We start from the raw sequence: 213026 nt of genomic DNA, 5'->3' as shown, positions 1-213026 counted from the left end.
TGGCCCATGGATGGGCTCTGGGTGCACATCAGAGTGGCCTGGCAGAGCAGCCGGGGGCGGGGGGGGGGGTCACTCCAACAAACACTGCTGGGGATAAGCAGGCACAGAAGGGTGGACCCAGCCCCTGACCTCAACACCATCTAATAAGACATGCTTTAGGTGCCTGGGCCTTTGGTGACATATCCATGAACTCAGCACCAAGACTTCTAGGAGTTTTATTTTCAGGACATTGTGTTTCAGCCTTCATTCCATTCTGAGTCGATTTTGGCCTATGGTGTGAGGTAAGGGTTCAGCGTTATTCTTTGCACGTGGATATTGAGTTTTCCCAACACTGTTTGTTGAAGAGCCTGTCCTTGCCCGGTTCTGTAGTCCTGGCAACCTTGTCAAAAATCAGCTGACACAGGCGAATCTCACACCCACACCCACACCCACACTAAATGCACAAATAGACTAGGGGGACTGTGTCGTCCTAAAAGCCTTTTGCACAACAAAGGAACCATCAGTGGACGGAGATGTTTAAACATTGCACTTGCTGTGAAAGTCCAGAAGGACCCTGGGGAGGGCCCAGAGGAGCCAAAGGAGTGTGCTGGAGAGAGGGAGCTGGCATCTTCAAGGGTTTCCATGTTGTCCTTCTGGGAAGGACTTTCATTGGTGGTGGTGGAGGGGATGATAGGACCTTGGCACGATGGGGGGCAGTGGATGCCGTGGTTACCATGGGGGATGAGGCAGGGGGCGGGGGGGTGGTTCCCAGGCCACAGAGAGTTGTGGATGTGGTTAATACAACCTGGCATCCTCAGGGCTCAGCTGATCCTCAGCCCAGAGGGAGACCACCCATTGTGGGTCATTAGAAGAAGCCAAGGTGACGGGCCCTGACCTGGTTTTTGGACCTGAGGAGGTTTTCAGGCTGGAACCCGGTTGACTAAGAAGGATGCAGGGAACCCTGGGGTTCAGGACCCTGTGATGCCCCAGCACATACAGGAGCGCTCTCTGCTAATGGACCAGAGCCCCTTATTCAGCCTATTGTACCGGCCACTTTAAAGCCGTGTGGCTCATCCTGTGATAAAGGACAGCCACCGTAGCCCGTTCCCCTCTCCACGAGGAGGAGGACTCCGTGGTTAAGTCCATGTGTCGCCTCGACTGGGCTGAGGTACCCAGGGAGCACAGGCCGTTATTTATGGGCACGTTCTTTCTGGGCGCATCTGTGAGGGTGTTTGCACGGAAATCGGGAGGTGGGCGCCATCCTGTCTGCGGGGCACCCACGTAGATCCCGGAGGCAGAGAAGGGTGCTCTGCTCTCTGGTTGGTCCGGGACTTCCATATTCTGCTGTCCTCAGACATCTGTGCTTCTGGTTCCTGTGGTCACCAGGGTAGGAAGACGTGGGACTTCAGTGTGTGAGGTGCCCGGGCCACAGGGCAGTGTTAAGAGAGTCAAGTTCAAGGACGGAGGGAGCGGGCTGCTGGTCCTCAGGTCCTCAGGGTCCTGCATTTATTACAGCGAAATCCATCCATCAGCGCTGCTGGGGATTGAAAGGAGGGACGTAAGGACAGAAGGAAGACTGCTGGCCGGCCACTCTGGTGACCAGGGACCCAGGCGATAAGAGCTTTGGCTCTTCCGTGTTTATCCATGACCTGGGACCGTCTGCATTTACAGGAGCTTCACATTTTGGAGTCTTAGAAATGGAATGCAGCTTCTTGGTACCCAGGACAGCGCGATGACGTAGAAACGTGAGTGGGCGGAGCCTATTATTCAGCCCAGGGCCCCACCCCGAGGGCAGGGCTGTCCTCTAGACCCCAACGCAAGCCGCAAGCCGGAAAGCCGCGTTTGTCACGTTTTCAGTAGGGTAGCTGCATTGAAAAAGGAAAAAGATGAAGTTCCTTTTGGTTTAACTCAAAATCTCAAAAAATGGTCACTTCAATACGCAACCGAGTTTTTCAATTATCAGTTGTCAAGAATTTGACTTTCTTTGTGCAAAGTCTTAAAATCCTGTATATGTGCTGCACTCGCAGCACATCTGGATTTGAGCTGGCTGCATTTTTTTTTTAAATTTTATTTTTTTAGTTCTGGGCGGACACAACATCTTTGTATTTGGTGCTGAGGATCGACCCTGGGCCGCACCCAAGCCAGGCGAGCGCGCTACCACTTGAGCCACATCCCCAGCCCCAGAGCTGGCTGCATTGTAAGTGGCTAGTCGCTTCTGTTCTAGAAATTTTCTAGAAATTTTCCTAGACCTGTGCATAAGGATCAATGAGGATGCTTGCTTGTCCTGGGATTACTTATAAAAATAAAACGGGAAGGATCTCAAACCATCCAGCATCAAGGTGTCAACTCCATAAGAATAGGGATTTTTGTCTGCTTTGTGGCTGTGTTCCCAGGGTCAGACCTGTGTTTGGCACAGTAAGAGTGCAAAAATTAAATATTTCTATGCCTGGAGCAGCCACGTAGACCTGTGATCCCAGTGGCTCAGGAGGCTGAGGCAGGAGGATCTTGAGTTCAAAGCCAGCCTCAGCAATGGTGAGGTGCTAAGCAACTCAGTTAGACCTGACTCAAATAAAATACAAAATAGGGCTGGGGATGTGGCTCAGGGCACGGACCTCTGAGTTCAATCCCCCGCACACCCCCCCCCAAATAAAATAAAGTAAAATTTTTCTAGTTGAATTGATGGCACACACACGCATTGGCATCTGTACTTCTTGGCTCTTTGCCTTGAAGTTAATAAACACCCAAGAAAGACCTTTGCTGTTATTTTCATTTATTGTTATCGATAATTGAACAGATGAAAGTCGAGGCTGAATTCTGCTCTAAATCTCTCTCGCCAGAAAGTTTTCAGAGACTGGGTCGGGAGGAGGGGGCTGGGCTGTGGGAAATGCACCTGGAAGAAGCAGGAAGGGGGGGGTCAGGGGCTGGACTCTGACCCCAAGGGTGCCTCTTGCTTAGGACACAGGCAGTGCCTCAATTTCTCTGGGTCCAGAGCTGCTCCTAATATGGGGCGGCTCTTCGAGGAACTCTGGAGCCGCCTCCCCTCAGACACACAGGGGGTCACAGGATGGTGCACGTCCAGTTCCCGTCCTCCTGGGGAAGGGGGTCTGCCTGGTATTCGCTCTGGCACCAGAGGTCAGCGTCTTCGGCTGTCCTGATGTAGCCCCTCTGCTGAAATGGCCACGCAGTCTCAAGGTCCGCCATGTGCTGCAAAGGGGAAACACGTGGTCACATCAGGGCGCCTTCTTCCCACCTTGGAACTGGATGTCAGTGACAGTGGACATTGTGACTGTCCAGTTGGACCCCTCTCAAGGAAGGACTAGCAAGTCCCAGCTGCTGGGAAGGTGTTGGTCCGGGAGGTGCTCACCCAGAACATCCCTGAATCTGTTCCCTGGGAACCTGCCTGCGACATCACCAGTCCTCTAGCATCCGAAGGACCCCAACCCCGGAGTGGAAACCTTCAAGTTCAGGTCCCTCTGCCCCTACTTAGTCATGTGACACAGTCAAGTCACCTGAGGCTGAGCCTCCCATTTGCCAGGAGGCTGGTTAGCACAGTGAGCTGAGCACAGGCTCTGGAGACCTCAGAGGTTTTATTTTTGGTATCAGGGATGGAACCGGGGATACTTAACGACTGAGCCACATCCCCAGCCCTTTTTAAATATTTTATTTAGAGTCAGGGTCTTGCCAAGTTGCTTAGGGCATCACTCAGATGCTGAGGCTGGCTTTGAACTTGTGATCCTCCTGCCTCAGCCTCCTGAGCCCCTGGGATTACAGGCGTGCACCTCTGCGCCCGGGATCCACAGACTTTTAATCCCAGCCCCACCTCTCCTTAGCTGAGTGTCCTTGAGCAAGTGATATCACCTCTGGAGCCTCTTTTTCTCATTCCTAAGATGGGGTGATAGTAAGTGTAGCTCAGAATCATTGGGAAGATTTAATGAGGTCACCCGTGTTAAAGGGATTGGGATGAAACCTGAGCCCGAAGCAGACACTCAGTAAGTGGGGATTGTATTATTTATTGCTACTCTTAGTGGAATGAACTCTGGACACGGGTTGTGGAAATTCCAGGACTTCTGTGATTGGGGCCAAAATGACTCAAAGGGGGAGCACAGCCCGCAACTCCTTGAGCATGGGTGACCTCTAGCAAGAAGTCATTTCCTTGAGACTGGTCTTGACCTTTTGCTCAAGGTCACCTATATTCATAGAGCCATCCAGGTCACCCAGTCACACGGAGAATGTTGAAGCTGTATGGAGCGGGTGGGATGGACCATGGGAAGGAAGCAGAAGGTCTCACCGGCACGTCCCAGATGCCCACTGGGGACCCATCCCGTTTCCGAAAGCACGGTAACTTCAGCCAGGCTTTGGCCTCCTGCGCCAGCCGATACCAGCCCGTTGGATCTCCACCTCCCACATTTCCTGTAGGGTCGGCGGGGTCCAGAATCACAGGCCTGAAAAGAAACATTTGGAAATGGATGGGGAGGAGCCAGGGCGGTGTCCAGGGAGCCCAGGTGCTTCTGCCAGAGCTTACAGGAACCTGGGACAAGCTGGAACTCGGGCAGGAGGGACCCAGCAAGGCACTGCCCCTCAGTGGGCAGACCCATGAGGAAGGGACCTTTACACACAGGCCCGGGTTCCAATCCCACCTCTGCCCTTGAGCGGTGCTGTGCCCTGGGGCAGGTCACTTGACCTCTCCTGCCTCAGTTTCCTCATCTGTGACTGGGGGAGATCTGAACGTGCCTGGCTCAAAGGGCGCAGCGTGGAGATGAGCTCATACACAGTGAGTGCTCAGCGGTGACTGGAACCTGACAAAGTGTCCGTCCAAGTCCGCAGCACAGGGAGGACTTTGGCTGTCGTGTCAGGACAGGTGAGTCCACGCAAGCTTTCCCCTCCTGGCAGTAGTTATTATCATTGCTGCTGCCATTCTTATTTCAGTTCTGATTGCAGCTGTGCCGGGGCATTCCTTCCTATGCGGAGCTAAGCCATGTGGGGACGGGGTAGGTACCTGGGTTTCTCGAGCTGCTGGGTTAAGTAGGTTCCGATAATGGGTTCTTCAAAGTCGTAATATTTCGTCCAGTAGATGCAAAGCTGCCGGTAGTCTATGACTAATCTCAAGACGGTCTGAAATCCCTGAGCCATTTTGAACTCAGATTCTCCACTCCCACGCTCCCATGCGTAGACTGTGAGCAACTCCAGGGCATACTGAGGTGGCAGCGGCTTTCCGAGCTTCTCCTTACACTGAGAAGAAGAGAACAATCAGAAATGGCAGGTCCAGCTTCTGTGTAAAGCCCATTCTCACAGGCTAAATCCAGACTTCCATGTTTTTGTGAATCAGGTTTTATTGACACACAGTCATGCCCATTCATTTATATATAGCCAATTCTGTTGCAATGACAGAGTTGTGTTTGGACAGACACCACATCTCCTGCAAAGTCTAAAAGATGAAGTATCTGACTCTTTATAGGAAAAGGGAACTGAGCCCTGAGGAGAGTCGGAGCTCTGAATTCTTACTGCTCTGGATTTGAATCTACTGTCGGACTCTGGCAGATGGTTTAGACTCTCGGAGCCTCATTCTGCATTTCACAAGTACAATGACCAGCACATAGATAACCAGGCACCCAAGAAAATAAGACACCAAAAGCGAAGACCAGAGGAAAAAAGAGACACAATAAACACACAAAACCTTCAATATTGAAGGATTGAGCACACAGATTTTAAAATAACTAGGGATATCATATCCAAAGAAATAAAAGCTTGAAATATGAGGGAATTAGAAGCTATAGAAAGTACCATGGCAGATTGGAAAAAGAATGAAACAGAAATTTAGGACAAAAATGACAGCTAACAACCATAAATTAGACACAGCTAGAGAGAAACTCCATTAACTGGAAGGTAGATTAGGAGAAACCATCCAGAATTAAGCCTAGAAAGACCTTCTTCCCTCCATGTCCCCTCCTCTCCCTTTCTTTCTCCCTCCTCCTGCAGCTCTCCTTTCTCCATCTTTCCATTACCCCCTCCACCTCTTTCTTCTCTCTCCCCTCTTCCCTTCCCTTTATTTCCCTTCACCTGCCCCTCTCCCTCCTCCTCCCTTCTTTCTCTGCCTCCCCTTTCTCCTCCTATCCAGACCACAAGTGGCCTGGCAAGATGGCCATACCAGTTGGAACCAGTGCTTGACCAGACGGATGAGGCTCTTGAGCTTGGTGGGACGCTGCTTTAGGAAGGCTCGCTGTAGCTCTGTGAAGCAGGTGGAGAACTCGCCCTCTCGCTCCCAGGAGATGCACTCCTGGATGAGCTTGACATAGATCTGGGGGCTGGGTCTGTAGCCTTTCGTTAAATGACCTGTTAAAGTGGAAGTTTGAGATGTCAGTCCTCCTCTGAGGTTCTCAGAGTCACTCTGTGGGGTTCAGTGGAAAGGACAGAAAGCATCATTCCTTATATAGTCCCACATTTTGGGTAGCAGTAGCTTGATGATGGCCCCATAAGAGTACAATGCAGCTGAAAAATTCCTGTTACTTAGTGATGTCATATAGACACAGCTAGAGAGAAGCTCAGTTAATTGGAAGGTAGATTAGGAGAAACCATCCAGAATTAAGCCTAGAAAGACCTTCTTCCCTCCATGTCCCCTCCCCTCCCTTTCTTTCTTCCTCCTCCTGCAGCCCACTTGTGATTGTGCTGTTGGCGGTGAACCTATTGTGCTGCCAGTCACAATACTTGACAGAAATAAATGCTGATGTCACTGGCTGATGTCCTTGCTGGTCTAGACACTTTGCCTTTATTTGAGTGTGCACTCCTGCTTTAACAACTCAGTTTACCAGGACACAGTATGTGTGGCCACAGCCTTGTGGTTGCTGTGTGGACCGCATCTCTTGAGGACTGCGTTCTTTCCCTCCTGCTTCATGTGATCTAATGTGCTTGGTTGAGCAGGGTTCTAGAAGCAATAGGCTGTCCCGTTTATCTAGATAAAGAGGTCTAGACACACATGCAACCCAGACAGCCTCTTCCTGGTCATGGCATACAGTAGGCATTCATGGATAATCTGTGCTTGGTTGGATGGCCCCCTCCTCCAGCCCACTGCCGTCCCCCAAATACAGACCTGGTCACGTCACGTCCCCACTTGATGGAAACTTCTGCCCATGGTGCTCAGGAGAAGGCCATTACTGAGCTTGGGGGCTTCTGTGGGACGGCTCTCTGGGCCATTTCTGAGTGGCTCCCCTCCCTGTCCTCCTCACTCCATTCCGACTGTGGCCTCCTATGGTTTCTCTGCCTGTCCTGCCCTCATCCCACCTCCATCCCTTGGCCTCTGGTGCTGCCCTCTGCCTGCAACTTGCTTCTCTCCTTATCTCTTCTCTCTCCCTCTTATTTTTTCTAACCATTGTACCCAAGTGCCCAATGCAGAATGCATTTAGAGCATCAATGTGTATATATTCTCATGGCTTCTCTAGGCCAACAGGAACCCCCCCCCCCCGCCGTAGGACCATAGTAGCAGGTTGTGGTTGCTGTGTCGCCCTCCAACATTTAAAATAAATGTTCCGTGAAGTCCCCGCTGTGAGTTCACTGTGATGGTCCAGGGTGATGTTCGTGTAGAGTTGGGGAACGGGTGGTTGTGAAGACCTACAGTGACTGGCTAGATGTAAGAGCTTAATGTAGATTATCATTTAATTCTTAGCCAGGCTCGGTGGTGCATGCCTGTAATCCCCTCCTCAGGAGGCTGAGGCAGGAGAATTGCAAATTTAAAGCCAGCCTCAGCAACCTAGTGTGACTCTAAGCAACTCAGCAAGACCCTCTCTCAAAACAAAAAATTTAAAGGGCTGGGGATGTGGCTCAGTGGTTAAGCACCCCTAGGTTCAATCCCTGATACCCAAAATAATCATTTAAAAAAAATCTTTAAATAATGACAGACAGACAGAGGTGGTGCGATTAAGTCAGTTTTCCTGATGTAAAAATTGCACCTCTGAGAGGTTCTGGGTCTTGTCCCCTTGACCCCGCAGACGCCCAACCCTCAGTATGAGTGTAAGGTTCCCTCAGCACTGGGAGAGGATGAGAGGAACATTAGCTTTGAGCTAGATCTAGGTTGCTCCATCTTTCAAAGATGCAGCCCACACACTTGCCACTAACAGAGGCTGTATGCTTTGCAGATATTCTTTAAGAGATGCCCCCGTCCCCTAGTTGTGCCAGTTTGCTATTAAACACCCCTTCTGTGATCTTACGGGTTCACCTGCCCCAGGGGAAACTCTAAAACCTCCCCACAGCCTGTAGCTTTAAATGGTCACGCTGTTTGGGTAAAACCCTCAAACCATGCGAGATTGCAGCTCAGAAATAGGAAAGAGGACCATGGAGGAAGAAGGCTGATCCCCGGGGCCAGGAGTGCTCACCCAGGGCATCAAAAGCGGGCAGCACATCAAACTCCACCTCTTCACTGAGGTCAGAGGAACTCAGCACGAAGCTGAGCACCCGGGGATTGGACCATCGTGAATTCTGGATCCGAAACTTCACATCAAACTTCTCTTTCGGACATGCTTCCAGTTGTCTCTTAATTTCTGTGATGAACAATCCCCGGTGTTCTAACTGATCCTCAAAACTGGTGAGATTTTCAAGGAAGACAACCAGGTCCGCATCAGACCGGCCTCTGAGGGTAGTGCCTTTGCCCGAGGAGCCACCCTAAAACAAACAAACAAACAAACAAACAAAAAAACAAAACACACAACAAGAGTGACAATTGATACTTAGTGAGAAGAGCCTCGCCATATAAAGAGCTAAGCATAATCACTAACAATCGAGCACTAGCCACGGTTCAGAGGGCATTTCAAATCTTCACTTCTACAGTGCTCACAAGGACTCTATGCATTTGATACTGTTATTGTTTGTTTCCATTTTACAAATGGGGAAATCTGCACAGTGACATTATATAGTAGTTCAATCACCCAGCCGGTAGGCAGCAAAGATGCCAGCCAAGCCCTGGGTGTCTTATTGAAGTGTCTGTTCTTTACTCCCTTGTCCTCTGTTATCTTCTCTTGTTACACACCTGTATCAGTCAGCTCTGCATCCCTGTGACCAAAATACCTATCAGAAACAAATTAGGGGAGGGAAGTATATTTTGGCTCATGGTTTGAGAGGTTTAGTTCATGGTGGCTGCCTGACTCCGTGGCTCTGGGCTCAAGGTGAGGCAGGGGGAGGAAGGGACTACAGGGGCAAGGTGACCCTTCCAGGCATGTCCCCAGTGACCCACCTCCTTCAGTCATGCCCCAGCTGACTATAGTCACCATCCATTGAGTCAATTCAACCAGGATGGACAGATTAGGTCACAGCTCTCACCATCCAATCACTTTACCTCCGAACATTCCTGCATTAACCCAGGAGCTTTTGAGGGACACCTAGCAACACCCCAACTAGCTCATGCTGATTTGCACAGTTATTTTCCTTAACCTGCATGGTCCTGTGAGATGAGGAAATTGGGGCACAGAGAAGTTAAGTAACTTGCTCAAGGTTTCACAACCAATAGGTGCTATTTGCTTTTCAAACATGCTCTGAACAGCTCATGAGACTGTAGAAATGGTGAATCTCCAGCCTCGCCACCCATCAGCAAATTGTTTATCAGAGCTGGGCCCCCATCTCTGATATGGACATAGCCTGGGACAGAGGATCATGAACTTCACCCAGGATGCGTCTTAACAATGCGGATGCAGGACCTCACATCAGAATTGATTTTAACAGGCTGTGGTTGTATCTGTGATATGGGAAAAACCAAAAAGGAGCCTCGGAGACCTCTGTGCCCCGGCTCACTGTGCATGCCTGCTCTGTGGTCTGACTCTCTCCCTCTCTGTGGGACTGCTTACCCACGCAGCCACCCCTGCCCTGGACAGCAGCACAGCGGGGCTCACCTTGACCACCTTAGACACCCGCACGCGGTGGGAAGCACCTTGGAAACACCTTTCCTTTAAGAAACTGCAGATGATGTGGATGGCCTTTTTGACTTCCTTGCGGAATCGTGTGTCCGGCAGGAGATGGTCTTCGATGTACTTATCTAGGTCTGAGGCCCAGACGCTTCTGAGCGCCATGGTGCCCGGTGGAGGGGAAACAGCCTCGGAGACCTGCCGGCTCAGCCTTTATCCCTTCTGCCAAGGAGCCTGAGCTGTTGGTTTCGTTTCCTTAGCAGGAAACTTTGCATTTCTGCTTAGCAAATCCACGCCCCGCCCGGAGGATTCCAGCCCCAAGTGCACCTGCCCCTCCCCCACTTCTGCAATTTCCCTGTGTCCCTGGACCAGCAGCTGGTGTTTCTTGAGACTCTGAAATGTTGTTTTGAAGCTCCCAGGCAAGAGAAATCCCATCCACAAACCAATATACGGCTTCCTTCCTGGTCTTTTGTTGTTGTTAAAAAATTATTTTGCAGCCTCTCAAGATTTTTTTTTTCTTATAGCCATGTGTACATAGGCAAGAAGGCAAGAAGAGGGAAACCAGGCAGAGAGAAGATGGCTCAGGACCCCAAGCCCCCAAGCGTCCAGTGGAGAGGTTTTCAGATGTTTTTCTGTGTCACACAAACACACATGTAGTTCATTCATTCATTCATTTTTTAAATGGTATTATACTCTTCTCTCTCTCTCTCTCTCTCTCTCTCTCTCTCTCTCTCTCTCTCTCTGTACTAGGGATTGAACCCTGGGGTGCTCTATCCTTGAACCACATTCCCCAGCCCTTTTTATTTTATTTGGAGACAGGGTTTTGCTAAGTTGCCCGGTTGCCTTTGAACTTGTGGTCCTCCTGTCCTGAGTGCCTCAAAAGAGAGTCAAAAGCTTCACTCGTTATGCCAGACTCCTGGGACCCCAATAGACCCCCAGGAGCTGAATCCGATGCAATCACACAAGAGTCTTTATTGCAAGCTCAAGCCTGGACTCACAACTGCTCCATTGCAGGGGTCCCAGGGAGTGAGCCCCGGGCCTTTGTTCAGTGAGATTTTATAGGTTTTGGGGGATACTCTGTGCGTCACAACATCACACAGCAAATCGTTCCACACCTCGGGAAAAATCAAACAACAGCTCTTAACATGGATTAGCACATTCACTGGCGGGAGCAAGTCGGGTAGGGGTGATTGGTTAGTGCAAGAGGGGGGTTCATTTGAACTGATTGGTTTAGGCCACGAGGGGTGTACGTGCCGAACTAACTACACGGTTTCCCAACATGTTATCAACCCCCATAAACTACTGGGGGGCCATCTGCATCCCAGGTACTCTCCCTGTCTCCTGCTGATTGGAGGTTGCTAGGGGGTTGCTATGGGTCCCCACCTAGCCCCACTGAGTCAGGGACACCTGGCGCCACAGACCTCTCCTGTTATTTACTGACAAACTACTCAGCAGGGTGGGGATGTGCCTAGGCGTGCTCTGTGGTTCCAAGGACAAGGGTCACGCCCCCTTCCTTAGGACAGGCCTGGAGGTAGAAGCTGCTGTTATTTATTTATTTTTAAAAATGGAGTCACATCAGTTTCTCACACTCTTTTCTGTTTTTTTTTTTTTTTTAAATATTCCTCTGCATTTTCATCACCCGATTAAGAAATAAAATCAGACACTGTTTTATTGGCATATTATAATCGTACATAACAGTAGGTTTCATAGGTGTTTATTTGTATGTGCGTATGATAAAAATTGGTCCATTTCATTCCTCGGGATAAGGCTACCTGCTGGTGGAGGGCAATTTGCAAATGGACAAGGTCAAGGTCCTCTGTTATGGAACTGTACAGGACACTTCTCCTGCCCTAGCACTCCGCCCTGCTCCATTTATTTATTTTTTTCTTTTTACCAATCCATGCATTCAATGCTAGGTTGAAATTTCCCACTAAGTTGTACTTTCATGTATTTTGGTATTTTTTTTCCCCGCCATTTTCGTTTTCTTCAAAATATTCTTAAACCTCTCTTGAGACTTCTTGGCCGCATGTATCATTTAGAAATGTGCTATTGAATTTTGGAGTTTTCTGGCTCTCTTTCTTTTATTCAGTTCTCCTTCCCTTTCACTGCAGTAAAAAGAAATTTTCTTTCAACTTCGTTAAGGGTTGTTTCTGGCCCAGAATGCAGTCTTTGTGGTCTACCTTGGTAAATGTTCTACGTGGGCTTAAGAAGGATGTGGTCTTTTCATTTTAATTAATTAATTAATTTATTTTTAGTTGTAGTCGGACACAATACGTTTATTTTATTTTTTTAATTTTATGCAGTGCTGAGGATCGAACCCAGGGCCTCCCACGTCCTAGGCGAGTGCTCTGCCACTGAGCCCCAGCCCCGGCCCAAGAATGTACGGCTCAGTTTTTGGCTGGAGTGTTCTAGAGATGCCAAGTGGCCATGTTCTCAGCCACCCTGCTTAACCAGCTGGACAGTTACCTGGACCCACGGAGGGGTCGGGCCTGTGTGCGAAGCTCGCCTTGCTTGCCGGTTTCGGGGTGCATTGATCATGGCAACTGTAGCTTCTAATAAAATGCAGACTTTTCGCCAATTATCTAGAAGCAGATCCAACTTGAGCGTCCAAGGAAACTGTCCTTAGAAGCCCAACTCTCAATTCTTTGGAAGATGTCAGAAGAGTGCCCCCCCCTGCCCTGCCCCCCCCTGCCCTGCCCCCCACCGCATAGAGCCGGCTGCAGCCAGATGGGAAAGTGGTGAACTATTGAGGAAATAACTAGAGAAATTCAAGGATGCCCAGGGGTGCCCTCGTTGTCCTTTGCTGGTGGCCCTGTGATCACTTCCTTTAAAGAAACAGAAACAGGAAACCCTGATGATTGTTTCTTGTGTCACTTGAGAAAGCTTTGGCAATAGCTGTGGCCAGGGGCCTGTCCTCTGGGCGGGACAGTCTTGGTTTTTGGTTGCATGACTGAGGCCCATCGTGCTAGGGAATCCTGACCCTCTGAGGTCCCACCCACGAAAGAGAAGGACAAGAGGTGAGTGATTTGCTGGAGGTCATGCAGCAAACGTGGACCCAGCCCAAGCAAATTGCACCTCTTGGGTGACTTCCTGTTTCCATGGCGCTCCTAGGATCCTCTCACCCAGTGCACGTGGGGTTGGGCTGAGGGGGGCACCTTGGAGGGTTGCAGGACCGGAGTGTTCAATCCCCGTGGCCATCGCCCAGCCGGGGCAGGGGCTGCGCTGCCTTCACCAAGATCCACAAGCCCCGGGGCGCCTTTCCTCGGCTTCACCTTTGAACCCCCAGGGGAGACCTGGACCTCCAGATCTCAGCTGCTTGTCCTGGCCTCTGGCTCCTGCCCAGAACAGACACCACCTCTGCAGCTTCTGCTCCCAGCTGGGCAGAGACCTGGGGATCTGCTCTCTGCCTTGCTCCTCCCCCATGTCAGTGCACCACCAAAGCCAGCCCCGGCGCCTTTCCCCACACGAGCTCTGTGAGGGCGTGGAGCCCCAGCTCAGGCACTGGCTGACTGAATGGCTTTGTCAATCCCCCACTTGTGGCAGGGACTCTTCACAGATGACTCCACGGATGTCCCTCAGTAACTCTCTGAAGGTTCTACTCATGAGCCCATATTCCAGATGAGAAAATTGAGACTCAGAGAGGTAAAGTGACCGGGCCACAGGTGCACAGCTAGACTGTGACCAGCGGGATTTGAATGCTGGCCTGGATGAATTAAAAGGTGGGTGTGTCCTGGGTGCTTTCTGTCTACCAGCCAAACTCTCCCCATGCGTATTCGCCTTGGCCTGTTGGGAAAGGAGAGAAGCTGTTTTCGGGATGGGAATTATTTTTTTTTACAACTACCCCTGTGACTGACTGGCGGTGGCTGCTGGGAGGCCGTGTTGGGAAGGAGTCAGGAAAGCAGCCCTATTGATTATTGACTTCTGCTGCCACCAGCAAGGGAAGGGTCCCTGGGGGGCCCACCCGCGGGCACCTTTCTCCCTCTGGTGGCAGCTAGCTGAACTGCAGGAGAAATGGATCAACTTTGAAGGGAGCTGTTTTCAGAATCATCAGGGAAGTGGGAGTCACAGACATGAGCCCGAAAATACAATCCTACACCCCGGCTTTGGGGTTTAGTGGGATCTGGGTGCAGGGAGGGCAAGGGTGCTTTGAAAATAAATCTTCCAGGTGATTCCAAGGTGCTCTCCAGCATATCAGAAAAGGAAGTGATCTTGAACTTGGCCTGGGAGCTATGTTTCTGGGGTGGGGAATGGGCACCCCCTTCTGGGAAGTGACTTGCTTTCCTGGGGTCGAGGCCGGAGGGAGAGGGTGAGGACATGCCTCGATGTTGGGCAGGCACCTGAGAAAGGTGGGGGTCGGCCAGGATACCTTGAGCCCACCTGCTCGTGCCCAGGATGACCCCACCTGGGCAGGACCATATCTGCCTGCTGCACCCCGGGACCCAGGCACCCCGCCTTCCACACTGCGTGTGCACGTAGTCCCGGCCTTCGTGGGAAGGCAGAACTGGTAGATGCCACAAAGGACAATTGAGGACAGCAGTTTTCCTGGACATTCCTACTTTATTTTTGGCTACAGCATCACAAAGAAAGGCGTGGGCGGTCGAGCATGCACCGGAAGGCGGGTGTGTATCGAGGCGGGAGGTGGTCACAGCTGTCCGGGGACAGGTGCGCCCTAACAGGGGCCACCGGGAGCTTGCCACGTGCTGATTCTAGCCCCAACACCAGCGTCAGGCTTGGGTGACAGCCAGCATGCTTTCTCCTGGGGCAAACCGTGGAAGGGAGGTGGCTGGGAGCCACGGGAGCCTCAGGGCAGGTCAAGGTCAGGAGGGAAAGGCTGCCCGGAAGCTGTTGGCCACCTGGGGAAGGTGGAGAGCTTGGTATTTGGACAGTGGTTATTCCAAGGCAAGAAGTGGGTCCTCCAGCGAGCAGTCAGGGAGCCGGGGCCGGAGGCCTCCACGTGGAAGGTGAAAAGGTGTGGATTTGGGACGAGTTGGTCTGACGGCGTCTGTGGGGTGCTGGGCATTGGGATGATGTGTGATGATCTTTATGGAGAAAGATTTAATTGAAATTGGAAAAACCAGACCTTCCCCATGGGGCACTGAGGACTGCCAGACTCCAACCTGAAATGTACCTTGGCCTCCATTCACAGAGGAGACAAAGGCCTTTGGCCTCGGGGCCTGTCCTTCTTCTTCAGCTTGATCTTTTGATACCAGAGATAGACCCCAGGGGCCATTTACCACTGAGCCGAGTCCCCAGCCCTTTCTATGTTTGAGACAGGGTCTTGCTAAGTTGCTTAGGGCCTCACTAAGTTGCTGAGGCTGGTCTTGAACTCAGGATCCTCCTGCCTCGGCCTCCGGAGCTGCTGGGACGACAGGCGTGCGCCACTGCACCTGGCCAACCCTCTTTGAAGGGTTCGATCCATGGTGCTATTTGATTCCCCCAGGAAACTTGATAAAAGAGGTCCAAGAGACGGAAGAGAGATGGAAGGCTCCAGGCGGCTCTGGGTGAGAGTCAAGGCAACAGTCTGTGTGTGTGTGTGTGTGTGGGGGGGCTGTTTGCTCATTCAGCAAAGCACAGAGGAAGGAGGAAGGAGGGGCTGGGGGAGGTCCCCTTGGACCCAGAGCCCTGGTCTTCCAAGTGTCTCCCGTGCCCACTCGGGGAGGCCAGGCATCTGCACACTCAAGGGAGGTTGCCCTGCCCCTGGGCTGTGCCAGCAGCAGTCCCAAGGCCTGAGGACATCTGGACAGGCCAGCAGGAGGAGTGCCCCTGGGGACCTTGAGGGGTCACCCAGCTCCTGGCTGGTCAGGCTGGTGGGAGGCCAGGGCGCGAGGCTGGGTTAAGATACATAGTTTAGTTTTTTGCTATATTATCCTTGAGGGGCAGGGAGAAGGGGAGGGCAGGGGAGGCCGGGGGACTTGAGGCAGGGAGAAGGCTACAGACAGGGAGTGTTATTTTTTGCTGAGGAGCAGGTCAATGAATTCCTTCCAGGGCTGCCCCGTCCCTCCCTCGGATGCTTCTGCCTGTTGTGTGCCCATCTCCAAGCACCGGGCGTCCTCTGGCCATCGCGGGGGGTGTGGAGGAGCCATGGGGACGCTGCCTGCTCTGCCTCACCCCATGCTGCCCTCACACACAGACGGGACCCCAGCAAGGGACCTCCTGGGCACGTGTTCAAGGCCAGGAGGGTCCACAGACAGTTCCAGACGCAGGTGAGCCTCTGCGGTCCACCTTCGCGGGGAGGTTGTGAAGTGAACCACCTCCCTGTAAACACCTCCCCAGCCCCAGCCCTGCCACTTCATCCTTGGGACCAGAGAGGGGCTGCGTTCAGAGCCCGCAGCCCAGCACTGGGTGGGGGGCAGAGGTCTTTGGCAGCAGTGCCCAAGGTGTGGGGGTCCTAGAAGGCAGGGTCAGGGAGGGCAGGGGGAGGAGGAGGTAGGAGTGGGGCGGGACGGGGAGGTGGGGCCAGGACCCTAATCGCTGGACACGTGGTTCTCGTTCTGAAGCTGGTGCCAGCGCTCGATCTTCTTGTCTTTGTTTTTCAGACACTCGTACCAGTGTTTCAGACGCTCTCCCTTGGCTGAGATCCCCAGCTGGCAGCCTCCTGGAGGACAGGGAGGGCCGAGGGGGGCAGGTGGTCAGGAAGCCCGAGTGTGAAGTTAGGGGGAAAACTGCCACCAACGCCCCCCACCCGCATGGAGCAGCCCGGAATCCATTCTCCGTGGAGGGCTGTGGATACGATGTCGTCACCCTCCTGGTCACTATTACCCTCGGCTCTCTGGGCCTCACTCAAGAGCCTGCAATGGCTCCCTACTACTGTCCCGCTCCTGGCTGCCTTGCCTGTTTCTCTCTTTTGAAGACTTTCTACAGATTGTCACCCGGTGTCCTTTGCCTGAACGTCCCTGCCCGCTCTGTCTTTAATGACTTCTCTTCCTTGTCTTTTAGAAACCCTGACCCTGGAAGGGCAAGCGGGCTGAGGGGGGTTCCCGGGCACCTGCTTCCTGCTGTGGGTTAATTAACCCTCTTCGCCCTGCAAGTCCCCAGGCTCTAAGGGCCCTTCCCTCTGGAGGCCATCCTCGATGGTGCCAGGGTCAGCATCCTGGGCCCCAGAGACCAGGCGGGAGCTCAGCCCCCGCAGCCCTGGGCGGGGATCCGTTTCCTCTGGAGTCAGGAGCACTCACCGATGTAGTCGTTCGACTTCCCGATGTCGTAGTCCCAGACAGAGATGTCCAGCGACTTCTTGGCCAGGTCACTGTGTTTGATGTCGTAGAAAAACTCCTGAGGACAGCAGAGGAAGATGAGAGAGGTCCTGAGCCTGCAGCAGCGAAGGGGCTGAGCTCCAAGGTTCATGGGCAGCCCTGGGGCTGGGCCGCCTGGGGCCAGGATTCCTCCCACTCTGGTCCTCCCAGTAATCCCTCTTTAACCAACTCTCTGTACGACAAAGCCCTGTGATCCTCTTTCTAGTGAATTCTCGGTTCAAAACGGGAGCTTGCTGGGTTTCCTGGGCCTGCTCGGCCCCCAGAAGGCAGATGCCCAGGAACTCAGGTGTCCCTGCTGGTAGCTTTAGGAGGGGGGTCTTCCCCCTTCTTAGGGAGTGAGGCCGTTGGGGTGGACCAAGTGGTAGGTGTTTCTAAATAATCCCATTAAAAAATGACTCTTCTAACTAATTATAAAACTCATTCTTGTTCATTGTTAAAACATAATGGAGAAAAATAAATCCCCTGTAATCCAGCTGTCCAAGAATAACCTAGGTCACGGTTTGCCCAAGCTGCTCCACATTTTTAAAAAATGATCTGATATCGAGTACACAGTGTTGTAGCATCCTTTTTGCGCTTTATGACCTATGGTAAAATTCAGCTTAGCGTGTTTGCAGATATCTTAAACATATATTTCTTCATCACCGTTTTTTTTTTTTTTAATTCCCCTCTTTTCCCCTTTGAGTGTAAAAGAGTGGGATTTGTTCAAATGAGAAGAAAAGAGACCGAATTCCTGTAGGGGGAGAGGGGGACCCAATAGGGGTTTCCTGTACACCACCATTTTAATGGCCGTTTGGGTATACCATAAGCTAATCCCTAATAGTTGGGCATTTCTATTAGTTCCAATTTTTCACTATCATTAATGATCATTATTTACAATAATTTCCAGGGAGTTTCGATATTTAAAGATGGAGAACAATGGGTGTTCTGAGATGCCGGATGCCATTTGTGTAAGATGAGGAGGGCCGGTCACATGCAGATTGGCTTTGGAAATATTTAACTGAACAGCCTGATTCTCCAAATCACCGGAAGTGGAAATCCTTTGTAGTTTTGACGTGTCTACACAGGCGTCCTCCACAGCTGGCCGGGCGGCTTCTCACCAGCAGAGTGCCCATTCCCCCAGAGGCTCACAGACCTTTTAAAGCATGTCGGGCCGTGCGCTACGAGCTCTGCTGTTGGGTGGTATTGCTTTGCCTATTTCCTATGGTTCACTGGTACTTGGGTTCCTTGCTCTGTGGCTTGTTGGGATCCCAGGAGAGGGCGACGCAGGAGGGGGACCTGGCTCCTTATTCAACATCCACAAGCCTCGGCTGGGACATGAGGTGACCTGCTGAAAGGGCCCCGGGGGAAGGGCAGAGCGGAGGGGTCTGGATTCTCTGGGCCCTGTTCACACGGTCCCTTCCCCAAGTGGACATATCGGAGAGTCCCTTCCTGCTTGACATAGAATAAACCCCCGTGTTAGCTGGTTCTGCCCCAACCTCAGGTCTCAGGGGTCCAGAAGGGAGAAATGAATGGGCTGATGGGCACCAGGGCAGCGGCTCTGGGCATGGGGTGGCTGAGGGGGCGGCCGAGCATTCCTTCTGTGTGTGTCGCAGGTTTGAGGTGGAAACCGCACACAGAGGTTAGATCAGCGCTCAGCGCCTCTTCCGCTGTCCTCTGTCCTGTCCCTCTTTAATGTAACAGATTCTCCTGGGGCCTCGTGTCCGCCAAGCTTGTCAGCAGGTGACTGAAACCCAGAGGGACCCGGTAGGTCACAGGGAAGCACCAGACCTGGAAGCGCAGGGACGCGCCCTCTGCAGGAGGCACCAGCAGTGCACCAGGACCTCCTTGGAATTCCCTGTGACTGGAGGGGAGGGCGTGGAGGTGAGCCAGCCAGGAGATTCGAGGATCCTGGTTGAGTTGGTTGAGCAAGGGCAGCGGGAACCCGCGCGCGTGTTTTACAGAGTTCACACTTATTTGCAGGGGGAGGCGAGCACAGAGAAGGGAGTCAGGGGTCTACTGCAATCATCCAGGCACGAGATTCCTGGGTCTGAACCAGGCGGTGGGAGGGAGATCAGAGAAGGAGTTTGACGGCACCCAGACGGTGGCATCAGCAGAACTCGATGCCCTGGATGGATGTGGGGACGTGCAGCACCAACTGCAGTGGTTGGCCTCAGCCTCTGCAGTGTACCCCCCCCCCATGGTATTCCTGATCTGTGGGCCTTGGCCTGAGCCTCGATTCCCGCCAGTGACAGGGAGCTCATTCCCACACCTGTGGCTGCTCAAGCCGATCGAGAACAACAAGCTCTGTGGACGTGATCCCCGAAATCCCAGCAGGAGTCTGTTCCTCTCACCCACAGGAAGTGCCCCAGAGCACGACCCCAGGACGGGCAGCCTCACCTCGTTAAATTCAGGATTCAAGGTTTTCTTTTTAATCTGAGTCTTGTGTTTGGCCTTCTTCCCCATGTCTGGTTTCAGCCAGCTGTGAGGGGACAGGAGCGGCTGTTACAGATGACATTTAATGACGGAAGCAGCCCTGTGACGGCCCCCCAGGCTCCTTCCAGCCATGGGATGAGAATGGAGGAAGGAGCAGGTCAGGAAATGAGCCACCCCTGGGGCCTGCAGGCTGCTGGGCAGGCGCCAGGCCCTGTGCCAAGCACCCCCCCCCCGCCCATGTCACCCTCACACGAGCCCTCGGCAATAGGCATACAACCACTTGTTGTGTTTCTACCGTCCAAGGTCCAGAGAGGTTGGGACATGCACCCTGGGTCACACAGCCGACAATTATACCCAGCTGTTGTATCTGGAGCCTGTGTTCTTAGCTGCCACTTTCTCCCATTCAAATGGGGGCGCGTGGCTGATGGTACCTGGCACTTTCACCCCTTAGGCTGCTTCTCCCCGCAAGTCCTGGTGAGATGCTAGGTGTGTGGCGGGGCAGGGGTGGGGGGGCAGGGGGAGATGATTCTGACCTGATGATGTCATCCCACTGCTGTTCCCTTTGACCTGGGGGGAGAGTTTAAAGCCCTCAGTAGCCTTAAGACCCTGTGTGGCTGGGTCCCTGCTCTTTCCCAGCCTGATCCTGCTATGCTCTTTATTCCACTCTGTTCTTGCTCTCCTTTCCACCCCAGGGCCTTTGTACATACTGTTTTTTTCTGTCTATAAGTCTTCCCTGGTTCAGGCACAAAGTTTGGCACATAGTAGATGCTCAGTCCACATGTTTGGGATGGACGGACACTGCATACTTTAGGGACAGTGTTTGACAAAAGTCAAATGTTCATTATCAAAATGTGTAAATAACAAAGTGTTTTTTTAAAAGCTATGCTAAAAATTTTTTTTTTAAAACTTAGACATTTAAACAAAATGCTCTAAATTTTGCAGACGTCATTTGGATTCTGTCTGCCTGAGGCCGTCACTAGCTGAGCCACTTTGAACATGAGTGTAAACTTACTGTGCCTCAGTTTCCTGACCTGTAAAGGGAGCACATTTCTGTCTCATTCACAGATTTAAAGGTGGTTTTTAGAAGAGTCACAAATAAGGAACTAAGAGTCCCCAGAAGCTGAAAAAACTAAAGGGCAGTTCCGGCTTAAACCTCTTTATTTGATTGGAAACTGTGGGCTGGTTCGCTGGGGGCCCTCTGGAAGGATCAGGCCGGGAGGGGGATTGTTTGGGGGAAACCTCTGCCTGGGGCTGAGACAGAATGGAGCCCAGGTCACACTCCCCGTGGGGTGAGCTCCTTGTCCATCTTGGGCCTTATCCAAATCTCCCTGAGAAATCAAACTGAGCCCTGATGAGGGCTCCTGGTTGACAGAATCATCACTGGGAGAAATTCTGGAAGAAATTCCACAGCGGCCTGTTCTTTCCCCAGGGCTCAGGGGTCACTGGGGGACAGCGGAGGTGGGAGTGTCCCCCGGTGGGAGAGAACATTCAGAAACACTCTGCCGTCAGGAGAGTGATAACCACAACAGCGGTATTTACTGAGCACCTACTATGTGCCAGACCTCACAAAAGTGCCCCTCTTGGGTCCCGGAGGGCAGGTGATGAAATTGACTGACAGGAGGACAGGGCTTTGAACTGTGTTCTATCTCATGAGTTTGCAGGGACACGTGGTGGCTCATTCCTAGAGTGTGCAGGGCCCCCTGGAAGCTTTGCATGGACCTGCACTGCAGCCGGAAATTCTTCCTGCCTAGATTTCCTCCTTGCCCTCTCCCCTCTGCAGGGATCAGACTTGTAATCGGGGTCTGTCTTCTCTAGGGACCTCCTGTGGATGCCTCCTGGATCCCTTCACAGACATTTCCCCCATGAAGCTCCTGCACATCTCATTCTTTCCTGCATATCTCATTCTTTCTTGGAGAATCTGCACTAACGCACAGTGTTATTCTATTTTGCAGAGGAACACACTGAGGCTCAGAGAGGCTAAGCTACAAAACCCCAGGCCACATAGCCAGAGAATACTGGAGAATTGGAGCTGAGAGTCAAACCCAGGCAGTATGAACCCAGAGCCTACCCTCTTAATTATTCCACAAAGACACATTTTGCTGCCACAGGGTAAGGCAGGATTCCATAGAGGCGCTAAACATGACTGTACTTGGTGTAACTGTAATTGCTCTCTATGGGTGGGCCTCTCTAATTCAGAATCTACAAGGATCCAAAGTCTGAAGCTTCTTGAGGGAGAATTTCACCCCCGACGTCATGTGATCGGCCTCAGTCAGAAAGCAGGTGCACTACAGATAGTCCATAAATTCGCCTCCGACTCTGTGTGGGGGAAACCTCTGCCTGTAGTGTGTATTTGAAACATAAATGAATTTTGGGTGCAGAATTGGCTGCCACACACAAGAAGTTTCGCTGAGTATGTGCAGATTTTCCCAAGCCCCAAACATCTGGATTAACAAGATGTGACCCTGTGATGGGGGCTTTTGTGGAATCACATAAACCCATCTAAGGTCCTGGAGCATTTCTAGGATGAATCGGGGGAAAGCCGGGTGGCTGCTTTGGAGCTGGGGCTCTGGGCTGCAGGAGGGGGTGCGACTGACTCCTGGGGGCTGCGCATGGGGTCATTGCCACCACCCGCCACTCATTCTCCCAGGAGGGGGCAGAACTGCCAGCCTCGCAGGGAGACCCCGCCTCCCCCTGGCGCCCATCCTGGTGCCCAGTTCACTGTGGTCCCGCCCCTCCCGGGCCTCGGGGCGCGAGGGTCTCAGGGAAGCTCCTTGGCCCCAGGAGTCCCTTCGTGGTCCCCAGGCTCGGACTCACAGCTTGACAAATGGGTCCGAGTAGCCGTTGGCGTCCATGGCGGCCAGGTGCACGCAGCGCACGATGCCCACGATGAGGCCCCCCTGCTGTGTGCTGTACATCAGGGACACCAGGATCTTGCCACGTTCCTCAATGTCGCCAATGCGCTCCACCTGCTGCTTGGGGCGGGGAGGCAGGGTAGGCTCGTGAGCGGGGTGAGGGAGGTGGGGGGTGTCCCCAGCAGCAGGCCAGGGGCAGGGTCAGCACCACGGACAGCGGACGGACCCACCCTAATGGGCGCTGAGGCACGTGGCCAATGGCCAGCTCTGACCCTGCCCGGGACTGAGCCCTGACTCTGAGCAGAGGTTACACCTGATGCTGGCCCCTCACTGGCCTTGACCCTGACCCAGGGCTGAGCTTGACCCTTGACTCTGCTCTCACTCCTCTTTGACCAAGTGCACTCCCTGGGGTCCCAGGTAGGACCTGGTGGGAGATGGGCAGGGTCCGCCTGCTCCCGCCCACGAAGGGACCTGCTCCTGCTCTGGTCTTCCGTGAACTTGGGGGAACAAGGCCAGGGGCATTCCCGTGTGTGTGTGGGTGCTGCTCTGCCTCGAAGCCTGGATAACCAGAGCCAGCAGGACGCAGCAGGACAGGGCTGGGGAGGAAGGGCAGAAACAGGAGCAGGGCCACCAGCACAGCACCCCACCGCCCTTGATGCTCACCTCCTCCTCGTAGAGCGCCATGCCGCGGGCCGACCCCGTGGTCCCTGCACGCTTCATCTGAATGGAAGGAGACAACATTGTCTAAGGGGCTCATCTCCTGGAACCCCTCAGGCAGACCAGGGTAATGCCCAGCCACTCGTGATGTAGGTTCTATTACAGTCCTCAGTTTACAGATGAAGACACTGAGGGTCAGAGTGGGGTCTTCCTCCTGAGCTTCAGCTACAAAAATGTGGCCTGGCTCCCAGGGAGTCCATCCCCAGGCTGGCAGTTGGGTGAAATAGGCTGCAGGACCCCGCCTGGCCCCCTGGCTCCCCAAGTGGAGCTGGATGCTGCCTGGGGGGCGGGAGCTGGTGGCAGCGAGCTGTTGGCTCAACCCAGGGTCTCTGGAGAGCAGGGTGCTGCCTCTCGAGAGCTCCGTCCATCCCGGACTCCGGGCCTGAGTTGCCAACTTGGTTTGCTGAGTTCCTGTTCTAGAATCCCCTGTAAGCTCTGGGGGTGCTGCCTAATTGTGAAACCTCAGATTAATACTCGTTCTTTCTCTAAGGACAAGTGCCACCTCCAATGAGAACCGTGATCCTACTCTGTATCACTGTCACCTATAATCCTTAAAAGACCCTGCCGTGAGGTGTGTAATGCAGTGTCCCATTTAACAGGTGAGAAAACCAAGGGCCAGGGACATGGGGGCTGTGCCAAGCCCTGCCTCTCTGTATGGTGTCATATGGCTTTGGGACAGGCAGGAGGGTTTGGAGCAGTGTTCCTGTGACAAAAGCTTGTTACACAGTGGGCTCTGTTCTGGGCTTTATTTGTTTGCGTTAAACACAACCATCTTCTGTCACTGATACGATGTCCATTTCCCAGGCTCAGAATGGCTCAGTCCACCACAGAACAGGAAGTGGCAGCTGGACCTTGACCCTTGACCCCAGGGCACCTTGGGAGAAATGATGCTAACTGGGATCTGCCTGGCAGAGGGGACCTGGCCTGATGCTACCTGCAGAGAGAGCCCCCTCCTCTCCACGGAGGCTGCAGCATTTAGCCCCGTGGGTGCCCTCTGGGTGCCTGGTGGGTCTGACCCCAGAGAAGATCCAAGAGGGTGGCAGGCACCCCCGCCTCTGGTCCCCCATTGGATCCCCAGGCCAGGGAACTCACGGGGATCACCCGCTCCAGACAAATATTGAAATTCTTCCTCTGGTTGGGCTTCAGTTTCTTGAGCGAGAATCTGGTCTCCCCAATGAACTCATTGTGGCCGAATTTGTCCTCGTCACAGACGGAGATCCTGCCGTGGACATAAGGGGGTGAGGGGGGAGAGAGAAGCAAGCGCTGCGCTCCTACTGTGTGCCGGGCTTGTGGCTGATGGTGGTGAGGGACGTGGGGGTGTCTAGGGACGAGGGTGTCCTCTGTGCAGACCCCTGGGCTGGGCGCTGTTTATCTCTTCCCGACTCAGGGTAACGTCCACGCGGTCAAGTGCGTCTGGTCAGTGCGCACGGCCTGACCACGTGAGCCCTGCACACACTGCTCGGCTCAGGATAGGGGAGGTTCCAGGGTCGGCAGCCTCTGGGACTCCCTGCCTCCTGGGTCACCCCTCTCTTGGCCTCTGGCTGCATGGAAGCCACTGTCCTGCATTTGATTTTCAGATTAAATAGAGTTGGAGAGCGCGGGCTCCTTCCCATAGGGCTTCCTTTGCTCAGCACCATAACTGGGAGACTCAGCTGTGCACCTTCGGCCTCTGAGTCCACCAGTTCTGTACCCGCGGGTCAGTCCCACCAGGGGAGGGGAAACATTTGAAAATATTTTCAGTCTGCACTGAATGTGCCTAGGCGTCTTTCTTGTCATTATGCCCTGACCGGACACTGGGACCGACCACTATTTACACGACATCCACATGGTGTTAGGTGATAAGTCACCTAGGGGTGACCTGGGATGCCCAGGAAGACCTGCAGGCCGAGAAGCCCGCACTCTGCCGCTTCAGACACAGGCCTCCCGCCTCTGCGGACCAGTGTCCACCCAGCCCTGGGACCACTCCCTGTGGACACTGCTAGATGTCGACGTTGTTTTGGTAAATGGAATAAAGAAAGAATGATGCAGAGGATCTGTAAAAGGGGGACCCCCAGGAGCTGCACCCCAAGTCCTAGTTCTGCCCGGCCTTGGTCCCCTCTCGCCTCTCCCCGCCCTGAGGTACCTGAGGGTCTTCCTCTGCATGTCCTCGTCCGTGATGCCGTGGTACACAAGGGTCTCATTCCAGACAGGGTTCCGAGTGTTCCGCAAGGTTTTTGTCCGTAGCTTGTTGGACTAGAGCCCCAGAGAGATGGACAGACAGATGCCCGCCTCAGTGGGAGTGGCCCTGGAGACCCATCCCGTGAGCTTTTTTGGGGGTGGGCAGTGGCTTTTCCCAAAGGAGTGTCCCAGGGCTTAGTGTTCCCAAATGCATGCTCTGAGCGTGTGGCATGTCCTCTAGACGGTGGCCACAGACACATGGGTTAAGGTTCTGCACGGCTCCCTCCTGGAGCCTTCCCATTAGGGAAGGAAGAAGAGACGTCGTCCTTTAAGATGTCCCTGGCACTCGTCCTTTGAGAAGCCAGAACATCTTTACAAGTCAGGGAGGTAGAAATGAGTCTCCTGTCCCCAGGCAGGGGACACTGGGACCATTCCCTCCATTGCCCCCAATAGTATCCTTTCTGCCTGAAATGCTTTAGAGGAGACAGAATATGAAACTTTGTTCCAAGAGAGAAGAAACGTCACTATCAGAAGAGGAGAACTGGTGACCAATCTAATTCACACTGACATGTAAGTGGCTCCTATTGGATCTTCTGCCAAGGAAGGTTTGGAGTTGACCAAAAAAGTGTGTCTTCAATGGCGGTGGAATGAGTTAGACATCGTCACCCGAAGTACATGTGGGAAGTCACGAACGGTGTGAGAATACTTTGTGACCCATCAGTGACTTGAAAAATTGTGCTCTATCTGTGTGATATGAAGTGAACTGCCTTCTGCCCTCGTGTATAACACATTAGAATAAATAAATATGTAAAAATGTGTCTTCATGGGAATCAAAGGCTGCTGGGAGTGGGTGGAGTTTACGAGCTGGCCACAGCCAGGAGAGGGACTGTCATTGATCCCAATAAAGGAAGAGCCGGACATGGTGGCGCACACCTGATATCCCAGCAGCTCGGGAGGCTGAGGCTGGAGGATGGCGAGTTCAAAGCCAGCCTCGGCAAAAAGCGAGGAGCTAAGCAACTCAGTGAGACCCTGTCTCTCAATAAAATACAAAATAGGGCTGGGGATGGGACTCAGTGGTTGAGTGCCCCTGAGTTCAATCCCCAGTACCCCGCCCCCCACAAAAAGCAAACAACAAACAAATAAACAAACAAAAACAACAAAGGAAGAATGAGCCAAAGTGCGTGTGTGCATGTGCGTCCATGTTCTCTTTTGTCTTAGGGGGCACCTGAAACTTGCAGAGGTATTTAACAGGCGGGCCCCCCACCCCTCAGGCACGGAATGCTGTCTGAAGGGCTTAGCACTAAAATCTGGAGAAAGTCACTCGTTTCTGTCCAGAGACAAGCCTTGGTCATTTTGAGATGGAGGGATGAGCAGACCCCGCTCCTGCCCCCCACTTTACCTCTCACGGCTTTGCACTCATGGGGCAGGGCCTAGATTGGGGGCAGATAGGGCTATTTTAGGCTCTGAGCTGAGAGCCCTGTGGCTGCCAACACCCAGGCTCCAGCCTGCAGAAATGCCCAGGCCAGATGGTACCTTGCTGGCTCCCGGCAGGAGGTGCAGCTTCACATAGGGATCGGCCAGGCCATTGGAATCCATGGGCTTCAGTCCCTGCAAGACACGGAGGCAACGGAGGTGAGGACCTGGGGAGGGCTGGGGTCCAGGTGTCCTGGGCAAGGGGCGTGTCCCCTGGCATCTGCCCTTCCTGTCCATCTACCCTGTGTGTTCATCTTCCAAAGAGAAAAAAGGGGAACATGGTGTCATGGGAAGAGCACAGGGATCAGGCAGACAGGGCTCCAAGGCATGTTGCTCCCTAGCTGTGTGACCTTAGGCAAGTTTCGTAACCTTTCTGGGCCTCAGTTTCCTCACCTGACAATCTCACCACTCGTTTTCAAGGAATGGGGAGACTTAAATGCAGTCCCACCTGTAAAGTGCCTGCTCCCCACCGCTTGGAAGCCTACATTAGTGCCTTTGTAGCTGTGGCCGCAGGCCCCCTGCTCTGGCTGAGGCTCCAGTTGGTCATAGGGAACCAGGCCCAGGAGGACACAGTGCTATTCTGCCTTGTCAGCTGTCAGGCCGAGCTTTGAGCTGGCATGACTTCCCAGGTGGCACCTCCATGCCACCCCACCCAGGTGCTGAGCAGCCCTGGGCAGATCCTGGCTCCGCCCCCTAGAGGCAGCCAAAGGTAAATGCACCCCCTGGGGGACCATCCCAGGGGAAGTCCCACCCCCCCAAGGAATCTGCTGTGGTTAATGACTGTGCTGCCCTTATCACTGTTACTGTCCCAGGTAGGTGACAACAGACAGGCCTGGCAACTCATCCCCACCCGAGTCTCCTAAAAATGCCAGAGCATCCCGGGGTCTCCCAGGCCCCTCACCCACCTTAGCCTTCACGATGGTGCACTGCAGAGAGCTGTTGTCCTGGTCATAGAGCAGGCTGAATTCCAGGGCACCCAGGGTGGCTGAGAGGACAGAGACAGGAGCTGGGAGGACACTTGTGTATTCATTCAACAAACATCTCCCAAACACTTTCTATGTGCCCGGGTGGGGCTGGCCATGGAGACGACAGGGGGAGGAGGACCTTGGCCCTGCTCTGATCGCTCCCTCTGGCCGACCCTCCTCTTCACAGCCTCCTGTGGCCAGTTAATTATTTGTGCACTTGTTTAGTTAATGACTCTCCATCCTGCTGGATTGAGAGCCCCAGGAGGGCAAGGGTGGCCACTGTCTTGCTGACAGCTGGGTCCCCACTATGCATGGTGAAGGACACACAGTAGGCCTCTCTTACTGGATGAAGGAATGAATGAGTTTGAGCCTTTGCCCTTCCCTTTGACTGGAATGCTCCCCCTCCACATCCTCACATGGCTCACACTGTCTCACAGAGAGGTCCCCCTGACCCCTCTGTGTGCCGCGGCCACCCTGGCCATCACGCCATGTCTTATCCCCTGCCCCGTGCTCTGTCTCCATTTGCAATGAGCTGGAGTTGTTAACAATCTCTCTACACTAGAGTGTTGGCTCCGGCGGGTCTGCCAGCTCATTCCAGCCGTGGCGTCGTCCCCAGTTCTCCAGCAGTTCGAGGCACCTGGCACGGGCTCATTGAATACTTGTCAAACATAAAGACATGTCGAGTGAGCAGGGAGTGCCGGGTTGGGTCTGAGGACAGGTTTGTCACCAGCCACATGGAGAGGCTTATGGAGAGGTCAGACAAGAGGCTGGGAGGGTTCCCCTATTGCTGGAGGGCTGGGGGACGTTCAGGGGGGCAGAGGTCCCGTCCAGGACAAGGAGCAGGACAGGGCAAGGCAGGGAGATGGCTTCTACCTGCCCAGAGAGGAAACAGCCTGTGGCCAGCAAGGACCAGGGGAGAGCACAGAGACCATGGGACAGCTGACACTCACCCAGCCTGGCCTCTGACCTGTGTGAGCTCCATAAGTCCCTAAGCCTCTTGGAGCCTCCCCCAGGCCATCTACAAGATGGGGCCATAGCAGGAGTTGCCCAGGTTCCCAGGAGGATGAGGTGAGCACAGGTGCCCAGCACACCTGGGCGGGGGGTGCAGAAGCAGCAAGTGTGACTGTCAGGTCCCCTGACGTCCAGGTCACATCATAGCGACTCTTCTGTGTTTAGCACTTAGCGGGAGGATGAAGCCAGTCACGAAGCCCCTCCCAGGAGGGACCTCAGCGGACCACCCCGTGCAGGAGGCGAGCTGGCCGCTGCGTGGGTCAGCTCCAGAAGGGCTCTTGGAGCACCCATGGGACCCAGATGCTGCTAACCCTGCCTCCCCAGCTCTCCCGGCTGCACCCAGGAGAAGACTGTGCCCCCACTCGTCCCTGGGCCTCGGGGTCTGGGAGGGGCCAGATGCACAGAAGCCAGGGAGGTGAAATGCTGGTAGACACACCCAGGACAGGGCTCGCCCGGCCCCGTGACAGCTCTGTCTGACTGAGGGACGTTGAGACGGAACGTGAAGGACACGCACACGGCTCCTGCCTTGCTGTCTTAAAATGACCACGGTAACTTTGATGTCTGTGTGTTTTACCAGAAAACTGGGCACTTATCTTTAGGAAGCTGATCTCATCTGGGGAACTTGGAAACACAGATTTGTATTTTTCTAACTCTCATATGTACGAGGGGCTGGGTGGATGGGTGGACCCAGGGCGGGCCCTGTCCTCCTGGGGTCAGCTCCTGGGGTGGCTTCTCCTAGACACTGCGTCTCAGGTGCCACCTACTTGCTTCATCGGAATCGTAGCTGTTGGCATCCTCCTCCTCCTCCGGGGGTGGCTGGCGGGTGGGGGCGGGGGCAGGCTGGGGCGCAGCTGCGGCTGCTTGGGAATAAGGGCCCCCAACTCCCCCTGTTCTCTCTTCACGGGCTGGGGCCGTGATTCCCGTATAGCCAGGGTCGCTGGGAGCCACTTCTGTAGGGACATGAGAGAAGACACATGAATCCCTGTTTCATACCAACAGTATTTAAGGAAGCTTAAGGGGCCTGCAGGTTCCCAGGGCCATCCGTGGGCCGTGCATTGGGGCCTGGGAACCTGTGTTGGACAGCAAACCCCTGGAGTCGATCCACACATGGGCAAAACAGATCTCTCAGGGTGCTGAGCAGTGGTGTGGACCCCAGACAGACAGCTTGGGTTTGTATTGTGGTTGTGTGACCTCAGGCGAGTTACTTAATGTCTCTGAGCCTCGGTTTTCTCATCTATAGAATGGAAATCATACCTGAGGGTAATGTAATAGTAGTGGGTATTATTTTACACAATGCCCTAATTGCACAGCACTAAAACAGTACCTGGCACATTAGAAAGCAATGGCCGTGTGGTGGCCGTGAGGGTTGATGATGGATGGCCAGCTATCCGTCCTACACAGTGATCACTGCTGCTTAGTGGGGGCTTAACACACACTGGGTTCCTGCTAAGGTTTTTTATTTATTAGTTTGCTTCACCCTCCTAACAACCCTGCTAAGAGAGAAGAAAACTGAGGTTCAGGGAAGTTCAGGGACTTGTCCTAAGTCACACAGTGAGAAAGTGAGGAAACAGGGATTTGAGACCTGGCCACCTGTGCTCTGAACCCCATTCTGTGTTGGCATTGCCTGTCTATCGAATCAGCACGGATGAGTTGGAGGGTTAGAATCAGGGGCTGCTTGGACCCCATCAGATAGTCTCAGAACGCAGGCTGAGCCCATGGTGGGTACCGATTTCACCAGGGCAGTAAGCGGAAGTGGCCAGGTGGGTGGTGGGGGAGAGGAGGGCACTTGGGAGGGAGCAAACACTTGCCTGGTCTCTGCTCTGGAAAGCGCCCTGCTGGCCCTGGCGCGGGTCTGCTGCCCCCTGGGGGCCCTGAGGGGGAAGGAGAGAAGGGGTGTAGCAGAGGGGCCATGTCATTTAGGGCCCCCTCCTCCACCCCCCCTCAGCCCCCACCTCTCCTCCTCCTCGCTCCGCCCCTTCTCCTCTGCCCGCCTCCTCCTCCTCCTGCCACCTCCTCTGCCCCTCCTCTTCTGTCCCACCTCCTCTGCCACAGCCTCGCCCCTTCTCCTCTGCCCCCCCCTCCCCCCCCGCACCCCACCCCTTCTCCTCTGCCCTGTCTCCTTCTCCTATGCCCCACCCCTCCCCCTCTGACCGGCCCCTCTTCTGTCCCACCCCTTCTCCTCTGCCCCACCCCTCCTCCTCTGCCCCGCCTCCTCCTCCTCCTCTGCCCCGCCCCTTCTCTGCTTTACCATCTCCTCCTCCTCCTCCTCCTCCTCCTCCTCCTCTGCCCCACCCCTTCTCCTCTGCTCCTCCTCCCCCTCAGCCCCTCCCCTTCTCTGCTTCACCACCTCCTCCTCCTCCTCTGCCCCGCCCCTCCTCCTCTGCCCCACCCCTTCTCCTCTGTCCCACCCCTCCTCCTCTGCCTCTCCTTCTCCTATGCCCCACCTCCTCCTCCTCTGCCCTGCCCCTCCTCCTCTGCTCCTCCTCCCCCTCAGCCCCTCCCCTTCTCTGCTTCACCACCTCCTCCTCCTCCTCCTCTGCCCCGCCCCTCCTCCTCTGCCCTGCCCAGCATCTGCCCTAGAGGATGACTCCTCTTAGGCGTCTCAGAAGAGCTTAGGTTCAGTGAAGGCTGCATTTTGAAGAAAGCCCAGCAGCTCTGTAAGAAGGAGGGAGGGTTGGGGTCGCTAAGGAGTGATGGCCTGGACAGGTGGGTGGGTAAGTGGCAGGTACCTGGCTGTCCAGGCTGAGGAGGTGCTGGGCTGGGCACGGAGGCTGGGGCGGGTCTCGAGGCCTGGACTGAGTTGGCTCGTCTCAATCCTGCAGGGGAGGGAAGGAAACAGCCGTCAGGACTCACAGGCGCACACCTGCGCAAGCGCATGCACACACTCACTGGTGTGCACTGCAGGGAGGAGCTTTGAGGAAGCAGCCCTCCTCCCCCAGCTCTCCCTGCCACTGCCCGGGCCTCCTGGGTATTTTCTCTTTCCAACACTGAGCCCCTGCAGGTGAATCCCAGCTGCAGCATGGGTGTTAAAAGGCACAGGTTTGTGATTATGTTTCTGCTGGTGACTTGACACAAGTGACATGTTCCCTTGGGCCTCAACTTTGACATCTGTCGAATGGGGATTACAGCCCCCACTACATGGGGCCGTGATGAGAGCACAAAGATCCAATCCAGGCACAGTGCTGGAAGGGCTGCTTGGCCTACAGGCTGCACTCAACGCATGTCAGAGTTGATATTATTTCATTATTATTGAAATACTGCCATCACGTGGACCTGTCTTTGCATTCCAGCCTTTACTTTTATAAGCTGTGTGACCCTGGGCTCCTTGCTCAGCTTCTCTGAACCTCAGATGCCTCATAGAATTGACAGCTCTACTGATCTTACAATAATCATGAATTAATATTTACTCAGTACATACCATGTGCCAGGGACTTTACATATGAGCATTCAATTAATCTGTACACTAATAATCCCATGAGGCGAGTGCTTTGTGGTCACCATTATACAGGTGGGAAAACTGAGGCATAGGGAGCTAAGGAGCTCACCCAATGTCTCATGGCTGGTTAGCAGCAGTGCCAGGGTTTGAACTCAGGAAGCTGGTGTTGAGTCTGAGTCTGAGACTCTTGGATGGGGCTGGCAGGGGTCTGAGAGAAGCAGGTCCTGGCGCCAGCATGTGTGACATTTCAGGAAGAAATCCCCAGACTCTTATCTCATGGTCTGGATCATACCTTTCCTGAATTCAGATCAGCTCTTTTTTTCTGGACAGATGCTCATGACAGAGGGCATCTTGCTAGCACTGCCCAACCTTACAAACCACCAAGTCTTGTCCTGCATCCTACATTAGCACCACTGTTTGTTTTGCTCTTTTGTGTTCTTGTATTTATTCAGTTGTGCATCAGCAAATGTTCATTGAACATCCCCAGAGTGCCCAGCCCTCTGCAGAGATGGGCAGCACAGCCGTCTATTACCTCTAGGAGGGTGCAGCCTGGTCAAGGAAGGAGATGGACACTGAATCCATGAGAAAAACAGCAGCCAGAATTCTCTGGGGGCTTCCAGTATACCAGACCCTGAGCTGCTCAATGCTGCATGTGGCACTAGGGTCCCCAATCTGCAATTGAGGACCTTTCTTTCTGTGTTTTAACCTTGCATCCTGTGGGCTGACAATATTCTCTCACTAGTTCTGATTGTCACAATAGGTTCCTTCAGGAGTGTCTCATGTGATCTGAAATAGAAACTGTTTTGCTTCTTCCTTTATAAACTTTCTGCCTCATATTTTTTCCTGTCATATTGCAATGGCTGGGATCGCCAGTGCAGTGTTGAATAGGAAGGTTTGAGAAGGGAAGACGGCAATAGTAATGAAGCTCATCTCACAAGGTTGTTGTGAGGACTCAATGAACATGACAAGGGCTTACTTGGGTGTCTAGCTTTTGGAGTGCTCCATAAATGTTTGCCATCATTAGAACAGTAGGTGCTCAATAAGTGTTGGGTGGACGAATTAATATCTTGTGAATTACTGGTTATTCAGCTGGAAATGAGGGCAGAAGGATAATCTTAAGTGGAGGAAGGAAACTTGAGAATTTTATTCTGGAGTCCCAGAAGACAAAAATGGCAGCCTGGGTCAGAAAGAACAATTGGCTGTGGGCAATGGGGAAGCCATTTAGCTCCAGTGCAAGGTAACACTATTTCTCAAGTTCAACCTCTTTTTTTCTTGGAATAGGAAGCCCTGCATGGACTGGCTCTGGGATATCTCCAAGGGAGGGCTGTGGTCTAGAGTAGTTCAGGTTGTGCACTGTCCAATTTTAGGAGGGGCACCTCTATCACCCCTCCACATTATGGACTCATAGACCACTGTTAGCCTGGCCATGCTTTATCTCTGTTCCTCTACCTGGAATGTATTACCCCACCCACCCTCACCACACACATACACTGAATGTGCTGTACCTAATTTATTTATTTTCTTGATATAGTTCTCCCTTAGAAACCAGCTTGTCTGTGAAGTCTTTCTAGAACTCCAAAAATAGGGTTAGATGTTCTGGGTTTCCAGGTCCCTCACAGTGTTCTTTTGGGGGCTTCCTCTGGCAGTGCATATACAGAACTTGGTGCCCAGAACACCTTGAACACTCAGCTAATGTGAGTGATAACCCATCCTCCTTAGTCTTGGCTCCTCTGTTACGGCGGTTATAAGTCTCTCTTGCTATTTATGGGTCATGTTGCTTTTCCTTCTGTTGGAGTGTGAGCTCCTAAGGGCTGGGACCAGGTCTACATGATACCTTTATCTCCAGCACTTAATACCAGGCTTAGGGTATAGTAGGTGCTTAATAAATAGTCATGGAGCCCGGCATGGTGGCACACCCCTAAAATCCCAGTGGCTCTGGAGGCTGAGGCAGGAGGATCTCGAGTTCAAAGTCAGCCTCAGCAAAGGCAAGGTGCTAATCAACTCAGTGAAACACTATCTCTAAATAAAATACAAAATAGGGCTTAGGTGTGGCTCAGTGGTTGAGTGGCCCTGAGTTCAATCCATGGTACCCAAATAAATAAATAATTTATTTATTGGAATGAGCCATGTTGAATGACAGGGGCTCTTTAGGAGATCCTGTTATGAAGAGTATAGCAGAGGGGCATCAAGTCCCTCTCAGAGAACCACTGGAGGGGTTTCCACACTGTGTCAAGGGTGGATCCTGAGACTCCAGGGTTAAGCTCTGGAACAAAAGAGTCTCAATGGCAATTTGTTCCCTGGAGCCATTCTCCACTCTGCCAGCCAGTGGGAGCTACAGAGCAGCTAGCGGCAGAGGCTCTACACGGGAACTGCTTGGGTTCTGATACCAGACAAGCCATGACTTTTATGCGACCCTGGGCAAGGTTTCTTTATGAGCTTCTTTTCCATATCTGTTAGGTGAGGGTGACTGGTACAGTCGACAGGGCTTAACACCTGCAGAGTTTGATCACATGCCTGGTGCAGGGTCGGATCTCAGGACCCTCGAGTTGTGATACTAACTGTGCATTCAAGTCTGCAAATCTTGAACAGCCTACAATCAACTGGGAATCTTAGTGCAGCTAGAAAACAAGGAGAAAGAGCTCAAATCATAGTTGTGCTCAATAAATGTTTGCAAACTTGAGTTAATGGAGAGAGACACACGTTGGTGTGAATCGGACCAGGGAGGGAGACACTGGCTAGTGCTGCCTCCCGGCCCCGTCTCTGGGAATTCAGGGCAGGGAGCGGTTAGCTCAGCTACAGGTGGAGCAGGAGGAATCCCAAAGCGCCATCCACCCAGAGGACATTACATTGACTCCTGAGGGACAGGAGCTCTAAGTCCAGCTCAGGATTGTCCTGGGAGTGTCTGTAGCCCCAGAGGCAAAATGATATAGAGATGAAAAGGATAGGATTGGATATACAAAAATTAACTCAAAATGGACCCGAGACTCAAAGGCAAAAGCTAAAATTCTAAAATTCTTAGAAGAAAACTCAAAGGGAATCTCCATCACTGTGATTTCTTCGCTATGACATGAAAACTACAGGAAGCAGAAGAAAAAGTAGATAGATTGGACTTCATTAAAAACAACAAACAATCTTCTGTGCATCAAATGGAAAGTGAATAAGCAACCTGTGGAATGGGTGAAGGTATTTACAAATGGTGTATCTGATGAGGCATCAATATCCGGAATCCATGAAGAGCTCCTACAGCACAACAGTCCCCACCCCGTGACTTAGAAAATGTGCCAAAGACCAAAATAGATGTTTCTCGGAAGGAGACATACAGAGGGCCGATGAGCACATGAAAAGACATGTCGTGTCACTCATCTTAGGGAAATGCAAACCAAATCTACAATACCACAATGAGCCCTTCACACTCTAGGAAGGCTACTACTTAACAACCACACAAAACAACAAAGAGAAACCAAGAAAAACCAGAAAATCACAAGCATCAGAGAGGATGTACTGAAACTGAGACCCTGTGCACTATTGGAAGAAATGCAAAAGTAGTGCAGACACTGTGGAGAATAGCACAGCGGGTCCTCAAAAAATTTAAACATAGAATTGTCATTAGATGTGGCAATTCTACTTGTAGGTATATCCCCAAGAGACTCAAACAGGTATTTGTATGCCGTGCTCAGCAGCACTATTCACAACCCCAACGCCCACTGACGGATGGATGGATAAATAAAATATGGCATATCCATGCAACAGAATATTATACAACCTTGAAAAGGAAGGGAATCCAGATTCATGTTACAACTTGTGTAAACTGTGACTATGTTTCAGTAAGTGAAATAAGCTACATACAAAAGATGGATATTGTATGATTCCACTTACATGTGGTATCTAGAATAGTCAAATTCCTAGAAAAAAGAGTCAAGGTCACCAGGGACAGAAAATGAGCAAAATGAGAAGCTACTGTTGAATGGACACAAAATTTCAGTTTGGAATGATGAAGAAGCTCTGGAATGGATGGTGGTGATGGTTGCACCACAGTGTACTTTCTGTCACTGAACTGTGCATGAAAAAAAAATTGAAATAGCAAATGATACTTCTAATGAAACACATAATTTTAATATATTTTACAAAAATATAGAAGACATTGTAATAGAAATTTCACCTCTTGCAGAAAAAAACAAAAAGGACAGGCTTTTGTGGTGAGATGTGGGCTGAATTGTCATTTTAACCAGTCATGGGTAATGTGCCCCAGGGAACATGGCTTCACCCCCTATAAGATGGGAGCCATGACATCTCACAGCTGGATCTGGGGTTGTGGCAAGGGTTAATTGGGATGGTTTGGGGGAGGAGCTTGGGATGATGTCAAGGACACAGTAAGCACCCAGTAAGCATTTTGGGATGCTGTGGATCTAGAAATTCATTTTTCTCTGTCCATCTGAGCCACAGGTTCATTGAGGAGTCTGGGAAGCTGATTGTATGTCCCAATTTTGTCACCAAGAAGAAGGGGGCACTGAAGTGCTATGCCATGAGCCCCAATTTGGGAAGTAAAGACCCAAACTCAACATGGGACCTCAACATTCAGCCTGTCCGACTTAGATCCAGGCTCAGCTGAGGTCTCAGACAGACACATATGGAACATAGATGTCCCCAACCTATTTGGCATTTTCTTTAAAATCTAGAGTCAGAGGACTCTCCCCAGTGGGCACCCTTGCTGTGTAAATCTGCCCCTGGTGGACCCAGAAGTACCACGCTAGACGACAGCACCTGTGATGACATCCTGGTCCTGCTGACCCACCCCATCCTCACAGGGAGCAGAGCCACGTGCCCAGGGAAGGGAGAGCTTGGGAGGGTCTTGAGAGTGAAGCATCTTTACTTTTCTCAAAGCCAAGGAGTATTTTCCCACAGATATATTTTTTTAAAAGGCAAAAGGGACTGGGGATATGGCTTAATTGGTAGAGTACTTGCCTCCCATGCACAAGACCCTGGGTTCAATCCCCAGCACCACACACACACACACAAAAGCAAAAAATCATGTTTTTCTTACATATGATGTTAGGGTGAGAAATGGACACAACCCAAATAATGGATGTCCAGAACTTGAATTGGTCATGATCCTGTGTTTCCCCCAGCCCAGACTAGGACCAGCATTTAGAAGAGTCCATGGTGTATAGTAGGTGCTTAATAAACACAGCATGAACAAATGAAGAAAACACACTGTCCTCCGCATTCTTTCCAGTTCTCCTTCAGGGGCGTAACTGGGTTTCCCCATCTTGCTTACCTGCTGGGCTGCGGCTGGCGTCTCCAGCTCCCCCACCTTGACCATGGTCCCAGCTCTCTGGATCCCGGGTAGATGAGCTCATGCGGGCCTCGGAGGCCCTGCGCACAGGAGGCCCATAGCTTCCTCTCCCAGGAGCAGATGCTGGGTCAGGTCCTGGAAGGAAAAGCATTGAATAGATAAAGGGCAACAGAGGAACGGGGTAAAAGGACTCCTGTCCAAAATTGCAAGGCAGGCGGCAGAACCCACCTGTTTTGGGACCCGGGCCCCTCCTGTCTTCAGTGTCAGCTGGAGGGAGAGAAATAATAGGGAGCGTGATTTTCTGGTGTCTGGAGAGCGATAACTGAAGAAGCCCTCAAAGGGGTTCCTTCACCTCTCCCAGGACATGGAAAAACTCTAAAACGTCTCCCTGCGGTTTCCCCTCTGATCTAGTTCTTCTTTACCATGTGAAATTGTTTCCTTGGCTCATGCAAGTACACACGAACACACAGAGAGGCTTAAAAAAGAACAGTCAGGCTGCACAATCTGGCCGCACGGAGGGAGCAGGGCTTGCTCTGCCAACAGGGTGACCTAGGGGTGGAGACTGGGCTGCAGCCTCTGCTGAACTCGGCAATTCCTGTAGGCAGTGGAAGTCGCTCATGCCTTGCCAGGAAGAAAGCATTTGTTGAAAGTCTTTTGGTTGCTGAGCACTGAGCAGGTACCTAAGGAGGCCGTCCTGTGGGAGTCGCAGGTGGATGCTGTAATTTTTGAGACCTTCAATTAGGACGGTCCTTCCAGAAACTCGGCTGCGCTCCTCCCCAGAGCGGCCATTACGGCCAGATTTTATCACTTGGTGGTAATTGAAATTATTGCGAGGGCCTTGTTGGGGCAGCCTGAGTGGCCTAATCCAATTAAGATAAGTGTGTTTTTATCGAGGCTGCCTTTTTCTGGATTCTTTTAGTCTTCACTTTAATATTTAATAATAATACTCGGATCAGCGCGATACCATCAATAGTAGTGATAATTTTCTTTTTACTAATTTCTTTCTATTCATCTTTCACTTTTAATTTGTCCAATTTCACATTTGCTTAGGGCTGAGAGAAGGAATGGGAAGGGTCGGAAAGGCCTTCCCCGAAACATCCCCACCCCACCCCCATCTCCACCCCTACCCCCACCCCCACCCCCACCCCCCAATTCCCACCTCCACCCCAGGGCTCCAGTGTGTCTCTCTCAGTTCCTAATTTTAACTTCCCCTTCTTTGATACCTCTACACATCCCACCAGGAACAAGAACGACAGTAAAGCTTTTTGGCAGCCTGGCTTCTCTGGAGAGTTCCCTGATCGGCCACCAACCCAGTGGAAACCAGCCCACTGCAGAGACAACTCCAGGTAGACCAGTTGGCCGGGAGCTGTCCGTGGTGCTGAAAGAGCCCCGGGCCTTACCTCGGGCTGGAACACGGGCGGTGTGCTTGGGCTCAGGAGGCTGCTCTGGGGCGGCAGGCTCGCTCGCGGGCGGCTGGGGCTTGCTCTTCTTTATGGGCATGGGCTGTGGGAGGAGCTGCTTGGGGAAGCCCTTGAAGAACCAGGCTCCAGAGCGCTTCCACACCTGGGGAGGGAGGAGGAGCTGTGGCCACCGCTCTCACCTCCATGGACCAATTTCAAAATCTTTTTGCTCTGGGTCCACGGCACGCGGACACAATGGCAGTCACATTTATTGACTCCACACGCCAGCCCTGAAAACTCAATCCAAAGGGTCTGATGAGACCCGTTTCACAGATGGAGAAATGGAAGGTCAGAAATGTTAGGGGTTGTCCCAACAGTGCAGAGCCTGGGAGTGGAAAGGTGAGGGCTTGGCGTCAGGCCATCCATCTGCACTCCTGGGAGAGAGGGTGATCTGCCCACAGCTGTCCCAAGACCTCTCGCCTTTGACCTGCCCTGTGGGTTAGGGCCAGACAGGATGGCGCCCTGAACATCTCATGTCGATCCTTTTCCACCCCACTTTGTGCCCCAGAGGGCTGCCCAGTGCAGACAGGAGTAAGTGGGCTTCGGTGACCTCTGTCTTCAGCAGGGGTTGGCAGGACATTTAGGCCATGCTATGTGTTTCTTTGGTTCCCTCCCTGCTGGCTGGACAGTGGTTGGTTCCTGTCTTCCCATCTGCCAACTGCTCTCTCCCTAGCCGGTCGGTCCCAGGAGTGGTCACAGCAGGCCAGTGGTGCACGGGACACTTCCCTGCCACCTACTCCCCTCCACCCTGCCCTGCCCCGTGGAAAGGGCACCTTTATGGAACTCTCCTTGATTGCCCTGCTGGAGAGTGCCCACTGCGTCCTTCCAGGCCCCTGGCTGCTACTGATGGGTACATGGTCATTGGGACAGTCTCAGAGGCAAGGATCTGTAGCAGGGGATGAGCGGAGAAGAAACTGGGGGGAGGAGAAAGCATTGCATTGAGATAAAATGAATAATAAAAAGCAGGTCTGGGAGGAAGAGAGAGAGAGAGAGAGAGAGAGAGAGAGAGAGAAAGGGAGAGATGGCAGAGGGAAGAAACCATGGACACAGGATCAGGGGGAGAAATGCCTCAAATAAAGGGGAAACTTGGAGGAAAGAAAAATGGAGGAGACTTAGGAAAGAAGGAAAGAGAAACAGCAGATGTTGGAAGAGGAAAACCCAGAATGTGAGAGACAGATGAGGGAAGAATGGCAACCAGAGGGTTGAGGATGGAGAGGGGGTGGGGGAGGGAAGGCAAAGTGTCAGGCGCCAGGTGAGGAGACAAGAAGTTCATCCAAACACCCAGAGACCGTCCTGCCAGTTCACAGCTGGCCGAGCTGATCCCCTTCAAAGTTAAGGCCCAAGACCCACCCAGAACGCCCAGCCTCCAGCCCTCCAGTCTCCCTGATCCCAGGGAGGAGAAGGGGGCGGGCAAAGGGAAAGGACCACTCACCTCTCTCTGCTCCATGCAGATCTTACAGAGCCACACGGGGTGCGGGCGGTTGTTGGAGGTCTCCACCCCACACTTGGTGCAGACGTTCTGGGGACAAAAGAGCCCAACCAGCGCTCAGGCGAGCCATGCCCTGAGCTGCTGGGGATGCAGAAGGGTCTGGGAGGGGCGGAGATCTAGAACTCTCCTTCCTTCGTACCCTTTCTTCCATGGTCAAGGTCCATTAGAATCAAGTTCCAATTTGAGTCTTATTTCCAATAATGAGCACTGGCGTCATTCCCAAGCCCTGGAGGAAGGAATTCTCCAGGGTCCATTAGGGACAGTTTTCAGTAACTATGCCGCATTGACATGATTTTTAAGAGGAAAGACCATATACCCATTTTCTTCTTTCTTCCTTCAAAGGATCCAGGGCAACCTTGGCAAAGACCAGTTCAACTCTCCGTGGAGAAGGAGGCTACCTGACTACAGGCCATGTCTGTGGGGTGGAACACTATGTTTGGGGTTGAATTTCTTGACAGCCAAACAGCAAGGAAAACCTGATAAGTCACACGATTCTTCTTATCTGGTTGGCTGAGTCAAGAAAAGTTTTTCAGAATAGATAAGCTTTCCCCAGTACTCCACGTTAATTACCAAATGGGATACCACGCAGAAGGGACCGAGGGGCATCACGAATGTCCTCCCTCTGGAGACATTCATTGGAATCGCCTTGATCATCATCAAATAGATCTAAAGACAGGGTTATCTCTGGCCTGGCATTGTCAAGTGCAGACAGTTTGGGGCAAAGGGCGGAGGGGGGAAGAGAGCGCAGAGAGATTTCCCTTTGAGGAAAAATGGTCTCAGAGCCCAATAGCTCTAACTTGCCTGCACAGGGGATTTCTGAGTCTCCTTTACCCATAACCCCAGGTGAGGGGATGCTGGCCCTCCACGCATGCGTGTGTGCCCGTGTGCCCGGCACGCTCTTTAGCTGACAAGTGACTCACTGAGACACAGCCAAGTCTATCCTGTATGGAGCTGAGCTCTAAGGGGACATTAGGGGAGGAAGTGAGATCAGGATGACCTTGGGAGACACTTGGGCATGAGAGCATCACAGGGGAATTCCTATTTTGCAGGATTCAAGCTCCATCCCCGAGATCCAAGGCCCCCAGAGCCAGCGCTGAGCAAGAAAGGAGGGGAGCGGGCGAGGTACCTTCTTACAATCCTCACACACGACACAGGCCGAGCCCAGCATCCCCAGCTGCTCTCCGCACAGTATGCAGCGGTTCACCCCGTCCCCGGCCACGCTCTTCCTCATGTTCTCCAGTCGGTCAACCAGGCGCCTGGAAGCAGAGACAAGGCACTAAGGACCTCACAGGACCAGGGCCCATGCGCATACCCTTCAGGGCCATCTGCCCTTGAGCTTCTGACCTTGGCTGTGGACCCTTCTCCAGAGAAGTGCACATGTGTGCAAACTTCTGATACCTTCTCAGAACCACCAAAGACTGGCTCAAAGCTCACGCCCCCAACAGCTGTTCTATCGACTTACCATGAAGAACCTGCGGTGGCGCTCTCCATCTCAAGCTGCCTTCTCCTGAGGAACTGCCTTCCGAGCTCCAGCCCTGTGACCCAACTATCCATATGACGTCACCTGGATCTGACACTCATGCTTTCAAACCAAAACTTGACATCTTGGAGGCTCTCCATCTCTGTCCCCATCCCCAGCAACCTGATCCCCATGCTCAGGAGATGACGTGGCCACAGGTTAACTAGCTCAAACCAGAAGGCTTGGGGTCTTCCTGGACCCCCGGCTCCCCCGACATTCAACCATCCAGTCCAATCACCAATTGCTATGTGTCCGCCTCTCTGACTCTTCTGGAATCTGTCCATTCCTCTCCGTCTTCACCTCAACCCAGCCACTGCCGTCTCTCTTCTGGATGACTGAGTAGCCTCCTCACAGGCTTCCTGCTGCCACCTATGTCTTTCCACCACCTGCTCTGCCCCCCACTGCCATGTTGACATTCCTCAAACAAGCTGGATCCAGTCACCCCCAGCCCCTGGTGCCTCGTTGTGCCTTGCAGCTCTTGTGGCCCTATGTGGGAAACCTTGAACCTCTTCTTCTCCTGGTCTTGCCTGACTGTTCCCATGCAGCGGGCCTCCAAGCATCGTCATAGACCAGCAGCATGACCGACACCCAGGAACTTATGAATGTGTGCCTTCTTGGGTCCCAGCCCAGCTGAAGCCAAAATTCTAGAGGTGGGCCCAGCAATCTAGGTTTGCAAGCCCTCTGGGTGGCTCTGGTGCAACTTCAGGGGAGAGAGCAGTGTCTCTGGTTACACCAGCTTTCCTCCAGTTCCTGTTGTCCCCTGTGCTTTCACACGCTCTGTCACCCGTGCCTGGAATGCACCCCCATGCACGTGCCTGTGACCTCTTTTTCTGTAACACACACCCCCTTGTGTTCTCCCTGCGTGGGTCCCCTCCTCCTTCAGGATCCATTACTCCCCTGAAGCCTCTTACCACCTACTGTCCTTGCAGGAAGAGTGACCAGTACTTCCCCGGGGCACCTGTCACATTTATAAGTAGCTACGAGATCATCTGCATTAAGCTCTTAGCTGATGGTGAAACCAACGCCGCTCTCCTCCGGCCTGGGAGATCCTCTGGGCAGGGATCTGGTCTGCTCTGATCCCTGCTGTGCGCTCGAAGCCACTTCAGCACATCTGGGCACTTGTCTCAATGACTGGGTAGGTCACGGTAGCTGTCTCGTCATGTTTGTATCCCAGTAAAAGCAAGCGGAACTGCGTGTCCAGTGGTGCATAATAATAGCTTACCTGACACAGCAGCACTTGCCCGGCACAGTATGAAGTGCTTTGCCCCCCTCCCCAGGAGTTCAGCACTACTATTACACCATTTTTCACAGGAGGAAAGGGAGGCACAGGGATTTTAAGTGACTTGCTCAAGACCACACAGTTGGGAACTGGCAGAATCAAAACCAGAAACCGAGTCTTGGGTAGGTGACATTAGATCTTGCCAAATGTAACATGCACACAGGTGACAGGGGGCCTCGGCGAATTACAGATTCTGAACCACCAGGCTTCTGAGGTGCTGCTTTTCTAGAAAGCTCCAAAGTGGTGCTGCTGCTGGTCCCGGGGTCCCTGAGTAACAAGGCGACGTGGCTGTGTGAGATGACCTGGGCCTGGCCATCCTGTTTTGGGGGGTTTTAAGCATCACCAAGCTGGAGCCCTCTCCTTGCCCTGCCCTCAAACGAGCACTTACTGCCTCAGTGCAGTCACAGCCAGTGGATCCTGATGGAAAAGACCGGCCACCCTTCCACACTCTGGGTCTCCCTGGACACTGGGCATGTGAGAAGCCACGGGAGGGGCTTGGGTGTCATAGACAACCCTGCCGGCCGGCCCCTGCCACCCCCTCCAGTGCTCGGACCTCAGTGTTATAAACAGCAACTGCTCTTAGTGCTGCATCCAGGACAGGAGCCACTCTGTCCCGGAGGAGCCCTGGCTGCAGGTCCCAGAGCCTCCCCAGGGACCCAGGTCAGAGGAACTGGGCCGGAGGCAGGAGGTGCAGAGCTGAAGGCAGCAGCCTCCCCAGCTCCTCCTCACCTCCCGCCCTCGCTGGCTCCTCCCTGGACTCACAGGTCACTAACTAGGACCAGGTTGAGAGATAAGGACTCTGTGCTGATTTTCTTAACCAATCCTTTCAGCCATCTTAGGAGTCAAGGACTATGGACTCTTCTTGGCCTTACCATGGCGCAAAACAGGACGCCTTAGTAGGAGCTGCGCTTTGAAGTCTGATCTGCTGCCAGCCCCACCATCACGAGGGGAAACGGCCCGTATCCATGGCATGGCTGTGTGGCTAAGCTGTGCTGAGCCACGGGCCGGGTGTGTTCTACGCATTCTCAACCTATAATCATTTCGACGGGGAGCACCCTGTTTTATTAGATGAGAAAACTGCGGCACAGATGGGTTAAGCAATTTGCCCAAGTCACACAGCTAAGAAGTGGTAAAAGCCAATTTTCAGAACCAGGCCGTCTGGCTCCCGAGTTCCCGTCGGAACTACTTCTCCACACAGCCGCAGGCCAGGAACAGCCCTGGAGGTCCCCTCGAGTTGTCCCTTCTCTGCCCTGGTTGATAACCCTGCCTTTCCCACCCTAAGGGACCCTCAGTGATTGGCAAGTACCCAGTTGCACGTGCTCTGGGTTGTCATCCCAGCTGCTTCTGTCCCCTGCAGTTGGGACAAGAAACCCAACTGCTGCCTGTCCCTCCTTCTGCTTCCCTAAATAACCCTCTAGAAACCTGGATTTTCATCCTGGGTTTCGCCTGCTAGGGTTTCAGCCTCCCCTGGGAAACAGGAGGCATCGGGCTACATCAGCGCTTCTCCAGCGGTGCTTCTTGGCCCCACAGGGGACCCGTAGAGCCAGTTCAGGGCTGATCTCAGTGATGGCCTGGTGGAAGATCGCGAGTGGCCACCATGATCCATTTCACCGGAGCATGTCTGCATTGATCTGTCCTGCCTGTCTGCGCTCTTCAATTGGGTCTCCTTTGCAAAGCTGCTTCCAGGGTTTAAAAACAATTTGAAGAAGCCGGGAATAGATAAATTTCAGGAAGCCTTTCAATGCCATTGATTTATAAAATATTATGAGACCATGAATTAGGTTTGAAGGACAGGGATAAGTGCCCTGGTGACATTTACTTGTCCACTGTCTTGTCTCCATCGCTCATCTCCACCCACTTCCCTAGCAAGAAAATAGATCTTGCTCTTCTACCCTTATTGGTGCCGAAGCACAGAGACAGGGCGAGGCTTGCCGGGATCACACAGCCAGGCTGGGAGCTGGTTCTCTGCTTCAGGAGATTATAGTCACGTTCCACAAAGCCCGGTGGTCCCTGCCTCATGGCCAGCTTTGCTGGGGCCTCGTGGGAAGATAACATGTAATAGAGGATCCCGTTCTAAACTGCAGAGCACTTGCTTAGGGCAACCAAAGGGTCTCCTGCCTCTTCCTGAACAACAAAGGCTATTGATTTACATGCCATTTGCAAACTGACCTGACACCCTGCCCCTTCCCGCCCAATCCTACAGGCCCCATTAACACTCGGGGTCTGATCAGAGACTGCAGATGGCACCCGAAGTCCCCAGATCTGAGACCATTATTCCGTTGTCCCAGCTCGTGGCCTGGTTATTTATGGATTCAGGACCAATAAAGAGGATGGGCGGGAGGCACAGATGGCCAAAGATGGGGAGTGAGCGGGGAGCTTCCTGAAGCCTGCTTGTTAGGACCCCCTCTCTGCACCCTCAAATGCTAGGGACACAGATGCTAAGCCACAGATCTTAAACTCAAAAATAAAACGGCAGGAAACTAAATCAAAAGTGTGCCATAGAAGGACCATGAGGCTACCAAGGGGTTCATATCCTGGAGATAGAGCAGTTTCGTTTGTCATCCCAGAAGAAGTATTTATTTTTACGTGTCTTGATGGGAGAGCCCTGTTTGTATAAGAGATGCTGTTGACTCTCACTGTGTGTCAGTCACCAGCATCAGACAAATACCAGTGCCCGGGCCTCTGGCTCAAAGTCGGGCACAGCTAGACCCATGGGGGCACAGGGCTCCACACACACAGGACGAGTCCTTGGGATTGAATGAGGTTAGAGAATCTGCACTGATCTCATTCTGCAGCCGAATCCCTGGCTTCACTTTGAGAAATGTTCTGCTGGGGATGGACGGGGGAGGCAAAGCACGGGGGTGAGCGGGGGACGCTGTCCTGATCATGCTACGTGGGGAAATCTAAAAAACCCAGGAGCAGAATCGTAATCAGGGCACAAGAGGAGGTCGCAGCACGCTCACCTGAAAGTCTCTACTGTGTGCACTCAACAAAAACGAAAACAAGGAAAGAGATGCATAAAATATTCATGGTGATCATCGTCAGGCGCTGGGATTATGTGTTTATTTCTTCTTCGATGCCTGCATCTCCTCTGCCCTCCACATTAAGAGCATCCAATGAGCTGGACTCCTCAACTTTCTTAACTCTCTTATAATCAGCATGCATTACCTTGCATTAGAGAGGAGAGCACATTTGTGAAGGAAAATGTCTGCAGACCAAGTGTTACAAGATGTGGGTCTGATCCTTCGTCTCAGCCAGGGACCTTGGAAGAACTTGGTTCCCTGGGTCCCCCTTTTCCCAGGTTGTGCCAAGAAGCTTAGGTGAGATGTACCTAGGCTTCCTCCAGGGGTGTAAGTCAGGGCTTTCCAGATCCTGAGGCTGAAATGTCAAAATTTTCTCTTCTTTTTTTGAAACGGAAGGACCCTCAATCATAAGGAGACCTGTCCCTGCAGACAGACTGGTTTTATATGCCTGGGCAAATGTTAAGTGCCAATGAGCTGCACACTGTAAGAAGCTGTCACCCTCTAGCTAGCTCTTTACATGCCACATTCGCTATATGATCACTGCTCATGTCCAGGAAGCATCTGTCACAGACTAGTGCTTAAAGGAAAATGCTGGTCATTCTGTGAAGACAGTGGACACCTTCTATTTCTCAGGAGGCTCCAGAGGCACCAGAGAGGGTCTGTCCCCTCTTCTGGGCACCAGTGGATGCTCTTTGGAGGTGTTGGGAAGTGGATTCCTGGCTGGTCTGACTTTGCTACCCAAACTGTGTCATCCGATCGACGCTGATTTATGGAGCGCCTGCTGCGAGCTGGGCAGGCAGGAGGTGACGGTGAGAAAGGCAGACGGTCCTGCCCCCAGGGAGCTGAGGCTCTAGGGAGGGATTCAGACTTTATTTAAATGATCACTCGGATCCTCATGATGACACTCTGAAGTTCTCACAGCTGTGAGAACTCATGAAGAGGCACAAGGACTTTCAGGATGGTCCTTAAAAGAGTAGTTTCAGCAGGTACAAAGGTCGTGCTTGGCAGGGCTGGTGGGCTGGGTGGAAGGAGTTGAGGGTCCCTGGCCCAGGACAGCGGCAAGGTCTTTGGCAGAGAAGACCCAACTTGCCCCCTTTGGAGACGACACATGAACGTGTGAACAGAGCCCCCGAGCTCGGAGAGTGAGGGCCTGGTGGAACGAGGCAGGTTCTGGATTTTGTCTACGTGTGGGACCCAGCCAGGTCTTTCCAAGTGACAATGCTGGCCCCAGAGGGTCCAACTCAGGGGTGGGGCCAGAGCCCCTTAGGAGGCCAGGAGATGCCTTGGGAGTCACCCTGTGCATTTCCTGTTGCTGTTGCAATGAACAATCGTGGACTTGGTGGCCTAAGATGACGGGAGTCCAAGGACAGTTCTGCAGGGCAGATGCTCACGATGGGTCAAGTCAAGGTGTTGGCGGGGGTCTATTCTTGGGGGGGGGCACTCTGGGGGAGAAGCGGCTCCCTGACTTTTCCAGCCTCCGGCAGCTGTCTGAGTTTCCTGGCTCGTGGCTGCTCCCTTCTTCAAAGCCAGGGGTGCGTGGCATCTCCCACTCTGTGACGCTGACCCTCCCGCCTCCCTGGCACGGGCACCTCTGCCATGACGTGGGATCTCCCTGGGTCATCTGGGGTTATCTTGCCATCCCAAGATTCTTGGTCACATCTGCAAAGTCCCTTGGAAGGACCATCCTAGGAATGCAGATGTGGACATCTTGGGGGGCCTGCTGAGCACACCCACCGGGTTCCATCTCCACCTCCTCGGGTCTCCAGCTGACCCTAGCTCCTCCCCCTGGCGCCTGGCTGTGGACGTCAGCCCAGGCAAGCTTTGGATTCTGAGTGTCCGGTCACCTTCTCCAGGTATTCCTGCCCAGCCCCATGTCACTGTAGAGTCCCTCCACAGAGACACCACACACACACATACACACACACACTCACTTGCAGAATCTAGGCCGGTGCCAACTCTGGACTGAGTTTTCTGGGTTCTGTATCTGAGTTTTGCCACTTCCTGGCTCTGGGACCCCAGGAAAGTGATTTAACCTTTCTGAGCCTCAGTTTCCTTCATTTGTAAATCAGGGGAAATAAAGTCCTTACCTCTGAGGATCGTTGCTAAGATAAAATAAGAATATTGGCAAAATGCCTGCGGGTGGTCCCTACTCAATGGCAGTGGCTGCTCCTTCTTTGTTCTGGAGAGGTGTGGCTTTTATAATTCCCTGGACTCTGTTTCCCTTGTGACCAGGGTGTGGCCATCCGCCTCCGCACCTGTCCTTCTAAAGCTTTTCAAGGGGCTGAACCGACTGGGGCTTCACAGACCTCACAGCCCATTTCTAGACACACACAGGTGGCAGGTGCTACGTGTGAACGCGTCTGCCCCGGCACTTCTCCAGAGGCACAGGTTCCCCATGTGTTCAGAACCCATGTGCACTGACATGCCTCCTCGTGCCATCAGGCTGCTCAGCCCAGGGGCCAAGGGGATCTGCTTGCTTCTGCAAACAAGTGCTGGAGGCCACCAGAGGCCACCGGAGGATCACAGCCGACTGCTTGTTCAGCTCAGGTTCCTTGGAAAATCCCAAAGTATCCTCCGAAAACGTCAAGAGACAACTCTAGAGCTGTCCAGCTCTGTTGCTGCAGAGACCAGGGACGTGGAGGAGGTAGATGGAGCACGCGCCGCCCTGCGAGTCCCTGTGACCCTCTCTGCGCCCATCCTTGAGGAGAGCAGGAAACAGCATGCAGCAGGCGGAGCCCAGCGGCTGCCTTTGAACACTTGAGCTTGGAAGACCAAGTTTGAGAGGATTTAGGAAAACGTAGCACAGCGGGGCGGGGTGCATGGGTCTCTCCGTCTCTGTCTGTCTCTTTCTTCTCTCACTCGCCATCACCTCCAGACTCAGCCCCTCACTCGTCCCCCACCCTCTTTGTTCCATTGAGTTTATTGAACTTGGCACTTTCTGAAGCCAGCGCCGCACCATCTGCTGCACATGGGGGGCGGCTGTGGGCCGAGGCCGGCCTGGGGCTCTGGCGCAGGGTCTCTCGGGAACGTGTCCTCAGATGACCGACGGAGCGGCTGGCGAGCGAGGTGTGCGCCTGTCAGACTCATTCATCCTCATGTTGTTTATCAATGTCACCTGCCAGGAGCCAGAGATCCCAGTCTCCGACTTGGTGAACGGGATTCCTGCCTGAGCTTCAGCACTTTGGGGAGGGGGTCAGCCCGGCACCCGGACTGAGGAAGCCAAGAGACAAAGACACAGAAAGAACTCCGCTGAGCTGAGGTAGCGCTGAGCAAGGTGCTGCGTCACCCCAGGTCCAGTCACAGGAACGTAGTGTGAGTGCTTACTGTGCCTGGGTGCTGTGCTAAGTACTCCACCTGCATGTTTTCCTTAAGCCATCATCAACCTGTGAGATCAGTTCCATTATGCATTTCCACTTTACAGATGGAGAAATCAAGGCACCTGTCCAAGGGCACACAGCCCAGCAGGGGCAGAGAAAGGACTGGCAGCTAGAAGAACAAAGTCTTAGTTTTGTTCAGTGCTGATAGTTGGGGCTCAGTCCTGCTGAGCTCCTTGTGGTGCCTGCCTTCCTTGTGGTGGTAGACAATGTCTAGAGAATCTAGTTCTGGGGGCTGCAGGGGACAAAGCCCACCGTGGCAGGCAGGCAGGAACTGTCCTATTGAAGGAAGACATCGGTGAGGGCGAATCCATTAGGCTGATGAATATGTGGGGCAACCTGTGGATATTATCGATTCTCTCCCTGAAACCATCTGCCAGGTGCCTTCCCCCCCTGCAGGCTCCAAAGACAAGAGGAGAAAGTGAAAGACAGATTCAAGTTCAAAGTCTGGTTTGGTTACATAAAGACTGTGTACCCCTGGGCAAGAGGCTTAACCTTGCTGAGCTTCAGTTTTCTTGATGGTAAAACAAAGACAAAGGTCTGTTTCTCAGGGAGGACATTAAGAGGAATAGAGGAAATATAAAATGTTCAGAATTCCCTGTACAGCCCTTGGAGATGAATGTTTCTCTGTGGAAGGCGGGATAGGACTGTAGCCCTAGGGCCAGCCATCCCCGGTTTATAATCCCACTCCCACGACTTATGAATTGTGACTCTGAGAAAGTTGCTTCACCTCTCTGTGCCTCAGTTTTCTCGTCTGTGAAATAGGGATGGTGGTGATAGGGGTACCACCTAAGGCCGTGGTGAGGATTTCATTAATACAGGGACATAAAACTTGGTGCCGGCAAGAGATGCTTCACACCAGCCATCTGTTGTGATTCCTTCCCTAAGAAAGGAGGAGGATTCTAAGGAATCTTCTAATGGTCAGATTCTAAGCAGATGTTTTTTCCTCTTTGTGAACCACCAGCAAAAGGGCAAGGGTGACGGTTCTCAACAGGGGGTGACTTGGCCACCTCGGGGGACACTGGGCAGTGTCTGCAGACACTCTTGGTGGTCACACCTGGAGAGGTGTTGTGACAGGCATCCAGTGGACAGAGGCCAGCGAGGCTGCTAAGCACCTGACAGTGCACACGATGGCTCTCCAGCAAAGAACCGTCTGTCCCAAATGTCACAAGTACTGAGGCCGAAAAGCCCTGGGCCACAGGGACTTGGCGGCTGTGTGGCTGGACCGCTTTCCCATTTCACAATGAGGTCAGGGAGGCCTTGAGGTGAACGCGGACCCACAGCGGGACGTGGCCATCTGGGTTGTGGGTCACACGGCGTTTGCTGATCTGTGCCCTCCTCAGTGGCAGGCGCTGTGCTGGTTGTGGAATTCAGAAAGCTCTTGTTGGCATCTAAGGCCGACTCCGTGAAGCACGGGGCGGGGCGTGGTGGGTGTTGGAGCGCACTGCTCTAATCCCTGGGGAGACTGGTTTTCAACCCGGGGGGGGGTGGGTTCAGCGCTCCCCCCAAACATGATGAGATCTCTGGATATGTCTTCTGAAAATGCCCATGTGGACATGCATAATTGAGCCGACGATTCTGGTGAGCCCCAAACCTCTGAATCCTATCCATAGAGCATCTAGAACCAGGTCAGGCAGGGGCAGGGGGTGTCCTCTTTTAGGAAGAGGAGAGTTGGGTGAGCTCACCATCTCCTTGTCACACCCGGGGAAGGCGCCGACATCGGTGGGCGCAGCAAGTTTCAGCCGTCACTAATGACTTTGTCCTCTGTCCCTAGTTTGGAAACGTTCTGTGCCAGAAGGATGGGGCGTGGGGAGCCCAGGTGGGGAGGTGGGCGGAGTGCAGCATCTTCCGTCCATGACACGTCTCTCTCTGTCCCTCCGACTTCCTCCTCCATCACCGTGTCTGGTCGCCAAGGTTAATGACAAATCCTAATTACTTTTGGGGGCCATCTGTTGAGGGAAGCTGACCTCAGGTGGAAGCCACCCAGCTGCCAGTCTGTCCGTGGATGAGCAGGAATCATAAGCAAATGTCTCTGAGAGGCTCTGGACAGAGCAGTTTCGCTTGGTACCTGTGGCCACAGCTGATTGGTTGAGGGGCAGACAAAGAGGGCGAACTGGGCCAATCAGAGCTCCTTCCCTGGGAGTTTGGAATTAGGACCAAGAAGAGCTATAGAAGCCGAGGATGAGTGGCCTGGGTGTGTTTTCTCCCACTGGGGATGAGAAGCAGGCTTTTCCTGAGGCAGGCTACGTCCTCCTTGGCTCCTCTGATACATCTGAATTCTTATATTAAATTTCTGCTTTTGCATAATGTGAGAGTCTTTAAAGATGGTTCCCCATAATGGCCCCCATCCCTGGAAACACACGCTGTTCTTTCCACAGGGAGATGGGGTCTGTCTCCCCCTCCATGATAGAATGTGGTGGAAAAGGTGTCCGTCATCTAAGAGACGAGCAACTCCCACCTCTCCTGGGATCTAGCTGTCGTGTCAAGGTGCCAGGGCCAGGCTACTGAATAAGGACAGATCACACACAGAGAGAGGTGGCCATATGGCACAGGACAGGGGACACATGGCACAGAGAGGGACCCAGTTCAGCCCAGCCACCAGCTAGGAGCAGCGAGGGAAGTAACCCCGGCCAACCCCTGGCACAGCAGAACTCTGCTGGGCAGAGCCCTGCCCAGGTTCTTCCCCTTGAGGGGTACAACACTGCGGTGGCTTTAAGTCTCTACATCTGGATGGTTTGTTACGTCGTAACAGGTAATGGAGGCGACTTGTCTGGATTTGGTTTTCTAATTCTTGAAAGCAATGCCTCACATCAAACATATAGAAAGTTGGTCACAGCCAGGGGTGCCGAAGAAGCCCCAGGATCCCGCTTAGACTTGAGTAAGGACCATGGGGCAAAGTGGGGCCACTTAATAAGTCTCTTTCCTGGACCTCACTTCCCTTCCTTGGATGCTAACGGGGGCAGAGCCGGGTTGAGTCATGCGGTGAGTGACGGTCTGACAGATGTGGGGCTCCAGGACAAGGCAGCTCTGGTCTGAGGTGGGCCTGCGCTCCAGGGCCCCCAGGATGGCCAAAGCTAGTGAAGCTACCCAAGGAGCTGGAGGGTCTGAAGGCCCTTCCCCCTGGAGCTCTCTGGACACAGCGGCCAGCTCTGGCAGCAATGACCGTGACTGATTGATAAATGCCACAAAGAATCACTGGGCAGGCACGGAAGAGGGTCCTACCTCCAGCCCCCAAACTGTCCCCTCCAAACCTGGGCTCTTAAAAATTTCGGGTCATACAGAGTCCAAGAATAGAGTGACAGGCCCTGGGGAAAGACGTCTCCTAGTTAAGAGCATAGTTCTGAGAGTCAGCCAGAGAGGGATGGGTACCATGCCTCTCTGTGACCTTGGAGAAGTGACCCAAACAACTGAATTCTCAGTTTTCTCACCTGAAAAAACAAGAGGATAATGGCACTTACTTGATAGGGTTGGGAGGTTGTTTCGTGGTAACAGGTAATGGAGGGATAGCAGGTGACTTGTGCTAGCCAATCAGAGAACTGGAGTTAAGGAGTTCCTTTGAATGAGGTTTTACAATGATGGCACTTGGCACATAGTAAGTGCTCAGTAAGCAGTACCTGTTATGATGAGTATTTGTCATGTTTGTTAATAATGATCCTATATCTCACCAAGATAGCTTTGCCTCAGGTAATAGAGAAAACCCAGCCTTGCCGAGGTGGTATCTGGGGCCAGAAGTGGGTACAGACACACACTCCTGCCATTTTACCAGTTAGGGCTCCTTTGCTTCAAGAGCTCAGTCAACCATGCAGGGTGGGGTCCCCCCCCCCCAGCAGCCCCACTGTGGATGGGGCTGGGGAAGTTCTCTGATTGGCTGGCACACGTCACGTGCTATCCCTCCTCCAATTAGCTGCAGCCAGGGATAAGAGCCCAGGTTGTACCAATAGGAGGAGCTGCTTCGGGAGGTCAAATTGAGAACATCCCTGGGGACTGAGCAGATTGCACTGTGAAGCTGGGCTCCTGACATCTTGTTCACGAGCGCCTCAGGTTCTACAGCGTGAGCCCAGGTGGCACCCCTCTTCCCGTCTTCCTCCAGGTCTGATGTCTCACTCCACTTTTATCCAACTCCGCTCTGATCCCCTCCCGTGGAATCGTGGGTGGAGCAGGAAGGAGGGCAGGTGGGAGCTTAGAAGACACAAATAGCACGGGGGTTGCCTCTGGCAATGCTACAGGCCCGGGCTGCTGCTGGGAGGTGCAGAGAGACAGCCGCAGCTAGAATCTTCCCAGACTGTCCCCCGGACTCGGGGAAGCCAGGCAGAAATCATGGCCTCAGCAAAGATACACTCTGTCAGCAGGGATTTGACGGAGCTTCCCTGGAGGCTTCTCACATCTCCTTCAGGGGAAGCCAGGGGCTGCAGAATTCCCGGGCTTGATTGTAAACCCAGGCTTCACTTAGCATCAAAAATGAGCCTCCTCTCTCTCACCTTTAACTCGCTGTTAAGTACTTGCCCTTGTCCATTGAGCATGTGACCAGGGCAAAGCCCCCGACAGTCCTTTGCATGCTAATCCATTACTCATCAAGAAGTACCTGCAGAAGTGCTCTCCACCTTGCAGGTGAGGAAACTGAGGCACAGGGAGATAACCTGGTTTACCTAAGATCCCATGCAGAATGAGTGACAGCTCCAGTTTCAACCCAGTTCTCTCTGACTTCAGGTCCTCAGTTGCTAACCACTGTGGTCTGCTGCCACTTGGTGGGAGAATGTGCCAGGCCAGGGAGACCGGGGCAGGGCCACACCTACCCTGTTGTCAAAGGCCCAAGCTGGAATCTGCTCAGTCCCCAGGGATGCTCTCAACTTGACCTCCCAAAGCAGCTCCTGGTATTGGTACAGCCTGGGCTCTTATCCCTGATTGGAGAAGGGATAGCATGTGACATGTGCCAGACAATCAGAGAACTTTCCCCGGGGAATTTGGACCCCGGGCAAGATTCTATACTCCCTGGGCCATAGGCATGCGCAGAGACACTGGCAGGCAGCATGGTGGGCCAAGTTCATTCATCCACTCAAAAAGTATATTGCTATGCACCTACCATGTGCCAGATTCTATCAGAGTCCCCTACTTTGGGGACTCTCATATTTGATCCATCCAGAGTGGCATAGAGTAATTAAACTAAATATATAGAGTGTTAAATATGCTAGCTGGTAGGAAGTGAAAAAGAGAGGAACATTTGCTTCCAGAGGCTAGACTTGACCTTCATGCCTGCAGGCTGAGGCCTGTCGCTGTACGAGGGGTCAGTACTCACACACACACACACACACACACACACACACACACACACACACTCACACCTGTGGCCTGCAGAACTCCTTACTCCTAAAATGTCTTTTAAAATACAAATAAGAATCCAAGCCGAGCGGAGCTGCTGAGCCCATTGGAGCCCCTCCGGGGAGGAAGCACACAGCAAGAACGTGCCAGGCGGCGGGAGTCTGTCCTTTGTCAACAGCTTCTCTGATCTCCCCAGTCAGCCCCACATAAAAGTGTTTGCAGAAACTGAAATCAAAGTCACCCACATTCTGCATCTGGGGAACATCATTTTCCTCCAAGAACCTGGTTAACGCCCCCCTGGGTGCGCCCGAGGGGGGTCAGCCGCAGAGGTTGTCAGTGGCTGGCAGTGGTGGCTCCTGCCGGGAGGGCCTGGGGTGGGGTTCTCATTGCACTGCACCCTCAAATTTCCCACTTGAGACTCAGGTCTCTGGGAGCCCTCTGCCGGCCTCTCTGCATCTGAGCACCCAGTTTCCGCCCACTTCAAGAGGCCCCCCCCCACTGTCTCCCCTTTTCTCTAGGTCACCCCCTCACCCTGTGAGCACCCACATTTCCCCCGCTGCCCCTTCTCCAGCCCACCCACGTGCCATCCATGTCCCTAGCGCTGTCTTTGCTCCTGGATTTCGTCACTCTCTTCTGCACACGCCACACCTGCTTCCTATCAGCCTGGCCTCTCTGCCATCCACCGAGTTCTCCCCTCCTGCTCACTAAGCACAGGGCGCAGGGACCTGGATTCTGTCCCCTAGCCTGCCAGTGGGGGTTCCTTCCCCCATCCTGCCACTCCGGGCACAGCGGGCAGAAGCCACAGACCCAGGACCCACAGCAGCCAGCGGGGACCTCTTACAGAATTCATTCGAGGTTCAAATCCGCCTGCTTTCTATTTTGACATAGTGGACTCGCTGCTGAGCAGTCACCGTCCTTGCATCTAGGAGGGCAGGCGCTGTTTCTCCTAATCAGCTGCGCCCCCTGCCGGTAGCCCCCACTCCGCCGTCAGGGTGCGCGGCACCTGCCAGTCACTCGTGCCAGAGCCCCGAGGCAGCCCAGACCCGCCCCTGCACCCCGCGCCTCACCCGATTCTCTCCTGCTCCATCTCTTCCATTTTCTCAGCTCGAGCGATCACCCTGTTGATGATCTCCTTCTCCTCGTCCGTCAGCTCTTCCTGCTTCCTCTGTCTGTCGGGCTGACCGCTGGGGTGGACATTCCAGCCTGCCTGGAGCCTGAAAGGCAATTTGGGACGATGTGAGGCTGGACGCAAAGCCCAGCAGGCAGCGCGGAGGAGTGGTCAGGCCCTGACCCTGGCGGCTGGGAAACTCACTGTGCAAGAGGAGCTCCCCACAGCGCCCCAGCCCCAGCCGCTCATCTGCAGAGTGGGACTCAGCTTCCCTCACAGGGTTGTTTGGATTTTTTGGATACCAAGCGTTCAACCAGGGGCACTTAATCACCGAGCCACATCTCCAGCACTTACATTTTATTCAGAGACAGAGTCTTGTTGAGTTGCTTAAGGCCTCGATAAGTGGCTGAGGCTGTCCTTGAACTCACGATCCTCCTGTCTCAGCCTCCCAAGCTGCTGGGATTACATCTGATGGGAGTTTTTATTAAGTACTTGCACCTGTAGGTGCTCTGCAAGGAACATTGGCTGCAAGCTCATGGGAACCAGGAAGGTAATGACCTTCTCAGGAAGATTCCAGAGCAGACTTCCATAGCTGGACCCCTGCCTGGCAGTCCCAGCCCTGGGTCCCAGGATGACCCCAGGCTCATCTCATTTTTAAAAAGCAGAAACTGCCAGAGTTTCTACAGGGTGCCCACATCACCTCACCGAGTCCTCACACCACCCTACAAGGCGGGGACTGTCCTTGCCCTTTTTTCCTGATGGGGAGACTGAGGCTAGAGAAAGCAGGTGGTCTAGCAGAGCAGAGGCTGCTGGGAGCAGTCAATGCTGTGGCCTGTGGCAAAATCATGTCCTCTCCCCTCACACCATGGGACCCACCCAGGGTGCTGAGGAGCAGCACCCAGTTAGTTAGAACACAGGGCTGAACACCCCTGGAAGTTCTTTTCCCCATTAGGGAAAAAATCAGTACCTCCCAAACCTCAGGAGCCAGCACCCATTAGCCACCAGTTTCGATGACTCTCCCTGCTCGTATCATGGGTCTGCAAGAAATCGCCTTTGACAATCAGAGTTGGATGAAAATCCCGCCTCCCTGTTCCCTGCTTCTGACTTCTTCCCCCTCAGCTGGGTCGTTCCCAAGAGCAGAGACGGCAGAGTTTGAAAGGAAAGGGAAGCCGATGTCTTTGGGGCCAGTCTTGTATGAGAGAGAAGAGCTGTGGCCTGGGAATGTTCTGGAAGAAACACAGGTGCTTCTAGGGGACACAAATGCAGCGCCCCCCACCCAGACTCCTCCAGCGGCATCTCATTGACTTAGAACAAAACCCAGGACTAGGTGCGCGGGCACCAGAACGCACCAGACGGCAGGACGGACCCCGGGATCTTTCAGATGCTTTCCAGGTGGGAGAGTTTGACCTGAAGAAAAATGAAGCCCAGCCTCTGCCCCATTCTGTGACGTCCTGCCTGTCCTTCCCTGTCCCGCCTCTCCGTCCCCACTGCCACCTCTTCCCCTGGGCACACGCTCCAGCCACCTCAGCCTCTGCTCACTATTGAAGCCCCAGCCTGGTTTTGGCCTCAGGGTCTCTGCCCCGGTCCCTGCCAGGATCACGGCCGTCCCAGGTCCTCCAATGTCTGGCTCCTCCTCGTGCCAGGCTCAGAGCCGCCCTCCTCCAGCCCCGGCCTGGCTTGCTTTCTCTGGCTCAAGGTATCTTTTGAATTTTTTCCTGGCTGCCGGTGTCTGCCACCCCACCCCACTGTGACGTAGAGTGGGAGGCAGCGGGGACCTTGTCTGGCTCAGAATCACCGCAGCGTCTGGAGCACGCAGATGGCGATCTGAGAGGGAGCACACAGGCAGGGCTTTGGAGGACGACCCAGGCCCCTGTGGCTGAAGGCACGTTAGCATCTCCTTGTACACGTGACTCAGGGAGGCCGAGGCCACCGAGGGCCCTCGGTCCACAGAGAGCACCCGGAGGGGCAAAGGGAATTCACTGTGATCCTGGTGACACCAAAAGGTCAGGACCTTTGTCTGGGTGGCTCCTCCCGAGCCCCTGAGATGGCCCTTTTGTGACATCTTAGGAGCCAAGGGATTACGAAAAATTGAAAAAAAGGCATTTTTTGTCTTGATCCCGAGGAGATCCTCTAAGATACACAGGCTTCAGGCCCCATAGAGCTTTGGCTTTCAGGTCTGTGGAGATCCCAGACTGAGAGGGACCCAGGGAGGAGGTTGGCTCCGCACACCAAGGACGGCAAGAAGAACAGAACGGGAGCCCGCTGCAGCAGGCCCCTGGGGATCCCTGCCTCCTGGCATACGCCCCCCTGCCCCAACCCTGGGCATGACCCTCCCACATTGAATCCAGGCTGGTCCTGCATAAGCCACTAAGCACCGTGCAAGTGACCCTGGGTGGCTTCCTAGGTCACAAAGTACATGGCAGCATCTACTTGGATCTCTGGGGTTGCTTGCCCTGGGGGAAGACCAGCCCCTGGAGGGCAGACACAGGCTGGACCAAGTCCTGTCCCTCTGTGGTGTCCGTATTTCTCTTCTGTCGCTGCATAATGGATTCTTCCAAACCGAGGGGCTTAAAGCAACAGTGTCAGGATCTCCCAGGCTCCCTGGGTCAGGAGTCGGCAGGGCTGCACTGGGTCCTCTGCTGGGCCTTCCCGAGGCAGCAGTCACGATGTGGGTCTGCTGTGTTCTCATCTGCAGGCTCGACAGGGGAAGCATCAGCTTCCAGAGGTCATTCCTTGGGAATGCAGGACCGAGGGCCCCAGGTCCCCCTGGATCTTAGAGTCTGCCTGCAGTCTCTACTCATGGGCGATTCTCCAGGAAAGGGGTCACTTCCTCTGTCCAATCCACAGGGAGAATCTCTAGTCCTGACTGCTGGGCAGTCCTATATATAACCCCCTTCCCCTTTGCTGCGTCTCGTGGGTTAGAATCCAGCCCCAGGTCCTGCCCACACTAGAGGGAAGGGGATGCTACAGGACCATGGAACCAGGAGGTGGGGTCGCTGGGGATCATCTTAAAGTCTGTCTGCCTGGCAGGGTCTCCCCATCTTTGCTTGGGTGCTCCCTGTGATGGGGTCCCTACCGTCCTGTTGGAGAGACCGTCCATGTCCTGTGCGGACACCCCTCAGCCTGGCGTTTCTGCAACTGCAGGCAGGTGTTCTGGGAGGGGCCTGAGGACACCCCAACACAGGGTGTCTCCCGGTCGATGGAGACCAGGTATCCCTCCTGGAAACCCTGGTCACGACCTAATCCAGCCCCAGCCCCAGCCCCTGTGGTTTTCCATAGAGGTGACATTGTACCTGACCCTGTCCTTCCTTCTTTCGTCCCCATTTCTCTTCCTCGATGGTCTTTGGGTCCCCCGTCCATCCCCGCCATCATTCCCAGCCTTTACAGAGCAGCTCAGTAACCCACACGCAGCCCAGGGGTCATGGGCGCGGCCAGCCACCAGTCAGACCTGAAGCCAGTGCCTCACCCCATCCCGCACCCGACCCCACACAGCCCGCTGGGTCAGAGTGCACAGGAAGCGGAAGTTCCTGGACCCGCAGCTCTAAGACACAGCAGGGACAGGGATGTCCCCAAGGTCCCTAGCACAACACCTGCTTCCATCCACAGACGGCAGTCAGCAGAAGGTCCCCTGGAGGCCGGGGCAGAGCTCCAAACCCCCCCCCCCTCTTCTGCTCCAGAACAGGCCGGTGACAAACAGCTCATCCAGTATTTGGAAGTGGCCTGATTGGCCTCAGTGGGAGCCACCAGCCTCCTGTGGGTTTTGGGGTTTTCATTCCAAAAGCAAACGGGGAAAGGAGACCGGCTTTGCAAACGGAAGCCTCTGCTCTCAGGGAACAGCATGGGCCTGTGTGGGACCCCTGGGCTGGGGAGCAACGTAGGTATGGGGGCCTCAAAGTCTGCCCTGGTGACCAGACAGTGGCTCCCTTGCCCTGGGTCCCTGGATGCCAGCTCCGTGTCCTGAAGCCAGAGCCCCATGTTAGGACCTGGTTAAAAAACCAGGGCTGGAAGCCAAAGGGCTTCTCTCCTTGGACAGGCGGCTCAGAGGACCGTACCCAGTCCAGGACCTTCCCAGAGGGCCTACTGTGTGCCCCCGGGCCTCCTTGACTTGGTGGAGTGAGTGCCTGGGGCCCCGTTTGTCACTCCCTGGTGGTGTGCACAGGGGTCTGCACAGCTCTGCATGTTGGCTCCCAGGTCTGCAAAGTGGGACTTGGGGCCACGCAGGATTCAGTGAGAACACGTACATGAGGTCCTGAGCACATGGCAAGCGCCCGGAGGACAGCGGCACCCGAACTCGTTACTAAGAAATGGACTCAGATCAATGAACCAAAGACCTACTATGTACTGGGACCCTGGGAGCTTCGGAGATGTCAGGCCCGGCCAGAAGCCATGGGGCTTGCTCTCCAGACGAGCGCTGGGGCTGCCGCTAGTCCAGAGTTGAAGGCTGGGCTGGCCCTCAACCTAAGCAGCCCTGGCAGCCTCCTCGATGTCACACACCCCTCCGGGTCCTGGGAAGACTCGTAGCCTCAGGGAAAGGTACAAGGCTTTGGGGTCTGGCTCCGCCCCTGCCTGATGTGTCACTGTAAGCACCAGCTCCGTAGCATCCCCGCGCCTGAGTTTGCTCATCTGTCAAAGGATAGCAGTGACCCATCAGGACTCCAGCGAGGCCGAGCTGCACCACGCTACCCCGTGTTCACCACGGACCTCGGAGCAAGGCCAAGGCTCCGGAAAGGGCAATGTTGTCTCCTGGTCCTCCTCCTCCCACCTTGTCATTCTTCTCTAACGTTTAGGCATAAGTATGTCTGAAATCCTTGCCGTGGTGACAAATTTGGTGGAAAATTACCTTCAGGGCTACACAGATAGTGGACACCGGATTTGAATAAATGAGCAGGCTGCTTTGATAGTGAGGAGCAGGGAGGAGAGTGAGTCACCAGCCCTGGGCGGGAGGGAGACCAATGGAAGAAACAGAACGTGGGCCAAGGTCATTAACTCCTGTTTGCTGTTTGAAGATCAGGACTCTCTTTAGACATCTGCAGACTCCCCTTATGCCCTGGCAGCAGAAGTCTCTAAGTTCAGTTCCTTACCCAGCTGCACCAGTAGGAATGTTGGAGGGAGAAAGAGGTGGGGGGAATGAGATGTTCAGGTAGCCTAGCCTGACTTTAAATGAAAGAAATATATATCACTATAGGAATCTTATGTCAGTGATGTAACTTTTTGTTTTTCTTATGAAAAGTTGGGGGGAAAACCAGGAGCCCATCAGTAGGATTTTTTTAAAAATAAATCATGGTTTTAAATTGTGTGTTGCTTGTTACACAGCAATAGCTAGCTGATACAGCATTCACTCTGGCCAAAAAGAAAAAAAAAAGGATTTTTTTTTTTTGGATTCCCTACACTTATTTTATACATTAGTATTACTTCAAATTCCAGATTTGTAAAGTTCACCATGATATTTTTAATGTTTTCAGTCACTAAAGTCTTTATCCACCTCCACACTTATCATTCTTAAACATTTAACTTTTGAATAAAATATTATTCTAAGGAAAAAAATTCACTGCTAACAAAAGTCTGAAGATCATTGTCGCTGACCTGCTCGTGTCCCTGTGTCTGACACAAGAGGGAAGGGGCTTGCTGAAGGGTATGGAGCAGAGAGGGTGTGGCCGGGACTGGAGCATCCAGCCTTCCAGACCCGCTTCCCTGCACCTGGAGCATCTGCCGCTGCCACCCACCGAAGCCAGCATCGGAGGCCCCCAGACAAAGGAGATGAGCCTCCTCCAGGTGGAGGCCCCTCTGAACCTGCAGAGGACAGCCTCTGCCTCCTCCTGCCTCCTCCTGCCTCCTCCTGCCTCCACCTTGATGGTTCATTTCTTGCACACCATAGGCAGATAATAAATATCTGCCAGATGTCTCTATGAATAAATCATCACTCCCCAGAGGGGCAGGTTGATGGTGCACTGCTGGGCCCGAAGCTTCCCACAGCGAGATGTGCAGAAAACGGGTCCTTTTCCTTCCTCCTCCTCTCCCCTCCCCTCCCCCAGGATGCCCACGTGGACAGGTGTCTGCGGGAGGTCTCTTTTCAGCTCCGTGGGAGAGATTTTAGTGAATCCTGAAAGAAAGCAGGGGAAGGACAAGCAGCCAGAGGCCCAGGGCTGGAGAGACCCAGGGCTGGAGAGGCTCAAGGCTGGAAAGACCTGTGGGTGAAGTGCACCCAGCCACACTGGCGGGGGTGCAGAGGGAATCTGTGGTCCCTTTGCCCTCTCAATGCCAGAGGCACCCTGGCTCCTGCCAGGCGGAATTCCAGCCAGCTCTCCTCAAACCCCGGGCTCTCTCTCCCACTCGGACTTTGCAGATCTCTCTCCCAACCAGGGGCTCCCCTGCTCCTCTCGACCGCGCTCTCTCTTCACCTGGTCTCAGCTCCCACATCACTTCTTCCAGAAAGTTCTCCCACTGTGACGCCAAGTCTGGGCTCAGTGACACTCCTGTGTTCCTACCAGTAGGGCTCCTGACATGCTGGGTGTTATTTGTTGGTGACTGGCTGTTTATTTGTTGATAGACCTCACTAGATACCATTCATACTTTGCCCACGTCTGTCTGTATCTCTGGTGCTTAGCAAAGTGTTTGGCATACAGTAGGTGCTTAATAAACATTCTGGAAAGAAGGAAGGAGGGGGAAGGGAGGGAGCAAGCAAGGAAGGGAGAGAAGGAGGGAAGGATCAGTGGGTGAAGGAGGCAGGGGAGGAGGACAGACATAGATTCTACCTTCTACCCTTCAGCATTCTGGAAGCTTCTAAGAGCCCTGTGACCCTCTGGGGTCACCAAACTCATATTTATAATCCAACAAGGCCTCAGTATCTCTCCCTGGTGCGTCTAAATAATGCACGTATAATTCCATACAAAGCAGATCTGCCCTGGCCAGGTCCTGCCAGCCAGCCACAGGGACTGCGGAGATTCAGACAGGGTCACCGTGTCGGAAGCTCCCAAGGGACCGAGGGAGAACAGGCACAGAGCAGGGGGACCTTCCCCAGGTCACCTGGTGAAATGTGACCGGCATCAAGTAAACTTTCAAAGGTTCTGATAGCGTGACCATCGGGGTTGAAAAGGCTGAGCAAACTGTAGCCGTGTTCTCCACAGAGAGACCCAGGCGGGCCAGGGTGTGATTCGCACCTTTGCTGAATTTCCTGGTGCTTTACAGTTTACAAAGCTTTCCTGTGCTCATCGTTTGATTGTGCCACCACCCCGTGAGGGATACAGGGCATTTTGCAGACCAGAGAGTCAGGGTTTGGGGACGTGAGGGGCAGTGCCCGAGGCCACACGGACCATGAGTCCCAGGGTCCCATTGGGGCAGGGGAACAGTCACTTCCCGTGGTTTCTGAACGTGTGCAACTAAAACCAGGCTGCAGGCAGTTCATCTGCGAGACCCACGTCCGGTCCATGGGGCGTCTTCAGGAAATGAATCCAATTGAAAGCACAAAAGTTATGTGCAAAGATGGGGCCACAGCATTTCACTGGGAAATTAGGACGACCTCAGAGGAGGGGACGGGACCCAAGGTACAGCACAGTACCTCCCAGGAACTGTTCTGTCCATTGTCGACTGTGGTTAACAACAGCAGTTATGGGGGCCAACATGTTCCTAATCTAAGATCAGCGCTCCCAGCGAAACGCTGCAGAAGTGGGCAGAGACCCATCAAGGAACACAATGAATTTGCTGCGAACCCACAAATGACTAACAGGAATCAACCGAGGACTCTACTGAGGAACACCCGTACTTTGGTCAAATTAGTTTTGTTTTTTTTTTTAATTTCATAATTTTTTATGGAACTTAAATTTTTTAAGGTATGTAAATTTTTCTAGTTCCCTCTTTAAACATCTCTCTTTAGGAGCAAGCCATTTTGATCAGAAAAAAAACGAGATGAAATTCAATTTGCAGAAAAACAAAAGTGTCATAAAAATACTCACTGTTCTTTATCACTGAAGGAAGGCAGAGCAAAGAGAGAAAGGAAAAAAAATGAATAAAGTTAGGTGAGAAATCTGAGAGCAACACCAATACTATCTGGATGCAACAACCACACAGTTCAGATTATGAGGACCTACTTCCTTTGTTTTTTTGGTCACTGTCTTATTTCAGCTCCTCTAACACAGGGTGGCTTCTACGTAGGGCTGCGAGATGCACATCTGTGATGAAATTGACCAATTGGGTCTGCTTTCTCATTAACGGAAACAATCATTCTTAGGTTTGAATAATTGGGCACTGTAGAGAAATCACTCAGTGACAATCTGATCACTGCTTGATTTTGATTGTTTCAAACACTGGGGGGGTTAGGGTCACATTAGGTAGAGCCAGGAGACTTGAACAGCAGAATGCACAGAGCCCTGGTTGAGGGAAGCAATTTCTTCCATTCTAGAAAGGAAAGCAATCCCCCATCTCCCGCATGGGCAACCAAGGGAGGTGACACCCTGTGTGTGTCTCAGTTCCCTCCTCCCACCAGATGTCACAGCTAGAAATACCAACTTTTAGGGACCCTCTCCCCACACACTCCCCACACGGGGAAATAAGCCATTGTTCCATCAAGCTAGAAGCAGGCACATTTTTATTTTTCTTTCAAACCCCACGTTGCTGGCTTCAGACACAATCAAGTTCAAGGATGCGGGAAGAGCAAGACATCTGAAAACCACAAAAGCAATAAGTGTCTTTGGCCAGCCAGCGGTTAATGAGGACTCGATGCCTTCATTTACTGGAGAAAGGAGAATTGGCTGCAGTAGCCCAGCCCCCCTGCAGCAGACCAGAGAGCATGTGCGACAGCTGTAATTCCCCCATTAGCATTTATTGAAAAATAATTTCAATATCTGGAGAAGATGCAGCTGGGGACATTCAGAATGCCAGGACATTCCGCGGGAGCCCAGGAGAACGCTAATGAAGTTGCATCCAGACCGTTGGAAGAATTCTGATTTAATTGTAAGGCAAATTGTTTGGCTTCATATCCACTAAAGTAAACTCTGATGGATGGGATTTTAATTAGCTGACATTTCTTAAATAAAATAAAGACCCCATCCCCGCTCCAGGCTACTGTTTATCTTACAGAGACACACTTTTTAGCTGACGGAATATTTTCTGCGAAGTAAGTTTGGCTGCCAGAAGACATCATGGGAGGGCTTTGGAGACTAGAAGTTTCCTATTGATAAAGAAACCAGCAGGGTTCAGCAGAGTCTTCAAAACAGTGAAGCTCTTAGATCTGGAGAAGGTTTTAGGTAAAGGTAGAAGACAGAGGGCTTTTTTTTTTTTGCTCTGAGTATGCGGTGGACAGAAAAAATCCTTCCCCAACCTATAGTCAGGTGCTACACAAATTAAAGCAAACCTTTTAAAATGCAGCTTGGGACTTGCTAGAAAGTAAGGGGCTTTTCTAAGGCTTTTTCTAAGATTTTGCTGCTTTTCAAAACAAACAAACAAAACAGACTTCATAAAAATACATTTTTTTTTCTCTCTTCCAAAGATATTCTTGAATGAAAAAGAAAATGTTAAGTCATCGCCTGGGGAAAGGATTTGCAAGTTGTCTATCCAACAAAGGATTTTTTTTTTTTTACCTAAAATGTTTTAAAAAGTGCAAAACTTAACAACAAGAAAGCAAATAACCTGATTTTTTTTTTTTAGTAATTTGATATTTTAAATGGGTAAAAGATTTAAGCGGGTACTTCAACAAAGAGGTTAGATAGATGACATTAGGGAAATGCAAATTAGAAGCCATAACCAAATGCCACTGTACACTCACTGGAATGGTTAAAATTGGAGAGTCTGGCCCTACCCAGTGCTGGGGAGGTGGTAGAAGAGCTGAAACTCTCATACGTCCCTGGCGGGAGTTTTTAAAAATGGCACAACTGATTTAGAAAACCATTTGGCAATTTCTTGAAAAGCTAAATTAATACCTCCCAAATGGCTGGGACATTCCACTCCTAGATAGTTCCCAAGAGAAGTGAAAAGCACTTCCTACACAGAGTTTCGTTTGTGCTAGCCCAAACCTGGGAACAGTGCAAGTGTTCACAGTGGACAGAGGTGGTCTATTCACACAGTGGAATACTACTCTGCAAGAAAAAGGGACCAGCTCTTCATATGTAAAGAAATAGAGTTGGCTCCAAAATAATTACTCTGAGCAAAAGAGGCCAGCTATGTCTCCCCTCTCTCCAAAAGTACATATTGTATGATTCCATTTGTATCAAATTCTAGGAAAGGCAAATTAATATATAGTTAAAGAACAGACATTAATGACTACTTGGGGATGGGCAAGTGGGTAGGGGAGCCCAAAGGAGGGACTCAGAAGTGGCAGGGGCTGTTTTGGGACAGAAGGAAATATTTATTATCTTGATTGTTCATTATCTCGGTTTTATGGGTACACACATTTGCTTAAAAATTATCAAGCCGTACTTTACCTTACTTTAGAAGGTGTGCTCTGGAAGGTACATTAGTTAGGTCTTTACAAGACGACTGAGAACAGAAAGGAAAAGAAAACCCAGAAGCTGACCCCAGACCAACAGCAGCACAGTGTTCTAGTGGCACATTGGTGAATGTTCAATGACATTTTCTCAGGCCAAAGCCCCATTGTGAGCGATTTCAAGTGCCAAGAGGAGGTCGTACAGGGTTGGGGGAAATGGGCAATAGATACCACATGATAAGTATTTCTTCCACCCAGGAATCAGAGACATAACTAACACAGAGTAGCAACCTGTACTAAGAAAAAAAATTAAATGATTGATTTTGAGTGTTTGTCACTGTTGTGTAAAATGCAACTTAATTGTAAATTTACAAAACTTGATTTTTTTGTGTGATGGCAGTGCTTCATAAGAAGGTTGCAAAAACCCTGCAAATTTAACATCGGCTCTCATGCACCCCTGTGGTACAGGTCAGCGCACCACGGGGTCAGGTAATTATTGGATACAGAATGTGAAGTTTCTGCCTGTTAAAAGAAGTTATTAAATTAAAAACTGAGCAAGGAGCTGGAAACTCAAGAAGTGGTTAAGGATATACTAAAAAAATGAGAATTTTTAGAAGTAAAATAGTTGACTATGAAAATTCTAAAACTGGATTAGGAAGTTCTAGTGGAAGGTTGGTGGCCTTGAAGATAACAGGTGGCCAGGATAACACTGAGAAGAAAGGCAGCCTCCAATAACCTTAGGGAGAAATGGGCGAAGTCACTGTGCTAGAAGCTTCCCACACACAGAACAATAGCAGAGGGGGAAATGCCAGCAACACATGAGCTCATTCCAACATGACTGACCTTAGAGAATGCACATTTCCCTCACGTATCCATGAGCATGTTCTAGTGCATATGTCACATCTTTTTAAAAAAATTTTTTTTTAGTTGTGGACAGACATAATACCTTTATTTTATTTATTTGTTTTTATGTGGTGCTGAGGATCCAATCCAGTGCCTCAGACATGCTAGGCAAACGCTCTACCAACTGAGCCCCAGCCCCAGCCCCTCAGAATGTCAAATCTTAACCTGCATCAGAGAGTCAGCCTCATCCAAAGCACATTCTCCAACACCATGCAATTAGAGATTCATAACGATGATCATAAATGAACGATCCCCGAAGAGCCAGGAAAGTTTGAGTGTGCCTGCAGACCGCTCTTGGGTTAAAGAAGAAAGACTTAAAATACTTGGAAATGGGAAATAATGAGAACGCTGTCTGCCGAAGCTTGTGGGATAATGCAGATGAGAAGCCTCGTGAATCCTGTATCATAATTACTAATAGTGGGGAGAGAGGGCCGTCAGGAAGATGTGATCAACACAATAAGCCCAAGAAATGGGCAAGGGTGTTGATCGGAGGTCAACAGAAGACATTGAAGGAAGAATGAACCTCAGGGCAATGTTAAATAATGGGGGGGGGGGAGGCAAACCCTTCCCTTTTCAATCTTCTTCCCAGTCTATGATCACCTCCAGGATAAATGCTCAGATTGTTGCTAATCAGTCTTGGATACCTGTCTGTGGCTTGCCAAGTCCCTTGAGAGAAAGTGGGAAAGGGCTCAGAACCTTGGAGGGGCTGCTTACTGTGTAACAACGTATAACATTGTTTCTTTTCTTTTTTCTTTTTGCAGTACCCGGTGTTGAAGCCAGGGGCGCTCTACCACCAGCTCCATCTCCAGCCCTTTTGACTTTTATTTTGAGACAGAATCTAGCTAAATGGCTCAGGCTGACCTTGAACTTGGGGTCCTCCTGCCTCAGCCTCCTGAGAGGACAGGAGGGCACCACCGATGCCCTGTAATAACCTTGTTTCTTTTGATTGATTGTCTTCCTGGTTTTGCCCTTTGCTGTGGGTAGTGAACTGGTTAGTCACTTACATCCACTGGCCACCTAAAATGACCTTGTTCAACAGAAGTGTTTTGCAAGGGAGTCCATTTAGAGAGGACAAGGACTGCCCTGTGGTAGCGATAAGGTAGCAGTTGTGAAGCGGGTACCCTGACGGCCATGTTTAGGGATACTCTGCTCTCCATTGGGAAAGGATCTCTGCTGAAAATCCTCCCCACACAACTTGGGTGAGCCGCAGTCATTAGGAAACCACCACATTTGTTCCTTCCACCAAAATGGTCACTTCTCATCTGTTCTTCCTAGTATCTAAACTCTGCCCGTGGCCCTAAGATGCCTCCCAACATACCCCACAAAGGACATAAAGACACAGAGGTAGCCAGGTGTGGTGGCCACGGCTGAGTCCCTGTGCAAACCTACTTACGCACTGTCCATCAACGCTCCAACGATTAAATTAAGCCCAAAGTGATAGGATGCCTTGAGGGACCCCAATTATATTTGGGGGACTTTTTGGAGCTATCTGCTGATCAGATAATGAGGACCGTGTTGGCTGGAGGATCCTGGAGCTGACCAGACCACCAGACGCCATCTTGAGATCAAGATGACACTTGAGACACTGCCAGTCAGGGTGGGCCTGTGGGGGCGTTGGGGACCTCCCGTCTAGCCTGGCTGCCTTATTTGATGAATGAGGAAATCGAGGTCCAGAAGGAAGGGGAGTGTGGCCTCTGGTCACCCGTTGAGTTGGCCCAGACCCAGAGGTAGGCCCAGGTCTGTGTCTGTCACCAGACCAAGTCTCTCTCTCCAGGGCCACCTCTAATTCGGGGCCTGGAGCTCGGTCTTCTAACCTTGCGCCTTTAACCCTTGCAAAGCAGCCACGTCAGGGACGCTTCTGGAGGAAAACTGCCCCCGGGTTCCTTCCCCCCACCCCAGGGAAGGAAAAGGGAAACCCTGAGACTCACTTGGACTGCAGGGGCCGGTCGCTGGGGTACATCCATCGGTTGGCGCTGTTGCTGACCACGGTGTCCGTCATGGTGGACGGCGGGTGCTCCTGGAAAACAACCCAGAGAGGATGTCACCCTGTCACTCTGTGCCATACAAAGGAACTTTATCCACATCTCCATTCTCCAGATGGGGACCCTTGGGCGCTGCGGGGGGACGCTGTGGACCTTCGACACAGGCAGCCTCGGTCGCTGAGGGTCTGCCCTCAAAGAGAAGGACAGGACTCTAGTCCCACGGGTCCTCTGTTTCCCGGGTCCTGGTGTGAGTGGCCTGCTCCTGCCATGCTGTGCTCGGGATTTGATGGAGGTCGAAATGATGGGGCTCCCAACTTGAATCTCCAGAAATCCAAGCCCCCGGAAGCCTGTGTTTACTTCCTAAGTCGCACGCGTTGGGTGTGTCATTATAGCAGTGGCCAGCTGGCTGGGGCCCACTCTCTGTGCCTGTGCTTGCCCTGGGGCCACTTCTGCTTCACAGAGTGGCCAGGGGCGTCTTGAGAAAGCGGCTCCTAGCTTGTAAGAACAGCCCCCACCACGGCTAGACCCAGAGAGACGGTTCTGACATTGACTGTGGGGATGGGTGTGAAACTGTGAATATTCCAGAATCCACTGGCTGGTCCACTTTAAAGGGGTGAATTGAATGACACGGGAATTATACCTCATTAAAGCTGAAAATGGTACGTTACTTTGGAAAATGCTTTGGCCATGTCTATTAACGTCTATTAATGTCTACCCTGTGACCAAGAATCGTGCTCAGGTTATATATCCAAGAAAAATGGTGCTTGTATACTAAGACAAGTAGAGGGTATTCACAGAAAAAAAAAATTTGGGTGGGCGGGGAATAGCTAAAAATTGGAATCAACCCCGGTTCCACTGCAGAAGAGCAGAGAGATCGAGGGTGGTTCCATCATATTGTGGACTGCTGGTCAGTGCTCACACACAAATTCCTGGCAGCCTTGAAACCCTGGCGGCAAATGCCTATAATCCCAGCGGCCTGGGAGGCTGAGGCAGGAGGATCGTGAGTTCAAAGGCAGCCTCAGCAAAAGTGAGGCACTAAGCAACTCAGTGAGACCCTGTCTCTAAATAAAATACAAAATAGGGCTGGGGATGGGGCTCAGTGGTCCAATCCTCCTGAGTTCAATCCCTGGTACCCCCCATGCCCCCCCCCAAAAAAAAAACCCTGGATGGATCAGGAGGACATCAGGTTTAGTGCAAGAAGTGAGGCTGAAAGCAAACACACTATTTGATAGTATTTCCCTGAAAGTTAAGAAGATAGAGCAAATGGCTCACTAACTCTGGGGAGATTATCAACTGGGAGGGGACATGAGGGGTGAAAATATTCCGGTTCCTGGTCTGGGTGGTCACAAACTGGGTGTACACGTCTGCAGAAGCCATTTAAGCCAGTGTTCCCCATGTCCTTCCCTTGGCCCCCAAAGGTAAGGAGCTCGAGTCGCTCTTTTGCTCAAGAGTCTTCTATGGATCCCATTTGCTCCTAGAATCAAATCCAAACCCCTGGGCACGGCCCAGCTCCCTGTGGCCTCCCTGCTCCAGAAAGACGTGCTCTTTCTGGAACATTCCAGCACTTTCCCATGCATTCGCTCTGCCGGGGACCCCTTCCTGCAGACACCTGCCCAGTGCTCGAGGCCATCAGGAAGGTCTCTTCTCCCCAGAGAGGCCTCCCTGGCTGCTCAATTCATTTACTTTGTGCTTTTTTAATTAAAAAAAAAATTAATAGATGTGTTTGAAGAACGCATACCTAAATGCATAAACGACATAAATCCTACAAACGAGGGTATCGGGGAACAGATGAGCTTCCATCACCCCCCGTGGCTGCCTATTTTCGGCTCTGCTGGCAGGTCAGCTGCCATCCACTGTGAACACAACCCCCGACCAGAGGCCGCGGTTGTCTTGGTGCCTGCTGGCCCCTCCGTCCACCCTGCCCATGGGCTACTGCGGATCCTTCAGTTCAGTCCGTTTCAGACGCCCCCCTCCCCCGCCTCTCCCCCCAGGTTCTCTTTACTCTGATTTACTTTCCTTCCACGCTCCCTGTGATGGTAATTTATTTTCAAATTTGGCCGTTTGCTTGGAGTCTGAGTCTCGCTGCCAAAACAGAAGCCCCTGGCAGAGCTCCCGATGGGTCTTGCTGCTCGACTCCCGAGGCCCAGCACAGTGTCTGCACACAGAAGGCGGAAAACCGGGAGGGTCTCCTTCACCGTGGGCACCGGGAAGCCAGCCAGGCCGAGGTCCCCTCACTATGGAGGTCACGGAAACAGCAGGGGGATGGGCGTGTTCTGGGGGATGCTGGTCCCCTGCGGCTCCTGCTCCCTCTGAAGCTGAATGGGTGACAAGGGAAGGCGAACAGCCGAGCCCCTGCCCTGCCCTGCCGCCTCGGGATCATCCTCTTTGTGTGGGGGAAGGTGCTGGGGGAGAAGACCCCTCCTGAAAAGCCATTTCCTCGTCTCCTATGTGGGGGGACATAATCTTCCCAGATTAATGCAGCCATTTGGCTGTTGCTTGCATGTCAAAAACGGAAAGAAAGGAGAGAGAGAAATTTCCTGTTGTGAAGGAAATTTGCTGAGAAGAACCTTTAATGTCTCCTTATTGCTGTTGCCAGAGCTGAGCGGCTTCCCTGCCCCCCTGGGGACCCCTGGCTCCCGTTGGGCCTGTGAGTTTCAGCTGGTTTGAACCAGAGTCTGCAACTGGGTGGCTCCCTTCTTCCAGCAGACGGGAGATGCGGCCCTTGGGGGACCCTGGAAGGCCAGGGTCCGTCCTCTCCTAGGAACTCTGTCTCCAAATCCTGCTGCCCTGGGGGCAGAGCCCTCTCGTGCATTTAGTCACCCCCACGCACAGGTCCCACTAAAATTCCATTGCCAAGTTCATACCCACAGGCCAACCTCCCCGGGGGAAACTTCCCAGCTCCGTCCCCCAGGCCAGGAGCCACCCTGGACAAACAAGGCTATTTCACGGTGGCCAAGTTCAACATCCCTGGACTGGACTCTGTGTCCAGTGCTCGCCCCCATCCCAGACCAGGAGGGGAAGATCTGAGCCAAACAACAAGAAAAATAGCTCGGGATGGCTGGGAGGCGGTGGGAGGGCTGTGGGTGGCCCCTGGGGACCCCCCTACAGCAGGCGCACACCCCCAGCCTCCAGGGGTGTTGGCCACTCCTAGGAGCCAGTCCCAAGGAGCTGCCTGGCTCAGACACCTGGAAGGCACAGCCCAGCGCAGAGCGGGACAGTTCTGGGATGCCGTCCTGTTCCAGGGCTCCCTGGGGACTGGGCTGCACTGAGGTCCCGTCTCCTGGCCTCCTCTGACCCTCGGCCTGTCTCCCTCATTCCTTGCGGGTCCCGCTTGGAGCATCTGCGTATCTATCGCTGGCCCAGGAAGCCCATCTCAGGTCCTGCTCCTAGACGGCGCGACGTCGCGGGCGGGTTGTCAGGAGAGCCAGGGACCCACGGCCACGTGCTCCTTACAGCACTGGGCAGCCACTGAGCCGTTCTCCAACCTGACAGCCAGGGACCGTAGGTGTCCCACCTGCCTGCAGATGACACTCTGGGAAGGCCAGCCACGCTCTCAGGAGGGAGGGTGAGTTAACAGGGGTGGGGACAGTCAACGGTGAGTGCCTGAGGTCCAGCGCCCCAGCCTGTGCCCACTGCCCACTACAGAGAAGCCCTCAATGACAGAGGAGCCCCGGACTCTGTGGGGGACAGAGGAGGAAACCAGCCACCAACAGCAGAAATAGAAGACGTGTCAGACACAGACACGGTTTCCAAGCCGCTTGACCTCAGGAACTTGGTGTGACTGAGCTCAGGAGGTGAATCCCCACCTACAGTCCCCGACACACAGGAGGGACTTCGGAAAACGGCAGTTAATTTCTTTTTCCTGCTTCTCCTATAGTTGATACCAGCAGTAAAATGAGTGATTATTTCTTGAACATCTACTATGCACCAAATTCCATGCCCGCCTTATTGCATTCATCTTTATAATTCTCATTTGACAGCTCAAGAACTCAGACTCAGAGTGCTTAAGCCACCTGCTCAACATCACACAGCTACTGAGTAGCAGAGCCAGTGTGTTCCTTCACTTCTCTGTCATCCCTGCACGGGCTTGGCTTGTTGGGTCCTGGTGAGCAGGTGGGCATTGCCAACTATCCAGTCCTGACCCTCTGTCCCCTGGCTGGATTCCCACCTCTCAGCCTCAGAAAAGAAACAGAGACTTGCCCAGCCTGTCCCCTGCCAGGTGCCTGTGAGAGCTGGTGTGCTGCAGCCTGGGCAGGACCGGGGCACTGGCTTCCATCCAGTCCTGCAGCTGCGACTTCAGACAGTGAAACATGAACTGCGGCTCTGGGAACCAGGGCTCCTCCCCAGATGCCCTAAGGGAAGCAGTGACAATCCGAGCACCTCGGGAGCCTTGTCTTCTTCTTGCCCCGTGGTGCAGGTGGGGTGACTGAGCCAGGGAGAGGTGGAGCAGGCTTCCCGAGGCCCTGCCTCCAGTCCCTCCGGGGGCCATCTAAATGGCTGCCTGGGAGACGGGACATCGGTATGGGAGAGAGCTGCACTGCTGGAAGGGGGCTGATGCTCTTCAGAACTGACGTGAAGGGACCAGCAAGGTAAAGTGTCTAGTGAGGAGACCACACCGTGGGGCTGTGAGCCTTAGTACCACCCGCATGGTCCTGGGAAACACAGAAGGATGTGGCCGTGGTGTGTGGGGCCGGGAGCTGGGGCGGAGCTGCAGGAGCCTCCTGAGGACAGAGCCTTCGATTCGCGCAGCCACAGGATAAGGCACCTCCTCGAACACAAGTGATCCTCTGCCTTTACGAAATGCAATTTAAAAAGAAAAAGGTGCTTCTGGGGCTGCCCCTTGCCAGGAGGAGATATGAGGCCTTTCCGTGACCTCTGGGAATGGCCATGACCTTCTGTGTCTCCCCGTTCCCGCTTGTCTCTCTGGGCCTCTTCCTCTACTGTTCTCTCTGCCTGGAGAGGACCTTCCTCCCACGGTCACATGGCTCTGCTGGTCTCTGCACAAATGTCACCTCCTCCGAGAAGCCTTCCCTGAATACACTGTCATCTCCCCTTGCCCCATTACAGAGTCTCATTCTGTTTATTGCCATTATAATGTTGATCGTGACATGTGATGTTTTTGATTTGCTGTGTGTCTCTCCACCTGCTCTGTGAGCTCCCCGAGGGCAGGCCCTGGTCCTGTATTTGTTCAAGGCTCCCTGGTGGGGGTAGGCCCAGCTTTGCAGCCTAGGCCACTTCACTGAGCTTCACACATAGAAGGACCCCCAGCTTAGAAGGACCCTGTGCTTGGCTTCCCACTCTGCTGTCATCTTTTGATTCATGGGCCCTAAATTTTTTACTTTGGAATCAGCCCCATAGTAGGTGCTCAGTAAATATTTACGTAAGTCACGAAGCTGAGGGAATGCAGCAGGGGCTCAATAAATCCACATGTAGGTGCATCCTCCCCACCTGGTGCCAACCCTCAAGACACCCTGCGGCTTCGACTGCCACAAAGACCTGTCCCAGCCCCAGAAAAACAGGTCGGGCGCCCTCCCTCCCTCCCGCCTGCTTCTGCCTGCTTCTCCCCTTAGGGACCCTTTGGCATGTTTGCTAAGGACCAGTGGTTCCACCCCGGGATCTTCTGCTGGGTGTAGATGAATGAAAACAACCTCAACAACCCGAAGCCCATTTGGTTTAAGAGCTGCGAGGTGTGGACAGTGACCCGGGGGACCGGGCGGGGTGGGCAGGTCCTTTCAGGGCGCTTCGGGGAGCCTGTGCGAGCTGTAGGTGTCTGCGCGGTGCTGAGGTCGGCCTCCCTGGCCCCCAGTCTTCGGCCTCCCTGGCCCACATTTTGGGACTAAATCAGACGCTTTGCAGCAGAACCTGCCGCCGGCAGCTTGGCCGGTGCCCAGCGGGTCCCTCTGTCAGTCTCTGTCCTCGCCCCGCCTCTTTCCCCCGGAGCCCAGCTCTGGCTGCTCAATTAGGCATCTGGACAGACTCACTCAGACCGCGCATGCGCTGGGAGGGGCTCCTCACCCTGGGCCTGGGTGAAGGAGGGCAATGGGCACCCACAGGATCTGGGGGAGAGCATGCTCTGTTGGGTTCAGGCAGGGAATTTTTTTTTTTTTTAAGTAAAATTCAGCCAGAATCTTAGAAGCCCCGGGTTGAATGAAAGATTCAGATGGCCCACTTCTGAAAACCGGAAAGGATCAAAACATTTATGGAATGTCTGCTATTAGGGTGCTTCAAACACGGTCCTAGGCACAGGGGGACACAGCGTTAAACCGTACTAGGGACAAAGGCAACTCATGGAGCTCACCTCCCTGGGGAGGGCGGGGGTAGACCAGCAAGTCAATACGGAATTGTGGGTGCCCTAGAGGAAAAGAAAACAGGGTCAGGGCTTGGAGATTGGAAGGGGAGTTGGGCTTTAAATAGGTGTCATGGGGGGGTCTCACTGAGAGACAATGTTAGATCAAACCTGATGGGGTAAACGACTGAGCCATGTGGATATCTCCGGCAGGCCGACTCAGAAAGAGGGAAAAGTGAGTGCAAAGGCCCTGGGGCAGGCACCTGCGTGGTACTTGGACACATCAAGGAAGATACAGTGAAGTGAGCAAGGGGCTGTGGGGATCAGAGAGGTGTGGCGGTGCCAGACCTTGAGGCCCTCAGAAGCCTCCACTCTGCCTGATGGGAGCCACAGAAGGGTCACAGAAGTGACCTGAGCAGAGATATTCTGCTATCTCAAATACCAATTTGATTGTGCCCGACACTTAGATTCCTACAACTCAGGATGCAAAGAGAAGGAAGGCTGGTGTCCTGCACAGCTCACCACACCCACGGGAGCCACGGGCCAGGTGACCCACCTGCCTCTTCAGAACCCTCACATCCAGCCACCCAGTCACACTGGAGGGGCCTGGCTGGAGCCTAGGCAGGTCCCCTGCCTGCCCTGAACCTGGCCACGGCTGGAACTGCAAGGTCCCGGCTGGTCCCCTGCTGAGCTGGAGCCGGTGCCAGGTACAGGGCCAGACCCTCCTGAGAGGTGAAGGAGATGGAGGCAGCTTTGAGCTCCTGGACCCCAAACACAGCAAACTGTCGCCTCCGCACGGTGCTCCCCTTGCCAGGGAGTGAGACAAAAAATGGTCCCTGCCGTGAGCCTTCAGATAATCCCAGGGGACAGTCCCCTCTGGTCAGGCTGTAAGGCGGGCCCAGAGCCTGTTCCCCACACTCAGCCACTTACAGGCCGAGCTAATGTCCCTTCTTGCTTGTCAACAGGACTGACCTCGTCACAGTGGCTGTCCCTGGCACTGGGTGGGACACTCTTCTTGGATGGCCTCATTTGATTAATTAATTTAATTAATTCTTCTGGTGCGTCATCTCCATTTTGCAGAGGGAACACTGAGGCTGAGCAAGGTGGGTGGCTCATCCGCCCAGCAGGCACTTGGTGGGGCTGACGCCCGGTCCCCACGCTTCATCACCCTGCCACGTCATCCTGGGTGCGCGTGAGGAAGAGGGAGAGGAGGTGCAGGGGACGAGCGGCAGTGTGACAGATGTAACATGAGCTCAGCTACCACCGTGGTCATCATCTCTGGCGTCGTCCACCACTGTCCTCTCCCTCCAGCTGCAAGAGACTTGAAGGGCCCCTTGGCTGCCACTGTGGGGATGTGGGGTTGACCAGTCGGCAACAGGGGCCCCATTTCTCCCCTTCCTGCAGCCACCACCCCTCCGGGCCCCTCCTCCAGAGGTGGCATCCCCTCCTCCACCCTGGCGTCTGAGCCTGAGCCAGAGGCAGCCCCTCTGTGCCGGGCGGGTGGAGAGTGTGATGGCATCCAGGGCCTGGGAATGTCGGGGCCTCCTCTCTGCTGAATTGGGAGCTGCCTTCACCACAGGAGCACCCAGGCTCTCCTGAAGGAGGAGACGTGTGGCAGGAGGCAGCAGCTGCCCCCGTGGTGTGTCTGCACCAGCTCTTCCAGGGTTGCAGGAGCCTGGCCCAGGCCAGAAAAACCACCCAGCTGAACTCAGCCCGATTGCCGACCTGAGATATTATTATTCATGAGATAATAACGCTGGCTGTTCTGAGCTGTGAATTGTCAAATGTTTGTTACGCAGCAAAAACTGACCATCGGAACCGCCTGCTGCTGTGGACGATCGATGGTCACAGACCCAGAACCCTGAGATCCAATGCAGCCCCTGTCTTGGTTTCCCAGTGACTCCTGGGGGTTGGTCAGGCCTGGGTGAGGCATGGTAGTGGACATCTGGGGCAGATGGCCCTTGTTTGGGCCCACCTAGCAGTTATCTGGATAGTCTTTGCTGGGGTAACAGCACCCCCAACTTTTCTTCAGGAAATGACCTTTCTCAGAGTCCATCTGTGTGGTTCAGGTGGGGCTCACCAAGCCTGGCTCCCAGAGGTGGGCCAGCGTGGTCCTCCCGGCCAATCAGCGCCTTACTTCTGTCGGCCGACTGTGATTGGCCCGGGATAGGCATGTGACCTCATCTGGGCCAGTGAAGGTCACCAGGCTTGGCCAAGGCCTGGAGAAAAAATCCCCCAGCCCCTCTCACAGCTCTCCCTCCCTCCCAGAGGCTGGCCTCCGAGCTTCCTGCAGGACAGGACGCATTTCCAAGCCACCCCGGTGGAGGCCTGCTGGGACGCTGCACTGACAATTAAAATTCAGTGGCAATAAACAATGCTAATTAAAAGCAAAACCAAGTACTTAATAAGACAAATGAGGTGGCAGCGTTAAAAGCCAGGCTGAGAGAGCTGGAATTAATTAAAAACAAAGGCAAGTCTCTTCCCTTTGCTAGAAAAGGGTGTGTGTGTGTGTGTGTGTGTGTGTGTGTGTGTAGAATGGATTTTTGTACAAAATGTCATGGGAGCAGACAGACTGTGGGGTCTGTTCTGCTGGGGAGGGGCGGGAGTTTGGGCCGGGCTCTGAGAGGTGAGCTGGGGCACACACTGCCCAGAGGATGCAGGAGAGGAATGGGTGTGGCCCGTCAGGGGGTGGACATTCCTGAGGATGGGGCCTCAGGTGCTGGGAGACAGGGAGAGAGAACAGGGCAGGAGGAGGGCAGGGCGCAGGGGTGAGCCCTGCGTCCAAGAGTTAGAGATGACAGTGCAGAGTGTCTCTGACCCTCGCTGCTCAGACAACCGCAGCTTGCACTGAGCCTGAGATCTCCTGCAGGCATCCAGCAAGACGGCTCAGGTACCCACGGGTTCGGGGTCCAAGGCCATTGTGCCAGGCAACCCTGGGCAAATCTGCTCTCTTCCTATATCTCGGTTTCCTCCTGGGCAGACTGGGGAGAAAAATAACACCCCTCTCAAAAATGGGATATTGAGGATCAAATGAGACGATCTACATGAAGAGCTGGCACCAAACACCTGCCCAATGGGAGCTCCTGTTAATTTATGACCATCACATAAAGGTCACATCCACAGGCTCCCTGGGCAGGAACAATTCACTCAGGGACCCAGACTCATTCTACCCAACATGTCCAGGTAGAATGAGTAAGAAATCAATCTGGAGCTTTGGGAAATGTTTGTTATCGCTGCACAACCAGACACATCCTACCTGTGATTGCTACAGGGCCAGGGACTACTGCAATGATCCCCATGTAGTGAACAGCACATTTGACCCTCATAATAATCCTAGAAAGTAGCATCTTTCCTACTTGTTTTTGTAGATTGGGAAACTGAAGCCCAGAGAGGTAAAGTCATTTGCCATAAGATCCGCAGCCCATTGAGTCGCAACAAGGAGTACGTTTGAAATGAGGCTGCAGAATTAATGGCATGACTCCTACATGACTCATCCAGAAATGACCCCAAAGGGAGAATCTAGGGGAATCCCAGACTTCTTCCTCTCCTGGACTACAGAGTCCTTCTGAGCCCTGAGTCCGCGAAACCCAATTGCAGCAGACACAGCTAACACAGTAGCCCTGCAGGGCCCCCTGTGTAGTCCAGCCAGTCACCAGATTCCTTGATAAAGCAGAAACCGGCCCTGGCCACCTTGCTAAGTGGGCTGATCTCGGCGCCAGCTCCACCGCAGCCCAGCAAGCAAAAGAGCACCATGCAGGGCTGATTTCCAGGCTCAGGCATGCGCACAACTCCCAGGCCCAACAGGAAGATGGGATTAGATGGGCCTGAATATTAAAACAAGCCATTTAGTTTAATGGCCCCTGGCTGCCACTCAGAGCCAGGCTGCCACAACATCCGTTCTGCTTGGAACTGAGCAGCCTGCAGCCCTAGGTCCCGCGCTGCTCCAGGAGACCACGGGTGACCTCCTGCCTCGGCCTATGCGTGAAGCCCTGGGAACAGAGAGGGACTCAGACCCCAGCAGCCCCGGCCCCCAGAATCCAGGGATGTTTCAGTCTCACAAAGTGCAGGCAGGAGACAGCGACCCCGCTCTAGGGATGAGAAGTGATGGTTGCAGGGGGCGGGTCGCGAGGCTCAGCTGCGTAAGTGCTCCCAGCTGCGTGGCGTCTGCTCACTCTTGCAGAGCCACAGGCACCTACCCTGCTCTGGACCCTCGGACATTCCTGACATGTGACACAGTGGTCACATCCACAGGCTCCCTTGTCCACTGGCTGGGTTTGTCCAACAAGCGGCAGGAGCAGGAAATTGGAGGGAGGGAGGTGAGGCTTGGTGGATGGTGCCTGGATCCCTCCCGGGGGTGCCAGGGGCTGGCTGTGGGCCTCCACGTGGAGAGCTGCCCTCTCCCTCACGGACCTCCCGCTCCCTCCCCAGCCCCACCAGGCCTCCCGCTCACAGGGCCAATGGGGTCCTATTCAGAGTCCCGCCTGTGGCCGTAGAGCCTGCGCTTGACCAGCTTGCTGTCCTTGCTGGAGGCTCAGCTCTGCAGAGGGTGGGGTGGCCCTCTTCAGTTGGCCAGTTCCCCTAGACCACCCCTTAAATCTCCATCACTGTCCTGCGGTGGGTTCTGAAGTGCTTCCCATTCAGAGGGGTGAGGGAACTTGCCCAAGGTCACAGACAGGGAGGGTGGGGGCACCCAGGTCGCGCCCCTGGGAGCCGGGCACTCCGCAGCCCTACGGGGAGCTCCTCCAGCAGGGCGCCCTCACCAGATCCACACGGCACCCCGGAGCAGCCCAAGGAGACACAAGGAGGATCTGGCTGGAGACCAAAGCAGGTCCCCAGCCGTCAGAGCCATGGAAAAGGCAGGGTGGTGCTTTGATGGGTGATGAGGGCCCCGTCTCCGGGGTAACCAAGTGCCAGCGGGAGCTCGTGTGCCCGGGGTGTGCAGGAGGGTGGCCTGCTTTCCTGAAGCTGCCCAGCTGCATCCAGAAAGGAGAGGCTCAGGGCCTCAGACCCTCAGACATTCCTGAGCCAGGCCTGGCCCTGTGTCACCAGGCAGAGCCAGTTTCTAGTTCCAAGACAGAAAGTGCAAATGTTCTGGTCCCAGCCGCTCAGCCCCGAAGCTCGCCTCGCACCTCAGCCTTGTGAGGGAGTGGGGCGGCCCCCGGAGGGCTCTTCTTCCTCCTTGCCACACACACTCACACCCACACGCACTCACACTCCCACACACACGCACACTCCACCCTGCCTTCCACCCACCGTACGGAGTTGGGGGCACGTCCCCTCTGGAGGGGACCAGCAGCGCAGGCTCGGGAGCCACACCCTCTGCCTTCCAGCCCTGAGCCCCGCAGACAGCCGAGCGCCCAGAGCCCCCGCCAGCCCCCGCGCCCCTCCCCAGGGTTGTTTGAGGCTGATGTGAACAGGGGACGGTGGGGAGCGGCTGGTCCCCGGCAGCGCAGGTGCAGCCTCACCTGGAGTCACTCAGTCGCTTCCTGACTCACCCCCCAGGACAGTCAGCCCAGAGCTCCTGACAGCAGCAGGCGCCTTCCCACCCCTGGTCCAGCTGCGTGCTCCACGGAGGATGGAGCCTAAGAAACCCGAGAGCACTTCAGAGAGAGCACAAGCTTCTCTCCCTCCATCCCATGAATAATAGATCACCAAGACCTGCCTCATCCATTCCTCTCCCACTCTCCTGGCGCCAGGAGGGGAAGGTGACAGAAAGAGGAAACCTTGGTCTGATTGGCTGGAAAGTGCGCGTGAACTCCCTCCAGGAAAGCAGCCATCAAAACCTGAAGGAAGGTGGAGGCAGAACTCAGCAATTTCCCACAATTTCCCACAATTTCCCACACCCTTGGTCTTCATGCAGACAGGTGGATGTTAGGACCCTCATCATTGGAGGCAGAGGAGTACAGAGACTGAGAGTTGCCTGGGTTCAAATCCCAGCTTTGCCTCTTTTAGCTGTGTGATGTTAAGACCATTGCTCAACCTCTCTGTGCTTTTCTTTCCTTCAATGAAAATCAAGGATTATAACAACAGTCATGATAATACCTACTTAGAGGGACGTTGAAGGATTAAATGACTTGATACTTTTAAGGTTCATAGGACATCAGTGCCTGATGCATGGTTAAATAAAGAGGATTAAGTTATCTTAGCCATCATCTCCAAAATATAAGGGCTGCTAAATATATGAAAGTATCAATCACCAACTGTGTACCAGGAACCATACCAAGGAACGTGGTATGTACGAGGCTGGCCAGGAACTCCACCTAGTTCATTTGAAAGATAGAAAAATAAAGCTTATAAAGGTTAGTTGGCTTTTCTCCAGCATTGGAAGATGGAGGAGGTAGAAGAAAGCAGGAGAGGACTTAGGGCCAGAAATATCCAGCCCTATTCCTTACTGGCTCCTTTCTTATGTTAGAAATCCAGTCGACCCTATTTGCACGGCCAGCCAAGAAGTTCAGCAGCTCCAGACAGCCACGGAGCTATCCAGTTATGAAGCCTCAGCTCAGCCACGTGAGTGCCCAGGCAAGATCAGCAGATGGATTAACCCACCAATTCCAGCCCACGTTGTGCAGATGTGAGCAAAGCAAAGGTGATCCTTGTGCTAAGCCACTAACTTTGGGGCGTGGTTGTTACCCGGCATAGCTAGCTGATGTTGGCAGTGTGCCTTCCTTGTGCCCATCATGCACATCTGCTCCTCACCCTGACCTCCCTGTTCTCTTCCCCTGAAGCTGGCTGCTATGTATTATGTCACAGGTCCCCTGGGTTTCTGGCCTCCGTTTGGATTCAGCCCATGGGGAGCACCATGAGGCTGGGTGGAGGGAGGGGCAGCAGGACAGGGCTCCTTTTCTGTGATGTCCATGTCCTCCCCAGTGGCCACAGCTCAGGTCAGCAGCCCTCCTCCACACTGCCCCTCCAGCTCCCCCCTCCCCGCCAGCTGTGGCCCCCGTCATGCCTGGAGGTGGCCGGCAGCAGCTCCCATTACTGCAGCCCCGGGAGGTTCCACGGGTTCTTTAATCCTATTCACACCTTCTCTCCTTTTCAAAATTCTCCTCAAATTGCACACTTTGAATTGCCATCTGTTTCCCGCTGGGACCCTGATTCACACGGGCAGTGTCGTCCGTGCATATTTTCCACGAAGACAGAAAACAGACACAACAAGAGTCTTGTCCTTGAAGAAGGTTGAATTGCAGTCAGCAGGGGCCCGGGCTGCGGCTCAGGACCATGGATAGCGGCTCAGGACCACGGACAGCGGCACCATGCCGCCCTCCCAAACCCACAGGTAGGACTTCAAGTTGGTCCCTGAGCTTCTGCAGAAGCCCCCTGGCTGGCACCGACGGGAGTGAGAAGGCTTGATCAAGCCCCGAGATGCTCCTGATCCTCTGTTTAGCTCCTTGGACCCCAGCTCAGCTCACCTGTCCCATAATGCCATCTCCTGTCCTCTGAGCCTTTCTTGTCTGACTTTCTGGTAGGCTGGGAACTCAGAACCCCAGCGGGTGGCCTCTCACAGCTGACATAACTCACCCTCCACAGACTGAAAATCCCTTAGGGGTAGGGAGAAGACAGCTGCTCCCTTCCTCCTGGTCCCAACACCCCAACTTTCTTTTAAGGAACCACCCTTATCCGGGCTCAGCCCATGGTGTTCTGATGAGACCGACGTCCACTCCCAGCCCCAGGAGTGGTCCCCCACCCCAACCTAGTGGCCATCAGCACCCCCCCCACTTCCCACGTCAGTTACTGAATTTGAAGTTGAATCCATGCCCCAATTCCAGTCAAGTAGACTCCATTCTCAAACTTTGGTTGGAATCTCTGTCTCCTCTCTTTCCTCCTGAGCGGACACGGGGACAAGCCAGACTTGGACTTGGTGAAGAAAGTCTTCCTAAATCAAGGCCGATTCAGGAAAGGCAGAAGTCAGAGGGGACGGGGGGCTCCGTGGGGGTGCTCTTGAGAGCCTCTGGTTCAAGTCACACCCCCGCCACGTCAGCCTCTCCAGCTGCACCGTCTGAAGGGGTTTGACTCAAGTCAGCAGCGTCTGAGGCCCAGACCGACAGACTCACGGCCGGCAAACCCTCGTGATTGGTGGATTCCCTGTTTATGAACTTGCCTGTGAGCGAAAACATATTTGTTCTCCCCAAATCAACACCTGTGACGCCTTTGTGCTCAATCACAGATATTCAGAGAGGACAAAAATGAGTCCCTTCACCCACGTCCCCAGCTCAACATCAAGAAGGCCGTGATGCACCTCATGGAGGAAAAAAGATGTGTGAACCAAGCGCCGTTCAGTCACGAGCTGCAGGGCTGCTCAATGTGGACGGATCAATAATGCATGTTCAGTGAGGTGGCTTTAGGGAGAAACACGCATAAGGCAAGGTCACGGGCTGACCTGTTGATGCTGGGAGGCACCTGGCCAGTCTTTCCCCAGGAGCAGAGACTCTGCATTCACTCATTCAGGGTCTGCAGCAAGTCTGTAGCACAGAGCTGCCAGGAGTTAGGATGGACCCCCTGCCTCCTACAAACTGATCTAAGAAAAACAGATATGTGCTACGACCTATCCTGTAATGCTTAAAGTACTATGTGATCCACTCAATATAAATCCCCGGCTTTCCACTCCCCCTCTTACCATGTGCTGTGGTAATGGGACAGGTGCCGAGGGGACGTTGGTCTATTTGCTGTCTTACTTGACGAGTGTGTTGGGGGCCAGGGGCAGATCACAAGGTAGTTGATGCACTTTGGAAGGGAAGGTGCCAGGGACATGCATGGTGTCATGAGGGCTTGCATCTAGGACTTCTTTTCCCACAAGAAGACTCAGGTGTGTTTCCACCAGCTTCCTCCACTGTCACCTCTGGGGTCTGGGGGGTGAGTTGGTGAGAGGGCTCCAGAGTGGACACTTGGGCATGGGGATTCACCGGGGACTGAGAACTTGCAGGAATCCCCCCGGGCCACTGCCTCGCCCGACTGGATCAGAGAACCAACCAGGCTGGGCGTAAGTGGGGCGATAAGTGTGTTTTCAGCCCCTCATGTCGGCAAGACATGATCAGAAGCGCAGGTTTGCAGGGAGCTCGGGGTGAATCGGGGTAAAGTAGTGTGTCCCAAGCCCGACCGCCAGCTCAGTTTCTGCAATACCATGTGTCCCCTCCCCCCCGCCACAGGTGCTGTGCTTGGAGGCCAGGAAGGCTCCCATCTTCCAAGGCTGAGGGTGCGGCGAGAGGATCGGATTCCCTCAGTCCTGGTTTCTAGCCCTTTCTCAAGGAAAGAAAGGAAAGTGGGAAGGTCATTTCTCCCTGAAAGCAGAGTTGAGGCTTTGCGGGTGGTTGCTGAGCTACTGGTCTGGTTTGGCACAGCCGAGTTGCCACATGAAAAACCAAGAAATAGAACGTGTCCCCAACACAGGGTCTTGATGTCCTCCCTTTCTGCTCATGGGGGACACGGAAGCCTTGGGTGGGAAACCCAGCTCCCTGAGGCAGACGGAAGCCAGGAGCAGGAGGTGCTATGTCATTGCTGGGCAGTGACAGCCCTGGTGGCCCCGGTTCTCTGGAATGAGAGGACAGGCAGACGGGGTGATTGGCAGGAAGTGGTCCAGACACACCCCGTCCCAGGAAGCCCTCCCGGCTCCCCATTGGCATTTCCACAGCCCCCAGAGTTCACAGCACCCGTCTTAAGCTCCTGAGTTTTCTCGAAAGTTCCAGAGACGAGAGGCTTAGGATCCGCTTTACGTATACCCCAACTAAGGACCTGATGTGACACGACTCCCCTAAGTCACATCAGTGGTGAACAAGGGACACCACCCTGGATGCATCCTGGAATCACCCGGGGAGGAGGTAGTATAAAAATGCCAAGGCCCAGCATGCCACCCATGCTAGAGAAGAGACTCCAAGGCTGAGTGCTGGGAAAAAAGCCTGTCATCTCAGCGGCTTGGGAGGCTGAGGCAGGAGGATCTCGAGTTTAAAGCCAGCCTCAGCACAAGTGAGGCCCTAAGCAACTCAGTGAGACCCTGACTCTAAATAAAATACTAAATAGGGCTGGGGATGTGGCTCAGTGGTGGAGTGCCCCTGAGTTCAGTCCCTGGTACGAGAGAGAGAGAGAGAGAGAGAGAGAGAGAGAGAGAGAGAGAGAGAGGGAGAGAGAGACTCCAAGAGGGTCCTAGCACCCTGTCGGGTGTGTTCAAGTGCCCAGCTGAGGATAACGTGCAGCCAGGACTGAGAAGCACCCGCAGGCGCCCCACACACCCCTTCCCTTCCTCCAACCCGAGCACGCGGCAGGATTCCCTGGAGCAATGGGGGCCGTTTCCAGCTCCCAGCTTCTGATGCAGATCTGAGAATTTGTGGTTTCTAGTAAGTTCCCAGGCAAGCCGGGCCCTGCTGGCCCGAGAATCCCATTCTGAGCACCCCCTGCTTGGTGTGATGCCAGGAGACGGGACCCCAGGACCCCCGACCCCTGGGCCCCGTTCCCCATCTGCTGGCCGCGACGTCCTGCTCTGAATCAGAGCTAATGACTCTGGGGCAGCTGCTCAGCGTCAGCCAGAACCCTGGGCAGCCGGGAGCCGCGGGCTCTGTGGTTTCTTCCCTCTTCTTCTTTCTCTCCTTTTAAAACGAATCCAGCACTTAAGAGACCGTCGCTGAGCGTTTCTGCTTGCTCTGCCCCGCGGCCCCAGCCTGCAGTGCAGGGCTCCTTAAATATTGGTTCGCGCTGCAGCCGCCCAGCTGGGGGTGAGGTTGGTATCCACAAAGGCTCAGGGTAAAAAGGATCCGGGTCCAGGGCTGGTTTTATAAGAGACCCCTGCTTCCTTCCCCCTCACCCAAGTCCCCGGTGACTCCCACGGTCCCTGCCTGGTCCCCAGCCCTGCCGAGGCCTGGAGTTCTTCTTTCTGCTTGTTGCTGCCTCAGGTTAGAGAAGTCTGGGGAAGGGGTGAGGTTTGGAACTAGAGCAGCGAGCCCTAGACTGACACTGACCATGTTCAGGGAATACTTACTGAGCACCTACTGCATACCAGGTGCTACGGGATAGAGAGCCCTGGGAACATAACCATAAATAAGGATCGAGTTATCCTGTTCGGGTGGGGCTGAGATTCTCACGGGAGAGGAGGGACCAAAAGCAAAATAAATGATTAAAATAGACATTGTGCACACCGAATCAAGAGCTGGGAGGGGTGGAATAGAGGAGGCGGTGGAGTTCTGGGGCAGTGAGTACAATTTTAAAGAGGGTGACAGGAAAGGGTGCACTAAGAAGGTGATTTGGGAGAGGGTAGAAAGGATTAACAGGTCCCCTTGTAGAATGTGGAGCCCGGAGATCGCATCAAAACAACAGTACTCCTGTTTACTGAGCATCTACTCTATGCTGAGCCCTACTCTGAGCAAAGACTACATCATGATTGGCTACATTTCCAAGGCAACCCGGCGAAGTAAGCAAGATGAGGAAACGGAGACTCAGAGAGATTTAGTAACTTTCTCCTGGTCACCCAGCAGCAGAGCTGGCATTTAACCTCAGGTAGATTAGCAATGTCCCTACATGGTCCCCACTCCCTGTCCACATTTTCAGGGATTCCCCTCTCACTCATGGTTCATTGTAGAACAAATCTTTCCCTGATGGGAGACCCCAAATCCTCCTCCTTTCCAAGGACAGGGTACTATGAAGAGGGTGGAGCAGGGGGGTGCTCAGCCAATACATGTGGCCCTTTCTAGGCCACTTTGAAATACTCATCCAGTCTCCCCAAGTTCTTCATCTGCCTGTAAGTCCTGCAGTGACTTTTTCAAAAACAGATCATTCCAGATCACCCTTTTGCTTTTGAGACCTTGTTGGTCTTAGAATAAATCGCCACAGCATGGCCCTGCCTTATCTCTCATGTGGCTCCCCCTGACCCTTGCTCCCGACATTCTACATCCTTAAAGGCTACCTCAGGGCCTTTGCACATGTTCTCACTCCCTCAGCTCCATGTCACTTCCTCAGGGAAGCCCTCCTAGATTGGATCAGATTTCTTTGTGACACGGTCTCATAGACCTGTGTGCTCTTTTTCTTACAAGCCCCACCTTGGCCTGTAACTAGACATCCATTTGCATAATTAATATCTACCTGCTCCAGGGAAGGTGCCAAATAAAAGTTATCTTCTGCTCTGTCCCAGCAGTGGGCACAGTACTTGACATGCCCTGCACATGGGCAAAGAGAAGATGAGCAATCCCCAACCAAATGCTCCTCTGGAAGCCGGGAACCAATTTCTACTCAGGTTCTTGAAAAGTTTTTCAGACTGCCAGGTGTTCTGTCTGTCCTCTCAAATTCCTTTATTTTGAAAAACAAAAGAGTTTAATTGAAGGCTTCCTAGACTTTTCAACCCTCGTGAAACTCCCAAAGCATCTCTTCATTTCCTGTTTATCAACAAGGTGTTTACAATGGATGACTTTAGCTAAAGTAATAAAATATTCCCTACTTTTCTTTGTGGGTACCAGGGATTGACCTCAGGGGCACTCAACCACTGAGCCTCATCCCCAGCCCTATTTTGTACTTTATTTAGAGACAGGGTCTCACTGAGCTGCTTAGCACCTGGCTTTTGCTGAGACTGGCTTGGAACTCTAGATCCTCCTGCCTCAGCCTCCTGAGCTGCTGGGATTACAGGCATGCATAACTGTGCCCGGCCCGGTTTGTTTTCTTAATATGTGTCAGTGATTAAAAAAAAAAAAACATGTTGTGGATTATTGGATTATTTTACATAACATGTAATTTTAAGTATTATGTGTATTACAATTGATGAATCAAACATTCTAACTGGGTATTTGATAACTCCCCTCGCACCCATAACAGTTATCTATTTCAGTTAGGCAAAACATTTTGTGGGGGTTAGAGGCAGATTGGTCATTTTATTAGGAAAATATGTAAGCAGAAGCTTCACTTTATACTCAGGATCCAAGGACTCACATACTAGTAGGAGGTCGATAAATCCCTTCCAGTGAATGGACAACTGTCTGTTGGTTTGGGGAAGGTCCCAAATATAACGTAGAGACCGCCTCGTCCCCATCACCAAAACAAACCTACACCTTGAACCTCAAGAGTAACATCCCCAGGTGCACTTAGCTCTTAAGGATCACGCTCTGTCTTAGAAATATTATTTCTTTGGTTTGGATCCAGAAGGCAGACTGAGGAGAAGCCACGGGATAGAACCTCAGACAGCTCAGAAGCCCGAGCTAGCTAGCTGGATCTGTCCAACACGGTGGGTGCTGTGTCCTCCTCTGCCCAGGGGAAGCGGCCTTCTGCCCAGGAGGAAGCACCCACCTGCTGCAGCTGAATCGCTCAGGAAACTGCAGGCTGCAGATTCTGAGCCCCACCTGAACCTTCCAAGTCAGAATATCTAGGCTCAGGCTACAAGAACCTGTTTTTGAAAAGCACCTCAGGAGATTCTTACACCCGAGCCCCGCCAGGTCCCACCAGGAGGATCCAAAGCCACCCAGCCAAATGCCAACTTTTTCCAGCCTGTCTGTGGCTGCTGCTGGTCACTGCTGTCCCTGAGGGCCGAACCTGGTCCTCGCCCCTAAGTCACCTAGAGAGGTCTGGAAGTTGGTCCGCCTCTCTGGGCCTGAGTTCCTTCACCTGTAAATGGAGGTAGTGGTCCAGCTCTGCCCTTCAACAAGGTGTTTGTGACATAGCAGAAGTGATCTCTCTTTCCCATCCACCAGGCGAGACGACTAGGCCGGGGAGGTCAGGGAGCTTGCCAGAGGCCACAGGCTGGGACGCAGAGGTGCAGAGTGAGCCGGGCATCTCTCCCGGCGTGCACACTGCCCCCTGCTGGTCTGTGTCGGTCTGTCCTTTATTGGAAAGTGGAGGGTGCTCTGGACCCCAGCCAGGAGCTAAAGACAAGAGGACCGATTTGCGCAGACACACTTTCAAGTCGCCTTATCTTCACGACAATTCCAAACGGTCGGTGGCGATGGTTATCTCCCATTACAGGGCGAAAGAAAGAGCCCTTGGAGATTCATTTCCTCGCTGTGAAAATTCAGCCTTTGACTTTGGTGTTGAAAGGTCTGGGTTTGAGTCCCTGCATCCATCCTCTACAGATGCTGGGGATGGGGGGGGGAGCCTCGGTGATCCGCAGATGGAGGTGTCCGTCACGCCCCCTCCCCAAGGCTTCCCCTAGGGATTAAAGGAGCTCATGCATGTGACTCGAAGCCCGGAGCGGAGCCCCCTGAGGGCCAGGACTCCAGGGAGCTCCTGTGGAGCATGGCAGGTCCCCAACATGTTCTCATCCTGACCCGATACGGCAGCCACAGGACGCCACCACATGCATGGTCCAGCTGGGACTCAGACCCACATGGGCAGCCTGGTAGCCCATGGGACCCCCACCCCAGGACATTGGGGACCACCCTGCTGTGGCGGTCGGAGGCTGCCCTCACAGTGGGTGTTGGAAATGGCAGCCCGTGGTGGCCCACTGGGACAGAGGCTCCCGCGCCAGACCTGTTGCCATGACAACCAGGGAGAATTTCCAGCTCTGGAGTCTCTCAGTCCCATTGTCTTGGGGTCCTCCGGGGGCCTCCCTGGTTACTTAGGGCACTGGCTGGCAGCCTCTGTGGCACTTTACCCCTGAGGAGACTTCTGCTGTCACGGGTCCTTCCTGGGGACAGCATCGGGTTTGGAGGGGGGTCCAGGGAACAGAGGGGTAGCACGTGCTCCTCAGAGTGGGGGACAGTCACCAGGCAGCCATGCCTCCCCTCAGCTGGGGAAGCACACCTAACACACTCACGCACACTCACACCCACAGGACACTCACATACCACCACATAACGCACACTCATGTAAACACAGCCCAGAGTAGGGACTGGGAGGGTGATGCTACGATTTGGGTCTGGAATGTTCTAAAGTCCCATGTGTTCAAAGCTTGGTCCCAGGAGCTGGCATCGTCCACCAGGTCAACAACCAGCCCCACCGGCCCTGGGTCTCAGCAAAAGGTCTGAGGTCACTGGGTGACCCTAGAAGGGTATTGTGGACCCTGGTCCCCTCCCTTTCCCTTCGTGGACACCATGAGGTGAGCAGCTTGCTCCTTCTATGATGTCCTGCCTCGCCACAGGCCCCAAAGCAACGAAGCCAATGGACCATGGACCGAAAACCCCAGACTGTGGGTCAAAATGAACCTTTCCTCCTTTTAAGTTGGTTATCTCAGGTATTTTGTTATAGTAAGGGAGAGCTGACGAACATAGGCCATGAACATGCATTCAACCACCCCCTGCCCCAGGATACCATTTAAAATATTTTTATTCCACAAAGTATGTCATGCATGATCTTATTTCACATTTGATCAACTTTATAGATGAATGCTATCATGATCCCCATTTTACAAAAGAAGAAACCGAGGCACAGACAGACCAAATCAGTCTACCAAAGGCCACATAGTCACTGGGTAACAGAGTCAGGATTCAAGCCCAGATCCACCGAGCTCCAGACCCCAGTGACCTCACGGCTGCACTCCTCTGCCTGCTCCACACACCTGTGACATGTGGCCATCATGAGCTGGCCTTCACTGTTTGCTGAGCAAAATCGTCAAAAGCAAAACAACAAAACCTTAAGCTGAACCACCCAAGTGACTATAAAATCTCTGTTTAAATGAGTCGTCAGCCGGGCATGGTGGGGCACACCTGTGATCCCAGTCACTCAGGAGGCTGAGGCAGGAGGATCCCAAGTTCAAGGCCAGCCTGGGTGACTTGGTGAGAGCCTGTCTCAAAATAAAATGGAAGGTTCCGGGGATGTAGGTCTGCGGTAACGTGCCCCTGGCTCAATCCCCACAGTACTGCCAAAAATAAAAATAAATTTTAAAAAGTTGAAAGGAGAAAAATGGGTAAAATAGGAATAATAATAATAGAAATGAACACCTCGGCGTAGAGCAACGGGCAGCAGCAAAGGGTCAGGGGTAACCTTGCAACGTGGCGGGATCTTAAACACGCAGCGTTCAGTGGGAAAAAAAGAGAGGAACCATGAGATCTCCGGCACTTCACCACTTAATAAGCTAAAAGACGGTTTTAAATGTTCATCTACAAACAAGAGAGGTGCCCCTCAGCAGCAGAGATGAGGGCTTTCTAAGAAGGGAGGGGAATGGCGTCTGGACGTAAAAGAGAATAAATAATGAGAAAACCAAGGGGCCAGCAAGGGTCCATGATGGTCAGAGAGCAGGAAAAGAAAAAGAAGAGCAACTTAACCCTCAGGGCCTCCCGCCAAGGCGGGGGGGGGTGGAAATCTGCCAACCTCCAAAGCCTGAGTCCTCCATGGATACCTGAGAGGTGCAGATGAGGCCAGCTCCAGGGGCATTAAAATCAGAAGCAACGTCCCCTCCTGGTCACCAACATGTGTGTGCCCCATTTAGGATTTTTTTCCCCCATACACTTCCCCATTGCCCAGAAGACACGCACCTGGTGCAGGTGACGGGCCAGGCTGGCTACGCTGCCCCACCCTGGAGATCAACCCTTGCAAGGAAAAAGGGGAAATGAGATCTCAATATCAGCAGCAGGTCCCTGTGGAAGGTGAGCTGGGTGCAGGGCTGCCTGGCAGGGTCTCCTGTTCCCATGGGGCCTGGTCCCTGCCCCTGGTCCTGCTTTTGACCTTGTGCTGCTGACACCCGGATCTGGCCCACCCTGGGAACAGGCAGGTAATGCCAGGAGCTGGCATGGTCCACCAGGTCAATGACCAGCCCCACCGGCCCTGGGTCTCCAAAGACCAGATGCCACGGCCTGGCCTGGTGGCAGCAGATGCCCCCAGGGGCCTCGCTGCCTGTGCCAAGTTGGCGCGTCCTGCTTCATGCTCCTCCATCAGCCGCTCCTAGCCCAGGTCACCAAGTGGCCACCGTAGCCATCATGGTCAACAGTATAAATCGGGTCATTTCACTCTCCTGCCTGAAACCCTGTGTACAGAGTGGAGTGACACTCCCCCCAGCCTCTCCCTCCTTCCTCCCATCTGGGCTGGCTCACTCCTTCTAGAAACTCAGCTCTGGATTCGAGTGCTGCCGTCTCCAAGCTCCCCCGGCCGCCTCTCTCCCTGACCTGTGGTGCCCACTGGGTGCCAGCTGCAGCAGGGCAGGGCTCTCTGCTTCACTCACTGCCGGGTGCCAAGTGCCTAGCACCTGCCCCACCCAGGACGGGGGCAGGAGCCACCTGGCAGAGAGCAGTGGTGCTCGGAGTGCCATCCCCGGACCTGCACGTCCAGCTCGATGGACACTCGTCGGACACGCCGGTTCTTGAGTCCCACTGAGTCGGAACCTGCCTTCCAAGGCTCCGCAAGGGGACTGTGAAGCAGGCTCAGATTGGAGAAGCCCTGCAGGGGGTGGTCTGCAACCTCTCCCTCATCCCTCCCGGTGACGAACAGCTGCCCGGGTGGCTTGTCTCGTCAGGGACAGGGGCTAGGAAGGGGGCAGTCAGCCCCTCGCCCTGGACGGCTCTGCGTGCCTGGGCAGCAGACGGTGGCCAGGCTGGGGACGGCTCGTGCCTCCCTCAGCGGGAAGGCCAGAGACTCCCCCAGAACCCTGAAGTCCGGGTGTTCTGGAAGTTCTACAAAATTCCAAAAAAAAGCTTGATTTCGAGGCCAAAGGACCGGTTTGTCCCGGTTCCCCTGGGGCCCTGGTGTTAACATGGGAGGTCCTGCATGCTGGGCGTCTCTTCAGTCCCAAGCAAACTGGGGTACTCAGTCACCCCACTGGGCGTGCTCACCACCTGGGGTCCTGGGGCCTCCCAAATGGGTCCCCTTCTCGGTCATTTGTGCGTGGGCACCTGAAGAGACTCGGGATGGGCTGGGGCAGGGCAGGAGGTAGGAGGGGGAAGCCAGAGGAGCTGGGGACAGGGGCCCAGGGAGAGGAAGGGAACCTGAGAGAATGGGGAAGGAGATGGGTGGGGGCGAAAGGAGAGAGAGGAGGAGACTGGGAACTGGCCACCGGCCACACCAGGCAGGGGGCGGGGAGGCGCGGGGAGGAAGGACCCGGGTGCAGGGGACCAGGGAGAGGCTTTTGGGCAGCGTCTTCCCTGGAAGGCCTCCCGGCAAACTTGGAGAAATCATCCCTCCTGTCCGCCCCACCGCCGCCCGCCCCGTGGCTGGCACGCAAAGCCGCTTACATAATGCGCTCTGCGCCCAGAGCGGCCTCCATTCACAAGTGGCCGCTGGTCATTGTGTGGGAGCATCGGAGAGGCACAAAGGCAGGAGGGAGGGGACGGAGACAGAGGCAGTGAATGAGCCCACTCAGCGCGGGGGCTGGGAGGGGAGCACCGACTGTTGTCCTCCCCACAAAGAGATCCTTCCCAGCTCCTTCCCGGGAGGCTGCAGAGGAGGGTCCTCTGGGTGATGAGTCGCAGGGGGCTGGGCGTGTCACCGTGTCACGGAGCCTGAGGCTGCCAGAGCTCCGAGTTCCAGCGCGACAGCGAAAGCACGCAGACAGATGTCAGCAAGACAATGGCTTCGAGGAAACCACAGTGACATTGCAGACGGCAGCCTGGAGCCTCAGTACTGCCACCCCACTTCCCTGACCCGAATGAGGGGCAGGATCGGATTGAGAAGAACCGGCTGCCTTCCCACCAGGCCGGAGCGCCCATCGCTGCAGCCACGTCACCGTCACCGTGGCCTCTGACAGCCCGGGGAGTCGTGGGTCCTGCCCTGGAGGTGCCTGCGGTGAGCCAGGACAAGCAAGAGACCTCGTTCTGGTTCTGCTCAGCCCCTGGGGACCCATGCGGGGAACTTGGCAGAACGTCCCAGGTTCACGACCCGTGGAGAGCTGCCCTGGGTGACACGTGTCACCGTGTGTTTTACATTTTTTAAACTCCCTTGCCTTAGAGCACAGGGGGCTTGTGACAGCACCGGGCCCCGGGCCCCTGCAACCAGAGTTTCAGAGCCCAAAGCTCGTCCCCTAACAAGTCCCCAGCTGACGTTGAGGAGCAGAGTGAGACCAACCGTCTGATTCCCGTCGATCGGACCCCCAGGTAGCAGGGCTTCCAGCCCCCCGCAGCACCAGCCCCGCTCCCGGCTCCTCTCCCAGGACAGACCTGGGAGGCTCCGCTCCTGCCTCAGACAACCAGCCTGCCTCGTCCCCAGGAAGGACCTCATGACGTCTCACTAAAGCACAAGTGACAAGGACTGGATGTGTCAATGCACCCCAAAGTATCGGCCCCTCAGCCAAGAGCAGAGCCTTAAAGCCAAGAAGGAGACCTACTGGACAGAATTCCGGTGAATGTGCTCAGTATTTCCGGGGACCCAGGAAGCCCCCTCTGAACCCCTCCCTCCAAAAGATCACATTTTACAGGTGGCCACTTACTTGATCTAAGACCCCAGATGGATTGTGTCTTTGTGACTATTTTATTCCCAATGCCCACTATGGTGCCAGGCATACAGTAGGTACTCAATAAATGTGTGATGTGGGATGAAGCAGCCGAGAGTGTGGGGTCAGGAGGACAGGGAGGCCTGCCTGGAGCCTGCAGCAGATCAGCATGGAAGCCGAGTCCTCCCCAACCCCTCACCCATGACTCATCATATTCAACCAACACTAGCTGAGCACCTACTGCATGCAGGCCTCCCCTCGACCCTGGGTCCAAGGCTGAGGTCCTGACCGGGAGGTCCAGACATCAATCATCAGAGCCATCATCATTCCTCCAGCAAGTCTTAGCTGAACACCTGCCATGTGCTGATCCTGACCCCATGCAGCAGATGGCACAGCCCTGGCCCTTAGGGACCAGCCCCCCAGCATCTCGGGGTCCCCAAGAAGGGCTACCATGGCAGGAAAGCGCTTCCCAGGAAGGGAGGGAGAGCTCGGGTTTCCTAGAGAAAATCCCCGCTCAGAGCTGTAGGTTGAGATGATTCAGCAAAAGCCTCCTAGGACGCGGGGGAGCTAAGGACGGTGCAGGAAGCAGGCTGCTCCTTCCAGACCCCCCTCCAGGCCTGCACAGCTCAGGCTGCCCGGGGCTGGTTACAGCCCCAGGGCTCAAGGGAAGGGAGGCCAAGACGCCCACTTCACAGATGGAGAAACTGAGGCCCTGGGCCCAGCAACTGCAGGAGACCATCACCAACGTCATCCTCAGACTGAGGTCCTGAGAGGGGACATAACCCAACGAGAAAGGGGTGGAAGCAGGATCTAAGCTCAGATGTCTGTTTCCAGAGACTGAGTTCTCAACCATGACACTGTGCTACCTTAAGATACCTAACTGAAGAAACTGAGGCTCAGAGAGGTTAAGGGCTTTGCCTGCAGTCACATAGCAAGGATGCATTGGAGTCAGAAATGGAACTCAAGTCTGGTTGCCCCCAGTCACCCCACACTGCAGCCCCTAGAGGTTCAATCAGCTGGGGATGGAGGCACCCAGGGGTGGGGGACAGAAAGAGAGGGGTGCTCTCTGCAGTGTCTCCTCCTCCCCCTCGGTACCTCAAGGCTCCCCATCCTGGGCGGCAGCTAGATCACTTAAACTCATCGGCTCCAACCCACCACGCCTGGGCCCCAGATTTATTTTTATCCCAGGTTACAGCCACAGCTCTTAACAGAAATAAACCATGCTGCTTCCTCCTGTCGCCTGCACATCAATTCCCAGCTCGTCTGCGTTTGTGACCAGCTCCCCACTCAACGGGGATAAGGAGCCAGAGACAGGCCCATATGTCGCCGTGGTTTTTAATAGAAAGTCATGAACACCCGTGACCCACACACGGAGAGGGAAAGGGTTAAACCAACAGGAAGGCCACCTCCTGCAGGTCACCCCGCGGAGCGGCCACCCTGACCACAGTGCTCATCTTCAGACGGCACAGCCCAGGTGTGTGGAGAGCAGGAGGAAACCCTGAGCCACTTGGGGGGGATGCCCTCTCCTGGCCACCACAGATGGGACAGTAATGCTGAGGGTCCACATCCCAGGCCAGGGTGGGGAGAGCAGCAGCTGCCAGAGCCAGGAGTGAGGGGACAGTGCTTTGGCCCTTGTGCTGGGGATTCGTGTGTTGCTAGGCCATGGCTTACTGTGTGGTCTCAGGCAAGTGGTTGTCCCTCTCTGGGCCCCCCTGAAAAGGGCTAGAGAAATACAAAGCCAGCCCTTCCTAGAAGTGTGGGTACACACACACACACACACACATACACACACACACACACACACGAGCTCGCCCACCACACAGTCACAGACCCTCGGAGCTGGAAGGGGTCCCGGGGCCACTTAGACCAAGTGCCTCATTGCATGATGGGGAACCGAGGCTCAGAGAGGGGAGGGAACAGCCGGATCTGGGTCCTCTGTCCCAAGTCCAGGGCTCTTTCCAGAAGTCTCGGTCCCCTCTCCTCAGTGCACCACAATGCGCCACTTCAGTGTGACGAGGGAGGAGGGCGGGTGGCCTCCTGGCTGTCAGCCACCCGAGGGAAGCCAGGTAGCAGAGAGATGTGGCAAAGTTCTCACATCCGGGCGCTCCTCACGTCCGGAGCGGGCGGGTGGGCGGGTTCTGTGTGGCTGAACCAGTTGTTAAAAAATTACAATATTCAGGAGTGGATGGTGTCACAGACCTGAGGCCCCGGGGCTCTTTGACAACCCACGTTCCTCCCAAAGCACCCATAACCCAGCAGTTAAAAGGTCAACATTCAGCACCTCTGAGGCCCCCACACCAGGGCCCCAGCCTGGGTTTATTCTGATCAGTGGGTGCCAAAGTTCAGTACCTTGAACATCACCCAAGGCCAGGTCTGCGGCTCCTTAAATTTGTTCCCATCCCTCATCCCCGTGGGGAAACCCAGACAACTTCCCCATCAAGGTCACCCAGCAAGGAAAGCCAAGATTAGAAGCCAGGGGTTTTGAGGACCAAATCCTTGGCGCTAACCACCCAACAACCCTTCCACACCTCCCCTGTCCTGCCTGAACAGGCTGGTGTCTGGGGCTTCAGTGTCTCCACTTCGCTGTGGGGCTGAGGAAAGCGACTGAGGGGCCCCTGCTTCCCATCCAGGCTCCCCTGTCCCAGGGGCTGGATTCCCACCTCCAAGAGAAAGTACCTCAGGAGGAAATCCTTGGGGGTACAGAAGGCTGAGTGGGCCCTGAGATAAGTGCAAAGGCACTAAAAATAAGGACGTTCATTTCCAGAAAGGTAGAGGTAGTTAAAGCCGAAAGCAAAGAGAAATCCTCTTTGGATGGGTCACAGATTTGCAGAAAAAGCATTTTAAAATTAAATGTGAGCTTTTGGATTTGGTTACCAGGGACCTCACCTTCCCACTCACTAACAGGTTGCTGCGGGCTTTACCCTATCCAGATCTCAGAAAAAGAAACTAGTGCAGAGGCACAGTTTGCCCTGGGACAGATCTGGAGCTAGGGGCTGGATCTTTCCTAGAATCTGAAGAGCCCACATTCCCCTCTTCTCTGCTGTGAGATGAGGCTCCCGAGTGAATGCCAGCACGAACCCCCCATGCCATCGCTTACAGGTGACACCACCTGTGTAAATAAAACATTGTCTGCTCTGCAGACAGCTGGGTACTCCTTGATGGCCTTCCTGACCACTCAACCCGAGCAAAATGTGGCCCTTTCATGTCTGTCTCCTGTCTCGGAAACTAGCACAGCTTGCAGAAACCACCACAATGAAATTACTCAGCTGTCCCTGAAAGGTGGTACAACCTGAGCCCTGTCCTATACAAGCCTCAGCCAGGGTGCCAGGCAAGGGTTAACCTTGCAGCCTCAGGTGACCCTCTCCCAACTGGGCTACCGCGCTCGCCCACCAAATCAGAGCACCCAGAGACCCTCCATGGCAGCCTGGCTGGCCCCGGGAGGGTTAATGCGCTCCGAGAAACTGCAGGCGACTTTCAACAGCTTCTGCTGCAAGGGAGGGGGACACACTGGGCAGAAGCCACTACCTTGATGGCTTTGCCTAAAACATGAGCACCATTTACCCCCTCCCTGGGCACTGAGCCTACATCTCATTTGGCTTTCCGGTGCCGCTTTGGTGATAAAGCACTGCAGACTGTGGACAAAACCAACGTGGTCTCTCCCCAGCGCCCCCTCCCTCCCCAACGCCCTGTACCCCAGCCGGTCACTCACAGGACACCACAAAAGCCGAGATCCCAGTGCCCCTAACCCAGTGGCACAACCGAGAAAAATATCTCTTACCGTGATGCTGGCGGATTGCAGGGGAAACGGGCGAGCCCAGCTCTTGCCAACCCCTCCTTCCCTGGCGGGTGGGAGGACGCTAAGTCCCGATGACTTGGTTTGAAAGCTCAGTCGGTGGAAGTGCCTGGAAGAAAATTGTTCTTTTGACTCTCCTGCTCTTCCCCAAATAAAATCGAGCCACCAGCGTGTGCACACACACATGCACACACATGCACACACTACCCCTAAAGCAGGCGGGACGGAGGCAAAAATATATACCTCTGCTCTGGACGCGGAGAAGTCAATCCCGGTGGCGGGGGGCAGACGGTGACTCCGTCAGACTGTCCTCCACATGGATCAAGCTTCCCCGGTGTGAGCCCTGCTTGCTGGGCTCCGGCTTCCCCTCTCCTGTCCGCGTAGGCAACTCCGGGCTGCCGGCAGGAGACGAATCAATTGCTTCCCCAGCGCCTGCTTCGGCGGTAGCTGTCACCACTACTGCAAAACCGTGCGTGAGCCCGCGGGAGGGGATCAGCGACTTCCCGGCGCAGGGGAGCCAAGCCTGTCTCCCACCGTGATTTATGTCTGCGGTGCCTGGAGAAAGAGAGGTCGGAGGCCCGGTGGGGAGGCTGGACGCCTCCGAGATCCCGGCGGCTGGAAACGGCAATCAGGGGACTGGCGGTCAGCACCGCGGACAGCGCCAAGATGCGGCGGAACAGGGGAGGGCGGCCGCCAGCCCCCTCCCGGGCAGGGGAGTTAAGTTATTGGATGGTTGCAGAAGGGACGGGAGGCCAGAGGGGCGGGGGACAGGGCGACAACCGCACCTCCTTCTAATACTGTCACTCAGAGCAAAGAAGCTCTAACTTTGCAGCCCCTCCCCCAGCCCACCCCCAGGCCTCGCTGCTGCGCTCTGGGCGGAGAGGCTGGATCTCAGGAGGAGGGTCCCCGCGCGGGTCCCCCACCCCCGGAGCTCAGCCGGCTGCCGCCCTCACCCACGGTGTCGCAGATTTCTGAATGGCACCTCAGGTTCCCTGGGATTCTGAGCCTGAATGTGAGGCTTGGGAAGCTGGTGCGCAGGGGGCAGGCTTACTTGGTGAAATAACCAGTTGACCCGGTCCAGGAGCCAGATCCAGCCCCCTGAGCATCGTGGAAAAGTCATTTCATGCCCCCAAGCCCCACCTGTAAACCCAGGACACGGCTGGCTTCTTTTCCTAAACACCACAAGAGGTGCTAAGGCAACCATGGCACCCACACTTGGCCCGATGTGATTCTCTGATCTCTAACCTGTCCTGCAACCCAAAACGCCTGGACAGGGAGATGGGGAAATGGCCGGCCAGCCCAGGAGGGCCTGGGCCACGCTTCAGCTTGTGGTTCCAGTGGGATGAAGCTGGCCAGGCTCAAGAGTTCTAGATCATACATTTGAGCCGTGGCCAAAAACTCACCGCCCCAAATCCCAGACTGGCTTCCTCAGCGAAACCACGTGTGGAGGAGGAAATAAATCCATCAAAGAGGGGCTCTACAAAGAGGGATGGATTCTCCTGACTCCCGGGGTCCCTGATCTTAAGCTCCTTCTCCTGCTAACTATGGGGAAGTGCTCGGGTTGGGGAAAGAATAGGGAATCTCACACCAACAGGATCTGAGGATTTCTCTGCCATAAAGAGAACCCTCTGCACTGGGAAGGGCCCCCCGCCCAGACAGCCCAGGGTGAGTGGCTACATTTGTCACTTAATTCTCCCCTTGAGAGCCAGGACTCAGACCATCAGGTTCTTAGAGACCACGGACAGCGTCCTTTTATAAATGAGGGTATTGAAGGTGGTGGTGAGGATGGTGGTGATTGTGGGCGTGGCAGTGGGGGCAGTGCTGGTGCTAATGTTGATGATCATGGTGGCTGGTGCTGGTGACGGCAGCTAGTGAGAACCTCCTCGGAACCAAGTGTTCTTCTAAGAGCTTTCCAGTGTCATCTCCTTGCACCCCCACAACTTTTGGAGGGTCATTGTCTTCTCAAACCAGAGGCCCCCCGGGGGAGCGAGGAGGAGCTGGATTGACCCCTCCCCAGCTGCAGCCCGCACAGTGTGCTTTCAACTGTCTGCGTCCTGGGCGCCTGCCCAAGCCTTCGTTGAAACAAGCGCTCTGCAGCAAGATTAAAAAATCATCATAGGGTTCAGACCAGAGCTCTGCACCCTCCCTGGAGACTGCGCCCTCGAGGAATAGGCCCTGTTTTCTGGGGGGATCTTGCCCACTGTCCCTCCCGCCCTGGTCACCATGTTCACGTCTCTCTCCTGTCCCAAGCACACCTGGATGATTCCTCATTCGAGGAAGAGGCAGCTGCTGCCAGCTCAGTGTCCCTGCGGCAGGGAGCCACCTGGAGAGCAGACTCCCCGAGGCCGAGCCCTGCCAGGCTCTTCTGCTCCCGGAGGCTCCCTGAAAGACAGAGCATGGCAAGAAGACCCCTGGGACCCTGGGTCCACCAAGATGCCTCGTCCTGCCCGGGTTCTGTTGAAGCCAGGAGCAGCCATGAAGCCTCTCCTCCACCCTGGACCCATGGGAAACCCTGACGGCTGTGATCTCTCTAACAACCAAAGCTACCCCCTGTGTTCTGGGGACTTCTGTGCACCGTGTCACTGTTTGCCACACCCCGTGTCAGGTTGCTGATGCTTTTATTTCCATTTTACAGATGAGAAAACCGAGACACAGGTGCTTAAGGCAACTAGCCTGAGGCTAGTTCACTGCCTCCTCCTCCTCCTCTTCCTGCTCCCTCTGCTCCTCCTCCTGCTCCTCCTCCCGCTCCTCTTCCTCCTCCTGCTCCTCCTTTTCCTCCTGCTCTTCCTCCTCCTCCTCCTCCTGCTCCTGCTCCTCCTCCTGCTCCTCCTCCTTCTCCTCCTCCTCCTGCTCCTCCTCTTGCTCCTCCTCCTGCTCCTCCTCCTTCTCCTCCTCCTCCTGCTCTTCCTCCTCCTGCTCCTCCTCCTGCTCCTCCTCCTACTTTTTTGCTCCTCCTCCTGCTCCTCCTTCTGCTCCTCTTCCTGCTCCCCTTCTCTCTCCCTCCTCCTCCTTCTTCTTTGACAGACTCTGGGGAAACACCATCATCAGGGACACAAAAAGGAGGAGACGTCCCAGGACCTCTCCCCAGGAGCAAGACTCATGGCAGGGAACCAGCCAAAGACAGAAAAGTCAATGGAGCAGGGACTGGAGCGCAGGAGAAGCAGGGAGAGAGGGAGTGGCTGGGACCCCGGAGGCCTGCGTGTCCGCCAGAGCCTACGCGTCCAGAAAGGACCTAATCTGGGGGGAGCCCAGGGGCCCCCTTAGGGAACCACACGGTAACTAGAGCAGGGCTTGGTGAGAGCGCCTCAGAGAGCAACCAGCGGCTCTGCTTATCCACCGTCTGTTCAGTGTTATGGGCCGGCACCGCCTGGAGGAAGGACCTTGAACTTGCCTTCTGGTGCTCTGAGCTTGATGTTTGGCTGCTTCGCTAACCAGCTGTGTGACCTGGCATGCACGGGCGTGCCCTAAGCCTCAGTCTTCTTACCTGTAGGTGGGGCCACAGTGTCCTCCCCTCTGCCTCTCACATGGCCAGGATGTTTCATTCAGCTAGTGGCTGCGAGTGTCACACTCTCTAAGTGATGAGGGACAGCTCCCATGTATTAAGCCCTTTCTCTGCTAAGTGCTCAGCCAGACTCCTCCCTCCCTTGAGAAGAGCAGTTAAGCATCAGAGGTGAGGAGAGTTGAACGGTTATAGGCCCAGGATTTAACGCAGGCTTCCAGGGTTCAGTCACTCTCTCTCATACAGGCTGTGTGGCCTTGAGAAAGTCACTAAACCCCTCTGTGCCTCAGTGCCCCATCTGTAAAGTGAATAGCAGTACCTCCTCATAGAGATCTAATTAGCTATGTACATAAAAGCCTTTAAAGAGAGGCCTGGCATGGAGGCCCGTGTCTTCTTTACTTATCACTGCCGCTACTGCAATTTTTTATGACGCGTCTTCCAAAGAGAGACACATGCGGTACCAAGATCCAAACTACCTCGCTGGTGGTCTGAGGACGTGCATACTTTTGGATCTTCAGATGCAGCCCTCGAAAACTATGCTGTTCCCACGGGCAGCAATGACATAATGTTTTCTTCTATGCAAATTTATCTAAGTCGGTGTAATGTAGGGCAGAAATAAATTGGATTTCCCCTTTTATTTCCAGCGCCTCAATGAAATCATCTGCCCTGAAATTAGTCCTCCAAGGTGTGCTGGGTTTGCCTACCCACCCCCACCTTGGGTGGGGGGATGACGATCCAGCCCAGATCCTCCCCACGTGGGGGCCTGGAGACCCAGGAAACCCAGAAGCAAGATCTTATTTCAGGAAGAAAGACACCCAGGGCTCTTCCCGCTCTCGTCCTGCCCCGCGACCAGATGACCTTGCAGGACCTCAGCAGGCTGCACCGCTGGGCTCGGGGGCCTGGAATCCACCTGGGGGTCCCTCAATGTTGGGAAAGAGGATTATTCTCAGAGCTTCTGAGACTGCAGGCTCATGGAGAGGAGGGGGCATCTGATCGCCGGGAAGTGTGTTCAGTGACCACACACGAGGTGGACACGTGAGCAGCTCATGGCATCTGGAAGGAGCCCTGAGTTTGGGGAGGCCCTGGGCTGGATCGTCACCTCCCCCGCCCGAGATCAGCACCAGAGTTGCCCCCCCCCCCCCCCCGCAGGAAAAGCCCAGGAGACCTGCGTGGGTGTGACATGGGGCTGGTCCCACTGAATCTGGACCCGTAAAAGGAAAAGACCCGAGAAACAGGCTCGGATGTCCTCACGGCCACTGGGGTATTAAGGACCCCGGGGCGGGGGGCGGGGGGGCTGACGGTGCTGGAAGATTCGACATTTTCTCAACACACACTTCCCAGCTTTACTGAATCTACATTTTTCAAAAGAAGTTTTAAGCTCTGTTTGGAGAAGAAAAGAATCCATAATGCAGGGGTCTCCACAGTGGCAGTGCAGGGAGGGCTGTTTCCTGCTAGGTCTTTGCAAGCACTCACCCTGGAAGATCCCCCTCCAACCTCCCAGTCTGTCTTTCTGCTGAAATGTAAGAACCAGATTCCTCACCTCAATCTGGGACAAAGATGGGTGAAAGTCTCCCAGTAATGAGCTCGAATTGGTAGGGAGCAAGGAGCACTGAGTTCCCCATGAGGAGCTTAGACCCTCACTACGCGCCTAGCAGAATAATTGAGAGCAAACTGGCTTCGAGTCCTGCTTCTTTTACTCAGTGGCTGTGTGACCTCGGACAGGTAACTTCACCTCTCTGAGTCTTACCATCACCATCTGTCAAATGAGGACATAACACCTACATCATCAGTTATACGAGATCATTCAATGAGATAAAATCTATAAAGGGTCAGGTAAGTGTCCACCCAACGCATTAGCACTGTCCAAGACCAGGGAATCGGGGGGAGAGGGGAGGCTGTGACAGCACCCTGCCCCACGAGCACTGGCCCCATCTCCCCTCCAAGGGAATCTCTCAACATCACACTTATGTAACCCTAACCCGACACGACACTTTGGCAGAACTGGGCAAGGAACAGACGAGCTGTCCCCACGAGTCCCACTTGGGCAAGCATAGAAGGCCCGGGAGAGGCCAGCCGGGAAGCCGCGTGGCTGAGCGGCAGTGGGGGGCAGGTGGATGGGTGGAGCCTTTCCAGAGGGCACCCCAGGACTGTGTGTCCCTAAACCCAGCAGGGCACACACTCCAACATGTGACGGGCGAGACTCTGCCCAGGAGCTGAGCCTAAGGAAGGAGTGAGACGGAGGTACAAAGGCCATCTCTGTGACATGGCTGGTCACAGTTGCAGATTGGAAGCCACCTGAGTGTCCAACAATCAGGGCCACTGACCAGGGTGTAGGGTCCCCGGGGGAAGAGAGGCAGCCCCTCGCCACGACGGCTCTGCGCTGACCCTGAAAACGTGCCATCTCCCGTGACAGGGGAAGTCAGAAGAGAGGACGGTCCCGTTCCACGCTGTTTAAGGAATATGGTCCCCGAAGGAGAGAAAAATGCCTGCAAGTCCCTCCCACGGGTCCAGCCCGCCGCCTTCAAGGTGCAGCCCTTCCCTCCCCAGTCACTCAGCAAGCGACGCCACAGGCTCCTCCATTCCAGACCTGCCAGGCTCGGAAGCCTGAAGGCCACTCTCTTCCCTGGGTGGAAGGCCCTCTTCTCCATAATGGGACTCCCTCCAGAATGCGGGAAGGATGCTAAGAGCAAACTCCCAAGCCCCCAGCTCAGACCTCCAGGTTCAGGATTCTTCTGCTTAATGCTCGGAGTGGACCTGCAAAGCCGGCCTGAGGTCCATTCCCATTTCTCAGATGAGAAGATCGAGGCTAGGAGCGGGCAGGACGGCTGTTCAGACTCACACACGGGCAGTTAAACAAGCAGGTGGGCGGCCTTGTCTGTCTAGGTCGGAGCTCACGGTCCTAGGAACTGTGAGTTCCTCTCTCCTCGGTCCCCAAGGCACGTCCCCCAGGGTAGTTTCATAAGTTCATATGCAATTCTCAAGTCAACCTTGGGGGGGGGGTTACCAAAACACAAAGTCACCTCCCCATTGGCCCATCGAGATACTCCCATGATTCATTGCAGTGAAAGGAAGCAGAGGTCCTGAGACTGTCCATCATCAATGTCTGTGGATCCAAAGGGATTAAAACCCAGGGAAGGGCCCTCAGAGAGCCCAGCAAACAGGACACGCTCGACAAGTGTCCCCTGCATCCGAGAGCAATAAAGTTGTCATCGAGCCGCTAATGTCACCTGGAAGAAATCCCCCGCCCAGGTGAGCACCGCAGCACCCACCAGCCAGTCCCTGGCAGGGGGAAGAGATGCAGAGAAGGGAAGGGCAGGTGGGTTTCGGAGGAAGAGGAGAAACTGGGGCAGGTCTTCTCAGCGATCAGGCCCAGGTGGGTCTCCAGAACGTGAGGGGGGGCCGAGGGGGAGAGTCCTCGCTGGCTCACCAGGGACCGCTGAGGCGTGGCCTCTGGAACCTGAGCCATGCTTAGCGCACATCTGACGGCAAGAAACGGAGACTCCCCAGAGGGGCTGGAGCAGCACGCAGGCTTCAGTGTGACCATGGAGCCCAGGCCCAGCCCCCAGCCACCCCCATTCCTATGTGGCTTCCTTAGCGGTCACTGTCCTGGCCACCCTCTGCACACAGCCAAAGGAAGACCCTTCACATCAAGCCGGGACACATCACTGTCACTCTTGAAGTCCCCCTGGTGTCTTCTGCTGCACTTAGAAGACACAGGGTCTAAGGGCCCTGCATTCTCTGCCCTAGTCCCCATTCCACCTGCCACCTCCCACCTCCCCCTAGGCACAGCCCCAGGCCTTTGTCCCATGGGTCGAATCCTTGAGCTTATTCCACCCCAGGGCCTTTGCCTGGACAGTGCCTCCTTCTGTTCTGTGCCTGGCGGGTTTTCTCCTCGCCACTCAGGTCCCAGCAGGGGCCACCTCCTCAAAGTCCTTCTCTGCTCATCTCCCCCTTGGTACCAAGAGATCAGCCACCGGTGGTCTGGGCACAGTGGTAGCCACAGAACCTAGGCAAGGGTCCTGTGTAAAATAGACGCTCAGTAAATATTTGTTGGGTGGGTGGCAGGAGGGATGGATGGACCGACGTAGGCATGGGCTCCAATGACGTCCGCCCCAGCCACATGCAATCCAGAACCGAGGCATAAGCCAAGGCTTCCTTGTGTGGTTCTGGAGGGGCCCTAGCTCCCCCTCCTGCCTCCCTTCAGCTGAAGGTCCCTGTGCCCCCAGCTGGCTCCCCGGGGTGTGGACGTCATACACCATCAAGCACGTGGGTCAGCACTGAGAGACGGGCTCCAGGACAGAACCCGAGCTGACATGCCCCCCTCACTGGGACCTACCCATCTCCCCTCGTCACCTTCCTGCAAATGTTCGGGCCACAGAGTCTCTGGATTTCCTTGATCTGTGACACTTTCCTCACCTTTGTTTGTCCATCACCTTGATCCTCAGGGAGTGTCGGCCAGACCTGGGTAGAGCGCTCCCTCCCTCGACCACGCGGCCTGTCTCGTGATCCTGGTGATTGACGAGGGGCTGTGGGCTTGGGGACAGGGGACCACACACCACACCCTCTCCAGCGCTCCAGCAGGGTCCATCCCGGCCTGGCTCCCAGCTCTGGGAGCTGGCCACCCTCTTGCCTCTCCTCTCCCCATCTGTAAAATGGGAGGGGCGCCGGTAACACTCCCGTCCTTCATCACCCACACGTCACTGTCCAAGCCGACAGCGGCCAAGGCTCCTTTTAGTCTAAGAGATTAAAAACCTGGTTTATAAACCCGAGCCATCGTTGGAGCCAGACCTCCAGCTACGGGAGCTCAGCTGACGGAGGCCGCAGCTGACACAGGCTCAGGCCCATCCGTGCAAACGAGGCCACGTGTCCCCCGGGCTGCTCTCAGCCAGCAGCTGAGCACGGCCGGGCCAGAGCAGGCCTGCTCCTGGGAGAGAGGGCCTCCCCGGTCGGAGGCTTCCACCGAGGACTCTTGCTGAGCCTTCTTTATTCTGCAGGGGACCTGGACAAACCCCTGCTGCTTTCCCTGTGCCCTGTGCCCGGGCTCTGAGGGCTCCTGAGCCTTTCCCGGCTCGCCCCGTCCCCTCCCTTAGGCCTTTTCCTAACTAAATCCATGAAATTCAAGGGATCCAATGCCTCCCTCTTTTCCTGGGCTTGGCATAACCCACCTATTTCATCCTCTGGCCACAAGGATTGGTGCCCCAAAAAAGTGGGGGAGGGGTAAATGATTTTATGAAAACCAATGAGATTCTGAAACTGTTATTGGTGTTCTTAGGAAAGAGGTGTCTCTGGGGCTGAGGGTGTAGCTCAGGAGTAGAGCAGTTGCCTGGCATGCACCAGGCCCTGAGTTGGAGCCCCAGCACCTCCCCACACACACACAAAAAGGTCTAACTTTTTCACAGGGGGCACTAAACTGGTAGAATGTGATCCTGGAACTGCCGAGAGGCATCTTTGCATCCTGAGATGAACGTCTATGCAAAAGAGAGACCACGGGAGATACTTGATTCTTGGTGCCATCATTTGAGCACCTGGATCCAACCATGCCTGAAGTTCCTGTACTTTCCCTCATATAAATCAAGACATTTTAGCTATTTTAGCCCTATTTGACTTTAGCCCATTTGAACTGATTGTTTCAACTTAAAAAAAAAATCATAAATTTCCTGACAATGTTTTTTTTTTTTTTTTTTAAGTGACAGTGGAGGATGAGATCCTAGCACCTGGAGGGGAGCTACAAAGTCAAGTAAAAATTAAGGATGGGCAGAGTGGATTCTTTTAATCCTCTATGTGGTCTCCTTCCAGAGTGTCAGAAAGATTAAAGAAAAGAAAAAAAAAGAAAGAAACCACCAGAACAGCATCGGTGGGAGCCTGTTCGGCTCTCATCTGCTTTTTAAAGAAAGCCTCTCCACAATTAGGATTTCCAAATATAATCCCCCTCCATAGACAGCACCGGTACCTAGACAGCTACTTCTAAAAACAGGAGAAATGAAAATCTGCCTGTTATGGTGAGGAAGCACTAACAGTTCATTGCCGGCTCCTCTTGTGTTTAGGGATGGGACCCTAAAGAAGGTGTTTCCCTCCTCTTAAAAAAAAAATTTAAGGTTCCTGGGGATTTCTATCCATAAATGTGTTCAGCTATTCTTTCTAAATGTGGATTCTTCCTGCAGACGCCGCTGGCGCTGCCCACGTAGACGGGAAGCTGCTGTCAATCCTGCAGTGTCAGCCACAGTTGAGGTTTATCTTACGTGGTAACCAAAGGATCTTGGGGAGTCTTTGTATTGCAATAAATAGGAGCCCCAACACTGGACAGGCCTTTTCTCTTAGCTGAAGGGATTGTGGTGGGGTCACCCTGCGGATGCATGGCGAGCTGGACTACAGATGTTTGCAAACTTGCCACCTGTGCTACCTTTCTGACTGCAGGCTCCACTCACTCCTGTGAAATAATAAAATAAATCAATCATTCCTGTTCGGCCACCAGCATCATTGATTAGCAGGTTTCGGCCAAACTTCACTGGGCTGTGAGTTCCCCTTCCCTGGGCAAGTGCAGGTGGCCGGTGGAGGGCCGGGCTTCTGTCAGGAGCCTCCTGCCCGTATTTCAAATCTGTCTCCGCTGCCTGGCATGGCTTTGAAGGTACCAGGCAAACGGCACCTACGTGTCCTTTAAATAGCTCTCTGCCCAGGCAGCTTGACAGCGAATGGCCAGAGGATGCTAACATGCGGTGGCATCTGCATTGGCAAAAATCAAGCCAGTTTCCCGTCCACTGACTTGCTCCTTTATGAAGACGGAAAGCAACCAGGCGTGCAGTGGCAGAGGGGACGTGGGGATTTGAACCCCCAAACTTCACAGAGCAGACGCCCAAGGATGCAGATGACCGAGTCGGGCAATAACTACAGCATTTGTGGGGCAGCGACAGCAGGCACCGTGGGGGAGGCTGTTTGCCGTGCACCTCCTGCAAGCCTGGCCCGGAGTGTGTGCTCTGCATGCAATGATCTAAGTCCCCGCAGGAAGGAGGTGCTGACAGTACCTCTGCAGAACCAGGTGGGGGTGGCCAATCAGTTGCAAAAGTGGCCCTGGTGTCCTCCCTAGTCGGTGCCCAGGCCCCTTGCCATGGGACTTCACGTTGCCATGTGGTCTTGTGGCTCCACCCATCGGGAAATGGGGTCCATTTCTCCACCCCTTCAACCCCACGTGGCCTGTGACTTGCTTTGACCAATAGCGTCGTATGAGCTGGACTTGAAGACCCTCTGCAGCTTCCATACACACGCCTCCTCCTGCACCCCGGCCTCTGCCACCATGGGAAGTCCACACTGGCAAGCCAGAGGCTGAGAGCCACATGCACAACTGCGTCCTCCTGGCCAAGGACATCTTACAATCCACCAGCTCCCAGGGTCCCACCCACTAGCAGCAGGCTTGTCAACGAGCTCTGCCAACATTAGCGGAGCCCTGTTCTGCTCTACATTCACCCCCCCACCCCCTGGGCAGCCCCCAGATGAGCAAGAAATAACTGCATGTGTTGTTGTGTAACACTGGGTATTGTGAAAGCAATAGAAAACACACAATGAGGAGACCAAGTCATGGATGAAAGTGACTTATCAGGAGATGGCTTAGCTCATCGGAGGCGCTCAGTAAATATTTAGTAAAAAGAGTAAATGAACAAATAAATAATTGGAAACCAGGTGCAGGTCTGTCTGATGCCACAGTTTGAGTATTTGATTGGACATGTCTATCCTAAGCTAGTTTTTTCCCTTTTCAATCTTGTACAGTACCTGACTCCATAAATGCTCTTTCTTTTATTTTCTCTCCCACCCTTGATTTCTACCCAGTTAGTTTACCTTAATCCCTTTGTTGCTGTTTTTGGTACTGGGGAATGAACCTGGGGGCACTTAACCACTGAGCCACGTCCCCACCCCTTTTTTATACTTTATTTAGAGACAGAGTCTAACTAAGTTGCTTAGGGCCTCACTAAGTTGCTGAGGCTGGTTTTGAACTCAAGATCCTCCTGCCCCAGCCTCCCAACCTGCTGGGATTATAGGCAGGTGGCACTATGCCTGGGCCTTCTTTATTATAAAGTCCCTAGAGAAAGGGGGAAGGGTATGTAGGGATAAAAGGTGGTTTGACACAATGATAATCCACTTCTAAAGGAAGACTGTGTGTCAGTTTAAGTCTTTTGTGCTTTTTCTGTGCTAGATATGGCTGTATTCTCCTCCACCATGACCCATCTTTGATCTCCATCTTTTAACTGGTGAGTTTAGGCCATTTATATTTATTATTGTTACTGCTATGTTTGAAGTTCATACTGACATTTCATTTTGCCTTCTGTTTGCTTTGCTGTTTCCATGGTCCTCTTTTATGCCTTTCCTGTCTTCTGTTTCTCCCACGGATAGTTTGGAAGTTTTATTTTCCCTATTCTTTCAGTGATTACTTTCCACTTTTCACCTTATGTGGCTTAATCTAAAATTCATCGATTTCTCAACCCCCCTCCACGGCAACATGAAGATCTTAGAACAGTTTGATTCTAATTGGTCTCCACGGTCTTACGCCTCTTGTTCTTCCACAGCTCTTTCAAGCAGGCCCCCTGTATCCCCAGGGTCTGACACAGTGCCTGGCACACAGTCCGTGCACAGTAAATTCTTGTTGGAGGAACACATACTTATCAATTGCTTATGATTTCACACCAAGTGTATACAACGCTTGCATAAACCACTTTGTATTCTTCAAAAGTTCTTCGTCACCGACCCAAACCTTGCAAGGTAGGCAGCAGAGGTATGAGACATGGGGCTGAGGAGCTCAGTGTCTTGGGAGGGTCACAAAACAGGGAGAGGAAGCTCTGGGGGTCGACACAGTTCTCTGGACTCTCACCCCTGCGCTCTCAGCCTTCCCCAGGACATTGGCAGCTGGATAAATTTCAATGGTCACTTTCCATAAATATCACATTCACGTTTAATCAGAATAAGATGCCGTCTGAAAACCCGTCTTTTGATTCCAATTCCAACCTCTCGATCCAAATATCTATGTATCTGATATCTACCTACCTGTCCTCAGTTGTCCACAGTGTGGCTTGTTCCTGGTCCCAGCTGGCCTCCTCTGCCCTTTCTTTACAACACAGCCCATGTTACTGGATTCTTCTTCTGGAAATTGGCCTGTCTGATGCCACCGTGGCCCGTCAGGGACCCAGCAAGGAGCTGATCCGGTCACCGACCCCAGGAAACACAGGAAAACCCTGGGGACACTGAATCTAACGTCGACTTTTAAGAAACTGCGTCCATCCCTCCATGAAGAGCTTTCATGGTTTTCTTCCGGGGATTTAAACATTTAAAAGGAGCCTGTGAAAACCTGTTTAATCTCCCCAAATATGTTCCGTCAGCCTATATATGATTTATTATAGTGTTTTTTAATTTTTTTTAAGAAGATGGTGCTGAAAGTGAGAAAAAAAATAAATAGACTCAATTTGTACCAGCGACCACAGCTTCAAAGTGGGGTCAGGCTCCTCACGGAGAAAAGAGGAAGGTGATTTTTGTCCCCAGGGAAACGGCATCTGCTGCCATGGCTTCTTGGTTCCTTTTTACATCTGTGCAATCTCCTCCCTCAACAAAGGGGCTCGTGCACTTTCTTCTCCCATTTCAGCTTCTGTGCACCCCCGGAGGATGCGTCCCTCAGGACAATACTTAGAGTCATCGCTGAGGGTTGTGGGACACTTACGGGGAGCCCATCACTCACCCGGGCAGGTGACCTGTCAGGGAACCGCTCCTTAGACACACACAGCTCTTCCTCGCAGGCACCCGGGTTTTGTCCCCATTTTACCAAGTCCCTTGGCCAAAAGCCCCTCTTCCTCCCCCCACCCCAACACGCTGCTTCCCCTCTCCAGGCTGGGTGACTTCCCCATCATCCCCTGGTGCCTCGGGGCTGATACCCCCTCCCTGCTGCCTGCCCCAGGGTGCAGCCCTTTCTTGGCGGTCACAGCCCAGCCCACACACAGAGTGTGGACCCGAGGTAAAGTCACGGACACTGACCCTTACGATACTCGATGTCCTCTGATAGTTCCTATTCTGCAGGGTTTCCAGCCACTGCACCCACTTCACAACTGACTAAATAGATTTCATTTCTCAGTTTGTCCCAGGGAACAGCAAGTGCAAAGGTCCTGGAGTAGAGATACAATGACCGTATGTTTGAGGAGTGACGAGGGGCTAACGCAGCTAGAGGAGAGAGCACCAGGCAAGGCACACAGTCAAGAAAATAGAGTTTTTTAAAGACCTAGGAAAGTAATAATGCATTGTGCTGGGGAGCATGTGGTGAAATGAGCATTCCCAGTCGCTGTGAGAGTGAAGGCACATTTCTATTCACAGGCCCCGTGGCAGCACTCACCAGTGATTAACAGACACGACCCTTTGACTCAGCAATTTCACTTCCAGAAAATCCTGCAGATTTATTTACACATGTGCCCAAAGATGGATGTAAAAAATACACTCACCACCGTGCTATTTGTAGTGACCTTGGATTGGGTACACTGTCAATGTCCACCGGTAGCAGCCTGGCTAGATGAACTATGGGGCATTCTTATTAGTCCAGACCACCGAGCAGGTGTGAAGGCAGACGAGAATGTTTATACCACATGAACTTGGACACAGTCCAAGATGGGTCTCAGAATTGAAAACCCAGGGGCGCCGTGCAGATGGCCCGTGGGAGACGAATGCGGGTGCCCAGGGTCCCAGGTACGCCTGACGGTTTCCATCATTAAAGAATTTAAAAGGCAAGCATCCAAATGGTGTTCCTTTGCCACCATGTGTGAGCAAAATCACTGTCAGGGCAAGAGGAGACGCATGGGAGGCTGGAGCTGGGGAAGGTCTCGGGCAGGAAGACCCAGCCTCGGCTATGGGAGGGAGGGTCTAGCCTTAGGTCCTTCCTAACCTCTGATCGGGCAGCGCATGGACCTCCCTCTGTGGCCACAGAGACTCGGGGTGCCACCACCTGCGCTTGCTGACTGTTGACCACTGACCACTGACCACTGACCTCGGGCCACAGGGGCAGTGGCCTCCAGAGCTGCCTCTGCAGCCCAGCTTCTAGAATCTTCCTTCCAATCTAGACACCCTTTCTCTCCCAGTTTCCCATCTTATTTAACTCACCAAGCAGAGGCTCCATTCTGCCTGAAGTAGCAAGAAACTCTGAAAACCAGAAGCAGTTCCGCTCAGGGGGAAGAACAGGCTCCTAATGTCGGCCCCGGGTCCCCCACTACCTTTGCAGGTCTCCAGAGCAACCAAACTATAGCATGGAATTGCGTTTGGTTATTTATTGATTTTTACCCGTTTGTGATTTCTTTGGCTTGAGACGCACGAGGACAGGAACCACCGGCAGCCCCAGCCCTACCTGGGTGACCCCGAACGTGCACAGAGTGAGCTGGTCCAATTCCCTGGCTCTGAGGTCAGGATGGTGCGCTCACAGCTCCAAGTCTCAGTGCCTGCCCGAGAGAGGGGCTCGCACGAGGATGTCCATCACAGGGTGGCGTGCAGGTGTGCCCGCGTCCTGGCAGACCAGGGCCATGGCCAGGAAAATGAGAAATATGTTATGAATGAACTTGTGTATAAATGACAAAGACCTTTCTAGAAGAATCTCATGGGTGGAAAGGCAAGCACCTTATCCAGGTATTGCAGATTTATGGAGAACACACATTCACACAGCAGGACCAGGCCCAGTCACAAGCCCCACAACATTCCCATCAATGACGGACTCATAATGTCGCGTCACCTAGCGATGTTGTAGCCATCTTAGTTTTGTGTGAGTGCACGGCAAAGAAATGACCTAATGATGCATTTCTCAGAATGGGTCCTCATCACGAAGCTACACAAGACTGGATCGGCACAGACAGGCACGGAAGAAAGATCTTCTGGAAACGGAACCATCTGGTGGGCCATCCCCTGCCAGCTGGGTCCCACCTCCAGCCTTCCTCCAGGGGCCGTTTAGATGCTAGGAGCCCCGGCCATGTTTGGAGAAGGTGAGGTCCCTTTCCCACGCAGCATCGACCCCATCCCTGCTGCTGCGGATTTGAATGGGGGACAGAAAGGCCCAGCTATTTCGTCCCTTAGGGAGGAGTGGCCAGTGCTGACTGTGCTCCATCCTGACCCCAGGGGCCCCTTCACTCCCTTCTGCAGGCTGGTGGCCTCTACAGGCAGCCTTTCCAGCAATGACGGATGATGACGGACAGGTGGGGGCTGTCCACACTCCAGCCTCGGGGCCACACTCAGGGGACGAGGGTCTCCAGAGCTCCCCTGCAGGATTAAACCAACATTACCTTCCCTGGCACTTGGGGACCAACCACCCCCTGCTCAGCTCCCTCCCTTCCATTAGGATCCCACTGCCCGCCTCCCTTTCCTAATAAACCCTGTTCCCGTGTCCCAGGGGCCACTTCCAGGAATGAACCAAAGACAGGAACAAGCTGAGGGGGGTCGTGTGACGGTCACTGATGTTGACTGAGCACTTACTGTGGGCCAGGTGGTTATAAGCACTTGATCCATTGAAAGGCCCTAGTAACCCTACAAAGCAGGTGCTGCTGTGACCTCCAACTCCCAGGTGAGGACAGGGGTCCAGGTGGCAGGCCAGGCACGGCGGTGTGGCCAGGAAGTGCCCCCGGGAAGCTCCCATGTGAGACCATGCAGGGCCGTCTGGGAGGGAAAGGATCAGATGGTGAAAGCCGTGGCCTCCCCAGTGCTGGTCCGTTTGAGTGGATGGGTGACAACCGTGGCCCAAGCTCTCTCTGCTTCCTGCTGCCCTGAGCCGAGCTTCCTTCCTCCCCACGCCCTTCCGCCATGTTGCTCTGCTCACTTGGAGCCACAGCCACAGTGTCCCCTGGCCAAGGACTGAACCTCGGAAACCCATGAGTTAAAATTAACTCCTCTTGGTGGTGGACAGTCCTCAGAAGCAAGGACGTTGCTCTCCCAAACCAGCAGCTGAACCAAAAGTCCCCCGTGCAGCTCCAACAATCCCCCAGGGCCGGCTTCTTCCCAAGAGTTTGCAGATTCCAGACGAAGCCCTCAGCCGGGTTGGCAGCTGTCAGATACCAACCAGGAGAAGAGATGCCGCCCCAGGTCCGTCAGCCCCGTGAGATGGACGCCACGGGCGGACGGAAGAAGTCAGGAGCCAAGAGGGACTCTGAGGGCACCCAGAGATTAGCCGTGGCTGAAGGGCACAGTGGACCCTGAATCTGGAGAGACAGAGGGCGCAGGAGGTCTGACCAGAGCCCAAGGCAAAAGCCAGAACTGAAAGGGACATGTGGCCACTGCAAAGATGCCCCCTGAGTGGCAGAGGTAGGGAGCCCGGAATGGCCCTCCTCTCATTGCCCGGCACCAGCATTTCTGAGGGAGCACCCTCTACCCACCCTCAAACCTCGAGGCTTCCCAGGGGATGCACATGTGACTCAATCCATCCAATCAGCACCATCTATCTTCCTGGTCACAAAGATGGGACTGGGGACAGGTGTGTGGCTGAAAGTGGCCAAATAAGAAGCAAGGCAAGACTCTGAGAACCTCAAATAAAAGGAGAGGCTTTCTCTCTCTCCTGGCAGGGCTACCATGGGCAGGGGCGTCTTGAACGACTGAGAGCCATTTTGCCACTAGCAAAAATGAACGTAGTTGAGAATGAAACAAAGGGAAATTGATCTGAAGGAAAGAGAAAGTCCTGATGGCGTTATTTGAGCGCCTGGATTCAGCCAGACCTGAAACCAATAAACGCTAGGTCCTTCCATTATTTGAACGATTTTTGGTTTTGCTCTTGCTCTCTCGCCTCTTTATGTTGGGTTTCTGTCACATGCAGTTTTAAAAGCCCTGACTGATAAGATGAAGGAAGGCAAGAAATAGGAAGAACAGTGAAGCACAGAGAGTTTGAGGTGCCTGGAGAGTAGAATTGATGGAAAGGGGCAGGAGGGTCCAGGAAGAGAGATGTGGACTTTCAAGAGAGCCTCAATCCCTGAGCAGCACAGCTTCTACAACTTTCTATTTTTACATCAAATAATCAGCAAGAGTTTGTGCTCAGTATCATGCTCAGCCTGAGGGGATTATGAGGGAGACAGCTTCTCCCTCCGGAAACCTGAGACCTAGTTGGGAAAAGACGGGTGTAAGAAGAAAAGCTATAACTGAGAATGGAAGGTGGGGGAGCTTATTGGCCATTTGACAGGCTCTGAGTTGAACAGACACTTTTCTTTGGATTCACGTACCTGTCAGTGATGCAGGTACAGTTATGGTCCCCTATATTGTATAGGTGAGGAAGCTAAGGCTCAGAGAGGCTGAGTCGCTTGTCTAAGGTCACACGGTTTGGAAGCAGCAGAGTCAGAATTTGAACCCGAGGAGTGTGACCACACAGTCCCCACATCCAAATCCTTCTCCTAAGCAGAAAGCTGAGTTAAAGGGGGGGGGGGAGAAAACAGGAAAGGGGTCTCAAGTTCATACTGTGGTCAACCAGAGACCAGCGGACCATGAGATTATAACGGGCTGAAGAATGCCCATCTCCTAGTGACGTCACTAGTGACTGTAAAACTGTGCCATGGTGAACTGGTAGCCCATGCACCTCCTGCCTCTGTGTCTTGTGACTGCCTCAGAGGCCATGAGGAGTGACTGTCCCATGCCATTGAGTTTTGGGTAAGTGTGACCCGTGATGTCACAGGATGACGAGCTCGTCAACACCACAGTGCTTGGACCTTGTCCCCCGGTTGAGATCGGTGACTGTCCTGTTACCAAGCTACCAGGGGATCTGTCCTGGGCTCAGGGTGGAAGATGCTCTCAGAGGGCACAGCCCTGGGTCCCAGGCTGCACAGCAAGCAGCCCTCAGTCATCAGGGCCTCAGGGCCGAGATGGCCCCCTGGGCGACAGGCCAGTGCACCCCATCAAGGAGTGCGAGGGGCCAGAGCAGCAGCCCACCCATCTCCTGGCGCACGCCGTGCTTTCTGGGACCGTGACCAGCTCCTGTGGGTGCTGGGATCATGACCCCGGGCAGGGCATGCACCAGGCTGCGTACTGGCCTCTTGTGTCTGGAGACGGTAGAGGGACTGTCCACAGCCACGCCCCTAGCACACTCCCTCCAGCTCTGAGAAGGCAGGCACACACCCGGCACTCTGCGATGCCCGTGTCTCAAAGTCCCTGAGGCACCCCCCTGTGGACACCTTCCTTGAGGCCCAGACCTGGGGCAGCCCTGCTTGTCCCGTCGGCCCCCAGGGGGAAACAGGTCCAGAGAGAGATGCAGGAGTTCTCGGGGCACAGGGGGGTGGGGTGGGGGGGCCGTCAGGGCCGTAGCCAGATGTAGGCTCCAGACCTCCCCAAGCTCCAGGCTCCGGTTATCTGCACCACCCTGCTGACACCTTCCTGCCTGTGACAGATCTGTCACAGGAATGTGGATGAGAAGGCTGCAGAGGGCCACCGATGGCTGAGAGGGAGGCAGAGGTCCTGGGTGGCTGCCCTGGGCAGGGAATGGAGGCTCCTGTCCCAAGGACCTCGTAGATAGTGTCCTTTCCTTATTCTGGGCTCCCCTCCCCACCGTCCCAGGCAGCACTGGCTGCTCCTGGGTACCGGTGCCACCGTGAACATATTGGAGGACCTTCTGCCGTGGCTGCCTCTGCCTGTCTGCAGGCCAGGGGGTCTCCCACTAGCCTGGGAGTGGCTGGAGGTGGGGAACCACTTCTGCACCCCAGAGCCGCACCCCAGCCTTGCCTCTGTGATGCCGGTCCCCAGTGCCTTCCCAAGGCTCCACCGAGAGCACGTGACTCACGGCCCTGCAGGTGGAGGACCTCTTAAACACCTGGATGACAACCTGCAGTGGAGCCAGCAGCCCGTCCTATTTCTCAGGTCTCCCACTGTGCCCAGCAGAGTGCTGGACGCTAATTAAATTCTAATTTCATTTTCTGCTTGCTGTGGAGTGCTTAAATGTCAGGGCCATGGGGTGGGCTTCCCATGCCTTGAGATATCTATCTGCCCCTGTACTCTCTAAGGTAGCTGTTAACCCTGTTTTATAAGTGAGGATGCTGAGATTCAGAGAGGCTCTTCAGCTTGCTCAAGGTCACACAGCTAGTGAGCAGCAGAGCCGGGATTTAAATACAGGAGTCTGTATCAGCATCTTCGCTGACTATTCACAGTGATAAGAGAATAGTGGTCAGTGGGGAGGACATGAGAATCCTGCCTTTAACCCTAGAAGCTGCCCAGGTGCCAGATGTCTAGCTCTACCTGAGAAACCACAGGCTGCAGCTCCGCCATCCGGGTAGGTTGGCTGGTTGAAATCTAAGCCAATTGCAGTGTCGGCTGGACCTTGGGGATCCGCACTGCCTGGACTGGGCCCCTGGTCCTGCAAGGTGACTCAGCACCGGGAAACGTGTACTTCTTTAAATAGCTCCTGCTCCGGCTAGTGCCCGAGGCTGATCAATGACTGGGCTGTCATCAAGGGAGCCAAGCAAAGTGTCCCCAGGGTGTGCAGACTGCTGCTCTGGAGCAGAGCGGGGGACATTTAGTGTCTTGGAGTTAGGGTGCTGGGGACATGACCCTGCCAGAGAGTGAGGAGACTGCTGGCAAGAGGCCACCTGGCGACCACCTCCTGCCCAGATGCAGACGGTCTAAGGCTCCCAGATTCATGCCCATCCTCCCCAGCTGGCCTTTGGGCTTAGTACCAGTGACTGTCCTCTTGTCAAAGCCCATGCAGGAGGACCAGGCTCAGGAGACCCACATCCGTACCCCAGCTTTGTGGCCAAAAGGCTGCGCCACCTTGGACAAGTCCTCGAGAGCCCGCCTCATCTGCTTAGCAACAGGAGGCCAGGGACGCCCCTTCCCACCCGCCAAGATCAGCCAAAGGCCCCGGGGTCCCCCACATCAGGCACCAAACTCCCCAGGAGACAGGGGCCACTGATGAGGTGCCCCCCAAGCAAGTGAGCTGGCACCTGTGGGCTTCGGGTAGCATCCTGCACAGACTCGTGTGCACAGGGGTCACTGGACAGACAAACGGACACACTCTCTCTCTCTCTCTCTCTCTCTCTCTCTCTCTCTCTCTCTCTCTCTCACACACACACACACACACACACACACACACACGGGGAGGGGGAGTCAGGGATTCATTTTTTATTCTATGATATTTTGTGGGTTTTTTTAATAGTGTGCTTTAATTTTTAATCAACAACTGATCGTGGCATACATTTATGAGATTTGTTTACCTCGGGGAGGGAGTAAATCAAGCTAGTCAACATATCTGTCGCCTCTCCAGCTTATCATTTTCTGGGTCAGAACATTTAGAAGCTACTCTGTTGGCAATTTTTGAACACATCCAATACCTGACGGTTCGCTCTGGTCCCCAGGCTGGGGAACAGGCCAAACTTACTCCTCCTCTCTGAGGTTTGGGATCCATGACTGACGGCTTCACTCTCCCCCTCCACCCCACCCCCCCCCGCAGGCTGTGTGGCTTGGTTTGCATTTTCTCTATTGCAACCTCTGGAACCATTTCTAGAGCGGTGACAAAAATCACACACCCGTGGTCAGCGGGCAGCAGCGCGGGGCTGGGGAGAGATCCTACACCCAGGTCTAGATGGCTGCAGTGCCCTTGGCCGCCCCTGGCCTCTCTGAGCCCCACTTTCTGAACAAGAGGGATCAATGGTGCTACCCCAGACCCAGACCCAAGGCTTCTGGGAACTCCCTGGAGAGTCACTTTGGAAGAGTGAAGAAGCCAGAGTTCAATACCCTCAGGATCCCAGCAGCGATCCAGAACCGGTTCAAGAAGAATCGCGAGGGCATCTGCCACCGCCTCTGGTCCTTCCAACTTCTATTCCGTCCCAGCCTCCTATTGGACGGTGCTGCCCACGCTTAGGGAGGGTCTCCGCTTCAGTTGGCTATCCCACCTGCCAATCATTTCTAGACACGCCCTCATTGACACACCCAGAAGCCTCTTCATCCAATCAGGTTGAAAATTCAAATTAACCTTCACACCTACGAAGGAGAAGAGCAGGTCTGTATCGGGCCACTTGGGTACGTGCAGGGGACATCCCCATGAAGGCATTTCTTTTCCTAAAATGCATTACAGCATTTTGTGTGACCTTGGGTGACAAGTGCTCTGGATTGGAACGGAGCAGAACTGGGTTGAAGCTTGGACAAGCGACTTCAACGCCTTTTCTGGTAGGACCGCAGTGGTCACGCTTCCGAGGGAGGTGGAGGCACATGTGACACACACACACACACACACACACACACACACACACACACACACACAACACACACACAGCATCTGGTGCAGGGTCCTCACGTACAAACTGCTCAAGGAACAGAGCTTTTCTCTTAGACCTTCCTTCTTCACGGTTCACCACAAGCCACATCGCTTTGGGGATCTAGAGGCGACATCTGTGTGCAGTGGAGAGAAGTCCCCCGCTCTGGGTGGAAATGAGATGACCTTCTGTCTTCTCTGGGTTCCTCGGAAACAGAATTTGGGGTGAAGCATTGGATGTTGACACTGTGTTGGGGAATGTGACCCCAGGAAGCCACAGCAAGGAAGGAGGAAGGGACAAAATCAAGGGCCCCGTGGAGCCGCAGGACCCTGGGGACAGGGGGGTCGCTTGGCATCACAACTGTCTTCAGAGAAGCTGCACCTCTGAACGTCCCCCCGGGGCAAGAAGAATTTATCCCACCTTCCTCAGAGCTTCTTCCCACGGGCACCCTCCCCAACCCCCACACTCCTGGATTTCCCAGGGTGGCTTCTGGATTCCACCACACCCAGGTCTCTGTGGGACAGGAAAATTCCAGGTCAGGGAAGAGAGATGCTTCGTCCAGGCTGCCACAGCGAGACTGGCAATAGCAGGGAAAGGACGGCCACCAATCTCTAACACCCTGGGATCATCACTCCTATTATTTAAGCCACTCTGGCCTCAGAGGACGGCAGGTAGGAGGCTCAGAAAAGCATCCAGGATGGACACACCTTCCATGCAGGTGACAGCCCAGACTGGCCTCCTTCATGTTCACATAAGAGGTCAACCTGTGCTTATCCAATGGCTAATGTCTAGTGGTCCTCTCCCAACCTCGGAGTTTGAATGTGGTCCCCCAGGCCCTGGGTGAGCATCCTGCTGGGACCGCGACAGCCCTGCATGTATTCAGCTCTATGCTCCAAAGGAGCTGACCTGGGCCCTGTGGCCTCAGCCTCCAGTAGAGCCATCTGCGAGGAGAGGCCTTGAAATGTGAGCCTCTGGGCTCTTCAGCAGAGGACCCAATGGGGAGCCACGTGCAAGATCTACCCTTGCTTCTGCTGGGTTTTGTTTGGGGACGTTGAACCATGGTATTCCGTGTCCCCTATTTAAACTCATTTTATTCCATTCCTTCAGTTGCTCAGCAAATAAGTATTGAGCAAATCAATTAAAAAAAAAAAAAGACAATCTCACAAGAAGGAGACTAAAGGGTCACGCAGACACTTGGTAGAAAGGAGGACACTGACGGCTCTTCTGCACTGGAAAAGATTCTCACCCTCTCTCAAATAAGAGAAAGGCGAATTAAAACTACACTGAGATGCCATTTCCCCCATCAGGTGGACAAAAGTCCAAAAGGTTAATAATACGTGTTGTTGGGAAGGCTGTGGGGAAATGGGTGTCCTCACCCACGGCTGGCAGAAGCGTCCCTGTGAAGCAGGATGTGACAATGCCTATCAGGATTTTTGACGGCACTTGCTCTTCAAACCTGCAGCTTTTCCTCGGGAATTTGCCCTGCAGATATGTTTGGGCTTATGCAACATGACGTCATGCAAGGTTGAAATTATAAAATAAATATTGGCAACAAACAAGATGCCTCTGAATAGGAGTTAAGGACATCCAAAGAAAGCCACCCTGATAGTTTTTAGAAAGTCAAACGAGATTCACTCATCTCTAAAGATTTCCATGACACATCAGCAACGACACCGCACAGGGGACACGCCATTCCCATAATAATGCTACTGATAAACCAGGCCAAAACATGGGGAGAGTTCTTATATCGCGGGTCGAGGGTTGGTTGGGGCTCTGCTGATCTTGGCTGGGCTCAGGAGCGGGGTGGGGGTGGGCTGCAAGCTTCAGGTCCTGTCTGGGCACATTCAAGAGCCACACTGACCCAGGACACTCTCTTCCCAGGGAGGGTCCTGGAGTTCAAGAGAGCAAGGACCACAGCACAGAAACCCTGTAAGACCCTCCTGTACATCAGGTTGGCTAATATCCCATTGGCCCAAACAAGTCACATGACCAAGTCTGAAGTCCAGGGCCAAAGAAAAGTATTCCACCTGCTAAGGCAAGAGGGTGGGTGTGTAATACCACCTGAGGAGAGGGAAGAATGGGAATTGTGGGAATTGTGGCTCAATCCCACATGGCATATATACATGCACATATATTCAATTTTATCCTTCTTTGCATAAAGATATCCTGGGAGAAGCTGTGATGATGATCACCAGCTCTGGGGGCCTGGGGAGAAGTAAGAAGGAGATGGACAGATGAAAGGTACAGAGGAAGATGTTCCACTGTATGCCCTTGACCCTTTTAGAATCTGGTGAATGGCTTACATTTGCAAAAATAATAATAATAATGGTTAACAATACACATGGAGCAGTTAAGTGCCAGGCAAGGTTAAAAAATATAGCTGTAAATAAGACCCAGCTTCTCCCTCCAAGGAGCCAACAGTACAGGTGAGAGGTTTTTCAGTCCTGGCTGCCTTCAGAATATCCTCAGGAACTATTAAAAAACACTGATGTCCTGCTTCACTCTTGGAGGTTTTTATGTAATTAGTTCGGGGTGAAACCAGGCATTGGTATTTTTAAAACCTCCCAGATGATTTCAGAGTAAAGCCAGGGTAGAGAATAACTAGTCTGGTGAAAGGAGGCCGGCTTAAATAGGTAATAACACGAGTCATTGGCTACATTTGTGTTAAGCATGCCGAAGGAAAAACACAGAAAGAGATTGCTTAGTACTAAGAAAAAAGCATTGCTATCTTTGAGTAACTAGTATCTCTTCTCCCTGTCCCTCTCTCCCTCCCTCTCTCTCCCTCTCTACCCTCCACCCAAAGTACAAAGCAGAACATATCTCCCTTTTCACTTTGGCAGCCAGGAAACTCAGTACCAAATTTGAAATCAACAGAGAGCAACTCATCATATTCAGATTGCCTACATACGTGGTTTTTTCCCAAAACCTGAATTTCTGACTTTAATTTTTCATTGATCCAGAATCTCTATTTTCTATTTGTCTTTTTAAAAAAATTAATTGATTTATTTGTTCTAATTTGTTAAACATGAGAGCAGAAAACATTTTGATTCATGGTACACAAATGGAGCATAATTTTTCATTTCTCTGTACACAAAGTAGAGCCACACCATTCATGTTTTCATATTTGTCATTGATTCATGATTTGTATTCTTATGAGGTGTCTCAAATCACTTCTAAAGTGGAGGAATTGAATTATCAATATAATAATAATAATAATAATACTGTTTGTTGACTTGGCACCTATTATATATGCTCCACACACCAAGGCAGACACACCAGATAAATTTTATCTCCAATTGTTAAAAAACAAACCAACAAAAAACTCACAGGAGAGATGTCACTGTGCTCATTTCACAGATGGCAAACTGAGGCTCAGAGAGATTAATAACTTGTCGAGAGTCACACAGCAGTAAGTAGATAGACTGGTTATCTCTTCCCTACTGCTGCTCTAAGAAATCCCCAGAAACTTGGTGACTCACAGTGACATGGATTTTGTGTCTCACGGTTCTGAAGGTCAAAAGTCCAGATGGATGGGAGGGCTGTAAAGGAGAATCACTTCCTTGTGAAGCCATGTCCCTTGGCTCACAGGGGCACCTGACTCTGGCCTCTGTTCCCCATGTCACATCTCCTACTACAACTCTGACCCTCCTGTCCCCCTTGTATAAGGACCATTGCAATGACCTTGCCTTCTGCCCTGAAAACCAACGACCATCTTCCCACCTCAAAACCTTCACCTTGGCCACACCTGCGAAGCCCCTTCTCCAGGAAGGTGACCCTTGGCGAGACCATCATTGTGCCCCATGGAGCTCAGACTGGGCTTTCCGAGCCCACCAAGCTGTCTTTGCTGCCTGTGAAAAAAATCTGGGGTTTATTTCTGCAGAGCTGCTGACCCAGGGCCTCCTGAGTCTACCAAGAGAGGAGCCTGTTTCTCAAGACTTGGGTTTCGAACGTTATTCTTTTGTTTTACTGCTTGTTGCCCCTGTGTGGTCTCCATGTCCACGACAAGGATTCTGAAAGCCCAGCACCAGGCTGCCTTTCTACCAGCCAATGCAAATCCCAAAGTTGCCAGGATGGAGCAGCTCAGACTTCACCCAGCAGGGAGCGAATCCAGGGGACGCTGACCACAATCCCCCACCTTCAGGAGGGTCTGACATGAAAGCCGAGGTCCCCGGTGGGGACATGAGGAGGATGGTGTTTGTCTGGCTGCGCTCTCTGGGAACAGAGATTACATCTCTCGAACATTCCAGGGGGTGCTCCGAATCGATCGCACTCGGACATCAATAGCAATTCACCTGTGAAAAATTCTCCCGCAAGGACACAAAGATGGATGTACAGGGAGGTTGACTGCACTTTTTGTAACAAGGAAAAAAAAAATCGAACATCATCCAAATGTCTATCAAGAGAGGCCGGGGGAAATAAATGACCCTATTGTCACGGTGATGGAAGGCTAATCAGTGGTGCAAAGAGTAAGATAGATGGGGAAAGATGTCCAAGGTATATTGCTAAACAAACAAAGCAAGTTGCAGGAGAGTTTTATAAAGTATTGGCCTCTGTTTAAAATGAACAAATAAATACACATAAAGTCATCACACGGTATACTTTAGGATCTGTGTATTTTTACCATACATAAGTCCAATCGTCATAAATAAAAATGATATAGGTATACATTCGAGTTCTTTGATCTAAAGAAGTCAAATTTTTTTGAAGGTGTCTTTGGAAATTAAGACTTGCCTTTTCAAATAACACAGCATTTTGTGTTTTGCTGGAAGACAAAAGAGTGTTTTACCCAGGGTGACAGTTTGAATAGAAAACATACAAGAGGTAAGTATTAGCATACACTTGGAAAATAAACACAGGAGGTAAGTTTATGCATAGAAAAGCTAAAAATAAATACTCTTTGGGTTTAGGAGTGAAATAATGGCATGAGATTGGAAGGTGCAGGAACTCAATAATAGATTTCTATAATTGAATTTTGTACTAGGGATGCATAATACTTTAGTAACAAGAAACAAATAAAGGTTTTTTTAAAAAAAACCTTTCTGTGAGCCCTACCTTTTGTGGGAAATAGTGAAAACTCATTTTATTCAGAAAATGAGGGGCAATGGCCATTTTAGCAAGTCGGAAGTATTGGACCTCTTTTGTGTTTTTAAAATAGAATTTTGTTATTGCAAAAAAATTCATTGAACAATTAAATACTCAAATCACTTGGAAAATAGGCATTGAAACTTACCCTCCCAAGACCTACATCCTACCCCTGGAGCAAGCAAGTCTGAATGTTGGAGTATACATTCTTTCTTACAAATGCAGCACTGAGCTTTATGTATGCTGATTTAAGGCTCAATTTTGTCCACTTAATACAGAAAAGGCATCTTTGCATGACAATAGTAAAATACACATCATCACTTTAATTAGCCCAGTCTCTTACATGTATGACTGTACCATAATTGAGCGGAACATTTATATTTTCAATTTTTTTCTGTTTGCCCATTTAAACAGTAGTAAAAATGAAATTCTCACACACATATTTTCAGGCACTTAATTGATTATTTAAAGAGGATAAGTTCCTAGTAGTGCTATTTACTGAGCATAGTTCACACCTCCTTAAGGCCTCTTATCGCGGGAGCTTGTTTTCTCTCCATAATGGGAATCATCATTAGCATTTAGCATTTGCGGAGCAGGGACTTTGGGCCAAGACTGACGCTCCTTTGCCCTCCGAACAATCCTATGAGGCCGGTATTATTATTAGTCCTCGGGTTATAAGTGGGTAAGCTGAGGCTCAGCGAGGTCTGTAACCTCTCAACGCCACACAGCTAAACCCTGGCAGAGCCTGGGCTACGACCCCACCTGTCTGCTTCGGAAAAGGGAGTTCACAGTGCAGCCGTCTCCTGCCAGTCATGTGGCTTCCAGAACAGCCTTGTCCCACAGCACCAGGAAGCCCGGACCTCCCACCCCCATCTCGTGATCTGGAGTGACGTGGGGTGCCTGCATGGCACACATAGAAAAGGCAAATGGATTAACTAATAAAAGTGACTCACTGGCTCCAACAACCAGAGGTCCCCAGGAAGGCCAAGTGTCAAATGTCTCATTGGGCAGCCCACTGGTGAGACCTGCTGTGGTCTTTCCCTGTCCTTCTGTGATGCTGGCTCGGGCTTCCTCCTGACCGTCCTTGGTGGTCTCTAGATGGCCCCCAACCACTCCCTCCCAGGTCCACTCAGAAGGGTGGAGGCGGGTTCCAGTTCTCCCAGCTTCTCATTGGCCTGGATTTCCCACTTGTGCTCACTCGGAGCCAATAACCGCCAGCAGGGGGCGGGGTTATGATAATGAGCTTAGGCCTGCGCTAGGCACAGCTCTTCCCAGCAGAGTGAGCGTCCTCCAGGGGTGACCACCAAAGGTGTGGCATCAAAGTCGGCACATGCCATCAAGGAGAACGATGGATACTAGGCACCATGGGGTGCCTCCTTTGTCACACCTGTCTCTTGGGCCTGACTCTACGTGCTCTCTATCCTGCTTTTGGCAGGGAGAAGAATCAGGAGGCGAATGTCTCTAGGGTCGGCCTGCGGCCAGGGACAGTAGAGCAGGTGTGTAAGTCCCCAGCCCCTCCCTTCTTCCACGGAGCAATGGAGGGTGTGTTCCACGGTGGCTCCCAGGCGTCATGGTTACTCCTACCAACCTCGGCCTTCTCCAGCGCTTTCTCTTCCCCTTCATGTCCTCGCTCCCCTCCCGAGTTTTCTGGGACCACATTGCAAATGAGGGGCTTACCCTTTTATCCCTAGCTTGGGGTCTACTTCTGGGGAACCCAAACTAGGTCGCCTCCTGGTTGCTGTTGGCCTTGGCCCAGGGGAGGGGCCTCCTGCCCAGTTGAACTTGCTGTGCTGGACCTTGGCGCAGCGCGTTTTCGAGTCAAAATCTACCCCCGCGCCATCTCCTTCACCCCAAAGTGAAGGAGAAAGGAGGCCCCCTTCCCTCAGAGGCCACTTTGCATACACAGCTGCCAGAAGGGCCACAGACAAGCCCGTATTATCCAGGCCCCAGTGAGACCGTCCTGCAGGCTCATACATCTGGGCTCTTTGGTGAGATTCCTTTGAGAGACCGAGAGAGCAAGAACTCAGAAAGATTGACGGGGTACACGGAGAGTCCCGGGTTTTTAATATATCTCTTTCCGGGATCATTTACTATAAACAAACTATTAGTCTGCTTGAGAGATAAAAAATAAACCCTTCCTCAGAAGATGATCGACATTAATTTTTAAGTTTGCTTCTGAAAGATGTAATCTCCCCTTTCGCGCCCGTTAATGGGATCTGTGTGACAATAATTTATTTACTGATCTAATTAATTGTCATATAGCTCTGCACGGCTGGATGCGACGTCGGCACATGGCTGATTCCTATCGGCAAGAGACGTGCCATCGGCTTCATTTCAGAGGCAAGTCATGAACGAAGCAGATTTCTACCTCCGAAATGGCCCCTTCCAACGGGGAACCCCCCAGAGTCTTTAAAATGGGGCCTGACTCCCCCACCCCCGAGTAGGAAAGGAATTGGAAGATTACTGAGCTCAACCACCTCTTTTCAAAGACAAGAGAGCCAAAGCCCAGCAGAGAAAAAAATGCCCGGTCTCTAAGCTCAGTGAGTTACTGCAGAGCTAAGAAAAGACCCAGCACCCTCATTCCCAGCTCAGAGCCGCTCCCAGGGCCCCTCTGCTGCAGCCCTGGTGCTGATGACATAGACAGTGCGTTTCTGCTCCCAGGGAGCTGGGCCTGGGGGTGGTGGATGCAATGGTTTGAGGGCAGAGGAAGAAAAATGCCTGTATGGTCTTGAAACCTCCCCCACCGCCAATTCTGTGAAAAATGAAATTCTTGAGATAATGTGCAAAAGATGAATTGGATGGAGAGAGTCAAATGTTGCCTTTCTTCTCCAGGAAGGCAGCAAATGGGTGAAGGAGGTGACAAGTGACATAAAGTGGGGACTGTGACATGAGAACATGTGCCCTATGTTGCCACATCACTGGGTTTTTAAAGAGAGCAGAGATAAGAAAATCCAAAGTGTTATATTTTTAAAAAGGTGTCACATAACATCTTCTACCTTTTAAATATTGGCAATTGACGTAGTTTAAAAAAAAATGATAATAATTTAAGCCCCATACAAGCCAAACATTTCATCTCCCAAAATATCAGTTTGTAACCACTGGGACAGGCAGATTTGGCCATTCCTTCCTCATTTAAGGTCAACGACAGTGGTTCCTAAATCTTTCTACACATTAGAACCAACTAGGAAGCTTCTGGATCCCGATGTCCAGGTTCAATACCAGAGAAATTACTCAAGAATGTCCAGGAGGGAGGCATCAGGATGCTTAAGACACCTCCTCCCCTGGCAACTGTATTGGGAGTCATTGTTACTGTAGTGAGCCAGGGCGTGTGTTGGCCTTCAGGAACAGGACGACTGGGCAGACACTTTTCATGCCCTCGTTGGGCTTTAGCCTGGGCAGGATTCAAGCAGGCAACCGGACATGGCGGAGGCTGCCACCTCCTCACCAAACTTGCTCTCTACAGCTTCCAGGACACGTGCTGGACTACATTTCCCAGCCTCCCTTGCAGTTAGATGCAGGCACATGTCTGAATTGGGGCCAATAGAATGTGAGCAGAAGGCACTGCGTCACTTCCGGGGCGGCCCAGCAACTCCTCCCCACCTCCAGGTCTGCTCTTCCCTGCTGCCAGAAGAGGTGTCTGGGTTGCAAAAGGTGATAATGGCAGAGCCACTGTCAGCCCCCACTGCTCGGTCCAGAAATAACCACGAGAGCCACCTGTTGACCTGGAATAGTGGCCCAGGGCTGTTACAGGTGAAAGAAACAGCTTCCACGTCCCCGATGCCTCTGGATTCCTACATAGATCCCATCAGAGCAGTCCAGCTGACACCCTAAGCAAATGAGCGGATAGGACAGGAGTGGCAGGCCCAGATGTGTGGGTGCTGGACACAGATTGGGGGGCATCCGAGCAGGTGCCCTGCTTATTCGCTGACTCATTCATTCATTCATTCAACAAATATTTACCGAGCACTTGCTATGCTCCAGGCACTGTTCTGAAAGTAATTAACTCAAGCAGTAAATAAGTTATTGTCATAGAAATCCCATTAAAGGACATTACGGATGCAGCCGTGTCTTAGTTCATATAGGGCTGCTATTTAAAAAAAAAAAAAAACAACAACACATAAATCGAGAGGCTTATAAACAACAGAAATTCATTCCTCACAGTTCTGAAGGCTGGGAAATTCAGGAGCAAAGTGCCACAGGCCTGATACCCGGTGGGGCCCACTGCTGGTTTTCCTGCCGTGTCCCTGGCAACCAAGGGACCTCTGCAGCCTCTTTCGTAAGGACAATAATGTCATTTACCTGCAACAGTGTTTGCTGTAGTTTGAATATGAAGAGTCTGCCAAGTTCCTGTTAATGCAGGAACATTCATTCAGCGGTGAAATAATTGGGTTGTGAGAGCTGTGACCTAATCAGTGGGCTGAGCCATTTGGTGGGTTAATAATCTGAAATAATTGACTGGGTGGTAACTGTAGGCAGGTGGGGCATGGCTGGAGGAGGTGGGTCACTGCAGGTGTGCCCTGGAAGGATGCTTCCTCCCCATCCTGGTCTCTCTGCTTCCTGACGCCACGGTGAGCTGAGCAGCTGCCCTCTGCTGGGCCCTTCCACATAATGTGCTGCCTCATCTCAGGCCTAGAGCAATGGAGTCGGCCATTGGACTGAGGCCACTGAAACCATGAGTCCCATACAAACTTTCCCTCCTCTAGGTTGTTCTTACAGTTATTTTGGTCGCAGCCACACAAAAGCTGCCTGAAACCATGTTGGATGCCTGTTCACCATGGGAAGAGCTTGAGCAGGCCGTGTCTGTCTTGTTGATGGGTGAAAGCGTAGCAGGCGTTCAGGAGCGTTCAACTTGTTAACAGAAAAGAAAGAGGAAGGGTGGGAGGGAGCCGGAAGGGAGGATGGAGAGAAGAAGAGAGAGGAAGGGGGATGGGAGGGAATAGAAGAACGTGGCTAAGGCCAGGCAGGGTGGCCCAGGACTGCAATCCCAGTGGCTCAGGAGCCTGAGGCAGGAGGATCTGGAGTTCAAAGCCAGCCTCAGGAATTTAGCGAGGTCCTAAGCAACTCAGTGAGACCCTGTCTATAAACAAAATACAAAAAAAATGGCTGGGGATGTGCCTCCGTGGTTAAGCACCCCTGGGTTCAAACCCTGTACCAAGAAAAAAAAAACATGAATAAAGGTATAAACTGGGTTGAAAGAGAGAAGCTCTAAACCAAGTATCAAATGAATAATGGAGATGAAAATCTTCCCGGGATGTTAAACCTAATGGGTCAAAGTTTGATGAATAGCAAGATACTTTCCAGTCTCAAAGTATCTCCTACAAGTTACTTATTCATTGCAGAGAAGGAAAGAGACCTGCCAGCTACCGCCACCCTCCTCACCAGGAACGAGGGCTGAGCGGCCAAGCGCCCCGTGGCGGGGCTGGGGAGAGGGCAGCGCTCCTGTGCCTACTCCTGCCCAGGCGCTGTCTAACCCCGCGGGAGCATTGGGAAAGTCTGACCGACAGAGGGACATCTACAAAACAACAGGCTGGAGGCTTCAAAGCTGCCCAAGACAAGAGACAAAGAGGAGCTAAGGAGACAAGAGAGCCCAAGGCAGGATGGCACCGTGGATTGATCCAGGAGAAAATGAGGAGGACGTAAGTCGGCAAATGGGCTGTGGGTTCGATGGCGACCTTAGAGAGATGTCAAAATCCTGGTTTTGAGCCGGGTGCGGTGGCGCTCGCCTGTAATCCCAGAGGCTGGGGAGGCTGAGGCAGGAGGATCACGTGTTCAAAGCCAGCCTCAGCAAAAGTGAGGCCCTAAGCAGCTCACTGAGACTCTGTCTCTAAATCAAATATAAAATAGGGCTATGGATGTGGCTCAGGGTCCAAGTGCCCCTGAGTTCAATCCAGGCACAAAACAACAACAACAAAAATCCTGGATTTAAAAACTAAACTGGGGGTGTATAAGAGAACATGCTTTTTCCTGGGGTACCCATCCCCAGGTGTTTACAGAAGGACATCCAGGCAGAGGTCAGGGCTGGTTTGGAGTCAGGGGAACTACTCAGACCCCAGCTCTGCAACCTGCTGGCTCTGTGACCTTGGGCAGGCCCCTTGACTCTCTGAACCTCATCTGTAAACGGGGTTACAAATACCAACTTTGTCCATAAGGTTATTGCAAAGACTTTATAAAATAACCCTCCACAGGGCCTGAGAAGAAATTTGTTTTAAATGGCCAAAAGGAGGTAACAGGAAAATACCCTCTTAATCTAAGGTTCCACATGCCATCTAGGTCTTTCCCTCTCTGCCCACCCCTTCTTCTCCCAGGCCCTGTCACTCCCAAATTTCTGAGAAGTCTATGAATCTTAGAGTTCCCGGAAATTCACCCACTTAAGGAAATTACTTTGCGCACTGTTCATTATTAGCCCACGCGATAAATAGATTAGGCAAAGAGAGAGACGATATTTTAAGAAGCCTACAGTTCAGGGGATTTTCCAGCGTTGTCTACCAATCAGATAATGGAGACCACATCAGCCTAAGGATCCTGAGCATGTCCAGGCCACCATAAACCATCCCGTGATCACCAGCCTGACATCTTCTCCATGCACCTGCCCGTGCCGGTCCCTCAAGTTTAAAAGGACGGCCTGAGACTCCAAAAGCCTCTCTCATACTGGAGATGGCCCCCAGTCTCCCTTAAACGTGCATTCCTTACTTTCCTTAATGAATCTCTGGGGCCTCTAATTGACACGTCCTTCAATTCATTTCTGTGACCTTTGCCGAGAAAAACACTAGTCTCGGAGTTTAGCCCGGCAAGAGTCCCTCCTATCTCTCCCCATGAAGAGAATGGTCTGTGGTGTGAATGGACAGCTTGGTCAATGTCAGAAGCAGCTATAAACCTGAAAGTCTCAGAATTAGGCAAGAGCTGCAGAGCCTGCCAGACCAACTTCCCCTCCTAAATATGGGTCCCCCTGGGAAGTGCTCTCCATGAGAAGAAGCAAAACATTCTAAATGCCACTGAGGCCCAGCTGGGAGGCCCTGGTCTAACCTCTGTGTTGTACAAATGAGAAATCTGAAGCCCAGAGCGCTCAAGGTCAAGTGGCTCACCAAGTTCAGTCTGACTCACCAAAATTTTAATTAACACCTACTATGTGCGAGGCAGTGCTAGACACCGTGGGGGACCACAAAGATAATTAGGCAGAGGGCCTGTGTGCACAATTATTGAAGTGTTGATGGAGACAAGCCAGAAGGAAACGTTGCCCACAGCTCCCCAAGAAATCTCACCATTCCCCAAACCTGCATTTTTTTGAATTCACTCCTCCCTATCTTTGTTCAAAGCTTCATCTTCCTGGAATGTCAAACCCTTTCCCTTTTCTTGCTACACACCTTGCCATGCTCTTTCTTAGCACCTTGGGTAGCTCCGTAGTGCCCTTGGGGGGAAAAAAATCAAATTCCTTTTCAGAATGTGTTCCATTCAGCCCAACTACACAAAATAGCCCTGTGAGTAGATCCACAGTCAAACCACATTATGTCTCAAGCATCCACCGTGTCGGAGTCCCTGGGAGGCTGCCGGGAGGACACAAGGCACCGTTTGTTGTCTTTAGTCTCAGCAGCTCACTCTGTAGCTTAGGAGCCGCTCGGCTGGAAAACAGGTTGGGCACCACCAGACAGGATGGAGCAGGTGTCTCCAAGCGTGGTCCATGGAGAAACCCCTGCCCCTCTGTCACCATGAAACTAATTTGCATGAGGGGCGCATGGTGGCCTTCTGTCATCAGTGTCCACAGGGAGCACGCTGTGGTAGGCAGAATAGTGTCACTCTCCCTGCTTCCCCCTAGATGTCCACGTCCTGATGCCCAGGACCTGTGACTGGGTACCTTCCAAGGCCAGAGGTCATGTGCGAGGTGAGATGGGCTGGATATCTCCATGGAGAGATCACCCCAGATGATCTTGGTGGCCTTATGTGCCATCGTGAGTGTCTTGGTGAGAGTAGGCACCTGCTGGGCGTGTGGGGACAGGAAGAAGAAGGTGACGTGGTGGCATCACCGGTTGGCAAACCAGGAGCCAAGGAATGTGGGCAGCCTCTCCAGGCTGGAAAAGTCAAGGAAGTGAATTGCCCTGACACCTTGATTTCTGCTCCCTGAGCCCCATTCCGTACCTCTGACCCTCACACTTAGAAGGTAATAAGGTCATGAGCTTGGGTTGTTTGAAGCCACCAAGAATCGGTGACTTGCTAAGGCAGCTGTAAGGTTGTAGCACACCAGCTGTGCCACCCTGGCTGCCTGGTCCTCCCAACGCTGGACTGCAGGAGGTTCTTACCCACCAAGGGGCCTGGCTTTCTCCTTCAGACCTCAAGGACAATGGCCCCAGGATGCGGACCTATTTCCTGTCAGTTTCCTGAACTCTGCTCTGTTTTGGAAATAGCTCCATGTTTAAATTCTCCACAGCTAACCCCACCTGAGAACGCCAGTCCTAAGACTCTCATCAACCCACAGCCTGGGGAAGTCCAAAGCCTTGTCCCTCTATGTCTGCACATTCTAGAACATTCTAGAACATTCTAGAACATTCCAGAACATTCCAGGATATTCCTCTTCCTGGGTTTCCACACGTCCCAGAGGCCGAGCTCCTCCCAGCCCCCTCAGCACCCTGGTTCCTGGCACCATGGATGTTTCCTCAGACATGAGAGCTTCGTCCACACTATCAGCAGCTTCTATCTCCTCTTCCGTTTCCCAAGAGGATCTACCCACAGCAAGGATGTCCTATTGGCGAAACTGACTGGGTCATTACAAAGTGTATACATGTGGCACGTCCTCCCACTGTCCCCACAAAACTGCACAGTTAAAATTTTAAGATGAAGCATGAGCATCACCAGCTGAGCGTGCCCCTCAGGGACGGGAGCAGCATCTGCAGTGGGCAGTGGCCACTGTGGATGTCCCCAATCTTCAAATCGCCACTGAGCTTTCACTTGGATTCCAGGACTCTGTTCAACCGGGAGAGGCTTCTCTCCTCCCACCTCTGTCCCTGCCCACCCCTTTGAGGGCAGATGAGCCTTGGAGTGAGAGGGACCTGGAAGATGGGGTCAGAAAGCACATTCACGCTCTGAACCCTCCTCAAAGCAACCTTCTAAAGGAAGACAGTTCCGCACCTGCCAAGAACTCCAGGGGAAGTGGACATTTTTTTCGCCCTCAATACACAAGTGTTGTGAATTGGGAGTTTAGAGGTCAAGAGGTCCCTAGGGAAGAATAAGAAGCAAATGGAACTGAAGAAGGTGCCAGGAGAGAGATCCAGGCAGCAGGGAGGAGCCCGACACCTGGGAGGTCAATGGGGGCCCAAGAAGAAAGACAGTGGTGACAGAATTCCTGGGGGCCGTGGAGACCACAGAAATTCACAGTGTTGATTAGTCGATTTTTTTTGTACTGGAGATTGAACCCAGGGGCACTTGACCACTGAGCCCCATCCCCAGCCCTATTTTGTATTTTATTTAGAGACAGGATTCACTGAGTTCCTTAGCACCTTACCTTTGTTGAGGTTGGTTTTGAACTTGCGATCCTCCTGCCTCAGCCTCCCGAGCCACTGGTATTACAGGCATGCACCACTGCACCCAGCCGACTACTCAATTTTAACTTTCCTGTTGTCTTGAGCTGAGCTCCAGCCCAGCCATCCCTAAACCTGCAGGCAACTTGCCTATTTTGGTGATTTTGAGGCGCAGAGGTCAAGGACTACATTCAAAGCAAGGCCAAGAAGGGACTGAGAATAATATTTTCAGGAGGGAAGATGTCACATGAATCCACCTAGCACTCCACACGGGCCGTGGCCAGGAGGGGCAAAGCCCTCTACGATTTCAGCTGTATCCAAAAAGGCATTGAACATCCTACATGACTTGGGAGCTTGGACCATTTGCATTTTCAGTTGAATGGGACAAGTGACCCCGGAAGCGTGAAGGAATAGGAGACATCCAATGGCACACGCAGATGGCCAAGGTCTCAAGTCCCAGTGCACCATAGAGATTCGCCTGGATTTCTGCTGTTCCGTGGGATTAATGACATGTCTGCAAGACAGTGAGAAAGCTAAAATTAGCCGGCAGTCTGATATGCTGGCATTTGGCACCCGTGACTGAATCTTCCATGAAAGACAGATTCATAAGATGGGCTTATGTTTCACGACGACACACGGGCTTTCAGGAGAAATTCTGAAAGTTCACAGTGTTCTCCGAGTTAGTTACCTGGCCGTGCGTGGGGCTGGATTTCCTGCTCTGGGGGAGATGGCAGAGGAAGAGAGAAGGGCAGAAGCTGCTAGACTGAGCCCCAGCCGCAGTTCCTGGAATGTTTTCCTGGTGACATTCATTAATATGCACACCCAGAACCAATGCTTTTCAAAAGAGTAAACCACAGCCCGGCTCCGTGGCTAACTATAGAATTAATGATGGTGCTTAGATGATTGTAGAAAATTCATGCCTCGGGTCTCCAAGCTGGGAGGACCGTTTTTATTATATGCCAGAAGCTGAGCTCAAGATTGAACTAGAATTAACTCATTTGATCCTCACAAATACCCTGGGCACTAGGTGCTATTATCATCATCTCCGTTTTACAGATAGGAAAATCGAGACTCAGAGAAGGGAAGTTGCTTAGATGGCATTTTAGTCGGCGAGGAATCAAGGAATTAGAACAGCTGGATGCAGATCTGTGATCCCAGTGACTGGGAGACTGAAGCAGGAGAGTGGCAAGTTCTAGGCCAGCCTGGGCAACTTAGCAAAATCCTATAGATCCCATCTCAAAACAAAATAAAAATGGCTGGGAATGTAGCTCAGTGGTAGAGCGCTCCAGGGCTCAATCTCCTGGGGTGGGGGTAGAAGAAGAAGCATGAGGAGGAGGAGGAAGAGGAGGAGGAAGAGGAGGAGGAGAAGGAGGAGGAGGAAGATGAGGAGGAGGAAGAGGAGGAAGAGGAGGAGGAGGAAGAGGAGGAGAAGGAGGAGGGGAGGAAGAGGAGGAGGAGGAGGAAGAGGAGGAGGAGGAGGAGGAGGAAGAGGAGGAAGAGGAGGGGAGGAAGAGGAGGAGGAGGAGGAAGAGGAGGAGGAGGAGGAAGAGGAGGAAGAGGAGGGGAGGAAGAGGAGGAGGAGGAAGAGGAGAAAGGGGAGGAGAAGGAGGAGGAGGAGGAAGAGGAGGAAGGGGAGGAGAAGGAAGAGGAGGAGGAGGAAGAGGAAGGAGGAGGAGGAGGAAGAGGAGGAAGAGGAGGAGGAGGAAGAGGAGAAAGGGGAGGAGAAGGAGGAGGAGGAGGAAGAGGAGGAAGGGGAGGAGAAGGAAGAGGAGGAGGAGGAAGAGGAGGAGGAAGAGGAGGAGGAGGAGAGTGGGAGGAGGAGGAAAAGGAGAAGGAGGCAGAGGAGAGAAGGAGGAGGAGGAATGAAGAAAATAATCAAAGCAGATGCCAATTCAAGTATCTACAGCAGAGAGAATTGAATGCAGGGCGTTGGCCACATGAGGAGGAGGCTCGGGCCCTGGGAGGTTGGCAACAGCAGAAAACCGCTGCTTCCCTCAGCCACAGGGGAGCAGGGAGCAGGTGCAATTCCTGGAGCCTGCGGGCAGGGTTGCCTGTTCGAAGCTGGGGGCGGAGAGGTCCACAGAGCTGCTGGGGCAGACGGCAACGGGAAGGAAGAGCAGGCTCCTCCAGGCTCTCCCTGGCTAAACCCCGAGAGGCCAGGACAGGCAGGAAAGCCAGGGCCAGGGCAGCCAGTAAGTGGCTCATCCAGAACTTGCACCTATGTCCTTTATGGAAGCCCAGTAGGTCCAGCTCCCTCCGTGGAGGAACACGGCAGCCAACTTCCAGTAGCCATCCTCAGGGGAACACTGAAGAGTCCCCCGTGGGGGCAGAGGAGGCTCAAATGGCCTTCCCAGATAGGGGGCAGCGTTCTCTGTCAAGGGCAGACCCAAGGCCACCTGCAGGTATGAGCTTAAACGCCAGCTCCTCCATGGCCTGGAGCCAATGACCTCACCTCCCGGAGCCTCAGTCTCTTCCTCTGAAAGATGGACACTGGAAATACACACGTCATGACGTGGATTTGAAATTCAGAGAGTACCTGGCTCCTGGTGGAGCTCAAAAAGCAGACCTAATTCCCATCTCCACCACCAACAACCTTGGGTCACCTCCGGATTTCTCGCTTCACTCTGGGAGTTATCAGGTCACTTGCAGGCGTGTGTCCTCCTGGGGCAGAGAAGCAACGTGAACCCTCCGCTAGGTCTTCTCTCAAAGCCCCTCGGCTGCCAAGCTCACAGATTCAAGTGCACTAACAGTTACAAGCTGCCACCAGGGACAGAATGCCTCAGGACCTTGCAGACTTGTTTCCTTCATGTGTGTATTGACCCTCGCTGTGACCCTACTTGGCTTTCATTAGGAAAAAAAAAGTGACCCCGATACCTAGGCAAGCACCCCCCACCCTCAGGTCTCTGATGCAGCTTCAGCTTGGAAGGCCCAGGGAACCCAGGGCACGGCGGAGATTAGGAGATGCAGAATACGAACCCGAGCTCGGCTGGGCTGGGCTCCCCGGCTCTGCTGCAGGGGATCTGATTCATTGGACGTGAAGCCTCTGCTCTTTCAGATTGAGGTGACTGCCACTCCCCACCCAAGGGACCTTTCCCGCCCCCTCTGCACCCATGTGGCCAAGGTGGCACATGGGGCCACTCCCAAGTGTGGTCTAGAACATGCTCAGCCCCTGTCCTGTCCCTGCAAGATGCATGTCCACTTGGAATTTCAGGATGTGACCTTACGTGGAAATAGTCCCTGCAGATGTAAACAGTGGCGATGGGGTCCTGTTGGGTCAGGATGGGCCCCAAGTCCAGTGACTGGCGTCCTCATAAGAAGAGGAGAGGACACCAAGAGACCCACCCAGAGAAGACGACCACGCGGTGATGGAGTCAGTGCATCAGCCGCGAGGAGCTGCAGAGATGGCGGGGAGCCACCAGGAGCTGGGGGTGGGGGACCAGGGAGGATCCTGGCAGATCCTCAGGGCCGTCACCACCTGCGGATGCTGGTGTCAGACTCTGGCCTCCAGAAAGGTGAGAGCACTTCCTGCAGGGTAAGCCACCTGGATGTGGTGCTAATGACCCAGCCTCAGGAAACCGCCGCCCTCTCCATTTCTCCACTTAGCTCATCACGGGCCACTGACAGTCCCAGAAGCAGCGCCCACAGGTTGGTGGACACCCTTTAAGTAGCACTGATTCATCCCCCCAAAACCCCCTTACCCCTAACACACCTCACAGCCTAGCACACCTCACAACAGCCCTCAATGCACGCGCCCATGCACTGCGGGGTGTCTGGGTGTGCTCTGTGTGCGATGATGGGCACAGAGGTGTGTGCACAGGTGTATACAGGTATGCACAGGTGTGTACCGGTGCTGCAGCTCCACCTCCCCTCCCCCTCCTGCTCCCTCCCTCCCCTGCACCCCAGGAGCCTCCCTAACACACACCCTGCAACTTGGCTGCTTCTCAGATCCCCAGGGAGCCCAGCTTGCCCCAGAGCTCAATGAATCTCACTGCAACCCCAGGGGGGCTGACCACCACCCCACCAGCGCCCACAGGTGTCCCAGAGAAGGAGTCTGACGCTCAGAGGGAGCCCAGTATTAACTGATGGAAGACCCGGATGTAACCCCAGGGTTGGACCTCAACGCCTGTAAATGTGTTTCCAGCCAGCTCAGCCCCAGGAAACGATCACAATAGCCCCGTGGCCCGGCTTCCCTGGAACTCAGCTTCTCTTTCCAGTGCCACCCAAGGAGTCACCCTGGCACCCACCACCCACCGGGAACCCGGATCAGATGATACCAGAGGTTGCAGAGTGAGACTGGAGGCCAGACAGCTTTCTGCACCACTGGCCAGGAATGTGCTGACCAAGCCCGAAGCTGAGGAATGAACCAGAGATCCTCAAGGCTCCCCACAGGCAGCCCGTCAAAATAATCAAGTAAACACTTGTTAGCTCTCTTAGGGATTTTCCCCCTTATTTTTCATTTTGCACCATCTCAGTAGACAAGAGAAAGACAGAAAAGAACCAGGATTATGTCAAGGTGATGGAAATATTTGCTGTCTTTGGGACCAAAAGAAAACCTTTCTCTATAATTAAATGTCATCTTTTTTTTTTTCTAGAAGACTTAATTAGAAAGCTTTCAAGGGAGAAATTCCCCAAACAGATATGCCACATTATAGCAAGTGAGCTGGCTAAATTAGCAGGGAGGTGGCAGCGGTCACCAGACCAGAAAAACCCCTCCGGGTGTCCAGGGCAGGGACTGGGATAGAGGAAATTAAGAAATCTTTTCCTGGTTCACTGTTTCTTATCAAGCCTCCAAAGTGGCCCACAGGTGATGAAGCATTTAGAAGCCTGGTTTTCCCTTTGAACTTCACCAGGATAGAGAGCTGGACCCTTAGGAGACTCAAATTCTGCCTCACAGGCCCACTATTTTGTATTTGATGGGCATTTCTCAGCACGCACCAGGGAACGGATAAGACCATTGTCAGGATCCGACTGCCTAATGCACCCCGCACTAAATCTTCAAACGACGGTGGAGGGAAATCTGCACACGTTTCTTTCTCTGTTTCTCCCTACCCCCCGTGTGGACAGGGTTTTCCACAAGCCTGGCACCTAGGAACCCAGAAGAAAGCTGGTGATACATTTTTCTGCTTCCACAATTCACCATCTGCAACCTCGAGTCACTGGCAGAGAAGGAATACTTGAGGAACAGAGGGAAAATCCGCACCCACTCCCACCTCAGAGGGATCTGACTTGCAGGTGACAGAAAACCCACATCCAGGCCTCCTGCCTCCAACAAGAGTCTGGAGTTGGACTGGGACCCTTCCTGGGTGGATCTGCTTTGTGGATTCACGTGTTTTCATTGAATTACACTCTTGGGCTGAGGTCTGGCTTCAAGATAAACTATTATAGATTATGGGGGTGGGGGCATAAAACTTTAATTTTCCCTTCCATAAAAGAAAAAAAAAACAAAGATCAACTAATATAGGGGAAGAAACCATCCTTCCAGAGTAAAAATCCTTTATGAATCAGTGAAGACCTTTTTTTAGTTGTAAAACAATAGAAAACCTTCTTCTAACTGGCATAAGCAAAACTAGAAAATGTGTTTCATTTAACCTACTGATGTGTGGTCCTCAGGAGAGTTTGGATCTGGGAGCACAATGTTGAACCACGATGCAAAGAAAAGACCACCGACTCCAATTTGGAATCAGATTAAAGCAAACTTGTATATGTGGACACGGGAGCTGGCCGGGACTGTCTCTCCCAAAACCCCAGGGTAGAGACCAGTCCCCCAGGTCTCCAGGAACAAGGTTTTATAGCACAAAAAGTTGCCGGCGGGGGGGGGGGGTATCTTGAGAACTTACAGCTAACAGGATTTTGACAAGCATAATACAAAGGCAGATATCAGGTTAATGATCTACATGGCAGGATATTTCAAGGTAGGGAGTAAATTCAGATCCCAACATCAGGATTTATGAGGCACCGCTGGTTTTCAGAGAGGGTTGTTTTCTGGTCAGGGGGAGCCAGGATTTATGAGGCACCACTAAGGTTTTAGAGAGGGTTCATATCTGTTCAAGGAGAGCCAGGCCTGGGTGAGTGCAGAGCAGGGACAGGAATTCCAAACAAGTTTAGAAATCGCAGTAATTTAGAGTAAAACAGAAATTAACTTCTCACGACTTTGTGATGAGATGGCACCCAATCTTCAGATGGCATTAAGCTAGGTTCCTGGCAGAAACCATGTCGTCAGGCCTCTTTTAGTACTAATCTCTAGACTTTGAATTCATTACCTGACTTTTAATTCATGCTTTGACTCCAGGCAATACTTCCAAGATTTTGGACAGATATTAACAGATACCCAAATAATTAAAGCTCAACCAAGATAGAGATGACTTATGCCTTATGTAAAATGAGTCCAGAGGTAGAGTTCAGAGCTGTTATGGCAGCCCTACAACCAGTCGTCTTCTCTTTCTTCTCCCCCAACGTTAACATGTGACTTTCATCTTCGTGTGTGTGTTTCATGTTCACAAAGTGGCTGCTGGAGCCCCAGCCCCACACATTCCAGGCAGGAAGAACAGTAGGAAAGGAAAAGGCCAAAAGACTCCTCGCTCCTATTTGTCTCCGTCTCCTAAAGAATTTTCCCAGAAGCGCCATCTGAGCTTCCAATTACATTTCACTGGTTACTACTGTTCACAGGCAAAGATGGAAACTGTTTTCCAAGTGGGAATATTGATGCTCACCAACAATAGAGAGATCTGTGACTGATTAAGACAGAGAGACTGGATGTGGGGATTATACAACACTATGTCACAGCACTCCTTAGAAGGGACAGACACCAGAAACCACATTCCCAACAGGATTAAGCCATTTACTTATATGACCTTTGGCTGTAGGGCAACTGTGGTTACATGGAGTCTTGGGGGTCAACCTGACTTATTCATAAATGCATAGAACACAGTCTCCTCCACTCGAATCCCCAGGACTCTCCCCTTCTCTTCCCTCCTCCCTCCCCCGGGCCCCCTCCTCTCCTCAGTTGGTCCTCCTTCTAGTTATTTATTTACTTTTTAAATGATGCGTTACAGTTTTATATAATACTGGAATGCGTGGTGATCTATCCATGACGACCCTTCCTATGGACGTTTCCAAGTCTGCTTTGTTCATTCCTGGTGAGAAATTCTCTTTGGAGCATGCGCGTTTAGTCCTACATCTACCTACAGAGCCTGGTAGGACCTCACGGAAGAGATACGCAGTCCTTCCCAAAGGAGATGATTCCAAAAAAACAATTCCCACGTCGCCCCAGAGTCAGATAAGCCAGGAGGTAGGAGAGTTTGTGTTGTGGCTTAAATGTGATGCGTCCCCCAAAAGCTCTTGTGTGAGACAATGCAAGAAGGTTCAGAGGAGAAAGGATTACATCTTTTAGTCCCAGCCGTGAAAAAGCTGACCAAAACCGTTTGCCACCAATCCCAGTGAGCACACTCCCATCTCCACTCAATGAGGACCTTCCATTTCAGCCCCGATTTTCTAGAAAGTCCATTTGCCAAATTATCACAGGTGCACCTAGATTTTTTTATCTCAAGAGTTTGGAGAAGGAGCGAGGCCATGCATTCTAAAGCCCCATTTTAATTCTACTTGAGGAGAGCTTCCCCCCGCCCTTCTGTTCATGGAACTCAGAAATGCACCCAAAATTGGAGGCGTTGACTGCTGGGTAAGAAGTAGGAGTCCCTCATCGTCTCCATTTCCCTGGGTCCTGGGCACCCCGGGATCACAACATGGAACGTGGCCATATCTCGGATGCAATTCCCGTTGCTATGGAGGGGTTCCTAAGTATGCAGCTCCTGCCAATGAGCTGAGCTACCTAAATAAGGCCGACAGGACGGCCACCGGAAAATAATTCGCCGTCTCATCTTATTCCCTGTGCACACCCAAAAGCTATTTAGGTATGGCAGGCTAATTTTTTTGTGTGTGTGTGTGTGAAAGGGTATTATTTTGCTTACAATTGTTAGCTCAACAAATTTAAAATATTTAGCTCTAACAAATACATTCATGTTTTCTAGGGTATTCCTGGGAGTCTGGCACGTTCACAATCTGGGCCTCCATCTGTCTGCCTCTCTGAAATATTGTTCTCCTGGGTGACTCCGCCTGTTTGCTTTCCTGCCCGTCTGTTTAAAGCTCAGCGCTCATTCCATTCCAAAGGGTCAGGTCCTTTAAGATCACCAACCGTGACCCCACGCTGGGCAAACGGAAAGATTCATAGGCCCCTTCGGGTCACCAAAGTCTCAGGAAGAGTAAGGAAGCCGTAATTCTCATGGTGGCCAATGTCAGGAGGAGAGGGCTAGCTCAGAGCCACAGTTATTCTATTAGGTACAGCTTGATCTTCTCCCCCCAAGGTTTACTGAGCACCTGCTCAGACACTGTGCCACACGGGGCCTGTGGGCATCATGACATTTCATCCTCACGGGGAGGCCACGGTAGTGCTATGGTAACCGTGATCAGACCAGCTTGTCCACGGACGAGAAGCCAATGCTGAGAGAGACTGTCATTGGCTCAGGTCCTAAGGAGTGGGGGAGCTTATGTCAGGGTGAACCTCCCTGTCCTTGACCTTGGGGTCCATCAGGTGACTTGATTTGGCCAATGGGACATGCACAAATGTATGTGGCAGAGCACAAGCTTAGAAGGGGTTTGCCCTCTTGAAACTCTGCCATTACCAAGAACACAATGTACCTGGCATGGCCCACTTGTCCCAGGAGGAGGATAAGAGACACATGAAACAGACACATGGAACTCTAGCCGACCCATAAACTGCTGAGCAAGAACTAAATGTCTACTCTATGCCACTGAGGTATTTGTGGTTGCTTGTTACACAGCAATAGCTGACCGATATGAACAGTTCACTGTCTCTTTTTTTTTCCAGAATTTCTTTTTTAATGTAAATTTTATTTATTTATATATGACAGCAGAATAAATTACAATTCTTATTACATATATAGAGCACAATTTTTATATCTTTGGTTGTATACAGAGTATATTCACACCAATTCTTATCTTCATACATGTACTTTTTTTTTCAAGTGGGTTATGAACTCCCATTTTTACCCCGTATACAGATTGCAGAATCACATCAGTTACATTTCCATTGATTTACATGTTGCCATACTAGTGTCTGTTGTATTCTGCTGCCTTTCCTATCCTCTACTATCCCCCCTCCCCTCCCCTCCCCTCTTCTCTTTCTACCCCCTCTACTGTAATTCATTTCTCCCCCTTGTATTATTTTTCCCTTTCCCCTCACTTCCTCTTGTATGTAATTTTGTATAACCCTGAGGGTCTCCTTCCATTTCCATGCAATTTCCCTTCTCTCTCCCTTTCCCTCCCACCTCTCATCCCTATTTAATGTTAATCTTCTTCTCATGCTCTTCGTCCCTACTCTGTTCTTAGTTACTCTCCTTATATCAAAGAAGACATTTGGCATTTGTTTTTTAGGGATTGGCTGGCTTCACTTAGCACAATCTGCTCTAATGCCATCCATTTCCCTGCAAATTCTATGATTTTGTCATTTTTTAATGTAGAGTAATACTCCATTGTGTATAAGTGCCACATTTTTTTTTTATCCATTCATCTATTGAAGGGCATCTAGGTTGGTTCCACAGTCTTGCTATTGTGAATTGTGCTGCTATGAACATCGATGTAGCAGTGTCCCTGTAGCATGCTCTTTTTAGGTCTTTAGGGAATAGACTGAGAAGGGGAATAGCTGGGTCAAATGGTGGTTCCATTCCCAGCTTTCCAAGAAATCTCCATACTGCTTTCCAAATTGGCTGCACCAATCTGCAGTCCCACCAGCAATGTACAAGAGTACCCTTTTCTCCACATCCTCGCCAGCACTTGTGGTTGTTCGACTTCATAATGGCTGCCAATCTTACTGGAGTGAGATGGTATCTTAGGGTGGTTTTGATTTGCATTTCTCTGACTGCTAGAGATGGTGAGCATTTTTTCATGTACTTGTTGATTGATTGTATGTCCTCCTCTGAGAAGTGTCTGTTCAGGTCCTTGGCCCATTTGTTGATTGGGTTATTTGTTATCTTATTGTCTAATTTTTTGAGTTCTTTGTATACTCTGGATATTAGGGCTCTATCTGGAGTGTGAGGAGTAAAGATTTGTTCCCATGATGTAGGCTCCCTGTTTACCTCTCTTATTGTTTCTTTTGCTGAGAAAAAACTTTTTAGTTTGAGTAAGTCCCATTTGTTGATTCTAGATGTTAACTCTTGTGCTATGGGTGTTCTATTAAGGAATTTGGAGCCCAACCCCACAGTATGTAGATCGGAGCCAACTTTTTCTTCTATCAGACGCCGTGTCTCTGATTTGATATCAAGCTCCTTGATCCATTTTGAGTTAACTTTTGTGCATGGCGAGAGAAAGGGATTCAGTTTCATTTTGTTGCATATGGATTTCCAGTTTTCCCAACACCATTTGTTGAAGATGCTATCCTTCCTCCATTGCATGCTTTTAGCTCCTTTATCAAATATAAGATAATTTTAGTTTTGTGGATTGGTTTCTGTGTCCTCTATTCTGTACCATTGGTCCACCTGCCTGTTTTGGTACCAGTACCATGCTGTTTTTGTTACTATTTCTCTGTAGTATAGTTTGAAGTCTGGTATCGCTATACCGCCTGATTCACAATTCCTGCTTAGAATTGTTTTTGCTATTCTGGGTCTTTTATTTTTCCATATGAATTTCATGATTGCTTTCTCTATTTCTACAAGAAATGCCGTTGGGATTTTGATTGGCATTGCATTAAACCTATAGAGAACTTTTGGTAATATTGCCATTTTGATGATGTTAGTTCTGCCTATCCATGAACAGGGTATATTTTTCCGTGTTCTAAGATCTTCTTCTATTTCTCTCTTTAGGGTTCTGTAGTTTTCATTGTATAAGTCTTTCACCTCTTTTGTTAGGTTGATTCCCAAATATTTTATTTTATTTTTTGAGGATATTGTGAATGGAGTGGTTGTCCTCATTTCCGTTTCAGAGGATTTGTCGCTGATATACAGGAATGCATTTGATTTATGCGTGTTGATCTTATATCCTGCCACTTTGCTGAATTCATTTATTAGTTCTAGTAGTTTCTTTGTAGACCCTTTTGGGTCTTCTAAGTATAGAATCATGTCATCTGCAAATAGTGATAACTTAAGTTCTTCTTTTCCTATTTTTATGCCTTTAATTTCTTTCGTCTGTCTAATTGCTCTGGCCAGTGTTTTGAGAACTATGTTGAACAGAAGTGGTGAGAGAGGGCATCCCTGTCTTGTTCCAGATTTTAGAGGGAATGCTTTCAATTTTCCTCCATTCAGAGTGATGCTGGCCTGAGGCAGTTCACTGTCTCTTGAGTGCCGTAGGCTTCATTAAAACTGGGAGGAAAATCTTATTCTTTGAATTCAGTATTATCTACCAACATGTAGAAGACATCACCAGCCTGCCACAGCCTGCCAGCCTGGCCCCATGTCATTTGCCATCACGTTCAGATGCCCAGCTTGATTATCTCACAGGAAACCTTTGAGTCTGACGTCAAACATTGGAGAATTTAGAAAGTTCTTCCTGAACTCTCCAAAGGCATGCGCATGCATGTGTGTGTGAGTACACACACACACACACACACACACACACACACACACACACACACCAATCACTGCCAATCACGAGGACCATCGTCTGCATTCCCGCGGAGGGACGAGGCAAACGCAGAGTGAACCTGAAATACACTGTGAGGACAGTTATTGTGACGTTTCTTTCCAACATAGTGTCTTTGGGCACAGAGACAAGAGAAATGGGGGAATTCGCAGGCTCCAAGGGAGGCGGCTTCCAGGCAGAAAGCCGGTGGTGTTCTGGGGGGGGGGGGGAAGCTAATAAATGAAGACAGAAGAACCCAGCTGTGGTCAGCCACAGGACACTGGGACATTCCCAGGTCCCCCGGCTGCTTCGTGGGGCAGGGCTCCGTCAGAAGGGCGCGGTGGAGGGAACGCTGCCCCCCTCAGGGCAGCCGGGAAGCGGGTTCGTGGAGGGTCCCAGGGAGCAGGAGCCTTCCGGAGCCCGCCCCCAGTGACAGCCTCTGCAGCCACACCCCACCTGCCTGCGGTGACACCCACCAGTGCCCAGCAGGCTGTGCCGATTGGGTCACAGCTCTCACAACTCAATGATTTCCCCTCCAGACACTCCTGCAAAATCAGACGGGTTTTAGGGGGACATCTCACCCCCGAACCATGACACTGGGGTCACCTGACAAATGTCAGGATTTGAATCAGGTCCCAGCCAGTGACCCCGGTTGTGCAGATGCTACTTCTCCAATTTCTCACCCAAGCCTCCAATGCCATCTTCTAACAACAGCTGAAGCCGCAACAAGGCGCTCAGCGGATTACAACAGACCTGCCTCTCATGGTCACTCAAGTGACCCTCCCCTTTCCTTTATTGACAAGGCAAATACTGAACATCCACCAGGCTAGGCTCTGCCAGCCTTGGGAACACAGGTACCTGGCATGGCCCACTTGTCCCAAGAGGAGGATATGAGGCACATGGAACTCTTTCCTCTTGCAAAAAAAATGCACTTGTCAAAATGGCGACAGGCCCTCCTTATTTATTGTTTGGTTTCTTTTCTTTTCTTTTCCTTCCCCTTGCAGATCTTAGGGAATCTTTTCCAAATGTATGGACTGAAACAAGCTTGGCTTGATGGTTGGAAAAAAGAGGATCAAGAAGCCACGGGCTGTCTTCTCCATGCACTGCTGACTTGACAGCAAATCCTTCCAGCACTTGGCTTTGCAAAGAAAACATTGAACTAGAGAAACGGATCAATGCAAGGAATCTCAGCCTCAGCTGAGTGGGAGAGCTGGGGGCAGAGGGCTGCGTGCGCTTTGTTGATTGCAGACAAAGGGACGCACAAAACAATGTGATGGGTGTTGTTGGGGACACAGAAGAGGCAGGTAGAAGTCCTAGTGTGGGGAGCAATCGTAAGGGCCGCAGGGGGAAAGGGGGTTAGGAGACCCCAACTGCGTCAGTGAAGTGTTTCTTGAACGACATGGGGAGTGCACGGGTGTCTCATCCACTCTTCTTTGTGTACATTTAAAATAGTAACTTTAAAATAGACCTGGTTAACCTCTGTGCTTCCTGTTAGGTTGAATCAGAAGGAACTGTAGCCAGGCACAGTGGCACACACCCATGATCCCAGCAACTTGGGAGGCTGAGGCATGAGGATCATGAGTTCAAAGCCAGCCTCAGCAACTTAGCGAGGCCCTTAGCAGCTTAGCAAGACCTCGATTCAAATAAAAAGGGCTGAGGGTGTGGCTCAGTGGTAAAACGCCCCTGGGTTCAATCCCCAGTACCAAAAAAAAAAAAAAAAGAGAGAGAAAGAAATTGGCCACTGTTGACCCATCAAAGGGCCATTTCAGATGTTCCTTACCAAATACAGACCTCAGGGTGCACCAATTCATCCCGAGTCAGCCTTCCTAATAAGGGTGGGTAATTAAAAACAGAAATGAGGCTGCAGCGCAGCTCCACGGTAGAACATTTCCTAGTGGGCAGAGGCCCTGGGTTCCATCCCCAGGACAGGAAAGAAAAAGAATAGAAAATGGTCTGGTGGATGGAGGGTGCGTGCGTGCGTGGGTGCGTGCGTGCGTGCGTGCGTGCGTGTTCGTGTTCTTGAACTCTAGTAGAGAACCGTTTTCAGGGAATAGAACTAAAATCCATCTAAGAGCTAAGTACTCAGAGCAAGGGGAAGGGAGATTTCAGCCAGATGTAGACAGAATGGGAGTCCAGTCTCCCCAGCCCTGGGTGGGGACTGTCACTGTCACTCCTCTGGCTTGCACTGAGGAGCAGAGCCCCAATAAGGTGCCTAGAATAACTCGGTCACCGGTCAATTCTTAACAACCCAAAGTCCCATGAGGTGGATTCTTAGCCATTATAATCTCCAGGGAGGCATCATCGAGTGCCACTCATTTCAAAAGTGCTCGCGGTTCCATCATCTTCTACCCCCACACCGCCACACCCCCACCCCATGTCAAGAGATGCCACACTCTCCAAGAACAGAGGAAGGACGAGAAGACGGCATTGCCTTGCTATCTTTACAACATCCTCCCAATCTCTTTCAACTGAGTTTTCCCCAAAGACAGGCATTCTTTTGTTTGTTCGTTTGTTTCTCTACAAGGTTTTGAGGAGAAAACTAACTTTTAATGGCGAGGGGGAGGGAAGCTCCAGACTTCAGCACAGATGATCAAAAGGAGCAAACTCTACTTATATAGGGCAATTTGGGTGCACAGAGGAAACCCTCCAGGAACCTATTAGAAATGCAAATTCTGGCCCCCTTCCCCGGGATCTGAGCGGATAGGTCCAGCCGACACCCAGGAACGACACCCAGGAACGGTGAGCTTTTGTAAGTGTCTTGAGGGACACAGATGGCTGGTGTCTACAGACCTCTCCAGGAGAGAAGGGTCACCTTGGGACACAGCCACCCTAAAACTGGTGACTCCTCCCAGAATGGTTCTCCATCCTAGGAAGGGTTTTTTTCCGCTGCCTGTTTGGAGTTCATTCTGTATTCGGCAGCCTGCAGCGTTGTTTCACTCACTGATTCATTCAACAAACACTGAACACCTACTATGTGCTACTATGTGCTCCTACAATAAGAGATTCATGTTCAAGAAAAAAGAAAGAGAGGGGAGGCAGCAGAAAGAATAGAAAAGAAAAAAATAGAACTGAGCAGAAAAGGAAGAGGAGGATTTTTAAACCCACAGTGGAGACGCAGTCCATAATTCATCAGGACGACTTTCCGACTTTCCGTGACTTTGTGCCGAATGTGTCCGGATCCTGTTTCCTCTGGGTGGTGAGCTGCAGGCAAAGCCCTCCCTTGCTGCCCACAGGAGGCCACGCCCACAGGGAAGCCAGACGCCCTCCAGGACGTGTCTGTGTATCACACGGGGCCTGGGGGGACCTGGAACACAGAGCGACCTCCTGGGGACAGGCTCTGATGGCCTCCTCCTGTGAGCTCCCCACCCCACGCCCAGCCCCCCCCCCACCCGTGGCTTGGTCTCAGTCCAACATTCCTTCCTGGGAACATCAACGGTCCCTTTGCCCTGAATGGTGGCCCTGGGACACAGTGCTGTCAGCTCTAAAACCAGGTGCCCAGGACACGCTGGTGGACCTCCCTGACCAGCCCTCCCAAGATCCCGACTAAAGGACAAGAAGGACACCCAAGATCCCAGGACAGGAGCGGGTCCCAGGTCCTTCCTCGTCCTCCCGCTTTGGGCTGCTGTGGGGTTTGGGGCAAATGGCTGAACATGTCGGGGCCTCAGTTTCCCCCTCAGCAAAGTGGGGAGAACAACCGTCCCCCACAGGCTACTGTGAGGATTGAGTGGACCCTGACCTTGCTGTGTCCCCTGCCGTGAGGACTCACCTGCCACCTCCGAGCTCTGTTTAAACCGTGCTTCTCAGGAGATGTCCCAGGCCCCACGCTCAAAGCACCAGCACGGAACTCGGTGCCTAGCGCATAGTAGGTGCCCAAGAAATATTCGGGGAGTGAATCAGGGGTGCGCGGCACGCTCCCCACCTGAAAGAGTGAATATCTTAGAATTGCAACTTTTATTGCCCTTCTTAGTTCTCGTGACCGTCAAGAACCTAAAGAGCGCACTTCTCAGACACCTAACGGGGCGGCTGTCTTGCTAGAACCGTTTTTTAGAAAATGAAATTTAATCTCTGACATCACGTTTGTCCACAAAACCCTCCGAGGGGGCTGCAGTGCAGAAGAAGAAGAGTTTGGGGGTTTGGTGCTCATGTTGCCATAGAAGAAATGGTCGGACCGAAGCGGCCTGTAATTACGGGCCTCTCTAATTGTCTGTGTCAACCGTGCCTGGCCCCCTCATTCTGCTCAAATCTCAGGGTCAGGGGACATCTTTTCTCCACCTGTGACTCTGCTTCTGTAAGAATGAGCACTTTAAGGTATTTGTGAAACTTTTCTTTTTCTAAAATTTCAATATAAATGAAGAACGATGACCCCTGTGGTCCCAGCTGTCCCCGCTGGCCCATATTGGTCGTGAACCACTCAACTTCGACTCTTCTGACCAACTTCCTTCTCCTTCCCCAGCTGAACTCCTACCCACCAGCCACTGCAGCAGACTCTTCTCCAGGTGGAAGGCAGGGGTGTGACTTGGGGCCACGGAGCTCACCTGCCCCGGCTTAAGAAGGACAGATTTCTTCCCTGTTGCCTGCAGACAAGGATCTTTATCGAGACGCCATGTAGACCACTGGTCACCTCTTCATCCATCTGGTTTACACTCTCACCCTTCAAGGCTCTATGTCAAGGCCATTTCCTAAAGCTTTTCTCAAAGTCTAATATGGGTGGAATTTCCCCAGAGAAGAGCGGAAGATTAAGATGAGAGTGTAAGCCATGTATTTGGGTGGTGTATCGGTTCATTTTCTTTACTGTAACACAATACCTAGAGATGGGTAATTTTATAAAGAAATAAGGGTTATTTAGCTCACAGGTTTGGAGGCTGAAGGTCTAAGGTTGGACGGCCTGGCTGGCTCAGGGGTGGGAACGGGCACCCAAGGTGTGTGCTGGTCTCCATGGCAAGTCCCCCCACTTACTCTACACCATTCTTACACAAGAGCAAGTGTCAGGAAATTCCCAGCTTGATTTGTCTGATCTCTCTCTTCCACCAGATGGATCTTCTGTGAGATCCAGGGACATCGCTGTCCTGCTCCCACCAGTCACAACAGCCCCAGGAAATATTGATCCACGAATTGAACCAATGGATGGCACAACCATTGACTTTATAAATTCTAAAAGGTTCTTGGTGCATTGAACTTTTTAAAGCAGTAGTTAAGGGAGGAATATTACCTCATAAAATAGAAGCCTGAGTTTTAAGACCCAATTTCAATTTCAATTAAAATGTGAAAAGAAAGTGCATCTTGGAGTCAGGTCGTTGAGCCTCTTTCCTGCCCTGAGCACCAGTGGTTTGCAGAGAGTGTTTATTTCCATGGGCATGAAGCCCCTTCCACTTTTTTTTCTGTTTTAGGGATTGAATTCAGGGACACTCAACCCCTGAGCCCCATCCCCAGCCCTAGTTTGTACTTTATTTAGAGACAGGGTCTCACTGAGTTGCTTAGCACCTGGCTTTTGTTGAGGCTGGCTTTGAACTCAAGATCCTCCTGCCTCAGCCTCCTGAGCCACTGGGATTACAGATGTGCACCATGGCACCAGGCCCACTTTTTTTACGTATAACTTTTCATAAGTCTAAATGACCTTCCTGCTTATCATTACACTGACCACAAACAAAACTTTATTAAGTCAACAGTCAACATCTGTGTACAAATTATTTTTTTTGAATGCTTAAGATCTATCACTAGGAGTAGAACTATTCTCTTGGGATAGGTGGCAAAAATTTTTAGTTGTCCGTCACCCCAAATCTACTCCTCTTTGTTCCATAATAGAATTTTCAGCAGGATGTGAGGCAGTCTCCTGGGATGGAGACTACATTTCCCATAGTCCCTTGCAGCTGCATGTGGCCAGCTGATGGATTCAGCCAATGGGATGTAAGCATAAGTGATATTGCCACCCATGTCATGCACAGAAGAGAAGGAGCAGGTGGCCACCGCCCCCTTGTCCCCTTTGAACTGGCTTGAGGATATGGGGTGTGCCATCTTGGACTTTGGGATCAGGGACCATACTCAAGCCAGAAGAGAAAGAGCCAATTCACAATTTCACCAAACAGAACCTCCAATTTACTTGGGGTCTCTCTTACACTCAGCCCAACTTACTACAAGGCATGCCGAATTTTGTGGCTCTTTGTTTCCAGATATTTAGCGTGACTCTTGACAAAGATGTCATGGTTGGAAAATGTAACAACCAACCTCACGCAGTGAGCAGGTTACCAAGCCTCCCGCGTACCACGCTCCCCAGGAGTCCCCAGGGCCCATCATCGGCAGGCGTCCCAAAGCCAGAACGCTGAAGAGTGTCACGGTCTACAGAAGTTTCCAAATGTTGGGCAAATCAGAGTGTCACACCAGACAAGAATCGCTTCTGGAAGGTTCTGAAGCCTAAGTGTTCATGTGACTTCTGTCCATCAAGTGGAAAGGGAAGAAGCACAAATCAGCTCTGGAGCAGAGCCAGCCTCGAACACCAGCCCTTCTGTGCTGCCTTTCATGACCCTCTCAGTCCCGAGGCCTGGAGCCACCTCCAGAGGGTCCTTGGGGGTCGGAAAGGCCATTAGAACTCACTCGGTGAGGCCGCACCTTGCTCTCTTGGTCACTCCTCAATGCAAAATTGAAACCATCCGACGTGTTTTTGCCAAGCACCCCGTGGGCTCTTCTGCTGAGGAGCCTCCGGTGACAGTGACGGGGAGTCGGGGGCAGGACCCGGGCCACAGGACAGCTGCAGACCTGGTCTCCTGCTGAACCACCTCTCGTGGCTCCCTCCACCCGGATTCTGCTGACATCCTGCAAACTTCATTCCCTTCCCCTGGGGATGTCCCCTGATATGTGACAGCAGCTATGGCATCGCCTCTCTGTGGCAGATTAAGCCATCAGGACTTGATCTTTGTCACCTTCCCACCCTGGGCCTCGTCCATCCCTGCCCCACCCTCAACATGGGCTCTGTCCTCCCAGCTAAAGAGCACAGCTGCCCCAGCTCACCTTCCCATCCCTGTCCCCCGCCACCTCCTCCTGCCCTCTGTGACCTTGGAGCTTGACATGGATTTGGGAACCAGTTAAGAGAAATAGAAAAGGAGGAGGGAGAGGAGGAGGGAGAGGAGGAGGGGGAGGAGGAGGGGGAGGGAGAGGAGGAGGAGGGGGAGGAGGAGGAGGAAGAGGGAGAGGAGGAGGAGGGGGAGGAGGAGGAGGGAGAGGAAGAGGAGGGAGAGGAGGAGGAAGAGGAGGAAGAGGAGGAGGGAGAGGAGGAGGAGGAGAAGGAAAGGTTTTACCCCAAGTTTGTTGCTCAGGAGACAAAATCAGTGGTGAGACCATCGTCTACACAAGGATGGGGGTACTCGTGAGCGCTGGGTGGGCAGTGCTGGGTCTGCTCTCCTGGGGACGTCAGGTGGAGATGTCTGGCAGGTGGCCAGATGAGCTGGTGCGGGGATAGGGATTAGGGAACTGTCAGCTACAGAGGTGGTTGGAACAGAGTGGGAATGAGAGAATCGCGAGCCGGAGATGGTGTTCTGGAGAACCCCGACGTTCAGGAGGTAGGTGAGACAGAGGTCTGTACGAGGAGAGCCAAGAGGATTCCATGGGAGGACGTCAGAAGGAGCAAAGCGCAGGGAGGGAGGGTGGCCAGCCTTCCAGCCGCAGCGCACTCCACAGCACGGCCCAGTCATAGAGCACACGGCCAATGTCCACCCAACCTGAAGGCCAGGGTGGACCTGGATGGAGAATGGAATTCCTACCCAGGGTGCTGGCAGCCCCCAGCGGGGTTCAGAAAAGGTTAAAGGGAGTGGGAACTAGATTGCAAAACTAGATTTCCCCTTCCTGAGAAGTTCCTGGGAGAACTTGGAGAAGTCTCTAACTGGAGTTTTTGGGTTATTATTTTAAGTAAATAACTTTTTCTCCTTAAAAATGTGAAAAAAAAACCCACCCGGGTTTATAGACCTCTTCCCATAGTCCAGGTGTATGGCTGGGGGTGGGGGTGGGGAAATGAATAAGAAAATAAAAATCCTTGCTGAGCGAATTTCTGGAATTTTTAATTTAAAAAGGCGGAACCCATCCCCCAACCCACATACACACCCCAAGCTGCTAGAAGGGTCTGTGGACTGTCTTCCATGCACGTAGGACTTTTTATTTCTCACTCTTGCTATCAAGGTATAATTTGCATGCAATAAAATGAACAGATTTCCGAGTGTAGCACGCGACAGGCTTTGACAAGTGGAACCACCAGCGGAATCAAGATCAAGAACATTTCCACTACCCCCCAAAAGTGCTTTCATGTTTCTTTCTAGTCAAACCCAGCCCCGGGCACCCCCTGGTCTGCTTCGTATCACTGGAGATTAGCTTCACAGAAATGGATTTGCGCTCCCTCTCGTCCGGAGGCTTTTGCTCAGCATAATGGTTTTGAGAGTCACCCCGTGGCTGGAGAATCCACAGCTCTAACGCAGCCCTGTTCCACTGTGTGAGTGCATGTCCCCCCCTGTCCATCTCTCCCCTGCCCACAGGTCGATTCCAGTTTTGAAGACTTCTGAATAAAACTGCCCAAGACATTTCCAAGAGGCTCTGGCCATGTGTTCCTTGCTCTCAGACAAGTGGCTCAGGGGTGTGGCTGCCAGGTCACGTGCTATCCCCCTGGGAATATGCCATTGAACAACTGTGTGTCTTGCAAATGCAGTCGCTGGGTCTGTGCCTCCTCTTGTCATTTTCTTATCAAAACGTAAAGTTTGTTTGTTTTTTCATGAAGTCACATTTACCAAAATGTTTTGGTTTGTGCTTTTTGGATCTAGCTGAGAGATCTTGGCCTAACTCAAGGTCACAAAGACTGCTCTCCTGTTGGTTATCAGCGGCTGGGAAGAGGCTGTGGTTCCCCTGATCTCGGATCCATTTTATTGTCTGTATGTGATGGTGGCCCCGCGGGGCGTGCATTTGCTCAGGGCTATCTAGCTGTCCTGTGCTAGGTGAAAAGATTATTGTCTCTCTCTTGGACTATCTGGGTATCTTTGTTTAAAAATTGGCCACATACGTGTGGATTGATTCTCTCAGTTCTTGATTCTATTCCTCGGAACTACCTCTCCAGTCTTTGCCAACATCACCGTGGATTGACCAGTGTGGCTTGATAATATGACTTGAAATCAAGAGGTTTGGGACCTCTGGTGTTGGTCTCTTCAAAGTCATTTTGTCTATTCTAGATCTTTATCCCCCCCCCCGCTATACTTTTAAAGATTCATTTATCAATTTCTAGAAAATTAGAAGCCTGCTTGAATTGTTAGTGGGATTCCTCCAGGTCTATAGATCCCTGGTGGGGGGGGGGAGGTGGGGGGTTGACCTCTTAGCAATTCTGAATCTTCAAACCCATGACACAGAATGCCTGGCCTTTATTTGGGTTTTCCTTCATTTCTCTTGGCAATGGTTTGTAATTTCTGTGTACAGCTCTTCCACCTATTTAGTGCAATCGATCCCTAAGAACTTTATGGTTTTGATACTATTGTGAATAGCATTCTGTATAAATTTCATTTTGTAATACTGCTAGAGTTTGGATCCATAGTTTAGGTGCCCCAAAGACCTATGTGCTATAGACTTGGTCCCCAGGGTGGCACTGATAGAAAGTGGTGGAACCTCAAAAGAAGTGGGGCCTGGAAGGAAGTCCTTAGGTCCTTTGACACTATGAGCCTCTCCATAGGCCCAAAGCAAGGGGCTAATCAACCATGGGTTGGAGGTTTTAAAACTGTGACCCAAAACAAACCTTTTTTCTTTCTAAATTGATGAGCTCAGACATTTTGTTATAGCAACAGGAAGCTGACACAAATACTTATCACTAGTATAGAATAATGCAATTAAATTTTCTATTACCCTTGGATTCTGCAACCTAAGAGTTCTAGCTGTTTCTCCAGTAGATTCCTCAGGAATTTCCACAAGCCTGATCATGCTGCCTGAAAATAAAGTCAGCTTCTTTCTTTCCACACTATCTCTTTTTCTTTGCCTTGTTGCTATGGCTAAGACCTCAAAGATGATGCTGAGTAGAAATGAGAACATCTTTATTCGGGGGGGGGGGGGGAATTTCTCATTTCATGTCAGTTAATAAGTACGATGCTAGTTGTAGGGGTTTTTATAGCTGTCTTCATGTATTCTTCTTTAAAATCTCAAATAGTATCATTATTATGGTCAGTACCATAAAGGGTAAGCCCATTCACTGTAGGGAAACAAAAGAGGATGACATCAAATGCTCAAGGTCGCTGTCTCTATCCCATCAGTCTCCTCCCCAAAGATGATGAGTGTCATTCATTGGAAGGAGGAATGGAGGAAGGGGAGGGGAGGGGAAGGAGAGGAGAAGGGGGTGGTTGGTTCACTTAAAGAGAAAAAAATTAATCCATCACTTAAAGTAAAAATAACCCCAGTTCTTACTAACTGGCTCTGATCTCCAAGCACATTTGTACACAAAGGTGGCGACCCTAGTTCCAAGGGCTACCTGTTCCCCCAGGGCTCAGCAAGCTGCCTGTTCTCAGCAAACCCACCATAAACGTGAGCAGTGAATGGGCATCCAGGGCCACCCTCTTAGCTCCTAGGACTTTATAAACTGGGGAGAACTCTGCAGCCTCCCAAGATTATGTAGAAATGGAATCAGAGAATAAATGTCAAAGAGCCAAAGAACAAAGTCAGGCTGTTGACGGGAGGTAGGAATCGGAACGGGTTTTAAAGATCCCTGTTTATTTTCCCTCAACATTGATTTCCCTGTGAGCTGAAACCCTTGCTTACTCCATCGATCCCCTTTGGAGATTGGCCAATATCAGTTTGGATGGGCCATACCCTCCGTCGTTAAAAGGATTCATATATTTACTCTGGAATGAATACCCTATTATCATTATTATTTTTCTTTCTGAACTGTTAACCTTTTCCAAAGAAGTCTCATGATGGAAGAGTGTCTAGCCAGCCTCCTAGACCAGTGGATTTGGGTGAGGGTTCTCACCAGAAGCAACAGTGATCATCTTAAGAGTATGTCTTAGCTGCCAAAATTTATCCAATAAAAACACAGGATGCCCAGTTACATTTAAGTTTCAGCTAAATGATGAATGATTTCGTGTATAATCATATCCCATACCATATCTGGGACACACACTAGAACAGTGTTCATTGTGTAGCTGAGACTCACGTGTCAGCGGGAGTTCTGCACATTGCGGGACACACCTACTGAGCACTGCATCTCCTAGCCGTGCAGGTGAAGCACTCGAGACACCTGTTAACAGGTGTGGGCATTCTGGTGGGGGAAGGAATCTGCACAGGTGAGACGCAGTCCCTCATTTGCTCTGGCCTCAAACACCAGCAAAACCTCTCTGGGTGGGCGTCATCGCCCATTTTATCAGTGGGGACGCTGAGGCTCAGCAGGGTCCAGTGGCTTGTCTTAAATCAAAAGCGGTTCTCCAAGAGAGCCCCATGGAAGGAGGGAACAAGGAAAAAGAATCGTATTCCGCTCCCCCTCGGTTTGGATATGAGTCGTCCCACAAAACTCATGCTAGACCCTGCGGGGTGGTCAGAGGTGAGATGATTCCATGATGAGAGCTCTAACCCAGTCCATGGTAAATCCATGGGGGGACTCATACTTTGCCAGGATGCTGGGCTGTAGTGAGTGTGGGCAGCTGGGGTGTGGCTGGAGGAGGGGCGCGCCCTTGGGGATTATATATACCTGTCCCCATCTCCTCGAGCTTTCTCCGCTTCCCGGCTGCCAAGAGCTGGCCAGGTCTCCTCTGCCAGGCCCATCCGCCATCTTGGTCTGCCTCCCCTTGGGCCCAGAGCACTGGAACTGGCCAACTCTGGACTGAACCTCTGAAACCACGGACCCCCAGATGAACTTGTCCTCCTAAGTTGTCCTGACCTCAGGTGGTTGGTCACAGCAGCCACGAGCTCTCTCTCTCCCTCGGATCTCTCCATCTCCCTGTGGCTGCTGCAGGACCATCTCAGCGTGGTGGTGGGCCAACGGTGAGAGTGTCACGCAGAAGAAATTCGAGCTCCTGCCCCAGGCTTGAGGACTAAGCCCCTGGCCTCAGGGACCTGCCTGGGGGCAGGGTCCTTGCTTCCCCTCCTGCCGCTGCTCCTGGTGGGTGGGAAACTCCAGCTGGGAGGGGATGCTGAGCCACCAAATGTCACCCAAAACTCAAGACGACCCCCCACAATCAAGAGCCCGATTTCACGGGAGGTGAGAGCTGGGGAGTGTCGGGAGATGACAGAGAGACATAGGATAGCCTGGCGGCAAAGAAGAGCCGCTTGGGGCATGTGAAGGAGGCGGCAGCAGCGCTGAGAGGGCCCAGGAGCCCACGGGAGCCTCTGGGAGCCTGCAGCCAGCTGTGGTCACACACTCGGCTTCAAGGGAGTTTCCTCCAAGAGCACAGGGGACTGGACACCAGCCAAGAGGCCGCCTGGCCTCCGTCAGGGCGTGTTTCTGGGGCGTGTCCTGACCATTGAGCACCAATACAGGGCACTGTCCTTGGCCCTGGGGACCACAGAGGGCAGTGAAGGCAGAGGGGGACAGTGAACAAATAAACATGGTTATTTCCGGGGACAGTGAGTTTTCTGAAAAATAAGGTGCAGGGCCCAAGAGAAATGTGAGCCAAAGGCGACCCCATGTCACCTCGTCAAAGTGACAGATACATCCCACTCATGCTCTGTGATGTCAAAGCCAATATGAAGGTTCAGATAAAGCACCGTTCACAGGCGAGATAGTAAGGAGACAGGGGAGAAGGTGTCGAGGGCGGATTCAAACGTTGGTCCCTGGACAGAATGGCACCTGGCACTTATTTCTAAACTCGATGCAGGAGTCAGACACCACCAGGCCTCCCTCTCTTCTCAATGCACAAGGACAGTCCTGATGAGACCCGGGAATGGAAGCCCACTGAGTGGCGCCCCCGCTGCCCTGGTCTCTTCATGACCAAACTGGTTTTCCGCCCTTGACCTCAGCTGCTGACCCAGATGAGCCCTGGTCAGCTCCAGGGGCAAGGGAGGCAGGACAACACCTGGGTGGCGCTCACACCCAGGACTTCCCTGGCCTTCACACCCCACGATGCACAAGATGACCAGAGGTCACAGTGAATGATGACACGGTGGCCCAGAGATTGAAACTCTGGGGCAAAAGGAAGCATTCGAGAGTGACCTGCTGCGAACTAACATCATCAAAATGGCGATATTACCAAAAGTTCTCTATAGGTTTAATACAATGCCAATCAAAATCCCAACGGCATTTCTTGTAGAAATAGAGAAAGCAATCATGAAATTCATATGGAAAAATAAAAGACCCAGAATAGCAAAAGCAATTCTAAGCAGGAAGTGCGAATCATGTGGTATAGCGATACCAGATTTCAAACTATATTCCAGAGCAATAGTAACAAAAACAGCATGGTACTGGTACCAAAACAGGCGGGTGGACCAATGGTACAGAATAGAGGATACAGAGACTAATCCACAAAGTTACAACTATCTTATATTTGATAAAGAGGCTAAAAGCATGCAATGGAGGAAGGATAGCATCTTCAACAAATGGTGCTGGGAAAACTGGAAATCCATATGCAACAAAATGAAACTGAATCCCTTTCTCTCGCCATGCACAAAAGTTAACTCTAAATGGATCAAGGAGCTTGATATCAAATCAGAGACTCTGCATCTGATAGAAGAAAAAGTTGGCTCCGATCTACATATTGTGGGGTCGGGCTCCAAATTCCTTAATAGGACACCCATAGCACAAGAGTTAATAAGAAGAATCAACAAATGGGACTTCCTTAAACTAAAAAGTTTTTTCTCAGCAAGAGAAACAATAAGAGAGGTAAATAGGGAGCCTACATCCTGGGAACAAGTTTTTACTCCTCACACTTCAGATAGAGCCCTAATATCCAGAGTATACAAAGAACTCAAAAAATTAGACAATAAGATAACAAATAACCCAATCAACAAATGGGCCAAGGACCTGAACAGACACTTCTCAGAGGAGGACATACAATCAATCAACAAGTACATGAAAAAATGCTCACCATCTCTAGCAGTCAGAGAAATGCAAATCAAAACCACCCTAAGATACCATCTCACTCCAGTAAGATTGGCAGCCATTATGAAGTCAAACAACAAGTGCTGGCGAGGATGTGGGGAAAAGGGTACTCTTGTACACTGCTGGTGGGACTGCAAATTGGTGCGGCCAATTTGGAAAGCAGTTTGGAGATTCCTGGGAAAGCTGGGAATGGAACCACCATTTGACCCTGCTATTGCCCTTCTCGGACTATTCCCTGAAGACCTTAAAAGAGCATGCTACAGGGATGCTGCCACATCAATGTTCATAGCAGCACAATTCACAATAGCTAGACTGTGGAACCAACCCAGATGCCCTTCAATAGATGAATGGATAAAAAAAATGTGGCATCTATACACAATGGAGTACTATGCAGCAATAAAAAATGACAAAATCATAGAATTTGCAGGGAAATGGATGGCACTAGAGCAGATTATGCTTAGTGAAGCTAGTCAATCCCTAAAAAACAAATACCAAATGTCTTCTTTGATATAATGAGAGCAACTATGAACAGAGCAGGGAGGAAGAGCAGGAAGAAAAGATTAACATTAAACAGAGACATGAGATGGGAGGGAAAGGGAGAGAAAAGGGAAATTGCATGAAAATGAAGGGAGACCCTCATTGCTATACAAAATTATATATAAGAGGTTGTGAGGGGAATGGAAAAATAAACAAGGAGAGTAATGAATTACAGTAGATGGGGTAGAGAGAGAAGATGGGAGGGAAGGGGAGGGGGGATAGTAGAGGATAGGAAAGGTAGCAGAATACAACAGTTACTAATAGGGCATTATGTAAAATTGTGGTTGTGTAACCGACATGATTCTGCAATCTGCATTTGGGGTAAAAATTGGGAGTTCATAACCCAATTCAATCTAATGTATGAAATATGATATGTCAAGAGCTTTGTAATGTTGTGAACAACCAATAAAAAAATTAAAAAAAAATAAAAATAAAAAAAAAGAGAGAGTGACCTGCCGCTGTCATTGAGCTCCTGTTCCCCCCCCCCCAGTGCAGATTCATTCAGTGTCTCTCACCCCCTCAGGGACATTAGTGGGTGTCCACGCTGAGGCCCAGTCTCTGCGTGACCTTGAGCAAATCTCTCAATTTTGAACTTCCAATTTGCTAGCCAATCACCACATGCAGATGTTGGGCACTTTAATGCACCAAAAAATATGGAGAAAAAAATACAATTGTTTTGAAAATTCAATGAGATAAAGTACCTGAAGCTAAATATGCAGAACTTGGTAGAGAAGCAAAAATGGAATTATCCTATTACTAAAATTAGCTATCCGGCACCATCCCATTTAATGAGATGCCCTCAATACAGCCCTTCAAGGCAACAGAGTTATTTCCATTTCTATGTGAGGACTCTGAGGCTATGGAAATGTCAATAATTTTCCCAAGTCACATGAGGTCTCAATAGTCGAGATATGGAATCAAACTAGATGTCCCTGGGTAGGTAGGTGCGTAAAGAAAATGTGGTATATAAACACATGGAATAGTACTTAGGCATTAAAAAGAATGAAGTCCTGTCCCCTGTGGCAGCATTACGTTAAGTGAAATAAGTCAGACCCAGAAAGACAGACATGACGTGTTCTCGCATGTGGAGGCCAAAGGGGCTGATCTCACAGAAGTAGGGGGCAGAAGAGGGGCCACGAGAAACTGGAAAGGGCGGTGGGAAGGAGATGGAGAGAGGATGGTTAAATTGTGCACTTTGATTAGCTAATAGAGAGGTTTTTGTGTGTCCCCAACACAAACAAATGGCAAATGTTTGGGGTGATGGAAATGCCAGTTGCTCTGATCCGATCCTCACATGTTGTGGGCTCTTCAGAAATGTCACAGTGAACCCCATACGTGACAAGACAGTTATCATGCGTCAATTAAGTTTTTTAAAATCATAAAAGTTACCTGGTGTCTAAGCCAGGAGCCACAAGAAAACAAGTTTAACACAGTCCCGTGGAAAGGCTCCGTGAGGCTGGCAAAGCTCACCAAAGGGGCCCTGAACTTCTTTTTTTTTTTTTGGTCCTGGGGATTGAACTCAGGGGCACTTGACCCCTGAGCCACCTCCCCATCCCTATTTTGTATTTTATTTAGAGTCAGGGTCTCCCTGAGTTGCTGAGGGCCTCGCTAAGTTGCTGAGGCTGGCTTTGAACTTGTGATCCTCCTGCCTCAGCCTCCGGAGCCGCTGGGATGACAGGTGTGCGCTATCGCGCCCAGTTTCCTGCACTTCTTGATGTGGGAAGATGTTCAGGGTGTTTTTAAGTGAAAAAAGATGAGCAAGTCGTGGCCGACCGTCCTCAGCAGGAGCACGTGTTATCCGTGCATGAGCGGACAATGGCCTCTCCCCTCCTCCCCAAGAAATTTAGGGACTTGGCGACACACCATGTCTTGGAGGCGGCAAGGCACAGTGTGCAGCGAGCACCACGTGTCCCCCTCTGTAGGAACACATCTACCGTCACAACGACCCTCTCCCTTCCCGCACGGTCACGTATTCTCCTCCAGGCTGACGGCATGAAGAGATGTCACGACATATTCATTTAGTGAACAGGGCACATGCTTGGCGGGCGAGCCCGGTGTGATGCCGCCCCCAACCCCGTCTGGCTGCCCCCGTTCACCAAGGACAGGGCTGCGCTCCCCTCCACGGTGGATCTCTGCCTCTGCAGCCACCTGTCCCGTGTGCTCAGTGGGGCACAGACTCCAGATTCAAATGGGGTTGGGGAAGGACAAAGACCCCTTCTCTCACTGACAGCCCAAAGGAAGGCAGTTCCCCCTCCCTTTTCAGAAAAGTGTAAGCCCCCTCCTCTACAGAATGCAGGGAACGTGCAGTTAAAGATCTGAGCTCCCCCAGGTTCAGTCTTCATGGAACACAACCTCACCCCCCCCCCCAAAAAAAAAAAACTGACGACATGTGAGCTTCAGGTTTTATCACCTATTTGCCTTCACAGCTCGGTTGTAGAGATGTTTATTTTCAGCCACCGAGTGATCAATTCTCTCCTCCTTCTCCCTCCTCCTGCCCCCTCCCTGTCCCCAAAGTGCCTTTGAAAGGCCCAGGATAAAGTCAGCACCGACCAGAGGCCCAGGTGCCTCCCTGTTACCGTGCTGTCTGAGCTCAAGTTCAAGTACCACTTTGTTTTTCCACCTCTGCCCTGAATCGCGGTGCCTGACCCACATAAACGCGTGTTTCTCGCCTGCGATGGAAAATCATCACACATCAAGTGTCCCCGGGGCAAGCCCAAACTTTACCCCCAGACCCTACAAATCAGCAGGGAGGGGGGGTGAACCTGGCCCCTCGCCATGTTCCCTTAGCTCCTGGTATACCCGGCCTGCAATTGGTCACCGATATTGACAAACCGGATTCTACCCCACAATTCAGATTCCTGGCTTCTCTTGAGAACTCGCAACCCTCAGTGTGAGACCCCGCTGCTGGGTGGCAATCGAGCTGGAATTCTGATGTTTGCCAAAGGGGAAACGGAAGCGCAGGGACGGCAGCCCCTGGTGGGGCGGAAAGGACGGGGAGACGTGGTAGGGCCATTCTGGGGCACCCGGGGGCCTGGCGGAGCCCCGTGGTCCCTTAGGTAGACGGGGGTTTCTGTATTCCTGGCCTCCTTCCCGAGGCGACTGTGAGCCATGCGGGGGAACGCTGATGCTGTGTCCCCTCAGAGTGTCGGCAGTGTGACACTCAGTGTGACCCAGCGCCTGGCCTCACCCCTCACCAATAGCTGAGGATCCCGCATCAGCCTCCTCCAACCTCCACCCCTCCCTCCTTGCATGCAAGGCCTGCTCCACAAAAAGGCTCGACAGGGCCACCTCGGGCCACCACGGGGTGACGCTGGCAGTCAGAATTCTTTTTCCAGGTGCCCACCTTCCTGGGCCGAGAACAGGGTGGAGCTGGGCTTTGAGGAAGCCACCCCCAAAAGCCAGGTCCCACAGCAGCCGCCACGGGACCCAGCGAGAAGACTCACGTGGAAAAATCCAAGCCCAGGCCCAGGGTGCACTCGCCCCAGACAGGGCAGCTGTCTCCCGGGCCTCCTCCCCCTCCCTGGCTAAGGTAGCTGTTTATTGGCAGCCGCCTGCTTTCTGTCAACCCGGCTTCCAAGGACAGCTCCCGATGACGTGAGGAGACATCTGGAGCCTGTGCTCAGAGCAGGGCGTGTCCTGACAGGGTGCCCCAAGACGGACAGGCTGGAGTGCACAGAGCCATTAGAACCCTGAATAATTCACCAGTCCCCAAAAAAGGGCCCCTCCCCGCACCACCGCCCCCTACATCTGCAGGTCTCCTCCAGAGAGCTCCCGGGTGCCCACCCAAGGCCAAGGCCCGCTCTTGCTGACTCCCAGGGCATCATCAGGGCCACAGCGCAGTTTGAAAACCAAGTAGAGCCACGGCAGGTTGCAATTCAGTTTGAGAGGAAGGGGCTGGGCTAGGAAGCCAGGGCAGCCCCGCCACGGGTAGGTCCTGAGAAACAAGCGCTCAGCCTGGCTGTGGCTAAGCCCAGCTGGAAGGGAAGCAACTGTGATATGCATATATCAGGCTGAGATCTGTGCCAGCCTTGAACCCCCGTGCCCTCAGGGTCATCCCTCCCTCTGCTCTGCATACCCAAGGCCTCCTGCTAACGGGCCTCCTGTTTGCTCAACCAACTGAAGGCCCCGGAAGAGACCAAGGTATTCCTCCCTCCCTCAGGGCTGCAGCAACTCCCAGCTTGTGCTAGAAAGGCTGCCCTGGCGCCAGCCCCCTCCAGGAGATCTCAGTTCCCAGACTTCACCAACACCCTCCTCTTCTCTCTCTTGCCAGTCTAGGGATGCTGGCAGCCTCCTGCAGTGGCTGACCTTTGATTTTCTTATTACCACTTGTACTTTAGTTCATTTTATGATGCTATAATAAAATACCAGAGACCAGATGCTTTATAAAGAAAAGGGGTTTATCTGAATCACGATTCTGGTGCTTGCAAAGTCTAAACAACAGAGCGCAGCATCTGATGATGCATCAAAGCATGGAGGAGAAGCAAGAAGAGAAGGAAGTAGTGGACATGCAAACAGGTGGAACCCAGTCTTCCAAGTTTTGATCCAGAGATGGCCATTCAGCCCTTTCCTGGGCAGTAGCCTCATAATCTAATTGTCTCTTACTAAGCCCCACTTCTGGACCTTTCCACCCCCTCAGTACATTACACTGGGGACCAAACTCGCAGCACGTGAGCCTTTTAGAGTCAAAGCAATGTCACCTGTGTAACCAGTCCCCACATCGGAGTCTCTGTCTTGAAAACACAGGAGCCACCCCTATTTTTCCGGCAGGATCAGGACCCACACAATCAATAGTGCTAACACAACCCTGGAAACAGAAGGCTGTCTTTCCACAGTGTTACGGTTTGGAGGTGAGGTGTCCCCCAAAAGCTCGTGTGTGAGGCCACACAAGAAGGCTTCGAGGGGAAGCGACTGGGTTATGAGGGCCTGGACCCATCAGTGCACTAATCCCCCGTGGGGATCAACTGGGTGGTAACTGAAGGGGCAGACTGTGGCTGGAGGGCGTGGGTCCCTGGGTGTGGCTTTGGGGTGTGTGGGGAGTGGAGTCCTTCTCTGCTCCTGAGCATCAGAAGCTCCACCACACTCTTCTGTCCTGACTGTCCTCAAGCCCCAAGGAATGGAGCTGGCTGTCTACGGACGGAGACCTCTGAAACCGTGAGCCGCCAAATCAACTTTTCCTCCTCGAGTTGTTCTTGTCAGGCCTTGTAGTCACAGCAGCAGAAAAGCTGACTAAAACCCAGCAATGTCCTCATCTGCCTGCAACCCCCAGATACACCCAGAACTGGAAATCGTCAGCTCCGAGGGGCCATGGATTCTGCACGAAAACCTGCTTCCTACCAGACTTTTACCCCCTCTAGAGGACTCAAATAAAAACAAAAGGGCTGGGTGTTTAAGGGCTAGGGGTGCAGCTCAGTGCAAGAGCACGTGCTTAGTGTGTACAAGGTCCTGGGCTCAATCCCCAGCTCTGCCAAAAACAAAAAAACAAAAAAACATAAATTTACTGTTCTGTTTGAAGCTGGGCTCAGGAAGCTGTAGAGGGAGGATCACTTGGGTCCAAGAGTTCGAGACCAGCCAAGGCAAGTAGCAAAGAATCAGCAGGGTGCAGGCAGGGGCAGGCACAGTGGCACACACCTGTGATCCCAGTGACTCAGGAGGCGGAGGCAGGGAGATCCAAGTTCAAGGCCAGCCTCAGCAACTTAGTGAGACCCTAGGCAAGATCCTATTTCAAAATAAAAAGGGCTGAGGGTGTAAGTCAGAGGCACAGCACCCCTGGGTTCAATCCCTGGTCCCAAACAAACTGAGGGAGGGGCTCTGGAATCCTGCCCACCTGGTTCAAATCTCAGCTCTGCCTTTTACCAGTTGAAGGACTTTGGGTCATTTGAACCTCCCGAGACTCTGTTTTTCTCACCTGTAAGATGGGGAGAGTGACACCTGTATTTTACTGGGTTCTTTTAGGACAGAGAGAAATGCAGTTCCCGCCATCAAGGTGACCGACTGTTCCACTAAGGCCGGTTCCCTCCACCTGAGTGAAACTCACAGTGACCACAGGTACATTCTGAGGGTGGAGAGTCCGTCTCCGGCATCCGCTGAAACACTTTCGGTCTTCTGTGGATCTTTAAGCAATGTGCAAGGAGGCCTTCTCCCCCTCAGGAAAAAAGAAAAGAACCTGGTATCTCCCAAGAAAATTCTTAGAGATAAGTCATCAGAAAGAAAGTCACTTCCTTCAGTGTAGAAGAAGCGATTCTGGCACTTTGACACATGAAACCTGTCCCCCTGTGGCTTCCGCTTTGACAGAGATGAAAGACAGAGGGATGTGGCCCAGACACTCCTGCAAATGCCACCTCTTTGGAGCCGGAGAGGGATGCCTACTGTTCCCCAGGTTTGGAAGTGGCCCCGGGGGACCTGAAGGCTCAGAATGCTGTAGCTGGTGGCCACTGTGACCCAACTGAAAAGCCAGCCCTGACTTTCTCTTGTGATGTTGAAAATAAACCAAGGAAGCAAAGCCCCTGCGTGGGAATGTGGATTGGGTCTTTATTTATTTTTTTTCCAAATACACCTCTGCTTGTAGCTCTCCGTTCGTTGCCCATCAGATGAGGGGGTATCTTGCTGTCTTGGAGACTCTCTGGCAGGGGCTTCTTCCATAAAAACCCTGACAGCTGATCCTCAGGAGCGTGGGAGGAAGTTTTATCCTGACCTCTTGATGGATTCCTGGGACAGAGTCAGAGGTGACAGATCTAAACCCTCTGGCCCTGGGCTGCCTGCAGGGAGGTCACCCAGGAGGCCTGGCCCGACTTGGGTCTGGGACGATACCTCCCTGTCTTGGGTCCGGGGCGCTGTTGGGTAAGTCACATGATGGCAGAGACCAAACCATCCACACGCCGAGTCTCTGAGGACCCCACCAAGGACGGGGGTGGCTTGTCCTCCAAAAGTTTGTGGGCTGCAAGCTTGGTCCCCAGGGTGGCCGTGTTCAGGGTATGGAGCTTCTGAGACTGGAGCCAAGTGAAAGTGGTGAGGTCGTCGGGGGAGCCACCCTCAGAAGGGAGTGACAGCATTCCTAGGGGACCCCGGTCGGCTCTCACCAGAGCATGTGGTTATGGCTCCCGTCTTGCCCTGTGACCGCTCACTTCCTCTGGCGCATGCCCCTGCCAGGATGCCATCCGCCATGTTGTGATGCAGCCAAGGGGGGCCCTCACCAGAGACCACGGAGAGGAGGCCACTTGATCTTGGGCTTCCAGTCTCCAAAGCTCTGATCTAAGCAGAGTAGCTCCCCAGCCTCAGGCGTTTTGCTACAGCAAAATGGACAACAGAGGAACACACCAGCATCATCAGACCCCCAGGTGTAGCAGGCAATGCCCACTTGAACAAGACTGGCCAACTGGGCAAGAGGCGAGTAGTGACGTGGGTGGAGCAGTGACGCATGAACCAGAGGCACCGGGTCGAACCTCATCTACTCTTTCTCTTTCCCTATCAGGGGTTAGGAAACCTCTTGCCTCTGAGTCTCAGCTTGGTTTTCTCAGTCGCTGTGTAAAAATGACAATCCTTATAGAAACAATGAGCCCTGGCTACCTCCTTAGCAACCTGATTGTGCAGATTAAAGGAGGGAAAAGCTTTTCATAGTAAGAATTCTTCTAATGTGTTGCCTAAAAATGTTTCTTTCAAAAGTGTGCAAGGGGTGTGTCTGGGAGGTGATCCCAGAAAGCACATGTAGAGATGGGAAGGGAGACAGAGAGGAGAGGGATCCAGGAAACCATGGGTAATGGGTTCAGAGGGTGTCAGGACAAGGCATAGACCTCAAGGAAATCCCAACCAGGAGCAAGGAAGCTGCCTACTCACTCCCCCCTGTCCGTGCCAAGGGCTGACTGGAGGTGAAACTTTTTGTGCTTCTTGAATGAGATTACCTAGAAAGGAAGAGAGATAAAGCAGAGAAGAAACACCATGTGCAAACGCCCTGTGGTAGAAGGGAGTGAGCCATTCTGCATTTAAAGAACTTGGGGAAAGTCCTTGTGGCGGGAACAGAAAACCAGAGAGTGGCTGGGGATGAATCTCCGTGGTGAGAATCCAGGTCTTTACTCTAAGAGCCTAGGAAGGCATTGGGAGCCTTTCTATAGAAGGATCAGATTGGCATTTCATGGTGATGCCAGTTAAGGTGAGAAAAATTGGATTACAGTGAAGGTCCTACTGACGAGAAATAGTTAATTCATAATGAAAACAAAGTTCACCTGAACATATTGTGACAATGACACTCTAGGACCTGGGGATCAGCACTGACAGCATGGAGCAGCAGAGGTCCCCTCCCCTCCCCCATGACCTCCCAGAACCCCCTGTGCAGCTCCAGGATCTCTTCCCCCATTATTCAACCTGACCCAGGCATCTCTTGAGCCAGAAACAATATGACGGCTGGAAAAAAAAAATCTTCCTGCTTCTTCTTCCCCTCAAGTTCCAAATATGAAGGGAGAATCTAAAGCAGCCCATTTTTCATATCCACAAGTAACTGCTGGCCCAGGGCAGTGAGGGGGTTTCAGGTGAGGCTCGCACCAGCAGTAGGAATCAGAGCTGGGAGGAATCATGAGCTGGTTCCAGGGAAAATTAATGGCGATGAGGACTAAAGAGGAGCCAGAGAAGAAAATTCAGAGTATAGTCACCAATCTGATGGATAAAACAGGACTCTAAAAAGCAAAGCTTTTAGACATCTCCTCCACCTCCCCTGAACCATTAAAATGCCCCTGGCACTGCACAGCAGAGAAAAAAGACATACACTATTAAGTTCCATTTATGCCTGAAACTGCAGCAGGATGATTTCCCGCCAGTGACCTACATTGTGATTGCAGCTATGGCTGAATCTGCAGAGCCCAGCCCCCACCCAGGTACAGGGAAGCAATTAGAGTCAATGCGTATGGACAGGCAGCTGGCCTGCTGGTCTGGACCTGACGCTTTGACCCTAAATTCACTTAGATTCCCCTGCCTGGTGCACAGCTTTGCACCTCTGCAGTCACTGTGCCCCCTAGGAAGACCAGATGAGGCTCAGGAAGGCTTTGCAGGAGATCTGATGTTTCTAAAAGCTGAGTTTATAAAACAGTGAAGCAGGATCATCCACACCGTGAGACAACACTTCTCCATCATCGAATCGATTACTAAGTCTAATTCCCTTATGCCCTCGGCCTTCTGTTTACAGCCCAAAACCCTAACCAGAGAGGCTGAGGTGGGGGAAGAAAGGACAAAAGGAATTCAGAGACAACTGTCAGCCAAAATCAAGAAACATTCCAACTCAAATAAATAATAGCAGTAACTAAAACTCACAGAGCCCCCTCGTCTCCTGCCCGGCCTTCTTCTAGGTCTGTGCTCTGTCTTTTCTCATTTAACCTTCACTGCATTTAACCTTGAGATGGGAACGATGGTCATCTCTATTTTACAGACGAGGAACACGAGGTACAGGTGTGTTACTGCAAGGTGACAGAACAGCCAGGATTCAAACCCGATGTTCCGGGTCCTGGAGGACAAGAGGAAGGTACGGCCCTTTTGGCAGAAGGATCAGGTCAGATTAGTTGCTGTGTCCTCTCTCGTTGCTGACATTCTCCGTATATACAAACATGTGGAGTCGTACCCATGACATAACCAGAGGCCTTCACGCCCCCATGCCAAGTTCAAGGCCACTGGAGTTTGGACGCCCTCAGAAACTGAACTTGGGATCTGGACTTCGGTGTGGTGTATTTGGGAGGGGATTCTGGGGACAGGGATGAGGCAGTAGGGTCCGAGGGGGAGAAGGCAGAACCGTGGTTAAAGGCCTGTGTTGGTGAGCTAGCTGCCCCTGTAGGCAGCCAGGGATCAGCCTTGCAGGGGAGGCTCCAAGGAACCATGTTGAATTTTGTCCTCCACCACAGAGGGCCACCCTGAGAGTGCTGACCCTCAGCCCTCCAACCAAGGACTGAGTGGCCTTCTGCGGTATGAAGGCAGCAGATAAGGCACGGTGTCTCCTGGACCCCAGGCTTGCGGGCACCGGGAGCTGTCCATCCACATAGTGCTGAAGTCCCACGGCAGAGCCGGCCTGGTGCGGAGCAGGAAGACACCATCTGCGAACCCACCTTGATACCATCAATCAAAAGCTGACTGCCACCCTCCCCGGCTCTATCTCTTACCCTCTGACTTTTCCTAATAATTAAGACGAGAATAATCCATCAGAACCAACCCCCGTGGCCAGCCCAGGAGCGCTACCCACGTGGTCAACTCCCCCAGGCTTCTAGTAAAAGCGTTTTCTTCTGTTTTCAACCACCACATCCAGGAGATATATCCCCACACCCACCACCTTGCCAGCCCCCCGGGAACTGCAGTCCCCCTTACTGCTCTCCCCACCCAGGAGAGAATCAGACCATCTACCTCCTGATGAAGTCCCTTGTGTCCCCACGACATCGTGCAGGCTCCTGGCCGGGGTTTATATGTCTTTCCTCCCTGCCTCTGGGTCCGACCCGCCTGTTCTCCTCTCCAGCCTCGCATCCTCCTGCTGCTCTCCCAGGAATTCCCGGCCTCCTCTAGCCTCTGCACCTGCTGCCCCCTCTTCCAGGGACATGCTCCCCTTAACCCCAGTCCTTGTGTCCCTGTCTCTGCTTGGCTGAACTCTGCGGGATAGCACTCCTTTCTTCCAGCTTAGAAACCCAGTAGGAAGAAGACTCCTCTCCTTCGTTATCACTTATCTGTCCCAGAGAGATCTCCGATTGGCCCCTCCTGGTCCTGTGCCCAACCCTGGAGCTAAAAATTGGGGGAGGATGGGTTCCCGTGATTGACGACCATCAAGACCACAGAGCAGGAACGGACACTGTCCAGCCCACTGGTCAAATTCAGCTGCGTGTTTTTGTGAAAATAAATTTCACTGGAACACGGGCACACCCACTCACTTGCACGCAGGTCGTGGGTGATTTTGTGCCTCCGTGGTGTTCAGTTATAGGAGAAATTGGGTGACCTTCGAAGACCAAAATAATCACCATCTGCCCTTCATGGGAATGTTGCTGCTGACACTTGTCATAGACAGTGGGAAAGGAACAGGTAGCCCATTTTCTTATAGCAACAGCCAACATTGCTGCTTATCATGTAACCTCAGGCCTAGCACAGCCTCTCTCTGTCCTTCGGGTCCCTTATCTATAAATGGAAAAAAAAATACTACCTTCACATCATGGATGGATGGGGGGACGCATACACACAAAGAGAGAGCTCACGCTAAAAGTTCTTTATCCGCACTGCGTTTCTCTGGAGTTGGAGGTAATTGGAGAAAGGATTAATCTAGGATAAGTTGAAGGGAGGCACGCCAGGAAAGCAGTCCCCAACAATGAATAAAAGGGGCTGACCCGGAGCTAATTGCACAGTGAGCACTGGATATATACTAGGCCGGAATCAATAAAAGAAAGAAAAGATAATGCAAGCCCAGAGAAAGCAAGAGAGCTTCCAGGAAACGGATCTCTCCATCACCCACACAAGACGCAACTCCGCATCTCAGCGGAGCTTCCTGAAGACCCAACAGGAGGCGGAACTCTGGGTCCCACACATGCTTCTGTGGGGGGCATCCTCTTGTCCTCATGGGGACTCTGCTGGCCCATCTTTAAGACTGGAGGGGAACACGCCTCTTCCCTCCATGGGCGTGGACCAGATCCCGCCCGTCACTGTTGTTTCCCCTTTTAGAAAGAAACACACCGTTTTCTGAGACCCAGACTCCCAAGAGCCACTGACCAACCTCTTTCCAGGGGTCAGGCCCTCAGAGTGACTGACACCCACTGCCCCACAGACTCACACACCCTCCTGGGGACACAGGTGGCCGGAATCATCCCGTTTTCAGACGGGAAAACCCAGGCCGAGGGAGTAGCTTACCTGGCCCCAGACTTTTCATTTAGTCACTAGTTGATCCAGGGTTTGAACCAGGGTCTGTGGACTTTCAGACCCATACTTCTAGCTATTTCTACAGGAGACACCAAAAGGATAGGAGGGGTGTCCACATCCCCCTCCACTCACAGCCACCTCTGCATGGCCCGGACTGGGGGTCAGCCTGAGCTGCGTCTAGAGTGCGTCTAGATGAGCTGCCCCGCCCAGCCCCACAGGGCCTCTCCCCAGGAGCCTCTGAGGAGGCAGGTGTTGGCCAGGAATGGGAGAGTGATGGGAGAAATGCAGGCTCCTCTGCCTGGTCTAAAGGGGACAAAAGGTCAGTGGTCAGATCCCATGCAAATCTGCCCGTTGTCCTTCACACTCATTCCTGCAGCTCAGCGAGAGGGAAGAGCCCTGGGAAGGGACAGTCCTGCATGCAAATCCCCTCCGCTGCCCAGCCGCCCTCTCTTGGGACCTGTTTCCATTCTGTGCAACAGGGATTCAAAACCTGTTCGTGTAGCCCTCTGTCTCTGCTGCCCATCCCCAGTCATTTTGCCGTACAGAGCAAGGCTCTCCGACCGGTGGGGCATGGTCTGGAGCCGGGGGAGGAGGGCTTGGTGTATGAGGGGGATGGGGCAGCCAAGATGGCCAGTGGGCTACCTGCAGAAAGGTGAATCAGATAATCCACCAGATGGGAAAATGGAGCCAGATTAGTCAACGGTGGGTGAGAGAGTTACAAATACAGAAAGGGACAAACCCGGAATGAATTCTGTGGTACTGGAATATCTATGTATATACCACTGACCTGTGATCTTTACAAGGGTCAAGGTCATGAAAACCAAGCCATAACTCTCTCTCTGCCTCCCTCTCTATAGGTAGATAAGTTGATAGGTAGAAAAAAAAAGGTTTTTAAAGAGAGAGGGATATATAAAAATACACAAAGTAATAAAACTGGAATAAATTCAGTGGTATTGGATTATAACTAAATTATCTATGTATTTTTTTTTCTCCTCACCTCCGTCGCTTAGAAAACCCGGGGGCAGTAATACTCCAATAGCAATGAGCACGCTGCCTATCGAGATCCTGGCTTCAAAAAAAAACATTCTCCACTGAGAAAAAGACCAGCGTTTGTCCTTGTTGTCGCTTGTTTGTCTTGTTTGGTTTAGAGATGACTGAGTCCAGGACAGGAGCAGGGGAAACCGTAAAATGAGCCTGGGTGTCCTGTGGTACCAGAAAGCGACGAGGTGCTCAGAGGGATGGAGAGATGTCAAAGGACCTAGGAGACAAGTTGACGAGACTCCCGTGGGTCCATCTGGGGACAAGTGGTAAGTAGTGAGTTTTACCTCCCTTGAGTGAAATAGGCAATGAGTCCACACAGCAATAGGTGGATAGGCAGAGGATAGAAGGCTCTGTCTATCTATAGGAGATTGTGGGGTGGGGGCGACTCGGCTGTGGCCCTCAACAGTGGGGGGGGGGGAGAGAGGAAATTAGATGAGGAACCGGACATTTACCTCCCACAAATAGACAATTCCAAAAAGAGAGAGAGAGGTGGCTTTGCCTGGGGATGTCTGGAAGGTTCTACCTCTGTGCTGTGATGCAGTAAAGCTGATCAGCGGTGAGGCGGCTGGCCATCAGGGGCCACCCTCTAGAACGCACAGAGGATGCAGCACCACACCACTGATGTGACACCCCAGGTAAGGAGCATCTCTGAGTCCCATCCTCAGAAACCCAGGCAGCCCAAACCCAGGGGCCTGCTATGGAAATGGACCCGTGACCTTCAGCAGCGCCAAGTTCACAAAAGCCCAGGAGAATCAATGGAGAAAGGCTTCCAGACGGAAGGAGATGAAAGAGGCGTGGCAAGCAAAGGCGCTACCTGACTCTGAACAGCGTCCTGTGGTCTCCAGAGGACTTTCCTGGGGACCAGACGGCAGCAACACATTCACACCCACATCTTGGTTTTGATGGTGGTGTGACAACAGAATATTCCAGAGAAGATTCGTGGGAAATCGGGGTGAGGCATACTGGCCATCACTCACTCTAAACGAATCGGGGTAAATCCAACCTTGATATCCTGCTCCCAGCTCTTCTGTAAGATTGTGACGATTTCAAAAGGAACCAAATGAAACAGAGAATCCATCTATTGTGTGAGCTGAGTGCTAGCCTGGAGCTGGGCACAGAGGATCTTCTCAGCCATCTCCACCTCCACCAGGGCCTCCCAGCTCCCCCAAGCCCATCGATGGACCTTGAGGCGCCACCAGGTGAAGGTCAATTAATCCGACAATCTGGGCAGAAGCCCAGCGGCAACCATCCCCCATCGACAGATGGATCTTCCCCCAATACATCCAACCCTTCGCCGCCGTTCCTACAGAGGCAGCAAAACATTCATTTTCTTTACAGCATTTTTACTGACAAGCAAGCTGCCCGTCTCTCAGCAAGCCCCGTGGGCTCAGCCTCCAACACACCGACGCTCCTTATCAGCTCTGCCACCAACACCCCGAGGAGCCGTCCCTTCTCCCACCGGGACCATCCTAACTGCTCCCCGACTGGCCGCCCCGCCCTTGCCCTTGACCCCTGACATTGACACCACACTGCTAAACAGGAAATAGAAACTTAAAATTAGGATCCCATTCAGTTCTTCCCAAGATGCCCGGCTTCACCCAGAAAAGTGCCTGGTGTGTCCACAGTGCCCTGTCCAGCCCACCACCCCCAGGTCGCCCGCCTCACCTCCTCGGCAGGGAGGCTCCGGGCTCTGCCCTGGCTGTTCCCAGGGCCTGGGATGCTCTTGCTCTTCTCCTCTCAGCCCACTGTCCCCCTCCTTCAGGTCTCTGACACATGCCACCTTCTCTGTGACGCTTTCTCTGACCCGCGTTTGAAATCTCAACACCTGTCACTCTGGCCCTCCTTCCTCCTCCCCCCATGGCATTTTTTCCCCTTGGCAATCACCACCTTCTAGAAGCTCTGTATCATTTATTCATTGGGTTTGTTCATCGTGCAGCTTATGATTGTCATAATATTTGCTCTTTCACGGCTGACTTCACCAAAATATCCCAACACCTAAAACCGTACCCGAAAGACGGCAAAAGCAACAAGAAGTATGTGCATCATGAGAGAGTGAGGGGGAGGGTGGGTCTCTGCAGGGGGCAGGGGAATGAGCAAGAAGCAGGAGAATACACACACACAGAGGTACCACACCAAGTGACAGGGCTCTCCAAGGTCGCTCCAAGGTCACCTCTCTGGACTCAGTCACCACCCACTCTGGCTAAGAAGAGCGGCCTCAAGAGAAACCAAACCTCCTGACACCTTGCTCCAGCCCCCAGAACTGGAAAGAAGGAACTGTCCCTGTGGTTCCAGCCACCAAGTCTTTGGTATTTTGACAGATCAGCCTTGATAGTTACCAAAGTTGGTGAATAAGACAGACAAGATGGAGCCGGGGGCTGGACCCACAGTAGAGCACACACTTAGCATGCCTGAGGGCCTGGCTTCCATCCCCAACATCTCTCTCTCTCTCTCTCTCTCTCTCTCTCTCTCTCTCTCTCACACACACACACACACACACACACACACACACACACACCCCAGATGTCTGCCCATAGGAACTGACATCAGCAAACACTAACAATGCCAAGCACGGGGTCTGACACAGAGAAAGTGCCCAGAACTTGAGAAGGGACATGTAGGGACACCGAGGTCCCCAGGAGAGCGTGGATCTGGCCTCAGGTCAAGACCTGGCTGGTAGCTCCATCTTGGACCCCACCAACAACAGAGACGGACAGTTCAACGCTGTCACTGCCTGTCACTTTAGCCGAGTAGTGCCAAGAGTCCTAGCATCTTGCTAAGGCATCAGGTGGAACCCAGGCCTTTAGTAATTTAAAATAAAAATGTGCCAGAGGCACCAGAGGGCAAAGCTCACCGGTTGCAAAACGAATACAGGTGAACTCTAGCTCTAGAAAGGAACAGGATGAAAGGTAGACGTGTCCAAATTCCACCAAGAGATCTGGCACGTTCCACGTCAGAGGAGCAGGTGGAAAAGACAACACTAGGTTGAATGTCTGGAAGTGAAAAACCAACCGTGCTGAATTTGGAATCAGCAACTTCCTGTTGGAGACAGTTATCTCAGGAACCAACCCCAAGGAGGAAAACCAGATCATTATACTCATCATGCACAGAGAGAAAAATGGAGACCAACCAAGCACCCACCAACTGCAGAAAGCTAAATCTGGGGCACTCGGCAGAACATGATTCAGCCGTCACAAATGATGTTCATGGTACACGTATGGGAATATTTATGTCATCAGGTCAAGTTAGCAAAACAGAAGATAGAGCAGGGGCTGGGGCTCAGGGGTAGAGCGCTCACCTAGCATGTGTGAGGCACTGGGTTTGATTCTCAGCACCACATAAAAATAAGTAAATAAAATAAAGGTCCATCAACAACTAATATAAATATTTTTAAAAGCAGAAGATAGGATGGTGTGCCATGTCTTCAGTGATCACAGCTGATAAATTAAAAACTAAGCCTATAGAAATACTAGTGGGAGATACGTTAAAACATTAACAGAGACTGTCTCCATCTGTCTCCTCAACTGTGTTCTCCAAATTATCTGCAATAATCATGGACATATTTCTTTCAACATCGAAGAAAACTAAATTGATTTTTAAATGTATTTTGCAACATAGGGAAAGTATGTAGCTTGAGTTCTGCCCTCAAAGTGGGTCTTACTTTCTGTACACCACTAACAAAACTAACAATGCCGATGAACACTTACTGAGCATTTACTATATGCGGGGCGCTTCACTAAGCACTTGATTAACTAACTTAAACTTTTATTCACTCTACTCCAGCTGTCCCCTCCTCCTTGCTGCTCCTACCCTCCTCCCCAGGGTAGTTGAAGGCAGGACTCAGATATACATGAATGAACAAATGAGTCACTGCCAACTCAGTAAGGATCGGAGAGGATGCAGTGTAGAGATTCTACTTTCAGCAACAAGCAAGTGTTGATGAATAGGAAAATATATCCATCAGCAAGAACCCTTAACAGCCAAAAGAAACTCAGACCACTGTTGTATCTTACTACTCTTGACATTGATAAATAATGAAGAAATGTCAAAACAGAGGAATAGAAATTGTAGTCCAGAGGAAACGTCGACACTTAATATTGGTGCTTTTCAGCTACACAATATGATGTGGTGTGTGTGACCCGATTTGGAGAGAGCCTAATGAGTCTGAACTTGAAGGTTTTCATGAATAGTTGGCCCAGACCTGCTTCCCTGTGCCAGACCAGGATGAGAAGTGAATTCCACTCATCCTCGTTCTCTTTAACAGACACACCAGTGTCGCCCCAGTCGCCTTCTGTCTGTCTGCCAAAGTCCCAGAGTTATCCAGGAGTCCACTCACCTTTTCTGTTTACCACCCCAAAATTTAGTTACTTAAATAACCACCATCATTGATTTGGTTCATGAATCTGCAACTTGGGCAGAGCTTGGAGCATAGCGCTTCCTTGTTCTGTACAATGCATCAGGGATGGCTTGACTGGGAGCTGGAGGACCCACCTTCAAGACAGCTCACTTGCATGGGCGGGCAAGATGGTGCTAGCTGCTGGCTTGGAGCTCAGCCACGGCTCTGGGACAGGAGCCCTGATCCTCTCCCTGTGGGATTCCCAACACACTGTTGAGCTTCCTCACAACATGGCAGTGGGTTCCAAGAATAAGCATCCCCAGAAACCAAGATGGAAGCTCTATTAGACTTCCATTTAGCTTAGCCTCACTCTACCCCGTCATGAGCATGCTCAGACCCAAGGGAAGGGAACATAGACAGCAACACTAGATGGAAAGGGTTTCAAAGTCACATTGTAAGGACAGCATGGGAGATAGGAGATGTTGGGATACTTGGATAATGCAATACAATCTTGCCACAAGATTCCTGGGCAAGGGTGGCCCTCTCCCGGGTTCCCTGGACATATCTCTAGCTGGTGCACCATTCTGATCCTATGACCTTTGACTGGCTGAGGCATGTGCCACAGTTCTAGCCAGTGAAATATGAAACGTGTTTCACTGCTGGGGTCTCTAGAGAAAGGTATTTTTGCTCTTAAAAAGAGACACACAAAAGAAAATAGAAACTCTTCTATGGCTGAATCTGACACTGTATCTGAAAATGACATTGAGACCTCGGTGATCCATCTTGTCACCACTACAGGTCTGACATCCAGATGGCAGAGGGGTAAATGAGAACAATGCTGGTCCTTGGGGATGTCACCACAGTGGTGAATGGATCCTGGAATCGCTGTTATCTAAGATAACAAATTCCCTTTATTGCTTAAGCTTGTTGAACCGGGATTCTTTGCCACAACAAAAGCATCCTGGTTGTCTTAGTCTGTTTTCTGCCGCTATGACAAAACACTACAGACTGGGTAACTTAACAAAGAAAAGAAATTGATTTCTCATAGTTCTGGAGTCTAGGAAGTGCAATATCAAGGTGCCAGCATCCAGTGAGGGACTTCTTGTTGTGCCATAGCCTAGCAGATGGCATCAAATTCAGACAGCAAGGGAGTGTGCCGGTTCAGGCCTCTGTTTTTCTTCTTAATGAACCCCCAAACTCCCAATCCCATTGTGGAGGCCCTACCCTCATGATCTCATCCAGCCCTAATTAACCACAAAGAGCTCACCTCCAAATGCAATCAATATATGACTTTGGGGGTGACATTTCCAACACATTAATTTTGGGGAACACTATCAAACTATAGCGCTGACTGATACACATGGCTACCATTTACTGAGCACTTACTATGTGCCCACAGATTAGAGCGCCCACGACTCTGCCACTAGGCTAGGTGGTGCCAAATGTATTCCTCCCAGCAACCTACAAGACGGGCCATGTCATGAGCTCATTTTACAGATGAGGAAACCGGAGCTCAGAGACAACGTGAAAATCCCCCCAGGTCCCAAAGCTAGTGGCATTGGAACCTGGGGTGGACACCTCCGCGCTTCCCGGCTCTTCTGCAAACCGCCGACGGGGAGCTGTGGGCTCCCCTCCGCCTCCACTCCCAACTCCACTCGTATTTACAAATCGATTCAGAAGGCAGCTGTCACACCCACGGACTTCTGAATCAGACCTACTCGAAGCGATTGCAATCTTCCAACAATTCCGTGAAGACGCTTAAGAGGCGTCCTGTGAAACCCAAACCAGATGCGATTTCTCCCCCACGGATGGCAATTCAAGCTCCAGCTGAAGTGGAAGCAGGAAATTTGCGGAGGAGAGAGCTCTCGGCTTTGAAGCACCCTCCACCTGCTCTGATGGAGTTCAAGCGCTGCTTGCAGAGAGGTTTCTGTTTTTGTGGAGTTTTTTTTTGTTTTCCGTTGTTTTCCGGGTGTGATCATCTCACAACACAGTTCAAGTGCTTTGCTCTCGTACTGAAAGCGCTGGCTCTTTTCAGAGAACAACAAGTTTTCCTGTCAATAAACTGAGAAGTCCACAGAGTGACTGGATGATATGTGCTCAGGGAATCCAGAAAGAGCCACAGAGATGAGGGCAGTGCTTGACAAAACCGTGAGACCTTCAGAGCAAGCGTCCCCACTACAGGCAAGTCCAGACTTCACACATGACGGATCAAAATGACCCTGCATCATGGAGTCAAAAAAATCAGAAGTAGCTGAGCACAGGGGTGCAGGCCTGTAATTAGGAGGCTGAGGCAGGAGGATCGTGAGTTCCAAGCCAGCCTCAGCAAAAGGGAGGCCCTCAGCAACTCAGTGAGACCCTGTCTCTAAATAAATACAAAATAGGGCTGGGGATGGGGCTCAGGGTCGAGTGCCCCTGAGTTCAACCCCTAATATCCAAAAAATAAAATATAAATCAGAAGTAGCATATAGTGCCATATTAAAATTAATTTTGCCCGGTGGTTTGCTCTAGAAACTGCCATTTAGAATTCTGGATCTCACAAGCTTCATTTCCACATCTCTCAATATTTCATGTTTGATTTATCTGTGAGGTTAAACCTCCAGGTTATACCCTAATAAAGAGTCCTGAAGCAGATGCTATCTGTCTTATTTATTGTTGGGTCCCCAGGATTTAGCAGGTAGCAGGGATGAGCTTGGTTCTTAGGAGCCAAGTGCCCTGGCTTTGAGATCCCAACTTCTCACTGGCTGTGTAACCTTGGGAAAGTTACTTCACCTCTCTGTGCCTCCCCTGAAAAACAGAAGCACGACGACATAACCTACTACCTGGGTGGCAGGTCTTAACTGAGTTAATAATGAAGGTACAAAGCAGAGGATGGTACCAGGCTCCCTTCTGTATCTTGGCTGAATGGGTGAGTAAGAGACTGGCTGAAGACAGCTGCTCAGTCCCTGCAAGAACCTGCTCATCTCTCTCCTAACAAGACCGCCACCAGTCCCCACCATTTCCCGCCCTTGTCTCAGGTTCAGGTCCCAACCTGCCTATTCTGCCATACTGAATGCATCTTTCTGATCCAGGTCACTTGCAGCACCATGTTCAAAGAAAGAGCTGGCATCCTGAGACCCGCTCACCAGGGCAAAGGGAGCAAGCAGGCGGGAATCTTACTGTAGAGTTTAGAATTTAATGGAGCAAGATGCAAGCCGGCCACAGGAGGCAAAAATTAAACGGTGACCTTTTCCAAATGTGCTCTCTGATGCAAATGCTCACATCGGGCTGCCTCGGCCTCGTCTGTCGAGTTTGATCAGAAGATTTATGGCCACGTAATTCCAAAAGCACCAAAAATAGAAATGCACCCGCCTCCCCCAGCATCTTAACCGAGCTACTGAACGTTCCACGGGGCAGTGGGACCCGGCGTTCTTCGTGCCCCCCCACCGATGTCCTATTGAGAGTGACAGTGTTTCAACTGCAGTTACCCCCCCACCCCCCGTCTGTGCTGGGGAGCAGGAGGGGAAACTGGCAGAGAAGCAGAGGGAGAAAGTCGAGTGTTGAAATTAGAGCATCTCTAAGGAGACATAGTTCCCACTGACGCCTTCATCATTCCTCACACCTGGCTGCTCCCGGGCCCGGAGAGATCCGCAGGAAGTTCCTGAGATTTGCAAAGGGTGTGCAATTCCGTCGCCGCCATCCCCTCCCTCCAGACGCGCCGACGGTTGATCCAATCAAAATCCAGTGAGCTCAGCATCCATGGCTCCAAAGTGAGATGCTCTTCAATTCCAAAAACATGTATTGTGCCTTGATGGTCCCCCGATGGGAGGGAGCTGTGGAGGGAAAAAGACCAGAGGAGCAACAGAGTGGGGGAAGGGAAAGTGGGGAGCCAGGAAAAGAAAGTTAGTAGAGGGAGTTCCTGCCATGGTTTGACCACTGCCTTCAGTCAGAGCCCTGTTTTGAATGCTGCCTCTGAGTTCCCAAGCTGTGTGACCCTTGATAAGTTACCTAACCTCTCTGAGCTCTCTGGCCCAAAGCTGCTGGAGCTATCGTCGGGGTGGCTGCCCAGACCTAAAATATTTCCTATGAAGCTCTTCACAGAGCAAGTTTGCCATCCCTGACTTGACCTATTATTCGATATTTTTCTCAAATTAACGCATCCTCAAAAGCATCTTAAGGGAAAATTTCCTATCACCACTGCAAGGGGAAACCAGCACCCTTCAGAAAAGGGGAGGGGGGCATAAAAACGAAGAAAACAAAACAATCTTCCATTCTAGTTCCATGTTGTCACCTGCCACCGCCTCTGAGCTCAAGACTGCAGCCTGTCGGCAGGACAGGAAGCAGATCAAGTGACAGAGACCACGGGCACCTCACTGAGCCTTTCCACAGCCTCGCCCTGAGGACGGGAAACAACTGGCACCGAGAAGCCACTTCCCTGAGGCTATGCCATGCTGTGCCCCCAGGTCACTGCAAGTGCCACCTGATGTCATTTGGATATTCCCAGAGCACAGCTTCAACTAAGGCATTTAAAAGGAAGGAAGAAAGAAATGGCTCAGAGGAAACAGCAATTGACACAGATGTCATCCACTCAAACCGGTGTCCCATTTATTTTTTAAATTGGCATCAGACGTGAGTGTCAGTGTCGCTCTGCGAGTCGTGTCCTTGGGGAAGAAGAGTGCTCATTTCCCATCTGGACCAGGAACCTGAACGCCGACCCACAGAGAAAAAAAAAATTAGGCAGCAGAGATGCCCAACACGCTCGAGTCCAGAGGGAACAAGAAAGATTTCGATTAACTGGCCCAGGGTACAGACGGGACCCACAGAGCCCCGCCTCCAGGGTTTAAGTGATTCATAAATTCTGACCTTCAGGAAACACGTGGCCTCGACGCTCCAGATCATAAGTAAAGACTGCTTGTAACTTAGGCGAACTCGACCCAGACTGTGGGACAAGTGGAGAAGAAGGGGCAGCGCCCAAGGGCTGTGGCTGCCCGGGTCGGAACTCTCCCTGGGAGTGGCCGCTCCTCTCCAAAGAACTGTCCTTATACTGGGGGGACCACCTTTCCAGGGGTGCTACCCTGGCCCACCCCCGGGGGCAGCCAACAGCCAACAGCAGATGGCCACTCTGGTCCAGAAGGCAGCCCTTGTCCTGAAATGGCACCGATTTCCTGGAGCCACTTATGCCCCTCAGCCCCCCGTGGAGTCAGGCTGAAGCTGCCCACGCTCTTCTGGGACTGCGCCTTCCGTAAGTCACTTGGACAGAATTCCAATCTCAGAGGACCCTAAAATGAGGATCAATCACCGTGAACTTCAAGGAGGAGAAACTGTCCGGGCAGAGCGTCCTGCTGTCACCAGCGCCCTGCCGAGCCCAGGCTGGGAGTCACTGAGTGTTCGTAAACTGACTGGGTGGGTGGGTGGGTGGGTGTGGGGGTGACACATGGATGACGGGTGTGGAGGGATGGATGGGTGATTGATGGTTGGGTGGATAGATGATGAATGGAGGGAAGGAGGAAGGTTGGATGGATGATGGATGGATGGGTGGATGTGGGGGTGATGGATGGATGGGTAGATGGATGGGTGGATGTGGGGGTGATGGACGGATGAAGGTGAAGGATGGGTGGGTGGATGGATGTGGGGTGGATTGATGATGGATGAATGGATAATAGTTGGGTGCATGCAAGGATAGAAGGATGGGTGATGGATGGATAAATGGTTCAGTGATGGATGGAGGGAGGGAAGGAGGATGGGTGGATGGTGGATGGATGAATGAATGGGTGTGGGTGTTTGGGTCTGTGGATGGATGACGGATGGATGACAGATGGACGGGCAGGGGGATCAATTACCCTATGAGGGCAAAATCAAAATGCACTGAATTTGCATCTGAAGGAAAGGGAAAAGATCACCAGACGGACCTAAGTGTGAGTCTTTCTCTAACTCTGCTCTCTGGCCAGCTGGGATACACCCTGAGCCTGGGTGTGTCCTCCGTGATGCAGGAAGCAGCCCTCAGCCTCCCCAGGGGTGTTAGAATGGGCCAGTGATTCGCTGCAGATGTAAAGCTCCTAGCTCGGAGCCTGGCACAGAGGAGGCACGGGACCAACAGCATCTAGGACAATCATTACCATCATTTTTATTGGTGCTAGTCACCCTAATTAAAAGTCAAACACGAAGTGCCTGCCCCACCACATCACCAAATAGTCAAAAAGCAGAAGGCGGCTGGGGGCGGGGCCACCCCTGGTGGGCAGCTGTTCAGAGGGGAGTTTTAAGTTCAGGGAAGTGAAGTTTTCCTGTTGCACTAAAATTGCTCCTGATACCAAATCAGGCCAGTTTCTGGGGGCAGGAGACCAGTGACCTCATCCCAGGAGATGCACATTCCAGCACTCCACAGCGCTCCTTCTGGAAGGAGACTCTTCCCCACCATGAGCATGCCTCACCTTCTCAGTCCCCGCAGGGCTCTGCTCAAAGGTCACCTTGCCAGTAACTAACAGGGCAGGTCGCCCACCCACTCCCGCGCTCTGTATTTCTCCTTGCTGGGTTTCATGGTTCTCCAAAGATCTCCTCACAGCCTGCCTTTTGTAATACGTCCATCTCCTCCAGGGGCCGTCTCTATTTTTTTCACAGCTACATCCCCAGCGCCCAGCAGAGGGTCTGGCTTCATAATCCAACGCAATAGGAATCACAGTGTGGCATCAAGAGTACTGACCTCGGTATCATCTGACATACTACAGTGACATGTAACATATGCATATACATTTACATTTTGTTACAAATAAGTATCGCATAGTAATGAAATGCATGCGAAACTACACCCGGTTACCATGTCGCCCATTGTATCATCCAACCCCATGTAATAGAAACACAGATGAAATCTAAAATGTATAACAAGCATGATTCCATATTCTGTGTCATCCTGAATATTATAAATAGGTAATAGTACCTAACATAAATATTTAAAAGTAGCTGCTGGAAAATATTCACTAAAGTAACTGATTATTTAAGGCTTACCGGAGACGGAGCCTGGGATTCTCTTCTTCCTCCCCGCCTCCCCCTTTGCCCTGGCTGCTCTCCTGGCCTAGAACCGCCCCCGCCCCCATCAAGTCCGGTTCCTGAGGCTCCCTTGGAGGGAGATTGGGCAGCCGGAGCTGGGCTTTGTGGCTCTTGGGCCTGAGGATCTGAACTGAGGCAGGGAGTCCAGGGTGGCTGGGGGAGGTCCGAGGGCTGAGAGACGGCACCTGCACTGCCCAGAGGTGGAGCACATTGGCTAGAAGCAGAAGGAGACCTGGAGGCCGTGGCATCCTGGCAACCTGGATTGTCCCCTGCCCTACTCAGACCAAAGAGCCCAGAAGGCAGGAGTTCGGGATGAACTTGCGATTTAGCCATGTCCATGAGAGTGAGGCTCAGGACTCCGCAGGACCTACCTTGAACTTGGCAGTGAAGGTGCTGCTGGCAGCCCTCTCACCATCAAAGAAAAGCTTATCTGTGAATAAAGTCCATGCAGGAAAAGCAAGGTCTGGACGCAGAGGTGGTGGATCCTGATGATATCACTTGACAACTGGATCGAGCCACACCTGAAGCCTGGCATGGTCTATACTTTTCTGTCATGTGAGCTTTTTAGCTTATGGAAATTTAGGTTGGATTTTGGGGGTAACTTCAAAAAAAAACGATGACTAATTCAGAAAGGGAATGAATAAAATCATTAGGGTGTATTTGTCCTACCGGATATTATGATGCCACTAACAAGAATTAGATAGATCTTCACTTGTTGACCTGAAAATATGTGCCTGGTCATTAATAAGTGAAAAGAACAACGGGGACTTAACACCCACTAGAATGGCTAGACTCAAAAAGAAATTGGAACCCTCATATACTACAGGTGGGAATCTGAGATGGCAGATGCTTTGAGAAATAGTCTGACAGTTTCTCAAAATGAAAAACAGAATGACTCCTGTGGTGACCGGGCCAAGGGAGGGCTTCGTGCCACTTGTCCTGCTGCGGTGATCGCTCCCTCTGCCTCCTCCAGGCCTTCCCAAATCTCCAGGGTGCTCCCCAGGCCCGTGCGTGTGCATTGGGGCTCCACCTGGTTAGCCCCCCGCAAAGGCACCAACCATGCCAAGACTCGGGCACTGGCCCACCCACAGAGACCCCCAAACTGGAAGCACCAGGCACAGCGCTCACCTCTGGAGTGAAGGACACTCCCTTACACACCTCTGCCTTTTGAGACAGGCCCTGGCCACTGTTGAAAGGTAAAGGTGACCTCGGAGCTCCAGGCAGCCCGGGAGGCAGAGATGGGATCGCTCCCTGCTGGGCCACTGAACCCTGTTCCCTGGGCTGTTGCTGCCTGTCCCTCCTGGAGATAACTGATCTGGAGCCCCGCAGGGAAGGACTGGGCAGTGGGTCTGCTCCCCAGCCTGTGACAGGCTCCAGGCAGCACCTGGGGTGAATGAAGGTGGAGTGAAGGGCAGGTGAGTCGTCCCAACCGTGGCCCACACCGTCCTACAGAGACTGGCCGAATGACAAGAGTGGCCATTTGGGAGTGCTGGGCCACCCCGAGGTGCCCGGGACTAATTACCTCTGGCAGCAGGAATCTGCAAGTCTTAGTTACACACAGGGGTCAGCGGCGACCTCTCCGCCAGGTGTCCACTGCACCTCCTCCCCTCCCCTCTCTGGCTTCTCCGGGTGAGCAGGGGACTCGCTGGGAGGAGATGGGCTTCCAACTGGCCAAGAAAGGACTCAGACCACAGGGGACTCTCCTGCTTTGGCTTTGGGCCTCAGGCTCAGGAGGGACAACCCTCTCATCTTGTGTTCTTAGGAAATGGCTTGGCCAGGGGCGAGGGGGAGCTGGGCCCTTGCCCAGCATCAAGGTCTGCATTACAAATGCCTCTCCACTCCCCCGGGAGGAAGCCGTCTGTTCTGCAGGCTGCACGGAGACAAGAGCCTCCTTTGTCTCTGAAAGGACATGCAAGCCTCCCAAATTGCAGCTATTGGTTCCAGGGACCTGACCAGGGGTTTTAGGGATCTGGAGGATGATCTCACCTCTGCATCACTCTGAGGGGGTCATTCAGAGATGTGAGGCAGGAAAGGGCAAGGGCAGTCGAGAGCAACTGAAAAGCAGCGAGGGTTCAAATCCCAGCTTCACCACTTACCTGCTGTGTGATCCTGGGACACATTGCTTACCTTCTCTGAGCTTCATAAAATACATATACCCTCACCGTCTGGTGCCTGAACATTTTCTTCTCCCAAGATAGTATACAAAACACTTATTGAGCCCCTACTGGCTGCCAGGCCTTGTGCTAACGACTTCACAGACTCTCCCTGTTTACCTCCCCCCCAAAAAAAACCCACCATTTTACAGATGATGAGACTGAGGACAGGGAGTTGGTAACTTATTCCCCAGGGCACGGAGGAGCCAGCTGGAACCCAGTTCTTTGGAGGCATCTGGATCCCTACACAGGGTCAGGGCGTGGGTGACGAGGCGCAAGAAGGACGCAGGTAGGAAAGAGTAGCCCCCGTCACTCTCCGATGGCCCTTGGGCTGCCCAGATCTACTGCAAGATCTCCTCCAGGGCACGGGAACCAGTCTCGCTGTCCAGCGGGTCCTCGCTCTTGGCTCCCGCTGGCGGATGCCCTGGAAGCGTTACCATGGAGACCAATTCTCCACTGGCCCGAGAGGGAGCTGCGGCCAAGTGCAGGAGAGAAGGGCTGGTGGGGGTCTGGGGGGCACAGGAAGCCCCAGGGAGGTGGTGCCAGGGTCTAACAGATGGCTGGGGGCTGGACGCCCACCGTTGCCACGGGGCAGGTCCTGGGTTGGCCAGGCTGGGCGCCTCCATCGGAAAAACAAACCACAAAGGAGCTCTCCTCCCCCTGCGTCGGGTTCAAATCAAGGCCTGCGGGTGCCTGGCAAGCGCTGTGCCACCAGGCTGTACCCCAGCCCCGAGACACGGCAGTCGTCTGTGCTTTAAATCCTGGTTGAGGAATTCCTGAAGCACCTACTGTGCGCCAGATGCCACCAGGGGCTGGGACAGACTTGACAAGAAGCAGAGATCCAGATCCGCCCCGTATAAACCAGCCTCAGAGCCCCACATGGAGGCCGTGCGTTAGTTCAGCCAGAAGCCGCTCCCGGGTTGGTCTTTATTTGATGAGCGTCTTTAAATGTCATGTTTATTTTCATGTCAGTATTAATACAAATGGTGGGAGTGACGCTGCCCATGAATCAGCTCCTGGGTGGAGATTTAACTCAGATCCCCTTCTGTCACCCCCTGTCCTGCTGAGCCCATCTGGGCACTGCCCTGTTGTACCCATTTCCCAGCCAATGACATGGAGACCCGCTCAGGAGCCCGCAGGTAAGCATCTGGTGGCTCATTCCCGCGGCTGCTGTGACAACTGACCCCAAAGGTTGGTGCCTAACCCAAAGCAGATTCCTTCTTACCCCTCTGGAACTGAGAAGCGCCAAGCCAGTTCTATGGGTCATGTCATGGTGTGGGGAGGGCTGGCTCCTGCCCACGGGCCTGGGGGGAGCGCCCTCTCCTTGCCGTGGCCAGCCCCTGGGTGGCCCCAGTCCCCCGGCTCACAGCCCTTCCTCTGTCGGCAAGGCACATCACAACCATCTCTGTCCCCGGCATCGTGTCCTCTAACTGGGACCTCCTGCCTCCGTCTTCTGAAGACCCTTGAGCCCACCTCAACAATGAGGGTCCTTAATTTAATCCCAAGGGCAAATTCCGTGCCAAGGAAGGTGACATGCTCACGGGCTGGGTCCGGGATTAGAACGTGGGCTTCTTTGGGAGCTGTTATCAGCCACCCATAGATGGCTGGTGGCAGAGTCCACCCCGGGAACCGGCAGGCCAATAAGGGCAGCCCCAGCATCTCCTTCTAGGGACGGGGACATCGGGACCTGCAGCCATCACCCTGGGGGCTCTGCCATCAGGAAAGCAGCCCTTCCCATCAGATGGCCCTGGGCTCCTGTCATGATGGCACAGGTCAGCCCCGGTCACCAGGCAGCCCTTCCTGGACACCTTGTCTGTACCTGGAAGCTCTTCTTGAATTTCACCCTAAGGATCTTGGGAGTTTAAAAAGGAAAACTCTCTCCTAGGGACAGACACTCCTCCTGGGACCTCCAAGGACACAGACATCCCCTCAGGGGACCTAGGGACAGGTGTGAGAAGCCCAGTCCCAGGTGACGTGCTTCACACACCGGGCCAAGGTGAGGGCAGACCACCTCCTGGGAGGAAATGAAGCGTCCCACCCTGGCTCCCGGGCCCCCTCCAGGGGACACGTCCTGGGGAGGCTTCAGCGACAGCCACACAGCCACGGAGCCTTTCTAAAGCCCGCTCGCTCGGGGACAAGGCACAGCCAGCCAGACGCGGGAGGAGCTGTTTGGGTGGCACCAGGGCTGTGATTAAAAGCCTCCTGGCGGAGTTCCAAATGGAGAGCCCACCTCCCCAACAATATTGTGACAGGCAGCCTGGGCGCCTCAGGGACACCGCTCCTTAGTCAAGGCACCGCGTGGGCTGGCAAGGGACCGTTTTGTCTCTGCTTTATTTCTCCCCTGGTGTCTTTCTAGCCCAGGTTTTCTTCACGGTTCCAAGAATGCCACACGGCAGAGCAGGGGGGCCCGAGAGTGAGACAGATCGCGGCAGCCGCACCTGCACGGAGCAAGCGCCTCGGCCACCAGCCAGGAGCCTGTCCCTCTGAATTAGAGTGGAGGGGCGGCCACCCCACTGCAGGCTGCTGGTTTTCTTAAGGGGATTCTAATTATTGTCCCCCCCCGCTTTTTTTTTTCCCTCCAGCCTGGCCAGAAAAATGCCAGTTACATAAGAGGATTTCTATTTGCTAGTACTAAATATTGATGTTTAAAAAAATACTAACAAGGATCCAAGAGGCTCCCGTAAAGATGAGTAGGGATTTGGGCAGGGACAGGAGAGTGGCCGGAAAGGCGCTTTAAGGCAGAACCCCTGCACCTTTTCTAGGGTAGGGGAAGGAATGCCTGCTAATTACCAAGAATACAGGTGGCCATGAACGCTGGAGAGGATGTGGGGGAAAATCACACTCATACATTGCTGGGGGGACTGCAAATTGGCGCAACCACTCTGAAAAGCAGTGTGGAGATTCCTCAGAAAACTTGGACTGGAACAACCATTTGACCCCAGTTATCCCACTCCTCAGTCTATACCCGAAGGACTTAAAATCAGCACACTACAGTGACACAGCCACATCAGTGTTTATAGCAGCTCGATTCACAATAGCCAAGCTATGAAACCAACCTAGGTACCCTTTCAACTAATGAATAAATAAAGAAAACAGGATACACACACACACACACACACACACACACACCCCACAATGGAATATTACTTAGCCATAAAGAAGAATGAAATTATGGCATTTGCCCATAAATGGATGGAACTGGAGACTATCCCACTAAGTAAAATGAGCCAATCCCCGAAAACCAAAGGCTGGATGTTCTCTCTGATATGCAGATGCTGACTCACAATAACGGGGAATAGGGAGAACAGAGGTTCAGTGGATTCAACAAAGGGGAAAGAAAGAAGGGAAGGGAGCCGGGATGGGAATAGGTGATTTTGAGATTTTTTTTTCCCCAGTGCTGGGAATTGAACCCAATGCATCCTGGGCAAACTCCCCACCTGTGAGCTACGCCCCCAGCCCTGAGGGGATGGGAATGGGAAAGACAGTAGAATGAACGGGGCGTCACTTTCCCATGTTCACACATGAATACCAACCAGTGAAACTCCGCATGACACACAGCACAGAATGGGAACCTGATTACGTAAGTTGTACTCCATGCATGTGTAACCCAGGCCACACCTGGCTGCTTCTCGGGCACCAGGAAGGTGGCCAGTGTGACTCAAGAGGTGAGTTAGTCAATTCTATTTTATTTTAGTTCATTTTAATTTTTCAACTCAGATCTGATTCAGTTCTTGGAAAACGTGTATGGGCTGAGGTCTTGGTTACGGGCATGGACTCTCTCCACCGTGAATGTCCTGAAATCTAAATCCTGATCAAATCGTTCTAATGAGTAGTTAGCCTCCAAATTGAAACGTGTAACTATCCGCCAGGTTTCCAAAACTCAGCCTCAGGAGGAAAGAACTGAGTTTCTGTTCCACCTCCCGCTGCTCAGCGCACAACCCCCGGGGACTCGCGCGTCACCTGCTTCTCACCAGAGGACTTGCTTTTCCCTGCGCTCAATTCCTAGTGCTGAGCAGCAGCCCCCACACACCCTAATGAGTTAACATCCCTATTGAAAGCAGAGGCCTTAATTAACCAAACAAATAATTAACCTGGAGAAGGAAAAGCTCCCCAAAGCACAATACATGAATCTGCTAATTTAATTCAATAAATATGGACTAAGGACCTATCCTGCGCAGGACCCTGCTTACTTGGGGATTCAAGAACTATTGCTAGGAGAACAGATCATCCCAAATCACAGCAGTGACCACCGAGGCTCATTATCCCTCATGCATATGCAGATCAGCCCGTGCCCGCCCCACCCCCATCCCCGCCCTCCTGGCTCCCACCAACCTCGGCAGGTGCTGCCATCAGCTGCTGTCACACATCCCTGGCTCCTGGTTTCTGCCAGAGTAAGACGTGTCACAGAACCAAAGCCAAAGGTTGGGGATACGGAATCCCAGAAGTCTTAAAGCAGCTACAAACGTACAGAATGCATTTGCTTGCGAAGTGGGCTTAATTTTCTTTTGTCCTTTAGTCTTATAAATTTTGAACACATGTCTGATGTTTTGGCTCAAATGTTGACCAGAACGAGGCATGGCCATGGGCTTGGGTAGAACAGCAGAGAATTCAGGTCAAGGGTGAAACTGACCCCAGGGCCACACAGAGATGAGCGTGGGAGGAGCTTATGCTCTGATTGGCATCTTGGGTGGAGGGGGAGGACGACAGGGTTATGGTGTCCCACAGAGAAACGGGAACACCAGGCAAGTTATTATGGTCCCCATTCATGAGCCTGGCAGTGAGCTGGTTTCTATGGTCATTTCATTGATCCCTACAAAGGAGGCCATTCACATTATCCCTCCTGCCTTTAACAGTTGTTAAATAGGAGGCTCAGAGAGGTCTGCAGATCACACAGCAAGTGATGGAGGCCAGACTCAACCTCAGGACTGTGACCTACGAAGCCCAGGCGACTACTGAGTAGATACTGAGGTTCTGAAATTAAATATAAATAATGTTTCAGGGGAGGGAGAGAAAATTGAAAGTTATCACAAAGAGAAACCCTTTTTCTGCAAGTCCTGGAAATTTGGGGTTGATGTTGATAGGTTAAAAAATAATAATAAAACAGAGCCAGGCATGGTGGCACACACCTGTGATCCCAGTGACTCAGGAGGCCGAGGCAGGAGGATCACGAGTTCAAAGCCAGTCCCAAAGTGAGGCCCTAAGCAACTCAGTGAGACCCTGTCTCTAAATAAAATAGAAAATAGGGCTGGGGATGGGGCTCAGTGGTGGAGTACCTCTAAGTTGAATCCCTGGTACCCAATATGAATAAACAAATTAATTAATTAGTTAATTAAAAAGGGGAGGGAGAGAGAAAGCATGGGAGATGGAGGAACAGGATGAATAAACACATAGCCAAATTTTAAAGTCCCAGGTCACGCGTGGGGAACAGTAAGTCATCCACTTTGGCTTCCCAGGAAAGTGAAGACCGCACACTAGGCTGTGGAGTCTATTCAATACCACAGGCAATAGGGAGCCACTGAAGATTTTAGAGCAGCAGCATGTCTTCAAAGCCAACTGCCTTTCCCATTAGCCATAAAAGCATGCCAAACAAAGAATAAAGCATTTAAGAGACAAAGAGAACAGCTAGAAAATCACAACCCGGCATCTGGGGGAGGAGAAGTGAAAGAGAGAAATTAAGGAAAATTCGGTTCACGGGTGTTTGAGAGTTTTCCCAAGAGCCATGCTCAGGGGGGTCCTTCCCTAGTCCCCAGGGGACTGCTGAAATTGCCAGGAGCACGTCTGAAGCTCCAACTCAGGTAAGCGATGAAAACGCACTTTTCACAAGCCGGTTCTTGTCTTTCTCTTTAGTGCTGCCAGTTAGAGTTTCTTCAAATTAACATAAAGCCACATCAGCCGGCTCCTGGTGCCAAGGGGAGGAGAGAGAAATCCCTGCTCCATTTCTAACATCCCTCCAAGATTGCAAAGGAGGAGAAGGGTAATTATGTGCATGAATATATGGCCCAATCCGTGCGGTTAAAAAATAGCCTTCGAAACAATTCTTCTGGCTTCTATTAATTCTGTGCAACTATTGTCGAAAATTATACAGCGAGCACGTGCAACCCACACCGCATGGAGCTGTGTTCCTCATGAATAGCCTGGGTGTGCTGCGTGGCCAATCTGAGGGTGGCCAATTGGCAGAGCCGGGAGGAACTTCAGAGATTAGGCCATTGAACCTTTTTTCTTTCTTTCTTTTTCTTTCTTTTTTTTTTTTTTTTTTTTTTTTGTACCAGGCTTGTAGTCTGAAGTCAGCCAGGTTAAGAATTGAACCCAGGGTACCTAACCACTGAGACACACCTCCAGTCCTATTTTGTATTTTATTTAGAGACAGGGTCTCCCTGACTTGCTTAGTGCCTTGCTAAGTTGCTGAGGCTGGCCTTGAATTTGCAATCCTCCTGCCTCAGCCTCCTGAGTTGCTGGGATTACCGGCATGCACGTGGCACCCAGCTCAACCTCCAGCACTGATAAGACACATGAACTTGGCCACGTGATTATACCTCTCTGAGTGTGGTGGTTTTAACCCCTGGGTGTGGTGGTCTGCACTTGTCATTCCCCCAACTCAGGAGGCTGAGGTGGGAGAATCATAAAGGTCAAGACCAGCCTCAGCAACTTAGGGAGACCCTCAGTAACTTTAGCAAGACCCTGTCTCAAAATTTAAAAAAATAAATAAAAAGAACTAGGGATGTGGCTCAGTGGTAGAGCACCCTTGCATTCAACCCCAGCACGCACTCACACACACAGACACAGAGAGTAATAAAGGTCCCCAGCAGCCAATGAAGAAACAAGCATCCCCAATACATCCTGTGTGCCTCTTGTCACTCATACCTGCCCTGTCACATGGTGAGGGGACCTCTGACCTGAATATGGTGTTTTCCCAGCCCCATACCAGTCTTTATGCTTGTATCACCTAAGTATGTAAAACAGGTCCCTAACTTTTTATGATCGCTTTGCAAAACTTTTGACTTTGTAAATAATATCCTCTATTGATGTGCTAATTGCTTTTTATTGTCTTCACATGGGGAAGGGGAAGGATTTTTTTCAAGGGATGTTGACTCTCTGAGTCCTGCATGTTCATTTCTGGCGGCATATATGATGCATGGAGCCACGGTCGTCTGTTCCCACTCCCAAATACACGGGGACAAAGATCCTAAAGGGAAAAGGAATAAATAGTGAAAGTGCCTGTGGGTTAGACGTTTGCCTATGGAATGAGCCAAATATTTTTCATGTTTGCCTCAAAGGGCTTGGAGAACAGGAGGCTCTGACTCAGCTCGGTCTCCCCACCCTGAGACCCACCCCTGAAGAGGGCTGCAGGCAGGGTTGGCATGGGCTGAGCCGTCACTCAATGGTCGCTGTGGCTCTCGGGAACACTGAGCCATGTTTGAGTCGGGCAGGACTGGGCAGGACTTTCTGGGCTGGTGTCTGTCACCAGGCTCCCTGGGAGAGTGGCCTGCAGCATTGCCTGGCTTCAGATGAAGAGGGGGAGAGCAGATGGACTTCCCCAAGTCTCATTCTAATTGCTCCCTCAGGGAGGGTCCTGAATCTGCAAACCTGGGAGGGGGGACACACTGCTCCCCTGAGATTCAGAAATCTGTGGAACTCGGTCTCCTTTTCCAGGAAACAGCTCCGGTGATGGCATCTAGGCCAGGCACCAGGCTGGATCCTCACTCTGTCCCCCAGCAATCCCAAGAGCACGGACTGTTGTCACTGTGGTACACATCAGAGGGCTGAGAGTAGCCACTGACCTAAAGCCAACGTGACGGTCAGCCACAGCGTGCCTGTCGGCCACTGTGCAGGGCTCAGGAGCAAGACAAGGGTGTGCTCGGAAAACACATCACGTTATTATTATTATTTTTTTAATATCAGGAGACCGGGAAGGTTAATATCCGTCCTATTTGCTTTCTATGCTGTTGTTTTTCTTAAGCTCTTCCAACGAGCATCCGTTGACTTTTGTGATTAAAACCGTTAAGTTGTAAAGAACATCCAAAATACCAGAGGAGCCTGATTTAAAAAGGTCCACGATGTCCCAAGCTGTCACCAACTCATAGATTCAAGACCTTCCTGAATAAATCAAATTCCTACAGTAGCCTGTGGGAGGGGGGGATGGTAAGTCCTGCACACCTAAAGGTCAAAGGTACAGAGAGGAGGTGAGTCTACTTAAGTGCCATTGAGGAATTTCATACAAGGAAACATGTATCCATCTCAACTTTGTGGTTTTCTTTGTTTCTTTTTTTGGGGGGAGGGGATTGAACTCAGGGACACTCCACCCCTGAGCCCCCATCCCCAGCCCTATTTTGTGTTTTATTGAGAGACAGGGTCTCACTGAGTGGCTTAGGGCCTCGCTTTGGCTGAGGCTGGCTTTGAACTCACGATCCTCCTGCCTCAGCCTCCCAAGCCACTGGGATGACAGGCAGGGATTTTCTTTTTTACATTCCACAGAGGCCACGTCTTCTTGGTAGGGCAGAGGTATCCCCACAGCCCTTGTAAAGTCCAGAGTGGCCTCGGGATGCCCCGTGGAAGGCCAGCTGCCATCTTGGCCCCAGGAGGAGAGAGTCGACCCAGACACTGAAGCCGCTTTTGTATTCCTGTCTGTCCGTCCCCATAGTGTGTCAGAATCGATGCCGCAGCAGGACGGAAAGACGCTGACAGCCAGCCGAATGCCAAGGGGACAAATGATTAATGGCTGCACCCAGAACACAGAGGGTAATTACTGGCATCTCAACTATCTGAGGGGAAGATGTTACACACCTATATTGCCAATTAACCTCACGTCTAAAAATCGCATTGCTGTGATTAATAGAAAAACGACTGTCATCCTGATTACAAGGTCGGTCCAGGAGGCCAGGATCAGGCAGTGAGGCTTCTTTTTTTAACCCCTTCCTGGCAGTCTCCCCAGGCCGCTGTGGCTGTTGTAGGGGACTTTGATTGAGCATCTATACTCCACACCAGGCACTGGGCTAAGCCTTCGTGTGCATTCATTCCACCGCCCACTTCATTTACTCAATTTTTTTTTTTTTTTTTTGCTTTCTCAGTTTTCAATCTTAATCTAGGGTGTTATCGTCTAAGAAATTCACTTTGCCAACGACTTTCCCAAAAAAAAGTGCCGTCTTTCTAGACTCACACCAGCCAGACCCACAGAAGAGCGAGGTATAACTCCGAGTTCCAATTGGCTGGATCATCCAGAACCAGAAACACCCACAAGAGCTCCCAGTCCTCCATGAGCCCATTTAGTTCCATTTATAAATCCAGGCAAGAAGCCGTCGCTCACCCTGCCAACCACACCCTGGCCCTTCCCTACGTATCCGTCGATGTCTGTTCTCCAGCCGCGGAAGCATAGGCTGAGCCAGTGCTCCAGAGCAGGTCAGCAAGATGGTACCCCGGCCACAGAATCCCCAGTGCCATCTGCCAGGGAGGGAGGCACAGAGACCTCCCAACCCCTGCAGCTCTGCACAACGCGCTCAGCATTGGAGTGTGGACAGCAGACTCCAGGGCTATGATCCACAGGTTTGATAAATAGATGGAGGAGTGGATGGAGGGGTGGGCAGATGTATGGGTGGAACCAACCATTAATACCATGGACTCCTTAGTTAGAACCGACTGCATTCAAATCCCAACTCTGTTCCTTATTCTAGGAATAAGAGACCAAAAGAGGATCCTACAGTAAAGCCTGGGAAGGAATAAGAGGGTAACTTGTGGATGAAGTGATTAGGGAATACTAGAGCCATAAAGAACTAATTTAATCCCAATATCGTCCTATACATGCAGGAATACTGTGACCCAGAAAGCTGAAACCACTTGTCCAAAATGACACAGCTGGTCAGTGGCAGTGCCAGGACCAAAGCTCAGGTTTTCTGACTCTCTTATTCATCCAACAAGCATAAATTGAGCACTTACTATGTCCCAGGCTTAGTGCTAATTACTAGCACATTGAGCAAGACAGATCCCAGACCTACCCTCAGAGAAGTTAAGGTCTAATGGAAAATAAATGGTCTGGGGAGGAAATAAGTTAAGAGAACATGTAACCGTGTCTGATCCAACATGGTGATCCAGGAAGGCTTCCCCGGGAGGAGTGGCATTGGAGTCAAGATGTCAAAACAACTTAAATAACGGATAGGAGGCATCCTGGCAGAATCACGTGTTAGATAGCTGTGACCCTCGTAGCCACCTAATCTCCCTGGGCTTCCCTTCCCTTGTCTTTAAATAAGGATAATAATAAGCACAATAGATGGCGCTCAAAAAAATGTCGATTCCTTGTTTGCCCAGGAAGATCACCTTCCAATCCAAGGTGACTTCTATGAAGAAAAAGAGTTGGGTATAATAAGTGTGGTCTGAAACCACAAGTGTTCTTTTCTCCATTCTTCAACAGGTATAGAGCACTGGCCAGCTGTCAAAAACTTTTCTAGGCATGGACAGGCAATGCCTGCTCACGGAATTCATGGGTTCTGATGAGGAATGCATCCGTCAGCTTAGGCTGGGTTATGCTGCTGTAACAAAGACCAAAATCTCAGGAGCTTAACACGACAGTCTGTGCAAGTCCAGGTAATTCAGAAATCTGGTGTCTCCATCAGTTCTGGCTATTGTGACAAACTCCCCTAGACTCCGTGGCTTAAACAACAGACCTTTGTTTCTCACTGTCCTGGAGATGGGAAGTCCAGGATTGATCTCAGTGCCATCAGACTCGGTTCCAGCGACGGCCCCCATCCTGGCTTGCAAATGGCCAGGTTTTATGGTATCCTCGCATGGCTGAGAGCACAGAGAGGGGAAGCCAGGTCTCTGGTGTCACTTCTGCTCAGGGCGACTCTCCAGCCCACTCAGGAGAAGTGCCCACGTCACCTCCTGATGCCATCACACTGGGAGGACACGAACGTTCAGGCCACAGTGCCAGGCCAAAATGCCACTCTGAAATTAATACACTAAAGTGCTACTCAGACTCTACCCGGACCGCAGAGGCCCTCCCCGTCGGGCCAGTAGCCCAGCGCACCCCTCAGCTCCCGGCTCACAGGCCAGAACCAGCCACAGGGTCCCCCTTACCAGCAGGGGACCAGAGAACACACGGAGATCTCATGCACATGGCCACCGCAGTCACTCGAGGCTGCACGTCGTGCTACGTGCCAGGAACCTTTCAACCAGGTGACCCAGCTGCAGCCCCTGGAGGAAGGTTCTAGAATCCAGCACCCACGGAAAACCCCAGAGGAAACGCAGCAGCTGCCCATCTGCACCAGGGCCTGTGTCCTCCGCGTCCCTGCAGCTGGGCAGGATCCGGGCGATGACTTAACTCCAAGAACAAATCACCAACGAGTCCCACAAACCAGAAGCCCGGGGCACGGTGCCCAGGCTGGTTCACTGGGTTTGCACTTTAAGAGCGAAACATTCAGCACGTGTGAGCCCAGGCCTAACTGGTCCGGTTCAGCCCCAATCAAATAAAACTCAGACACCTGCAGGGACCCTGGGACGGGAGAAGTGGCAAGCACGGACGCACACGTCCCTACAGGGGCACTTGCTCGCGGCACTGCCGAGTCATGCTGCTGGTGATCATCTTTTTATATTCTAAGAAAAGTTGGAAATCTGGACTTTTATGGGATGTCTCTTGATCTTGAACTGTGGGGATTAAATGAAGTTATTGCAAATAATCCTTCTATTGAATCTACCGTCCAGATCGATCCAGGCCACCATCCCCTGTTGGAGCCCGAGAGCCAACCAAGTCCAAGTCCCACCACAGGCCGTTTCCCTGACACTGAGCCCCGGCGTCCACCCCACTGTGGAACGCAGGGATTGGAGAAAGGCTGTCCCTGCCCCTGTGGGTCACAGAGACAATGAGCCTCCCAGGAGTCTGTGGCCTTATGGGACTCTCACACCCCTCAGAAAGGACTGGCTCAAGGTCACTGGCCCAGAGATGGTTAAATAAGGACCTTCATCCAGGAGGAATTCAGGAACATAGTCTGGTGGCGGAGGACACAGCAGAATGGACCACTCTGGCAACCAATGCCGACTGGCCCAGTCACCACCTCTGTGACCTTGGGCCACCCTGATAACCTCTCTGAACCTGTTTTGCACCAGGAAGGTGGGTGGTAACCGTGGATGCAGGACCAGGTATTCTTCTATAAGTGAAGTGCGTTGAAGCCTATGAAATAAGGACTAGAGAAGCTGGCCCCATGGGTGACAGAGAGCACCTGTCACTTTTTATGGCACAAATGTTTAGTAAGCACCTTCTATGGGCAAGGTCCTGTCCTCATGGAGCAGATGGTAGCATGGGGCAGACAGATAAGAAACAGAAGAAGAAATGGATTTATCGGGTACTGATTGCCACGATGAAAACATGTCAGAGAAGGACAGGAAATTAAGGCAGCTGTCATTTAATATAGGATGGTCAAGGGACGGATCTGAAAGGGTGACGAGTGTGTAGAGACCTGGAGAAAGGAAGAGAGCCAGACACCGCTCCACAGGAAGGGCACCAGCTTGTGCCAAGGTCAAGGGGCAGGAATGCCCTTGGAGATGCTCGAGGATCGAAGGCTGGGTGAGGATGAGGATGTGGGTGTGCATCACCAGGACTTGAGTTGGCCCAGAGGAGGGGAGGAAGCCCGAGAGCACCGTGGAGAGGCAGGAAGGAGCTGGGCCAGCGACAGAAGGCACTTGGGGTGTGGTCTCAGTCACAGAGAGCTTGGGGTGGGCACCTCTGTTCCTCTCCAGCCTCATCTCCCAAGATTTCCACTGATGGGTCCAGTCGGTCTCTCTCTCTCTCTCTCTCTCTCTCTCTCTCTCTCTCTCTCTCTCTCTCCCGGCCCTTCCTTCCTCCATTCAACAGAAGCTTCATGCTTTCTCCTGCCTCTGCCCCTGGGCCTTTGCACACTCTCTTCCTAGCATCCCCCCTCCCCCGGCTCCTCCCCTCCCCCCACTCTCTAGCCACCTTTCAGATTTCACTGTTCCACCATCGCTCAGTTGTCGTCTGCCTCCCCAAGTTCATTGGCTTCCTGGCGAGGGCAGGATGGGGTCTGGGTTCAGCTGTCCAGTCTCACTCCAGAAAAGGCTCTCAACAGAGCCTCGGAGAAGGCAAAGAGAAGCAGCTGAGAACCCAGAGGAGGAAGGGAAGGGAGGGAGCGGGCTGAGCAAGGCGCCCAGCACCCCCTGATCCTCTTAATATTCCCCCTCGCCAGGATCTCCATGGGCTGCTCCATTGAACAGTGTGCGTAAGAGAGTCATTTTTATTTGTTCATTTGTTCAGCAAATATTTATCAAGCACCTTCTCTTGGCCTAGGACGCGACCCAGGGGCCCGGATCTCCTTGGGCGGCCCTCAGTTCTGTGAAAGTGTTGACTCGGCCTCCTCCATACCCCTGGCGTGGGCCGGGCCAGTGTGCAGGACTATAAAGGGCCCATCCCTCAGCATTCACCCAGGGCTCCTGCAAACACCGCACTCGGCCAAGGCGCCTACACCCCGCCTCCTCTCCTAGCCTTCCGCTCCCTGACACGTGTGCATGAAGTGCCACTGCGGGTAGGACACTGCTCTAGGTCCCAGGGGTGCAGCTGTGACCAAGACAAAGGTCCACCCTCATGGAGCTGACCCTCATGGCCTTCATGCAGAGGAAAGAAAGAAACCAACACACAACAGAAATTCAGAAAGTCAGAGATGAGGTCAAACCAAGTTAATCCCAAGAAGATGGGACGTTCGCACAAACACCTGAATGAAATGAGACAGCCAACCCGGACAAACACCCAGAGGTGATGGCAAACACGAAATTCCATCAAGGAGAATGATTTTCCCCATTTTAGAGTAAGACTAGAGAGGTCAAATCAATCAGCCCAGGTCACAGAGCTCCAGTTTCAGCCCAAGTCTAACACCGAAGCTCATGATTTTCATCACTATATTCTACTTTCATCCTCAGAAGAAATGTTCTAAGTATTCAGACTATTAGTTTGCCAGGCTGGGGATTTAGCTCAGTGATAGAGCACTTGCCTTGCAGGCACGAGGCCCAGGGTTCAAGGTCCAGCACTACAAAAACAAAACCAATTGGAAACGAGTCTATGAATTTGCCTTTACATACAGCACTAGCTGTATCCTAAAGGTGATAATATATATATATATTTTTGCTATTCTATTATTACTTTTTAATTTTATTATTTATTTATTTTATTTACCATTTAGTATTTCACTCTTATTAAGTATTTTTATCTTTCTCTAGATATTTTGTAATCACATTGATTTTCCATCAACCCAAAAGAGATAAAATGAGGTCTGATGTTTTAAATTTCTAGAGTTAGAAGGATTCTTCCTTCTTCTTTCCTTCCTTTCTCAAGAAAAATAGAGATTAAGTCCAACTGAGGGGAGATAAAATGATAATTCACAATTTTTATGCTTCATTTTGTAACTTGTAAGGCACTTTTACTCTTTCTTCTCAGAGTCTCATGAAATGAATTAGTTGAGGAAGACAGCCTTCCCCTTTACCTACCTCAGAAAAGTACATTCCTGAAAACATGTATATTTTGTGAAAACGAAAAAAAACATGTGAAAACACGGTGAATAAATGATCAAAACAACTTTACCCTATACCCTTCATGAGGGGTCTGCTGGGTGGGTTTTGGGCTAGACTCCTGAGCTACCTGGAAGATGGGAAACTGTGGCTCAAGTTCAAATAGACCCTCTTCCAAGTTGCAAATGCCTGCATCTCTCTAAGCCTCAATTTCCCTAACTGTAAAATGGATACAAATAATAGGTCCTTCCTTGCAGGAGGAATAAGCAAGGGGAAGGCTCCCATCGTTCCTGAAATGATCTACCAACACTTTACTGTGCACGGGACCTTGTCAAGGCCCTGGGCAGGCTGCCGGGGACCTGGCCTCTGACTGCCTGCCTGGCCACCCTCTCCCGGGCTCACTAACCGCACTCGGATACTTGCTCTCCCTGGAGCACACTAAGCTCACTCCGGCCTCAGAGCCTGGTCTAGGCTTCTCCCTGGGGCTTTTCCCACAAACCTTCCTGTATCTTCCTCCCTCACTTCAGGGATTCAGATCTTAAGAGCCTTTTCAGAGACTCTCCCCGTCCCTGACACATGACCTCCATCATCTCTGTATCACCAGCAAGTGTCTCATGTCCTTATTAGTGACCTGTCCCCCCTGCAGGTAAAGGAGCCCCAAGAGAGCAGGGATTGGGTTTATCTGGTTCACGACTTTGTCCTCCAAACTTCCAGCAGCTAATAAAATAGTAGCAATTCTTACAGGGCTGGAGGGCAGAGTAGAGGGGAGAGGGGACAGGGTCTCAGCCCCTCAATGGCTACCTCATCCCAAGCCACCAACCTTACGATGACACAGAAGATCTCAGTGGGCAAGCATTTCACTAATTGTCTTTCTTTTTCCATTGTGAAAGCGATAGTGTGGGTCAGGCCACTGGAATCAGACTCATCTTAGAGCACTTAGTAAAAAGGCGGGTTCTCTGGATTCCTTGGAGCCACTGAATCTTCAGGGGGACCTAGGAATCTCGTAGCAAAACATCGCGAGTCTTTCCTCAAAAAAATCTAAAGTTCAACATCTTATTTAGAAAACTCTCAAGATTCATCAAATCCCCAAATGAGGACAGAGGGGGCACTGATTCTCTCGTGTGTTGCTTTTGCCTCAGAAGGTGGATGTCCCCATTACTTTACCCCCATTTGAGCTGGTGACCATCTTTCAAAGGAGTGGGGGTCGGTCGAGCACATGGCTCACACCTGTGATCCCAGCTACCTGGGAGGCTGAGATGGGAGGATCACAACTTGGAGGCCAGTCTGGACAATTTAGTGAGACCCTGTCTCAAAATAAAAAATAAAATGAAATGAAATAAAAGGGGCCAGGGGTGGAGCTCAATGGTGAAGCACTTGCCATGCCCGTGACAGGCCCCAGGTTCAATCTCCAGTGCAAAACAGGAGAAGGTACACAATGTGGCCATGAGGCCCTGCAGGCGCTACCAGGGAATTGTTCCTTAATGAGCACCACTATGTGGAAATCATCAAATAAAACTTGGCTGAAGCTCATTCTCATATTCTCTCTCTCTCTCTCTCTCTCTCTCTCTCTCTCTCTCTCTCTCTCTCTCACACACACACACACACACACACACCCCTCCAAGCCTCCAACACTAATTGGCTCCCCTGGGCCCCCTCAGTTTATTGATTCCTTCCTGGGAGAACTGCTTCATAGAAAACGGAAGTCACTAATGTAAAGTTTTATCGTTAATGACAACCGCACCAATTCTTGACGCTCTAAGACAATCAAGGGTGTGTCACCTTGAGCATCAGGCCCGTGATTGACATCTCCTGGGGTCCCGCCTTCCTTCATGCCACGTGTTTGGACCACGCCCCCAACCTGACAGTTTATTGGATCAGAGAGGAACATGCGAATCTGGCTGGACCAATCAGAATCTTTCTCTTCGATTGACACTGAAGACGTCAATTCAAGCTCCAAGATCTGACTTCCCAGGGGCGTTGCATGGAGCGTAGACAGGAGCAGACACCCACCCGTCACCTTGCTCCTGCCCTTGGGTTCCCGGTGGTGACCCACTGTTCTTACGCCCCATTCTCCATTTGTGTTAAGATTTGACAAAGCCATTTCCTAAGAGACCCCAAAATACAAAGTCCCAGGTATTTACAGATGCAAGACCCAGCAGGTATCTGCTGGTTTTGTGAAGTTGGCGACATCCCTGACACTTTAGTGTCCCCATTTTTAGCAGCAATAATCACTCCCGCCTCCCTCCAGCTTGTTCTCTCCCACCATCGGGGTTGGTCAGGATAGGAGACTCTTAAGGGTCTCAGCGCCCTTAAAGATTCTGCGCTTTAGCCTCTAGTGGTGTAGATGGTAAAGGGAGAGCGGAATTCAGGTGTGGCTTGCTCAAGAACAAACTGAACTGTAGGGCTGGAGGATGAATCCCAGCGTGTGCTGCTGAATGCAGAGCTGCCCTGAGACCTTACGGAAATACCCAGTTCCTTCTTCCTTCCTTCCCTTTATCCATTTGCTTTCTTCCTTCTTTCTTTCCTGATTCTTTTAACTTTTTCTTTTCTTTTTTCTTTTTTTAATTGAGGTTTCCTGAGAACCCCTATGTGGGGAAGGTGGGAGATACAGCCTGAGATAAAGAGAAATGGCTGCCCAGACAGTTCCCACCTGACCTTGAGAAAGGAACCTCACCTCCCTCGCCCCGGCTCCTTCATCTGCAAAATGCCAAAAATACTGACTTCAGAGAGGCCACCATGAGGACCAAGTGAGAGTGCCCGGTACCTGGGAGATGACAAGAGTTGGTTCCCTGCAAGCCGCTATGACAACTGTCATGAACAATGCCATTGTTATTAGTCAGGCAAACAAAAGGGATGAATGAAAATTAGGTCGGACCTAGAAGAATCGAGTGGCTACAGGTTAGGGGAAGTGGTAATAAAGACTGAAATTCAGAATTATCTCCCCGCCTGGCCTCCCTCCTACACACACAGAACTCAGTGTGGGGAGCAAAGGAAGCTCTGGTTTCAGGCAGGATTCATGGGGCCACCCACATGGTTCTTGCCAATTTATCCATGTTTGCCTAGGGAACACAAATACAGCCTGGAAAAAGTCATAAACTTATGGAAAATGAAATGTGGAGGATGATTCTGGAATAAGGTCATGCCCCATAAGCAGCCGTAAAAGAGAGAAGCTGATGTCAACTAAAATGCCAACCAGCTGAGGCATGCTCATGCCAGTTCAGACGTGGCTGTTCAGTGAAATACTACACAGCCATTAAAAATGTCCATGAAGACAAGAAAGACACAGAGACGTGCTTAGGAGAATATATTGACTGAAACAAAGATGATACAAAACTGTTAGGCACAAGATAAGCTTCCATGATTTGCTGAAACCACATATCAAAAGAGGGCCAAAATATTCAAGTGGCTCTTTGAATGATAAAATTATAGAAAATTTTCATTTGTTCTTCTTTTTTTCAAAAAAAAAAATCAATGAGTGTGTCCTCTACATAACAGGAAAGAATACATATTAAAAAAATTAAGGGCTGGGGATGTGGCTCAAGTGGTAGCACGCTCGCCTGGCATGCGTGCGGCCCGGGTTCGATCCTCAACACCACATACAAACAAAGATGTTGTGTCCGCCAAGAACTAAAAAATAAATATTAAAAATTCTCTCTCTCTCTCTCTCTCTCTCTCTCTCTCTCCCCCCCAAAAAAAAAATTGTTGGTGTGTGTCAAGGAATTTTAGGCCTGGAAAAAAAATTATAGGTCCTCTAATTAAAAACTTCCTGAACATGGGCTGGAGTTATAGCTCAGTGGTAGAACACTTGCCTAGCAGGTGTAAGGCACTGAGTCCAATCCTTAGCGCCACGTAATATAAATAAATAAAGTAAAGGTATTGTGTCCATCTACAACTAAAAATTAAAGTTTAAAAAAAAATAAACTTCCTATACAACAAAAGAGGAATCTGAGCCCAGAGAGGTTGAATAACTTTCCCAAAGTCACACAGCTGGTGAGCAGCAGAACTGGGATTGAGCTCTTGTGTCTTGAATGTCAGTTCAGTTTTGGTTCAACAACCGCAGGTCAGTGGTCCAGGCATAATATCAAGGGGAAGAAAACCGAACAAGGAGGCAAAGGAAACAAATAGGGAGGAAGAATCTTAAAACTCTTCCCAAGCTACCTGGTTTTTTCCAAAAAAACATTTTGAGTTCTCTGTGGTCCTGCTCATCGAGGCTGATCACCTTCATTTTGTTAAGACCCTGCTAAACCGTTCCTCTCCCAAAGATTCCCCAAGGTGAGAAAACTTGCAGGAAGTAACCAAAGAACAATTTTTGCCTTCTAATTTAATTACCACCCTTCTTGTCTGTCGGGGTGCTCACCAAGAACTTGAAATTCAATATTCCCCTCAGAGCCAGTGTGTAATGCCATGGATTCGGTATCAAGCAAAGTTAATGTCACTATAATTGAATGTCACTATAATTCCTATGAGAACACACTTCTCTAATTTACCTTTCCAATCCATTAGAGCTTTGACAGTGTAGGAATTGAATATTTTAGTCACACCTCACATCTTGCAGACCAATCTGCACAAATTTATTAATAAAAGGGCTAACTTGACTAAATGACATGAAAGTGCAGACCAGCTAACTCCCCGGCCCACACTTGACTGCAAAATAGGAAAACGATGTTAGCTAAATGGTTGCTTAAAAGTGGCCTCGTGAGCCAGACACCATGGTGGCACTCCTGGACAACCCCAGCAGCTTGGGAGGCTGAGGAGGGAGGATTGCCAAGGTTGAGGTCAGCCTCAGTAACTCAGCAAGGCCCTAAGCAACTTTGGGAGACCCTGTCTCTAAATAAAAAATTGAAAAGGCTGAGGTTGTGGCTCAGTGGTTAAGCACCCGTGGCTTCAGTTCCCAATACCAAAAAGGGGGGGTGGCTCTTATGGAGGAGACTGTTTCTGAGGATCATCAAGTGATAAAGAAGAACTTGAGGACAGGAAATAAGGGGACTGAGGAACAGGAAAAAAAGAGATAAAGAGAAAGAAATGTTGACATTAAATCCAGAGAGAAATGGAGAGAGAAGCCAAGGGAGGAGGGGGGAAGGGAGACAAAGAGGTATATAGAGACAATGAGATAAAAACAAAGGTTGAGAGGCAGACAGGAAGGTGGAGAGAGAAAGAGGCGTCCTCCTCTGTCATTCATGGCCACATCATGTCGTCATCATTATCACTGCAAAAGTCATATGCCACCTGGGCTCAGGTGTCCAGCAAGGGGGAAACTAGAGCAAGGGAGGCTGAAGCAGAAGGATCACATGTTAGAGGCCAGCCTCAGCACTGGAGAAATATCCTCAAAAACTGCTGTCAGACAGTAGCAAGGACAGCACCAAATGAGGACGCTGACCACCGTAGCAAGGGCACTCATTCTCCAGCTCTCCTCGTCTGACAAGGAGCTGGGTAACAGCAGAGTTTTTTTGTTTTGGGGTTTTATTTTAGTTATTTGTTTTGTTTTTGTTTTCAGAGAAGAAAACTGAGGCTCTGAGAGGTGAAGCAGCCAGACCAGGAGCCCGTTGCTAAGGCATCAGAAAGGAAAGCTCGGCCCTCACCCACGATGCCACTTGTCCAAGTCCCCATGGGGAAGTTGCCTTTACTTGAAGGTGATAATTCCCAGTGTCACTCAAAAACCGCCTTCCGAGCCAGGCCCCCTGGTGTGCGCCTGTAATCCCAGCAGCTCAGGAGGCTGAGGCAGGAGGATCGCGAGTTCAAAGCCAGCATCATCAAAAAGCAAGTCCCTAAGCAACTCAGTGAGACCCTGTCTCTAAATAAGATACAAAATAGGGCTGGGGATGGGGCTCAGGGGTCAAGTGCCCCTGAGTTCAATCCCTAGTACCCCCCCACCAAAAAAAAACTACCTTCTGAAATCCCCCACGCTCCTCCCCACCATGGGACTTTGCATCTGCTGTTCCATCTGCCCTCGATGCTTTTCCTATCCTCTCTCACTCTCTCCCACAGCCTTTCCAGTGCCGCTTGCCCTTTACATCTCAGTTCAACCACCTATTTCGAGATGCTGACCCTGACTGACCAGGTCCAAGTCCCCTGTTACACTTCCTCAGTCCACCAGACAATTGGAACTGTTGCAATTTTACACTTTTTTTTCTTTCTTTCTTTCTTTCTTTCTTTTTTTTTTTTTCTTAACCAGGAGTTGAACCCAGGTGCTTAACCGCTGAGCCACATCCCCAACCTTTTTTAGTTATTTACTTACTTTTAATTTCAAGACAGGGTCTCACTAGGTTGCTTATCGCCTCGCTAAGTTGCTGAGGCTGGCCTCAAACCTGCGATCCTCCTGCCTCAGCCGCCACAGCCACTGGGATCACAGGCAGGCACCACCAAACCTGGCCAATTTTACACGTTTTTATGCTGGTGAAGAGACCACAAAGGGAGGACCTCACTGAGGGCTGCGGGCACCTGGCAGAGCCGGGCCACATCCTTTTGCACATGCGCTTGATCCATTAATGAGGGAGCGTCAAGGAACGGCTGGGAACCTGGGACCATCAAGGTTGCAACAGTGGAGATGGGGTCCAAGAAGCAGCTAAGGGAGTCGAAAGCTTTGGTCTCTCAGGACAGATCAGAAGGAGAGGAACCGAAACTAATGTTTTATTCTAAATGTTTTAGAATCTGACTTTGAAACTTGTGAACTTGTATTGCTTTGATACAATAAAACTAATTGTTTCAAGGGGAGCCAGGCACAGTGGATGGTGCAGACCTGTAATCTCAGCGACTTAGGAGGCTGAGGCAGGAGGATGGAATTGGGAGGCCAGCCTGGGAGTGGCTGCTACATCTAAGTTTTTTGTAATAGCTTCTTGAACCCATCCATCCCTAATGATGGGATTCATAGGAAGAATGTTTGGGGGGTCCGTCTCAGGCCATGTTAACCCCCCCCCCATCCTCTCTCAATCAGGAGAAACAAATGGACAGAAATCCAGTTCCAGCCATTCTACCCAGAAAAGGCTTCCAATTCTCCGTAGTCCTTCCAGATTTATCTCTGTGGGTTGTTGTTGTTGTTTTGTTTTGTTGATTTGGTTGTTGTTAGGGTTTGGCTTTTTTGGTTGGTCTGAGTATTTTGCTGTGTTTTTGTTCCCTGTTTTTGCTTTCAAAAGACTCCTTGTGATCGCTTGGAAGAGCGTCCTGCCTCACAAGCCTCCTGCCGCCCAACAGAAGGCCCTGGGACAGGCTCAGGCTTCTCAACACTGTCTCCTCCCCGATCACAGACAGTGATCACAGCGCTGAGAACAGTCCCCTGCCCTTTGCATAATGAAATGCTGCACAGTTTGAGACTGTCTCACGCTGGGCTCATTTTCCTAGCTGCTTGTCATTCTGCAAAGGGACAAAATGACTTTGAAGTGGGGGTGGCAGAGTCTGATGGTCTCTTTGCTACAAGCTCAGGAACAGTGACTGCACTGCAAGTCAAGAGAGAGATTTGTCACCTAGGAGGGGCATCTGAGCGACTCACCTCCCTACTCTTGAGTCAGTTACCTCTGATGCAACCCCCTGCCTGGCATTCGGTGAAACCAGCCTTTCTGACCACAGAGGTGCCCAGGGAGAAAGAGACGCAGCTCTCAGACACCTGGAGTCTAGTGAGGGAAAACCAGACGAAATGGAAAGTGTGATCACAAATGGGATTATGCAACGACTTTGAAGGATGTCTGATTTTTTGTACAAGCACTTATTCCCACTTTTATTAGTATCACTTTGTAAGCATCACTGTGTTCCTAATCCCAAACTATTTGGTCCACAGAAGTGAGCCTCCTCTGCCCCTCCTGCCTCCTGAGAAAAAAAGATCAAGCCCCCATAACATTGCTTGAGCACCTGGATCCAGACACACCTGAAGCTCTCTCCTTTAGTCTTTTCCAAGCCTTGAATCTCTAAAGTAAGTTATTTATTTATTTGTTTAGCCAAAGATGGTTTAGGTTCTGTTTTAACTGAATCAGTTAATATAAAAAGTTAGACAAGCCAGGCTCAGTGGCTCATGTCTGTCATCCCAGTGGCTTGGGAGGCTGAGGCAGGAGGATCCATTGGGAATTCAAAGCCAGCCTCAGCAAAAGTGAGGCGCTAAGCAACTCAGTGAGTCCCCGTCTCTAAATAAAATACAAAATAGGGCTGGGGATGGGGCTCAGTGGTCGAGTGCCCCTGAGTTCAATCCCCAGTACCAAAAAAAAAAAAAAAAAGTTATACAAATGATTAATGAAATACATACAAATATATACAGCATATAAATGATATAAATTGCTTATATTGCCTCATCTCATCTTCAAAACAATCCTGACAAGGGTCAGACCAGAGTCCACCGGGGTAGTTTTGTTGAATAGTCACACATTCCTTAAAAAAAAAAAAAAATCCTTCCCTCCCCCAAATTAGGGCCATAACTGAGCTTTAAGGGTGTGGAGACAATAACTCCTGCTAGGACCGGGGGCTGTCCAAGGAGAGACCCAGAGTGGCGCTTCTCAAACTTTAATATGCATGTGTATCTTTTGGGAGGTCTCATTAAAGCGCAGAGCCTGGTTCAGCAGGTTGGGGCAGGGCGTGTTGAGCCAACTCTCAGTGATGCTGCTGAGGCTGCTGGTGCAGAAACACCTAGAGCTACCAGGGTCCAGATAAGGACCGTAAACAGCCAGTGTGTTTGGGACAGAGGTGGCCGGCCACTGGACTTGCTTTACAGTTGCTTCTAGACTTACGATAGTGTTACATCCACAAAACCCATCATCCATGGAGAATTCGGTAAATCAAGAATGCTTTTAATACAGCGAATCTTCTGGGGGCTGTACATCCCCTACGTCACTAGCCTGAACCAAGATCCGAGGTCTCCAATACATGCACATCTCCTTCACACCACCGCCAAGTCAAGAAGCCCACCCATCATGGGTCTGTACTGCCTTTAGCTCATACAGTGGTTCTCAAAAAAAAAATGTTAATGTATTATATTAGTTCCTCTACTTTTGAGTTCATTATCAAGTGCTTTTAAGTTAATTAAACTAATCACTTAAAAGCGCCAATTTCTGGCTTCTCAAGGAATCAATTTGGTCACCCAGAACCCTGTGTGGCCGTGGTGACCCCCTCTGGTGGGACTTTGGCTGGCCACCGCAGCTCCTCCAGACAGCTGGGCACAGTGGTTGGGAGCCAGGACTCTGGACCCACCTGCTTGGGTTCCCTTCCAACTTGGCGCTTTCTCCCCGCGATGGCTTTAGGCAGGTGACTTTCACCTGGCAGGCCCTCGGTTTGCCTATCTGTCAAATGGGGGTTTGTGCTGAGGATTAAATACTGGAGTCTGTTCCTCCCCAGGCTGCCACGCCCTGAGCCCGGACAGGGAGAGTCCGGGGTGCCAGGTGCTGGTGAGCTGGCGACCCTGCAGGAGGCGCCTCTGCCGCCACGCGGGACGCAGTGCCCTGCAGTGGGGCAGACCACCCCGCGGCCCCCGAGTGTCAGCGCTTTCCGCTTCTCCCCTCTTCTCCCGCTTCCGAGACCCTCAGCTAAGACCTGACCCTTGACCCTGTCCAGGACGCGCGATGGACCAGGCGTGTGTCCAGTCCCCTGTGGCTACCCGGAGGCGTCAACCCCGCCAGGCGGAGGATGCGCGACTGCAGTCCCCCGGAGAGACTCGCACCGCGACCACCTGTTCCCAGCGCGGGAGCAGCTGGGCCCTGCAGGGACCCGCCCCTCAAGCGGGAGCCTCGTGCCCGCCGCCCAATTCCCTGGTCGCCCCACCCCCAGCTCTAGCGCATCCCCGCGCTCCCGCAGCCCGGCTCCCGGGGACCGCACTATGCGTCCCCCGCCAGCCCCCCAGCGTCCCCACCACGGTCCCCACACATCGCGGGCTGCAGCTCCCGAGAGTAGCACCTGCGACAGTCGCCCCCGTCCCGCTGCCCCCGTCCTGCCCACCTTACCCGCCCGCAGCGTTGGTGGCCGCCGGTGCCTCTGCCGCCTCCAGCGGTGCAGCCTCCGCGACCGCCGCGGCACAGCCACCCGCGCGTGACCCTGGATCACCAGCCCCCACCCCCACTCGGCGCTCTGCCCTGGGACGTGGGAGCAGCGCAGGATCCTCCCCTCCCCTCCTGGCCCTCGGGAAGGAGCCAGGACCCAGGGATCTGGGGGCCACCACCACACTCCCCGCACCACCCTGGCCACCAGAAAAAAAGTTGTCTGGGCAGCTGGGCTTGCTGACCCGCGCCGGTGAGCCCGCCACCCGCTCGCCTTCCCCTCCACGTCCCTCATTCTAGTGTTCTGAGAGTGCACGGTGGTCTTGGCTCTCCGGGGCATCCGCACCCGCGGTCCTACAGCTGGGGTACTGGCCCCCTTTGGAAGGATCCTCAGAAGACACCGAGGGGGGGGACTGGGCCCTCAAGACCCCACCAGGAGTCCACCATCGCTCCTCCCCAAAGGCACAGCTGGCCCTGGGGTGCAGGGATTTTAATTAAGGACTCAGATTTATCCTTCTGTCGCCCAAGTGAAACGGGGTGGTGGACGGAAGGAGTCGACGAATTCGTTTAGATGCAGGGCTTGGAACCGGGTCCTGGGGACTCAGCATGACAGCTGGGACTAACCTGTCCCCTGAGGAATGTGCTGCAAACCAGAGAACTCTAGCCTTCTGAAGGCCAAGGGTGACCTTCAGATTTGAACTAATGATGCTTCAACACTGAAATCATATGTAAAACAGGGATTTCCAGTAACTCCTTAAAAAAAAAAAAAAAAAAGACAGTGTGGGCCAGACTGGAGACAGGACCTAACAAGCTGCAGGCCCTTTAAGAGGTGTTTCTCTGGTCTTTTTCCACTCACAAGAGCTCCATTACTGGACTTCCCGGTCCCCTATGAGGACTTTGAGCTTGGCCAAAGGCTGAGTCTTCTTTTCCCTGAGTAGCTCTCATTATCCTGCCTTCAGAGGTAAGTAAATACAGCTCAGAGAGGTTTAGCAAACTGCCCAAGGCTACACAGCTAATAAACAACAGAACAAAAATTCCAACAGTCAATTTATTTTTATTTTTATCTTTAGTTGTACAT

General features: G+C 52.1%; 2 protein-coding genes and 1 long non-coding RNA gene across 8 annotated transcripts; 1 reads left to right on the top strand and 2 right to left on the bottom strand.

The window, feature by feature from the left end:
* Positions 1-2732: 2732 nt before the first annotated feature.
* Oas1 (2'-5'-oligoadenylate synthetase 1) lies at positions 2733-10326 on the bottom strand. The gene is made up of 6 exons (XM_040289433.2): positions 9849-10326; positions 8343-8628; positions 6125-6309; positions 4976-5208; positions 4268-4421; positions 2733-3183 (listed from the first exon to the last, which is right to left on the bottom strand). Exons 1-6 carry the CDS (start codon positions 10023-10025, stop codon positions 3037-3039), a joined length of 1182 nt encoding a protein of 393 aa, XP_040145367.2. The 5' UTR covers positions 10026-10326; the 3' UTR covers positions 2733-3036.
* A 4071-nt stretch (positions 10327-14397) lies between these two features.
* Positions 14398-212007, bottom strand: Rph3a (rabphilin 3A). 6 transcript variants are annotated; one of them, XM_078039061.1, is made up of 23 exons: positions 211916-212007; positions 98868-99179; positions 98610-98733; positions 69240-69328; positions 63944-63955; positions 55954-56100; positions 41502-41631; positions 40319-40405; positions 38827-38989; positions 37655-37693; positions 37409-37561; positions 31427-31513; positions 30506-30568; positions 29462-29647; positions 27627-27706; positions 26782-26856; positions 25214-25323; positions 24184-24310; positions 23038-23094; positions 22337-22494; positions 19487-19568; positions 17033-17129; positions 14398-16455 (listed from the first exon to the last, which is right to left on the bottom strand). In XM_078039061.1, exons 4-23 carry the CDS (start codon positions 69308-69310, stop codon positions 16325-16327), a joined length of 2055 nt encoding a protein of 684 aa, XP_077895187.1. In that variant the 5' UTR covers positions 69311-69328; positions 98610-98733; positions 98868-99179; positions 211916-212007; the 3' UTR covers positions 14398-16324. The 6 variants fall into 6 exon arrangements, with proteins under 6 accessions (XP_077895187.1, XP_021589931.2, XP_077895188.1 ...); XM_021734256.3 differs by lacking the exon at positions 211916-212007 and having other exon boundaries at positions 22337-22491; positions 98868-99404; XM_078039062.1 differs by lacking the exons at positions 98610-98733; positions 98868-99179 and having other exon boundaries at positions 211916-211939.
* Positions 130748-148006, top strand: LOC144375198 (uncharacterized). Its single transcript, XR_013434689.1, has 2 exons — positions 130748-131044; positions 147544-148006. It is a non-coding gene; the product is annotated as an uncharacterized LOC144375198 (long non-coding RNA).
* Positions 212008-213026: the final 1019 nt, after the last annotated feature.

Source organism: Ictidomys tridecemlineatus, chromosome 2 (assembly GCF_052094955.1).
Source record: "Ictidomys tridecemlineatus isolate mIctTri1 chromosome 2, mIctTri1.hap1, whole genome shotgun sequence".
NCBI classification, from domain to species: Eukaryota; Metazoa; Chordata; class Mammalia; order Rodentia; family Sciuridae; genus Ictidomys; species Ictidomys tridecemlineatus.
The sequence above is the reverse complement of the archived record's forward strand: the minus strand, read 5'-3'. Positions and strand labels throughout refer to the sequence as shown.

What these genes read in the sequence shown, in the direction of transcription:
- Oas1 (XM_040289433.2), bottom strand. Translation starts at nt 10,025, where the DNA reads ATGGCGCTCAGAAGCGTCTGGGCCTCAGACCTAGATAAGTACATCGAA. An exon ending in GGGTGTCTAAGGTGGTCAAG is followed by an intron (nt 8,629 to 9,848) that starts GTGAGCCCCGCT and finishes TGTTTGTTTTAG; the next exon opens with GGTGGCTCCTCGGGCAAAGG. An exon ending in TCAAGCACTGGTTCCAACTG is followed by an intron (nt 5,209 to 6,124) that starts GTATGGCCATCT and finishes TCTTCTTCTCAG; the next exon opens with TGTAAGGAGAAGCTCGGAAA.
- Rph3a (XM_078039061.1), bottom strand. Translation starts at nt 69,310, where the DNA reads ATGACGGACACCGTGGTCAGCAACAGCGCCAACCGATGGATGTACCCC. An exon ending in TGTGTGAGGATTGTAAGAAG is followed by an intron (nt 40,406 to 41,501) that starts GTACCTCGCCCG and finishes TTTTGTCCCCAG; the next exon opens with AACGTCTGCACCAAGTGTGG. An exon ending in TCCTCAGCCTGGACAGCCAG is followed by an intron (nt 30,569 to 31,426) that starts GTACCTGCCACT and finishes CTTCCCCCTCAG; the next exon opens with GGCCCCCAGGGGGCAGCAGA.